The sequence below is a fragment of the Mobula hypostoma genome, chromosome 11 (genome assembly GCF_963921235.1).
Source record: "Mobula hypostoma chromosome 11, sMobHyp1.1, whole genome shotgun sequence".
Lineage (NCBI taxonomy): Eukaryota > Metazoa > Chordata > Chondrichthyes > Myliobatiformes > Myliobatidae > Mobula > Mobula hypostoma.
In genome coordinates, this window is record NC_086107.1 from 110,122,928 (window position 1) to 110,411,285 (window position 288,358).

At 41.7% G+C, this 288,358-nt stretch overlaps 5 protein-coding genes across 19 annotated transcripts; 1 reads left to right on the forward strand and 4 right to left on the reverse strand.

The window, feature by feature from the left end:
- Positions 1 to 14,632: 14,632 nt before the first annotated feature.
- Positions 14,633 to 23,715, reverse strand: mief1 (mitochondrial elongation factor 1). The gene is made up of 4 exons (XM_063062862.1): positions 23,572 to 23,715; positions 22,201 to 22,375; positions 20,084 to 20,337; positions 14,633 to 17,952 (listed from the first exon to the last, which is right to left on the reverse strand). Exons 1-4 carry the CDS (start codon positions 23,713 to 23,715, stop codon positions 17,146 to 17,148), a joined length of 1,380 nt encoding a protein of 459 aa, XP_062918932.1. The 3' UTR covers positions 14,633 to 17,145.
- A 2,435-nt stretch (positions 23,716 to 26,150) lies between these two features.
- Positions 26,151 to 30,792, reverse strand: LOC134354100 (mitochondrial ribosome and complex I assembly factor AltMIEF1-like). The gene is made up of 2 exons (XM_063062863.1): positions 30,717 to 30,792; positions 26,151 to 26,432 (listed from the first exon to the last, which is right to left on the reverse strand). The coding sequence occupies exon 2, from the start codon at positions 26,361 to 26,363 to the stop codon at positions 26,151 to 26,153; it is 213 nt and encodes a 70-aa protein (XP_062918933.1). The 5' UTR covers positions 26,364 to 26,432; positions 30,717 to 30,792.
- A 5,161-nt stretch (positions 30,793 to 35,953) lies between these two features.
- On the reverse strand, positions 35,954 to 60,626 carry eif3s6ip (eukaryotic translation initiation factor 3, subunit 6 interacting protein). Its single transcript, XM_063062864.1, has 15 exons — positions 60,467 to 60,626; positions 56,162 to 56,204; positions 52,863 to 53,073; positions 52,268 to 52,347; positions 51,734 to 51,795; positions 49,955 to 50,024; positions 48,985 to 49,058; positions 47,567 to 47,738; positions 45,178 to 45,332; positions 44,177 to 44,347; positions 41,986 to 42,119; positions 40,548 to 40,721; positions 37,914 to 38,103; positions 37,618 to 37,698; positions 35,954 to 36,779 (listed from the first exon to the last, which is right to left on the reverse strand). The coding sequence occupies exons 1-15, from the start codon at positions 60,497 to 60,499 to the stop codon at positions 36,744 to 36,746; spliced, it is 1,686 nt and encodes a 561-aa protein (XP_062918934.1). The 5' UTR covers positions 60,500 to 60,626; the 3' UTR covers positions 35,954 to 36,743.
- A 2,990-nt stretch (positions 60,627 to 63,616) lies between these two features.
- Positions 63,617 to 87,596, forward strand: LOC134354102 (ankyrin repeat domain-containing protein 54-like). Its single transcript, XM_063062865.1, has 8 exons — positions 63,617 to 64,023; positions 72,827 to 72,874; positions 73,951 to 74,049; positions 76,621 to 76,692; positions 79,271 to 79,318; positions 81,196 to 81,320; positions 83,919 to 84,026; positions 86,898 to 87,596. Exons 1-8 carry the CDS (start codon positions 63,783 to 63,785, stop codon positions 86,970 to 86,972), a joined length of 816 nt encoding a protein of 271 aa, XP_062918935.1. The 5' UTR covers positions 63,617 to 63,782; the 3' UTR covers positions 86,973 to 87,596.
- Positions 87,597 to 88,435: 839 nt separating this feature from the next.
- On the reverse strand, positions 88,436 to 242,533 carry LOC134354103 (activating transcription factor 7-interacting protein 1-like). Of its 15 annotated transcripts, none has more exons than XM_063062877.1 (18): positions 241,455 to 241,701; positions 203,524 to 203,572; positions 178,389 to 178,441; positions 164,311 to 165,419; positions 161,016 to 161,069; positions 158,877 to 159,022; positions 156,494 to 156,631; positions 153,749 to 153,829; positions 141,101 to 141,216; positions 137,688 to 137,776; positions 135,889 to 136,509; positions 131,238 to 131,329; positions 109,750 to 110,031; positions 105,863 to 105,941; positions 104,521 to 104,748; positions 100,417 to 100,635; positions 99,334 to 99,443; positions 88,436 to 98,301 (listed from the first exon to the last, which is right to left on the reverse strand). In XM_063062877.1, exons 4-18 carry the CDS (start codon positions 165,407 to 165,409, stop codon positions 97,882 to 97,884), a joined length of 3,774 nt encoding a protein of 1,257 aa, XP_062918947.1. In that variant the 5' UTR covers positions 165,410 to 165,419; positions 178,389 to 178,441; positions 203,524 to 203,572; positions 241,455 to 241,701; the 3' UTR covers positions 88,436 to 97,881. The 15 variants fall into 15 exon arrangements, with proteins under 15 accessions (XP_062918947.1, XP_062918948.1, XP_062918946.1 ...); XM_063062878.1 differs by lacking the exon at positions 241,455 to 241,701 and adding an exon at positions 241,137 to 241,443; XM_063062876.1 differs by lacking the exons at positions 178,389 to 178,441; positions 241,455 to 241,701 and adding an exon at positions 242,508 to 242,533.
- Between the last annotated feature and the right edge of the window lie 45,825 nt (positions 242,534 to 288,358).

A 288,358-nucleotide genomic window follows, 5' to 3' on the forward strand; every position in this document is an offset into this window, starting at 1 on the left:
TCCCCCATCTTGTCCTCCTAGAAACTGTAATTGTCACCTACGGATGGCACAACGGCAGTAATGGTAGACGCAATGCTTTACGGTACCAGCAATCAGCAATTAGAGTTCAATTCGCACCGCTGTCTGTGAAGAGTTTCTGTTACCCTTGTAATTGTGTGGGTTTCCTCTGGGTGCTCCAGTTTTTGAGAACATACGGGTTAGGGTTAGTGAGCTGTAGGCATGCTATGTTGGCCCTGGAAACATGGCGACGTGGGGAGGATGTTTCCTATAATGGGAGAGTCTAGGACCAGAGGGCACAGCTTCAAGACACAAGGAGGTCCCTTTAGAACAGAGGTGAGGAGGGATTTCTTTAGCCAGAGGGTAATGAATCTGCGGAATTCATTGCAACAGACGGCTGTGGAGGCCAGTCATTGGGTATATTTAAAGTCAATGTTGATAGATTCTTGTGTAGTAAGGCCATCAAAGGGTACGGGGAGAAGGCAGGAGAATGGGGTTGAGAGGGATAATATGTCAGCCATGATGGAATGGCAGAGCAGACTCGATGGGCTGAATGACCTAATTCTGCTCCTATGTCTTATGGTTTTATGGACATTTGCAGGCTGCCCCCAATTTTTTACAATCTCAAGACTCTACTGGACATTAAGAGGTAAGTCTACCCTATCAGTGAGTTGCTCATTGGTGGAGAAACTGAAGGAGCTGGATTTGGTACGGACTGTGATGTTGCCTGTGACACAAAGGCGTCAGTGCTTGAAGAAGGTGTGCAATATAACAGTGAGTGATTGTCCGAGCTGCTTTTCTGGTGATCACAAGACCCTGTTGGACATTGTTAATGTGGAATGCTGCAAGTCTGATTCGCTGTTTTATTGGTGAACGGTAGGGCCGGAAAGCGAGGTTGCTGCATGGCCTCAGTTGTAGTGAGGACTGGGCCTCAAGCTGTGGTATCACCTATTTGCAGCTGCCCAGGGGGAGGCGTCGGTGTTTTGAGTGCTGGAGGCGGTGTGGCGTGGTGTCCATGCTGTTCTCCAGCTCGGCAGAAGACAAGCCGTATTATGTTCGACTGTGGACTGCTGCAACATTCATGGACTCAGGGTTTTGGACTATTTATTTTGGTGTGACTGTATTTTACTGATATCTTATATGTGCTTTCTGTCTTCTATGTGTTATATGTGGTGTGAGCAGAATTATCTGCAGCTTAATGTGAAAAAGACTAGGGAGCTGGTGGTAGACCTGAGGAGAGCTAAGGTACCGGTGACCCCTGTTTCCATCCAGTGGTCAGTGTGGACATGGTGGAGGATTACAAATACCTGGGGATACAAATTGACAATAAACTGGACTGGTCAAAGAACACTGAGGCTGTCTACAAGAAGGGTCAGAGCTGTCTCTATTTCCTGAGGAGACTGAGATCCTTTAACATCTGCCGGACGATGCTGAGGATGTTCTACGAGCCTGTGGTGGCCAGTGCGATCATGTTTATTGTTGTGTGCTGGGACAGCAGGCTGAGGGTAGCAGACACCAACAGAATCAACAAACTCATTCGTAAGGCCAGTGATGTTGTGGGGATGGAACTGGACTCTCTGACGGTGGTGTCTGAAAAGAGGATGCTGTCCAAGTTGCATGCCATCTTGGACAATGTCTCCCATCCACTACATAATGTACTGGTTGGGCACAGAAGTACATTCAGCCAGAGACTCATTCCACCGAGATGCAACACAGAGCGTCACAGGAAGTCATTCCTGCCTGTGGCCATCAAACTTTACAACTCCTCCCTTGGAGGGTCAGACACCTTGAGCCAATAGGCTGGTCCTAGACTTATTTCCTGGCATAATTTACATATTACTATTTAATTATTTATGGTTTTATTACTATTTAATTATTCATGGCGCAACTGTGACGAAAACCAATTTCCCCCGGGATCAATAAAGTATGACTATGACTATGACTATGACTATATCGTGTATGACTGTTTGTATCATGTTTTTGCACTTTGGCCCAGGACTAACACTATTTAGTTTGCCTGTATTCATGGATATTCCAGTATGGTTGAATGACAGTTGAACTGGAACTTAATATAACCCAAGTCCCTGTGTGGGATGTCTAGATTGATGGTAAGTTGTCCTGGTCCAGCTTGCTCTTCCACCCAGTGAACACCAGAGGGCAGCACAATCTCATTGTCTCCTCCCTTGATCAACTGCTGCTAATCTTTAGGAATGTTGTACACATGAACTAATGTTATTTCTACCATCCTGGCTTTGTGGTTTTTACAGTGGAATTCACCCAAAGCTTCCTGTTCATGCTCAGCTGGATGTCCGTCTGTAGGACTACTCCACCGCCACACTTGTTACAAGCCAGTCATCAATGGCGCCGGTACCGGGCTGCAACTAAAGCAATCCTGTAGAGAATTCTTTAGAGATGGTCTTCAGGTTTTGAGCGCGGTCCCACATCAGTGAAAGCTGATTAGTGTTGAGGAAGGAAAGGTCAGAAAGGATCTGTGATAGGATGGAAGTAGCCAGTGTCAGTGATCGCCAATCCAGGCTCGATTCCCGTAAGAAGTTTATACCTTCTCCCCATGACTGCGTGGGAGGCTCCGGATTCCCCCCACATTCCAAACACATACGGATTAGGGTTCAGATTATTGAGTTGTGGGCATGCTATGTTGGTGTGGTAACACTTGCCTGCCCCAAGCACACCCTTACACTGTGTTGGCCACTGATGCAAATCACTGTATGTTTCGCTGTACATGTGACAAATACAGCTAATCTTTATCTTAAACCTTCAATGAATCGCCCACGTCAGACAACTCTATTCTTTGCCAAGACTGTAAAAGGAGTCAAACAAGAAAAAGAACAATGAAGCAAGACAAAATGGGGGGCAATGGTTTGAGAAAGAGAAAGCATGTAGTCTCCCTCTTTGTGAACCTGCATTTCTCTAATTCTCCGTTTCCTACACAGAGACCTCGGGTGAAAAGTGTATCTGTGGTTACCAGTCAGGGGCAGCTAAAGGTCCCAATGTCTGGCCTGGCCTGCCTGTTACGCCACTGGCGTTTAGGGCAGCAATGAAGGTCCTCCATCTCTGGTGGTGTTCAGGGCTTCCTTCATCACATCAGTAGCTTCCTCTCAGATTTCACTACTGTCAGTCATGCAACTCCCGGGTGGAGACTCAGGAATACCATCACACTCAGATGTAGAATGATTCTTCATTGCTGTTTTTGCTTTACCATTCAGGATTGTGAGCCCTGAGCTATGTGGCTAAGTACCACTCCAACACCATATACAAGTTTGCTGATGACACCACTGTTGTGGGCCGTATCAAAGGTGGTGATGAATCAGCTTACAGAAGAGAGACTGAAAATTTGGCTGAGTGGTGTCATAACAACAACCTCTCAGTCAATGTCAATACGACCAAGGAACCGATTGTAGGCTTCAGGAAAGGGAAACCAGAAGTCCATGAGCCAGCAATCATCAGAGGTGGAGAGGGTCAATAACTTTAAGTTCCTGGGTGTCACTATCTCAGAGGACCTGTCCTGGACCATCATATAAACGTAGATGCACAAAAAGCACCACAACACCTCTGCTTCCTCAGGAGTCTGCGGAGACTTGGCATGTCATCACAAACTTTGGCAAACCTCTATAGATTTGTGGTGGAAAGTGTGCTGACTGTCTGCATTATGGCCTGGTATGAGAACACCAAAGCCTTTGAACAGAAAATCTTACAAAAGGTAGTGGATTCAGCCTAGAGTGTCACGGGTAAAACCCTCCCAACCATTGAGCACATCTACATGGAATGCTGGTGGTGAAAGATGGCATCTTGCTGTTCTGGTTAACAACAGATGGTGCAATCCTGGTCATATTACAATCAAGGAACATGTTTGTAGCCCGGATATTGAACCTTTTGCTGTTGGACTCCGGCCATATTCCACCGAGATACAACACTGGGTGTCACAGGAGGTCGTTCCTGCCTGTGGCCATCGAACTTCGCAGCTCCTCCTGTGGAGGGTCAGACACTCTGAGCTAATAGGCTGGTCCTGGACTTATTTCCATCTGGCATAGTTTGCATATTGTTGTTTGATCGTTTGTGGTTTTGTATTGCTATATTTATGCTCTATTCTTGGCAGCTGTAACGAAACCCAACTTCCCTCGGGTTCAGTAAAGTATATCTATCTATCTATCTATCCATCATCAGGGTCCCCCACCGCCCAAGCCATGCTCTCTTCTCACTGCTTCCATCAGGCAGTGGGTACAAGAGCAGAACTCGCACCACCAGGTTCAAGAACAGTTACTACCCCTCAACCATCAGGCACTTGAACCACTCATTCTACTTCTGGTGTCCCCACAACTGATGGTCTCACTTTAAGGACTCTTTATCTTGTTATTTCACGCTCTTGTTATTTATTGCTATTTATTGCTATTTATTTATATTTGCATTTGCACAGTTAGTTGTTCATCGATCCTGTTTACAGTTTCAGTTCTGTAGATTTGCTAAGTATACCCGCAGGAAAAAAGAATCACGGGGTTGTATGTGGTGACATGTGTGTGTGTTGCCTTTTGAAGGTGACCTACTTTTCTGAGCAGTTTCTAAGGCAGAATCGAACAGCGTTTGAACAGTGGCCAATCATAAATTGGCAGCGAGAGAGGAGACGGCTCATACAGGTCGGCGAATGTGTATTAAAAAGCAGCGCTTCACAGGAGTTTCGGCCTTTGAACAGTGGTCTATCAGAGATCAGGATTCATTAGCAAGGGCAAGTAAAAATATGGCAAGCGGAGCGGCCATTGTTGGAGTGAAAAGAGTTAGAGTGGGGATTTGAGGTTTTAGCTCTTCAAGGTTTCAGCTGAGCCATTTGAACTGCCTGGTCCCATCAACCTGCACCCAAACCATAGCCCTCCATACCCCTGCCATCCATGTACCTATAAAGTGTTTGCATGCACCACATGAGGAAGTTAGTTATGTTGCCTACTCCAGGACTGCTTCATTGTATTTGCACTGAGATGCCTCTAAATTAAAAAAAGCAGATCAACTGACCCCTCTCTAGCCTTCCGTCCGTGGCCAAGTGTTGTTGCTAGTAAAGGATTAGGGACCCTGAGGGAGGTCACAGGCGGGGCTGTTTCTGTAACTGCTTGTAGGGCTATGGATACTGTGTGCTAATTTGCAATACATAATCCACATTATCTCTCTGTTTCTATCTCTGGAAACACCAAACCCACTGACTCTCACAGCTACCTGGACTATGCCACTTCCCACCCTGTTACTTGTAAAAATGCCAACGCCTTCTCTCAATTCCTTTGCCTCTGCCGCACCTGCTCTCAGGATGAGGCATTTCATTCTAGAACAAAGGAGATGCCCTTCTTCAAAGAAAGGGGCTTCCCTTTCTCAGACATCAACGCTGCCCTCAATTACATCTCTTCCGTTTCACGCATGTCTGCCCTCACCCTAACCACACGCCATCCTAACAGGGATAAGGTTCCTCTTGTCCTTACCTACCACCCCAGCAGCCTCTGCGTCCAGCACATAATTCTCTGTAACTTCTGCCATCTCCAATGGGATCCCACCACCAAGTACGTTTCCCTCCGCCCCACTTTCTGTTTCCATAGGGATCCCTCCCCACTGATACTTATTCTTGCAAGTGCCACACCTGCCCCTACATCTCCTCCCTCACTACCATTCAGGGCCCCAAACAATCCTTCACCTGTGAGTCTGTCGGGGTCACCTGTTGTATCCGATGCTCCCGGTGTTGCCTCTTGTATATTGGTGAGACCTGGCATAGATTGGGAGACTGCTTCACTGAGCACCTATCTGCCAGAAAAAGCAGCATCTCCCAGTGGCCACTCATTTTAATCCCATTTCCCATTCCGACATATCCATCCATGGCCTGCTCTACTGTCGCGATGAGACCACACTCGGGTTGGAGAAGCAACACCTTATATTCTGGCACCATACATCAAAGTTGCTGGTGAACGCAGCATCTATAGGAAGAGGCGCAGTCGACGTTTCAGGCCGAGACCCTTCGTCAGGACTAACTGACGAAGGGTCTCGGCCTGAAACGTCGACACTCTTCCTTCAGTTAGTCCTGACGAAGGGTCTCGGCCTGAAACATCGACTGTGCCTCTTCCTATAGATGCTGCTTGGCCTGCTGCGTTCACCAGCAACTTTGATGTATGTTGCTTGAATTTCCAGCATCTGCAGAATTCCTGTTGTTTGACCTTATATTCTGTCTGGGTAGCCTCCAACCTGATGGCGTGAACATCAATTTCTCGACTTCCAGTAACGACAACCCCCCCCCCCCACCTCTTCCCTCTCTCACCTTATCTCCTTACCTGCCTATCGCCTCCCTCTGGTACACCGCCCCCTTTTTCTTTTTTCCATGGCCTTCTGTCCTCTATCAGATTCTCCCTTCTCCAGCCCTGTATCTCTTTCACCAATCTACTTCCCAACTCTTTACTTCACCCCTCCCCCTCCCCCTCCCAGTTTCACCTATCATTTTGCGTTTCTCCGTCTCTCCTCCACCCCCTTACTTCTCTGACTCCTCATCTTTTTTCTCCAGTCCTGCCAAATGGTCTTGGCCCGAAATGTCGACTGTACTCTTTTCCACAGATACTGCCTGGCCTGCTGAGTTCCTCCGGCATTTTGTGTGTGTTACTTGGATTTCCAGCATCTGCAGATTTTCCCTTGGTAATCCACATGCTATTTTATTTTGCGTGTTAAGCACCCAAGGATCCACTGGAGGTTAACTTAAATAAACTTGTTCTTTTCCCACAAAATATCACTCACGATTCCTCTGTGGAAGTAATGGCAGTCCTGTAATTTAACACACATCTTTTAAATTTCAACTCACTTACTGCCTGTTAGGCTGATGGCGTTTAGGGCGGGAATGAAGGTCTGTTCAGGGCTTCCTTCATCGTGTCAGTAGCTTCGTCTCGGTTTTCACTACTGTCAGTCATGCAAGTCTCAGGTGGAGGCTCAGGAATACCCAGAAGTATTCTCCATTGCTGTTTCTGTAACAGTTTTTGTTTGACCAGTCCTGAGCTGAACCCCTGGACCTGGAGGACTGGTGGACTACTGTAGGGTGACACTGTAGTGTCGACAAGGTAGAGCTCTGGCCTCTACCCTTTGACCTGTTTGGCATGGGGGACCCTATCAAGAGCCAGCCAACATCGTTCTCCAATGACTGAGGCACGCAAGGTTGTGGTCCTCTTGGAGGTTTGAAGTTCGAGTTTAATTATCATTCAACCATACATGCATATAGCCAAACGAAACAGCGTTCCTTCAGGGCCAAGCTGCAAAACACATTACCAACAGCACATAGCATAAATAGCACATATGGTAATGACTTCAGAAAAACAGAGTCACAAAGGAGGAAAAAAATAACATAATCCAAGTTCCTGAGTGGCATGATTGTAGATTTATGGGATATTATCCTGCTCCTGCTTGTTCTTCCACTGTGTGAGCACTAGAGGGGAGCACAGAGCAAACACTGGAGTGAAGGTTTAGGTCAGTGATTCCCAGTGGGGCCAGTTATGTGTCCTAAGAGGGCATTAGGGGAAGTAGAAGTTGTCGGGGGGGGGGGGTGTTCAGGATTCTTGGTGGGGGGGCAGTAAGCGGTACCCTAACGTGAGGCACGAGACCTGACCAACCATGTCAAGTCGCTGCCGTCGTCAATATCCGATACGCATTCCCAGTTTGTGTTCATTTTTTAATTTTAATTTAGCTCCATTAATGATGGATAAATAGGTACGGCGAGATCTCTGGGTCTGAGGGCTGCGAAGCCTTGAATTCTAACCCTGCTACGAAACAGAAACTACAGAAAGTGTGTCAGTGTTACACACCCGGAGTATGTTTTTATTCCATTCCTGTCAGATCCGCGACGCCCCATGTGTCTTATTTGTAAGACTCTACCATTAAATGAAGCCATGAAACCATCAAAATTGCAGGAATACTTCCATAAAAAATACTACTTACAGTGCCTACAAGAAGTATTCACCTACCACCCCGCCCCCCCCCCCCGGGAAGTTATCATGTTTCACACACAAAAAATGCTGGTGAACGCAGCAGGTCAGGCAGCATCTATAGGAAGAGGTACAGTCAACATTTCGGGCCCGGACCCTTCGTCTCTTCTTTCAGTTAGTCCTGACGAAGGGTCCCAGCTGTGTGTGTTGCCTGAATTTCCAGCATCTGCAGATTTCCTCGTGTTTGAGTTTTCATGTTAATTTGGTTTTTTTGACACTGATCAACAGAAAAACTCTTTCGTATCAAAGCGAAAACAGATCTCTACAAAATTAACTAAATTAACCACAAATATAAAACACAAAATAATTGATTGCATAAGTATTCAGCCACTTTTAATATGACACAGCAAATCAGCATTGGTGCAGTCAACAGGATTTAGAAGTCACATAATTAACTGAGGTGTTTCAATTGATTGTAGTAAAAATACACCTGTATCTGGACGGTCCAACTGCTGGTGAGTCAGTATCCTGGCAAAAACTACACCATGAAGACAAAAGAACACTCCAAGCAACTCCGCAAAAAGGTTATTGAAAAGCACAAGTCAGGAGATGAATACAAGAAAATCTCCAAGTCACTGAATATCCCTGGAAGTCGATCGTCAAAAACTGGAAAGAATATGGCACAGCTGTAAATCTGCCAAGAGCAGGCTGCCCTCAAAAACTGAGTGACCGTTCAAGAAGGGGACTAGTGAGAGAGGCCACCAAGAGACCTGTGACAACTCTGGAGGAGTTACAAGCTTCAGTGACTGAGATGGGAGAGACTGCGCCTACAACTGTTACCCGGGTGCTTTCACCAGTCGCAGCTTTATGGGAGAGCGGCAAAGCAAAAGCGACTGTTGGAAAAAAAACTCACATGAAATCTCGGCATGTGCAAGACAGACTCAGAAGTCAGCTGGTAGAAGGTTCTATGGCCTGATGAAACCAAAATTGAGCTTTTTGGCTGTCAGACTAAACGTTACGTTTGCTGTAAGCCAAACACCGCACATCATCAAAGACACACCACCCCTACCGTGTAGCCTGGTGGTGTCTGCATCATGCTGTGGGGATGCTTCACTGCAGCAGGCCCTGGAAGGCTCGTGAATTCAGAGGGTAAGATGAATGCAGCAAAATCCTGGAGGAAAACCTGATGAAATTTGCAACTCTCAAGGCTGTAATTGCTGCCAAAGGCACACCTACTAAATACTGACTTGAAGGGAGTGAGTAATTTATGCAATCAATTATTTTGTGTTTAATAATTAATAAATTTAGACCAATTTGTAGGAATTTGTTTTCACTTTGACATGAAAGAGTCTTTTTTCTGTTGATCAATGTCAAAAGAGCAAAATTAAATCCACTGTGATTCTATGTTGTCAAACAATAAAACATGAAATTTTCTGGGGGGGGGGAGAAGAGTGAATATTTTTACAGACACTGTATGGTATTACCAAGTTTCGGAAGATGAAAGAAACATTTGAAAAGTGTTGCACATTTGGTGATATAAGAACACAAGAAGTAGGAGCAAGAGTAGGCCATCTGGCCCGTCGAGCCTGTTCCACCATTGAATAAGATCATGTACTGTAGACAGCAATTTAACTGGCTGCATCACTGTCTGGTATGGGGGGGGGGGGGTGGTGGCTACTGCACAGGATCAAAATACTGTAAGCTGCAGAGAGATGTAACCTTAATCAGCTCCATCATGGGCCTGCCTCTGCAATATCCAGGACATCTTCAAAGACTAGTACCTCAAAAAGGTGGCATCCATCATTAAGGACCCCAATCACCCAGGTCATGCCCTGTTCTCATTGCTACCATCAGGAAGGAGATACAGGAGCCTGAAGTCACACACTCAGTGATTCAGGAACAGCTTCTTCCCCTCTGTCACTCGATTTCTAAATAGACACTAAACCCATGAACACTACCTCACTACTTTTTTATTTCTATTTTTGCATACTTATTTAACTATTTTATTTATGTACTTACTGTAATTGTTTATTTTCATTATGTATTGCATTGTACTGCTGCTTCAAAGATTACAAGTTTCACGACATATGCCGGTGATATCAAACCTAATCCTGATTCAAGCCACACTACCCAGCAACTCCCAATTTCACCCTAGCTTAATTACAGGATGACTTACAATGACCAATTAACCTGTTACTCGGTAGATCTTTGGACTGTGGGAGGAAACTGAAGCACCCGAAGGAAACCCACACTTTCCATACAGAGGATTTCATATCGTGTCGTGCTAACTGCTACGCTCCATGGTGCACAAACAAAACTGTAAACTTCACCAGTCAGCTCAATGGTTCAATTGCCGAAAGACAATTTTTTAATCAGAAGTTGGAACTTCATTATGTTAGGATGCAAACAAAATACATAAACCATGTACTTTTGTGTCATTTGTATGTTGGCAATCCATTGAATAAGTATCATTAATGCGCAGGAAGTATTTTCCCACATCTTTCCTCCCTTTGACTTTGATAGGAAAGAGAGCCCACAGAACCATGTTTATTGAATGTTGCTGCAACAAAGGTTTTCATTGGATGTGTGCATAAATGTACTTGCATATACGACAATAAACTCAACTTCAACTTTAATTACAATGGAGGTGGAATAGGAGCCTTAGGTCCCATACCACCAGGTTCAGAAACAGATATTGCCCTACAACCATCAGGTTCCTGAACCAGCATGGATAAGTTCACCAACTCAACTCTGAACTGATTCCATAACCTATGGAAACAACAGGAATTCTGCAGATGCTGGAAATTCAAGCAACACACATACAAGTTGCTGGTGAATGCAGCAGGCCAGGCAGCACCTCTAGGAAGAGGTGCTGCCTGGCCTGCTGCGTTCACCAGCAACTTTTATGTGTGTTGCCATAACCTATGGACTCATTTTCAAGGACTCTACAACTCAAGTTCTCAATATTATCCATTACTTTTTTTTGTATTTACAGTTGATCTTTTGCACATTGCTTGTTTTCCTAGCTTTTCATCGATCTGTGTTTATTTGTACCTACTGTGAATGCTTGCAAGAAAATGAATCTCAGGGTAATATATGGTGACATATATTTGATAATAAACTTACTTTGAACGTTTTACAGTTTGTGGAGGGACAAGATCTAGTTTTAGAGCATCCATTTGGAAATTGTGTGTGGCAGGGGCTTAGTCAAGGGAGGATGGGCACCAAGTTCAACTTCAGCAAACTTCAGAATACTGTATTTCCACTGAGATACCTCAGCTAACTGTAAATTAAAAATGACAGGTATACTGAAGCCCACTCTAGGCTTCCATCCTACTTCCTCACATTGTCAATGTACACTCAGTGGCTATTTTATTAGGTACACCCGCTCATTAAGGCAGCTGTCTAATCAGCCAATCATGTGACAGCAACTCATTTCCATAAAAGCATGCAAACATGGTCAAGAGGTTCAGTTGTTGTACAGACCAAACATCAGAATGGGGGAAAACATGATCTAAATGACTTTGACCACGGAAAGATTGTCGGTGCCAGATGGGGTGTTTTGAGCATCTCAGAAGCCGCTGATCTCCTGGGATTTTCATGCACAAGTCTCTATAGAGTTTACAGAGAATGGTGCAAAAAAAAACATCCAGTGAATGGTGGTTCTGTGGGCATAAATGCCTTGTTAATGAGAAAGGTCAGAGGACAATGGCCAGACTGATCCAAGCTGACAAGAGGGTGGCAGTTACTCAAATAATTCAAAGGTACCTAATAAAGTGACCACTGATTGCACATGCAAACTTGAGGTTCATCTCTGGAACATTTCACTGATGAGAACTCAAGCTATTCTACCCTACTCCAAACAGATCAGCCTTTTTTTCTTGGCATTCTCACCCTAAATGCTCCTAGAAAGAGCAACACGTTTTTAAAAAAATAACTAAAGCATACGCTGATCAAAAAGCGAAGAACTGTAGGTACTGGAGGTCTAAAAAGACTGACGTGGCCAGTCTCAGGTCAGGCAGCATCTGTAAAGTGACGTTTTCTCTTCAACGATTGCCTGATCAAAAATTAATTACAGGCTCCATTGGCATGGCTGCAGAAGGCAAGACAGATAGCATAGCAGCTAGAGTAATGCTTTACAACACGCCAGCTGTAAGACCGGGGTTTAATTTCTGTAAGGAGTTTGTATGTTCTCCCTGTGACCACTTGGGTTTCCTCCGGGTGCTCCAGTTTCTTCCCACATTCCAAAGAATTTACAGAACATTGTGGGCATGACATATTGGCTTCCCCCAGCACATCGCTGCCGCATTTCAATGTACGTTTCGATGTATATATGACAAATAGAGCTAATCTTCCAAACAGCGATAAAAGCAGTATCATGTGCGCCGGAAATAGGACCAGGCAAAAAATTCCAGAAATAACAGCCATAAATTATGTTATGGTAGCATAGCAGTTAAAAGTGGCGCTGCAACAGTTTGGGGTGTCAGAGTTTGGAGTTCAATTCTGGCCTCCTCTGTAAGGAGCCTCTGTATATTCTCCCTGTGAAATATACGAGTTTTCTCCCACAGTCCAAAGTTGTACCAGTTAGTAGGTTAATTGGTTATTGTAAGTCACCCCACGTTTAGGTTAGGCTTATATCAGGGTGTTGGGAGTTGCTGGGTGTCATAGCTGAAGGGCCAAAGGGGCTTATTTCGCACTGTATTTCTAAATTTTAAAAAAATGAAACAAGCCATCAAGTGTTGGTTTCTCCTGATCCTATTTTTCAGCGCTTGGCACCATGCCAAAATATTTAAATGTTACCTGAATACTTGAATATCTTGACAGTACCTGCCTTCAGCTTTCACTCAGGCAAAGTTTCAGGTTCAAACACATTCTGGGTTTAAAAAAAATCTTCCCCAACACTTCTGTCTTCTACCGTCTTTCCCTCTAGTTATCAACACCTCTGTCTATCACTATCTACCCTATCCTATCTATACCCTCAGTTTTATATACCTCAATCAGCACCCCCTCTCCCAAGCATCAACTGTCCTGAGGCAAACAAACCCAGCCGATTCAGGCAACACACATAAAAGTTGCTGGTGAACGCAGCAGGCCAGGCAGCATCTCTAGGAAGAGGTACAATCAACGTTTCGGGCCGAGACCCTTCGTCAGGACTAATTGAAGGAAGAGCTAGTAAGAGATATGAAAGTGGGAGGGGGAGGGGGAGATCCAAAATGATAGGAGAAGACAGGAGGGGGAGGGATGGAGCCAAGAGCTGGACAAGTGATTGGCAAAAGGGATATGAGAGGATCATGGGACAGGAGGCCCAGGGAGAAGGAAAAGGGGGGGGGGAAGCCCAGAGGATGGGCAAGTGGTATAGTGAGAGGGACAGAGGGAGAAAAAGGAGAGAGAGAGAAAGAATGTGTGTGTATATAAATAAATAACGGATGGGGTACGAGGGGGAGGCGGGGCATTAGCAGAAGTTAGAGAAGTCAATGTTCATGCCATCAGGTTAGAGGCTACCCAGACGGAATATAAGGTGTTGTTCCTCCAACCTGAGTGTGGCTTCATCTTTACAGTAGAGGAGGCCGTGGACAGACATATTGGAATGGGATGTGGAATTAAAATGTGTGGCCACTGGGAGATTCTGCTTTCTCTGGCAGACAGAGCATAGGTGTTCAGCAAAACGATCTCCCAGTCTGCGTTGGGTCTCGCCAATATTTAGAAGGCCACATCGGGAGCACCAGACGTAGTATATCACCCCAGCCGACTCACAGGTGAAGTGTTGCCTCACCTGGAAGGACTGTTTGGGTGGTGGTAAGGGAGGAAGTGTAAGGGCAGATGTAGCACTTGTTCCGCTTACAAGGATAAGTGCCAGGATAGAAGATCAGTGGGGAGGGATGGGGAGGGACGAATGGATAAGGGAGTCGTGTAGGGAGCGATCCCTGCGGAAAGCGGGGGGGAGGGGGATCCCATTGGAGGTGGCGGAAGTTATGGAGAATAATATGTTGGAGCCGGAGGCTAGTGGGGTGGTAGGTGAGGACCAGGGGAACCCTATTCCTAGTGGGGTGGCGGGAGGACGGCGTGAGAGCAGATGTGCGTGAAATGGGGGAGATGCGTTTGAGAGCAGAGTTGACGGTGGAGGAAGAGAAGCCCCTTTCTTTAAAAAAGGAGGACATCTCCCTCGTCCTGGAATGAAAAGCCTCATCCTGAGAGCAGGTGCTTACTAGCTCTTCTTTCAGTTAGTCCTGACGAAGGGTCTCGGCCCGAAACATTGACTGTACCTCTTCCTATAGATGCTGCCTGGCCTGCTGCATTCACCAGCAACTTTTATGTGTGTTGCTTGAAATTCCAGCATCTGCAGACTTCCTTGTGTTTACCTCTTCAGAGAAAACATTTTGACTGTGCTGCAAATACCAAGGGAAACCTTCTGATCCACAGCATCTGCATACTTGGAAAAAGTGAAATTTATGTCACGTTTTCCCTGCTGTTTGAGGGAGGAACTTGAATACCGAAATGATTGCTTCTTGGTTAAGTTACTGAACTAGACAATGGAGATCTGCACTGTTGATGTAGTAACAACAGCTTGAATCTCTTCATGGTACAGGGAACTTAAATTCAAGAAATTTAATTTTAAATTTAAGTACAAGTTCTTAAGAGCCTGAAGCCACACACTCAACATTTTAAGTTTCTGCCATCAGATCTCGGAATGGTCCATGAACACCATATTCCCCACTTTTTGCACGACTTATTTATTTTTTTTATATTTCTTATTGTAACAGTAATTTTTCTATTTATTGCATGCACTGAGGCCACACAGCAGCATTTTAACAACACATCAGTGATAACAAACTTGATTCTGATTAGCCTGCAATTTAATAACAGTAACCGTGATACCGGACTCTTATGAAAACCCAGTCTGGATCACGAATATTCACCGTGCCAATATTACACAAGCTGGCCTGCATGCAAATCCTGTTGTCACTTCTGGTTCGCATTGCCCACTGGGAATTGAAGTTCTTTATTATGTACACATGCAATACACATCTTCCCCCTTTTAGGAAATCTAAACACAATACTTTGTCCTCATAAGCCTGCAAGAAACAATAATGCTTTCCAACAAAGATATTTACATCAGCTTCAATTGTAATGGCCAAATACAGTCTCTTATTCACTCATCAACTCTCAATCAGTCTCTGACCCAAAATATAGGCCAGTACTCTCACATTCAATTAATGGTTAAAGTGCGGACCCATACCAGAACCACAGATACTGTATGGAAAATGCAATGCGTCAGACAGGTAGGCTCCACCATGGGTATTTAAAACTGCCCAGCGCATCACTGGCACCAGCTGACCCACCATCAAGGATATACATATAGAAAGGTGCTGGAAAAGGGCCAGTAATATCATGGAAGATTCCACACACTCTGCTCATGGACTGTTTGTCCTACTCCCATCATGGAAGAGGCTACATAACATCCACGCAGGACCTACAGACTCAAAAAGACATTTCCACAAGCAGCAAGGTTGATCAACACCTCCACCACTACTTTACTATTTCCCATCAGCCGTCCTATGTACAGCCTAGTGTCACTTTATGGACATACTGCACAAACAATGAATAAGATACAAGGTATCTTATGTACTTATGTTCGTTTTTAAAATACAGCTATAGATATAACTGAAGCATTAACTGTGCTTCCCTTTCCTCTGGTGACACTTCCAACATTTATTTCAAATTTCCAGCATCCATGATATTCAAAACAAATAGTTTACTGATGTAGACCATTGGATCGACAAGTCATTATTGGAAGGCATTTAACCCAGATATTTTCTCTTTAACCTGCTGGCTACAAACTTTACCACAACAGCTTAGGTCTCCTTTAAATTTTAAATAATTTAACTTGTATTCTGACAGGCTGCATCACCATCTGGTATGGGGGTGACGGCAACTGCAAAAGATTGAAGTAAATTGCAGAAACTTGTAAAATTAGTTTGCTCCACCATGGGTACTAGCCTCCATAGTCTCCAAGACATCTTCAAGGAGTGGTGCCTTAGGAAGGCGGAGTCTATCATTAAGGACCCCCACCACCCAGGACATGCTCTCCTCTCATTGTTACCATGAGAAAGGAGGTACAGAAGCCTGAATGCACACACAGAGCAATTCGGGAACAGCTTCTTCCAGCCATCTGATTTCTAAATGGACATTGAAACAAACACACACACACACACACGCACACACAGTAATTGTTTTTTTCTCTCTACCGTAAAGTTAACAATTTTCATGACATATGCTGGTGTCATTAAAACCTGATACTGAGTTCTGTGACTTCACATTTTCCTTGGAATTTACTACAATGTAACAGGGTTCTGGCTCCACGGATTTTTTATATTTCACAGGGAATATAAAAATACATGCAGATGCTGGAATTCTGAAATAAAATCAGAAAATGCTGGGAACATTTAACAGATCAAGCAACGTCTGTATAAAGAGAAACTGTTCTAGACCGAACATAAAATATTAACGATATTTCTCTGTCAACAGATTCTGCTCGTCCCACTGAATGTTTCCAGCATTTTCTACTTATATTCATTTCAGAGTCAGAAACCCAAAAGGAATGTGTGCAAAATGAGAAGTTACAGCTTAAAATCCCACGCACATTTGTGAGGGTCCTGTTGAAGTGGAAAGGCATCTCACACAATCTTGAAGTCAAGTGGAAGGAAATTTTCATTGAACTGCTGCTTGATTTTACTTTTTAATCTTTAGTGTGTACATTCCTTTTAAGATGCAGCCCGTGATAATCCTGGAAATTCATTGTTAAAAAAAAAAATCAGCAGAAAGTGTAACTGGACCAATCAAATTGGCTTTATTAACTGTTGCAATTTTGAAAACTTCCTTCCAAACTTTTCAAACTCATTTTTATTTTACATCTTTATATTTTGTGCATTAGTGGGGAAATATAGATTTCATATTTGGCTTACTAAAGGACAATTTAGCTCCCAGCCCAAGCTTAATTCCTTCTGATACCCCAGATCTGTAAATAACATTGAAACTTTTTCCTCAACATCATTTCCATGCAACTTGCAATAATTACAGATTTAGGAAATGCAGAACACAGTCATCGAGTCAATGGGGTTATTAAATGTTTAACAGCTGTCTAACTGTTGTCTGGAGAAGCCTGATAACTATCAAGTATGAATCTATGTGAGCCGACCTCAAACCTAATTCAAGTATTTAACAGAGTTTCTGGCTCAGATAAGGAGGAGTACAACATGTATCCCAACTCATCAATCTCCTCTTCCGTAAATTCCAAAAACAGGTTCACTTTGGTATCTAAACTGCATGGCAAGAAGCCTTGCTCCAAGTAGCTTATTAATTCTTTAAGTACCAGCAGGAATTTATCAGCCAGCATCTCTGAAGCCCAGTCCAATTCCTTTCCGCAACCATGCAGGATCACGTTGGTCAGCTGACTAGCCGTCAACTTGTTGAGGACGGCATTGGACTTGCAGATGGCCTTCAGTATCTTGAGGCAGCAGCAGCGACAGCCTCCGTCCCTCTCATCCAGGGCACGAAGCTTGGCGGTTTCGGCAGTTCTGAAGCTTTGCCGCCACATGTTGTCATACCGTCCATTGCGGTGCGGTTTGGCGATCAGCATGGTGTCCTCCATCACGATCAGTGGCAGGAAGTCAATAAATAATTTTTTACTCGTGTCGTACTGAACTTCCAAAGTCAATGTTTCTGACGGAACCACTGGCCGAATGATGAGGTCCAGGACGCTCCCGATAGCTGGCCAGTTGATGGTCCCTGACAAGACTTTATCAAAATTTTCAGTCACTACTTTAGGTGACAGGTAACCACCCACAATGCAGCGGTCCCAGTAGCTGCTGTTGCGGGGAAAGTATTCCAGGTTTTCCCTGCGGACCAGCCAGAATCCAGGGATGTTCATAATGGTCTCCTCACCTGGAACTGTAGCCCAGAGGTTCCTTTCTAGGACCAAGGGTACCATCAGCTGAACGTGATCGGCAGTGATGACCTAAAGTGTCAGATACAATAAAATTCTTCTGTTATCAATGTAAGAGCACGCTGTATCAAGACAAGCATGTACAGTAACAAAACAAGTTACAACAGAACAACACTAGTTATCTAAAAATGTAAATCCTCCAAACCAAAGTCTTTGAACGTTCTTCCCCCTTCAAGAGAATGGACATGCAGAGGAGGTTTCCGATAGTGGGAGATTCTAGGACCAGAGAGCACAACCACAGAATAGAAGGACGTCCCTTTTGAATAGAGATGAAGAGGAGCTTCTTTTGCCAGAAGGTGGTGAATCTGTAGAATTTATTGTCACAGACGGCTGTGGAGGCCAAGCCACTGGGTACATTTAAAATGGAGGTTGATAGGTTGTTGATTAGTAAGGGTGTCAAAGGTTACGAGGAGAAGGCAGGCGTTTGGGGTTGAGAGGGATAATAAACCAGCCCTGATTGAATGGCGGAGCAGTCTTGATAGGCCAAATGACCAATTTTTCTCCAAAGACTTAAGGTTTTATGCTTTATGTTTTTTTGTGATCAGATTTGTGACAAAACCATTGAGTAAATCTGCATCTCTTTATCATCAGCAGAATGGAGTGAGAATCTGAGACCTGGGAGTTCCTACCAATTCACAGAATAAACAAACCTAAGGTGAGTAAATCCATGGTAGCATAACAGTTAGCACCGTGCTATTACAGCTCAAAGGGGGGGGGGTGCAGAGTTCGGAGGTCAATCCTGGCATACTCTGCAAGGAGTCCCTGTGAAATGTGTGGGTTTTCCCTGGGTCCTCTGGTTTCCTCCCACATTCCAAAGACCTACCAGGTAGGTTAACTGGAAATTGTAAACCGTCCCGTGATAAGGTTAGGGTTAAATTGGGGTCGTTGGGGGATGCTGGGGCACTGTGGCTCAAAGGGCTGGAAGGGGCAATTCCACACTGTATCTCTAAATAAAATAATTTTAAAAATAGAACACCAGCACCTTTTGGACTTATGCCTGTAATATTCACATCCAATAAGTATGCACCCTTCCTCTACAGTATCCAATAATGCTCTAACATTTCTTGGGGCTCTTTCCAGTAACATTGAATTTATCTTCAGGTGTATTATTGACACCATCTTCAAGCCCATGTTTATGAAGGAGCACAGATTCCCAGCCTCTCAGCTAGCATCACATTATTAGATTACCTTGTTATTTATCAGGTTACTGACCATAGGAGTCTGTGTATCCAATCGTTTGCAAAGACTCCATAGCACAATTCAATCTGACTGTGAAGTGTTTTTCAACGTGCTGGTTCTGTGCAAAGCCTGACAGCAGGACAAACCAGAAAACCCAGGCCAACTACTTTGGGCCCCATCTCTAAGAAAGGATGAGCTGGTGTTGGAGAGTCCAGAGGTAGTTGATGAGCATGATCAAAATCAGGTTTAATATCACAGGCATATGTCATGAAATTTGTTGAATGCTAGGAATGAAACAGCTAACATATGAGGAGCATTTGATGCCTCTGTGCCTGTACTGGCTGGAGTTTAGAAGAAAAATGGGGGGGAATCTCATTGAAACCAACTGAACATTGAAAGGTTTAAGTGGGAGTAGATGTGGTCTAGATGTTTCCAATAGTGGAGGAGTCTAGGACCAGATGACACAGCTTCAGAATAGAGGATGTCTCTTCATAACAGAGATGAGGAATTTCTTTAACCACAGGATGGTGAACCAGGGAATTCATTTCCACAGATGAGTACGGGGCCAGGTGATCAGGTATACTTGAAGCAGAGGTTGATAGGTACTTAACTAGTAAGGACGTCAAAGGGAATGGGAGGAAGACAGGAGAATGGGGTTGAGAAGGAAAATAAATCAACCACGATTGAATGCTGGAACAAACTCAATGGGCTGAATGGCCTAATTCTGCTTTATCATCTGTTGGATCAAGCAATTACCAGTGTGATTTGATCTAAACTTGCACTGAGTGACAGGAAATTAGTAAAACCATAAATCTGTCCCTTTCCTATCCTCGTTGTAGTTTCTTTTTATTATTACACTAGATTTGTCTCTAAACAACAGAGCACTCAGTGGCAGAGAAACTGGACAAGTGGTCTATGGTCTGATCTGATGAAACGATTTAATGGAATTAAATTGAACCCAAACCTGTAGGTCATCATACAGACTGCCACTGAGGTACATATCCCGGAGAGGCATGTCAGGAAGCTTGGCGTGGATGAAGTTCCTCAGCTCTGCACAGATATCCAATGCAGCCTGTTTGGCTCGGCTCACTTCCGCACCCGGGATAACGACGTGCTTACGGTAATATGCAAAGAGCTTGTCCTGCATGGACAAACGGAGCCTGGCTTTCTTCAGATCCATTTGGGTCTTCCTACTAGGACTAGCACCCTTGGAAGCATCTGTATCAAGATACAATTGGAACAAGTTCAACATATGCATGCTTGGACAAATGACAGCAATATCAAATCAATGTCCAATAAGTACAGACTGCCTCAATATTTATGATTTACAGCAAGTGAGAGGTATATATGAATGAAATACTCTCCTGGCCGTACCTAGGCATTATAAACAACAGCAAGGCTTGGGGCTACGTACAGCTGGACAGCAGGTCAATCAGAAAACCTAAGCCAACTACAGGGAAGGTTTATGAGTACAATCCCGGAATGAAAAGGTTCACAAATGAGCAGCATTTGAGGGCTCTGGGCCTGTACTTATTGGACTTCAGGAGAACGAAGGGGGATCTCATTGAAACCTACTGAATATATGAAATAATTACTCTATTAACACAAGAGATTCTGCAGATGCTGGAAATCCAAAGCCATACACACAAAATGCTGGGGGAGCTCAGCACGTCAGGCAGCATTTATAGAGGGGAATGAACAGTTAATATTTTGGCTCAAGACCCTTTTTCAGGACTGGAAAGGAAGGAGGAAGAAACCACAATAAGGTGGTGGGGGAGGTGATGGGTGAGAGGGGAATGTGGGGGCTGAGGTAAGAAGCTAGGCGGGGTATGTGGAAGAGATAATGGGGTGAACAAGGAGAAATCTGACAGGACAGTGGACCATGGAAGAAAGGGAAGGAGGAGGGAACTAGAAGGAGGTAATGGGCAGGTGAGGAGAAGAGAATGGGTGAGAAGGTAAACAGAATAGGGAATACAAAAAGAGAGAATGAGGGAGAGGGGAAAGAATACCGAAAGTTGGAGAAATAAATGTTTATGCCCTGTAAGTGGAACGAACTCAGATATAACAGCTCAAAAATGCACATTCAAGAAGCACTGGGGATCAGCCACAGAAGTGTAGATCAACATTCTCTGTATAAAATAGGTGATTCAGCACGGCAACTTTAAAAGGATCCAGTGCTGAATCACCTGCATGTCATGACAGCAGAGAATAAAGCTCTGTATATATTTGCATGTCAGAGAAGTGCAAATATAAAATATTTAGTTTGTGCCTTTTGCTCCTTCAAGGTACCGTAAAGCACTTATGAAGTCTAGTTCCTGCAGCAGTGTGGAAAATACAGCAGCTAATTTGCACATGGCAAACTCCCAAATCAATTACAAACTTGTTCCAGCGCTCTGCAGGCTCCGAGACGATTCCAGGAGACAGAGGCAACAGCAGCATGTGCAAACCTCGCCGATTAAAGCGCTGAGGGAGATTGAAGCATCGAAGTGAGTGCAGAGGGTGAGCACCGGCTGCCTGTCTTTTGATCCGATGCTCTGTACCAAAGGCAGAGCCTGCTGCTGTGCGCGGAGAGTGTTGCCCAGGTTTTTTCTGCATTTGGATGTGGACTTGGACTATGAAGTCTTTTTTTTCCAGTCTTTTAGTTTTTTTATATTCCGTATTTTTTCACCCAATGTCCTCAGTAATTTTTTTGTGTGTGGAGGGAAATTTGGGGGTCGATGTGCCTGTTAAGTTTTATTTGTTTTCTTTATTCAGGAGGAGAGATTTGGAGGTTGAAGTGCCTAATCCCTGTGTGTTCGTTTGTTTTTGCAGGGAGGTGGGATTTGGGGTGGGGGGGTGGTTGATGATTATGCTGCCTTTCTTGGTTTCTTGGCTGCCTGGAGAATTGAAGAATTTCAGAGTTGTATTCTTTGATAATAACATGAACCTTCTGTTGGGTGCAGTCATTCTACTGTGTTTCTTGGTATTTACCGTGAATGCCCGCAAGAAAATGAATCTCAGGGTTGTACATGGTGATATATATGTACTCTGACCATAACTTTACTTTGAACTTTGAGTACACCACTACCCCTATGAACTTACCTGCTTCACAACTGGTGGGCAGTGTCTGTAGAGACCTGCTGATGTTGCCTTTCATGTCCCTGCTCAATAAACGGGGAGATGACCCAATCCAGCTGGGCTCCTCCCAGCTTTGCTTTGCTGATCTCAAGTCCATTTTGCTGGGGCTATTGGGGGCACTGATCGCTCGGTCATACATCTGTAAGATAAAGGCAAAGGCTTACAAGAACCTCCAAGTAACAGGTAATGTTTTCCAGTAGTCAAAGGAAGACAGCAACACGAAGTAAAAATCCCATTCAAGCAAATTTTAGTTATATCGTTACTACATTTCTCAAGCCTGCTGAGATAACAACTAGCTACATTCAGTGGCCACTTTATTAGGTACTGTACAGCTGCTTGTTAAGGCAAATATTTAATCAGCCAACCACGCAGCAGCAACTCGAAGCATAGAAGCATGGAGACATGATCAAGAGGTCCAATATCAGATTGGGGAATAAATAGATCTAAGTGACTTTGACCGTGGAATGATTGTTGGCATCAGATAGGGTGGCTTTGAGTATCTCAGAAACTGCAGATCTACTGGGATGTTTGTGCAGGACAGTCTCTAGACTTCAGAGAGAATGGTGCACGAAACAAAAAAAACATTCAGTAAGCAGCAGTTCCGTGGGCAAAATAGTTTTATTAATGTGAGAGGATGGTCAGAATGGTGCAAGCTGACGGGAAAATGGCAGAATCTCAAATAACCACACGTTTCAACAGCTGTGTGCAGAAAAGCATCTCTAAAGACGCAACAGGTTGAACTTTGAAGTGGATGGCCTACAGCAGCAGAAGACCACACCAGGTACTACTCCTGTACCTAATAAAGTGATCACCGAGTGCACTTTGATAAAAATAGGACGTCAAAGTTGTTCATGAGGAAGTTATCAAATGAAACCCAAGTGTGGAAATAAGGACAAATGACTAAAGCTTGTGAAATTATTGGTTTTAACAAATAGAAAAGAGAGGCAAGTTTACAATGAAATATGAAAACTTAAGAGCCTGGACAGCTGAAGACTCATGTGCCAAAGATAGAGGGTTTAAAACAGGATGCTCTAGAGGCAGAATTGGAAGGTCACAAATATATTGTAGACAGGAATGATAACAGAAATAGAGAAGGGCGGCGTCCAGAGCAATTTGAAAAATCTGAAGCATCATCAGGGAAACAGTAAGCATGCACAGCCTCAAAGATGGATCTTTTCATGAATTACAATACATATTTGAGACCTCTGTTGCATACATTCATACATGGTGCAAAGTGAAAACCAATTTCTCTATTACTGTCTAAAAATAACTATTTGAAAATTTTAAGCTGGAGAAAATGGTGCAGATATGTTGAAAACTGAAGAGCATTCTTACCCTCTTTACAGCCAATGTTGCAATGCCTAACATCGCAGCACCACCAACACCTAACACCAGCCGGGCATTTGAGAGGACAAAGTCAATGGCATTCCCAACTCCATTGTCTCCTTTCTTGTTTTTCCCTTCTCCCATACCAGCCATTATGAACAAAGAACACCTAGTGAAAAAATAATAGTGTCAATATTATTCTTTACTTAAAATGTGTCAAAATGCATTCTCCTTTAGTTAAACATCGATTGGGTGGTAGCTGATGAGGAAGGAAGGTGGTCATGGAACCAAAAAATACTACCTACTAACCTTAAGCACAAAGAGATTCTGCAGATGCTGAAAATGCAGAGGAACACACACAAAATGCTGGAAGAACTCAACATGTCAGGCAACGTCTATGGAGAGTTGACATTTCAAGTCAAGTCAAGTCGCTTTTTATTGTCATTTTGACCATAAACTGCTGGTACAGTCCACAGTAAAACCAAAACAACATTCTTCCAGGACCATGGTGCTACATGAAACAACACAAAACTACACTAGACTAAGTGAGTCAACACAAAAACTACACTAGACTGCAGACCTACACAGGACTACATAAAGTGCACAAAACAGTGCAGGGCAGTACAACAAATAATAAACAAGACAATAGGCACAGTAGAGGACAAATTACAATACAATAATAAATGATGTAGTTGTCAATCTAGAATCTGGGTATTAAGGAGTCCTATGGCTTGGGGGAAGAACCTGTTGCACAGTTTAAAAATGGTTGAGAACCCTTGATCTATGGAGGGGAGTGAGTAGCTGATGTTCCAGGCCAAGACCCTTCATCAAGACAGTTCACATAGGGTCCTGATGAAGCGTCTTGGCATGAAACATGAGCTACTCACTCCCCTCCATAGATCACGGGCTCTCAACCATTTTTATGCCATGAACCCCTACCAATAACTGAGGGGGGGGGGGTCCATGGACCCCTGCCATAGATGCTGCCTGTCCTGCTGAGTTCCTCCAGCATTTGGTGCTTGTACCTACTGATCTTAAACAGCTTCATGCACAGATGCAGCCTAATGCATTAACCGACAAGACCTGAGAATCATCCTGATATGTCAGATGACCCTGGGTCAAATCCCAATGTGGGTCTCAAATGCAGTACAAGCTCAGAAGCAACACTAATAATTCATGCATTACTTCCAATACATATTATTGTTTATATGGTTGTCATAGCCAGGGGTGGTAGTGGGGATAAGTTCCAACCACCTGTTAAATGCTCCCAATGACGTGCATCTCAAGTAGCCTCTGACAACTAAGTTCAGCTCCTGGTCTTAGCTACTAAGCCCAACGGAACCATTTCCCCGGACAGGAGAGGCAAAGGTGGGTTAATGATGCCTTAAAATCAGTTGGTCATCAGCCGTGGCTGGCAGTTCATCTAGGAAAAGGAAAACTCTGACTTCAAACTTCTGCCGCCTTGCAGCTGTACCCATTCATGGAGTAAACCCCGAGAAAAGTTCCAGAGCTGGAGTCCCTGAGGCAGCCTTACGCTGACTGTCAACTCCCGCGACCCCGCTGGTTCCAAACTGTATTGGTCTTTGCCGCTCATCAGCCGCTTGGAGAGGGGGAGCCTGATATATAGGCAACAGCTTACTCTCTATATCCTACTGGCCTGACTTTCACAGCAGCTTGCATATCACGCAATTTCCACAGTCGACCCTGACCGACAAAGGACCTTAAAGAAAAGGAAACACAATTTCTATAAGACCCAGAAACAGAATTAGGCCATTCGGCCCATTAAATCTGCTCCCACCATTCAATCAGGGCTGATTTTTTCACTTTCAACCTCTTTCTCTTCATAACATTTGAATTGTGCACCCCTTTGCTTAACACATTGTGTTCCTATTTATGAAACCCAACACACTATCAAAATCAATGTAAGTCAATGGACTTCGCAGATGTCCATGATACAATCGGACAGTTAAGCATGTTTAAGATACCAAATGGAATCCTCCAGTATGAATCAGAGGAAAACTCTGGCTAAATTTCCAAACTTATTAACTGGCCGATGATTTCACTGAAATTAATAATGGAATGGTTTTGTACTGGAATGGAAATAAGCCAAAAGCTTCCTTATTGGTTAAGAACATAAGAAACAGAAACAGGAGATCCTTTGAACCTGTTCTACGACTGACAGATTATGACTGACTTTCTTCCTCAGGGACATTTTTCTAGCATTATTCCCTTATCTCTTGGTTCCTTTAATACCCTGGATGGATTGCAATTGTGAGTGGATATTGGTGCAGAAGCAGTTGGTCACTCCCAAAGACTTTCAAGCCTCTTGCTTGAATCACTGTGTTCCTCCGATCAAGGGGCTGCCATAATGGTGTCAAGGCACTCCAGAATCTAGTGGCAATGAAGAAATAGTGATATACAGTAGACTCCAGGTAATTGGGACCCATTGGGACCAATACATTTTGGCCCAATTAATGATTTGCCAACAGTGGGCTTACAAAACTCCAAACGTGGAAGGCTTAAAAGAGATGAATTATATTTACATTGGGACTTAAAAACTTACCAAGATACTTCAAATCAGATGCAAATTAAACCAGGCCTCCAAGTTTGTTCTCAAGAAAATAGAGACCTTTTTCCAGTTGCTTCACCTTCTCTTCGTCCCCGGTGAGATGCTGGTTTTTCCTGAACTCCCGTTTGATGAACAAATAGTAGAACTCTCGGTCAGTGTAACGCAGACTGCGGCCCTCGCGCAGGAGAGCTCGGTAAAGGTTCAACACAGCCACACGAGACCAGGTCGCCATGACAAGTGACTCAACTGGGAAAATTGGGACCGTTCTCCAATCAGAACGAGATGATCATCTCTGCCATACCTGAGAAACAGAAAGGGAGAAAGAAAACTGACTCACTTCAATGGAAGCAGTTACTGAAGAACTTGCAGAGAAAAAATAAGCAGCCAACATTGTCAAACCGGAATCTTTTGCATCATTCATCATCTTGAAAGACTGCCTGCCTTTTCAGTTTAGTCAGTTATATCGGATGAAACTCTCCAATCCACTAACCCTGGAACCTGACTGGAGCCAGATTATAGAAACTCCAGACCACAGAAATTGAAACCACAGCTTCTATTACAACCCCACTCTTCTGCCTTCTCCCAGTAACCTTTGATGTCCTGACTAATCAAGAGCCTATCAACCTCCACTTTAAATATACTCAATGACTCCACAGCTGTCTGTGGCAATGAATTCCAAAGATTCACCAACCTCCTGCTACAGAAATTCCCTCTCAACTCTATTCTAAAGCAATGCCCTTATATTCTGAGGCTGTGGCCTCTGGTCTTAGGCTCTCCCACTATAGGAAACGTCCTCTCCAAGTCCATTCTATCTATCCTGATCGGGGGGGGGGGGGGGCTACGTAGGTGCACCAAGGGTAGGTGCACCAAGGGTGACCTACAGGCTAGCTGAGGGAAGGAACACCTTACACCTCCTTTGGTAGAATCGTATCTCCACCTGAAACCCATCAAAGTTGCTGGTGAACGCAGCAGGCCAGGCAGCATCTCTAGGAAGAGGTACAGTCAACATTTCGGGCCGAGACCCTTCCTAGAGATGCTGCCTGGCCTGCTGCGTTCACCAGCAACTTTGATGTGTGTTGCTTGAATTTCTAGCATCTGCAGAATTCCTCGTGTCCACCTGAAACCCACTACCATTAAGAATCTTAAAATGACCTCTTATATTACAGGTGAACCCTTGACCTCAATCTATCTTGTTGTGGCCTTTGCACCTTATTTGGATCATAAATTCACCTCATTATTAGTTAAATTATTTGTGGTAATGTCACTCCATGTGTTGTGTGAGTTATACGTACTGTGTTGTGCGCTATAGTGTCCGTAGGAACACTGTTTCATTTGGTGGTATACATCTATGGCTGAATGACAATAAACTGAACTTGAACTTGTTCATAAACCTGCATCCCTAATTGTCTGTAACACCACATTCTGCATTCTGTTCTGATTTATTTTGTACTAGCTCAATGTACTTGAACCTGGAACGATCTGCCCGACTGCATGCAAACAGAAGCAATTCACTATATTTCATGATATGTAACAGTAATTAACTATTTACTAGAGCAAAGAGTAGACACCCTGATGTGTGTTATGTACAGGCCTCTGAACAGTAGCCAGGGTGTGCAGTACAAATATGATTATTATTAAGGAGAAGGTGCTTGGGAAGTTGAAAGGTCACCCGAACCAGATGGATTGACTATACCCCCGGGTTCTGAAAGAGATAGTTGAAGAGATTGCGGAGAGACATTAGTAGTGATCTTTCAAGAATTACTAGCTTCTGAAATGATTCCAGAGGACTAGAAGATCACAAGTGTCATTCCACTCTTTAAGAAGGGAGGGAGGCAAAAGACAGGAAATTATAGGTCATTTATAGTGGTTGGCAAGATGTTAAGCGTCCAATATTAAGGATGAGGTTTCAGGGTACTTGGAAGCACATGATAAAATAGTCAGAAGTCAGCATGAATTCCTTGGGGGGAGATCATGCCTAACAAATCTGTTGGAATTCCTTGAGGAAATAACAAGCAGGATAGACAAAGGGAAGTTGCTAGATGTTGTTTACTTGGATTTTCAGAAGACCTTTGACAAGGTGCCACACATGAGGCTGCTTAATAAGAGCCCATGGTATTACAGGAAAGATACTAGCATGGATAGAAGATTGGCTGACTGGCAGAGTAGGAATAAGGGAGCCTCTTTCGATTGGCTGCAGTGGTGTTCCGCAGGGATCGGTGTTGGTTCAGTAACTTGTCACGCTAATGATCTGTATGAGGCTTTGTGGCTAAGTTTGCAGGCAATACAAAGATAGGTGGAGGGACAGGTAGTGTGGAGGAAACAGGGAGCCGGAAAGACCCGAAGAGATTAGAGAATGGGCAAAGAAGTGGCAAATGGAATGCAGTACAGGGAAGTGTATGGTAATGCACTTTGGTAGAAGCAATAAAGGCACTGACTATTTGCTAAACAGGGGGCAGATTCAGAAATTGGAGGTGCAAAGGGACTTGGGAGTCTTCGTGCTGGATTCCCTAAAGTTTACTTGCAAGTTGAGTCGATGGTATAGAAGGCAAATGCAATGTTACCATTCATTTCAAGAGAACTAGAATATAAAAACAAGGATGTAATGCTGAGTCTTTACAAGACATTGGTCAGATGACATTTAGAGTATTGTGAGCAGTTTTGGGCCTCATATCTGAGAATGGATATGCTCCAAAAAAGGACAAGGAGAGAGTGCAATTTATCTGGGGAATGAAAGAGTTAAAGTAGGAGGAGAGTTTGATGGTTCTGGGCCTGTACTCACAGGAGTTTAGAAGAATGAAGTGGGTGAGTGGGTGAGTGGGTGGGTGAGTGAGTGGGTGGGTGGGTGGGTGGGGGGGGGAGATTTCAGAGAAGCCTCATCATCATCATCAGGTGCCATGCCCAGTTTGAGCTTTGACTGCTATGGCCCACACATTCCTGTGTCCAGTCAAGTGGATCAATTCATTGGTATTCATTTTCAGTTCTCTGGCTGCTATCTCCATCATCATTTGTCTTTGCCTTCCTCTTGTTTTCTTCCCTTCAATCTTTCCCGTAATTACCGTGCACTCTAACTCCTCTTTCCTAGTCACATGTCCAATGAAGTCACGTTGCCTTTTCATGATCTCATACATTATTTCTCTTTTTGTGCTTGCTGTTCCTCATTAGACATTCGTTTCGTCCATGATATTCTTTGCATCCTCAAAAACCACATCTCTGCTGTTTCACTCGTTTCCTCATGTTACCAGATATTGTCCAACATTCTGAGCCATACTGGATAAACATAACATTTCAGTGCTCTGAAGCGGGCTGTCATACCTAGTTTAGTATTGGTCAGTATACTCTTCCTTCTCGTAAAGGTGTCTTTTGCCATCCCTATTCTTCTTTTGATGTCCATGTCGCACCTGCCATCTGATGTCACCCAGCTTCCTAAGTAGCAAAAGTTCTGTACTTGTTTTATGTCTTCCCTGTTTATTCTCAGCCTGCAGATAGGATTCTCCTTCTTTTTGGATATCATCATACATTGCCTTTTTGCAATTGATAGATAGACCCATTTTTGCACTTTCTTCAATGACTATATCAATTAAGTTTTGTAGTTCTTCCTCCGTACTTGCAATTAACACAGTGTCATCGCAAATCTAAAATTATTGATGTTTTCACCGCCAACTTTGATTCCCAAGATGTCTCTTATTTTTTGTAATATTCTTTCACTGTACACATTAAACCAATCAGGGAAGAAGTCTACCAAATATTTAAAGGCCTAGACAGAGTGAACATGAAGAGTACTCTTCCGATAGTGGGAGAGTCCAGGATCAATGGCACAGACTCAGAATAGAAGAATGTCCCTTTAGAACAGAGAATGAGAAGGCATTTCTTTTGCCAGAGGTTGGTGATTATGTGGAATTTATTGCCACAAATGGCTGTGGAGGACAAGTCATTGGGTATATTTAGAGCGGAAGTTGCTAGGCTCTTTATTAGTATGTTAAAGGAAGAAGACAGGAGAATGAAAATGTACTTGAAAATATACCAGGTATGATCGAAAGGCGGAGCAGACTGACTGGCAGAATGGTCTGATTCTGCTCCTATGATTTAAGAAATGACAGGACTGCACCATTACATGTGACAAGCGGTTCACTGAAATGAGGCCTGGATAAGGGGAGAAAGCAAAGGAAAAGGGAGTTTATATGTAGCGCCTCCCTCGCTTTTTCCACTGTCACATCCCAAACCCGACTGCCCCATAAACAAAACGTGAAGGGAAGCCATTTCCTTTGTGACCGAGTGAACGCGGGCCGTTAACCACTTCCTCGCCACAACGCTGGTTGTTGGTTTAACAGGTCCCACAGCCTCCCCAAAGTTCAGCAGCCCAGGGTCGATAGCCCCGCCCACGCCTCTCCCATTGGACCATTCTTCCCAGTTCGGTCACCTTATTGGTCGGGCCCCTTGTCAATCTTTCCTACCGGGGCCGTAGTCACTCGATTAAAAAATGATGATGGCAGCTCACTTCACATTAAGTAACCGGAAGAACAGTATTAAATGACCACCCCTGAATCCTCCGCGTCAAGTATAAAGCCGCTTCATTAATATTATTTACCTTGCCCTTCTGTCCGAGCTCAGCGACAGCTCCACTACCCGCTCCACAGCAGGACGAAGAACATGGCGCCCAAGAGACGCACGCAACTGAATCCGGGTCATATTCTACGTCATTACATCAAAGGATACATGACGTCACAGGAACGGCTTGCCTCTGGTTCTCCTGCGCGAGCTCAAAGTTCAAAGTAAACTTATCATCAAAGTACAGTAATAACTGTGTATACAACCGTAAGATTCGTTTAATTGCGGGCATACCCAGTAGATCCAATAACTATAATGGAATCAATGAAAGACTGCATCCAACAGGGCAAACAACCAGTGTTCAAAAGACAACAGACTGTGCAAATACAATAAAAGAGAAATAATAATATTAAACAAATAAGCAAAAGATATCGAGAAATAGAGATGGGGAGTCCTTGGAAGTGAGTCCATAGGTTATGGGTATAGTTCAGTGATGGGGGCGAGTGAAGTTGAGTGGTTATCCCCTCTGGTTCAAGGGCCTGATAGTTATGGGGTAATAACTTCCTGGACCTGGTGATATAACCATATAACAATTACAGCACGGAAACAGGCCATCTCGGTCCTTCTAGTCCGTGCCGAACTCTTACTTTCACCTAGTCCCACTGACCTGCACTCAGCCCATAACCCATAACTTGCATTGTAATTCTCAGCCGAGTTGGATAATGAAGAGAAGGCTTGAAGTTTTTGCTATAAAGTTCCGCCATAACTTTTTAAAACTTAGACCACTCTTCCACAACTTCTGATGAGAAATCTCCAATAATACGAATCTTCTGACCCTTGTAATCAAATCATACCTTTCTGACGGGATTCACAAATCAAAAGGTCCTCTGTTTGAAATTCATGAAAGCATATAATGACCGATCTTGGTCTTGATTCTGAAGCCGATCTATAAATAGGCGATCTGTGAACATGATCAATCAAAGGTAAAGACCGTATAATATCAGGGAATAATTCCATCAGAAGGTTTGCGAAGAATTCCTCAGGATTATCTCCTAAGGAATAATGTGAGTCTTGAGGTTCCTGTACCTTCTCCCTGATGGTATCAGCAAGAAGAGAGCATGACTTTGGTGCAGGGGTCCCTGATGATGGTTGATGCTTTCCTGCGACAGCACGCCTGTGGATGTGCTCAGTGGTGGGGATGACTTCACCTGTGATGGACTGGGCCATATCTATTACTTTCTGTAGGATTACATTTTGACTACTTTTTCTAATCAGAATCAGAATTAATATCACTGTAATATGTTGTGAAAATTGTTGGTTTTTTTGTGCCAGCAGAAAATTACAATACCATAAGACCATAACCATAGAGGTGCAGAATTAGGCCATTTGGCCCATCGAGTCTGTTCTGCCATTTCATCATGGCTGATCCACTTACCTCTCGGCCTCATATAATACATAATAATGAAAACTATAATTTACAATAAGTATATATAAAAAGCAAACAAAATGCAAGAAGAGAAAGAAAACAAAACAAGGTCGTGTATACGGGTTAATTGTCCATTCAGAAATCTGATAACAAGAGGCAATAATCTAAATACAATCCAGGCAAACCAATTTATTACTGACAGTACAGAAGCAATGGACAGGAGCACAAGAGACTCGGTCCCAGATGATCTGACCTGAAGAAGGGCTTTAGGCTGAAATGTTGACTGTTTATTCCCCTGCATGGATTCTGCCTGACCTAACAACAAATAAGAAACGGATTTCTAGGTAAGATTATTGTCCCTGCAGGCAACAGGCTAGTTTAGAGCTGGCTTTGAAATGAGAAGGGGTTAATTACAACAAAAGAAAAAGCTGGGAGGTAGTGTTCATGGGTTCGATGTCCATTTAGAAATCGGATGGCAGAGGGGAAGAAGCTGTTCCTGAATCACTGAGTGTTTGTCTTCAGGCTCCTGTGCCTCCTCCCTGATGGTAGCAATGAGAAGGGGCCACAACCTGGGTGATAGGGATCCTTAATGATGGATGCTGCCTTTTTTATACTTGTCCCTCAGTGCTGGGGAGGCTAGTGCCCATGATGAAGTTGGCTGAGTTTACAACTTTCTGCAGCTTTTTCCGATTCTGTGCAGCAACCCCTCCATAGCAGACGATGATTGAACCAGTTACAGTACATCTGTAAAAATTCACAAGTGTCTTTGATAACATCCCAACTCACCTCAAACTCCTAATGAAATATATACAGCTCCTGTCGTGCCTTCTTATGGTATTGTACCTGCATTGATATGTTGGGCCCGGGATAGATTGTGAGAAATGGAGGGAGGGAGAGAGGGGGAGAGGGGGGAGAGGGAGTGAGATATCTAAATGGACATTGAACCCAAGAACACTGCCTCACTTTTTCTTTTTTTCTCTCTCTTAATGCACTACTTTTTATAAAAGAATTGAAAATACACACGGACTAAGTGTTAACTGTCCTGTGCTATCACCAGTAGGATCATCAGTTGATCTGCCACCTGTCTTCAGGAGTTTCGGCCCACTTATGATCAAGGCTCCCTCGAGGTGGTGGGCCAGCAGTGCTAAAGCACCACCTCCCACTGGTGAGCTTAAAAACTTGGCATCTACCTCTATCAGAGTTGTTGGTCACTTCCATCCAACAGATAGTCTGCTCTTCAGGTGTCTATGCAACTACTGAAGGGTTTGCAAGATATGTATACACTGTCTGACTATCTGCCCCTCTGGACATACTTGGTCCACACCCATGCTGATCCTTTCTCTGCTGCCTCAGCTACAGCCCTGCTGGTTGACTTGATCTCTCTTCTAGTGAAGCCAAGGTCACGCAGCCACTTCTGGAAAGTGAACGCAATAAACCCACGGCAGCCTACTTCAAATGGGTAGCATTATACTTATTTATAGTTTATTGTTTTATAGTATTTACAGTTTTAGTTTATTTATAGCTTTTATTATGTATTGCTTTGTACTGCTGCCACGAAACAAAGAATTTCATGATGTATGCCAGTGTTATTAAACCTGATTCTGATCTGGTAATCCCTTTCATGACAGAACTTGGAATCTGGAATCTGGCATGCAGATGACATGCACATAAAGAAATGACAGGAAAAATGCTCCGACCATGGATTAGGGGATACATTAACGACGGTCTAAGGAAGAGACTTGCAAAGTTACCGAAGGACTGAAGTGCTTTAGAATTCAGCAAAGGATGAAGAAACTGGAAAATAGAATATGAAACTAGTGAGAATCGTAGATAGCGACTCTAAGAGCTTCTATAGGTATGTAAAAGGGGAAAGACTAGGGCAAATGTGGATCCCTGAAAGAGGGAAACAGGGAACAGAATTAAACGTAAAATCCTCTCCTATGCACCATGGTAGTGTAGCAGTTAGCATGATGATCAGAGTGTCAGAGTTCAGAGTTTAATCGCCATCTGTTACAAGATTGCATGTCCTCTCTGCAACCGTGTGGGTTTCCTCCAGGTGCTCCAGTTTCCTCCCATGTTTCAAAGTCATACTGGTTGGTAGGTTAATTGGTCACTCCAAATTGTCCTGTGATTGGGCTAGAGTTAAATAGGTGGGTTGCTGGACGACACGGCTTGGTGGGCTGGAAGGGCTAGTTCCTCACTGTATCACTAAATAAATAACATTTACTTTTTATTCAGAGATACAACACGATAACAAGCCCCTCTGGCCCAATGAGCCCACACTGCCCAATTACACCCATGGGACCAATTAATCTACTAATCTGAACACCAGGAAATCTGCAGATGCTGGAAATTCAAGCAACACACACAAAATGCTGGTGGAACACAGCAGGCCAGACAGCATCCATAGGAAGAAGCACAGTCAATGTTTCAGGCCGAGACTCTTCGTCAGGAATCTACTAACATGTATGTATTTAGTACAAGAGAGGAAACTGGAGCATCGAGAGGAAACCCGTGTGGTTGTGGGGAGAACATAAAACTCCTTACAGACAATGCAAACATGACAGTGGGGTCCAGACCCAGAGTGTATCAATGTGACAGGGTCCAGGTCTTACAGTGATGGACAACCCAATGTTTGGACGATTTAAATGGATTGAAATGGCAGGGTGTTGGGACCAGAGGCGAGGGTCGGGCCAATTCTGCTCACTGCTCCACAATTACTCTGCTCTTTGCTGCACTGAGGCAGAGGTCTGCTCTGGCTCTGTGACATTCACTCTGCTATGTGCTGAACTGAGGCAGAGGCTGTGGCCTGCTCCGGGCTTCGTGTCCGAGGACCCACTTTCATTCTAAATACCATCTGCTTACTTTTATTGCTTGCACAATTTGTTTCTCCCCCTCCTTCCTCTTTGCATTGGGTGTTTGACATACCTTTGGGCTTCTTTAAGGAGACGAATCTCAAGGTTGTATAATGTATACACACTTTGATAATAAATGTACTTTTAAAATCAAACCTGGGTTGCAGGTGCAATAAGAGCATTACACTAACCCCTATGCTACCATGCCACCCAATTCCTTGGAGTGTACCTGATGGAGGTGTACAAAATTGCGAGGGCCCATAGTGGAGGTATATAAAGATTTTTTGTGTGTCAGACACTGGTTGTGACGCTTCTAGTGTGGTAGGGTAGTGGGTAGTGGTTGTCACTCTCGTTTCAAGCTTCCACCCACTGGCTAGCAGTCTTGCGAAAAGGAGAGCTTAATGTGCGAGTCTCTCCCTGCCAGTATGTAGCCTCTGCAACAGCAAGCTTCATGTAGTGCCTCCTCGCTGGTGACACACGGAAACTGAACTCCTTTCGGACTTGGGCTGAACTACAGAGGACGGAGAGTAGGTCTGGCCCCTGCACACGTAGCATGCGGGCCCACTGGCATGTGGACATGTCTTGGTGCTCGTGAACCAGATCGCCAGCTTTGGGTAAATATCCCCACTGCCTTGTGGGCAGCCTTGGGAGAGACGAAGACTCTGGGAGTAAACCCAGACAGAAACTCCAGAGTGGAGCCCCCAAGGCGGCTGGATGTCACTGAACATCCTCCCGGCAGCTCCTGCAGCCAGGCTGGTGTCTAAGGTATTGCCTTGTTTTCCTTTGGACTACACTGGTGAAGCCGAGAGGGACTGGGTGTCCCAGGATTTCCATACTTTCTGCCCAGACTTGTGGCCTGTGGAGGTCACATAATTCCATTGTCCCTCAAGACAGGCGGATGCCATCAAAATCTTCATAAAGATTTTGATGACGAGCACAAGTTGATTTAAAAAATAAAAGACACCAAATATCCACAAGTTCATTTATTGAATGATGGGTTAAATTAACCAAATAAATCGAGATTGTCAATGTAAATAAAACCAATTACAGATAGATCTCCATGGCAGATGTTTTATAGATGGTTAGATGGAGCCATGAACAAGTTTTTTGTCCTTATTAACTTGACAGTTATATTTCAGTGGAGTTTTCCCAAACACCTCTTGAAAATTAGTGAAGAGATAGACCTCAAACACAAGAAGATCTGCAGATGCAGGAAATCCAAAGCAATACACACATACAAAATGCTGGAGGAACTCGGCAGGCCAGGCAGTATCTATGGAAGAGTAAACAAAAGAGCTCTGATGAAGGGTCTCAGCCTGAAACGTCGACTGTACTCTTTTCCATGGATGCTGCTCGGCCTGCTGAGTTCCTCCAACGTTTTGTGTGTGTTGCTGAAGAGAGCGATCTTCAGTGTTTGTGTATATATCATCTGCTTTTGCAAAAAGCACCAAGGCTTGGCAATACAGATGTATTGTGATATGTTGTTTTAATCAGAACTATAGTGACAGTTAGTTATTAGAAATAGATGAATAGTTGAATTTTATTTATGTTAACTCAATAGAGCAATCTTATGCTTCAGACAAAATTGGCCTTGGGTCTTGTTGAGTACTAATGAGCTGTATACAAACATATCAGAAGGCTTAGTTGTAACCAGGAGTCATGAGTTAATTTATCTCTGGCTGAATATATCCAAGTGACACATCCAGCTCTTCAGATATATAGGAGCAACGACTCAGAAACCATCAGTTGCTGGGAAGCAGCGCTCTTCACGTCTTCTTCACATCTATTATCGTGGGTTGATTTTCTTCAGGCTTCGATTGAGCTAGAATGTGAAACACAAACACGTGAATATCTGGGCTCATTACTGGTATTGGTTTATTACTGTCACATGTACCAGGCTCCATTGCCTGTTACGCCACTGGCGTTTAGGGCAGCAGTGAAGATGCTCCATCTCCTTCTGTCCATATCAGATATTCTTCATTGCTATTTCCTAACAATCTTTTTTTTTTGATCAGTCAGGGTTATTAGCCCCGAGATGAATCCCTGAACCTGGAGGACCAGTGTACCACTCTTAGTCTATCCTCTACCCTTTGACCTGTTTGACATGGATGACCCTACCAAGAGCCAAAACACAAGGCACTGACTCCCAGCCAACATCGCCCTCTGGGTCACTGAGACATGCAAACCTCCAAACCACAACAAGGCTGTGATCCTCTTGGAGGCACGTGTACCAAGATAGAGTGAAAAGCTTGTTCATACAGATCGAATCATTACATGGTGCATTGAGGTAGAACAACAACAATGCAGAATAAAGTGTAATAGCTCCAGAGAAAGTGTAGTGCAGGTAAATGACAAGGTGCAGGATCACAAGGCAGTAGACTGAGAGGTCAAGATTGCATCTTATCATACAAGAGACCCTTTCAAGAGTCTGATAACAGCAATGTGGAAGCCATCCTTGAGCCTGGTAGTACGTGCTTTCAGGCTTTTGCATCTCCCTCCCAATGGGAGTGGGGAGAAAAGAGAATGTCCAGGATGGGTATGCTGCCTGCTTTACTGAGGCAAAGAGAAGGGCTGGAAGATTTCAGGAGCACTGAGGAGGATGATCCAGGTTGCATCCCTGATGACAACAGGAAGGCAAGAGATCAAAATGTTCGACTCACCTCCTCAAACTTGTGAATCTGCCTGATGAAGAAGTCTCCGTATCGCCTGGCCACTTTGGTATCTGCAATGTGGATCATGTCCTGAAAGAATGGAGAAAGGCAATGGTTAAACGGAAATGCAGATCCATTTGTGACCAAGAAGCAGCCCAGTCCTCCACCAAAATCCCTTACTTTGCCAGAATCTTTAAAGTTAAATCAGTCAGCAACAAGTGGATATGGTACCTTCCAGATTTCTGGGATTATGGGGATTTCAGATCTACTGGAATAACAGAGAGTCCTCACAGGTAAAAACACACCTTGTCAATATAGAAGTCCACCTCAGAAGCAGACTGAAATTCACCATCGAGGGCCGAAATCCCACTTGTCCACACCAGGTTCTTCATCTTGTGCTTGAAGACCAGGAGGTTGATGCGAAATTCCTGCTCCGTCATGTCCAGGAATCCAGCCAGCTTGATGACGGGCATTGTGGTGTATAACTTTAGGAAGCTGCAGAGGGGAAGAGAGAGCAACATTTCAACCAAACTGAAGTGCTCAAACGATGACATTTAAAATGATGACATTAAATGGAGCACAATTCCAGGTGGTTTTCAGGTAGACTCCACCCACTGACTCTTCAGTTAAATTGATTTGCAAACATCATGTCCCATGCAGTGCTCAATAAGTCTCTCGAAGTTGCCCTAAGGAGGATTTCTGGCTCAACCCAGGAAACTTAAAAGCGCAAAGTAAATTTATTATCAAAGTACATATATGTCACCATATTCAACCCTGAGACTCACAGTAAATACTAGAAACATAATAGAATCAATGAAAGACCCCCCACACAAAATGGTGGAAGAACTCAGCAGGTTAGGCAACGTCCATGGAAATGAACAGTCGACGTTTCGGGCGGAGACTCTTCTTCAGGACTGGAAAGGAAGGGGGTAGATGCCAGAATAAAAAAAGGTGGGAGGAGGGGAAGGAGGTATAACTAGGTGATAGGTGAAGTCAGGTGTGTGGGAAAAGTAAAGGGCTGCAGAGAAAGGAATCTGACAAGAGAGGAGATTGGGCCATAGGGGAAAGGGAAGGGGGAGGTAATTGGTAGGTGAGAAGTGGTAAAGGCCAGTGTGGGGAACAGAAGAGGGGAGGGAAAGGATTTTTTCCCCCTTTTTTAAACTGGAAGGAGAAATCGATATTCATCCTATTCAGGTTGGAGGCTACTCAGATGGAATACAAGGTGCCTAAACCGAGTGACCTGAAAATGGAGCTGGAAGTCATGTGGAACAAGACGGCGGCGAAGACAAGTTCCCACGAGGGTTAGGTGGCTGTGGTAGTGAGTCTGGGCGAGTACACAGTTGGAGAGTTGGAGGGCAGCAGTGACCACAGAGGGGAAGAATGAAGTCTGCACACCACCAAGTTCAAGAACAGTTCAACCAACTGGAACCCAGCATCAGCTTTATTATCACTGACATGTGTTGTGAAATTTCTGTCTTCTGTCCCTTACTTTCCAGTCCTGATGAAGAGTCTCGGCCCAAAAAAACATTGACTATTCATTCCCCTCCATAGATGCTGCCTGACTTGCTGAGTTCCTCCAGCATACTGTGTGTGCGTTGTTCTGGATTTCCAGCATCTGCAGAATCTTGTTGTTTATTTTGTGAAGTTTGTTATTTTACGGCATGGGTAGAGTGCAAGACATACAAATTAATGTAAGTTCCAAAAGTATACAAATAGAGAAAAACAGGAATAGTGAGATAGTGTTCATGGTCCATTCAGAAATCTGATGGCAGAACCAGCACAACCCTAATCACACATTTTAATTTTAATTCCACATCCCATTCCCATTCTGATATGTCTATCCACGGCCTCCTCTACTGTAAAGATGAAGCCACACTCAGGTTGGAGGAACAACACCTTATATTCCGTCTGGGTAGCCTCCAACCTGATGGCATGAACATCGACTTCTCTAACATCTGCTAATGCCCCACCTCCCCCTCGTACCCCATCCGTTATTTATTTTTGTACACACATTCTCTCTCACTCTCCTTTTTCTTCCTCTGACTATACCCCTTGCCCATCCTCTGGGTGTCCCCCCGCTTGTCTTTCTCCCCGGACCTCCTGTCCCATGATCCTCTCATATCCCTTTTGCCAATCATCTGTCCAGCTCTTGGCTCCGTCCCTCCCCCTCCTGTCTTCTCCTATCATTTTGGATCTCCCCCTCCCACTTTCAAATCTCTTACTAACTCTTCCTTCAGTTAGTCCTGACGAAGGGTCTCGGCCTGAAATGTCGACTGTACCTCTTCCTAGAGATGCTGCCTGGCCTGCTGTGTTCACCAGCAACTTTGATGTGTGTTGCTTGAATTTCCAGCATCTGCAGAATTCCCGTTGTTTACAACCCTAATCACTGCAGTTTAGCACCTTCGTCACCACTTTGATCACTTTGTATTAAAACGGATTTTTTTTGGCTCTTTATCGTGTTCTTTCTTGTAAAAATAGTCTAATTAGTGTGCCACGATAGCTTAGCACTATTATATCTTGGGGCGCGGAGCTGGGAGTTCAATCCCGCTGTCCTCTGTACACCCCTCCATGTGGAATGCTTGGGTTTACTCTGGTTTCCTGCCACAGTCCAAAGACGTTTCGTATAGGTTATCTGGTCATTGCAAACTGTCCCGTGATTAGGCTAGGATCAAGTTGGGGTGGCGCGGCTCGAAGAGCTGGAAGAGCCTATTCTATGTTGTATCTCTGAATAAAATGTCTGTCTAATTTGTTTTTCCTGCGAATACCGCTTATCTGATGCCATGTGCCTATGATGCTGACTGCTGTAAGCTACTCATTGTACTTGTGTACACATGTACTTGAGCATATGACAATAAACTTGACTTTGAGACAAGACAGCAATAGTTTAAATACACGAAGGGGATCGTTCATGGTAATTTCTGCACGTTGTGCTCACGTACCTCCGGATGGTGGAAAGTACCGCCTGCTGCTGTACCTCATCCATAAACACTTTCAGTTGCTGCAGGAACGGCTCCTTGTGATAGTTGGCATGGACTGAGTCATAATTTGGTACCACTGGCGACAAGAACTTGGGACAGGCAAAACTGAATAGCTCCTCAAATATCTGCATCTCTCTGTAAGAAGATAATATTAGATTTTATTACCTGTTGGTGCTGCCCTCCAGTGTTTGCTCGGTGGAAGAATAACTTCCCATCAATCTACAGTCATGCCACTCAGGGACATGGGCTATATTATCTTATTCCTCTTTGTGTGACTTTATGTTTTTCTGCTATCTTAACTATATGTGTTATTTGTGCAGTGTGCTGTTGGTAATGTGCTTTGTATCTTGGCCTCAGAGGAACACTGTTTCAGTTGGCCATACTTGTATATGGTTGAATGATAATGGGGAGAAATTAAAAGATTAATATTAAAACAAAACTTTTGAAAAGCAGAGCAGTTCAGTCAGAGCTGAGGGGAAAAATAGCAATTCCAGATCATCTGCAATAGAGGGAAGAGATGTATTATTTACACAGGGTTGTTTTGGAAAGCATATGGAAAGACAAAGTATTTGTAAGAAGCAGGAGGACACAATTTGACCTCTTTAGCTTGCCTGCCATTTAACAAGATCTTGGGCTAATTCTTCATCCACATTATCCTGAAATATCTTTCGTAACCTATTGACCTGAGTATTGAGAGGCAGCAGTCCTTCCAAACCCTTCAGGGTAGAGAATGCCCAAGGGGTTACTTCTCTCTGCTCTGTAAGCTGCTCCTTAAAAACTACCTGTTTATTGGCTCCAAATCCCCTTACATGGTTTATTATCAAATTATGAAACACTGAACATTCTGCTGTATTTACAAGTGACACGTTCAGACTCATGTACAGTACTGTGCAGAAGTCTTAAGCACATAGTGTGTATATACAGCTAGGGTGCGTGAGATGTTTGCACAGGACTGTATCTGTCGTGGACTGGAGACCGAGTTTGTAAATCTGGCAGGAGCAAAGGATGTTTGGAATGGTGAAGGAGGGGTGGGGAACAAGTGGTGGTGAAGCAGTGCCAGGGGCGGGAGGTGGTGTGGGTGCAGACACACCCAGCCCCGAGACACCAGGCAAGGTCATTTGATTCCAAACAATTGATTTATTGATCATTACAGAATGTCTCTCTGGTGCTTTCCGCTCCCTCCCCCTTTTCCCAACCATGTCCCCTTCTCACTCTGTCCATACTAGAGACCCATATCAGAATCAGTGTCATCATTACTCGCGTCATGAAATTTGTATTTTTGTGACAGCAGTACAGTGCAATACATAAAATCACTATAGTATTGTGCAAAATTCTTAGGCACTCTAACTATACTAGGACAACCAAGCTATTGCTACACAAAGAAAAAACAAAGACTCACCCTTTCTGCATACGCAGCATCTTGTCCCCATACTTCTCTCGCAGCTGGGTGTGGATGCTCTCGTCAATTCTCATTGGGTATAGGGTCAAAGCGATCGCCAACAGACTGTGCATCTGTTCATTCTGCTTGTTTATCTGTAAAGACATGGCAAAAGAGAGCAACTAGAGTTAATAATAGAATATGTTTGTAATATCTGTAATGTACTGTGTTGCTACTGCAAACAAGCTAATCTTCACAGCATTTTGTAATTTGAGTAGGTACAGTATACAATGAACTTGAGTTTTTAATTTTAAAGATTAGACTCATCATCTGTACACAGAAGCATAAAGAGAAATACATTGTTTGAATCAAATCAAATCAGTGAGGATTATGCTGGGCAGCCCACAAGCATCGCCATGCTTTCAGCGCCAACATAGCCTGCCCATAACTTACTAACTCTAACCATGCATCTTTGGAATGTGGGAGGAAACTGGAGCACCCAGTGGAAACCCACATGGAGAATGTACAAACTCCTCACAGACAGCACTGATCTTACAGCTGGCACTCTTCAAGAAGGCAGGGAGGCAAAAGAAAGGAAATTATAGGCCAGTTAGTCTGACCTCAAAGGTTGAGAAGATGTTGGAGTCGAACGTTAAGGATGTGGTTTCCGGGTACTTGGAGGCACATGATAAAATAGGCTGAAGTCAGCATGGTTTCCTTAAGGGAAAATCTTGCCTGACAAATCTGTTTAACAAGCAGGCTAGACAAAGGAGAATTGGTGGATGTTGTGTATTTGAATTTTTAAAAGGCCTTTGACAAGGTGTCACACATGAGGCTGCTCAACAAGTTAAGAGCCAAGTTAAGAGCCCATGGTATTACAGGAAAGACACTAGCATGGATAGAGCAACACACATCAAAGTTGCCGGTGAATGCAGCAGGCCAGGCAGCATCTCTAGGAAGAGGTACAGTCGACGTTTCAGGCCGAGATCCTTTGTCAGGACTAACTGAAGGAAGAGCTAGTAAGAGATTTGAAAGTGGGAGGGGGAGGGGGAGATCCAAAATGACAGGAGAAGACAGGAGGGGGAGGGATGAAGCCAAGAGCTGGACAGGTGATTGGCAAAGGGGATATGAGAGGATCATGGGACAGGAGGCCCAGGGAGAAGGAAAAGGGGAGGGGGGGAACCCAGAGGATGGGCAAGGGGTATAGTCAGAGGGACAGAGGGAGAAAAAGGAGAGAGAGAGAAAGAATGTGTGTATATAAATAAGTAACAGATGGGGTATGAGGGGGAGGTGAGGCATTAGCAGAAGTTAGAGAAGTCGATGTTCATGCCATCAGGTTGGAGGCTACCCAGACGGAATATAAGGTGTTGTTCCTCCAACCTGAGTGTGGCTTCATCTTTACAGTACAGGAGGCCGTGGATGGACATATCAGAATGGGAATGGGGCGTGGAATTAAAATGTGTGGCCACTGGGAGATCCTGCTTTCTCTGGCGGACAGAGCGTAGGTGTTCAGCAAAACGATCTCCCAGTCTGCGTCGGGTCTCACCAATATATAGAAGGCCACATCGGGAGCACCGGACGCAGTATATCACCCCAGCTGACTCACAGGTGAAGTGGATAGAGCATTGGCTGATTGACAGGAGGCAAAGACTGGGGATAAAAGGAGCCTTTTCTGGTTGGCTGCTACTGGATCAGTGCTTTTCTCTTTGGTGTGAAGGGGGATGAGGGGTGACTTGATAAGAGGAGTACAGATGATGAGGCATAGATAGAGCAGACAGCTAGAGGATTTTTTCCCCCAAGAGTGGTGGGTGCGTGGAACACTCTACTGGGGTGGTGATAGAGACAGATACATTAGTGGCATTTAAGAAACTCTTAGATAGGCAAACGGATGATAGGAAACTGGAAGGTTATGTAGGAGGGAAGGGTTAAATTGATCTTAAAGTAGTTTATAAGTTTGGCACACTATTGTGGGCTGAAGGGTCTGTACTGAGCTGTAATTTCTATGTGTTAAATCTGCAAGCAATTACTTTAAGTTTTTAAAGAAATTTCTAAAAAAATTTCAAGCATTTGGATTAAACATCTTTATGATCTTCAAATCATAATGACACAGTATTACACTATAAGATTGAGATGTAGAGTCATTGTTTCCGGTATGACGTTGTCCGAACTGTTGAATAATTCTAATTTTATCACAAACATTTCTACGATTTACCATTTCGTATTTGTAGGTTGAGCGCTGAAACATGTTCTTGGTTCTCTGGATGTACAACAAGATATTGGCAAACACACGGATCGAATCCTGGTAACGGCGCATCATCAAATAGGCAAAGCCCACGTAGTAATAGGTCGTGACTTGACATTCTGGCACCCGTGAGTACATACTCTGCAATGGAAGCAAACACCAGACTTCAAATATCTTTATAACAATGCTTTCACAATTTTCTAAACCACGTATTTGGTGGCAAGAATCCATTTAAGTTCTTTGAGCAATCTAGTTCCCTACAAATCTGCAAGTCATTGTGAATTATTGATTTGTGACATTGTCCCTTGATCAGGGTGCTGAGAGGGCAACAACTGATTAATGATTGTTCTACTTCTTATCTGCTGTGATCACTACAAGCAGGAATAGTTATTACCCATCAACCATCAGGCTCTTGAACCAGAGAGGATAGCCTCACTCACCTCATCACTGAACTGTTTCCACTGATCTGGACTCACTTTCAAGGACTCTTCATCTCATGTTCTTGATATTTATTGCTTATTATTATTTTTTTCCTTTTGCACATTGGTTGTTGTCTGTCCTGTTGGATGTGATCTTTCATTGGTTCTATTGTGTTTCTTGTATTTACTGTGATTGCCCTCAAGAATGATCCTCGTCACCCAGGATATGCCCCCTTCTCGTTACCATCAGGGAGGAGGTACAGGAGCCTGAAGGCACACACTCACCGTTTCGGAAACAGCTTCTTCCCCTCTGCCATCAGATTTCTGAATGGACAATGAACCCATGTACACTACTTCAACATTTTTCTCCTTGCATTATATATACATTTCTTACTGTAATGTATAGTTTTTTTTATGTATTACACTGCACTGCTGCTGCAAAACAACAAATTTAATGACAAATGCCAGTGATATTAAACCTGATTCTGACATTTACAAGTGTAATTTCAATCAGTAGGATATCCAATATCAATGAAATGAAACATACAATACCTTTTTATTGAGTTCGATGTTCTCAAGCACTTTAATGGCCTGATAGTAATCCCCAAGAAGTGAATGGAGACGCAGTAGGCCCACTAAACTAAAATAACCCAGCATTTTATACAGGGAGTGACGACCATACTCCCCAGCGACACTCTCAGGGTCTCCTGTAAACAAACAATGGGAGACATTAACTCCAGAGTGAATGCAAATACTCAGACCATTTAGTTTTAACTAGCACAATCTTGTTATAATTACTTTGTGGGAGAATGTTGTTTGTAAAGAGGATTTCAAAAGCAGCTAATTATTAGCTAATCAAAACAGATTCTGAGAATGCTGGCAATCCAGAGCAACACAAATGCTGGAGAAACTCAACAGGTCGGGCAGCATCTATGGAAAGGAATAAACAATTGATGCGTTGGGCTGAGACCCCTCATGAGGATTTTGATGAGCTAATTAGTTAATTTGCTGGCCAGTGGTGTAGTGGTATCAGCATCAGACTTTGAGGCGAGTGGTCCTGGGTTCGAATCCGCTTTCCATCCAAGCGTCGAGCTAGCAACTCGGTCTCGTAAAAAAGAGACAAAAATGCTAAAGAAATGGCAAAGTTGCTGCCTGATGCCACAAGGTGCGGAGAGGAACAACAACAAACATCAATTGGTTAATTATTAGCTAAGCTTTCTGATGTGCCCAGTATCATGAAAGACGCTGCAGGAAAGTGAAAATCAAGGTCTGGGATGGCACTGCATTTGAAGTGTGACAGGTATAATTAGTGGATGAATACAAGAAAACGTTCGAACTATGAATTAGGTAGACGCACAAAGTTAACCACAAGTTTGAAAAATACAACATAAAACTCAGATTGGAGAATCCATCATTCTGCATGTTAACAAAAGCTTGGTTTACTGCCCAGAGGGAAACGCCGTATCTCTTGCACTGCAATGCCGCTGCAAAGCAACAAGCTTCACAACATCGTATATCAATGACACTAAACCTGACTCCTTTGAACTCTCCCCCTCTTACCTTACAGCAAAGCTTGACGTGTATAAAGATCCACTTTATTTGTGATATGCACATCGAAACGCAGTGAAACGCGTCGTCTGCATCAATGACCAACACAGTTTGAGGACGTGCTGGGGGCAGCCTGCAGGGGTCACCATGTTTTCCGGTGCCCACAACCTACTAATCTTAACCTGTACATCTTCAGACTGTGGGAGGAAACCGGAGCACCAGGGGAAAGTCCACACGGTCACAGGGAGAATGTACAAACTCCTCACATGCAGTGGTGGTAATTGAACCCTATCGCTGGTGTTGTAAAGTGTGGGGCTAACTGCTATGCTACCGTACTTCTGCAGGGATAAGGATGAAAGACATTGCCACTTTGGGATAAAGTTTCTTAGTATCTACCATATCTATGCTTTTTTATGATTTCATATACTTCTGTTAAGTCACTCTTTACCCTCCAAGGGTCTAGAGAAAACACAAGTGTTTCCAATATCTTTTTCTACCTAATATTTAGATATACTTAAAGCTGAGGTTGATAGGCTCTTGATTAGTCAGAGCATTAAATGTTACTGGGAGAAGGCAACAGCATGGAGTTGAGGGATAATCAATCAGCTATGATAGAATGGTGGAGCAGACTTGATGGGCTGAATGGCCTAATTCTGCTTCTAGCTCTTATGGTCTCTCATCTAGATGATATCCTGGTGAAAACTACTTCTACAGTGTCTCCATGGCCTCCACATCCTTCCTGAAACGCAGGAACAGGAATTGTAGACAAAACTTCAAATGTGGCCCAACCTAAATATGCAGCCACAATGTGACCTCACAACCTCACCGATGAAGGCAAGTATACTTAAATTAGGTGAATGCTGCTTATATGATGCTATGTGCTGGCGATGCTGTTGCAAGTAAGATTTTCATTGCACCTGTGCATACAATAACTTTGAGTTGGACATATAGGTTTATAGTTTGTTATATACCCATCAAAACACTAATATGGATAAATGTTTCTGTGCAGAAAACGAAGATGATTTAAATATTTCCAAAGAGTGCATAGACCAAGCAGCAATAGAGGACAGCGGTTATCGCGACACCATTATCGCTTGGGGTGTCAGAGTTCAGAGTTCAATCCTGGCGTCCTCTGTTCAGAGTTTGTACGTCCAGCCTGTGGAATGCATGGGTGTTTCCTCCCACAGTCTAAACACATGTGGGTTAGTAGGTTAATTGGTCATTGTAAATTGCCCTGTGACTAGGTTAGGGTTAAATCGGGGGTTGCTGAATAGCTTGGCTCAAAGGGCCAGAAGGGCCGATTCCGAACTTTTTCTCTAAATGACTAAAAAGCGAATGAATTAAAGGGAAGACAAGCACAATCTTCACAGAACAGAGAACCATCAATACTTGCCTCCACTAGTGTAGACTTCTAGTTGACGGTTAATATTAGACTTATCCACCAGGGAATGCAAGACGTTGAGGACACTGTGAACATTCCAGATTTTTGGATTTGACCGCAGGAATTCAATCTCCTCCTCTGTCTTCTTGGCTGTTTTACAGCGGTACTGACTGAAAGATTGGAACTGTGCAGAGAAACAGATAACAAGTTGGAAATGGAAGCATTCCAACCTTGGGTCAGATCAAATAGACACAGCAATAAATTTCCACAGGAAATGGCAGGAGGGACACATCGAAAGTTAGACATTTCTATCTGTAATCCAACCAAATGATTTAGTTTTGCTCTGTAAACAAACTTCCACTTGGCTCTGTTCAAAAGCAGATTTAGACCCTTGAGTCGGCAGTCAGACCAGATCAGTGTTGCAGAGGTTAGAAGCAAATACTGTTCATTAATGTAAATACTAAGAAAAATATTGGAATACTTAAAATATTGTGTTCAGTTCTGGTCACCTCATTTTAGGAAGGATGTGGAAGCTTTAGAGAGGAGATATACCAGGATGCTGCCTGGATTAGAGAGCGTATCTTATGAGAATAGGTTGAATGAGCTACGGCTTTTCTCTTTGGTGTGAAGGAGGATGACAGATGACTTGATGGAGGTGTACAAGATGATAAGAGGCACAGATGAAATAGATAGAAACAACATGGAATTGGCTAATCCAAGGGGCCATAATTTTAAGGTAATTAAAGGAAAGTATAGTGGGGGGGGGATATCAGAGTAAGTTTTTTTTTTACAAACAGATTGGTCGATGCGTGGAACGCCCTGCTAGGGGTGGTGGTAGAATCAGATACATTAGAGGCCAGAAAGTCTTAGATAGACATGTGGATGATAGAAAAATAGAGGGCTATATAGAAGGAAAGAGTTAGATTAATTTTAAGAGTAGGTTACAAGAATAGCACATTTTGGGCCGGAGGCCTGTACTGTGCTGTAATGTTCTATGTTCTAAATGAAAGGCTTAACTAGCTGTCATTATGTCCCCTGCTTTATAATGCAGTGTTTCATACGAATTCCTTTTTTTTCAAAGAAGGAAAATCCACAAGATGTACTTTGGACTAAAGCCAAAACTATTCTAGATTTTAAGACTTGTTTTAAAAATCGGCAGTCAGATTGTGGTTCTAGAGGCACAGAACTCAGATAGCACTTTACAAAAAATAAGCCTTGTGTTCACGGCCAGCCGTGAGTTCCAGTGACAGCCAAAACAAGATGCCAGGTACGGACAGCAAACACTGCAGAACCACACGTACAGGAGCAGCCGAAAGTGAATCAACACCCAGCCTGCTCTGCAAACACGCAAGTCCTACTTGAAACGGAAAGGAGATGCGCTTATGGTTGATATCCAGGCAAGTTAACATGAAGAAAAGGTGGAAAGTCACCTGGTAAATGAACTCATCAATGATGTCCCATAGCCACTGATTGGGGAGTTCTAGGGGAACAGGACCATCGGCATCTAAAGGGATGACAAAAATATTTTAAAAATGAGTTAAAAAAATGTAGATCTGGTTGTAAGCTATTATATGAAGTAGCAGACTCCAATGAGAAGATTATACATGAAGGAATTATTGACTCCAAATACTCTTTGATAGCAACAAACACACAAAATGCTGTGAGCAGTTTTGGGTCCCTTATCTAAGAAAGGATGTGCTGGCATTGGAGCGAGTTCAAAGGAGGTTCATGAAAATGATCACGGGATTGAAAGGCTTGTCCTATGAGGAGTGTTTGATCGCTCTGGGCCTCTTCTCACGAGAATTCAGAAGAATGAGGGGTGACCCAAATCTTGCTAACATCGCATTTGTCTTCCTTACCACTGATTAAACCAGCAAGTTAACTTTTAGGAAATCCTGCACGAGGACTCCTGAATCCCTTTGTGCTACAACTGTAAGATATACTCTTAGAATTTAAGGCATATTTCCAGTTACTCAACCCTGCTCCCAGCATGCCATATCATCCAGACTGGCAATCCCTTCGACTGTAACACAACTAGATATGACAATGTAATTATTAAATCTTTGCCAAATTCCTCCCTTTCTTTGGGAGCAGGATGGCCAGCCAGTGGCGTAGTGGCATCAGCACCAGACTTAGAGACAAGTAGTCCCGGGTTCGAATCTGGCTGGCTCCTTACACGCTCTCCATCCGTGCTGGGTTGAGCATCAAGCTACAAACTCGGTGTCATAAAAAACAGACAAAATGCTAAAGAAACGGCAAAGCTCCCACTCAATGTGCCACAAGGAGCAGAGAGGAATAACAAAAAATTTGGGAGTAGGAGGGGCAAGTGAGAGAAAGGGGTCAGATATGGGTCCTCTAGAATGAAGAGAAACTGAATAGCTATTTCACTAAAATACTTACTGAGAATGTAGTTGAACAGATTGCAGTAGTTGTAGTAAGATTCAAACCTCTGTTCCAATGTAGGTCCACCCTAGGGAGTACAAGAAATATTTAATGATAAAGAAACATCACAGATGCACTAAGTTATGCATTAAAAATATAATTTAATGAACTGTCAATGTATCTGTCTCACAGGTCCAGGGACCCATGTTCATCTGATCTCAGATGCCATCTGTGCAGTTTGAACATTCCCTGCGGCCCCCAATCAGCTTCTCACGGGTGCTGCAGTTTCCTTGCACATCCCAAAAATATGTTAGTAGGTTAAGTCGCTACCATAAATTATCCCTTCAGCTTAAATTTAATGGCAAAAAGGATCCAAGGGGTGTTGAAGGACATGCAGTATAGAATAAGTTGGAGGATTGGAGGATTAGAGAAACAAGAATGGTACCAAGATGAGGCCACTCTCAGTGTGGAGGAGCAACACCTTATATTCTGTCCCTTCAACCAAATGGCGTGAATATTGATTTCTCCTTCCAGTAAACAAAATCCTTCCCCCCCCCACCCCCTTCCTCTATTCCCCATTCTGACTTTTTAACTGCTTCTCACGTGCCTATACTTACCGCTGGGTCCCCTCCTCCTTCCCTTTCTCCTAAGGTCCACTCTCCTCCCCCCCATCAGATTCATTCCTCTCTAGCCCTTAACGTTTCCCAACCACCTGGCTTCCCCCCCCCCACTCCCTTCCACTCCCCCCACCTCTCCCCACTTCCTTCTCAGTCCGGAAGAAGGGTCTCGGCCTGAAAGGTTGACTGTATATTCATTTTCATAGATGCTGCCTGACCTGCTAAGCTCCTGCGGCATTTTGTGTGTTATGCTTTGGATTTTCAGCATCTGCAGACTTTCTTGTGTTTACGGGGCCAATAGGATTGCTCCCATGAGCCAGATTCATTCATAGCCCCTCTCAGTACAAGAACAAGATAACATTGTCCAAAACATAAAATCTATCAATACTCAACTAAAAATGTCAAATCTTCCACAATCTAATACTAAATCATGGCCTGGTATGGAAACATCAATGCCCTTAAATGGAAAAGCCTACAAAAAGTAGTGGATACAGCCCAGTCCATCACAGTAAAAGCCCTCCCCACCATTGAGCACATCTACAAGGAGCGCTGTCACAGGAAACCAACATCAAGGATCCCCACCATTCAGGCCATGCTCTTTTCCTGCTGCTGCCACCGGGAAGGAGTTATAGGAGCCTCAGGCCTCCTCACATAACCATGTTCAGGAATAGTTACTAACCCTCAACCATCAGGCACTTGAACTAAATAGGATAACTCAACTTCATTTGCCCCATCACTTAAATGTTACCACAACCTATGGACTTACTTTCAAGAACTCTTCATCTCATGTTCTTAATATTCACTGCTTATTTATTTTTCTTTCTTTTTATATTTGCACGATTTGTTGTCTTTTGCACACCGGTTGAATGCCTGAGTTGGCACAGTCTTTCATTGGCTCTATTATGGTTATTATTCTATACATTGACTATGTCCTCAAGATACTGAGTCTCAGGATTGTATATGGTGACATATATGTACTTTGATAGTAAATTTACTTTGAACGTACAGTTTCATGTCTCTAAAGTAAAATGTGACTTTGTTTGTTATAACTTACAGGAACAAAAGTCGGTGCTGTTTTATTGAGCACAAATAAAAATATAAAGAAAATCCGTGTATCTATATGAGTAATTAAAAGCTGCTTGCAATTTTGCATGTTTAAGAAACTGAAGTAACAACTTACGCTAACTTTAGCATAAATATGCCTGTAGTAGAGCTCCTTGTACAGAATAAGAAAAACGGCATCTGGAACAGAGAATTAAGCATGTGAATAAAGTTACAGGCAATTGCTGGGTTACAAATGCTTGACTTATGAACACCCCATACATAGAAATGAGCTACCACAATATTATTAAATTGAAAAGCTCAACATATTCCCAAGAATGGCAGGTCTAGTTACCTCCTACTTCCACAGATGTATCTTGGAGAGCACTCTGGCTGCATTTGTGTTTTTTTTTAAATTTAAAAAATAGTGGCTACAGTTCAAAAGCACAAATTAGATCAAACTAAGGAAAGAATCTGGTTTAATTTGGGGGCAAATTTTTGAGATTCCCTGAAGAAATCCCACAATGGCAAACATTTGACAGATTAAAAACAAAGAAAATGTGCATACCAAGTAGTTTTTAACAATATCAGCTAGGACAAACTATGCAAGGTTAGACTACATTTTATAGGAGTATTTCATCAAGTAATATCAATTTCAGAACTGAAATCCTACCATTTCGACATATGGAGGCAATAGCTTCTGCTTCTGGCCAGGGAGAGTTTTTGAAGAATCTCTCGGTCAGTTTATTCCAGCTGAAGAAGCGTAATAGGGGAATTAATAAACATATTGAACTATTCTTCTTTAACAAAATTAATCTAAAACATTAACTGCTTCTTCTACATTACTAACATAAAGGCATCAACAAAATTAATCTAAAACATTAACTGCTTCTTCTACATTACTAACATAAAGGCATCTGTTAGTCTTGCGAGACCATGGATCTGCGCTCGGAAAGTCTTCACTCTCCAGGGTGCAGGCCTGGGCAAGGTTATATGGAAGACCAGCAGTTGCCCATGCTGCAAGTCTCCCCTCTCCACAACACCGATGTTGTCCAAAGGAAGGGCATTAGGACCCATACAGCTTGGCACCAGTGTCGTCGCAGAGCAGCGTGTGATTAAGCGCCTTGCTCAAAGACACAACACGTTTCCTCGGCTGGGGCTCGAACTCAGAACCTTCAGGTCGCTAGTCCAATGCCTTAACCACTTGGCCACGTGCCCTCACATTACTGACATACAAGCATATAAAAGCGTGCTATTAATATTTGTACCTGTTTTCATAGATATCCTGAATCTCATAAAGCTTCTGTTCGATCACATCACTGGACACGCGGTTGGACTGTAGTTCGTAGACTTTCTGGTCAATCAGGTCCGTGACAGTTTTGTGGAAATATTGGATGAAATTTTTTATTACTTCAGGGATCACGTGGTACGTTTGCTGTTCATACTGTCGCTCATAAGCAAGGTCCTGCTTGGGATCTCCTGAGAACATATGTAGAATACTTTCAAAATACTTGAAAATGAACTACAAGACCATAAGATACAGAAGCAGAATTAGGCCATTTGGCCCACTGATTCTGCTCTCTCATTTCATCATGGCTGATCCATTTTCCCTCTCAGTCCCCATCTCCTGCTGTCTTCCTGTATTCCTTCATGTCCTGACCAATCAAGAATCTATTAACCTCTGCCTTAAATGTACAGAAAGACTTGGCCTGCACAGCTGCCTGTGGCAATGAATTCCACAGATTCATGACTCTCTGGCTAGTTGAAGATTGTTCAAATTCAACTGTGATTCGACCTTACACATGTATACAGCTAAATGAAACATCACACCTCTAGGACCAAGTTGCAAAACACAGTATATATAGTCACACACAGCAGATATCCACTACACACAGTCACAAAATAATATTAAGACTAGTCCCTAAGTGGGACAGCCCGAAGATTGACAGTTTGACATAAAGTGTAGGGTGCATGTAGGGCAGTATGTTACTGGCACAATAATAAAACCGGCAGTTGTATAAAATGTGAAACAGCAGCAATACCAGCGTGTGTTGTCGTACCTCTCTTCCTCTTTAACAACCCTCTACTTGTCCAGTCCAGATGAAAGGTCTCAATCCAAAACGTTGACACTCAAATGCTGCCTGACCCCCACGCAGAGCAGCACAATACAGTCACAAAATAATATTAGCACAAATCCCTGAGTAACAAGGCTGAAGACTGATGGTGCATGGGGAGTTATCCTGGAGCCATGTTTCCGTAAGAACAAGCACACAGCAGTTCCCCATCTCGCACTGGGTCAACTGCATTTGTTATCCATAGTTGTAGTAAAGAGTGTAACTGAAATCTCTTTCTTCCAACCCCTCCAGTGCTAAAACTAACTAATTAATGCAAAATACCAAATACTAAACTTTGGAAATTCACACTGGATGATATGGTTCAGTACTGAGGCAGAGGTAACCTCCAAATGGATACTGAAGATCAGTATGCCACACAAGTTACAACCTACTCAACAAAGATCTCATTTCAAGCATTTTTCAGTTCTCAAATCACCATAAATTTACCTTCCTCAAACTGAGCTCTCAGCTTTTATGTAATCTAGGATTTTTTTTTAAAATTCCCACAGGTGAGAATATCAAGATTGAAAGCTCTACTAACCAACTTCATTGTCATTTTGGTAATAAGATCATAAGGCCATAAGATATAGGAGCAAAATTAGGTCATTCGGTCATTTGAGTCTAATTGACCATTCCATCATGGCTAATTTATTATCCCTCTCAATCCCATTCTCCTGCCGCTCCCTCTAACATTTGACACCCTTACTAACTAAGAATATATCAATTTCCGATTTAAATACTGGCCTCCACAGATTCACCTTCCGCAGGCTAAAGTAGTTCCTCCTCATATCTCTCTAAAGCGGCATCTTTCTATTCTGAGGCTGTACCCTCTGATTCTAGACGCTCCTACTATTGAAAACATCCTCTCCGCATCCGCTTTATCTAGCCCTTTCAATATTCGATAAGTTTTAATGAGACACCCCCCCCCCAACTGTTCTTCTGAACTCCAGCAAGCACAGGCCCAAAGCCATTAAACCTATTATTAACCCTTTCATTTCCAGGATCATTCTCGGGAACCTCCTCCGGACCCTCTCCGACACCAGCACATCCTTTCTATGGATAAGGGACCCAAAATAATATTCTAGGACAGCCAGGACAAGCAACAGAAGTTTGAAGAGGCTTGGAGGCCATTTATTCAACACTTTCATACGATGTAACTTGACTTTTTCCGAATCCTTTTTATTAACCTTAAATATATGGACAGAGGAGCGGAATTAATGACATTAATGATTGTATCCAATGTAATATAATAGCCCAGCTTTGTTTAGTTCAGTTTAGTTTTTGTTTTTTTTTTCTAATTTGGGGTTTCTTTTCTTACATTTTTTCATTTTTCTTTTTATCATGTTTAATTACATTAAGAGTTTGGGAGGCTTAGTATACTTGTGTTATCTGTAGTTTATATTCACATATGCTAATTACCAATAATGTAATCCCAATCTCTTATGATTATGAATTTGAAAATTAATAAAAACATTGAAAAAGAAAGGACAAGCAACAGCTTTTCTTTCAATCAGAATGCATGCACTGTTATTCATATGGGAGGTGGAGTTAGTGTTCTCTTCTCTCACCACAATGAAATGTCCAAAAATGCCTACAATCTACTTTAAATTCCATGGTGGGGCGATCACATCAGCAGTGTATGACAGATTTACCACTTTAAAAAAATCACAGGGACAGCAGCTTATGCTGATCCTGAGTAAGAGGAGCAGAGAGACCCAGTGAAGACACAGATTTTTTTTAAAGAGCCGTCCCAGGCCACAAATGGCTCTTGTACCCCTTGGTCCTGGGCTCTCTGCTCCATTCCCCTAATGAGGCTTCAGTGAATGCCTCTGCCACAGGTCTCCTGCTGTCAAACTACACAGGCTACTTAGTGCGAGCAGTCGGGCCAGTGGTTTCACTAATAGGCCAAGACAGAATGGACGCAGTGAGGATGTTTCCAAGAGAGGGCCAGAGGGCACAGCCTCAGAATTGAAGGACGCCCCTTTAGAACAGAGATGAGAAGGAATTTCTTTAGCCAGAAGGAGGTGAATGAATCTGTGAGATTCACTGCCACAGACGGCTTTGGAGGCAGTCACTGGGTATATTTAAAGTGGAGGTTGATAGGTTCTTGATTAGCAAAGGTTACGGAGAGAATGCAGGAGAATGAGATTGAGAGGGAAAATAATTCAGCCATGATGGAATGGGTGAGAAACTCATTGGGCTGAATGGCCTAATATTGCTCCTCTGTCTTATGGCCTTATTGATCAGGCTCAGGCAGGCTTCCCTAAACATTCAAGGAAGGCCTGGGTTTCTGTTCTCAGATGGGCAAGCTGTCATAGCCACACTCTTTGGAGAACAAACTGCTGCACTCGCAGTCAAACTCAGCCACCTCACAAAGGGCTCAGTTCTGCTCAACTCTCTTCCTCAGCTTGACGGCACTTAACAGTAAAAAAAAAAATTCAATAAGGATTTACCAGTATGAAGGTCGTAGTCAACATTGTAGGCATACGGATCGTACTGCGAACAAAAGTGAAAACAATATAAGTGCTGTGAACTCAGAAACACGTTGAGCTTGCAGGGTACAATACAAATTCGTCCATGAACCATTCAGATTTCAGTCATTCACACAACAAAAAAATTGTACAAACAACTCATCCTACAAACAATTCCATACCTACAAAATATTAAGTGACAAATTACAGTATGCTCAGCACCAAAATATGATTAAGACAGAATTGTGCAGAGAAGCATTCTTGGGAATAAATATCATTATGCAGTGACTGGTAGTAACAGACTAGTTTGGCTAATGTTGCTTAACATTCATTAAACTGAACAATTGTCAGGCTTTGGATTATAAGTAATATTTGTGTTATGTACATGTTTATCAATGATGCTTCATGACGTTCAGTGATATCACTGTCACTGAATAACCACTACCACTCATATAAAATCCAAAGGCGCTGACACGAATCACAAATGGAAAATTCCACAAGCTTCTGGGAAGGTTCCCAGGCGATGCACAGGTCTCAGTACACGACAGACAGGTCTGAGAAATAACCTCACATATGTAATGAACGGGAGTGAATGAGAAATAGAAAAACACTGCATAAAGTAAAAACTGCAGATCTCGATTGTGTACTGAAAGAACGGAATTCGTCAGTGTTGGAGTGAACCTATGCCACTTAACGGTAAGCTGATCATGAAACAAGAGAAGATACATATTATGACAAACTGAAAATTGAAGGTAATTGTGAAAATTCAACAGGCTAGTTTCAGAAATTTAAAAGACAGGGCATTAAATTTTGAAAGATTTGTGGTGATAAAGTGTCTGCAGCACGAAGCAGCAGATAAATTTCCCTCGGGATCAATAAAGTATGTCTATGACTAATACATTGATGAGTTTGCCAACATCATCGCTGATGTAAATTTAACACGCTGAACGGCTGCATCAGTACATATGTGTGATGAACACTGCTTACTAGTAGAACATAAATTCAGAGTCAGAGATGATGGTGAAACCAAGCTATCTCTGTCATGATTCCTGCAGGCCTGTGCACCTGTAGGTTAATTGTTTTCTTATTTATTGTTAAGCCCAAATCTCTTACTAGCTCTTCTTTCAGTTAGTCCTGATGAAGGGTCTCGGCCTGAAACGTCGACTGTACCTCTTCCTAGAGATGCTGCCTGGCCTGCTGCGTTCACCAGCAACTTTAATGTGTGTTGCTTGAAATTCCAGCATCTGCAGATTTCCTCGTGTTATTGTTAAGCCCTTGTGCTTTCTGTTTAATCTTGTCAAGTTTACTTTGACTGGCACAGTTTTCTGCGTACTATGCTTATTTAAAGTGGTCTCCTGATTAGTGCTCTTCTTGCTGTTGCCATCAGAAAGAAGCCTCAGGACCCACACCACCAGGGTTAGGAGCAGTTATTGCCCCTCAACCATCAGGCTCTTGCACCAGAGGGGATAACTTCACTCACCCCATCACTGAACTGTTCCTACAACCCATGGACTCACATTCAAGGGCTCTTCATCTCATGTTCGCAATAATTATTGCTTATTTTTATTTCTTTGTATTTGCACACTGTTGTCTTTTGCATATTGGTTGTTTGTCCATTCTGTTGGGTGCAGTCTTTTATTGATTCTACTGTGTTTCTTGGATTTTTACTGTGAATGGCCACAAGAAAATTAATCTCAGGGTTGTACATGGTGACATACACGTACTTTAATAATGTATTTCCTTTGCAGCTGTGTACAGTTTGTTTCAGAATTCCAAGTGCAGTGCTGTACTGAGCATGAACACAGGGAGTATAGATCATGGTTTAGTGGTTATGTTACTGGAGTACTAATCTAGTTTAAACTATTATCTGGTAACATAATTCCAGTTCCACAACACCTACTGGCAAATACAAGCTTGGTTAATAAAGCAAACCTAGACTTGTGGTTAAAGAGCACAGAGCGGCTTTGTTTAAAAGGGGAGTAAATTTGTCACCTTCTTTGGTCTGTAGAAGACGCCAGACGTAGTAATGTGACTGCCAATTATGATACAATCCAACAAATTACCCAAAACCATAAGACATAGGAGCAGAATTAGGCTGTTTGGCCCATCGAGTCTGGGGATGGGCAACAATTGCTGGACTTGCCAGAAATTTCTGGGGCACCACAGTTCGGGGGATTGGAGTTTGGAGTTCAATCCTGGTGCCCTCTGCAAGGAGTCTGTGTGTGTGTGTATCTATCTCAAATGATGCATCTTGCAACATGGTGTGCTCATATCATCTTGGAGCTTAATGTTATCAACTGAGTGGAAATACGGATTGACTTCCGACAACCCCCTACCTGCCCCCGCCCCTGGAAATTAAGGCTGTGTATGTGGTTGAGTTATTCAAATTCCTGGGGACTACCATTACCAATACATTGAAATCGCAGCTGAGGTTTTCTTCCTACACCAGTCCAGGACATAGCCTGATGAATTTAATCCTGCCCGATGAGTGTTGTGACCATCTTTATCACCGTTTGGTTTCCACCCTCCTCCCTCTCCTAGTCTAGGTTGCAGCGTGTGGCCCACTCAGCAGAGAGGATTATTGACTGTCAGCGACCGACAGTAAAAGACCTGTTCATCATCACAGCGAAGAAAAGAGCCGGAGAAATTACTATTGCCATCAAGGAGTCACTACCAGTCTACCATCACCATGATTACATGTCATCTTTGAAGCTTCTTTCCTGTCACTATCTTGCTTCTCGACAAAACTCACTCAGATGTAATACCCTAACTGTCCCTGCTCAACATCCGTTAAGTGGTCTTTCCTGATCTCCTTGTTCTGTAGATAATTATTGGGTCCAATCAAACGTTCACACTTAAGTTTGATTGTTGACATTTGCATGTGACCATTCTGCTAATTGTTGATTAACAAATTTCACGACATATGCCAGTGATATTAAACCTGATTCTGATTGTTCATGGCTGTTTACACTAATGCCCCGTAAATTGTTGGTTACTATTGTGTTATCTGGCATAATAGGTGATAGCTGTTTAATTGGGCCAAAATGTACTGCTCCTAATGTGTCTCAATTACACTGGACATCAAAGATTTTGCTTCCTGAATACTCCTGGGTGTACCTCATGGATTTTGGGCCTCAGATCATGAAAATCATCATGAAATTACCCTTCCACGCACCATTTTATTTGAAATTGCCTATATTTGTTATTTTAATTCATAATTCAAGTCAGAATAATTGATGCCAAGATTAAGGAAGGCCACAAATCGAATAGGTCATCAATGATAGGCAATTGGAAGAACTTCCAGTGCATCTGGAGAAAATCACATAGGAGGCATTCAAGGATGTTGAAAATTTTCTTGGCAACTATGGAGCACCAAACTATGTGCAGCTGGTTGACAACGTGCTTCAAGCATACAAATCCATGAAGTAAAACATTTCACTGAAGATTCATTTACTGCATTCCCATTTAGACTTCTTCCCTGAAAATCTTGGCGCTGTCAGTGACCAGCACGGTGAAAAGTTTCACCAGGACTTTCTGGTCATGGAGAAGCTGTACTAGGGAAACTAGAATCCATCAATGCTGGCTGATTATTGTCCGGAAGAAGCCTCAGATACTGAGTACAAACAAAATTATCTACAAGACATTTTTAGCTTGGTTGAGTTATTGCAAAGTGTCAGCACCCATTATGCAATTAAACACATTATATTCAATAAAAGTTAATTTCTTGTTTCTCCAAATTCCTACATGTTACAAGTATTATATTTGTGTTCAGATACGAGCAGTCTATCATAAACAAAAAAAAATTCTGAGGAAGCAAAACTTTCGAAAAAAATGTTGTCCAGTATTATCTAGAATCCGCTATTTTGAATTGCAATGCAACATTTATTAAGCGCATATGTTCACTGTCTCAGAAGAGCGAACAATAGCTGAGTTGGACTATAAACTGGGTGAGGAAAGAAGACGCACAGTGGATGTCATTATCCCAATGGTAAAGGATTGGTACTAATGTATTTAAAATATTTGGTTGGAGGTTTTAATATTGTACCTTTCATCATTTCAGCTTCACCTGTTGAAGAACCTACACGTCTCAGGGCTTCCCTATATATCTTCTTACAAGGAAGGATATAAATAAAGTAACGTGTCAAACATAAAAGGAAAGAATTTGGTTTTGTAGATTAACCCCCCCCCCACCCCGCCGCCTAGGCCGCAGACCTCGTGCTCTCTCTGGAGAAACACTAAATCAGAACCGGAACTTCAGAAACAAGCCGGCATTCTCTACATACTCACATCTGCCGTGTACTCATCCACAAACCCCGACATCTATGCGCTTGTAGGTTTCCTCCGCTATTTCTTTACAGCTGAACTTTCAGTAGAAACACACGATGAATAACCGGCGAGTTGGTACTTCACGAACTGCGTCCCCCCGCGCCACTCCGACACCAACAACAGTTCCGCCGCTAAAAGGGACAACCGAAGTCCTCAATAGAGCCGACAGTCTTACTGAATAGAATTTCAGAAAAAAATATAATCTTTACTACAATTCTACTTCTATTATACCATCAATTGTAAAAAGCTCCAATGACAATATTGCACTGAACTCTAAGGTTCACCTCTGTTTCTTGTTTAATGTTGATCCTTCAACCAAAATCAATACACAAAGGGCCAGGCAGCATCTCTAGGAAGAGGTACAGTCGACGTTTCGGGCCGAGACCAGGACAAAGGGTCTCGGCCCGAAACATCGACTGCACCTCTTCCTAGAGATGCTGCCTGGCCTGCTGCGTTCGCCAGCAACTTTGATGTGTGTTGCTTGAATTTCCAGCATCTGCAGAATTCCTCCTCTTTGCGTCGATACACAAAGGTCCAAATTATCCCTCAGTATTGCATTGTACATAATTTATAAATTATGATGCTGAATGTATAAAATATAAATAATTATATATGTATAAATGTATTTACAAAGTATATACATAGATTTATTATATATTAGAAATAGAATCAGGTTTAATATCACTGGTATACATTGTGAAATTTGTTGTTTTGTGGCAGCAGTATAGTGCAATACCTTACAAAAAATATAAATTACAGTAAGTACATAAAAAGAACCTACTCCTGAAATATTGAGTGTGTGTCTTTGGACTCCTGTAATTCCTCCAATGGCAACGAGAATAGTCATAGTCATAGTCATACTTTATTGATCCTGAGGGAAATTGGTTTTCGTTACAGTTGCACCATAAGGACAAGAGGACATGTACTGGGTAAAGTGGAGGGTGTTCTCAATGATGGACGCAGCCTTTTTGAGACATCACCTTTTAAAGATAGCCTTGGTGCTGGAGAGGCTAGTGCCCATGATGGAGCTGGCTGAGTTCACAACTTTCTGCGACTTTTTCCGATCCTGCGTGGTGGCCCCTCCATACCAGATGGTGATGCAACCAGTTAGAATGCTCTCCGTGGTAAATCTGTAGAAATTTGTGAGAGTCTTTGGTGACATACCAGATCTCCTCAAACCCCTAATGAAATACAGACACTGCCGTGCCTTTTTTAGTATGTTGGGCCCTTCAGAGGTGTCGACACCCAGGAACTTGAAACTGCTCACCCTTTTCACTACCGATTCCTCGATGACGACTCGTGAGTGTTCCCTCATCTTCCCCTTTCTGAAGTCCACAGTCAGTTCCTCGGTCTTACGGGTGTTTAGTGCAAGGCTGTTTTCTGCAACTCCACTCAATCAGCTGATCTATCTCACTCCTGAACGCCTCCTCAACACCAGCAAAACAGTGTAAATCACAGTCAAACCCAGAACAGAAGTCATCATTTAAAATTGATTTTCAAAAAGTAAACCAGCTTTAAACATACACTAACACCTACAATAATCAAAAAGCCAAATAAAAACCAATACTGTAGAAGGCATTAAGGTGAAATAAAAAGAGAAAAAGCCAGCATCCAGGAAGAGAGAAATATAGTTAACTTTTCAAATCATTGACTTATCATAATACAGTGGATTCTGGTTAATTGGGACACATCGGGAGCAATACATTTTGGCCCAATACAGCAGCTGCCCTAATTAGCTTAAGTTTCATGGAAATAGTTAAAAAGATATAAAAAAGACAAACTGTTGTAAACTGAGTAACAAATTCTGTATTTAAATGAAATACAGAACACCATCAATACAACGACAGTACTATAAAACTGTGTATTAGTTCCTGATCGTTATGACAGAGGTATTCATAGTGCACTGGCATGTTCTTTTAATTGACTGCAAATGAACAAAGCCAGTGCAGACACCTACTGCAGATAACTGACTGCCTTTATGCAAAGCTATTGACGACTGCATCCTCCAAATCTTCATTTTCAATGTAACATTCAAGATGATTGTTAATAACTTCAGATTCTTTGTAGTTCCTAACTTGTTGAAGTAGTGAAATCAGTTCATTTTCACTCCCGGCTGTTTCTTGCATCTCCAAGCCCGAATGCTGTGAAACCGTAGTAAACAAAAGAGTTCTAAATTGCCTTACTTCCTATTTCTTGCCAACTATCAGTGACAAAAATTACTGCTTTTTGAACACAAGTTTGCATAACTGATGCTATTTAAAAACTAAAATGAGAAAATCTGCAGATGCTGGAAATCCAAGCAACACACAAAAAATGCTTGCCAGGCAGCATCTATAGAAAAGATAATAGTTGACATTTCTGGTCTGAGACCCTTCATCTGTCCTTTATAGATTCTGCCTGGCCTGCTGAGTTCCTCTAGCATTTTGTGTGTGCTAGTATTTAAAAACTCTAAGCAAGTTGTAGCATCTAACAACCACACAAGTGCACGCAACTAACACTAGTTAGGACTTGTTCAGCAAGTCTCCAGCCCCAATTAAACAGCATAGTATCCCAAATAAATGAAGGGAAATCTGGCTCTTTTCTTGATTAGTTTTTGTTCTTTCAGAGTTGTCCCAGATAAGCGGCTGTCCTGATTAACTGATGGCGCAATTAGCCGGAATCCACAGTAGCTGGAAATCAAGGGAAGTTTTAAGTTAGAGACATGGGTAGGGCAGAGAGCAGAGGGGCTGTTTGTTATTGAGCTGAGACCAAATAAACTTATTGACCTTGGAATGAGTCATGCTGAGAGTACTCAGTTCAGTTGCTTGGAAACACATAAATTATGTAACATAATGCAAATGAAAAAAAGGATCTTTGAGCTGTAGAACATAGCAACTGCTGTAAATGCAAATAAAGAGAATGTTAGGTATACCCAGCAAGTCAAGCAGCATCTGTGGAGATAGAAACTGAAAAGCTGGTTATCTGAAATTGTTGAGGCTGTAATGTGCCTAATTTAATGGACTACCAATCTAACTGACTGTAACGGGAACCAGAAAAATATTTTCCTCGTACAAAATCTGAATCAACAGCAAATTATATCTGTCATCAGGCACTGTGTCTGAACTTCTAATCCGTCACAGGACCAGGTTCGTTCCCGCCCACCGAACAGCAACCCACGCCGCAATTGGATAGAAATGACAAAGCCGACCCGAGGGTCGATTGTGATTGGCCAGTCATTAGGTCAGTCATCTTGACGGCGCTCTCTGCTCCGGGAGAAGCGGCGGCGGCCGACGCGATCATGTCGGAGCAGCCGAGCTCGGAGGCCGAGTGCGCGGTGTCGGAGCAGAGGCTGCAGATGGCGGCCGCCGCCCTGCTGCAGCACAGCGCCCAGGCGCAGGCCCGCCTGCACTTGATGTGGCAGCGGCAGGAGGATCACCATCAGCAGCAGGAGCAACTGGGCGGCAAGATGGGCGTCAGCCGCCTCAGGCGGCAGTTCAAGGCGCACCGCCGGAGCAGCCCCCTCGGCAAGGAGGCTCACGGTCAGTGCGGGCGCCGACTGCAGCGCGCGCTCTCGTGAGGGAGGGAGGCCGGGGCGCGGGGGCGAGGAATGGAGCGGGGACGCGCGGTGCCTCCGCTTGTTGAGTTGTCACTGTGCCCCCCCCCCGCTCACCAGAACTCACACTCACACACACTCTTACACTCACATACACTCACACTTACCCATACACAAAATCACACACACACCCATACCCATACACTCACTCACACACCCATACACACACTCCCATACTCACACACCCATACACTCACTCCCATACACACATACTCCCATACCCTCACTCACACACCCATACACACATACACATACACTCACTCTTACACACACACTCACATACACTCTCACACACCCATACACACACTCCCATACTCACACACCCATACACTCTCACACACACCCATACACTCACTCCCATACATACACACTCCCATACATACACACTCCCATACACACACACTCCCATACACACACACACCCATACCCTCACTCATACAGCCATACACACATACACATACACTCACTCTTACACACACACTCACATACACACTCACATACACATACACTCACTCTTACACACACACTCACATACACTCTCACACACCCATACTCACACACCCATACACACACTCCCATACTCACACACCCATACACTCTCACACACACCCATACACTCACTCCCATACTCACACACCCATACACTCACACACACACACCCATACACTCACACACACACACCCATACACTCACTCTTACACACACACTCACATACACTCACACACACCCATACACTCACACTCACACACACGCATACACTCACTACACTTACACACATACACTTACACATACACACACACACTCTCACACACATACACACACACACACACACACAGTCAATGCTGGAGGAACTCAGCAGGCCAGGCAGCATCTATTATATTGATTATATCATTATATTGAACCTCCTCCAATGAGAGACCACGCCAGGGAAATTGCAAGGTCTGATCTTGCCACCAAAGTCTCCCACTGGATCAACTCCTGAAAGCTGCTCACGGTCACCGAGCATTTTGATGTTCTTGCGTCCAGCTCGGATCATCGTACAGTCATCCTGTTGTCGTTAACACAAAATACTCCGCAGATGCTGGGGTCAAAGCAACACTTACAACATGCTGGAGGAACTCAGCAGGTCGGGCAGCATCTGTGGAAACGAACAGTCAACGTTTCGGGCCGGAACCCTTCGACAGGGCTGAAGAGGGAAGGGACAGGGGCCCTATAAAGAAGGTGGGGGGAGGGTGGGAAGGAGAAGGCTGGAAGGTTCCGGGTGAAAAACCAGTAAGGGGAAAGATAAAGGGGTGGGGGAGGGGAAGCAGGGAGGGGATAGGCAGGAAAGGTGAAGAAGGAAAAGGGGAAAACATAATGCGTAGTGGAAGAAGGCAGAACCATGAGGGAGGTGATAGGTAGCTGGGGGAGGGGGCAGAGCTAGGATCATCATACTCTCATCCTGTTGTCGTGCATTGTTCCACTGAATGTGGTTGGCATGCTTTGTTGGTGCCGGAATGTGGAGTGACACTTACGGGCTGCCCCCAGCGCATCCTTAGCTTGTCGTCTTCTCCTTGGGCCCTTGGCTCCCAGTGGAGTGTAGGCCATCGAGCACCTTCCGTCTCCATCATCCTTGGTTGTGAACCAGGTATTGTCGGCTGTGCAGGATCCTGGCGACTTTCCCTGTGCTGCATCGTGTGCTCAGCCGATGATGAGCCTCTTCTCACAAAGTCGATGGAGTTCATCAATATTTTTGTAATCTGTTGTATTCACTGTACAGCTTCCCCAGAGCCTGGTTGGCCAGCCTTACCCGTTCCACCTCTCACAACGGGGACGTAGAGTTGGATGTTCAGAGGTGTCTTTAGGTTGTACTGGTTGTTAATGAAAATGTTGCGTTTCACAGTACGTTTCGATGTATATGTGATAATTAAGTGAATATGAATCCGTGGCGAGGAATAGACAGTCGATGTTTTGGGTCTGAAATATCTGCTGTTTATAGATGCTGCCTGATTTGAGTTCCTCCAGCACTTGGTGTGTGTTGCTCAAGATTTCCAGCATTTGCAGAATCTTTTTGTATCTGTGCCCAGTGGCAGCAATTCCAAATTGAGTGAGGTGGTTAGTGGGTCTGATTCCTGCAGGAAAATTCCGCACATCCTTTCGCATCCAGGAATTGTTGTGAATGAACGGATCAGTAGAACCTCCGCTGCATTTCCAGTGAAGAAATCTCATTATGGACCTAAATAGCCTATCCCCGGCAAAAAAAATACTCCACACAACAGCAAATGGGGCTTCTGTGCACTGTGGGCTTTTTACGTTGGAAATGAACATAAAGATAATGTGTGGTAGAACAGCTGTGACAGGAGAACAAGCAGGCAGGGGAAGAGCGCTGCCAAACGGCGTCACTGCCTCAGTGACTCTACTCTGCTCACAGTTCTGCTTGGATCGACGGTCGCGGCTTGGAGATGGTGGGGAGAGAACGTATGTGGAAATGTCCCATTTCCTACCTGGCAGAAGTAGCCTGAAATTCCACAGCAGCCAGCAAATATACCCCATTCAACCTGCTGGTCCCCCAAACGCTCACTCGTATGTGTGGGATGCTCATAAAATCAGGCGTTTGTAACCCAGGGAGGCCCTGTACTGAGATGCTGATGGCTTTTGGATTGAATATTTAATCTTATGAGCTGATAGGATGTGCAAAAAAAGTCTTGTGTTTTAAAGATTAGCTTTTTTAAAAAAAATTGTCACATGAACTTTGAAAGATGCACAATAGACATTAGGTGCAGGAGTAGGCCATTCAGCCCTTCGAACCAGCACCGCCATTCCCTGTGATCAGGCTGATCATCCACAATCAGTATCCAGTTCCTGCCTTATCCCCGTAACCTTTGATTCCACTATCTTTAAGAGCTCTATCCATCTCTTTCTTGAAAGCATCCAGAGACTTGCCCTCCACAGCCTTCTGGGGCAGAGCATTCCATATATCCACCACTCTCTGGGTGAATAAGTTTTTCCTCAACTCCGTTCTAAATGGCCTACCCCTTATTCTTAAACTGTGGCCTCTGGTTCTGGACTCACCCATCAGCGGGAACATGCTTCCTGCCTCCAGCATGTCCAATCCCTTAATAATCTTATATGTTTCAATAAGATCCCCTCTCAGCCTTCTAAATTCCAGAGTATACAAGCTCCAATCTTTCGACATATGACAGTCCCGCCATCCCGGGAATTAACCTTGTGAACCTACGCTGCACTCCCTCAATAGCAAGAATGTCCTTCCTCAAATTTGGAGACCAAAACTGCACACAGTACTCCAGGTGTGGTCTCACCAGGGCCCTGTACAGCTGCAGAAGGACCTCTTTACTCTTATACTCAATTCCCCTTGTTATGAAGGCCAGCATGCCATTAGCTTTCTTCACTGCCTGCTGTACTTGCTTGCTTTCAGTGACTGATGTACAAGAACACCTAGATCTCGTTGTGCTTCCCCTTTTCCTAACTTGACTCCATTTAGATAATAATCTACCTTCCCGTTCTTACCACCAAAGTGGATAACCTCACATTTATCCATATTAAACTGCATCTGCCCACTCACCCAGCCTGTCCAAGTCACCCTGCATTCTCATAACATCCTCCTCACATTTCACACTGCCACCCAGCTTTGTGTCATTGGCAAATTTGCTCATGTTACTTTTAATTCCCTCATCTAAATCATTAATATATATTGTAAACAGCTGCGGTCCCAGCACTGAACCCTGCGGTACCCCACTGGTCACCGCCTGCCATTCCAAAAGGGACCCGTTAATCGCTATTCTTTGTCTTCGGTCAGCCAGCCAATTTTCAATCCATGTCAGTACTCTGCCCCCAATACCATATGCCCTAATTTTGCCCACTAATCTCCTATGTGGGACTTTATGAAAGGCTTCCTGAAAGTCCAGGTACACTACATCCACTGGCTCTCCCTTGTCCATTTTCATAGTTACATCCTCAAAAAATTCCAGAAGATTAGTCAAGCACGATTTCCCCTTTGTAAACCCATGCTGACTCGGACCGATCCTGTTACTGCTATCTAGTTGTGTCGCAATTTCATCTTTTATAATTGACTCCAGCATCTTTCCCACCACCGACGTCAGGCTAACCGGTCTATAATTCCCTGTTTTCTCTCTTCCTCCCTTCTTGAAGAGAGGGACAACATTAGCCACCCTCCAATCCACAGGAACTGATCCCGAATCTGTAGAACATTGGAAAATGATTACCAATACGTCCACGATTTCTAAAGCCACCTCCTTAAGTACCCTGCACAGAAATGTATCATCATTGCAGCAACAACCAATACAGTTGGACCATTATGCTGGGGCAGCCTGGAAGTGTCGCCATGCTTCCAGTGCTGACATAGCATGTCCACTATTTTACTAACTCTAACCTGTACGCTTCTGGAATGTTCAAAGTACATTTATTATCTAAGTATGTATGCAGCATACAACCCTGAAATGACTGGAGAAAACAATATAAAACACAGATGGGCACATTTCAGTTCAGTTCAGCTCGTGTTCATTATCTGCAGGCTGCCCCGATTCAAAAAGTTGTCCAAAAGTAGCAACGAAAAGAAAGGAACCAGAACTAGAAATAGAACACATCATAAAAACTGCATAGAGTCCTAATCTACAGTCCTTGTTGATTAAACCTTGCTCCTGCCCCATCTGCTGACAGCATCGAGAGAGAGAGAGAGAGAGATATCACTTAAATGCAGGGAGCTTCCCTCGAGAGCAGCGAGAGAGAGAGACTGCCAAATGTAGACACCTCTGGCAGCAGCAAGTGAGAGGCTAGTATTTGGCGCTGAACACTCGTTCACCTTCCGCACTTACCTTGATGATTTTAATCTTCCACGGTGCTTTAATCAGCGAGATTGATGAGAGATGGATTTGATCACGGGCCCGTGCCACATCTCCAGGCTTTCCGATCTTCATGCTGCACAGTTTGGTCACCCCCTCGGAGACTGCAAAGCGCCGGATCGGCCCAAAATCACACTGCCAGAATGTAGATAACAGGCTCTAACAGTAGCAGAACCATATGTGAATCAAAAAGTAATGAAAGGAATTGCTTGATGACCCATCTTGAAGACGTCACCTTCGGTAGTGTTGTTCGCTGGCGCCCTCTTCTGAGAGGAAACAGAACATCCAGAGGAAACCCATCGGGACATGGGGAGAATGTTCTCTTTACAGACAGCGGCGGGAAGTGATTGCCTGTGCCGTACTGTGCCAGCCATTTAAAAAAAAGAAATTGCAAGATTGACTGTAAAAAAAAAAATAAAATAATTACATGGGACTTTGTTCTGCATCTCTTGACAAGGGCAGCTGAGCTCTGGTTAAACTTGTGACTGGGGATGCCGCAAGGAAAAAGACTTGTCAGAAGGCATAATGATTGGCTGTCGACCTGAAACATTATCCTTGTTCCTCTCTTCAGCCTGAGCTGCAGATCATTTCCAGTATTTTCTGTTTTTATATCAGCCTTCCTGGCTGACAATACTAGAAGCGTCTTAAAATAAAGTATTTCACAGTGTTAAAACAAAAGTGTTGTCAATCACAAAACGCTTGTTATTTGTTGCATGTACCTAATGCAGTGGATTTCAGTTAATTGGGACACACTGGGATCAGTATATTTTGGCTTAATAAAGTGGATGCCCCAATTAACAGAAGTTTCATAGAGGTAGTTAAAAAGGAACAAAAAAAAGACAAACCACTTTTTAACTGAGTAACAAATTATGTATTTAAATGAAATACAGAACAAATTAAAACACTAGAGTACTGTAAAACTGTATTAGTTCTTAATAATTATCAGCAGAGGAATTCATCCAATGTCATGTTCTTTTCATTGATCACGTAAATGACCAAAATCAGCGCAGATACCTATTACAGATAATGGACTGCCTTCATATCTTCACTGCTATTGTAACATTCAAGATGATTGTTGATACCTTCAAATTCTAACTTGTTGAAGTAGTGAAGTCGTTTAATTTTCACTCCCGGTCGTTTCTAGCAACTCCAAGCCTGATTGCTTGAAACCGCAGAGAGCAAAAGACTTCTGAATTGTCTTACTGCTTATTTCTCGCCAACTATCAGTGACAAAAATCGCTGCTTTTTGAACACAAACACACGCGACTGTTTGCTCTAAGCATGGTGTGTCTTAACAGCCCTACAAATGCACGTAACTGATGATAGTTAGAAACTGTTTGACAACAGTCTCCGGTCCCAATTAAGTGGCACAGGGTCCCGAATGAAGAGACACTCGTCTATTTTTTCATTAGGTTTTGTTCTTTAATGGTTGTCCCAAATTTGTGCCTGCCCTGATTAGCTAATGGCCCCAATTAACCGGAATCCACTATACATGTAAATGTCCAGTACTGTGCAAAAGTCTTAGAGACGGGCGATCGATAAGTTCGTGGCCTAAGGTAGAAGGAGTCAATTTTAGAAAACCTAGCACATTTATTTTACAACATAGTCCCCTCCTACATGTGCACACTTAGTCCAGTGGTCGTGGAGCATACGGACCTCCAGAAAGTGTCCACAGCAGGGGTGATTGGTAAGTTTGTGGCCCAAGATAGAAGGAGATGAGTTATTAAACTTCAAACTTTCTGCATTATCACTCAAAGAGTTGAACTGCACGTGCATGTAACGAGAGCGTCTTGGACCTCCAGGTGGTCCACAGCAGGGGTGATTGAAAAGTTCGTGGCCTAGGGTAGAAGGAGTCAATTTTAGAAAACCTAGCGCATCTGTTTTTCAACATAGTCCCCTCCTACATGTACACACTTAGTCCAGCGGTCGTGGAGCATAGGGATCTTGGACCTCCAGAAAGTGTCCACGGCAGGGGTGATTGATAAGTTTGTGGCCTAAGGTAGAAGGAGATGAGTTATACAGCTCTCGTTACATGCACATGCAGGTCAACTCTTTGAATGATTATGCAGGAAGTTTGAAGTTAATAACTCATCGGGGTGATTGATAAGTTCGTGGCCTAAGGTAGAAGGGGATGAGTTATTAAGTTCAATTTTGCACAGTACTGTAAATGTATAAGGCCAATAAAGTTGATCCTTGACTTATCAAGTACTTTCAGAAATGTAGTTTAGACCAACACAGTGACGTCTCAGGTGGTAATGTGATCATTGCGCAGATACATCACTGAAATTCAACTGGCCGGTTTTGGTTTGTCGCTAGTGATACCCAACGTTAAAGTTTAAAGTAAATGTTATTATCAGAGTACATGTATGCACTTCATACAATCCTGAGCTTCAATTTCTTGCAGGCATACTTAACAAATCTACAGAATAGTAACTATAACAGGATCAATGACAGATCAACCAGAGTGCAGAAGACAACAAACTCTGCAAATACAAATATGAATAAATAACGAGAACATGAGAAAAGATAACGAGTTTGTAAGGTGAGATGATTGGTTGTGGGAACATCTCAATGGATGGGCAAGTGAGTGTAGTTATCCCCTTTGATCAAGAGCCTGACGGTTGAGGGGTAGGATTCCTGATGGTTTTGTACCTTCTATCTGATTGGAACAGCGAGGAGAGACCATCGCCTGGGTGGTGGGGAGTTCTGATGATGGATGCTGCTTTCCTACAACAATGTTTCATGTAGATGTGCTCAATGGTCAGGAAGGCTTTACCCATGGTATACTGGGGTGAATCCTACCTTTTGTAGGATTTTCCGTTCAAAGGCATTGGTGTTTCCATACCAGGCTGTGATGCAGCCAGTCAATATGCTCTCCACTACACATCTATCAAAGTTTGTCAAAGTTTTAGATGTCATGGCGAATCTCCATAAACACTTAAGGAAGTAGAGGCGGTATCGTGCTTTCTTCGCTTTGCAATTGCACTTGTGTGATCTCTGTATTCACGTAGTGTCATACAGCAAATGTCAGTAGGTTAGCTACTATTTTACCAAAAGTGTTTTTCTAATGATATGATTTATGAGTTAGTGCAGGCTGGTTATTTCCCAAACAGTTAGAACATTTACTTACGATGTCTGCCATAACTATTAGAATGTGCTGTGCTATAAATCTCGTTGTTGTCCTTGACTTCTCATACTGACAGTAGTTTTATAATATAGATGAAATGATGGTAATTTCTTTGAGACACTTAGATCCACCTCAAAAAAGCAATTCCTTTCTCTGATCTATGAGTATTTGTGACTTTGGATAGTGTATGTCCAGAAAGCAAAAGTCAAAAATCAATGGTTTTAAAGATGAATTTCACACACAGACTTGTGTTGTCAACCTGCAATGTACGGTTCAAAGTAAATTTATTATAAAGTACATGTTTCCTTGACATTCATTCTGTTGCAGGCATTTACAGGGAAAAGGAAATACAATAGAATCTTATGGAAAAATGGTACATAAACAGACAAAGCCTGAAAAAGTATCGATCTGCAAAAGAAAACAAACTATGCATATAGAAATATTGCCGAGAGCATGAGTTGTAAAGAGGTGTGTAGGTCATAGAATCAGTCGGGGGTAGTGGTGAATGAAAGTATCCATTCCAGTGGAAGTGACTGAAATGTTTAATAAGTTTACCAAAAGCAGATAGATGCAAGAGCCCATTGCATTTGAAACAACTAGATCGAATTTTAAATATCATTAACAAAAAATTAAACGGGAGCAATCTGATTATTCGAGTATTCTAATACTGATGTGAACTGTTACCTATTTGATCTATTCATCTTGATCTGTGAGTTTTACAAATGACTCTGTTTATTTTGCAGCACAGAAACGATTACGAGAAGCCGCAAATGCAAACGAGGTTGAGACTGGTACGTTTGAATTACCTTTGCATTTGTACAGTTGTTCTTTTCCATGCCTTGAGGCGCATCGGGCAGCAACCTTGCCTTTTCTTTCGCGTTTGTCTGACTTTTATGAGGCTCGACACTCAACCCAGCACAGATGGAAAACGTGCAAGGAGGCGGGCAGATTTGAACCCGGGACCACTACCCTCGAAGTCCGGTGCAGTTGTCACTACACACCTGGCCAGCTTTTGTACAGTAAATTGCCTCTAAATTGTGATGCCGTGACTGAAATGACTACAGTCATCAAGAAACCAGCTCCTTGCTGACTTCTGGTATTTGAATTTCTGTAGCTTTCTCCTCCCACTTGTAGCCTCTGCTCCTTTCTTTATCCGTTGAACTTCTCTCTGAAATTCTTTCTTTGTTTTACTTACAAAACCAAAGCTCAAAATTCAAAGTACATTTATTATCGAAGTATATATACATTATACAACTTTGAGATTCGTCTCCTTACAGGCAGTCACAAAACAAACCTCAAAAGAACCCCTTTTAAAAAAAGATGACTGTCAGTCAATGCTCAAAGAGAGAATAAACAAATTGTGCAGACAATAGAAGTAAGCATACACTGTAGCTTCAGAATTGAAGTTTTGAAAGAGACAAGGCCAGGCACCACTGCAGTTAGAACAGGCCACAGCTTCAGTTCAGTGCGGGGCAGCGAGCAGAGCCGGTCCCAACACCTGCACCTTTTCAATCTGGCTCGGTGCTTAAACTGTCCAAACTTCCGGTTGTTCTGTGCTCTCAAACCACTCTGGGGCCTGATCCTTCCGCCACGATTCGACCGGTACCTGAACTTTCCAGTTTGGCCCGGCGTTTAAATCAATCAGACATCGGTACTTTCCCCACTCTCGTGGAGGCCGCGACTCTGCCTTGTCTCTGCTTCAACACTGACTCCCTGTTTTCTCTACACAAAATAATACTTGATTTGAGTGCTCAGTGACCTGTTTTAACCTGAATTGATCGAGATGGTGAAAATTGAGTCAGAAATGACTGCTGAATGCTTATCTCTTGAATTATTTTTTAATCATTACCTTTTCTGTTCTGTTTAGTGAGCCAGTTACTCGAAGGTGGCGCTGATCCATGTGTAGCTGATGACAAAGGCAGGACTGCCCTTCATTTTGCCTCTTGTAATGGAAATAGCTCAATTGGTGAGTGTAGCTGAAGCAAACTTTGGGGTTGAGAGTGTTACGTACCCCATAACTGGACCACTTAGTTGGAGTCTGGATTACTGGAACTAAGAAAGTTTTATTAAAGAAATAAGTAACATAGTACTCTAATCGCAAGGATAAAAATGCAACAGGTTAGCAATGATAAAACACACATGTACACAGAACTAGGGTAATAGGAATCAATCAAGCTCTATCGCAGTCTAGGGGTAAAATGATCAGTCTCAAGTGACGCAGAGTTCAGTTCAGCTGAGTACAGTTCACAGCAATCGCTGTTGTGCCGTTGGAGAGAGAGAGAGGGAGGGAATATGCAAATCTGGTACAAACAGACCTTTGATGTTCCTCGCAGTTAGCTTTCGGGCGAGCCCTTTTAATGTCTTCTGAGGTCACCGACTGTGACCCCTCTGTTCCGGATACGATCGTTCTTCCGCGGTGAACCCGGCACCCAGGCAAGGGCGGACACACACACCAGATTCCCGCCGATTGTACCTTTTCACCCTGTGTGTCTATGGTTGGTTCCGCGACCAGACCTCCAAACTTACACCAACTTGTGGGGGCACACCGCACTTCCAGGGTCCCGTTATCTCGTGATCTCGTGGTGTCTGTCTTGCCTAGGCGAACCTGTTCTTTTTATCCCCCTGCTGGGGTATCGCCTGTCCATCAAACTTCAAACAGTTTAGGTTCAAAGCAATCGGTCTGTCAATACTCGGACTGGTGTCTCTTTCCGTTATCTCTTTCTCCTCTCTCATTAACATTTTTGAATACTGCTCCATTGTCTCACTTATCTCCCTCATTAGCATCAATCTTCTGATAACTTGGTTTTTTCGTCACAAGAGGAATAATAAATCAGCCACGATGGAATGTGGAGCAGACTTGATGGGCTGAATGGCCTAATTCTGCTCCTGTATCTTATGGAGTATTGTATTCAGTTCTGTTCAGCATGCAGTAGGAGGGATGTAATTGCACTGAAGAAAATTCAAGGATATTCACCAGGATGTTACATAGATTGGGGGGGTTTTAGTTGTGGGGCGAAGTCGGGTAGGTATGGGCGGCTGCGGGGGGTGTAACTGGATTGAGATGTAAAGATTGTGAAAGGTAGGATATCACGATGAAGAGGATATAGATTTAAAGTAACAGGAAGGAGTTTTAAAGAAGATTGGAAGGAAATTTTGATTTTACCTGGAGAGTGGCTGATATCTTGACAGAGGAAATGGTGGAATCGGATACAATTCTGGTGGCGTGGTAGTGTGGTGGTTTGCGCAGTGCTTTACATTACCGGTTTGATTCCTACCACTGTCTGTAAGGAGTCTGTACATTCTCCCCGCGACAGCATGGGTTTCCTCCAGGTGCTCGGGTTTCCTCCTGCATTCCAAAGATGTACAGTTAGGGTTAGTGAGTCGGTGACTCGTGGGCTGCTGTGTTGGTGCTGGAAGTGTGGCGACACTTGGGCTGCCCCTGCACAACCCTCGCTGATTTGATTTGACGCAAACGATGCCTTTCACTGTATATTTTGACGCACATGTGACAGATAAAGTTAATCTTTATAATCAGTCACTGCATTTAAGAAATATTTAGACAGGCCCGTGAGTAGGCAAGGCAGAGAAGGATTTCTGTATCGTGTGTGGAAAATGGGTTTGGTGTCAATGGGCAGAAGCTATAGAATGGATGAGATGGGCTGAAGGGTTCATTTTCTGTTCTGTATAACTTTATGACTATAAAGGGTAATCAAAGTTCTTTTGCCACTCTGTGGCTGCCATTACTATTAATATGTAAAACATAAAGGCACAATTGTTGTCAGGAAAAACTACTGAATATCTTCTGTTCTCTTACTTACTTACCTACTGTCTGTTACACCACTGGTGTTTAGGGCAGCAATGAAGGTCCTCCATCTCTGGTGGTGTTCAGGGCTTCCTTCATCATGTCAGTGGCTTCCCCTCGGTTTTCACCACAGTCAGTCATGCGAGTTCTGGGTGGAGACTCAGGAAAACCGTCACACTCAGATGTCGAAGGATTCTTCATTGCTGATTCCGTAACGATTTTCCCATCAACCTGTGCCCAGACAATTCCCCTGCCATCCACATACCTCTTAAATGTTGAAGTTAAACCTGTATCCACCACTTCCCCATCAGCTTGTTCCACACCCTCACCATCCGCTGAGTGAAGATGTTCCTCCTCATGTTCCCTTTAAACCGTTCACCCTAAACCCATACCTTTACCTTAAACCTTTACCCTCAAACTTTAGACTCCCTTCCTCTGGGGAAAAATACTGCAACCATTTATACCCCCTCATGAATTTATATACCTGGATAAGGTCACCCCTCAGTCTGGTACACTCCAGGAAGAAAGATTTCAGCCCATGCAGCCTCCCCTTATAACTTAAGCCCTACGGTCCTGTGACATCCCAGTGAATTGAAAGTCCTTTGACAAGTAGCAGAAAAGTCACACCACATAATACCACATAAATCAATCCCTCCTCCTGACTTTGCTGATTTTTTCTGGATCAAACACAGTACATCAGCTGTTCTCTAACTTTGTTTCCTCTTTGTGCTTTAGTACAGTTGTTATTGGATCACGGAGCAGACCCCAACCAGAAGGATGGATTGGGAAACACACCGTTACATCTCGGTATGAGAGAAATGAGAAATCCTGCTGCTAGTTGCTAATGAACTCAGGCCGTCAGGGAACTAAAACTGCAGAACAAGGATTTGAATATTGAAAATTATTTCTGGATTTAAAGCCATGTTTTACTATTTTTACATTGATTTTCTTTGTTGTTTTACTTATTTATTGAGATATAGTGCAGAATAGTCCCTTCTGACCCTTCGAACCACACTGCCCAACAACCCCCGATTTAACCTTAGCCTAATCAGAAAACAATTTACAATAACTAATTAACCTATCAACCAGTACATCTGTGGACAGAACATAGGAGGAAATACACACTGTCACAGCGAGAACATACAACCTCCTTACAGGCAGCAGAGGGGATTGAACCCAAGCTTCTGACACTGTAAAGCGTTGTGCTAACCATTACACTAATGTTTGCAAATGTACTTGAAAGGAACTGGGTACTGATTGTGGATGATCAGCCATGATCACAGTGAATGGCGGTGCTGGCTCGAAGGGCCAAATGGCCTACTCCTGCACCTATTGTCTATTGTCTATAAATGACATTGACCCCAAGGATATCTTACAACCTTCACAAAAGATCAAATTTTACCAAAGAACTTTTTTATCCCGAGCAACGCCTACCCAGAGCAGCAAAAAAACAGACGGGTGCCAGCCAGTTCTGTCAGCGGCACATGCAGCTTTCTCATGGGTAAAACAATATAGTTTGGTTTTGAGCCACAAACCCATCAGAATCAGGTTTAATATCACTGGCATATGTCGTGAAATTTGTTGTCTTTGAGGCAGCGGTACAATGCAATACATGATAGAGGAAAAAAACTGAATTACGATGTAAAGATATATTAAATTGGTAAATAAGTAGTGTTAAAATATAAATAAAGTAGTGAGGTAGTAATCAAGGGTTCATTGGGTGGCATGGTAGTGTAATGGTCAGCATGACGCTTTATAGCACCAGCGACCCAGATTCGATTCCCACCACTGTCTGTAAGGAGCTTGTATGTTCTCCCCATGACTGCGTGGGTTTCCTCCGGGTGCTCCAGTTTCCTCCCACAGTCCAAAGGCATACTGGTATACAGGAATGAGAGGGTTACCGTATGAGGAACGTCTGGCAGCTCTTGGACTGTGTTCCCTGGAGTTCAGGAGAATGAGGGGGGGGATCTCATAGAAACATTCCGAATGTTAAAAGGCCTGAACAGATTAGATATGGCAAAGTTATTTCCCATGGTAGTGGAGTCTAGGGCAAGAGGGAATGACTTCAGGATTGAAGGACATTCATTTAGAACTGAGATGCGGAGAGGTTACTTTAGTCAGAGGGTGGTAAATCTGTGGAATTTGTTGCCGTGAGGAGCTGTGGAGGCCGAGTCATTGGGTGCACTTAAGGCAGAGATAGATAGATTCTTGATTAGCCAGGGCATCAAAGGGTATGAGGAGAAGATAGAGGAGTGGGGATGACTGGGAAGATTGGATCAGCCATGATTGAATGGTGAAGCAGACTCGATGGGTCAAATGGCCCACTTCTGTTCCTATATCTTATGGCTGGTAGGTTAATTGATCATTATAAGTTGTCCTGTTACTAGGTTAGGATTAAAAAATTTGGGGATTGCTGGGCAGCGTGGCTTACAGGGCCAAAAAAGCCTATTCCGCACTGTATCGCAATAAATAAATGTTTAAAATGCCCATTCAGAAATAGGTTGGTGGAGGGGAAAAAGCTGTTCCTGAATTGTTGAGTGTGTGCCATCAGGCTTCTGTACCTCCTGCCTTATGGTAACAATGAGAACAGGGGTTGACTTGGGTGATGGGGCTCCTGAATGACGGACACTGCTTTTTTTGTGGTATCACTCCTTGAAGATGTCTTGGATACATTGTCTAGTCGAGTTAACTAAAGCAATAAAAGCGCAAACAAAAAAATTGCAGTTGCCCCATGCTGGAAACATTCAGCATCTGTGAAATGAGGAACCTACTTAATGTCAAAGGCATTAGGCCAAAGGGTCTGATCCTGTGTGATACAATTGTATAATTGTATCGCACAGGATGGAGTGGGATGTGGATAGAACTATCTCTGATAGGTAACTCAATGCTAATTATCGTTATTGTAGCTTAAGAAGTTTCTTTTACTTGTCCTCCTTTACTGCCATGATGAGGCCAAACACATGTTGGAGGATTAGCATCTGATTGCCCTCTCACCCTTTCAGTTCTCATCTGCCCATCATCTTCCTCTGGATCCCCTGCTCCTTCTCTGGTCCACTGTCCTCTCCTATCAGATTCCGTCTTCTTCAGCCCTTTACCAATTCCAGCTATCACCTCCCAGCTTTACTCCTCCTCCCCTCCCCCAGCCACTCATCTTCTCCCTTGCCTATCACCTGCCAGCTTGTACTCCTTCCCCTCCCCCCTCCATCTTCTTCTTCTGGCTTTTGCCCCACTCCTTTTCAGTACTCTTGAAGGGTCTTGGCCTGAAACATTGACTGTTTCTTCCCTTCCATAGATTCTGCCTGACCTGCTGAGTTCCTCCAGTGTTTTCTGTGTGTTGCCTTTATGATGTAAAATATTATCTAACATTTGATTCTGTTCTTCATAGCTGCCTGTACAAACCACGTACCAGTGATCACTACACTATTAAGAGGAGGTATGTAAGTGCTACTAATTTTAAATGTATACATAGTTTCTAATAGTTTGCATTTACAAGGGACTTTTTATAATAATGTGGTTTTATTTTTCATACATCCTTACAAATTGCAATCTACCCTTGTATAAGTGTATATAATCTGCCTACTATCAGTCCTACGGTAAAGTGGACTAGCCTAGACTACGAGTGTGATGACTTCTGTGCTTTGATTTTCTGATTGATGAAGGTCAAAATTGGGTTAATAAAGTTGTTTGTTCTTTGTGGTGAGAACAATTGAAATGGAAATATGAGTTCTTGGATTGGGGGATAGTAGATTAACTTGTTTGGCTTGAATCAAGTTTTTGCTTTGCAATGTAAAATTATTATTTTTATTCCCCATGGGTGAAACACATCGTCAATCACTTCCGAATCTTATTTGGAGAAAAATTCAATCAGCTGCATCCTATCATTAACTGCTCTTAGAATCGTTTCTTCTGTAAAACTATCTCTGCAGAGGAACTGGGACCACGTTGTCCTTAAGATAAATACAAACGATTCTGTAGATGCTGGAAATCCTGAGCAACAGAAACAAAATGCTGGAGGAACTCAGCAGGTCAGGCAGCATCTATGGAAATGAATAAACAGTCGAGAGACCCTTTGTCAGGACTGGGTAGCATTCTGTGTGTTGTCCTTAAGGTGCCTGTGGTGGGCAGTCATGGGACAATACTGTCTCACTACCCCTGCGCTGGATGGGGAAGCCTGAAAAGCTTGAGAAATTTTCTTGTATTAACTGGGTTTAATAATTTCCATCATCCCCTCAAAACTAATCATTAAGCTCCAAGACCTTGGTCTCAATACCTCCTTGTACAATTGGATCCTCGATTTCCTCACTTGCAGTCCCCAGTCAGTTCAGATTGGCAGCAACACCTCCTCCATGATCTCCGTCAGCACTACCACAAGTCTGTGTGCTCTGCTAGCCTTACACTTATGACTGTGTGGCTAAGCGCAGCTCCAGTGCCGTATTCAAGTTTGCCAATGAAACCACTGTCATGGGGCAAATCATAGGTGGTGAGGGAGACAGAAAAACTGGCCGAGTGGTGCCTTAACAACAACCTCTTATTGAATGTCAGCAAGACCAAGGAGCTGATTATTGACTTCAGGAGGAGGAAACTGGAGGTCCATAGCTAGTCTTCCTCAGAGATCAGAGGTGGAGAGAATCAGCAACTTTAAATTCCTCGGTGTTAGCAGATGGAGTTTAACCTGGTCAAATGTGAAGTGTTGCACTTTGGGAGATCAAATATAAAGGGACAGCACCCTGTTAATGGCAAGACTCTGAAATGTTAATGTGCAGAGGGATCTTGGGGGCCAAGTCCGTAGCTCCCTGAAAGGTGACAGTTCCGGTGCTGCCACAAGCAAGCGAAGATCTGCAGATGCTGGAAATCCATGCAGCACATACAAAATGTTGGAGGAACTCAGCGCCTGTGGAAAAGTGCACAGGTGATGTTTTGGGCTGAGACCCTTCATCCGGACACTTTCTGTGCTGTACTGTACTAAGTTCTTTAACCACAAACAATTTTGTCACCTGAAATGCATTTGAGACCTTTGACTACATACTCCTCTCCCCCTGTATATTTGGTTCCGTTTAAGTTATTGGTGACCAACGATGGAGTAACCTCCTCTTTCATGTCATAGTCATAGTCATACTTTATTGATCCCGGGGGGAAATTGGTTAATTTCCTCATTCTCATTCAGTTCACTGGCTTTGAGTGGTGCTGCAGCAGGTAGAGGTGATTCAGTTTCACACCAAAGCAGCAGTTCAGACTGGGCCAGCTGGAAACTCCTGGCCTCTCGTGACTGGCAGTAAGAGGCTGACGGGGAACCTCCTTTGTTGCCCTCAGGTGCTCGAGTGGATGCCCTCGACCGAGCAGGAAGGACGCCGCTCCACCTTGCTCGGTCTAAGCTGAACATCTTGCAGGACGGACATTCACACAGTTTAGAGGCACTTCGGGCTGAGGTGAAGCAGGTAAGAGAAAGACTTTTTTCCAGCAACTGACCTGGCTCTCTGCTTAAAACTCTTGATTTCATTTTGAAACTAGTTTAACTCCCATGGTGATGCAGATGAAGTCAGCAATGGGAAACCGAGCAGCGAAATGAGCCTCCTGCAGAGTGTAATCCTAATCCCTGTTATTATCTCGTATTGCAATGCTTTGGTCTCTTCCCAAGCTCCTGTTATCTTTACATCCTGTACAGAACCTCTGGATCTAAATCCCTTCCCTTGTACTAATTACAATTTACTGTATCTTTCTGTCTCAAGTAATCGCTAGCTAATCTCTTTAAGAACAGTATCTCATTCGGCTTTTACAGACTGCAGTCCAATGGCATGAATGTTGAATTTTTCAGTTTGAATGTTTAAATCCAAGGTTCTTTTCGAAGTCAAAATGAGGCACAAAATGTGTTGCTCCACTATCATTTTATTAAGAGTTGTTTTAACAGACAATGACAGAGAAAGCTAAAATTCAGAATAAAAATATGGCTCCTAGCATGAAACGTGTATTTTATATCCATAGAGAGAAGGAAAATTCCATTCTAATCTGTAGATTGAATTTAGAACATAGATTACAGCACAGGAACTGGCCATTCGGCCCACAATGTTGTGCTAAACCAGCTAAAAAGCAAATCAAAAACACCCAAACACTAATCCCTCCTACCATATCCCTCCATCTTTCCTGTATCACGTGTCTAACCTTTAAAGCCTCTTTGCCCCTAATACCATACCAGTTTTATAAAGTTGCAAAATAACTTCCTGATTTTTGAACTCATTGTCGTGACCAATAAAAGCAAGCATTCCGTAAGGGAACTTAACCACCTTATCGACTTCCGTAGCCACTTTGAAGGAGTGATGAACTTGGATCCCAAGACCTCTCTGCTCAGTGACACTCTTGAGGATCTTGCCCTTAACAGAATACCGTCTCCTTGCATTTGGCTTACCGAATTGCAACACGTCACGTTTATCGGGGTTCAACTCCATCTGCCGTTCCTCAGCCCCTATCTGCAACTGATATATATTGCACTGTATTTTTTGCCAGTCTTCCACACTATCCCCAACTCCACCAATCTCGGTATCATCTGCAAGTTTACCCATCTACATCTTTCATCCAGGTCACTTACATAAACAGCAGGGGTCACAGGACGGATCCCTGCAGAACCACTAATTACAGATCTGCAGCTCAGATCAGTCCCTTCAGCCACTACCATCCTGGTCTTCGTGCAGGCCAGTTCTGAATCCGGACAGCTAAAAGGAAAGCACTTGGTGATACGCAATAAAAAGTTAAGCAATGGGAACAGCACATTCATTTTACGCAGAACTTTCCAGAATTATAGTCTGTATAACCACCTGAGGCACATTAAACTGTTATGTGTATAAAGACTACTTAAAATACAAGCAGATAAATAACTGTCAAGTTGCAAAGGAAATGACAATAAACAGTTGGATCCAACAGTAACCCACTCCCCTCCCCCTGTGTTGCTTTCCCACTGTCAGCAATCTACCCAGGGTCACCCTTCAACTATTTATCTTGTCCATCCAACCCAACCTCTCCCTTCTCACCTGCACTCATTGCCCTCCCACAGCTGGTTCTATCATCCTTGTACCTTGGTGTCTTCTCTTCTGCTTTACCTTTCTTGTCCTCCTCCCCACCTTGTTCTGTCTGCTTTTTTTTAATATACCCTTCTATATCTTTGTCTCTCTAACTTTAATCCTGTGCCTCTGAAATGCAGAATCTGATTAATTTATTTATCACTCGAACACTGAAATAGCTCATTTGAGTTAACAGCCAACAGAACCTAAGGAAGTGCTGGGGGTAGTCCGCGTGTGTCACCACACGTAGCGTGCCCACAGTGTTCAGCAGAACTAAAGCAACAAGGCAACAACAGCAAAGCAAGCCCCTTTCCTCCTTCCCGTCCACATAGACAGTCATCCAATCCCAGGAGGTTCTGTGTCCGCACCTCCTGGACTCACGGACTTGCAGACTACCAACTTCCTCGGCAGGCTCACACATCCAGGGCTTTGGCCGTTGGATGTTGACTTCCTGACTTCCATTCGACCCCAGGACTTGTCAATGACATGACCCTGAAATACTCTCATTCTTCCCGAACATGTTTTTTTTTCTTTCTTCTTCCAATAGGAAAAAAGGGAAGGGTGGGAGAAGAAATTACTAGAAGTTAGAGAATTTGATGTTCATGCCATTAGGTTGGAGGCTACCCAGGCAGAATGAGGTGTGGCTCCTCCCCTCTGAGCTCAGCCTCATCATGGTCAGGAATTTGACATCCTCTCTTTCTTGCAGACTCGTTTTCATTATTGCTTGACTTTATTAAAAAATAGAAGCGGGTCATCTGCTCTGCTGTCCAGTAAGATGATGGCTGCTCCCTAATCCATTTTCCCAGATGGACTCTAATGTTGATGGTGTAAAACTGTGCACAACTTGTGTTTGGCATTAGGTGGGATCATTTCAATAACAACAGAAGTTTAACGTCTTGGGGACGTTTACTGTCACTCAAGTACTGCATTTACTGCATTAGGAGTCTTAAGTGTGTGTCAGGTTATGCTGTTTCCCTTCTTCAGATCATTCAGATGCTGCGTGAGTACTTGGAACGACTGGGTAACCGTCAAGAAACTGAGCAGTTGGATGATCTTTGTACAAAACTTCAGATGACCAACACCAAGGAAGAGGTGGGTACAAATAGGGGAAAGGGTTCCAATTAAGAATAGTCGGTTTAGTAGGGAAAGACCTGAAATCCTAGTGAGTGAAGTGTTGGCCGCTGGTTTTAATAGCCCTGATTGTAAGGATGAGAGTGAAAGCTAATGAGTGGAGGCTAAAGGTGTTAGGTGACCACCTCTTGGCTCCTGGTGTTACGAGAGAGAAAGCCTTTGATCACTCCTGCTGGTATCAGCTGCTGTTTATACTCTCCCCAACCCCCCACCCCAGCCAGCCCCAAACACTCAGTCTGTTGACTTCCTCTAAGACTGTAGACCATCCAGCACTGTTTCCTATGGAGAAAATTCTACCCCAATGTTTCTAATCAGACTGAGCAATTCTCCCAAGATTTTTATTTATATTCTGGTGTTGGCCATTTTAGACCATAAGACATAGGAGCATAATTAGGCCATTCGTGTTAGCTACAGCATTCCATCATAGCTGATTTATTATCCCTTTCAACCCCATTCTCCTGCTTCTCCCTGTAACCTTTGGCACCCTTACTAATCAAGAATCTAAAATCTTTGCTTTAAATACTGTGGATTCAAGTTAGTTGGGCCATTTGTTAATCGGGATAGCTGCTTATTTGAGACAACTCTAAAAGAACAAAAACGTATTCAGAAAATTGCTGGGACTCCTTTCATTTATTTGGGACACTATGCTGCTTAATTGGGACAGGAGACTTGCCGACTAGGTTGTAACTAGCATCAATCGCATGGACTTGTGTGGCTGTTAGACGCTCTACTTGCTTAGAGCGAAGTTTTTAAATAGCATCAGTTGCATGTTGTTGGTGTTCGAAAAGCAGTGACTTTTGTCACATAGTTGGTGAGAAATAAGCAGTGAGACAATTCAGAATTGTTTTGGTCATTGTGGTTTCAAACATTCAGGTGTGGGGATGCCAGAAATGGCCAAGGGTGAAAATGAAACATTTTCACTACATCAACAAGTTAGGAACTATGAAGAATTTGAAGGTATTGACAATCATATTGAATGTTACAGTGAAAATGAAGATTGTAGCAACTGCAGTCCCCTGTGTCTCAGCTGATTCAATAGACAATAGGTGCAGGAGTAGGCCATTCGGCCCTTCGAGCCAGCACCGCCATTCACTGTGATCATGGCTGATCATCCACAATCAGTATCCAGTTCCTGCCTTATCCCCATAACCTTTGATTCCGCTATCTTTAAGAGCTCTATCCATCTCTTTTTTGAAAGCATCCAGAGACTTGGCCTCCACAGCCTTCTGGGGCAGAGCATTCCATATATCCACCACTCTCTGGGTGAAAAAGTTTTTCAGCATTAATTCAGCATTAAGCTCTGATTGAAGCAGTGAATTACTTTGTCCATGCAGACAGCACTTCTGCTCAGTGAACCAAATGAAGATCTCGGAACTGATCATTTCAATCCCTATACCAAAGCAAGGGTTAGAGGCGGTGACTTCAGGTCTTAGGTGGTGTTGATGAGCCTTATAAAACTATACACTCAGTGGCTATTTTATTAGTTACCTCTTATACCTAATAAAGTAGCCACTGAGTGTCTTCTGCTGCTGTAGCCCATCCACTTCAAGGTTCTACGTGTTGTGCATTCAGAGATGCTCTTCTGCACACCACTGTTGTAACGTGTGGTTATTTTGAGTCATTATCACCCTCCTGTCAGCTTGAAACAGTGTGGCCATTCTCCTCTGAACCCTCTCATTAGCAAGGTGGTTTTGCCCACAGAAATGCTGCTCACTGGATTTTCTTGCACCATTCTCTGTACGGTTGTACGTGAAAATCCCAGGAGATCAGACCACCCCATCTGGCACCAATAGCCATTCCACAGTCAAAGTCACTTAGATTACATTTTTCTCCCGTTCTGATGTTTGGTCTGGACGACAACTGAACCTCTTGACCATGTCTGCATGCTTTTATGCATTGAGCTGCTGCCACATGATTAGCTGATTAGATATTTGCATTAATGGGCAGGTGTACAGGTGGACCTAATAAAATGGCCCCCGAGTGCAGAACAGTGCAACTCAGTTACAGGCGCTTCGATTCACAATGTTGGGCTGACTTTTTAATCTTTTCCATCAACCACTTCTCATCCCAGCTCTGCATACTGTCAATGTCCCGTTGTAAAGTATAGCAACTTTCTAACTATCCACAACACCACCAACCTTCATGTCATCTGCAGACTTGCTATCCCACCCTTCCACTTCCTCATCCAAGTCATTTATAGGTTTGGTTTATTATTGTCACGTGTACAGTCGGAAGGTTTCGGTTGTGTGCCTTACTGATAAATGTATTCAATGCACAAATATATTGGCGTAGTTAAAACAATGAGAATGTAGTGCAGCAATTACAGGGTAAGTGCAATGCAGGTAGACAAATAATATCAGCAGATGCTGGAGAACCAGGGCAACACACACAAAATACTGGAGGAACTCAGCATGTCAGGCAGCATCTATGGAGAGGAACCAACAGTCTACATTTCAGGCCAAGACCCTTCGTCAGGACCCTAATGTGTCACAGCGTGAAACATCCACCGATCATCTTCCAGCTTCTTTCTTCACCCCTCTCCTTCACCCACCTACCCTCTCCCGTCTTCTTATCCTGGCTTTTTCCCCTTTAGTCACGCTTGACATGTCTCGGCCCAAAACATCGACTCTTTATCCCTCTCCATAGATGCTACCTGATCTGCTGAGTTCCTCCAGCGTTTTGAGTGTGTATTGTTGTTCAGGCGGGCAAATAAAGCTCATGGTAGATTGAGCACTTAAGCTCAATTATCCATCCAAGTCTGTAAACAGCTTTTGGGAGTTTTGCCAGAAGACCTTGTTTGTAACTTGCTCTTGCCTTCCTGTTGCTCCACAGGTTGATGAAGTGGCTGATCTCCTTTCGAGCTTCACAACCCTCAGCCTACAGATACACAACTTAGACAAAAGGTAACTGACTCCGTTCCCAGCACTGCCATTGTTAAAGTACGGCAGGAACCAAAGGAAGAACAAAGATTCACGTGAGACCTGTGGAAGTGATGATGTGACTTGTCTTCATCTCCATCTTGATCTTAGGAACTTTGCAGGATTCTCATTTTCAATGCAATAAAAATGTTGATGACATTTTGGAACGAAGCTTTGAGTTTCACAGTCCACGTGTTAATTGTGCTGGATTTTGAAAATAATGTGGACAAGTGCGCCCAAAGCTGGCAGCCTTCATATTTCCAACACGACATCTGCAACACCATGCAGTAATTTATGATGAAGTACAAGGAACATTTTCCAAGTATTTTTATTTAATTATACATGTTGATAGTTTAACTAAGAGCTAACAATCCCTTCAGGAGTTCACAACCTGGGGCCCGCGGACCCCCTGCTTAATGGTAATGGTCCATGGCATAAACAAATTTGGAAACTCCTGAATCCCTTGAATTTATTCTGAATGGGCCTGTTACTGATTTGTGTCACGAGAAGCTATCATTTTTATCTGAGATAAAAGAATGTAAAATTGTAATGATAAATGGGTTTTCAATGCAGAGTTTTAGCATGTAAAATAAAATTCAAGAAACTTTCACAAGCATGTGTCCTGATTCAAAATGTTGACTGTTTACTCTTTTCCTTAGATGCTGCCTGACCTGCTGAGTTCCTCCAGCATTTTGTGTGTGTTGCTTCAAGATACTTTGTTAATTTTTGGTGAAACTGTAATTTGATCTTCAAAATTCATTTTGCAATTTTTCTTTAAACAGCAGAGCTAAAGCTCTACACAGCATGGAGCATAGTGTGAACAGACTGAGAGTTGAGTGGTGGTGTGGAATTGAGTACCATATCTGTGCCTAATTCAGCTCCTATATCTTATGGACTTAATCAAATCGTGGGCACCAAGTGGAATTACTGTTCCCTTTGGTACTGAATGGGAAGAACAAGGTTACAGATTTGTTCATTTACACTTCCCTCAAGTCAAGTCTGAAGTCTTTCCCAGGTGCTGAACTGGCCTTGATGACGAACACTGCATGTATTCTCAGTACAGGCGCTCACACAATGGTCTGAACCCACTTCCTCCCCTCTCACCGTTTAGAAAGGCATTCATCTGTTGAGTCTACTTTGATGCACAGCCACGGCATCTGTAGTAGTATTCGTTATCTGTGGTGCAGTCACTAAATGGCAAATGGGTGAATGCTAACTCCTACTCTAGCTTATGTGTCTCAATCCCATTCCGGAGATGTAACATTCTGGTGAATTTGGGGATTTCTCAATTGTTGGGGGACGTTGAACACCAGAACTACCTGCAGTATATACGATTTTGATTCTGTGCTGAAGAGCAGTTCTCCATGATCTCACTGATGTTTGTAGTACAAACTACAGAACTGAAAATGGATTGTAATCAAGTGTTAAAGGTAATTTTATTATCGAAGTAGATACAATTGGCGTTCATAGTAGGTGCAAAGATACACAATAGAATCAATGAAAAATTACACCAAAAAACAGGCAAACAATGTGCAAAAGAAGGCTAACTCTGCACGCAAAAAAATAAATAAACAAACAAATAAATAAACAATACGGAGAACATGAGTTGTTGAGTCCAGAGGTTGTGCTGTGACTAATGGCTAATATGAGCGGAGCATAACTTGAAGATGATTGGAGGAAAGTATAGGGCGGATGTCAGAGCTAAGTTCTTTACACAGAGTGGTGGGTGTGTGGAATGTGCTGCCTGGGGTGATGGTGGAGGCAGATACGTTACAGGACATTTAAGAGACTCTTAGATAGGCATATGGATGATGGAAAAATTGGGGGCTGTGTGGGAGGGAGGGATAAAACGTAAAGCCAAGCAATAGGTGAACATCTGGACAGCTGCTACGTGACTTGAGTGAGGGGGTAGCTGAACTAATTGAAAACAAATTGCAGAGCATGGTTCAACATGCTATGTTAACTTTATAGTGAAACTCCCTTGCTTTGCTGAACCCTGCTGTGGCAGTTATGGTGGCAACCTGTGGGGGAAGAAGAACTTGGTTGCACAAAGAGTGAGGTATCACTCCCCTGCCCTCTAGAAGAAGTATAGTTGGGAGCAAACACAACCACTCCACACTTATGGAGGAGCTGCACCAACAGACTGTTGCGGCAATATTGGAGACAGAAGAAGAGACGAGGCTTTGCAGTAGGTAAGTATTATATTGCTTAGATTCCCTTGAGTACAGAATAAATTGATTAGTGCTTTAAAATTAATTGTGCTTCCTCTGAGTTCTCTTACCACCAGATCTGAATTGAGTGTAACAAGGCGTTGGATTGATCTTGGAGTGGGTTGAAGGGTCAGTGGGAAGATCTTGTAATTAGAATGTAAAATTAGACATAGGTACTTTCAGGCTCACAGAATAAGAGATTAATGATTTGTACTGTTGTAGCATGAACAAAGTCACCAGAGAGATGTAACTGGAAGATATGAAGTAGTCTTTTATTCGACAAAAGGAGACACAGCAGGCATCATATTGAAAACTTTTTGGAGAAAGAGGCCCGCTCGACCCAACACTACATGACATTTTATATGCTAAAGATGAAAGGGCAATTCTATATTTACAATGTATCTACAATGTTTTCTTTAAACCACATGTAACTCTCACCCCCTGCCCCCTTCGCCTTCACACTCTAGACAATGTTAATTAATGTCTGGCCTTTCAATCAACTGCTGTTTCCAAAGCTCTAGGATCCCATTGTCCAGAGCTGCATTTAAAATTTAATCTACGTCCATATCCAGATCTGAAGTTAGTTGCTATATGTCTTAACACCAAAACTACCGTAACAGTACAAAGGTTGACTCTGGGCAGAGAGGCTGATTAGAGATATAGAACATAGAATGGCACAGCACAGTACAGGCCCTTTGGGCCTCACCCAAATGAGGCAAATTTCCAATGTTGATTATGAAGTTGATTAAGAAAAGTTAAGACCACTTAATGTACGATATTCTGAATTAACAAAACAGCTTCGCCCCTTTAATATATTCTGTCCTTGCCACATCAGCACTTGGGAGCATGTTCCATGTTGGGAAATGAGAGTTGTACTTAGTGACATGTACATACTACAGCTTTGAAAGGTGTAGCATTAAGGGGAAGCCATGGTTCAGCCACATTGGTAATGAGTGAAGGCACATTGTCTTTGAAATTCCCTCTTCAGTGAGCTCACCACTTCTGCTAATGTCAGTGACATCAGGAGAGGCAGTTGCAGATTCATAGAAATTAAAACTATTTCTACAATTCATTCTTGCAGGGTGGTGAATGAAGTCTAGGTCATGATCCACTTCCATTGTTTGACTTGTGAAGATAGCAGCTTTGTTCCTCTGGCTCAGAAGTATGTTCTGTCCAGAAACATTTTGCAATTGCTGCAGCTGTTGGGTTTGGAACTTGCAAAAGTCTTAGGCATGCTCAATTTTTTGTTTCAGATGTTTAATTTGTGCCTTCTGCATTAATGTGTCAATAGAAAAGAATTTTAGATTTCTCATTCATTTTCCAAAAAATTAAATGTAAGAGAAATATTTGTATTTAATTGAAGAAAGTAACATATTAAGTAATATGCCACTCTTCAAATAAAATCTTGATGCCTCTGTAGGTATATTGCACACTACATGATTAATCAAAGATAGAAAACAGGTGCTAATGATCAATGACGCAATGAGCTGAATGAACTAACCAATTCTTACGTCATGGCAAATGTGAGCAGAGCAACAAGACAAGGTGGTCATCCTGCATCAGCAGTCTCTCTCCCAAACAGGAATTCCAAGATGTGTTGGCCAAGTTCTTCTGAAGAAGCACAAATAAAAAGGTGAGGTTGAGAGACCAGAGACACAGTGGCTGCCATGGAAACAGAGTGCAGCAGATGAGAGATACTGTACGTCAAACTGATGTTCCTTCTAAATCTGAAGTCGTCCAGCACTTATCAGTTCTAAGCTCACAGAAACTACTGGAACCCAAGTACACCCCTCTACAGTCTGGAGAAGTCTTGTCAGAAGTGGTCTTCATGGAAGAGTTGCTGCCAAAAAGCCATTCCTCCAAGTGGAAACAAAGCCAAGAGACTCGCCTACACACAAAAACATCAGCTCTAGGGAGTTGAACAGTGGCAACAGGTGCTCTGGACTGACGAGTCAAAATTTTGAAATTTCTGACTTAAACAGGAGGCAACTTGTCATTGGAGGGGCTGGAGAGCGTGACACGGATGAGTGTCTACAGCCAACAGTGAAGCACAGCGGAGGTTCCCTGCAGGTTTGGGTCTTAATTTTTACAAATGGGAGTTGGTGAACTGTTCAGAAATAATGGAATCCTTAATACTGAGAGGTACAAGCAGATTCTCATCCACCATGCAATACCATCAGCGAGGCGTCTTGATCGGTCTCAATTTCATTCTGCAACAGGACAATGACACCAAATGCATGGCGAAGGTCATAAAGAACTATATTTTTATGAAAAGAACAAGGAGTTCTGCAACAGATGGTATGGCCACCACAGAGTCCTGATCTTACATCAGAGGCTGTCTGGGGTTACCTGGAGAGAGAGTCAAAGTCTGCAAAAAGAAGAGGCAAGTTCTCCAAGATGCTTGGAACAACCTAACAGCTGATTTTCTTATAAAACTGCACGACAGTGTATCAAAGAGAATTCATCCAGTTTTAAAGTCAAAAGGTGGTCACACCACATATTGATTTGATTTAGGTTTTTGCTGTTTACTGCTCTTTATAGTATTTTTTTGATATTTAGAAACTTTTCATTATTTTTGAAAGCATCTTCATTTTAGATCTTTTCCATGATACTAAAACTTTTGCACTGTACTGTAATAGGGAGAAGCAACAATTTGTTAATACATTCAATATTACAGACCACTAACGTTCAAAATGAATTATTACACGTCAGTAGGGTGTGGAAAACACCTAGTTGCAGATCTGCAAGATGCATCTTCCTTGACAGCATAAGAATCAATTCAGCCAGTAACAGAAGCACATTGAATATGCTGGTACTATTCCCTATCATAATTCTATTATTAGGGACAGATTACATGTTAATTTCAGCAATTCTGAAGTCAAATGAACCTTAGAGTATATAAACCCTAGAATGTAATTTTCAATTAAAACAATGAAATGTATTGAAACAAGGGGTTGGACGAACTTGGCGCAGTCTTTCATTGATTCTATTATGGTTATTTTTCTATAATGGATATAGTGAGTATGCCCACAAGGAAAACAATCCCATGATTGTACATGATGATATTTATGCACTTTGATAATAAATTTACTTTGAACTTTGAGATCTGATAGAGGTTTATAATATTACAAGAGGCTTACATAGTGTAGACGGACAATATATTTTTCTGAGGATTAAATTATCTAATACCGGAGGGCAGTATTTAAAGTGTGTGTGTGTGTGCGTCGCATTTCAGAGGAGATATGAGGGGCAAGACTTTTTTTAAACACAGTGATGGATCCCTAGAATTCAGGGCCTGGGGTGGTGATAGACAGATTCATGAGACTTTAAAAAAAAAATAGGCACATGAATGTGAGGAAACAGAAGGATATGGACATTGTTAGGCAGAAGGCATTGGTTGTCCATTTGATTATTTATTTAATTTGCTTGACACAACATTGTGGGCCGAAGGGCCTGTTCCTGTGCTGTACTGCTCTATGTTCTGTGTGTGTGTATATATATCCCAGTGGATTATCGGCACCCAATTGCCCACCATTGAGAACATCTACCATAAACGCTGCCTGGGCAAAGCATTATCAAGGATGTATTTCACCCTAACCATGGACCTTTTACTCTCCTCCCACCCGGTAGGTGCTACAGGAACACACACAGTGGTATGGCAAAAGCTTAGGCACCCCTGGTCAAAATTTCTGTTACTGTGAAGTTAAGTGAGTAGAAGATGAACTGATCTCCAAAAGTCAAAGTTAAAGATGAAACATTCTTTTCAACATTTTAAGCAAGACTAGTGTATTATTTTTGTTTTGTACAATTTTAGAGTGAAAAAAAGGAAAGCAGCACCATGCAAAAGTTTGGGCACCCCAAGAGATTTGAGCTCTCAGATAACTTTTAATTAGCTTGTTAGGGCTATGGCTTGTTCACAGTCATCGTTAGGAAAGGCCAGGTGATGCAAATTTCAAAGCCTTATAAATACCCTGACTCCTCAAACCTTATCGCAACAATCAGCAGCCATGGGCACCTCTAAGCAGTTGCCTGGCACTCTGAAAATTAAAATAAATGTGCCCACAAAGCAGGAGAAGGCTATAAGAAGACAGCAAAGCATTTTCAGGTAGCCGTTTCCTCAGTTCGTAATGTAATTAAGAAATGGCAGTTAATAGGAACGGTGGAGGTCAAGTTGAGGTCTGGAAGACCAAGAAAACTGCTTGTAGGATTGCTAGAAAGGCACATCAAAACCCCCGTTTGACTGCAAAAAACCTTCAGGAAGATTTAGCAGACTCTGGAGTGGTGGTGCACTGTTCTACTGTGCAACGACACCTGCACAAATTTGACTTTCATGGAAGAGTCATCAGAAGAAAACTTTTCCTGCATCCTCACCACAAAATTCAACGTCAGAAGTTTGCAAAGGAACATCTAAACAAGCCTGATGCATTTTGGAAACAAGTCCTGTGGACTGATGAAGTTAAAATAGAACATTTTGGCCACAATGAGCAAAGGTATGTTTGGAGAAAAAAGGGTGCAGAATTTCATGAAAAGAACACCTCTCCAACTGTTAAGCACGGGGGTGGATCAATCATGCTTTGAGCTTGTGTTGCAGCCAGTGGCACGGGGAACATTTCACTGGTAGAGGAAAGAATGAATTCAATTCAATACCAGCAAATTCTGTAAGCAAATATCACAGTGTCTGTAAAAAAGCTGAAGATGAAAACAGGATGGTTTCTACAACAGGATAATGAACCTTAACACACCTCAATATCCACAATGGATTACCTCGAGGTGCAAGCTGAAGGTTTTGCCATGGCCCTCACAGTCCCCTGACCTAAACATAATCGAAAATCTGTGTTAGACCTCAAAAGAGCAGTGAATGCAAGACAGCCCAAGAATCTCAAAGAACTAGAAGCCTTTTTGCAAGGAAGAATGGGTGAAAATCCCCCAAAGAAGAATTGGAAGACTCTTAGCTGGCTACAAAAAGCATTTACAAGCTGTGATACTTGCCAAAGGGGGTGTTACCAAGTACTGACCATGCAGGGTGCCCAAACTTTTGCTTCAGGCCCTTTTCCTTTTTTGTTATTTTGAAACTATAAAAGATGGAAATAAAAAAGTAATCTTGCTTAAAATATTGAGATTATAACGTACAATTTATATTTCAAGTATGCTAATACCCATTCCATATTTAATAGGCAAGGTGTAAAATATTGGACTTGAAACTTGCTTGGGAAGTTCTAGTTTCAGCAGCTTAATTGGGGAAATACTACATCTTGTATTCATAATGTTCAAATTAGGCAACAAGTATCCAGTTAGTCAGAGACAAACACAAATAAACAGAAGAATTTAACTCTAGAAAAGATGACACATTTTACTCCAGTCCTGGGCCACCCATGTTGGAATAGCTGTGGATGAAATGCCAGATGAAGTTTGATGCAACTTTGGCTCTCAGCCAGCCAGCCTCGTGTCTGCCCCTCCCGGGCTATGCCATTTGAAATTACAAACAACAATCCTTTTCAAATGTGTGGAAGATTCAAGATCCATTGTGATACTCTGAAATTGTCAGGAAGAAATCGTGCCCATGTAACATACCAATACACACATGGACATGCATGCACACACGAGTGAGTGTGCACACGCGCACACAAAAACCTGAGAGGATTAATGGGATATCTTCTCCATTTTCTTGTCCACCCTGATACCTCACTAGGAATACAAAGACTAATCTCAGCATCTTTGTAACTGCTTTATTGAGATCCAGTGGAGAAGGACAATGCAAGACTCCTGTGTTTGTCAATCATCAATGCTGCCAAGTGAACCAGGAGGCAGATTTTCACACAACCAGCATGTGTAACTTGGGCTCCACATATGTGTATTCATTATGAAACTTCATAATTTTTCATAAATTCTATTGTATTTCATTTTCCTGTAAATCTCTGCAAGAAAGAATCTCAAGGCAGTATATGTTGATATGTACGTACTTCGATAATAAATTTACTTTGAACTTTTGAGGGCAGTAATTAGAGATATATGAGGAACTGGGCTGGACGTGGAAGACTAAATTGGAAGTTTCATTTTAGTTATACGCAAGAGAGAAGACCACATTGCTAGTATCTTTATTTTCACACTATAAACTTCAGATTTTTGTGAACAAAATTTCACTTAAAAGTCGCATCCAGGGCAACACAGCATGATGCCACATTTCTGAAATACAATTATCATGATCTTGCAATTGACCGTATACTAAGTGTAAACTAAAGAATAATAATATAAAAAAACCAAAAAGCAATACAATTACATTCAACCTGTTCCAGCATTTCAGTGTTTAATCCCTCCCTGGGAAAGAGATATCTCTCACTATTTATTACAAATATACTTTTCATGTTTTTATTGTTGTACCCTTTGGCTAGAAGGCTGCATAAATGAGTAAACAATGTAATAAGTTATAATTTTCTCCAAGTAAAATGATACAGTGAGGCACACTTTACTGGTGTTCAAATTGTTTAATCTATTCCCGAGACCCGCAGAGGAATATTCATTGAGTGACATCAGTTGCCCAAGCTCCACTGATAATTCTCTTCCCCAACTGACTTCACCTGCAGACAAACAGGCGTCCATTCCCCTTGCACCAAGCAGTGCTCTTTCCCAGTAGATGCTTTACACTGCAATAGGTTGTAAATCCCCTGCCATTCCCCTTAACTGCTGGAAGACTTTTCTCCATTGACCACCTACCAATCATTGCTGGCCATCACATGGCCAACCATTATTTGCTCTGGATCTCTCCCTATTGTTACTCAATATGGCCTTGGGTCCCTCAAAAGGTACTGAAGCACGCTGGAGCATGGATGAGGGGCCTCAATCTCAATTGAAATAGTACAGCCCGCAAAACAAGTAACAATTCGTGCATAATATCATTTTTAATCCTGTATGAGGTCAGTGTCACAACAGCTAATCGACTATGGCCATTTTGAAGAAGTTTAGTTGAACTATGGTGTTTTAAGGTTCTGCTCAAATTAGATTGTTTCTAAATACACAAACAGCAGCAATCATCTGGCGAGGCTGTTGGCTGGCCACTGCCGCCCTAGGGATGGGGATAGGGATAGGGGAGGGACTGTATGTGATGCAGGTTAAATTAACAGCCATAACCCAATTCAAAGGACCATTCTTTGATTAAATTAATGTAAAATTTTAAACTTTATTAATGCTTTACAACAATAACCAACTTTCAGTGCAGGAGCACAACTTTGTCAGGTGTGGTATTGAGAACTACTTGGTTCATCCTTGTGTGTACCAGATTTTGAGTCGGCATGTTTGCACCACACCAATGTCACTGTATAACAGACAGATCAGACTTTCACTAACAGAATTGTGCCGACAGGTCTTAAGCAGTTCTGATTTCCATATCATAGAGCTTCAAATAGAAGGGGTTTATAATACGGTAGTAGTGGGCATCTGGTAATTTAAAAAAAAACAGGTATGAACTCAACCAAAGGCAAGGGACTCGCCGAAACCACTGCAGCGAGAAAACCGCAAGGCGATCCGGGAAGAATTTGAAAACCGCTCAGCACAAGCACCGTTTACTCGCTCCTGCTAACTAATCTGCCCCTTCAAAGAGCATGGAAACACTCACCCCCAGGATGGCAGGATTTGTGCTTGCTGACTTGAGATCAAGTTCGAAACGAAAGATTTGATGCTCGCAAGGAAGAATATATACAACATAGTGGCTTTAATGGGAGAGCAGGATTGAGATTTACATATACATATATATATATATATTTATATATCTTCTTAAAAAATTCATTATACCAGAAAAGTGGTACTGATGAAAAAAGGTTCTCTCAAAGACTCACTATCCAGTGAACACATAAGGTACTTCTTTCACACTGATTAAAAATATATTTGAGAATCTTATTTGTATCTTCTGAACCAACAGGTTGCTCTGATAACACTTCTAATGCAGGCATTTGGCAAAAACCATAGAATCTGTTTTTATTCGCCACCGTATTACCCAAAATCCCTTCCCATCAAAACACAGTAAAGCAACTCAGTTTGAAATCTTACATGGTTTCAATAATCTGACTGGAAAAATAAAAGAAAGGGGGTGGGAGGGGTCTGACATCTTTGCTGAGGCTCAATCAGTCACAATGCCTCTCTGAATCAAGTATGCAGTCTATTGCAAGTTGCATTCATTTCAGGAGTATTTCAGGCAATTATCCTAGTCACTGCTGATCAACTTTCACTGCTTCTCAAAGTGATAGAGGCCGCAGTGAAAACAATTGTAAAAAAAAATTTTTAAAAAACACAAAAAGTTATACATGTACGAATCACTTTAACAGTCTGCATCATTTGTCACATTTAGGAATGTTTCTCTTTAAATGTCGACCCATTGAGAACCATAGAACGAGCTGAATAATTCCACTGTAGGTGACGCCTCATTAAAGACCCTACGAGTCACACACCTCCGGTCAAATAGAGTCTGCAGCGGAAAGAAATGCAACTCAGAGGAGGAGTAAGCAGCACATCTTGGTGCAACATCCTGTATTTATTGTGCTGCCTAATTTATACCATGAACCTCTTTGTATATATACAGTGTAGTGTACACAGGTACTAATCGAGTCAGAGACATCTATAGAAAAACTACAACACGTCATGCATGATGTAAGAAAAGAAATGAAAAAATATCGTGATTCTTTTTGTTGATTTTTGATATTAATTACCCTGTGTCGACATCACATCAGTCGACTGCGGGTCACAGAAAGGTCCATATCGGCCGTAAACGTCCTTTGCTCGGACTGCAAAGTAGTACTTGCTTCCAGAGACAAACTGGGTAAGAGTGCAGGCCATGGGAAGGGGTAGTGCCTTCACTTCTCCTATCTTCTTCCACTGAGATGGTGTGGTGGTAGCTGGATCTTCGTGGTAGGCGTAGAGATGATAACTGTCCACGGGGGCACAAGAACGGTCCACCTCCAGAACACTCCAGGACAGGACAATTCCGTTTTGGCTCTGGACACGGGCCAGCTTCAGGTGGGGCTTCTGGGGCGCTGAGGTGTTGGCTGCCTCTGGTGGTAGCCTCTGTGGTGCTTGGGCTTCAGGGAGCGGTGCTGGGTGGATAGGTCGTGGAGGATCCTGCTGCAACGTAAAGGAGACAGGTCATTTCCAGAGCCCGAGAAAGCCCACCCATTACTTAAGTCTGATTCTTAAATCAAATCATACGATGCAAGACTTCAGAAAACTACAACACCAGAACAAGTATGATAGAATGGGTGCATTGGAATCTTTGTATTGAGGGTCACGTGAAAATTGGGAAACAAAAAGTGTAAGTGCTGGGATCTGAAAACAAGAAGAAACATTCAAGAACTCAGCCACTCAAGGAGCAGCTATCGAAATAGAAACCAATCAGTGTTTTGAATCAGGCAGCTTTCAAAGTCCAAAGTTCAAAGTAAATTTATTATTAAAGAACATACGTTAAGTCACCATTCATTTTCTTGCAGGCATTCACTGTGGAACAGAGAAATACAATAGAATCAATGGAAAACTATGCAAAAAGAAAGACTGAAGAACTCCTTTCACAGATGTGACTAGTGGTGTTCTACAGGGATCAGTGCTAGGCCTGTTGTTGTCATCTATATTAATGACTTGGATGATAATGTGGGAAACGGGTTCAACAAATTTGCAGGCACTACCAAGGAAGGCTGTTAGGATTTGGACCAGTTGCAAAAACGAGCTGAAAAATGTCAGATGGAATTTAATGCAGACAAGTTTGAGGTGTTCCAGTTTGGGAGGACATACCAGGGAAGGACATAGGGCATAGGGCGTGGTAGAAGAGGGATCGGGGAATATAGGTTCATAATTCCTTGAAAGTGGCATTACAGGTATATAAGGTCATAAAGAGAGCTTTTGATACATTGGCCTTCACAAATCAAAGTGAGCAGAGGAATTGGGATGTAATGTTGAAATTGTGTAAGACATTGGCGAGGCAAAATTTGGAGTACTGTGTGCGGTTCTGGCCACCTACAGGAAAGATGTAAGTAAGTACAGAGAAAATTTACAAGGCAGAAAAGTAATATTTAATATGCTGTATTGGTTAATACATGACCCAATCCCTCCACCTGACTCTGATGTTTTTTTTGATTATTACAGCGCTGCCCTCCTGTGCCTTACCTGTGAAGGCCGGTGATGTACCGTGAACTGAGGCATATTCGGCATCATTGGGATAGAGATCACATTGTTGACGATATACGAGGTTTGTGGTGGCCGGACTGACATCCCTGCTGACAGAATACAAGACTTTACTTTGAGTGTACTGAAAAGAAAAAGAACAAATTGTTTACTTTTTAAAAAAATGTTTGCACAATTTGTTCCTTTTTTGTCCATTGGATGTTCGTCAGTCTTGGTTATGAGTTCCCCCCCCATTGTGTTTCTTTGTTTCGTGGCTGCCTGTAAGAAGTTGAATTTCAAGGTTGTATATGGTATACATACTTCAATAATAAATGTATTTTGAACTTTAGAGCTTTGAATGATGACTGGCAGGATGATGGTGAGCTGTTGGGGTCGATGTACAATTTTTCAGATTCTGGCCACCTGACTCTGAAGTGAAGGTTTTTGAATTCTCACTCTCAAAGCATTCAACACCCTATTTCCAAAGGAACTTTAACTATTATCTGTGAGGAAAAAGTTTAAAGATTAGCTTTTACTTGCCACATGTATACTGAAACACGCAGTGAAGTACACCGCATGTGTTGAGGATGCACTGGAGACAGCTTCGTAATGTCGCCGTGCTTTTGGCACCATGTCCACGACCTACACAAAGTGCTGGAGAAACCCAGCAGCCCAGGCAGCCGATGTCCCAGGCCGAGACCGTTCATCAGGACTGATGAAGGGCCTCTACCTGAACTGTGAGCTCTTTATTTCTCTCCATAGATGCTGCCTGACCCACTGAGTTCCTCCAGCATTTTGTATGTGCTACTCTGGATTCTCAGCATCTGTAGAATCTCTTGCATTTATGCCACAATTTACAATCCTAACCCATATGTCTTTGGACTGCAGGAGGAAACAGGGGCACCTGGAGGAAACCCACATGGTCACAGGGAGAACATACAAACTCCTTACAGACAACGGATGGAATGTCATAAGCTTGTTTACCTAAAAACAGAATATTTCCAAGGCAGGAGGAAAATGGAGTTAAACACTGTAGATTTTCCTTCGTTTTTCTACGAGGTTAAAATGAACTAAGGTGATCCTTACCACTGACAGGAGGCTGAGGACTGGGCTGGCGGACTGCCTGGCTCTGTGTCGTTACAGCACGCACTGCACTGTGACTTTGGTATGCTGGGGACGATGTGTAAACTGCAGGGTTGGTGCTTCCTCTTTGGAGAATGGCAGGGGGAGGTCTGATGGGTGCTTGTGACGTGGGCGGGGGCATTTGAGGACGCTGATGCGGCAGAATACTCTGATTTGATTGCCCTGTGAACAGAACACATTGAATATTATGCCATATCTGATCCACGTATGCCAGCATTCTTAAGAAACACTCACACATTTATTGATTTTTGTGAACCCTCCCTCTTCTCCACATTCCCCATTCTGGCATCCCTCCTCCTTCCATGGCCCTCTGTCCTCTATGATCAGATTCCTTCTTCTTTAGCCCTTTACCTCTTCCACCTATCACCTACCAGTTCGTACTCCTTCCCTTACCTCTTATTCAGGCTTCTTCTCCCCTTCATCAGGACAGGAAAGGAAGGGCTTCAGCCCGAAATGTTCTCTGTTTATTCCTCTCCATAAATGCTGCCTGACCTGCCAAATTCGTCCAGCATTTTGTGTGTGTGTGTGTTGCTGGAAGTGGTCTATTATTGTTACATGTATGGAGATACAGTGAAAAGCTAGTCTTACATACTGTTCATACAGATCAGATTGCAGCTAGAGCAAAATAAAACAAAAACATTGAAGAATTAAGTGTAAAAGCTACTGAAAAGGTGCCATGCAGGCAAACAATAAAGTGCAAGATCATAAGGAGGTAGATTGTGAGGCTAAGAGCCCACCTCATCAAACAAGAGGCCTGTTCTGATTACAGTGGGATAGAAACTGTCGAGCCTAGTGGTCACTGATTACGTGTAAACCAATGCTTCAACTGGTTCACATTTGACCATAACAACCTTCCTTAGGTTCAGACAGTAATAACTGGTGTGATGAAACTAATCATTACAGAAAGATCTGAACCTAAGTCACCTCGCCCCACCCATTTAATCTGACTTTCATTAGATCACGGCTGATCTGATCTGCAAGTTCCTGCCTGTGTCCCATCATCTCAGCTCCCTCATAGATCTAAAAAAAACCTGTACATCTTTTCCTGAACATTAGGAAGAAACTTCTCTTCATCTCTTCCTTAAATGCACAATGCCTTATTCTGATTCTATGCCCCATAGTTCTGGATTCCACACCCCCCACACCAATAAAAGGCACCTTCCCAACACCCACCCTACCTAGCCCCCCCTTCAGAATGAACTGCTCTCATTCAACTGTACCCCAGCAGGTGGAGGTCATCATTCCTGAGAATATACTCCCCTTACCTCACAGGAATCAAGCTCGTAAACCGTCTCAAATGCAAGTGGTAACGCAAGCTCCTTAAGTAAAGGCCAAATCTGTAAATTGTAGATTATGGGTGCAATCTCACCAGTATTCGGTGCAATCTACATTTTCCCAGTTTATTCTTTGCCTTCTGCCTTCTCCATTTTCTGTCTGAACACCAATTCTAATTCTTTTCCTTTCAATTGGACACTCTTAACCTTTCCAGTTAACTACAGATAGATTTTTTTCCACATTCTGTATCTCAATGGAATATATGTTTGCTCAGAACGATGAAACATTTCCTTCAATGTTAGCACTTGCTATCTGTCCACCTTAGCTTCAATTTTCCCAAACTCTGATAGCCAACTTTGCCTTCATATCGTTCTAATTCCCTCTAGGTTTAAGATACAGGTCACTCTAAAACTGAGCATGAAATTTTAAGTTATGATCACTCTGCCCCCAGGAATTCCTCAACTATTAATAATCCCACCTCATTTCACATAACCAGATCTAAATAACTCGCTCCCTGGTTTGCTGCACAGAAATCCTGAATGGACTCTGTTCTACCTTTGCAAATTTGCTTAGATTTCCTTTTGCAAAAATTAAATGTCTACCATTATTGCCATATTCTTTAAAAAAAATCCTGACTTATATTCTTCCTACAGTACACCTACTGCTTAGGGCTGGAAGTTTACCTATATCAGACTTTTCTTCTTCCTGCTGTTTTCTTATCTGCAACCTGGATACATTTCACCCCTTTTTAACAGGACTAAAGAAAGGAGAGGGCAAACACTTAGGGAGTCTTTCACAACATAGAAATCATTCGAGCTCGAATGAAAATGCCACAAACAGCAGTGTGACTGTAGTGTTACTCCCATGTCACTCAATTAGCCACTCCCACATGGAAGGAGTTCACATACTGAAGAAGCAGTGTATTCAATAAAGTTCAGCTGAATATCCTGCATATTGGTGTCCTGGTTTGCTCTGCACTCTCCCTCACCGTTGAACACAATAATGACAATGGCCAAAGAACCTCTTTCAGGAATTTCTGTTTAAGGAACAAGAATTCTCCTGTTTTTTTTTCTTCACGTTGGGATTATTTGTAGCCACACATTGGGATCGATTACCTGGAAATTCAGCTGAACACATATTTTATTATTTTAAAGATCAACATTATTTGTCACATGTACATAGAAATATACAGTGAAATGTGTCATTTAAGTTAAATTAAATCAGCAACGATTGTACTGGGCAGCCCGTAAGTGTCGCCATGCTTCCAGCAGCAACATAGCAAGCCCACAACTCATTTTCCCTAACCATACATCTTTGGAATGTGGGAGGAAACCAGAGCACCTGGAGGAAACCCATGCGGCCACGGGGACGTACAGACTCCTTACAGATGGTGGCAGGAATTGAGCCTGAATCTGACAGCTGGTGCTGTAAAATGACTACACTAACCACTATGCTACCGTGCCGCCCTGTGGCTTTGAAAAATGAGGCAATCAAATATTTGGAATGAAACATAATTACAAACATTTCTGCATTGCTTTGGAAAATTATCAGGATACTTCTGTGATGAGTTCACCCTTGTGCACTATAAGGTTTCTGTGTCAATAGCGCAGAGGATGGACGTCATTCCTTATGAAACACTCATATTGCAACAAGACTCGATCAACGGGGAGGCAAACTGTAAAACCAGCTGTGTTGTCAATACCTTGCATTCTTCAGGTCTTCACTTTCCTAAACCAGCATAATCACAATCCACTCCCATTACCTCTCATCTGCAGCAGACAGAACACCAGCACTCCGAGAGAACCTGATCTGTTGCACCTCACGCCTCCTGCTTCTGACTACCCACCACGACCAGAGGGTGCTAGTATCTTAACCATTTCTCTTCATCATTTGCCTGATACTCCTCTCACTTTAACCTTCAAGAGGTTCTGACCTTGAACCTGTGGGACTGAAGTGTGTAGGGGAGTAGGGCAAGGGGAACAGGGCTATGTAAAGAAGCTATTGACACCTCACTCCTAATCCCAGTAGGATGCACTGGAGTTTTATCGTAAATTCGCACACAAAACCAGATACGTTTTTTTTAACCAGGGTAGAAATGGCTAAGATGAGGAGGCATAATTTTAAGGTAATTGGAAGCAAGTATAGGGGGACGTCAAAGGCAGGTTGTTTTTTTTTTAAAAACACAAAATGTTTTTTCACAAGAGTGCATGGTGATAGAGGCAGATACGTTAGGAGCATTTAAGAGACACTTAGATAGGCATGTGGATGATAGCAAAATAGAGGGCTACGTAGGAGGGAAGGGTTAGATTGGTCTTAGGGTAGGTTAAAAGATCGATAAAACAACTATGGGCTGAAGGGCCTGTACTGCCCGTAGTGTTAGAGAGTCTGTTTCTATGTTAAAACAATGAAACAATATGGGGGCATCTCAATAACATCTTTGTAAATTTTGGAAGTGTAACTATGACCCAAGATTTAAAATTGTTTAATGCCATTTCCTGTACAGAAGTGTAAGGAGAATGAAATAATTGTTACTCCGGATCAGATGCAGCACAAAAATCCCACAAAAGATAAAGAGCACAATAATAATATTAAAAAGACACAATAAATATAAATACATAAAATAGCTTATATACATACACTGATTGTTATGTTCATAAAGTGACACTAGGACAAGTGCCAGCACTACTAAGCAGCCTCCAAACCAGCCAATTTTCTGTCCTACAAATGCCAAGACGAGATCAGAAACTTGTATTTAACATTAGGATTCAATACCTGCTAATACTCTACCTGCAGACACACTGTGCACACTGGCAGTCTGTACTGTTAACCCGATTGTGCCCGTGCTGTTCTGGCTTGCTGGTAAGTGGGATTGTGTGGAGGGCAGCTGTGCAGAAATCCCCTGGGAAGCAGCAGGAGGTCGAACCTGGTTTTGGACAATGGGCAGGGGTAGCGGAAGCTGGTTCGTTCCTTGGTTAATAGGCTGATTGTGTTTCCTGGCACCTAGTCAAGATAAAAAGTATGCCAAAGTAATACAAGCCTATGACATATCACCACATCCACCCATAGAGAGAAGCTTAGAACACTTTGAATGGACATATTTTTTCAGTAATAGCATCCAGGTGCAAGCTCATTTTAATTTCAGAGATACAGCACTGTAACAGTCCCTCTGGCCCAATCACACCCATGTGACCAATTACCCTACTAACCGTGTGTCTTTGGAGTGTGGGAGGAAACTGGAGCACCCGGAGGAAACCCACACGGTCACGGGGAGAACGGACAAACTTCTTAGGCAGTGGCAGGAATTGAATCCCGGTTGCTAACACAGTAACAGTGTTATGCTAACCACTACGGTACCATTTCACATGCAATTTCAGCCAGATTGATATCACATTTTGCGTGCTCAAGGAGTAATTTTAAGATGTGCAGGACAAGTTTCTGTTTAGACAGAGTGCTAGGTGCCTGGAACGCTCTGCCCCCGGGTGGTGGCGGCAGGAGAAGTAATAGAGGCATTTAGATAGAAACATAAACATGAAGGGAATGGAAGGATATGGATCACAAGCAGACAGACATGATTAATTTGATTTGGGATCGTGGTTGGCAAAGACATCCTGGGCCAAAGACCTATTCTTATGTTGTAATCTTCTAAGTTCTGCCTACACAGCTCCTATGTACTGCTCAACGGATTAGTTTTATTTTGTTTGAGATGAATATTTAAGAAATCTTCGATGAATACTGTAAATATTTAACTTGCTTTCAATGATAGGAAATGATTTTCTACATAGTGTGTCTGCTGGGACTTATTGGACTAAGTGGCCAAAATACCTAGAGTGCTAATTGATAAAAAAAAACTGCCAATTTTTATTACTGCAATACTCTTCTAATTTATATGATAAACTACATTACCGGGACCAGGCCTAAAAAATACACTTAGCTAAAATAAACCCACCGAAGGGATGGGTATTCTTTCTGAGGGAAATTCTGTATCAGAATCAGGCATGCACCAGGAGTTTGTCACAACTGCAACTGATGTTTATAGATTACAGGGGAGAGTCATGCATCACTAAATACAGGGAGCTGCAAGAGGAAGATGGTGGAAGATTGCAAGGGTCCATACCTTGTGTCGACATTTCTTCTTCATCGTCACCAGTCAGGTCAATAACAGCTCCCACGTCACTTCCTCCTGTCTTTCCACTCTGAAAGAAAAAACTGCTGTTTTGCGATGGGATTCCTCGAGCGGCAATGGACTACACATCAACATCTGCTCACGTCACTATGCAGAGACCTCTGAGAGATGTGAACCGTGACAGGTGAACTGTCCTCTATGGTTTCACATTTTAAGTTCTGATAAGTGACCATTTTATTCCATGAACTTACAAGTATTGTGTTGTAGATTGGAACAAATATCTAGAATGATCTATTGACAGATTTGAGTGCTGAAAATTGTATGGCTTACCTGGTTAATATCATTAAATAAATTTGCAGAAATGTTTGGGCATGTTTGTGGCTGAAAGACGGGAACATTTTTTTATAGAAGAGATTACAGCATGGTAACAGACCCTTTTGACCCAATGTACCCGTGCTCCCTAATTACACCTCATATGACAAATTAACTTTCTAACCAGCACGTTCTTGGAACGTGGGAGGAAACCCACATGGTCACAGGGAGAATGTACAAGCACCTCACAGACAGCAGAACTGAACCTGGGTCACAGGTGTTGTAATAATCCGGTTTCTGCCTTATCCCCATAACCTTTGAATCCACTATCTTTAAGAGTTCTATCCATCTCTTTCTTGAAAGCATCCAGAGACTTGGCCCCCCACAGCCTTCTGGGGCAGAGCATTCCATATATCCACCACTCTCTGGGTGAAAAAGTTTTTCCTCAACTCTGTTCTAAATGGCCTACGCCTTATTCTTAAACTGTGGCGTCTGGTTCTGGACTCACCCATCAGCGGGAACATGCTTCCTGCCTCCAGCGTATCCAATCCCTTAATAATCTTATATGTTTCAATAAGATCCCCTCTCAGCCTTCTAAATTCCGGAGTATACAAGCCCAGTCGCTCCAATCTTTTGACATATGACAGTCCCGCCATCCTGGGAATTAATCTTGTGAACCTACACTGCACTCCCTCAATAGCAAGAATGTCCTTCCTCAAATTTGGAGACCAAAACTGCACACAGTACTCCAGGTGTGGTCTCACCAGGGCCCTGTACAACTGCAGAAGGACCTCTTTGCTCTTATACTCAATTGCCCTTGTTATGAAGGCCAGCATGCCATTAGCTTTCTTCACTGCCTGCTATACTTGCATGCTTGCTTTTAGTGACTGATGTACAAGAACAGCTAGATCTCGTTGTGCTTCCCCTTTTCCTAACTTGATTCCATTTAAATAATAATCTGCCTTCCTGTTCTTACCACCAAAGTGGATAACCTCACATTTATCGACATTAAAGTGCATCTGCCCACTCACCCAGCCTGTCCAAGTCACCCTGCATTCTCATAACATCCTCCTCACATTTCACACTGCCACCCAGCTTTGTGTCATCGGCAAATTTGCTTTAAGTGAGAGAAATCTCACCATCAAAGTCCCATGAGGTCACAGTCTTTATTTTGCCCACATCCAGCGAGAGACACCCAACCTCACTCATCAGGATCCTCTCAATACCCTAGTAGCCTTTGCCTTTCGTATACAATGCGGTGTGAAGGGAGAAACACAACTGTTAACTACCACGGCCACTGAGTGACCTCAATCTTTCCTGTGAATGGAAATTTTAGGGTTAAGTTTGCTCTTGTTTAGAATGCAGAGGGAAACTTAACTGCAAATTTGCAGGCAGTACAAGTGGAAGTGGAAGACAGGCTGCGGAGAGTAGAAATAAATTACAGAGGGATATTCATAGGTTAAATGTAGAAAACAGATTGTTATTTATATGAAGAAAGGCCACAGAAAGATGCAGCACAGGTTTGTGGGTTACTGCACAGGAAACACAGAAAACTGGCATGCAAATGCAGCGGGCAAGATGGACAGCTAATGGAATGCCGTCTTTTACTTTCAGGGAGTTAAAGACAGTAAGTTTTACTACTACTGTATAAGACACTATTGAGAGTACATCTAGAGATCTAAAACTACTTTTTTAACATCACCATTCATATTCCTTCCCTCTATACCTGTGACTTTCAAAGACTTGCTCATACTGTCTACAACTAAACAAACATTGTATTCATACTACCAATGTCTCCCTTATAACTCCTTTATCAGCTGTGCTGATACAGCTGTAATCTGGCACCCTATCAGAAGCTGCTGCAAGTCTATGCACATCACATTAAAACCGGCTGAACGGGGTTTGCCCTCACAATTCTGTGCTGGCTTGCCGTATTTCATCCACTCCCCTCAATTAATCCCGTTGTGGATCAATATTTTTTGAACCAAGTGATTAGTTGACGGGCTTATCCTTGGGTGGTTCTTTTTTAGGTCCTAGACTCAAAGGAGAACCTAGGACTAGAGACAGCAAAGACCCTGAATAAGGGGTTGTCCAACTTAGGCAGAGATGGGGTAGAAAGACTTCTCTCAAAGGGTTGAGTGTCTTTGGAATTCCTTACCCGAGAAAGTAAAGCAGGCTGGATACTTGAATCCATGATACTGCTATCTACCTCAGCTTTAAATAAGTAATGAAATCGAGGATTATAGGGACAGGCTAGAAAACTAGATGAGGGAAATTGCATCAGTCATGACCTTACTGAATATCAGAATAGGCTTGAGGAGGAAAAAGGCCTCCTCTTGTCCCTATTTATATTACATTAAACTGATAGATCTTCAAGTCTGCAGGCACATATCTCTTAAAACTCAGTGGTGTTAAACATAGGTGCTCTATTTTGGGGCGTCATATTGAAAATGTTTTTTTTTGTAGGAAGAATGGAAAATCAGAATATTGATTCACTGTAGGTATTTGGAGGGATCTGGGTGTACTCAAGTACAGAACCAGAACATGGCCACAGAAAGACAGAAGTTCAGGTATCTATTGCATAGCAGAGGAGTACAAACATGGGTAAATCTTACTGCAATTCTACAGGGCACCTGCAAGAGAACTGCATATTTTTTTTGTCTTTATATCCAGGACAACACAAATTCATCTTGGAGCTGATGTAGCACATGTTCTCCGAAATGTTACCTAAAGGATAGTTTCATGAACTGTTTTTTTCCATGGAGTCAGCAAGATGGAAACAGAATAATAGATGCTGAGAGTCCTCCTCCTCTAGCTGAAGAACCTAGAACCAAGAAGCTTTTGGTAATGACTATCTGGACTCTCTTTACTTAGATGGCTTATGATCTGCAATTCTCCACTTTTCAGATTCATGGTGACTTAGTTGCCCAGTAATATACATTACTGAGAGCAACAGTCTTTTTGGGTATGTCTGGAAAATGGACCAAATTTGTCATAGTCCTACTAAATGGATCAGCAAACTTAAGAGGTCTTTGAGCTAATCTGCTCTTAATTCTTATGCTCTTAGACATTCATACCTCTGACCACCTGGGTTATTGTTTCAAATTTCATTTGACACCAAAGATATCATATGGATGCATAGGGTTTCAAGATGGGTTAATAGTGGGTTATAAATGTGATACCAAGGATACTCCACTGATCAAGAACATGGCTTTTTGAAGAATCAATGTCTTTTTTTAAGATTACAATACATTGGTGGTACATATCATGGCTGGTTTCCCAAAAAGGCCAGTGGATTTTCTGAATTTATTGTGCCAGTGTAATATATTTGTGATCTGTGTCACCATACACAGGAATTTCTTTGCTCCTTGTTCATTATTAAATTTTCCATCATTAATGAAGTATCCCATACTGTTTTGCTTGGATCCAAATTGAATGTAATCAAATCAAAATCACTGATATACAGGGTGAAAAAGCTTGGATCCCTGAAGAATAAATTGTGCTTTGTTCTGTCAGTGAGGAAACACTTTTAACCCTACTGTCCCAGACTCCAAACAGTTACTTACTGTAGGTCTCTTGGTGGCCTCCCTCACTAGTCCCCTTCTTGCACAGTCACCCAGTTTTAGAGGACGGCCTGTTCTAGGCAGATTTACAGCTGCGCCATATTCTTTCCATTTCTTGATGATTGACTTAACTGTACTCCAAGGGATATTCAGAGATTTGGAGATTTTCTTGTATCCATCTCCTGACTTGTGCTTTTCAATAACCTTTTCGCGGAGTTGCGTGGAGTGTTCTTTTGTCTTCATGGTGTAGTTTTTGCCAGGATACTGACTCACCAGCAGTTGGACCTTCCAGACACAGGTGTAGTTTTACTACAATCAATTGCAACACCTTGACTGCACACAGGTGATTTCCATTTAACTAATTAAATGACTTCTAAAACCAATTGGCTGCACCAGTGATGATTTGGTGTGTCATATTAAAAGGGGGTGAATCCTTATGCAATTAGGTACTTTGTTTTACATTTGTAATTAATTTAGATCACTTTGTAGAGATCTGTTTTTACTTGGATATGAAAGAGTCTTTTTCTGTTGATCAGAAAGCCAGATTAAGTCCATTATGATTCAATGTTGTAAAACAATAAAACATGAAAACTTCCAAGTGGGGGTGAATACTTTTTACAGGCACTATACACAGGAATGGCTTAAAAACAATGAAGTTAATGTACTGGAGTGGCTAAGTCAGAGAGTCCAGACCTCAATCCAATTGAGAATTTGTGGGGCTGTTCACTCATGATCCCCATGCAATCTAGCAGAGCTTGAGCAGTTTTGTAAAGAAGAATGGGGGAAAAAGTACAGTGGCCACATGTGCAAAGCTGTTAAGGTACCTAACCTCTCAGATTCAAGGCTGTAATTGCTGCCACAGTTTTGTCAATTTTTTCAGTCTTGGTTTGTCCTGTGTTTTGTGATATCACACCAGAGGAAATAATGTATCATTTCTTAATGCATGCATTACTAAATGACAATAAAAGAGGACGTGTCTTCATAATCCATCATCTACTGAATACTGACTTGAAGGAGGTGAGTAATCACACAATCAAATATTTAGTGTTTCCAATAATTGTAATAAATTTAGACCAATTTGTAGAAATTTGTTTTCACTTTGACATAGACATTGTTGTTCATCAGTGTCAAAAAACCAAATTAAATCCATTATGATTCAATGTTGTAAAACAATAAAACATGAAAACTGTCAAGTGGGGGTGCATACTTTGTATAGGCACTATAGCTTTGGCTTTATGCTTGGGGTCATTGTCTTGCTGAAAAACAAATCTTCTCCCATTTAGTTCTCTTGCACACTACATCAGGGTTGCCTTGTATTTTGCTGCATTCACTTTACTCTCTACCTTCACAAGCCTTCCAGGGCCTGCTGCAGTGAAGCATCCCCACAGCATGATGCAGCCACCACCATGCTTCACAGTAGGGATGGTGTGTTTTTGATGATGTGCGGTGTTTGGCTTACAGCAAACGTAACGTTTAGCCTGATGGCCAAAAAGCTCAATTTTGGTTTCATCAGGCCATAGAACCTTCTTTCAGCTGACTTCAGTCTCCCACATTGCTTCTGTCAAACTCTAGCCGCGATTTCATTTGAGTTTTTCTCCCCGCCCCCCAACAGTGGCTTTCTTTTCGCCATTTTCCCAGTGAGCTGTGACTGGTGAAGCACCTGGGCAGCAGTTGTTGTATGCACAGCCTCACCTATTTCAGCCACTGAAGCTTGTAACTCCTCCAGAGTTGTCATACAGTAAGAAGTGTTCCCTGATTTACACCACAGAAAGGCAACTTGGACTACCACCCCCCTTAGACGCCACTGTATTACAGTGCTCCCTCCAGTGGTTTCTCACTGTGGTTCTGACGAATAGACATCCTGAACTGTTAACTCTGTCTCTCTCGCTCTCCACAGTTGGTACCTGACTTGCTGAGTACGTCCAGCATTTCTGCTCTTATTTTGGACCTGCATTTTCCTTTAATGTTCTTGTAAAAAACACTGGGCTGCTACATTGGTGAGACTCGCTGTAAATTGGGGGATCACTTCATTAAGCACCTCTGCTCCATCCGCCAAATGCGGAACTTCCTGGTGGTCAAATACTTTAAATTATGATTCCCATTCTCATTCAGACATGTCAGTCCATGGCTTCCTCTTGATGTTGCCTTCAAGGTGGAGGAGCAATATGAACCTGATGGCATGAATATCGACTTCTCCTTCCAGTAAAAAAAACCTCCCCATTTCTTCTTCTATTGCCCACTCTGGCCTCTTACTCTTCTCTTCTCACCTTCCCTGGTGCCTATCCTCCTTCCCTTTCTATGGTCCACTCTGCTCTCCTACCAGATTCCTTCTTCTCCAGCTCTTTACTGTTCCTACCAATCAACCATCAACTTGTAGCCCTCTACCAATCAGAATCTTTTTATTCTGGCATCTCCCTGCCTTCCTTTCCAGTTCTGAAGAAGGGTCTTGGCCTGAAATGTCGACTATCTATTCATTTCCAAAGACGCTGCCCGACCTGCTGAGTTTCTCCAGCAGTTTCTGTGCGTGTTGATTTTGATTTCTAGCATCTATGGGGTTTTTAATGTTTATGATGGGCTGCTGAGCCTGTGACTAATGCTTCACTATTAGCATCTCTTAAAAGTTATTAAAATTTTTAAAAAGTTTTAGTATTAGGTCCATTTGCACAAATCCATAATATTACAGCATTTCCTGGCAGAGTGTGATAATACTTGGTGAATTAATACACTGAGCTATCTACGCAAGAACCAGTAAAACAACTCATCTCCATTAAAACTTACGTTTCTTTGGATATCTTGATACTTTTATTTAATTTTCTATCACTCCCAACAATTAATTTTATAAGCATATGACCAAATAGAGAAGTATTTTAATCTGGAACTGCAGGGCTGTTGTAATATTGATTGAAATATGAAGGCTATTCTATAGAGACGTAACTGGTATATAATGCAAGGCAGTTTATTATTCAGGAGATTAGTGAATGAGATTAATGTAGAAGGGCAAAACGGTTGACATCGGACATGGGGACCAAAGCTTGTCCAAATTTCCACGTGGCACCATATATTGTTCGATGCTTGTAATCCACCAGCTTTCAATATGCAGTACTAAAGCCCAGAGACCAAAGCTATCCACTACATAGAGACCTGCTATTACACCAGTAACTGATGGGGTTTGCAATCTACTGGATACTGACCAGCTACAGTGCAAATTGCAGTTCACCTCATAGCAAACACAGGTGACAAATTTTTATTTGACTGAGTTGGAGAGAGTGATCAATTCTTTTTTGGAACACTTTGGAAACAGTATACAGCACACTTGGAAGCTGGATCTGAACCTGAACTAATTGATGCAGTACCAATAATCTAGCAGCTTTATTACTAAGAGCTTGGGCACTAAAAACAGGCTCACTTAATGTTTAAAAGCTCCCCATCTATCATTAAGTGTTGATGTCACTTGCAGACATACCCATTGTTAACAACTGACAAACCTGCTGGTAATATACGATTCCACCCAAAATAATCCAGGTTATTTAATTCTCAACAATTTCCTGACCATTTGAATGGTGTCACTACATCTGCTCAATCCTCTCTCCACCTTCATTCAAGGCTGCAAACAGTCCTTCCAGGTGAGGCAACACCTCACCTGTGATCAGTAGATAGACTTAAGGCAAAGATTGATATTTGAAATATTGAGGAATTAAGGTTATTACTTATAACAACCATAATTTGCTTATTATAATCCAGTATAGATCCACTCTAATTATACTGAACAGCAGGGTAGGGGGACTGGGGAATGGAGACAGGATTAAGAATGGTTACAGCACAGAAGAATGTCATTTATGTCCAATCTCTACTAGAGCAGTGAGAAAAGTAGGCCTCTACATCAATCAGAACATAAATAAAAAAGGATTTAAAATATTTAGAACATTTTAAACTGTTTAAAAAGTGCAGAACATTTATTGAGAGTTTAGCCTTGTTAATACTTTTGATGGAGTAAAGAGAAACTAGTTCTAATGACAAATGGATAAGTAACCTAGGAGTCAGATTTAAAACAATTATCTGAAAAACCAGAGATTTTAGCTAAAAATTGGATTTCACTCAGTTTTGATTTATTAAGTGGATGATATATTTTGCCACAATATCATTAGAAAATGTCAATAAATACGGAATTCCCACTAAGAAATTGTTATTTCATCTTCTAAACTTGTTAGAAGTGTTAAACGATGGCTAGTTCAAGAACAGCTACAGCTAACTGGACTCTGGTCTTATGTTTCAGCACAAGCAAGGAGCTCTGACAATGCTGGCTACTCAGGCTGCCATGGAGTGAACGGAAAATAAATAGGGGAAAAGGGGAAATCAGGAATTTCCTCTCTCAGCTTGTTTCATCCCTTCCTCCGAGATACTACCTTAAAAACTCTGTCCTAATAATTTAATGTGACTCACTATAAAATCTTATTTACAGTGTTTTGGAATATTTTGCCACATTAATAAAATACTTTATCATTTTGTCAATTAAGCATCACTAAATATCTAACACTTTTAAAACAAAAAAGTTTAAAATCTGTAAAGGGTTGCAACGTCATTTATTTAGAAAATGGTGTGAGCAGAGTGATACTCAGTAGTTCCATCAGTGACAGGATTTACAACACAATATGGATTACTGAGTAGCTAAGAGCATTGCAGCACATCACTTAGAGGTATAGTAGCAGTACAAACAGTACTGGACTAGTACAGGCAGTCCCTGGGTTACCAACGAGATCCCTTCCCAAGTCTGTCTTTAAGTCGAATTTGTAGGTAAGTCGGAACATCTTGCACTTTAATATTATGTAAATTTGCTGTCACTTTGAAACAATTGAACCAACCCCTACTCGCAACGATCACCTTCACTTGCTGCACGTGCAGCTTTTAAATCATTGAAAAGGCTTTGAGCCTTCTCTTACACTAAAGTAAGGCTAATAGGCATATTACGCTGATTTTGATTGTGTAACCAAATTATCGATAGTCTTTCCATTTCAATAAATAAACCACTGCGTTGCTTAGTAATAACTGTAGCTTTCATCGGGGCAGGGCCTTTCACATGCTCCATTATTCTCACTTTATCCTTTAAAATTGTTCCGATCGTTGACCAACTATAGCCTAACGCTTTTCCAACAACCGATGGCGTTTCACCTCTTTCTGATCCCTTTATTATTTCCACTTTATTTTCAATCGTGACCGTTTTCCTTTTCTTTGATGCATCACCAGCACTTGCATCGGATTTACGCTTTGGAGGCATGGTTACAAGGGTAAATAAGAGAAAAATTTAAGCCAAATACAAAGTTACACACTCACAGTGTTAACGGCAACGCAATCCGACTTAACATGGCGGACGGTGTGATCCGACTTAACATGGCGGACGGCGTCCTCCTTCCTTAAGCCGACAAACGGCTGAAGCTGCGCAATGTTTTCATGAGCGTCACAAAGTAGTGCGTGTGTTCGTTGTATTTAACTCAAATTTTTAATATAATAGACTTTATGGCAGTCTGTTCATAAGTACCAGTTGTCTGTAAGTCGGACGTTCTTAACCCAGGGACTTACTGTAATACTGAGGACTGAACAGAGACAAGTTCAACCCTGACTCTGGTAATTTATCCACAAAAAAGTGAATCCCATTGATTTGTTGTTGAAGATCCCATCCAGTTCCCAATGTCCCAAAAGGAAGATAGTGTCCTTGATCTGTTCTGTGCGGATTCTAGACCCATTGGAATGTGGCCAACTCTTAATTAATCTCTGAAAAGGCCTGGAACTTGCTTGGTTATATCACTATCATGCACTGTAAAAGCACCACAGATAAAACACTCCAGGGATTCTAGCCAGCTCAACAAGCATCTTCTCAATGGCAATTTTGTGATACCAAAACAACACGAATGGAAAAAAACCCCTCAGCAGTCTGGGTATGGTGGATGAGGGGCAGAGTTCAATATGGCACAGTGTAACGTACTGCACATAACGTTCAGAAAACACAACTATGAACAGTTTATGATAACAAGGAGGATGGTGATAAAGCCTGTGTGCAAGATGGGAGATAGATTAAGGAGACAGAAGATCACAGAAGAAACAATGTCAGTACAACATATAATACAACTAGTTGGGGGTAGACGAGTTGAGGAGGAACTGCAACGCCTGACTGGGTGGAACAGGGATTACATGGAGATTCAAATGCAAGCAGTAAGACAACTATAGACACAATACAAAGACCATATCGTGCCAAGTCTACAAGAGAAATGACAAAAGCTGATTGAAGCGTGAAGAAACAGTTAGACACTATGCAGCTTTTTCCACTGGGGTCACTTAAAGGAAATATTAATGCTATCCACTTCCACTGATGTGTCAATTACACAGCCGGCAGCCTGGCAGCTGCAAAACCTCGTGTTAAATCTAATGTTTAGAATACACATGTAACCAAAGATTAACTCAACTATTCCTTTTTAAAGCTGGGATGCACAGAGAAAATAATGTGCGCCAAGGCAAGATCATATTGTTCAGAAACATCTTGATAATATCATCCCATTTTTAGCAATCAATTGCATCAATGATTCAAACAAAGTCACTAACAGGTGGAAGAAATTAACTGGGATTTGAGATTATCTAATGACTTTCGAATGGCTTCACAGAAGCTTACTTTTAACATCATTTACAAAATAGCCAAATAAAGCATGAAGTGGTAGCCAATATACAGTGTTCACATTAAAGCTATTGTGTGCATCACAGACCAGAGGGACAAATACCAATCAAAACTGAATTGACAGTCAACTCAATTCCCAAGATCATACTGTGAAGTTACACAATCTTCTATTGGCTATTTAGGTTTAAAAGGCTTTTGAGATGCATTCCAGCTGAAACGTTTCTTTGGGACAAAATAACAGTGCCCAAGAATCAAATACCCCTGCTCAGCCAATTGAAAACCTTGCATTTTATTCTAGTTGCCTCTTAATACTGAACGTCAATGTTACTGATTGGTGAAGAGCTTTCTCCCACTCCAGGAGAAGGGAGAGTTAAAGCCTTCATACTGATGAGTTTCACATTTTGAAAAACATCCACAATGTTATTTCACTGTAAATAATTCATTGAATTATACTGTAGTTCCTATTCCAATTCCACTACAAAACACTTGCATCAATTTCTTTTTTGTTTTCATACATAATTAACTCAATTTCTCAAACTTGTGATCATATTGTGATCATTGACAACAGTATAATTATTATATAACGCCATGGTCATATGTGCAAAGACTGAATGGTTAGAACATGTGCATTGCTCAGGACAATGCATTGTTCTGCTTAGTTTTAAAAATGAGCGCCACCTGCTGGGTTCATTTCAGAATGAAAGACAGGAAAAAGAGTTCACAATGGAGCCACTCTGGTTCCAGACTGGCCTTTGCCAGCATTCCAGGTCCACAACATTCTGGGTTATCCACCGATAACCTCAAAACAGTTTAATCACAGACGATGTCACTCAAACTTAAAAACACATTAAACTGTGGTAGCTTAGCAATTACCAGGCATTACAATATAATTATCAGCAGCCTTTGCCCAGTTCACTGCCACATGCACCACAGATTGAATGAAAATTCTCAAGTATACAAACAACAAGAATAATACTACAACAGATGACAGATGCTCCTCGGCGTTATATAATAGCAATAATGAACTGGAAGGTGTATATTTTTTGTACATTTTGTATAGATATTCTTCACATCCCATTCACCTAGGAATTTTTTAAAAAAATCAGAATTGTTGTACTGACTCAAATCTTGATTTTGCAATCCTTTCCCCTTTTGGACATGGTAGACTGTTGAAGCCTAGTAATTTAGACACAGTGATCAGAATAGTCCATTACAAAATCCCTTTCAATTCTAAGTTAATATTTTGGGGTAAAAAGGAGATTAGGCTATACAAACTGTAACATACAAGATATCACTTGCTTTTTAATTTCTCTTTCTAAACAGCATCCGACCGTCATTATTAGCTCAAACTACACAACTATTTTGTCTCAAATATGGAATCTGTCAAGTAGGTTGGGATTCCATCCTAAATTACAAAAGTGCCATGATAAATCAATAGCAGCCCACCTGGAACACAACACAGTGAATTCCAAAGGAATATTCCTCCCCCCCTCCCTCAAGAGAACAGCTTTGTTTATAGAACTTAGTAAGCTGCATGTTAATATTATCATCTAACTGGGTGCCTCGGTAGCATTGCGGTTAGCACACCCTACTGCAGCTCGGGTTGTCGGTGTTCAGAGTTCAGTTCAGGCATTTTCTGTAAGGAGTCTCTGTACGTCTTCCCCGTAGTATGTGGGTTTCCCACAGGTGCTCATGTTTTTCCCACAGCCCAGTGATGTACCGGGTAGGTTGACTGGTCATTGTAAATTGTCCTGTGATTATGTTAAGGTTAAATCGGTGTTGTCAGAATGGCATGGCCCAAAAGGCCTATTCCACGCTGTGTCACTAAATAAACAAACAACTGGGATCTATTTTATTATACAAATTATATTAAAAACTGAGAATTTAGTATAATGCAGGAGTGTTTATAGTCTTAAATTTAGCTTTTCTCTTTTACATTTAGTCACATGGAAGAAGTGTCCCAGTCATTTGCAAGTTTGAGGAGTTAATGAATGGTCTTGCTTGCTGATTATGGGGATTAGGGTTAGGATTACTTTTGATGACCTTAGCTTGTCTTCGATTAAAAAAATAACATAACTTTAGGCTAAAATACAAATAGAGCTGAATCTACTTGTGCAAAATGTTTCCTTTTGTAGAATTGCAAAACTTGAAGAAATTGGTCACAAAAGCCTTGCTGCTGTGATTACTCCTAAACACCACATGCTTTAAAGACGGCTTTACTCTGGGAGAGTTCCTTCACTGATACGTACAAGTTTTTTTGTTTGGGTATCAATTTTTATTTTGGATAAGACAATATTGAAATTAATTTCCTTCCAACAAATTTTAAGGCACAGATATTTTGCTCACATCATTAACCCTTGTTGTGCTCAGAATAAAAACCGGATGTACACTACATGGGAAGACAGTGAAATGATTGGCCAGTGCATTATTGGCTAATGTACACCTTCTTGCTCATTATTGCGGGTGAAAAAATATCACAATACATAGTACATTGTTTTAGCTCGCAATTTTAAAACTGACAACAAATAACTAAAGAACCTCAAAATTAAAAAATACAAAACAGTTTACAATATTAACTCCAAAAATGTTACTGACTTTGAGCTTTTGATGACTGAGGTAGCATTTCACAGGTTTATTTTAAAGAAACAATTCTAGACTTGCATTCAGGCCTGGAGACAAGTGAACAAATTATATGTGCTACGAGTAGTATAAATGAAGTTATAGAGCCAAATGAACTAGCTTAACAAGCCAATACCATCTCAGTGGATATGATCTACAATATCATAATTGTATTTTACAATTCCTTCAATTTGTATTACACAATACAAAATATCCACATTCTTAAACCTCATCACACAATACAATGATATTGCAGTGTAGTGTCAACACATCTGTTGAACATTTCCAACATTTGTTTAATCTTGCTAAAAGAAAACCTTCCTGCTTTCTAAGTAAACACATGCCTGGATCAAAACTTCAACACAACTAAGTATTATGTGATTGACACAACTTGCATATTCAAATCCAATCATTGTAATCTGAAACTGATTCTTTTTTTCTTCATTACTCTACTCAGAACCAATTACGTGTATTAACCTTTTGACACAAAGAACTTTATAATAGTTTCTCTAAAAGCCCTTTAAACACGCCTTTTCTGTTTCTTGCGTATTTTAATTAGAACATATACTGACAGATAGTGGCAAGTCAATGGCTATTAATGTAGCACCATCTCTGCTGGAGTACAGTGAGATGTTAAATTGGTAATGTAGTTAGGAGCTGTAAATTATGAGGGATTTATTAATAGGTTCACTGAGGTGTCCAGGGAAGGGTAGGACCTCTGGTGAAGGGGCTTGTCGTGTCCATTCTGGGGCAGCTCACCCACCTTTGGCCCCCTCTGGACACTGAGCTCTCATGTGTGGCTCCAAGCACTACCTCAGAATTTTTTCCCCTTTCCTTCTCTTTTTTCACTACTTATTTAATTTAATTTCCCTTTTTATATATACTTATTGTAATTTATAGTTTTTATTATGTATTGCAATGTACCGCTGCCAAAGAATAACAAATTTCACAACAGGTCAGTGATATTAAACCTGATTCTGAAGTAGCCGTCTGCATGCGACAGCAGCCACACCCTGGCGCACCATTTTGACAGGTGGGCTAAACCAGATGAGGATGGCTGGTGGGCGTAATACTTCGGGTAGATAGGAACGTGCCTAACTTAGCATGTGAAGTCGGCTTCGGCAGCCTGGGTGAATGAGATCTACAGTGAGATCAAAGGCCACTATGATTGTTCTGCAACGCTCTGTGGAGAGCAAAGGACATGACGAGGTATAACTAATGGTCAAAGGAAGACCCCAGTTGTGATGACTATTTGTACCACTGGACCCGGACTTCCAAGGTTGAGAGAGTGAAACTGCCCCAGTGCAATGGCTTTTCCACTTTAAAAGCTCTCCAGCACAGGTTTCCTGTCGTCGTCAGATACGAGAGACAACCACCATAATAACAGCTTCGTAGAGTTACAGCTCTGCCATGGATGCTCTCAAGCCCAGCTGCAAAAGGAGGGGGTTTGGACACGGAGTTAGCAATCCCGTCCCGTTAAAAACCCAGTGTTACAAAAATGCCAACAGGACTCCAAAGACCTCAATCCTGGGAGAGGAAGGAAACACCAAGAAGATGGACTATACCTGGGGACAACTTCAAAAAGTGGTCCAGGACAGAGGACTCTGACCAGTTGATGCCAGTGGCCTATATCCCATTAGGGGTGTAAGGAAAGAGTTCATTGTGATTCCTCCTTGCTGAAATAAAATGGAAGCTCGAGGACAAAATGGTGTCAAGTTGCAATGTGGTAACAGCCTGTTTTCCCTCTTACTGACCAATATTTTGTCTCTATTTTGAATGCATATCATTAAGATCCTCCTTAAAACACTGTTGTCTTTGTTTTCCTAAATTATGTGTCTGGGCTGAAGGTTAGAGATAAAGGAGCACAGCTGGGACAACCAAGGGACGGAAAAGTACCAGGGTGATAATTATGCAAACGCGAGGAAATCTGCAGATGCTGGAATGTGTGTTGTAGGGTGATAATTATGTTAAGTTTTGAAGGAATCTTAAAGGGTATAAAAATAGATCATGACCAGGACTAGTGCTCAGTCACAGTTAGAGAAAAAAAAGGCTGCATGAATTTTGTGGAATCTGTGGCTCCTCTCTGACATGCAAAGAATGGCGATGGGCTTAAGTCAGTCATAGAGTTACTGAAACAGGCCATTCAGCCCAATGTGCACATGCCAACTTGGGTGCCTATCCACATTAATTCCATTTTCCTGTATTTGGCTGATATCATTTTAAAATCTTTCTTATCCATGTAACCTACCAAATATATTTTAAACATTGTAGTTTTACCTGCTTCCATTATTACCTGTGGTGTGGGCACGTGGCCAAGTGGTTAAGGCATTGGACTAGCGACCTGAAGGTTGTGAGTTCAAGCCCCAGCTGAGGCAATGTGTTGTGTCTTTGAGCAAGGCACTTAATCACACATTGCTCTGCGATGACACCGGTGCCAAGCTGTATGGTCCTAATGCCCTTCCCTCGGACAACGTCGGTGTCGTGGAGAGAGGAGACTTGCAGCATGGGCAACTGCTGGTCTTCCATACAACCTTGCCCAGGCCTGCGCCCTGGAGAGTGAAGACTTTCCAGGCGCAGATCCATGGTCTCGCAAGACTAACGGATTACTACCTGTCAGCTCATTCCATAAACTCACTACCCTGTATGGAAAAACTTGACACTCAGATCCCCTTTACAATTTCCCCTCTCCTTTCGTTTTAGATGCCCTTACCCTGGGAAACATTATGACTTTCGATCATATCTATGGCCCTCATAATTTTATAAGTGTCTCAGTCCTTGGCCTCCTTCACTCCAGGGAAAACTGCCCCAGTCTTTCCAATCTCTCCTTGTAACTCAACCCCTCCTGTCCAGGCACCTTTGAATATTTTCTGCACCCTCTCTAGCTCAATTACATCTTTCAATTTACCTGTACATATACAGAAGAAATATGGAAAGCTCCTGCGTGGAGAACTACTAACAGGTAGACCCATTTGCACATACATATTAGACCTGAGCACCAAGTTTCCAAAACATTCCAAGACAGGGAAACAAAAGCACACCAAGGAAGAAATTGAGGGTTTATAGTGGTCATTAAATGTGAGGATGGAGAAATGTGGATGTCTCATAAATCAACTTACACAATTTTGTTTGCACTGGACAAAGTACTTAAATCACTCGGTACAATTAGTGGAGGATATTTTTTGTGAAGGATAGAACAAGAAGCTCAATGAGGTTGTGAGGTAAACCAGAGAGACGATCATGGCGTAAGGCAAGTGGGAAATGTTATTTGTGAAAAGATCTTTGAACAAAAATAGGGTCTGCTATAATTTTGGGGCTTTTGTACTATTTGGCATTCATCGGAAGAGAAATGTAGTAGTTGAGTTTAAACCAATAACAAGTTTGAACAAGTCATTTTGTGCAGGGGGAGCAAGAATGGGTACAGGCACTGATGGAAGGTAGAAGTTAATCTTCATATGTTTACTAAAACTAACACAAGGCAGTGAAGGACGCCACGGTGGATTTTACAGACAGGGGCTCGACGGGAGTTAAGGTACTGAATTTCTAGTGTGATACATTTGGTGATGTTTAGCTGGAATAAATTGTGTATAGGCTTCATAGCATACTGGTTAGTGCGACATGATTACAATTCAGGCCACTGGAGTTTGGTGTTCAGCTCCGGCGTCCTCTTTAAACAAGTTTGTACCTTTCTTCCAGTGTGTGCATGGGTTTCCTCCCACATTCGAAAGACATACCAGTTAAGTAGATTAACTGGTCATTAAAATTATCCCCTGATAAGGCTAGGGTTAAATAGGTGGGTGGCGCGGCTCAAAGGCGGGAAGGTCCTATCCTGCGCAACTTCTCCAAATAAACAATAAATAAATACATAAAATCACGAAAAACCTACAGAATCAAAGCTAATGGTAAAACAATAAAGTTGGGCTGCATTAATCTAACAGAGCCAACCCTAAAGTTTAAACTGCAAAGCAAAAACTAATGCTGCAAATACACAACCTGGAGAATTGCAGATATGGAAACAAGTCCTCAACATCCCCCACTGATGTAGGAATAGCTCCAGGACTGGTTGCATAATAATCAACAAATACAGGAAACCTGGAGTTCAGGTGTGCAAAAAGGAGCTTTCTATCTGAACACTAGCTTCTGAATACAGTTGCAATGACCACGATAAAAAAAAAGTAGCTGATGATTAATCGGCTGTGTGGCAGCCAGAGCAATGTCAAATGTCCTGTCAGGTTTTGGGAGAAAATTCTGCTGGCTAGGAAGAGATGTTGGGAACCACGGAATAAAAGCAAACTGTGAAGGAAGGTCATGTAAGTGACAATGGATTCCAACATCTTCCGAAACTACGATGTCAGGGTAACTGACCTAAAATTTCTTTTCTTCTGCCTGCCTCCCTTCTTGGAGTGGAGTGACATTTACAATTTTCCAGTCTTCCGGAACCATGCCAGAATCCACTGATTCTTGAAACATCATTACCAATGCCTCTACAATCTCTTCAGTTACTTCTTTCTGAGCCTGGGGTGTAGACCATCTGGTTCAGGTGGCTTATCTACCTTCAGGTCTTTCAGTTTCCCAAGCACTTCCTCCTGAGTATTAGCAATTTCACACACTTCGGCCTCCTAACACTCCCAAACCTCTGGCATACTGCTAGTGTCTTTCACAGTGAAGACTGATGCAAAATAGCTATTCAGTTCATCTGCCATTTCTTTGCCTCCCATTACTACCTCTCTAGCATCATTTCCAGCGGCCCATTATCTACTCTCACCTCTCATTTACACTTCACATACATCTGAAGAAACTTTCTATATCCTCTTTAATATCATTGGTTAGCTTACCTTCGCATTCCATCTTTATGACTTTTCTTTAAGTTGTCTAATGTTGGTTTTTAAAAGCCTCCCAATCCTGTAATTTTCCACTAATTTTTGTTCTAGTATATGCCCTCGCTTTGGTTTTTATGTTGGCTTTGACTCTTGTCAGCCATGATTGTGTCATCCTGCCTTTAGCACACTTCTTCTTTGGGATGTATCTATCCTGCGCCATCTAGATTGCCCCCAGAAATTCCAGTCCTTGCTGCTTTGACGTCATCCTTGCTAGTGTTCCCTTCCAATCAATTTGGGCCAGCTCCTCCCTCATGCCCCTGTAATTTCCTTTACTCCACTGTAATTCTCAAATTGCAGGGTGAATTCTATCATATAGTAGATATATGATATATGTCGCCTAATGGTTCCTTTACCTTGATGTATCCAATCAATTCCAGTTCATTGCACAACTCCCAATCCAGATTAGCTGATCCCCAAGTGTGCTCACCCACGAGCTGCTCCAAAAAGCCATTCTACAAATTCTCCCTCTTGGGATCCAGCACCAACCTGATTTTCCCCAATCTATCTGCATATTGAAATCCCTCATGACTATCCTATTACCCTTCTGACATGCATTTTCTATCTCCCGTTGTAATTTGCAGCCTACACCCTGGCTACTCTCCGGAGGCCTGTACATAAAACCCACCAGTGTCTTTTTACCCTTGCAATTTCTTAGTTGTACCCACAAGGATTCTACACCTTCCGATTCGATGTCACCTCCTAAGGATTTGATTTCATTTTTTAAATCAACAGAGCCACACCACCGCCTCTACCTATCTGTCTGCTCTTTAGATATAATGTCTATCCTTAGACGTTAAGCTCCCAGCTATAATCTTCTTTCAGCCATGATTCAGTGATGCCCACAATGTCATACATGCCAATCTGTGCTACAAGTTCATCTACCTTATTCTGTAATCTGCAAAGCATTCAAAGGTAACACTTTTAAAATCCTGTATCCATCACCTTTTTCAATATTGTTCTCTTTTACATTGCAGCTAATCCTATTCACTGTAATTCTGCCCTATCATCAGCCTCTTTGCTAGCAGCCTCACTACACATTGCCCCTGTTAGTAAATCAACTACCCCATCCTCAGCCCTATCACTCCAGTATGATTTAATACACAGTGGATTCCAGTTAATTGGGACACATTGGGACCCCAGTATATTTTGGCTCAAATAGCCAAAGTTTCATGGTGTTAGACTCTATAATTGTTATTTTCTCTGCAGTTTTAACAATGTTTGCCTGCTTGTATTGTATATAATTACCTATATACGTGTATATACATGTAATTGTTCAGCCTGTTTCCAAGTGGTTACAGTTCTGCCTCTTTCTGGAATTTTCTTTGGTATTGAACTATTTGATAGGGTTGAACTGATTGGTCAACTCTTGTCTACAAATCTGAATGAAATAAGGGCTGAGCATATTGACTCACCATCTTTCTTTCTTTGCTTCTTCTTTCCCTACCCCTACTAGCCTCTCGCTACTTCTCGTTTTCAATTCTCTTTGTTCTATTAGTGCTTAATAAAATGATTGTGAAGCAACAAGTTTTTTGCCTCTTTCTTGACCTCTGAAAGAACCTTGGATCAAAAGCATCAGAATCCAACAATGGAAATAGTTAAAATATATTTTTTAAAAAGGCAAGCTACCGTTTAACTGAATAACAAATTATCCATTTAAAAGAAATGCAGGATAAATTAGAACACTACCAGTACTACCACAGTACTATAAAACTGTTATAGTTCCTAATCGGTATCGACGGAGGAATTCATCCAGTGTATACTGTTGTGTTCTCTTGATTGGCTATAAATGATCAAAATCAACGCAGACACCCAGTGCAGATGATGAACTGGCTTCACTGCCTTCCTGCATGAATCAATGTTATAATCTAACAATAAATTTCCTACCATCCTATATAGTCACTAGTTCAAGTTCAGATGCATTATCTTCATCATTTTCCTTGTCTTCGTATTTCCTGCCTTGGTGTTATGATACAATGCTTTCGATGACTGCATCCTCCAAACCTTCAGGGAGTTTTGTACATTTCCATGTTTCTGCACCTGCAGAATCAGCACCATCTTTCTCGCCTTGTACTTTCTTGAATTTAATGTGGTGCCTACGTTTCCACCGAAACAACCAACCATCTGTTGCTTTAAAATCTTTGTGACCCAGCTTCTTAGCTAGCTCCTCTGACACGTTTTTTAACATTGGTCCACTGACACGTACACCTCGACCAGTTACAATGGAAAACCATTGATTGAGGGCCTCTTCAACATTTGGATCCTTACTTTCACGCTTTCGTTTTTGGGATGTTCCCTGTTGACCCTCACGTAATGCCCATTCTCGCAGTTTATCTTGCTGAAGTATCAAGCGTGCAATCGTAGATTTTGGCACTCCAGTTATCTCCGCCAGCCGACGATAAGTGGTGTTAGGCGGATGACTTTTAATTTGATCCAGTAGGGTAACTTTTTCGGCTAGTGTCAAATCTTTTCGTGCCATCTTGGCAAGAGTCTGAAATTTTTTAAAGTCAAAATAAAAATCAGAATTATCAAAAATCACTGCTTTTTGAATCGGTGTCCCTCGGCCCAAATGGATAACATATCACAAGCACACGCAACTGGCACGATCTAAAAACTGTTCGCTCCATGCAAGGTGCAGTGTCTAATCGCCACAAAAGTGCACATGACTGATGCTAGTTAGAAACCGTTCAGCATTAGTCTCCTTTCCCAATTAAGTGAATAGTGTCCAAACAAATAAAGGGAATCCTGGCTATTTTCTTGATTAGAATTTTTGTTCTTTATGAGTTGCCCCAAATAAGTGGCTGCCCCAGTTAACTGATGACCCAATTATCTGGAATCCACTGTATATTCAATCAGAACCCAACTGTCAACACTAATTACATTTAAAGACTGTTACATATAACAGTGCAGTTTAAATAGTTAACCCTTTAAAACAGTAAATATATTGTTACAGACTTGACAAGTTCTGCACCAGTAATTATTTTATAATTATTACAGAGCAATTATCTTAAAATAAACTGGAAAAAGGTGTCATATAGCTAAAGGAATATAATCTCACTGGATAAAGATGGAGTATGCATCATAAGGGGAAGTTCCTACCATTCAAGATTGTTAGCCTCCATTGATTCTCAAATAAAATGTAGGGTAATATTTAATTGTTGCCAGTTCAAAAAATAATCTGTAAGGAATTGAAGCACATCATTGGTGTTGTTTAGTGAAATCTGCAGGTAGGCAACAAGAATTACTCATATCATAATTTATACGAGCCTTCACCCAAACCATAATAACCTGCTGTATTAAAAAAATACAATTTATTTGCCAAATAAGTTATACTAGTGTCTACTCGTTACTGCCCCTTAAAGGAAGCAGTTTTGTTCATCTCACTAAAACCCCTCTTAACTTTGAGCACAAATATTCACTTAACTATTTCTGCTCTAATGAGAATAGTACTAGCTTCTGCAGTATTTTATACTTGATATAATACCATATTAAGAGCTTCACATTGTCCGCAAAAGCGGATACCCAAAAACTAGATACTTTGGCCATGGCTGAACTAGTAATTTGGAAAGATTTTGCGTTTTAGTACTCTACACCTCAGTTTAAAAAAACCAAGGATCCATCAACATGCTTCTGTAGCAATTATATCAATCCAACCCACTCCTTTTAAAGAGCTGAATACATAAAAGTACGTGATCTAACGCATCTCTTAATTCCCACACCCTTTCAAAAATCACCCTCCATCTTATTTTAGTTTTGATATAAATTAGTTACAAATTATATGGATTTTATAAAATAAAGAAAAACTGAAACTAGTTTTTTCCTCCCAATACAAACTTCATCTTGCTAGTTCAAATGAGAATACCTCTATTTCAGCAGCATTAATAGCAACTAAAGGAAACAAAAATATACAGTTGGGCAGATATATACATTTTATTTATTCAAGAACCACTGATAGAAAGGGATTCTATCTCCCAAATCCCATTAGATGAAAGTACCTCTCAATCTATTGCAAGGACAGCTACAATAAGACTCCAAGAATGTCTCCTACAACATAGGCTACCCACGGGAGCTTAAACAACAGTATCTCATATCCAGCAAGGATGGTAGTTTAAATGCGTGTCCTAGCTAATGTGATGCAAGGTTGTGTTGGAAGTGCATACAATCCATGTGTTGTACGGACGTATACAACCATTACTGTACATTAACACTACGAAAGGACTGGTATTTGATATCAGATTCAAACCGATACTGATAGGAAACACATATTGTATTTTTTATTGACATGAGATCAGTTTCTGATTTACCTTCTCATAAGTTTTATAATTAAAACAATTTTAATGCAGGTTAAGTAAGTACCATTTAGAATTGACATTCTGTGTTTTGATCAGTGCTGTAACAAAGGTTGTAACAATTTCAGAAGCCCTGGTGGAACAGCAAAGCCTAGGTGCTGCTTTTTTAGATCTCCACCTCAAATCTGCGGTCTCCACATCGTAAACTTTTGAACCCACAGTGCAGCCACTTTCAACACCAGTGTGGATTCCCAGCTTCGTCATCTTTGATGCCCCTTCTTTAAAAATCAGAGCTTTAAAGGACAAAATATACTTCAGGGTTAAAGCTGGGAATCATTAAAGTAACTTCCAATTATATATAAAACAGCCAACCTCTATTGATCAAAAGCTCAATTTAAAGAACTAGTCTCCTTCAGTCATATTAAATATAACAATGAAATTGCACATGATCATACTTTCCAGTTGTCCATTTCAGAACTATTATATATTCTTTTAAAACAATACATTACTTTTTTTGTCTGTATATTTATTGAATTTCATTCACAGTACTACACAGTTCATGTTAGTGGTTCCTGCTTTATGACACAGCTTTGCAAGAAGATCCCACTATTTTTCCCAGGCATTGTGCTGCTATTTAATGCCGCTACATTCCCTGCAGAAGATGAAGTTCCTGGCTGTGATTCATGTACTACAGAGCTTGGAGTTGTGTAAATGTAGTTGAATCCTGCATCATCTAACATGTCGGACCAGGCTCGGTACTGAAAGTCAGCAGCTCCCCAGTAGTTTCTAATACTGGATTCTGAGCGGTGCCCAGTAAGTGCCATGATCTCCCGTGCTCCAAGGCCTGCATCGCACAGGAGGCGAACAGTCGTGGTTCTGAGCGAATGGTTGGTATACCTCTGGGAGAGTCTGGCAGCAACACTGATCCTAGGCATCATGCTTCCCAGATAGTTTACCCCCATTGGCTCACGTTTATACCAGACAGGTTGCTCACGTAACTGTTCTGGTGTTAATTTTAGAGGGTGAAGGTAAAAAGCAGGAGGGTCAGGTGGCCGCTTAGATATATAAAGTTCAAGTGAAGTGACTGGACAGTTTGCATCGCCTGGCATATCATACATCCGACCCAGCTTCAGCGGGTCTCTGCTTTTCCCAGTATATTTTAGCATTGCATAGCGCCGTCCGTTGGAGTCTTGCTTAATAACAAAAGCGTTTGGAGGGAGGTCCCTAAGGATTTCCCGCCCACGCTTGGCAAAGTGCAACTGCAGGTCAAACCAGACTTTGTTCACGAGTGCCAGGGGTGTATGAAGTCCGAGGACCCCCGATGTTCTGATCTTCTGTAGGTCACCTGCATTAATGGGAGGGTGGTGATTTGTTTCATCCTTCCCTTGCTTTCTTAGTATCTTAAGCACACCCAGAAACACATTATTGGCACCGCTGAATTCTTTATCCTGCATCAGGCAGATTTGCCGGCTGTAAGGAGGCATCTTAAGGTGCCTATTTAAACCAGCTCGGATTGATTTATAACTGGAGATACTGTAAGTGTTACCATCATGATTCCTCACTGTGCCATAAAACTCTCTCAAAATACCATTAAGTTCTTCCACTGATATAGCTTCAAATTTATCATCTTTTCCCTTTTCAATGAGCCACTGTTTTAAGATATTCACTGCCCAATCTGTCTGCTTGCGTGTGTTCTTCTCGTTGCGTTCCTCCTCGAGACCAATGAGATCATCTTCCGTCACACTACCGTGCCGTCGGGTTCCATCTAAAAGCGCGTCACTGGCAACGTGTTCATCTGCCAATTGGTCCTCAAAACTGAGCAGTGTGCTGCCATCGAAAATGCCATAGGTGTAGAGTGGGGAGTGAGGCGCTGTTTTTTCGGACAGCTGTGAATTGCGGAGTAATACGTAATTTTTTGATATGATACTTTAAATATTAAAAAAAAAACAAATTATCCAGCAGGTGGTGCTTGTTATTAATGTTTCCGCAAGGGTGTGCCAATACTCAACAGCGCACATCCCAATAACCAATCACTTTAACACATTACAAACCATGGCATTACATATTGTCACTCAATAAACAGCAGAAAAACCCAAACTGGCTTTGAGTTTGGAAAAGGAAAATAACACTAAATCTCTATCATAGCTGGCAAATCTTTCAGCTACTGAGAAATCATGATTCCAAATGGGGAAGAAAGCATCCATATCATGTCTGTATTCTCTAGAAGAACTGGAAAAATTTTATTGCTGTAGAGAAGAGAATCTGTAATAGAAATGGGAAAAGGCTTACAATGTTTGATAAATGAACCTTGACTGATTGAACAACTTGTGTGTCAGCACTTTGATGTGCTTCATCCGTATGCGGAGACTAAATGCTGTTCTGAGGCAAAGCAGCTAATCACATCACAATTTCCACTGTGTTGAAGCATTCGGAAATATTTTAGCCGCAAACTTTGAGGAGTGAATGGAGCCGTACTATGCTGTGCTGTTCTAGTTTCATTCAGAGAATCTTTCCAGTTTATTTAGAGAATGCACAATTGTTAACAAATTTTACCCTTCCATTTTTTTTAAATAAACAGTGGTTTGTACAATTGTCTTCTTTGTGGCAAGGGGAAGTTATAAATGCACAACTTAAGGCTTTCTGCCCTCCCTTCACATCACACCTCTGAGTATTTGTGGAAGTTTACAACTTAGCATCTCAAATTTTAAGATATGAAGACAGTGAAAAGCTGTGGCATCTCTTTCAGATCAGATCCCTTGTGGACTTAGTAAATTTATCAACGAAAGGCTTGGTTATTTTATAATTTACTGACAGTGGAGAAGTTAACCTGAAGAGCATGTCACTCCTTAGTGGGCCAGTGGAGCAAGCAGGTCCATGTCCAACTAACCTGAGAGTGGAACAATATGAAGATTTTGGGTTGACCATCTTCCTTTACAGACAACAGCCAGGAATAACTGTACTATTCCACTAGCCACACTGGTCAGCAGTCTCAACTTAATGAACTATCAATGAAGCTAAAAATCGTCTGGATAAATGTGCTACACCCACCTGGTTGCCACTAGGGGATGCCTTCTTGGTGGCTGTTGACTCTCCTGGAACCGCTGTAGAATGTCTCTGGGTGGCCTGACTGAGGCTACTTTCTGTTAATGAGTAAAGGCAGTTCATTAATATTTCAGTTTGACACAAGGATGATAGAAAGATTAAAGACATTTTCATTCAAAGTATCTTTGTCCCAACAATCGCTACAATACTTACCTTTCTTCTTGGTTGCAAGTGCAATTCTAGTTTTAAAATGAGCTCCAGCAACTTGAACAAATATTTTTCTTACAACTCCAATTGAAGCTCAACAAAAAAGGTGCCACAGAAGGCAATGACGCATCTTGAAATTGTCCCTTAAATCATAAGCACTGGCCCTTTACATTCTGCTACCTCATTTTCAATTGTCTTTGTTTTGACCGATGTGGTAAACACCACAGTTCTAGCTCTTTAAAAATCTGTGAGTCATTTGTGCTACTATTAGTATTGGCTGTCCACATTTTCATCACTTTCTGCAGTTTTTCTAATTTATATCTAGATCCAAAAAGGTGATAGGTCATACATCAATTGCTTCCTTTCATGATTTCTGGGACAAATTCAATGAAAATTTAAATGAGTTACATTGGTCGTATTTTCAAATTTAAATGAATTGATTCTGTTAAACTCACAGACATGATAATAGGAGGTGGCTATGTTTTACTTACTTTAGTCTAGTCCATTGTTAAATACATGTTGTTATGCAAAGTAGCTTTTCTACTTTTTGAATTTGTAGGGATTAAAAGCTTTAACTACAAAGCTCAAAATATTGTTTTTCAGGACTAAAAGGGTACCTCATATAGTGCAAGGTATTATTCCACTAGGTGTAACTCACTAATCTGTAAGTATTACACTTCTTTTACCACTTCTTTCACCACTATTACCAGTTCTTTTAACCTGATGTAGTACGCAATACCATCTCAGCGCATCTATAATCTTCTATCATATCAACACAAGCTTTTAGTAGTGATGGCCATGCGATTTCTTCACCAAAGCCATGCGGTTTTCCTCTATTGCCCAGGTGAGTGAGATTGCCTCTCTGTTTTATTCTTCTCTATCTAGCACAGCCCTGAGGTTCTCCTTGAATAGCTTGTTTCCTGCTCAGTTGTGGAAAACACCAAGGAACAGCCCATTACCTTCCTGCTTCTCACCCTAATATTACCCTCAATTTCATTATCTAAAAATAGGCCAGCCTTCAAAAATATGTCAACACTTGACTCTGCACAGCAACACCAGATAATGACACCAGTTCATCATAAATAATATCTTCTAATTACATATTACGGGGTGGCGATCCCTGAACTGAGATTTTCATTTAAATACGAGGAAAATCTTGGTCCTCACCAGGAATCAGTTCTGTATAAACTGGAGGTAAACCAGTAAGCTTCTTGTGACATTGTTGGCTGCTGATTGGATTGAATGCTGAATAACTGCATTTGATAGAACATAGAACAGTAAGCATAGCACAGGAACAGGCCCTTTGGCCCACAATGTTCTGCTGAAGCAGCTAAAAATTAAATTAAAAAACCCCCAAAACTAATCCCCCCTACCTACACAACATCCACATCCCTCCATCTTCCTCATATTCATGTGCCTATCCAAATGTCTCTTAAAAGCCTAATGTACCTCTACCACGATACAAAGCAGCTCATTCCAGGCATCCTCCACTGAATAAAAAAACTTAACTCGCACATCCTCTTTAAACCTACCCTCTCTCGACTACAATGCATGCCCTCTGGTATTAGGCATTTCTACCCTGGGAAAAAGATACTCTCCACCTACTCTATCTATGCCTCTCAATCTTTTAAACTTCTATCAGATCTCCCCTCAGCCTCCGTTGCTTCAAAGAAGCAACCCAACTTTGTCCAACCTCTGATGATAGTACATACCCCCTAAACTAGGCAGAATCCTGGCAGGTCTCTTCTGCACCATCTCCAAAGCCTCAAAATCCTTCCTACAGTGGCACGACCAGAACTGTATGTAATGCTCTAGATGTGGCCTAACCAGAGTCCGATAAAATTGCAACATATCCTCTTGACTTTTAAAGTCAATGCCATGACTAATAAAAGCATTTCATAAGCCTTCTCATCGACCCTATTGACTTGTGTATCCACTTTCAAGGAGCTATGAACTTGGACCCCAAGATCTCTCAGCTCAGCAACACTGTTAAGGGTCTTGCCACATTAACGCACATTTATCTGGGTTAAATTCCATCTGCTATTTCTCTGCCCATATCTGCAACTCATCTATATCGCGCTGCATACTTTACCAGTCTTCTACACTACCCACAACTCCATCAATCTTGGTATCATCTTCAAATTTATTAACCCACATCTACATTCTCATCCAGGTCTTTTATATACATCACAACAACAGAGGTTTCAGCACAGATCTTTGTGGAACACCACACACTTCACTCCATGCTCAACTACGTCCCTTCAACCACTACTCTCTGTCTTCTATGCACAAGTCAGTTCTGAATCCAAACTGCCAATTTGTCGTGGACCCCATGCATCCTAATCTTATGGATTAGCCTCCCATGAAGGATTTTGTCAAATGTCTTACCAAAATCCATGTAGACAACATTTACTGCTCTACCTTTACCAATCTCTCATCACTTTGTCAAAAAACTCAAGTCAAGGTGGTAAGAGCCATGCTGGCTCTCCCTAATTATGCCCTGGGTTTCCAAGTGCTCCTATATCCTATCCCTAAGAATTTCCTCCAGCAATTTCCCTACAACTGACATTAGATATTTCACATTATGCTATACTACTGCTATAGTGGAATCTGTCCAACAATTTTTTTTCTCCCTTTTAAGACCAGTCTAAGTATACATACAAGCCTGAGGTTACTCAGGTTTTAATAAATATGAAAGAATTTTTACAAGTTTGCAGGCATAAAACAATCAGTTTGCTGCACCACTCCAAATATAGCAGCATATCTGATATGAGGTTGGTCACAATAATTCTGACAATATGCCACTGTACAAAGAACATTTTCTATTGTGTACCATGCAATATATTACCTTGGTAAGAACTTGCCTTTTAAGTGTTAGGAAAACATTTGCGTTGGATACTCAGACCACCTGGTACGCCAGCGAACTGGTATTTTCAAGCTCTACTCAGATCCAGCTACAAGTCCGAAATATAATAGCAAAATTGCTACCTTATTTTGCTTTGTAAGTATTTTGTTATTTGGGCATGCCGACACATTCTCACCATGGTCTCACAAGCTGTTTCAAATTTACTAACAGAAGCAATGAACAGCACATTTGCAGCATTTTCTGTTTTTTTGTTAAATCCCAGAAGTCCAATGTACACTGTAACCCAACGTTACTGACATATAATAATAAGCCTTTATACGGCTGAAGTTCCAGAAGCACGGTTAAGGGCAAGTGGGAAACTAATTTACCTCAGTTGCAAGGTTCATTTAAGTGTTAGCTATACTTGCTTAGTCTACCCTTTAATTCCTGAACTGTCAATTAAAGGGGCCAATGAATCACTAAACAAATTCAGTAAGATGCATTTCAATAAACCAGAATTTAACCAACTTAGTTGGGAATGAGGGAATAGGGATAAAATATAAGAATAAAGTCAGCATTTTCTTATTTCAGACTCCAGACAATTCCAGCATCAGTGCTCCTTCAACTCTTCTGCAGGTTACCGATAAATTTATATGTCAGAGAATCAGCAGGTGGTCTTTCAGTCCATCATTGTTATGCTAGCACCTTGGAAGACCAACAGAGCTACCGGAGAGGTCAATATCAAAATCAGAACACCAGCAGCTCCAGTAGCTGCATAACCGAGCAGACTTACTTTCCAATTCTTTCACAGATCTCTGCAAATTTCTTCAAGTACATTACTTTTTAAAATTGATTTTATGATTACATTTCACTCTCCCTTCATGGTATGCTTGCCAGAATACAGATTTTTTTCTCTCCAATTTCCCCTCCCTACCATTCTTCATCGTTACTCTGATTACCTTTTAATCCTAGGACGTCTGGTTACTAGCCCATCTGACAATGGGATTAGTTCCTCTTTTGAGCAGCTCTATTAAGTCTCCCTTTAACCTACCCAAACAACCCTCAGTTCCTTAGACTCCATATCACTAAAGTCCCTCATCTTTAATAACCCTCCCTCAAAGTATTGTTATTCCTTCCAAAATGTTATATCCTGAAATGAATATTAAGTTCCAGCAGAGGTCTAGTCTGTGATGCCAAAGGTGCATCTACTGAATACTGACTTGAAGGGGATGAATAGTTATGCAATCAATTATTTTATGTTTTATATTTGTCATTAATTTAGATTACTTTGCAGAGATTTGTTTTCACGTTGACATGAAAAAGTCTTTTTCTGTTGATCAGTGTCAAAAAAGCCAAATTAAATCCACTGTGATTCAAAGTTGTAAAACAATAAAACATGAAAACTTCCAAAGGGGGTAGTCAATACCTTTTATAGGCACTATAGGTAAAACCTTTTCACAGCTTAACAACACGGAAAAATTACAAATTTATTGACAGTAAAAGGCAGCACAATAAAACCCAGCAATATGATGCTAACTTAATGAATGCACAGAAGACATAATTTCAATATGAACATACAGCTTGCTGCACACGAGTTGTCATTACCTGTTCTGGAGGTTCCTGTATTGGTTGTATCTGAACTGGTAGGTAAAGGCTGACCTGATGACACAGACATTTGCCCTTGGCTGTAAGTCTGTGAAGGCCTTGGCTGTATTGCAGGCCTAGAAGTTGTTGAAGGGCTAAAATGTCCTGGAGAGTTCAAAGATTGCTGTGACGTCCGGGAAATTTGGGGTGAAAGAACAGTCTGAGTACTAGTCACAGAAGCAGTCTGACTGGAAATTGCGCTACTGATTTGCATTGATCCCATCGTTGCAGGGGACTTCCTCTGGACTCCTGGGCTTGGCAAAGAAGTACTAGCACCATTTGTTTTTGCTACATTTGCTGGCATTTGTGATGCGAGTGACTTCGGGAGGTTGTTAAGCGAGGGTTGGGACTGAACAGGTAAAAATTCCAGTCCGGGCTGCTGGTTGGTCACCAAGGTGTTTGGTGACGCCTGCAGGAGCTGAGGTTGGGAAGACATTGCCACTGGAACGGTAAGTAATACTGGCACTGACTGTAGAGATACTGGCATAGGCTGGTTACTGCCAGAGGTTGGCAGTGACTGATTGGTTCCTACCACTGCGGCAGTTGCTGGGAGCAGAGGAGGAAGCACACGACCAGATGACCCTGCAACGGCAAAACATCCTTTAATTAGAGTCTGTAAATAGTATATACTTCCTACTCCAATTCATCCACTATAATGGCCCCCACCCATGCAGTTGGCTAGTCTGGTGGTTAAGCCTTTAATTTGACTGATGGTAGGATTGCAAAATGGGCAGGGCCAATTCAGATATGTTGTACAACCCTTTGGTGCCTAAACACATGACACAATGGGGCAGTAGGATACAGATTTAATATTGTGGTACCATATGAACCAACTGCTGATGCTTTCCCAGAAGACGTGAAGAGAGCAAGTCATTAAGCCGAAAACACAGCAACACTGGCATCTCATTATATTAAAGTTAACAAGATAACTGTTTTAAATGTGAATGAAATTGATGGGTATCTACAAATTCTTATAATACCCTAAATTACTTTCTAACAAATCAGCAATTATCTTTTTCTCTTATCTGGATGGCAAATATGTTAAATCGCAAAACTTATGATTAAATCTCAAACAAAAAAAAGTTGGCAAATTGGATGCTTAAAATAATATTAACTGTTTTAAGTCCTGCTCTCTCTTCTGCTCTTCAGGGCAACACATAATCAGAAAATATAAAAGTTATAAAACTTTGCTGGAAACCAAATAGGTCCAGTAAAGAAGCCAGTGATTTGAATCCTAAGGAAAGAAGAAATCACCCGAATTTCTCTTCTGAAAAGCAGAATTTTCTTCCTCAATTAAAAGTAGTAAAACATTATATTCTCACAAATCAGTTCCTTTGGAGCCACATCCTGCAGTTTACAGTAAAACTCCATTAACCTGGCATGCTCAGAATTAGGCAGTGCTGGACTGGCAGATTTTCTGTATTATTTGATGTTGTTTTACTTAATGCTCCAACACACTTTTAATTTATTTTTCAAAGACGTCACACAGTAGTATAATAAATATGCCAGTGAAACCAGTGTGCTTCAGGGGAAAGTGAGATACAGGTGGCCCAGGCACTTCAAGGGAGCAGGGCCGACATGACAGAAGATGCTGAATGACTGGGATTTCCCATACTTGGATAGTGGATTGTTAGAATTTTACTGTAACTAGCAGGTCCGGCAGGCATGCTAGGATTCTGCTGAGAGACGAAAGAGAGTAGAGTAAATGCAAGTGCAGTTAGAAGATACTATGCAATGGCACTGAATTGTTCTGCAAGTACCTTTATTACTGGAATTTGTAGAAGGCTGGACTGCTGCTGAAATATCTGCCATATTTCTTCTTAAATCCAGCATCTGCCTTACTGTTCCACTGAAAACAGAAAACAACAAGGAACAAAGCTTATTACAATCCTTGCCACTTGCTGATTTTTTTCTAAGGTGAAATTTATATCACAATTAAAAAAAAGTCATTTGCTGAGGGCACAAAATAATGGACCTGGAAATAACCCTAAATTCACCATGGATAAAGATTATTAGATAGGTTGGAGGGAGGGGAGAAATAGAAAGAAAAATATATTACCTAGAACACAGAATAGAGAATAGTATAGCACAGTATAGGCCCTTCAGCCCACAGTGGTGTGCTGATCTTATAACCTACTCTGAGACAAATCATTGTCTTTCCATAATGATCTTTCATATTACTTTTCCTGACACAAAACCCTCCATTTTTCCATCATTCATTATAATTATAAAGTTAACAACACAAATGCAATCTGAGTTAGGATAATTTTAATGACAACGAGACGGACTACAGGTTAATGCTGGGGCCATTAAAGAGAAGCTAATTGCCCAGTGAAGTTATCGGCATCACATTTAGTGAGGAAATTAAACATTAAGAAAGCAAACGGTGAATTATAAATAAATGGAAGTAGACAGAGTTGTGAAAGTTCTCTCAGATATGGGGAAAAAGGAAGATAAAAGCTGATATTAAGTCAGAAATGACAAATGCTTGAGTGTTCAATTGTAGCTGAAAATTTCTAGCATTAGCAATATCCTGAGGCAGTATTTACCTCAGATCCAAACAAATTTGAGCACAGTTAATTCTTTAAAGAAAACCTCCTGGATTTACATCACAAGTTCCGCAAAGGTAATCTTTGCTAAACTACAGCCAGAAAGAATGAAGGAAAATTCCAGTGCTCCATGGAGGTACAAAGAGTTAGAAAATTCAACTTTCTGACCATCGAGTGGATACTGATATGTAGGAAATAAACTGTAAACACCCAAATACTTTTCTTCCATCTGCAGTAGAAACACTTCAATTGCACTAGCTGAAGTGCAATAATCTCCAACAAGAACCCCATTTATACATGGAATTCCATTTGGGATAGACAATTCTGAATAATACTGAGTGAGACAGGATGGCATGGTAGCACAGCAGCTTGTGTAACACCGTGTAGCAGCGGTCCCCAACCACCGGGCCGCGAGGAAACGATATGATTTGGCGATATGAGTCAGCTGCACCTTTCCCGTATTAGCCAGGACATCCCTTATATTGGGCTAAATTGGTTTGTCCCATACGGGACCACCCTTGTCCCGTTTTTCCCCCTCTAAGGTAGAGCGTTCTTATGAAACCGTTCGTAAGCGGAAATAGCGTAAAACAAAGAAGCAATTACCATTAATTTATATGGCAAAAACTTTTGAGTGTTCCCAGACCCAAAAAATAACCTACCAAATCGTACCAAAAAGCAGGAATGATATGATAATTACACAGCCTATATAAAGTAGAAATAATGTATGTACAGTGTAGTTTCACTTAACAGAATCGGGAAGATTAAGCCAAAACCGATTTGTAGAAAAAACCCAGCAGGTGCACGCATGCGCACACAGGTGCCCCCGCAAGGCTTCATGGTCATGGTAGTCTTTCTCGGGGTAAACACAAGTGTCCCGTATTTGACTGCTACTTTTGTCCCTTATTTGGGAGTGAGAAAGTTGGCAACCCTACTTGAACACCGCCCCCCACCCCCCAGTCCGCAAGAATATTGTCAATATTAAACCAGTCCGCGGTGCAAAAAAGGTTGGGGACCCCTGCTTTATAGCACCAGTTCAATTCCCACCGTTGTCTGTAAGGAGTTTTTATGCTCTGCCTGTAACCTCCTGGGTTTCCTCCCACATTTGAAGGACTTGTGGGTTAGTAGGTTAATTGGTCACATGGGTGTAATTGGGTGCCACTGGCTCGTTGGGCCAGAAGAGCCTGTTTGTGCTGTACCTCTACATTTAAGTTTCTAAATATAAATCTAATATCTTAGATTTCAAATACAGAGGATTCCTGTTAATTGGGGCAAATGCTTATTTGGGATAACTCTTAAAAGAACAAAAACTAATCAAGAAAACAGCCAGGGTTCCCTTCGTTTATTTGGGACACTATGCTGCTTAACTGGGACAGGAGACTGTTGCCTAACAGTTGCTAACTAGCGTCGGACGCGAGTACTTGTGTGGCCGTTAGACACTACACTGTGCTTAGATGTGGAACTGTACTGCATCTGGCTGCCTTGGCTCATGGGCCAATTCATATTACAAGACATGTACTAAAACAGCAGCCAGAAACATTCTGCCCGCATCTGAATCTTCATGTAAAATCACTTCACAATTTTGTAATGTTTATCTCTGGGTGAATCTTTTAAAGAAGTTCTTTCCCTTCCTTTTATATTATGTATCTCAATTTTTTTTCCTTTTATCCTATTTTAATTGGCATCAAAGGAGGATTGGAATCTAGGGGAGGAGCTTAGGAGGAGACAATGGCGCCTAATGGCGGTTCCTTTGCTCGCATCTTCGGAAACAGCTATTTCCATCTTTAATAAATCCATTTTTTCCCTTTCAGGGTTCTTTTGAAGACCCTGACCTGGAGTTACAAGCTGACTTTGGTTCTATGTAGGAATGGGACCTGCTCTCGAGGTTTCACGACTGGCCGTTATTCGATATGCCAAGGATGCGGTCTAGGAGATTAGTTCATCTTCGGAGATCCAGGATCTCATGGCTCTAGAGACGGGCAGACCAAAGGTCGGTGTCACTACAGGAATCTGGTCTGTTGTGGGAGACAGAAGATCGAAAGCAGGGGGCTGGCTGCTGGCTGTGTGCCCAGAGACCTGAGTTCTGTGGCACAGAGCTCGGAAAAAAGACACGCAACGGGCTTTTAACATTGTAACTCAGCAAGTTGTTTGTTATGTCTCTCCTCTCACTGTGAAACGAAGACACCTCTTTCTCCCTTTTAGGAAGAGAGAGAGAGAGAGCCTGTGGTATGTCAAATACCAAGTGAATGAGTAGTCTTCAGGATACTGCAAGTCTGTGCCTTTGCTGATGCTTAGCCGCACACTTGAGGGCTCGGTGGCGGGTGCCGATGCTTTTTTTTGCAAGTGGAGGGGGGGTGTTTACCGCTTTGCTGTTGCTTACGTGTGGGAGGAGGGAACTGGGGGGGGTTTGGGGGTTCTAACATTTAACTGTCATTCATTCTTTGGGGGCACTCCTCTGTTTTCGTGGATGTTTGTGAAGAAAAAGTACTTCAGGATGTATATTGTATACATTTCATGTACCTTTGAAACTGGGATTAAATAGAAGACTCACTGGGCACCAAGCACAAGAATCAAAAAATCATTTAAACTTTAAACGAAGTGGCAGAATGAATCAAGAGCTGTTTTACCTGCGACATTGCACATTGCCAGAAGAACAAACGGGGGGATTTTGGGATTTGCTGGGAGAGTTGGGTTGCGTAGTCTGAACTCCAGATGATTGCTGAGGTATCGAGATGGAAATATTCTGGGAAGAACAGAAATTAGTAAGAATACATGCTCCCAAGTCGATATTCTATTCCCTCAAAACACGAGCGAATAACAAGTTTCTGGAACATCAAATGGTTCGTTTAAATAACTTACACTGTACCAACTGCCCTTAATAGTATCCAAGCAACATACATCAAAGTTGCTGGTGAACGCAGCAGGCCAAGCAGCATCTATAGGAAGAGGCGCAGTCGACGTTTCAGGCCGAGACCCTTCGTCAGTCCTGACGAAGGGTCTTGGCCTGAAACGTTGACTGCGCCTCTTCCTATAGATGCTGCTTGGCCTGCTGCGTTCACCAGCAACTTTGATGTATGTTGCTTGAATTTCCAGCATCTGCAGAATTCCTGTTAATAGTATCCAGTTGGTTTGTGAAGAAAAGCAGTTCTAGTACTAATGGATTTGAAATGACCAGCCTCTCTGCGGCCCACCAAAAGAAACCTTCTGCTCTTTAACAAAAATTAAAGAAGCATAGATTCGGTACAGTACAGGAGGAGGAAATCAACTGGTTCCTGAGTCCACACTGGCTCATTGTGCACAATTCCTTTAGTCATATTACTCCACTCTTTCGTCTTAGCCCTGAAAGTTAGGGTTTCTCTCAAATGCCACATCAATTTACCCTGGAAAGTCTTGATCAACTCTGCTTTCACCACACTTACAGACACACACTTCCCGATTATAATCACTCTGCATGAACATATTTTCCACACATTCCGAATCATCACTCTTGGAAGTAGTGTCCAGCCCTCATACTCTAATGGGTACAGTTTTAAAAAAATTAATTTTACATATACTTTTCTTACTGTAATTTTTTTGTATTTTTATGCATTACACTGTACTGCTGCCGCAAAACAACAATTTCATGACACGTACCAATGATATTAAATCCATTTCTGAGCTTGAATTCTCTAAATGCTGTAAACTGTTATATTTCTGAAACCTTTATTTTATCCACTAGTGTTTCATTTCTCAGGTTTAATTAATGTCAAAGACTAGAATTTGTAAAGAAACAAATCCTAGTGACAAACTGGAGAGCAAGGCCAGCATGCATCTACTCTATGCTAACATAGTTTTATTCAGCAGAATGTGGGAATATTGAAGGCATTTATTAATGTGCTAATTTAAGATTTCAGTGTTGCAGATCAATAAAAAGTGGGAATCTGCAAAGATATGGAGTGTTCTGAACAGAAATGCACACAAAAAAAAAATTGTTTACATACAGAGATGTTTACTGCTAATGAGACTACCAGCCAAATGGCAAATAACTGCTGTGGACAACATCCATGAAAGATAAAAAGCTAAAGAAAGAATGTTAAAGAATATTAAATGATAGTGCATTTATCATATGGCAAAAAGGTTCACGTTTAGAGGACACAAGCAAGACAATGTATTAAAGAATATTGGTGCAGTGATTTTTTAAATTCTTTTCTCTCCCTGGTCAACTGAAGAACATGATATGCAGATAACTTCACTGCAAGTGACAAGTGTTAACTTCAAGTACAAAAGCAGTTATTAAGTTTCTTTCCAAGTATTCTACCGTGTGAATGCTTGGCATTTTTCAATTCCACAGGTGCAATCTTAAGTCTCATTAGCACATCAAACCTTACCAGATGGAACAAAAATACGTCCATTCCCAAAGGAACATAATGTAGAATTAGAACTGATAGAAGCACAACCATGCGTTCTAAGAATCACAATGTCATGTAACACTTTAATAATTTCCTGTTAAGGGGAGCTACAATTGATTAGTAGGGGTGTCAAAGTTATGGAGAGAAGGCAGGAGAATAGGTTTCAGAGGAAAAATAAACCGGCCACGACTGAATAGTGAAACAGACTCGATGGGATGAATGGCTTAAATCTGATCCCATGTCATATGATCTAAAATAAGAGTTGCATCAGGAGATGTACATGAGTGGAACACAACTGAGAAATAATTTGTGAACAGATCTGCATAATAAAAGCAGAGTCAATTATACAGGATTTCCACTTATTATTTAATATGTGATTCAAGCCTTTAACAGAAAACAATACAATTCTGATAACAATGAAGAATTACGGAAGATGATCAACCTTTGCGAATTTGGTTAAAGTCAGAATACAGAACAGCCTTTCTCAACCTTCTTAGCATGGAGTAATTTTCAGGTCTCAGCGAACCCCTGCATAAAATTTATTGTATCTACGGCTCATGGTACGTCAACATGATCAATAAGCTGAGTAATCCAAAAATAATTGTCAATGCTGTTTTGAGTAGAGAATGGATTTTTAGCCAAACTTTCCTGGGGAAAAAAAACAGGTAGTTAAGTTTAGCTTACCTTTCTTGAAATTAATCTTTCTTTCCCCTTAATAAATTTTTAAAACTCATAAGGCAAACATAACAAGTTTCTTTTAAAGAACTGGCTTAAGCCAAAATGGGATTTAATTTTTCTAAAGGTAGGCTCAGAAGATTTAATTTAAATAAAGGTTGTAAATTGATTTTAATTTTGCTATTTACAACATGAAAATTTATTTGCAATGTTGAAGCAGTGTGTTGCGACGATATCAGGATTTTCCCTTTTTTAAAAAAAAGATAAATGAAACCTCTCATGGAACCAACCATTGAATGGGGCACCATCAGTACAGGTGCCAACACAGATCCTCCAAGACAGACCTTTTGTTTCCAGATATAAACACCAGACATTAAATATATCTTGGCCTTTAATTGTTTCGGGTTTCTCTTTGCAACAGAAAAAAGCTTTCTTCAATTTCACCATCATTTACAAATCTTACAAAAGCTACATGATATTTATTGGTGAAATATGTTGACACATCAAACTGGATAGAGAAGCTGTTGTTTTTCAGTTTATCACACTAAGCCTCTTCAGCATCATGTGACATGTCAATACGTCAACTGTTTGAGAGTGAAACGTTTTCAATTTCTCATACTGCATCTTGACCTAGTATTTTATCCACTATAATTTTACAGGCTGTCATTATTAGGTCCTCACCAACTGTGCGACTGTTCCTTTTCTGGGTAATAAGTCTGCTACTAAATAACTTGCTTCCCGCTTCCTTTTACTGACTATGACTTTATTAACAAAAGCTTTAAAAGATTTGTTTTGAGATTCCAATAGCCATTTAGAATAATCAGCACTTTTACATGTCATATGGCTGTGATTTGTAGTTAAGTGTCCTTTCAATTTTGCTGGAGCCATTGCTGCATTTGTAAGTTAATTTGCACAGACTAGGCACCATGGAATAGGACAACTTGGATCACCAGCCCATGTAAAAGCCATTGATAAGTAGCTTTCATTGTAAAGACGCACTGTATAATAAGAAGGGCATAATGAACAATCAAATGAGAAAACTGTAAAAAAATACAAAAGCTTCACAATACAATTCACTTCTAACCACCTTTTGCAATGTTTACAACAACAGCAAAGTGGCAGGCCAGCAGCTGAGTCATGGCGCATAAAAATTCCTTCTTTAGAATAAAAATTTCCCTCCAATTTTCTACTGCACCAGTTGTTTGTTTGCTCCCATAAGTCAGTTCGCGGTGCACAAGGGGAAGTTGGGGAAGTAATTCGGGAGGGAGAGGCTGACGTCACAGCCCAAGTTGGGGGAGCCCTTTCAATGCTCGGAAAACGCACCTCAAGCTCATCAACCTACCGTCTTCCTCTCCGTGCAATACAGTGCTCACAATCAGCCTACTGTGCTCTCTTCCTCTCCGTGCAATACAGTGCTCACAATCAGCCTACTGTGCTCTCTTCCTCTCCGTGCAATACAGTGCTCACAGTCAGCCTACTGTGTTCTCTTCCTCTCCGTGCAATACAGTGCTCACAATCAGCCTACTGTGCTCTCTTCCATGCAGTGCAGCGATCATCAATTAACCAATTATCAACGACCTCCCCAATCTCACATCAAAACCTGAGAATAAATAATACTCTGCGCTGCCATACTAGGCTGAGACCTCTGAGATTGCTAAAGGGGCTGCTTGGTCACTGCCCACCGCTGCGAGCACTAGCATTGCTCGGAGTTAAAAAAAAATGTTAATTTTGTTTAATCACGAGATCTCACAGAACCCTGGTTGAGAAACCACGCCAGGATTTACACAACTTCTTCACAAAAAACCTTCAAGCTTTCTTCACAGTTATGGTTTACAAACTAGGATTATACAGATCTGATTTTGCTAGCTGTCAGATTATTGTTTTTACAAAATGACATATTGCTCCAATTGATGTATACTGAAGTTTTCCATCAATGAAAGTACTGTTTATGGTTGAGTTGAGTTGTTCTCCGAACTTGGCAATCTATTTGCAAACGTTTTGTCACGGTACGAGCAGACATCATCAGTGCACTGTTCCCTTTTGGAGTGTCCTCTGAACACCTGGAACTTATCAATCAGTTGATTGGTTGTCATTACAGAAACTCAACTGTGACATAGGGAGGGGGGGGGGTCTTGTCACTAATTGGTTGCATGGAGAACTCTGCACTGTCAGGAATTTTGCCTGCATTGACTTATAAATGAGATCGAGAACTACATGTCTGTTTATAGAATTGTTTATGGAAAACCACGTTTCTAGGAATTCTCTTCCACGCTGTGTGTTTGCTGCTTATCATTGGCTGGTTCAAAAACATGGTCTCACATCCATAACAATTCATAGGAATCCGAGGAAAACCTAGGCTAAAGTGTTCAGTACTAGCCACAAGCTCTACTCCTGAGCACTGCCTTCATTCCTCTCTCTACCATATCTTTAAACAAAGTAGTTCATACATTGGTTCCATATTTGACTGATGTGCCATTGCTCAGGCAACACAATTCCGCCTAGTGTTTCTAGATTACGTTACTTATAGTACTAATAGTAAAAGAGGCAAACTGAAAGGCTGCCAAAAAAAGATAAGCACTATCACGTCATGATTATGAGAAATGAACAGCGTAACAGCTCCGCTCCTCATTAATCCTGAATTGAGATGGCAGAGAATGCGATAAAATGTTGGTAGAGAAGAACTGTGTGACACAATAAACATTCAGAGAAAGACAGAACAGAAATTGCTTAGACATTAAATGCAATGCGATTCCCAATCCTGCAACTGCTGGTAAGAAAGTAAAACAGTATCACTAGGAAAGCAGGTAGTGCCATCAGAGCAGCCCAAATTCTGTGGTTTTGAAGATTTTACGTATAGTGTTTTTTTGGTGGGGGGAGGAGGATCTGGATGGCACTTGCAAGGCCATTTTTAATTGATAAAATTTGACACCGATATTATCATGAATTAATCTTGAAACTTTCATTGAGCAGCAATGAAGGGTCAACTATATTGAGATATGGAGGTTTAAGCAAATAGTTTTGCTGTACAACAATTTCTGTTGATTTCAGCAGATATGGCATCTTTCAATAGGAATAAAATTCAGCTTCTAAAAAAAAGGCCAGTATCCAATGTACAATTTTCGCATGGCATAGGGGCATGGTTTGTCAAATTAAATTGTGCGCTATCTACCCCTGCACCAAAATACAAAATCAATATATAGATTTATAATGCTGAAGTTGATGACATAAATATTCTGCTGGAATGGAAGCTGAATGTTCATTCCTGTTCATATATTCGATTTTTGCTGAAATTAGCATAAGTTATTGGACAGCAACGCTAACTGCTTAAACCTCCTTGGTCAATAAAAATACATTCAGTGGTAGCCACTTTATTAGGTACGTTCAAGGTCTTTTGCTGCTGTAGCCCATACACTTCAAGGTTTGATACATTGTGTGTTCAGAGATGCTCTTCTGCACACCACTGTTGTAAGATAATGTCACCTTCCTATCAGCTTGAACCAGTCTGGCCATTCTCCTCTGACTTCTCTCATTAACAAGCTGTTTCGCCTACAGAACTGCTGCTCACTGGATTTTTATTTTGTTTTTCACACCATTCTCTGTAAACTCTATACTGTTGCGCATGGAAATCCCAGGAGATATGCAGTTTCTGAGATACTCAATCCACCCTGTCTGGCACCAATGGTCAAAGACACTTAGATCACATTTCTTCCCCAATCTGATGGCTGAACAACTGAACCTCCTGACCATGTCTGAGTGATTTTATGCATTGAGTTGCTGCCATATGATTGTTTGATTAGATCTTTGCATTAACGAGGTATACAGGTGTACCTAATAAAGTGGCCAATGAGCGTATAGTGACCTTTGATGAAAGTTTCAAGGTTGATACTACTGTGAATTAAGTGTCAAATTTTAATTACTATTTTAATGGTATCGCCATAGTTTTTATTTGCCTTATTCAAACTGACACTGTTGAGACAGAATGCATCCATCGATAATTCTGTAGCCCTTTTGAATAATGTATCACAATTCTTCACAAACACACTACTAAAGCAGGATTTAATGTTACCACATAATACTACAGTATCAATTTACAATGAGAGCATTAAGTATTCATTTTTTAAATTTCTTATGCAGCAAATTCTGTGGACACTGGTCCTGTTACTATTCAAAACAAAAGCTAAAGTGGTTGCACGTAAGAACAGTGTGAACAGCTCATAAGCACGAGATTCCGCAGATGCTGGAAATCCAGGTCAGGCAGCATCAATGGAGAAGGAGAGAGAGAACGCCAGAACAGTTCATGCCTGTTTTGCAAACAAAATGATGACATGGAATAATCCTGGCTCCACAAACTCAGCAGGGATTTTCACCCAGGATGAGCAACTTTTTGACACAATCTACCCAGCTACAATTTGCTACTAAATCTGTATTAGATAGAAAAACTTGTACCTCTCAGAAGCCTAAGTATTGTACAAACAAAAACAAAACCAGATCCTGTAATTAAATTTCATCTCTGAAGTACACAGCAGTTTTAAACTGTGTACTTGTTTAATATCCAACAAGGTTTTACCAAGTATTTTGTGTTTATGCCAGAACAATAACTGGACTTAGGCTTTGAGAAATGTACTGTGACTCCACTAAGTAAATTTCCATTGACCAAGCATGGATCGCTCACAAATGTGCTTCCTCACAATTAGTACCTCTTACTATGTGCTCAACAAGAATCAGGGAGGAATCACTTGAAGAACTAAATTGTTCATCTTTTGCTTTAAGTTTTATAATGTGACTATGCATCTGGTGTTTCAATAAGTTCAGTTGAGGATGCTGGTTCAAACAAGCATTTCTTAATCACTCAAGATTTTTACTAATAAGTTCCTCAATAGGTTCTCCAACTAATTAAATAACCAGCATGCCCTCACCGACAACCACGAAAATTGAGAAGGGTGATCAAATTGCTTTTAATAGCAAGTTTCAACATCACCTGACAACTCAATACTTGACAAGCTACTTCACATAAAAATTACAGTCTTATGAAGATCAGTCCAAATTCTGATCACTTCTGGGTTCCCCTGATGCAACAGATCAGGTGTGAGATGCTCACAAGGCCATCAACTAAAGTTAACCGTTTTCAACTGCTTCTGAATGCATGTACTGAATGTTAATTGTATCATATTCTATTGATTTGGTAGCAAGCTTCTAGAATATGGTCAACACAAAAATGAAATACCTGTATTATCAAATGATTTACCAGTTCTTGTTATTTCCTTTCTAAATCTACAATAAAAGTTCAGCAAGTTAGATGACTGCAAATCCAGTGAAGCCAGATACTCACTGATAATTGTATATTACATTGTATTCTTGAGGTAAAAAACAACAAAGGCCAGTGATTGGATAAGCAGCAAACGTAGTTATTTGATAGTTATCTATACCACTACTGAGAAGTGATGAACAAACATGCCTACATGTACACAAGAAATTCTGTAGATGCCAAAGTAGCACACACTAAATGCCGGTGGTGGGTAGGAAAAGTAAAGGGCTGGAGAGGAAGCAATCTGATAGGGGAGGAAAGTGGACCATAGGAGAAAAGGAAGGAAGAGGGGACCCAGGGGAAGGCAGTATAGATAGGTGAGAAGCAGTAAGAGGCTAGAGTTAGGAATAGAAAAAGAGGGCAGGGGGAGGATTTTTTTTTAAATGGAAGGACAAGTTCTGACCGTGGGAGCAAGTCTGGGTGAGTACATGGTCGAAGAGTCGGAGGGCAGCAGAGATCATAGAGGGGGAGCAGCAAATCGTGCGTTATTTTAAAATATTAAAGTGTAGTGAGAAATACCAATCTAGATCTCAAAATTCCACCATATTTAGAAGCAAATACTAAATATTTTCAAACAGTTCATTTAGTAGATTAAATGACAAATTATTCCGCTATTATTGATTGACTGCAAACAAGTCCACTAATCACTCATTTAAAAAAAATCTTCTATTGAAACTTAGATGTTTTAAATTTTATTCCATTTTGAGCTGGAAATACTGGACCATGAAAACAACAGTTTAAAAATGCAAGAACACTCAGACCTATATAAGCCACCTGCTTCAGTACCTGGTCTTCGCCACTAGAGACCCTCCATGAGCCATGGTGACAATTAAGGGATCTGCCGCAGTGATAAGACACGTTTGAGGGATGTGATCTAATAAATCTGAGTTTTTCACTGCCTGGTCGATACCAAGCATTCAGAAAGTTAGCATGAAGAAACTGGGTGGGGGTTTTAAACCATCTATTGATAATGAATCTGGGCTGATAACTTCCAAGATCTGAGCTGCTGCTCTGAATGGTTTCACACAGTTCAATGAACCTACATTATTCTGGAAGAAAATTACATAAATCTTGGCCACACCCATACCAGCTGAACCTTCAACAAAGAAAAACAATTTTCTACCCATTTAGAAAATAATTCACACAAATCTGCCTCATCTCAATTTCTCCTTTCCAACCAAACATCTCATTATGGAACCAAGCAACAATCATCATCATCATCACAGCTTGTCACACCAGCCAACCAGCCACTCTAGTATTGTTCCAGTATACTGAGGATTCATCACACTCACAGGATTCGCTGGTCTTTAAACCCCACTTCACCATATTGTCTCCCGTCCTACAAACTCCCACTCTCGCTCCGTTGAGAGTGCACCACTTCCGTCTGTCAAGCAGTGCCCCGTCTGGCAACATTTCTGTGGGGTCTTGCACTGTATTGTCTGGTGGGGTTCTGGCTTCTGTTTATTGCCAGAGGTTGATCCTGTAACGTTTGGGGGGGGTATGTTCCGTGCTGTAGTAAAGCTTTTCCTCGATTTTAGGCGGTTGGAAACTGGCACATGATGATGTAGTGGGTGCCGTGGATCCGAGTTCTGTTTACCTTTTACAATTTTTGTTGTAGTGTGTCTTCGGATCTCTGGGGGAACAATGCCTGCAAGTCTGTATATGATGTTACTGGGTGTGGGGTGCGGTGTGCCCGTGATTATTCGGCAGGTTTCGTTAAGCAATGGGTCTATTTTCTTCACAGGGGCTGATCTGCCCCACACAGGTGCACAGTATTCTGCAGGTGCATAGCAGAGTGCTAGGGCAGTTGATCGAAGTGTGTGAGCATTAGCTCCCCATTTCGTGCCTGCTAATTTTTTCAAGAGAGAATTGCGAGAGCCAACTTTCCCTTGGAGTTTTTGGATGTGGGCAGCAAAGGTAAATTGGAGTCGGATGGTGTTCGAGCTCCTTCCCACACCAGAAGATCTTGAGTTTCCGAGCTGCTACTCGATTCCTCAGGTGGAATGCACACACTTGAGTTTCTGATGGATTTGGGTTCAGAGACTATTTTTCGTAATACTGCTTCATTGCTTTGAGGACTGCTGTAAGTTGTACTTCAATTTCTTGGAAGGAGTTAGCTTGTGTTGCTATGCATAGGTCATCTGCATAGATAAACCTGCGCGTGTTAGGAAAAGTTGGTTGGTCGTTTGTGTAAACATTAAATAGTAGAGGTGCCAGGACTGATCCCTGTGGTAGTCCGTTCTTTTGTGGACACCACCTACTCTTAATTCCATTCATTTCTACATAAAATCTATGATTTTCTAGGAGGCTTCTTATTACTTTGACTGTGGTTTCGTTCTTCAACGTTTTAGATAATTTCAGTAGAAGGCCTCTGTGATTCAGTGTCCTATGCTGCTATTAAGTCAACGAATACTGCCCTTGTAATTTGTCGCGTTTCAAAGCCATCCTCAATACTGGATTAAGTTCAGGACTTGACCACAGCAAGAGCAGCCTGGCCTGAACCCGGCTATGTCTGGTGTTAGAAGATCTTCGACTAAGGGGGATATTCCTTTCAGTACGAGTCTTTTGTAGAGTTTATAGAGGGTGCAGAGCAAGGAAATCGGTCTGTAATTTTTAGGAATGCTGGGGTCTTTATTGGGTTTTAGGAGAGCAACAACTTTGGTTCTTCTCCACTTTTTAGGTATTTTTAATAATCTTAGGCAACAGTTAAAAAGGGATAGAAGCCAGTGGAGTGCTTTAGGTCAGTGGTCCCCAGGTACCGGGCCGCGAGGAAACAATATGATTTGGCGATATGAAACGATACAAGTCAGCTGCACCTTTCCTCATTCCCTGTCACGCACTGTTGAACTTGAACATAGGGTTGCCAACTGTCCCGTATTAGCTGGGACATCCCGTATATTGGGCTAAATTGGTTTGTCCCATACGCGACCGCCCTTGTCCCGTATTTCCCCTGCTAAAGTAGAGCGTTCCTATGAAACCATTTGTAAACCGAAATGGCGTAAAGCGAAGAAGCAATTACCATTAATTTATATGGGGAAAATTTTTGAGCGTTCCCAGACCCAAAAAATAACCTACCAAATTATACCAAGTAACAAAAAACCTAAAATAACACTAACATATTGTAAAAGCAGGAATATGATATGATAAATACACAGCCTATATAAAATAGAAATAATGTATGTACAGTGTAGTTTCACTTAACAGAATCCGGAAGATTAAGCCAAAACCGATTTATAGGGAAAAAAAATTGGCACGTACACGCATGCGCACACAGGTGCCTACCCAAGGCTTCATGGTCATGGTAGTCTTTCTCGGGGTAAACACAAGTGTCCCGTATTTGACTGCTGCTTTTGTCCCTTATTTGGGAGTGAGAAAGTTGGCAACCCTACTTGAACACTCCCCCCCCCATCCCCACCCTGCAAGAATATTGTCAATATTAAACCAGTCCGCGGTGCAAAAAAGATTGGGGACCCCTGCTTTAGGTCCAAGATGTTTAAGGAATTCATTAAGAATCCCATCTGTGCCAGCAGCTTTGTTGGATTTTATATGTGATTACTTCATCCTTTAATTCTTCTAGGGTGAGAGGTGGGAAGTTGTTATTCCTGTTTGAGAGAGCTGACTCCATCTCCTGTGTTGCTTTTTCTTTTGCCTCCGTTCCTTGTTAGTTGGTGGGCCACCTGACTGGGTGTTATGGCAGCAATTCTCTGTGGTGGTCTATTGTCTGAGTTGAGTTTCCGAACAGTTGCCCATGCCTTCTTACTGTTCTTGGTCATGTCTGTGTTTTCTATCAGTTCCTGCCAATGCTGTTGTCCCTCTTGGCTCAGTAGGGACAGAACTGACTCTCCCATTTCAATTGTGTCTTGACCAAATGGGTCTTGGTGGTATAAGTTGACATACTCACCATAACTCTGCTTGATATCACTAGTCAATCCCTGAATATATTTGGTTCTGCAGCCTCTAGGTATGTTTTGCTGTGCTACTTTCCAGATTAGTCATACAAATTCATCATAATGATCAGGTTCTGGTGGTATGGGATCGGTAAGTTGATCAAGGGATTCTGCGAAAAATATCCAATTTGCTTTTCTCAGGTTAAATCTTGGTATGTACTGACGGTACAGGTCTCAGAACTGGAAGGGATTCTACCTGGACTGGACGATGTTGGGATTTGGGTATATGTTGGAGGACTGTTTGTGTGAAGAGGTTGGAGGTTGCTCAGGTAACAAAGGTAAACAATAATATAGGTAGGTCACCGTAATTGACCATGCCTGTTACTAAGTAAAGTAGCTCCAAGTTCAAAGTTAGTTTATTATTGAAGTACATACTTAAAGGACCTTATCTCCACCATCCACCTGTTGGAAACCACTGATTTTTTAAAATACTTTTTGTAAGATGAATCAATGTAAAACTAAAAGTTGTATATTAATTATTAGTACTTTTTAACAAAATAATGTATTTTTCAAATTATGTGGTGTTCATCCCCACTTACTGGTAGAAAGCGGTATAGCAGTTAAGAAACTAATGGTTTATCACCCTTCTCATTTTTCACTGGCTAAGTATTAGCACATTACTTGTGTAATATAATTGTGCAACCACTGATTGGTTTATTCTTATCTAAGGAATTTCTGTTTTCTCAATTATAGAAGTGATGTATTTTTTCCAGAGATGCCATCTTTCCTTTTCTTTTTATCTTCACATTCTTTGCTGTCCATCCACCTCTCTGCTTTGTTTCTCAGCTTTTTATTTAGCTTGTTTAGTATTTGTATGTTTGTTTGTACTATAAAATAAATGATCCTTAAGAATTTAAGACTGTTCATCGTTCTCAACTCCTGGAAGAACCCCAAGGCTCAGAAAATAGAGAGAGATCCAACACCCCACATCATTAAACAACAAACCCATTTGGTACCAACCTCTTGAGTCTTTTTCAAGATGGAATCATTGCGAGCTTGATTTGCTGACCCCAGCCTTTTCTCTATCTGCATCAGCTTTGCCTGCAGAAAATACAAGAGCACAATCATTAAGAAGTTCAAGTTTAAAAATCTTGGTCCAGAGTTCTAGTCAGCCAAAGCTCCTACCCCAACACTACTCTCAGCTGACTGTCAATTAGATTATCTTAAAGCTAAAAAATATGAATGTTCACAATTAACACTCCTACCAACACTATCAGAAATGTTCATAGATGACCGCATAACATTCAATTTCATTCTCAACTCCTTGGCAAATGTAACAACCCAAATCTGCATGAGCCTGAAAATATTCAAGCATGGGCTGATAAATCAGTAATAAGTCACTTCATTACCTAACATCTGGGGGTGGGTTAGTACCAACCATAAAGATAACTAAGCCAGCCAGATAAATATTCTGGCTACTAGAGGTGGTCAGAGACTCGCTCTTGGTACCGCAAAGCCTTTTCAACAATGTCAAGAATATGAGTGTGTTTTTCCCTTCCTTGGATAAACGTAGCTCAAAAACTTTCATCTCAATACCATCCACAACAAAGCTGGGTGCTTTGTTGGTAGTCTATTCAGCATCCTATTCAATTCCTTCATATGTTCACAATAATGTATATCATTTAAAAACTGATTAGGCTTCCCCAACATTCACTGGTACTTTCCATTTTTCATTGCTGCTATTTCACATAGTTATACTACTTCATGTTTTGTTATAATAGTGTCAGTGACACCACAGTGACATTATATTGCCCTACATAAGCATGCACCTCATACTTCATGTTAACCTGTCAATCTTCAGGCCATGTCACTCAGGGAATGTGCCAATATTACTTTATATGTATGTAACATAGAAACATAGAAAATAGGTGCAGGAGTAGGCCATTCAGTCCTTCGAGCCTGCACCGCCATTCAGTACGATCATGGCTGATCATCCAACTCAGAACCTTGTACCAGCCTTCTCTCCATACCCCCGATCCCTTTAGCCACAAGGGCCATATCTAACTCCCTCTTAAATATAGCCAATGAACTGGCCTCAACTGTTTCCTGTGGCAGAGAATTCCACAGATTCACCACTCTCTGTGTGAAGAAGTTTTTCCTCATCTCGGTCCTAAAAGGCTTCCCCTTTATCCTCAAACTGTGACCCCTCGTTCTGAACTTCCTCAACATCAGGAACAATCTTCCTACATCTAGCCTGTCCAATCCCCTTCGGATTTTATACGTTTCAATAAGATCCCCCCTCAATCTTCTAAATTCCAGAGAGTATAAGCCTAGCCGATCCAGTCTTTCATCATATGAAAGTCCTGCCATCCCAGCAATCAATCTGGTGAACCTTCTTTGTACTCCCTCTATGGCAAGAATGTCTTTCCTATGTGCTGGATTGTAACAAGATGTGCTGTGTGTGACTATATGACTGTGTTTTACACCTTGGCCACAGAAGAACAATGCTAGCTGTATACATGTTGGTGTGTATGGTTGAATGACAATAAACCTGAACTGGAGATGTAGAACCTCCATCACCAACAAGCACCGGAGCACCATTACCAGCAGGTACCCCTCCAATTCACATATCATCCTGATTTGGAAATATACCGTCAATCCTTTATCATGGCTGGGTCTACCCTGGAATACCCTATCGGAACAGAACCGTGGGAGCATTTTAACCAGATGGACTGGTGTAGTTCAAGACGACAATTAAAGATGATAGCCTTGTCAATGATGCCTAGATTCCAAAGAACAAATTTGCTCTTTCAAACATTAATAGACATACAGCCGTAGAATCAGTATTTACAATATTTCTAACAGGATATAGGCATGCCTTTTAATTTTTAACTACATGTAACACGCTGTAAGGCTTCACTGCTAATGTAATGGCCTCTCTGTAATGTTTCACTGCTAAGGTAATGGTTTCTCTGTAGCAGCAATATTTGAGTTATGACTAGAGCTAATGGGGGTTTTGGACTGTATGCTAGCCAATGAGAGGCATGTTGTTCTTTCTTGTGGGTCTGGGAGCAGGGATTTCGTGGTCTTTTGTCAGCGAGAGATGAACAGGGGAGACGCGAGTGGAGAGAGTTGGTACACTAGGTGCGAGGATCTGAAGGTCAGCGACGCTCGGAGAAGGTCGATGGGGAAGAATGGTTGAATTCATGAGCTCCAATGTGCACGTTAGACTGTTTCATTAAAATGGGCCCTTTTTCTTTTCTTTACTCACCCTATAGTCAGATTAAGATTTATCAAGTTCAATTGTTTAATTGCTTATGGTGTACTGTCTGATATTTTGTGGTTCTGATCAACACATCACGCAGCATCCACACAAACGAGATTTCTCAGTTTGGCTGGGCCAGAAGCTGTCTTCCCCTAGACAAACGCATGATGGCCGAACCTCAGGGTTACATACACATCTGGTGTTTTCAATCATTTTACTTGCATTACAGAGATTCCAATAGCAGGTTAACCTGTTTAACTGGAACCAAAATCCTAATTTCATAAAGGTGCTCTTTAAGCTTACAATGACACAAGACAAAGTTGAGTATTTGAGGGAGATTTACAGAGGTATCCACAATAACCATTTCAAACATATTATCAAGTCTTGAATCTTTATTCGCAAGCAGTGAGGAACTGGGAGCAACTCCGGTCATTTGTCAACCGTTTTTCCCAAATTACTTCCACATTTTGTACAGAGTGACTATGGATTCTCATAATTACCTGTAAGCCACTGATTAAAGATTCGTGCCTTGTATTGCATTCTATCTTTTCGACTCTGTTTTTGAGCTCTGCCAATTTCTTATCAAAAACACCACTTTGCAAGGCATTGATACGCTCTTCAATAATCTGTTGAACGATCTGTGCAAAAATAAAATTGGAGTTACACACTGTGGGTAATACTATTGCCCCCATTCCTATGCATTCGCTTCGGCTGGAAAACCTGCCTCAGCGCTTAAGCCATCACATACTTTTGTGATTTCTGCAAAAAGACATGAATGATATTATTCCACATGCAGCACTCTTGCTGGCGATTTATAGGAGGCCTTAGACCATTTAGCTCAAAGAATGCTTATTGTAGGACAAACGTAAGTTGACTTGGTGCTAACTTTGAAACTGCAGATCTGTCATGTGAGAGTTAAATAAATGTAAAGCTGAAATCGACAAGTTTTTGGATGGAGAATAAACACAGCATCAAGGCAAGTTGTGGCGGGCAGGGCAGGGCAGGGGTGGTAGCTGATGGAATGGATAAAGCATAGGATCAGATACTGAATGGCTGAGCAACCCTTTGATCTTCTTCTCCTTGTTCCTATATAATGTGCCTAAAAATTCTGATTAATATGTGTCCACAAATCCTAGGTACAAGTGCCAATCATCTACTATTCATCATTTCACGTTTTTCCACACCTGATTTAGAAAGTAATCAAATTTCTAGAATTGTAATAAGTAAGATAATTGGCCTGAAAACCAATAACCTAAGTGCCAGTATCAGGTTAGCAGGGTTAAGAAAGACTTCAGTCTAGAAAGCGAGATGCTGAGAAAATGAAATATATCCTGGTAGGGCCATGAGAGAATCCGCACACTTGTGCAATTGGACACTGGGTTTCCTCACTTGCAGACCCCAGTCAGTTTGGATTGGTAAAAACATCTCCTCTACAATCTCCATCAGCACAGGTGCACCAAAGGCTGTGTGCTTAGCCTCTGCTCTACTCACTTTATGACTGTGGGGCTAAGTACAGCTTCAACATCATATTCAAGTCTGCTGATGACATAATTGTTGTGGGCCGTATCAAAGTTGGTGATGAATTAGCATACAGGAGGGAGAATGAAAATTTGGCTCAGTGGTGTCATTAACATGATGGTGTGAGCCCTGAGGCTCTTGTATCTTCTGTCTGATGACAGCAGCGAGAAAAGAGCATTGCCTGGGTGGTGAGGATCTTTGATGATAGGTGCTGTTTCTTATTTCAGCGTTTCATGTAGATGTGCTCAGTGAGTGGGAAGGCTCAATGTCAACAAGAGCAAGGAACTAATTGTAGACTTCAGGAGAGGGAAACCAGAGGTTAATGAGCCAGTAATCATCAGGGGATCAGAGATGGAGAGAGTCAGATGGAGAAGGTGTCACTATCTCAGAGGACCTGCCCTGGACCCATCATATAAATGTAATTGCAAGGAAAGCACATCTACTTCTCCTTAGAAGGCTGCGGAGATTCAGCATGACTTCAAAAACATTGACAAATTTCTATACGTGTAGTGGGAAAGCGTGCTAACTGATTGCATTATAGCCTGGTATAGGAACACCAATGCCTTTCTGTTCAAGGTTCTATAAAAGGTAGTGGATTCAGCCCAGTACGTCATGGGTAAAACCCTCCCACTCACTGAGCACATCTACATGAAATGCAGAAACAGGAAACAGCATCTATCATCAAAGATCCTCACCACCCAGGCAATGCTCTTTTCTCCCTGCTGTCATCAGGCAGAAGATACAACAGCCTCAGGACTCACACCATCAGGTTCAAGAACAGTTACTACCACTCAACCATTAGGCTCTTGAACAAAAAAAAAGAGGGTAATTACACTCATCTATTGAGACTCACTTTAAGGATTCTTTGTCTTGTTATTTCATGCTCTTTTGTTATTTATTACTATTTATTTATATTTACATTTCAACAATTTGTTGTCTTCTATGCCCTTGCTCTTTTACTGATGCTGTTTACAGTTACTATTCTATAGAGTTGTTGAGTATGCCCACAGGAAAAAGAATCTCAGGGTTGAGGAGACATGGATGCACACTGATAATACATCTTACTTTGAATTTTGAAAAAAATCAAAATATGGATGCCTTTCAAAAACTGTACTAAATTCAGCTAAGGAAAGAATATCACCTGTGTGAAGACAACAAGAGTGTAACCAACAGACAGAATAGCTTGGACCAAACTATTACAAAGATTGGAGCTGACAACATGGGTTCCTGTCTGACATCAAGAGGTTGCAGAAAGAGAAGAGTTCCAGTTGACTAAGCAGACATCACACGCTGGACCAATGATATGGTGAAAAAAAAAGAGCCATTTTCTAATGACACAGCGAAACATTAGCAAAGATTACATACCTTCTCCAATGTCTGACGGATCTCGCCTCGGGCAGTGATCTTCACTTTTAAGGCTGCTTCATATTCACCTTCAGAAAACCGACACCGTTTCGATATACTACTTTCCATGTCTTCAGACTTGGACCTTTTCCGTGGCACTACTTCATCTGCAGAGATGGACAAAGATATTTCTTTTTTAAAATACCAAGCTTCCAAAATTCATTTTCATTTGGGGATCTCTCACAATTACTGATCAAATAGATATGGTGCATATGATGAAGAATAAAAGGAACATCATTCAAAATTTCACTTTTCTAAATCTGTGAACACTATAAAACTGTGACCAAATACACAGGATAAAGGTTTTGGAAAGACTGCCAGGTTACAGCTTCAGTTTACATTGATACCCAATTCTGCAGGCAGTACTTTACACCTTTGGGATGAATGGCCTGTTCCTGTGCTGTGCTGTACTGTTCTACATATATCGTCATTGTTTAATTTTCCGTGTCTGATCCTATGGCCAACTACTGCATTTTGTGTTCCCCAATGTAAGAAAAATACTTAATTCAATTTGTAACCCACAGTTGCAACACCCTCTAAGGGTTTAGTGCTGCACTTTTTGGAACGGCTGGGAGGGTAGAGATGCATCTCTACCAAAAGAGGTGTAAGGCCCTCCTTCTCTCCACTAGCCTGCGGGTCACCCTTGGGCAAACTGTAACACTTGATTAGCCTCTCTCACCCCACCCCCCAGATCAGGGTCATGTTACAATATAGGAGCAGCTGGTGTACATCACAAATCCTGGTTAGGTGACCACTGGCGTCAGGCAGACAACCTCTGAATAGCATTGGTAATGGCAGGGGTCATCCATCTTGTTAGGACAGTGCCCAGAAAAAGACAACAGCAAACCACTTCTGATTGCTCATGTCATACAGCATGGCACGTAACAAACAAAAATTAAGGAAACCAATTCAGTTTACTTGCTGATCACTGCCCCAAACCTCAGTACATTTCCCTTTCTATTCATTTTACTTAGAGAGAGATACAGCATCGAGTAGGCCCTTTGAGCCGAGCCTGATTCAACCCCAGTCAAATTATGGGATGATTTACAATGGCCATTTAATCTACCAACCAGTACATCTTTAGGCAGTGGGAGGAAACCAGAGCACTGGTGAAAACTCATGTATTCCATGGGGAGGACATATAGGTTTCCTATAGATTATTTCGGAATATACTCCGAACTTTGACGCCCCAAGTGTATTAGCGCCACGCTAACCACTACACTACTGTGCAAAGGACTATAATGGAAAAAACTTGTATTTCACACAAGTGTACACCTCAATACATCAAAACTACTGGAACTTGAGCTCAAATCTATCACAAACAGATGGAGGGCAAAAGTTTTTAAATGAAAGAAGCTGGGCAATCACAGATAAAAAGCACCCAATAAGTGACACATGGGCACATGTTTCATTGCTTAGCAGTTTGTTGCTTGCAATGATTACAAGGAATGCTTACATCCAATGGTAGCTTGAACTTTATGTAGTGAAGGACATTAGGCAGAAACTATAAGATGCATTACTGGACAAGATGTCACTAACTATTACCTAAACTGTACCATATCTGGCCTGAAAGTACAAAATGAATTCCCTGAGTGAAAAGGAAAACATTTCACTCAACAGCATTGTCATGTCACACCCTAATCAGAACCAAAATTAAAAAGTTATGCCTTCAGTTTCATGATCACCCTGTTGCCACAATTCCCATCAAAAAATGTGCTTTTGTCTACCTAACAGCACAAGTTCTGGAAAAATCTATGCCTACATTGTCCTATCCACAACTGTCCAAAACTGTACCTCTCCCAAATTGTTACCTGCCTCAAATTATGACATTTTGGAATATCAAATGTGTGTCACGTTACAGAAGTGGAGAAGAATTGTTGCTACCGACAGCAGCAACGATACATCAACAAATGGGAACTTCAATTATATACATGTTTCAAATAGGCAACAGCTACAGAATTCAGTAGCCTAGATAGATAAAGTTTGTATCAAGCATACTTTACTGAGTGAGAATACACAAGGTGAAACATAGTTGTAGAAACAATATTGATACGATGTCAACTTTGCGCAACATTTTCCTTCAAGTTCAAATGCACTTACTTGGTTCTTGCTTTTGTTCTATCTCAGCTGCTTGCTCTTCTTTGTGGTCTGCATCTGAGAAGCAAAGTACCAGAGCAGTTAATGAATCACTTTATAATTCATCAGTGCATCATCTACCTCAATGTATGTACCCCACCTCTAGAAAAACCATCAGTTCCTGTCCAGCTTAACCGTTCGAAACTAACTCAGAGCTAACAGCAATACGATCAGAGACAAACACCAAAATTAAAGGTTAAAAGTACTAAACCCAAGTGAACAATACAAGATTATAAAAACAACTGGAACGATAGAAAATATAGGACTGATTGGTCATTCCTTAAGTGCCACAAGTGTCTCATTGAAAACCCACTGTCTTCATCTTATGGTTTAAATCCCACTAGCCTCTTGCACATCTTCAGTGATGGATTTTCAACACCAAGTACCATAAAAGGTCAGATGGTGCATAATCGGTATTCTTTTCACTTCAGATTTTCAATAATTGCTGTAATTTTGTCCTTTAGGACCGACACAGTTAATTTCATTTTTTCCCCACCACTCTTTTTACATGCCTTCAACATTCTCTTAGTCAATAGCACCATGTCATTTAGTATTTCCTCAGTCCCCACCCCATCACAGACATTTCTTTATTCTCTCCATCTATCCCCTTTCCCTTGCAATTTAAAAATGTTTGTTTTTTTAAAAAAATCTTTTCTAGTACTGATGAACCAAAGTTTCTACTTTTTTCTCTCATTCTGCAGATGCTGCCTGACCTGCTGTGGCCTGAGAATTTTATACTTTAATTCTATCTCTGAGTACTCTTTCCAAATCGCACATAATCCTCATGTGGATGTTCCTAAAATCCCTGACATTATTATGGGAGCACCTTTGTTGTACGGACCACAGCAATTCCACACACCACTCACATCTTTCTAAAGAATAAACAGGATGATTAACACATGCTCTGCTAGCAACACGTATTCCATGAATAAATAAATACATTTTTTTGCTGGTTATGCGCATTTTACAATTGTATGCTCAACTATTAAAGCTTAGATTGTAATACACGCTTGCCAATGATAGGTCCTGTAATCCTTCCTACTCGGAGGTCACACTGCAAATGTCTGCTCTAAACTTGTAGACACAGCAAAAAGGGTCTTAAACAATCCACTTAGTTGACTCTGATGTCATGAACCAAAAACAGAAAAAAAATCATACAAATTTAATTAAAATACAACTTTTCTGTCATTGCTTACCCCAGCTACCTGTCTAAGCCACAACTCGCATCACCTCTTTACTTACATCCTCCCCAAAACACAGCTCTTTGGCATAGTTATTTTAAATCTATTCTCTAAAAATCTTCCAATTAAATATTGGTTAACCATATTTTTTTTTCATCTGATTACACCTTTGTGAAGCACCTTTGGTTTCCCCCCATATTATAGTGTTTATACAGATGCTTTTCATAATACCGTCACTGTTATCCGATTCCTCACACTTTACATCTCTCATGTTTACTACTGTTGTATTTTCATTTCTATTTCATTTCATTCACATTTTAGCATTAGTTAAAAAAAAATATTTTTGGACCTTTCACTCTGCAACACGTTCTCAATTTAAGTCCTGATGAAGGGTCTCGGCCTGAAACGTCGACTGCACCTCTTCCTACAGATGCTGCTTGGCCTGCTGCGTTCACCAGCAACTTTGATGTATGTTGCTTGAATTTCCAGCATCTGCAGAATTCCTGTTTTCTCAATTTTTTGCTGTATTTGCATTTAATACCATCATTCCCACAATCCTGGTTGAGAAGTTGCAGAACCTGGGCCTCTGTACCTCCCCCTGCAATTGGATCCTCGACTTCCTAACCAGAAGACCACAATCTGTGTGGATTGGTGATAACATATCCTCCTCACTGACTACCAACACTGGTGCACCTCTGGGGTGTGTGCTTAGCCCACTGCTCTACTCTCTATATACACATAACTGTGTGACTAGACGTAGCTGAAATACCATCTATAAAATTGCTGATGATACAACCATTGTTGGTAGAATCTCAGGTGACAACAAGAGAGCATACAGGAGTGAAATATGTGAACTAGCGGAGTGGTGCCACAGCAACAACCTGGCACTCAATGCCAGTAAGACGAAAGAGCTGATTGTGGATTTCAGGAAGGGTAAGATGAAGGAACACATGCCAATCCTCTACAGGGAAGTTCCTGCGTGCATGATCTCTAAGAATCTAACCTGGTCCCAACAAATCGATGTATTTATAAAGGTGGCAAGACAGCAGCTGTACTTTATTAGGAGTTTGAAGAGATTTGGCATGTCAACAAATACACTCAAAAACTTCTATAGCTGTACCATGGACAGCATTCTGACAGGCTGCATCACTGTCTGATATGGAGGAGCTACTGCAAAGGACCAAAAGAAGCTGCAGAAGGCTGTAAATCTAGTCAGCTCCATCTTGGGTACTAGCCTGCAAAGTACCCAGGACATCTTCAGGGGGTGGTGTCTCAGAAAGGCAGCGTCCATTATTAAGGACCTCCAGCACCCAGGGCATGCCCTTTTCTCACTGTTACCATCAGGTAGGAGGTACAGAAGCCTGAAGGCATACACTCAGCGATTCAGGAATAGCTTCTTACCCTCTGCCATCCGATTCCTAAACGGACATGGAACCTTTGGACCTTTATACAGTATTTCCATTTTTGCACTTTTTAAAAATCTATTCAATATACACAATTGATTTACTTGTTTACTTATTATTTTTATTTTATTTATATATTATTTGAAGTGCTAAGTTAACAAATTTCACGTCACATGCCGGTGATAATAAACCTGATTCTGACAGTTGTCTTTTTTTTTGCACATTGTCTGTTCAGTATTTGCTTGCATGCAGTTTTCATTGATCCTATTTTTTTTGTATCTATTGTGAATGCCACAATAAAATGAATCTCAATGTAGTTCATGGTGACATATGTGCACTTTGATAATAAGTTTATTTTCAACTTAGAAAAGGAGGATATTTTTCATCTTTTTCTTGCACTTCACCATTGAGATCTAGGGGTAAAACCTTTTCTACTCTGTCCTAACTATGGAATACCTGTAATGTGAAATTCCCACTTTTATATTCTTAAAGACAAACTTCAATAAGTCACACCCATTAGGAAATAGTACAAAAATCAAGCAAGCTTTTTTATACATACATTAGGTATTTATGAATGTTAACACTAATTGATAAAGTAGTCACTCCTCCCTTAAAGTTTCAGACCGCATCCAAACCTCTTTCAGCAAGATTGCACAAGATACCCAAACAATGTACCTGCACTATCATTTTTTGGTACCAGCTCTTCACTTTCTGTTTGCTTCTCAGCTACCGGCTCATCCTCATCAGACAAGACAAGAAATGCTTCTTCAGGCAAGTTGCCATTACATTCCTCTTTTGAGGGAGAATTATTGAGAGAAGTGTCCATTTGTTCTTCTTGCAATGGACTGTCCTTTGGCGTTGGGGATTCCACTGCAGGATCATTTTCTTGCTTGCTGGATAATTCACCATCCTTCTCTGGAGCCAATTTCTCCAGAATAGGAATTATATCTCCAATTTCCAATTGGCCACTTCCAACTGATCTGTTCTCATTTAATGCATCTTTTGTTGCACTTTCACTTTCAGTCTCTGCACACTCCACTTTAGAGTTCTCACTGTCATTTTTCTCCTGTACAGATTCTACGCTACTTGTTATTGCCTCTTCACTAACACCCACTGAATTTTCACAGACTTCCTTTTCCCTCACAGAGGAAGATGATGATGACTGTAACAAAAGATTACTCTCATCTGGTACATCGTGAGCCCCATTTTCATCAACAGGGGGTGGTTTCCCTTCATCTGAAAGGCTCGGATCAGTACTTGAATTATCTGCTATTGAAGGCTCCTCCTTTGACGCAACAAACTCTGGTTCCACAACATCATTTGCTTTGCTATCACTGTCCGTCAAAACTTGGTTTTCTGCACTTTCAGCAGATATTTGTTCATCTTCAGCAACTGAGGGCATAGAGTCCATTTTTTCATCTTGTGGGCTTGAGTCCTTATCATCACTAAGACATTTTTCAGCAAGACTTAGTTCAGGTATTTGTGCAATGCCAAGATCGTCAACGGAGTTGCCTTGCAGTTCTTCTGGACCCAGCCTCACATCATTAATGCAGTCAATGTCTGTATCATCCATGCAGTTGGTACTTAATGACGTTTTGCCATCGGAATCGCCATTCTCGTGTTTACCATTACAGAGTTTAGTTTTGGTTTCTTCATTGGCTTTTAAAAGCTCCTCTCTGCTTTTATAGATAGCTTCTAGCTGTTGTCGGTCACTTGCGCGCATGGTTTTTCTAGCCTTGAAAACTTTTCTTGGAAGCTCTTCACTGGTATCCATCTCAGAATGCCTGAAAAGTAAGAAAGAAACATTGTGATATAACTCAACGGGTCAGGCCCTCTAAGTCATTCACTGCTGAATACCTTGCATACAGGGTCAAAAATTATCAGGTCATTTTGATTTATGATGACTTTCAAAGTAATTTTTTAGCATACAATAACTGTAGTGAATTTAGTTCAACTACTTTTACAAAGATAAATTAATTGCTTATTACTTAAACATGCTTTAATAATCTAAAGATGTCATTCAGAGCCAACTACTTACAATGCTAATCTAAAATGTTAAGGTCATTGACATGTAGTATTAACTCTTTCCCTCTGCAGATGCTGCTTGACCTGCTGAGATTTTTCTTGACATACTTTAGCCAAATTGACAAATATGGCCAACAATGCTTATTCAACGCACATATGCATTGTAGGTATTTGTACTGAATCAGTGGAAATTGCTAGTAAATCAGAACATGCTCTAGTAACTGTAGCGCTACTTTTGGAGGGCCAAGTCCCCCTGGGTTTCCAAGATACAGGAACACAATGTAAAACTGCAGCAACAACTGATCTGAAGGTCATTGATAGGATTAGAGTATATCCATTACTATGTTATTTATTAAATTGTTATTTCTTATCTCTCTGCAGATGATTTCCAACTGCTGGGGCACGTTATTTCAAAATGAAGAGTCCACATAAGCGTTGACTGGTAAGAACAGCAAGATTAACCAAGCTGAAGGACCGCAATGTAATGAAACGGATATTTAAAAGAAGAATCTGAAACAGCAACAATATTGTTACACCACTGGATTATTGTATGTCTGATGACATGAGAATTTAATTCTACGTAGCGGTCATCATGGAATAAGTTAGTCAGTTTAGAAGTAATAGAATTTGAAGAAACCAGTGTATTAGAATTGTATGTTGTAATTTACATTAACAATGTGCTTATTTTTCAATTTCAAAATTGGCTCAATTGCTAGTTTGTCAAACTCAAAGTCTTCCTAACTGCCTTCTCACATCTTAATGCACAGAAAATAAATAAGCTAGAATTACTGTTACGTCCTATGTACTATGACATTCTCCATATAGTGTCATGAGACTTTTCCCCCTCCATTTAATCAAAAACTAGATCCAACACTATAGACAAAAAAAAGGACATTCCAATTATGCAATTTGTGTTCAAACCACCCGAGAACATCACTAAACGTATCCAAAATACCATGAACTCTTACAACAACCATGTGGCATTTTTTTGGAATCCAAACACCCGAGGAAAACTGGTTCCTCTTTCTCCTTCTCATTACATTCTTAAAGTTGTAGAGTAAATTTGTTGAACACAACCTCCCTTTCATAAACTGGTTCTGTGTGAATGCATTCAGTGATACTCTACCTATGATTGCCCATTAGACAGAAATGAGCTGACAGTGTGGAGCTGTTTTGAAGAGAGCTGGTGATACGCCACTCCCACTAATGAAGTTCCCAATAAGACCCATAGAGTCCCAACACATCAAGTGACAGACGCCTTGCAACACAACCCAACAGAATCAGGATTTCCCATTGTTACATTATGGAAAATTCAACTGCTCCTTTCATGGGGCCCTGTAACACCAAGTGGCAACTAAAGGAATATAGCTAAATTAATTTTGTTTGTTTTAAATGAACTATTTAAAACACATTTGAAAGTTTAAAAAACCTTTTTTAAAAAAAAAATAAAGTCATCAAAGCCTAACTTTGATGGAAACAAGGCTCTACAACTGGGCTTCCTGCCTGTCAAAAGCTCTCTGGAGATGTGGGGCTAGTCCTCAGCTCTGCCCTGTCTAAATGCTTGGTCTTCGTACACCTCTTGGGTTCAAGATTTAGCTTATCTGGCGCTCTGCATTCAAACCAGCTGCAGCTGGGTTTCGACTATAAGCATCAAGGTGTATTCAGGTGTGTCCACTCATATTTTCAGTTCCACTATTTAAAATTAGTTCCACCATCAGGAATCAGACCTTAATTGTTTTGAGCAATTTCTACATATTTTGCGTAATCAATGTGATATATTGTTTCCTGGTAACCAATCCAGCATGCATTTCTCTTACACGTTACCCCTGGCAAAAGTAACCTAATTTGTTTCAGAACCCAAAAATGCTAAAGTGCCTCATTTTTCAAGATCAAGGCCAAATAGGAGAAGAAAGAAAGACAGTAGAGAGACCTAGGCTTTAAGGAAGCATTAGTTCAAAGTTGATTTATTATCTAAATACAAATACGTCACCATATACAACTCTGAGATCCATTTTCTTCTGGGCATACACAGTAAATCCAAGAAAAAAAAAATAGAATCAATTAAAGACCATAGCCATCAGGACAAAAAAAAAACTATGTTCAAAAGACAAACTGTGCAAATACTAAAGAAAAATAAATTTTAAAGTAAGCAACAAACATCTAGAACATGGGACAAAGAGTCCTTGAAAGTGAGTCCATAGGGTGTGGAAACATTTCAATGACGGGGCAAGTGAAGTTCTCCCTTTCAGTTCAAGAGCCCGATGGTTAAGGGGTAATAATTGTTCTTGAACCTGGCAGTGTGGGTCCCGAGGCTCCTGTACCTTCTTCCTGATGGCAGCAGCGAGAAGCAAGCATGGCCCAGATAGTGGGTTCCTTGATGATGGACACTGCTTTCCTAAGAAGTTTCATGTAGATGTGCTCAATGATGGAGGGCTTTATCCATGATGGACTGGGTTGTATCCACGACTTTTCAGGATTTTCGATTCAAGGGCATTGGCGCTTCCATAACAGGCCATGATGCAACCAGTCAATATACTCTCCATCACACATCTATAGAAGTTTGTCAAAGTTTTAGATGTCATACTGAACCTTTGCAAACTTAAGTAGAGGTGCTACCATGCTTTCTTCATAATTGCATTTGTGTGCTGGGCCCTGAAATGATAACTCTGAAATGTTGACATTGATCAGCTCCCTGGTCTTGCAGACATTGAGTGAGTAGTTGTTGTGGCACCAATCGGCCAGATTTTTTAATCTCCCTCCCTTTATCGCAACCTTTGATTCGGCAAACAACAGTGGTGTCGCCGACGAACTTAAATATGGCATTGGAGCAGGGCTTAGCCTCGCAGTCATAAGTATTAAGCGAATAGAGCAGAGGGCTAAGCACACAACCCTGTAGTATACCTGTGCCAATGGAGATTATGAAGGAGATGTTAAAGCCAATCCAGACTCACTGGGGTCTGCAAGTGAGGAAATCAAGGATCCAATTGCACAAAGTATTGAGGCCAAGGTCTTGAAGCTTATGGATTCATTCTGAGGGGATGATAGTATTCAATTCTGAGCTGCAGCCAGTAAAGAGCATCGTGATGTATGCATCTTTGCAGTCCAGATATTCCAGAGTTGAGTGCACAGCCAATAAAATGATATCTGCTGTGGACCTGTTAAGCCACTAGGTAAACTGGAGCAAATCCAAGGCGCTTCTCAGGCAAGAGTTGATGTTTCATCACCACCCCTCAAAGCATTTCATTACAGTGAATGCAAGTGCTACTGGACAGTAGTCATTGAGACAAGTTAGCACGTTCTTCTTAGACACCAATATAATTGAAGCCTGCTTGAAGCATGTGGGTGGTATCTCAGACTGCCTAAGTGAGAGCCTGAAGATCTCAGTGAACTCTCCAGCCAGTTGATTAGCACAGGTCTTAAGTACTCGGCCAAGTACCACATCTGGGTTGGATACTTTCCATGGGTTCACCCCCTGAAGGATGCTCTCACATCGGCCTCAGACTGAAATCACAGGGTTATCAGGGGCTGTGGGAGTTCATGAAGGTTTCTTCATGTTTTGATGGTCAAAACATGAGCATAGAATGAATTAAGCTCATCAAGGTGCAAATGTTGATTTTTAAACACGATGTGTTTAAAAAGCAACTCCCAGGCTGAGAAGTTCTACTATATGCAAAGACAATCACTGCGACTGACAAATAAGAGCACCATTAAGCCACCTTGTTGACCTACATCAATCCAGACCAAAAAGGCAGCTCAGACCACTGAAATGAAGAAACAAAAGATGATGTAGACAAAGGGAGGATATGCCTGCATGTGAGGGTAACAGGAACTAATGGAGATAGGCAGGAAATGTGGTGACAATCCAGAAGACTTTTCTGCAACACGGGATACAAGTAGTAGAATTTGACAAAAACTAGAGTTTATTGAAGTACAACTATGGGCACAGAAATGGCATTGGAAACAAAGGCTAAGGACAACAATGTCAGAATGAAATATCTGATTCAGCACAAGCAGGTATTATAGGAAACATTTTAATATATTTCCACAGATGAATTCTATTGATTTAAGCAGTCATGTCAAAATATTTGAAGTTAAGCAATTATAAGTGAATCAATAAGTTTTTCCTGTAAGTGAGATCAAGATTTTAATATATTTTTGTTTTGCTGCAAGAAATAATTGAATTGGCATTATGTACACAGAAAATAGTGTTCAAATTAATACAATGCTCTACCATGCTTCATGCTTCAGTAAAAAATCGATCAGATTATGTCAAAAATTCCCATGTGTTTATACAAATCCAATTTACAAAAAACATAAAAAGATATAGCCACAATCTTCTCTGGAACTTAGTAAGGCAGATTACATAGAAAGAACATGCATAATGGACAAAACTGACTTCACCTTCCACACTTTTATCATAAAAATTGTGCCACGGCAGTGTAGCAGTTACTGCGATGATATTACAGCTCGGAGTGTTCCGGAATTTGCAATTCAGTTCCAGCGCTGCTCTGTAAAGGAGTCCCTATAGGACCACCAGTGGAATGCATGTGTTTTTCTTGGGTGTTCTAGTTTCCTCCAACAGTTATCAGACATACCGAGTCGGTTAATTGGTTATTGTAAATGGTCTCGTGATTAGGTTAGGGTTACACAAACAACAGGAATTCTGCAGATGCTGGAAATTCAAGCAACACACATCAAAGTTGCTGGTGAACGCAGCAGGCCAGGCAGCATCTCTAGGAAGAGGTACAGTCGACGTTTCAGGCCGAGACCCTTCATCTAGTCCTGACGAAGGGTGTCGGCCTGAAACGTCGACTGTACCTCTTCCTAGAGATGCTGCCTGGCCTGCTGCGTTCACCAGCAACTTTGATGTGTGTTGCTAGGTTAGGGTTAATCATGTTTGTCAGGGATTGCTGGGGCAGCGTGGTGCAAAGGACTGGAAAGGCCTGCTCCGTATTGTATTACTAAAAATTTAAAAAAAACAATTTAATTCATCCTGACTCTTTTCTCATTGCAGTACTATTTAAAAGTCCACCCTTTCTATTCTTGATTTGTTCTTTGAAAATTGATCAAGGGATCCAGAATTTGCTTGCCCACAGAAGGCAAAGGGTGGTTGTAGATGGTTCCTATTCTGCATGGAGGTCGGTGACCAGTTGTGTTTTGCAGGGATCTGTTCTGGGACCCCTCCCCTTTGTGATTTTTATAAATGATCTGGATTAAGTAGTAGAAGGGTGGGTTAGTAAGTTTGTTGTTGACAAAGGTTGGGGAGAGGGGTGTTATGGATAGTCTGGAGGGTTGTCAGAGGTTACAGTGGAACATCGATAGGATACAGAACTGGGCTGAGAAGTGGCAGATGGATTTCAACCCAGATAAGTGTGAAGTGGTTCATTTTGGTAGGTTTAATTCGAAGACAGAATATAACATTAATGGTAAGATTCTTGGCAGGGTGAAGGATCTGAGAGATCATGGGGTCCATGTTCATAGAACCCTCAAAGCTGCTGCGCAGGTTGACAGTGTTGTTAAGACAACGTATGGTGTGTTGGCATTCTCAACTGTGGGATTGAGTTCAAGATCCGTGAGGTAATGGTACAGCTATACAGGACCTTGGTCAGACCCCACTTAAGAGTACTGTGCTCATTTCTGGTCACCTCACTACAAGAAGGATGTGGCTACTACAGAGAGAACGCAGAGGAAATTTCCAAGGATGTTGCCTCAATTGGAGAGCATACCTTATGAGAATAGGTTGAGTGAACTTGGCCTTTTCTCCTTGGAGTGATGGAGGTCCAGAGGTGACCTGATAGAGGTGTATAAGATGATGAGGAGCACCGATTGTGTGGACAGCCAGAGGCTTTTTCCCCAGGGCTGAAATGGCTAACACGAGGGGGCATAGGTACTGAGGGGATGTCAGAGGTAAGTTTTTCTACACAGAGTGGTGGGTTGTATGGAATGCACTGCCGGCGGCGGCAGTGGAAGCAGATACAATAAGGTCTTTTTAAGAGCCTTGTAGATAGGTACATAAAGCTTAGAAAAATAGAGGGCTATGCGCTAGGGAAATTCTAGGCAGTTTCTAGAATAGGTTACACGGTCCGCACAACATTGTGGGCCGAAGGGCCTGTAATGTGCTGTACATTTTTATGTTCCATGGGATAAAAACAGTTTCAAAGCTTACATAATTTAGGCAGTGGTATGCAAGTTTAAACAAAGAGATTCATTATTTGCCAGGCTTCAAGGCTTTATTTCCCAAGTTTTGTAGAATTGAATGTTAATACTGCCTACAGTGTGGTAGACAGTACAATTTTAGCAGCAACTGAAGGGCGTACTTGATTACTTAACAAGGCAGCTCAGCATAAATCCAGATGCCATGGCCACTGAAATCAAAAAGGCCATTATTCCTCAGGGTGAAAAGGAATATGAGACAAGGGGAACGGAACTGATGGGATTACTCTGCTGTGAACAAGCACAGACTTGATGCGTTGAATTGTTATAATGAGTTCAGTAATAGTTACTAGATTTCTTCTCATGCCAGAAGATACTTTGGCAGCTTGCATTTCTACTGTAGATGATAAGGAGAGGCAACAAAATAGTTCTTTTTTTTAAAGCTGAAGTTCAATTGCCTTACTTTATTCCTCTTTCCTTGTCTGTTTTTTTTTGTAAACCAGTTAACCACTTCTCATCACCAAAATATATTCACTAATCCTTACTCAACTTCAAACTACATACAGATCACAACTTAGGTCAGTGATATTAATCCTGATTCTGAAATAGCTTGGAGGATTTAAGATGGCATCTGAGAATGGCAACTGTGTGCAGTTCCAAAGGAATCATTAAATATTCCCATTTAGGAATCTACCATCACAGTCAGGTACTTCAGGAAGTAAAATTGTTCCAAGATGTTTTTTCAAAACATCCATCGATCTTCAAAGTTGGCAGTCTCTGGACTGCAGAACACATGGATAGTGAGTGCGGTTTTCCCTTTAAGGAAGTGAGGCTGTCAGACAGGGCTGCAGGTAAAACTGACATATCAGGCAGTGAGGCGCCACCTCCCTACCTAGCTGATGTACAGTCCTTGGAATACATCAAGGATTGCTAACATACAGGACACCAGAGGCATCAAGGATTTCTGTGTACTCTGCTTTCAAACGACATTGCTCTACCCCCAGCACTCTAGTCTGAAGGCTTCATCTTCTACCGCATGGACCAGAGAGCAGCACCATGGAAAGACCAAGGAATCATTGTTTGCTTCATGATTCATCATGGTGCACAGATATGGCAGTTCTGTCCCAGTCCTGTTCCCACAGCCAGTTACATTTAACGGTCAAGTTCTGTTCATTCTATCTGCCAAGGGAGACTTCCGTCATCATCCTGGTTCCTGTGTACATTCCACCCTGGTCAAAGCCAGGCAGGCACCGGAGGAGCCGAGCACCATGATCAGCAATCATGCCACAACATGCTCTATCACTGTTACACCAGCATCAGTAACGCTTACTGTGGCATCCCCAGACCCACACTTTGTCAAGTCCAAACACCTGGCTGTATTTCTACTCCCGGTGTACAGGCAGAGACTAAGGACCACAGCACCAGTGGCAAGGACCATGAAGGTATGGTCAAGGGAGGCAGAAGAACATTTACAAGACTGCTTTGGATTGGTGGACTGGATCATATTCAGGGCTTCAGATGTGAATGAATATGCCACGGTTATCACTGACATCATCAAGGCCTGTGCGGATGAGTGTATAGCTTTGACAACATACAAGGCATATCCAGATCAGAGGCTGTAGATAAACCAGATGTGTAGTCTGCTGTTGGGCTAACTATATAGTGTTCCAAGACCCAGTGATCAAGAACTTTTAAGAAATCCAAGTACAACCTACAGGCGGCCATCTTAAATGGGAAAAGAAAATCCAAGTGAAGGTAGAAATGAAACTGAATACACGTTAACTCTGGCAGGGTTTGCATACCTAACATCATAAATAATTATGATGTTTCACTCCCAAATGTGCTGAATGCCTTTTTCGACCAGGAGAATATACCAATACCTGTGCAAATCTCTGCAGCATCTGGTGATCCTGTAATATGTCTCAGAGGGCGACGTTACAACATCCTTCAAGGCACTAGGTCCCTGTGGTGTACCTGGTAGTTCGCTGAAAACCTATGCCAACCAACTGGTTGGAGTGTTAAAGGGCAGCTTCAACCTCTCACTGCTGTAGTCAGAGGCTCCACCTGCTTCTAAAGGGCATACATCATACAGATGGCCCAAAAAGGTGAGTGGCCTCAATGACTATTGCCCAGTTGTATTCACATCTACTGTGACCAAGCGCTTTGAGAGGTCACAGTAGATAAACCAGGAGATATGTAGGACTTGAACCCACTGCAATTTGCCGACTGCCGCAACAGGTTTACAGTGTTTGAAATCTCAATGGTTCTCCACCCTGCTTTGGACCACTAGACAACAGAAATACTCAGCATTAAACACCGTTCTCCTCTCAGGATTTATCAACAAGCTTCAAAACCTGAGCCTCGAAACCTCACACTGCAATTGGATCCTTGACTTCTTCATTGGGAGACTACAGTCAGTGTGAATTACTGGCAATTAACAGGCACCCCTCAAAGATGTGTGCTTAGCCCACTGTTATACTCTCTCTACATTCACGACTGTGTGGCTAGGGACATCTCAAACACCATCCATAAGATCGCTGATAACACAACTGTTGTTGGCAGACTTTCAGATGATCAAGAGGAGGTGAACAGGAGTGACAGATCAGCTGGTAGAGTGGTGTCACAACAAACTTACACACATCAGTAAGACCAAGGAACTGATTATGGACTTCAGGAAGGGAAGAATTGGGAGAATTCTCAGTAGTTCTCACTGAGACATCAGCAGTGGAAAGAGTGAACAGTTTCAAGTTCCGGACTGTCAGCATCTCTGAAGATCTATCCTAGGCCTATAATACTGATACAATCATGAAGGCGGCACATCCGCAGCTACATTTCGTTAGGAGCTTGAGGAGAGTTGGTACGTCACCAAAGACTTGAGCAAATTTCTATGGATGTATCATGGAGAGCATTCTGACTGGTTAAATCATCATCTAGTATGGAAGCTCCAATGCACAGGATTGAAAGAGGATTTAATAATTTTTTTAAAATTGCTATGTATCAGAAATTTTAAACCAGATTCTGATTCACAGAGGTTTCTGTCAGTCCACTTGTGTGCTAACTTCCTGATTCGTGGCTCTCCTTTCTTCTATTGACAGCCTTAGTGAACCTGGTAAACTTATTTTTAAGTGGCCACTAGCCGTCTGTGATTTGAAATATGCAGCAAAGCGGTGGTTCAAACCCAAAATAGAAAGCAAGTAATTTTCGCTAAATGATGTGGCAACAGATTTTAAAAATGACCTTTACCAGTGTTGCAACATCTCACTTGTATGCTGGACCCAAATTTTAAAATTACAGATTAATTCAGAAACATTGCAGCAGGTATGAATACAGAAAGTATTTTGTAAAATTTTAAACTGAGTAATTTCCAAAAGCAATATAGCTGCACTGGAAAAATAGCGAATGCCTATTTTAAACTCTGTCATAATTTAGAATTTAACAGTTTTCAATTATCAAATGGAAGGGTCAGATAAGGGAATATGAACTAATCCCCATAGAGGGATCAGAAGTGGAGAGAGTGAGCATTTTCAAGTTCCTCAGTGGCAAGATTTCTGAGGATCTAACCTGGTCCCAACATATCGATGGAGCTATGAAGAAGGCAAGACAGCAACTATACTTCATTAGGAGTTTGAAGAGATTTGGTTTGTCAACTAAAAAAAACTTGAAAACCTCTATACGTGTACTGTGCAGAGCATTCTGACAAGCTGCACAACTACCTGGTATGTGGGGGCTACTGCACAGGACTGAAAGCTACAGAAAGTTGTAAAATTAGTCATCTCCATCATGGGCACTACCCTCCATAGTATCCAAGACATCTTCAAGGAGTGATGCCTGAGAAAGGTGACATCCATTCTTAAGGACCCCTATCACCCAGGACATGCCCTTGTTTCATTTTTACCATCAGGAAGGAGTTTCAGAAACCCAAAGACACACACACAGCGATTCAGGAACAACTTCTTTCCCTCTGCCATACATTCCTAAATGGACATTGCACTCATGAAAACTACCTCACTTTTTAAAAAAAAAATACATTATTTCTGTTTTTGCACTAATTTTAATCTATTCAATATACATATATACTTACTCTAGTTGATTTATTTTTAACTTTTTTCTTTCTATATTATCATGTATTGCATTGTACTGCTGCTGTCCAGTTAACAAATTTCACGACACATGCTGGTGATAACAAACCTGATTCTGAAATGATCTATAGATCTCTCCCCTCAATTACCAGTTTCACATTGCTAGCCATCCAATTGCTCAATATCCAGACTAGTTTCTGACCATTAATAGATTTTATTAATTTTGTAATTCATGCCACAGCTATCCTAGATGAAATAACTTCTTCTATTTCTACAAAATTTGTACTCAAGAAAGTCTCCATATCTTGCAAAAAAAATTGCATCTCCCTCTGATTTCTATTGAGAAAAAGATTGGTTCGATGGAATTCTATCAGTTAATTTTTATGGGCACAATGCACACACTGTTCTGCTATGGATCTATAAATATCCTTTTACAGTCACAGATAAATTTGTTAATACACAAAAGCAATGGTTTAAATTAAAAAGTAGTTTGAGTAACTGCACAAAATAATGCAAAACATGCTCAAAAGTGATCAGCAGACCCTTTTTGGAACTGCATTCCCACTCAACACCCAGAATCTCAATGTTATTGTATTAAAAATGTTGCTTCATAGGTACATTACTTGGCTGAAAGCACAAAGATTAATGCTCGACTTCAATAACCAAATGAGCCTAGAACTCAGCTTGCATTACATTGTTATAAACTACACTTCTGGGATGAAAAAAAATTGTATTCACAGTAGAGCTCAACTGAGAAAAGGAGGCTGGAATGTAGCTAATGCTGTGCTAACTGTAGCCAAATGCTATTTTTAAAAGCAAGTGTGCAGCAAACATTGTCCACATCTTTTAAGATCCAACCTTATATTGACAGCAGAGGGCACTCCTGCTCACTATTTACACAAAAGTTATTCAGTGAAGAATATGTAAGCAATTTATTTAGTTTTCCCAAAATAACATAACACTAAGAATATTTAGGTAAGCAATGATCATGTTTCCATTTCAATGCTCGTATTTGACTTGTTTAATATGATAAACAAATGCATCTCCTCGCAATAACTTCTGGCACATAAACACATTTAAAATGTAATATTACCTTTGCTGTCAGATTATCTCAAAAACTTGGTCATGCATTTATCCTTGGCTGTCACTTCTGCTGAGAACTCATCCAATCAGCATATTAAAAGCTCCACAAAAGCACATTTTGTTGAAAGCCATATATTATTAAATGCGCTTGTGCATTCTATTTGATAAACCACAAGCATCACATCTTCTTGAGGATGTGTGGCAATGTCGCAAAACATGCACATCTCTTTTGAGACGTTTGCCACAGTATTGGTACAGGCCATCCATTATTTCAAAGCTTTACCAATATTTGTACCTATGTTGTATCATTAGAGGTGTTGGATTGTGAGGTAGACAAGATGGCCATTTTGTTCAAACAGGGTGTGCTCCATTTTGTTCCTGCAGGGATCCAGCGACTTGCAACAAGTCATTTCCATCACACAGATAGTTCTTATCAACTAGATCTCCTTCAGCGGAAAAAAAATACCTAGGCTTCTGACTAACTGCCATGTGCATTCCGTCATCCTGATCGTGTGATTTGAAGGAAAGGAAATGGAAACACACAAGTGATCATCTAAGCACCCTCAAGCACAAGCACGGCCTGTCCACAAATACCTTCTGGGCTGTTTACAGTAATTATGCCGCAAGCAATAGTAGCGTATGTTAATTTCACTAAAGACAAAATATCGTCAATAGTTGAAACTAAATCTGTACCTTCTTGCGAGTTATAATAGGGCTTTGAGGGAAAGAGAATTAATTGGCTATCAGTTCAGACTGAATTCAACTTATCTGAACAAATCTTCAAACTCCTTTATTTCCTCAGTTTTAGATTACAAAAGTGATTCATGAATAGCAAGTACGGATTCTTCATCCACAGGTTGTTCATTAAGTAAGTGTTCAAAGTAAAAAGTTAGTCCAAATACATTTAAATTAATACCATTTCAAAAGCAGCATCATTCAGGAAACCAAATAAAGTGAAATAAATGTTAAAATAAACACCTGTTTGCATCGTAATCATGTAAACATGTAATCCTGCTGCTAATCTACAAGATTATCAACTGTTCACATTAAGCAATATCTTGTTTTTGCAGTTTACAACCCCACCTATTCAGTGTTAGTGAAAAATGCTACCAAAATTTGAAGTCAATCCAATCTGATTTAGCTATCCCATAATGCATCAGTTGTGGACACAGCTCAATTGGTTCAATGGAAAATAACTGCAGTACCAATCTTTTTTCACTAAACAATGAACTGTCAATTATTCATCTTGCCCAGTGTCACCAATTATATCTAAGCTTGGAAAATGTTATATCAAAAAAAAATTCTCATTGTGTTCCTAATGTTCCAATAAACTTGCAGAAGAATGTGCCATAAAATGAATTTTAAAACTATTTTGTGCATTAGAGAAAACAACTGTAAAAATGCTGGACATACCCATGAGGCAGGCCCCTGCAGCCATTTTGCAACCCAGTCAGTTCTCAGCAACTCTGCAGAGAAAAAAAAGACCTCACCTTCCTTGAAGTCAGAGCACTGGGAAGGTGGGGGGAGGGGAGGGGAGGGGAAGGGAGGAGGGGAACGAGCTGGGTGGGGGAAGGGTGAGTATCTTCAATCTGATAGGTCTGAATAATCAGATCCACAGCCACCAATAGGGAGCTGCTCAGAGCTGAGCAATCAACAGCCAGCACTGTAAATTTTGCCTGGCAACAGACCGGGGCAAAGGAGGTGATTATATGGTAATGATGGGAAGGTATGGGGGGGGTGGGGGGGGTGTGGGGGGTGGGGAAGAGACATAGTTTAAATGTGAAGACAATTAACATAAGACAATGGCTTCAGCATATAATACAAATTGACTACAAAGGTGCAGTTATGAAAATCATCCAAAAACCTTCCTGTCCTAATAAATCTACTTCTGTGTGCTTTAGTTTTCAAAAGCTACAGTGATCAATTAACTTTGTTAGAGAAAAAAATCTGCATTCCTTTGCATGGAGATGTTGTACTGCATGCAAAAACTCTCACACCACATCAAGTCTTCCCACACAAAAAAAGCTTTTAGGTCTTTAAATATGATGCAAGACAGACCATATTTGCAGACTCTGCAGCTGATTATCACATCAGACCAGCACAGTACCTACACTGAATGAATACAGGATGCAATTCAAAATACGACTTCCTCAAATACGCAGGCTCTCCCATGGCCTCACTGCCACCCAGTACATAGAGATTAAACTTGTGGGTCCTTGGGGCATGGGAGAGGGAAAAAAGCATGACAATGGAAATCCTGATAATTTTACATCCACCTATCACTGAGGAGGTTCCACAAAACCTTAAGTTTTTTTTACAAAATTGGATCATCCTTTATTTGGATACCCCAGGCTGCTTAATAAACAAGCTGTCAAAATATGAAGAATATTCTGCCATACACTGCTCATTCTTCCTATCTAACTTTTATGGTAAATTTTACTAAATTAAGTTGTCACCATTGTGTTTCCTGTTACAAATCTCTCTTTTATATATTTGCTGCACTGAGGAAAGGCGGGCAAGTTCTGACATCTTCATCCAATGTAATTGACCTAATGCGCAAATAAAAAAAAGAATCAGGGAGATCTGATTCTACCATTCCCATTTTCTGAAAGGCACTGAAATTACATGAAATAATGAGTGATATTTATGGACCTATTTATTTTACTGTCCAAGGCTGTCAAAGTCCTACTATTCTACATGACTCCATTAGTTCTGTATAATCCTCTTTTATAACCATTCAGGTGGCACCAGACACAAGATTAATCAGTCTAAAACTGAGCCTATTCAAAAGGTGCACTGTGAGAAGCTGCAGAGTGCAATCAGGAATTGAAATTTAAAGTTGGTGGGTTGTCAAATACATGCTTCATCACAGACTGTCTGTATCAGTTGACATGGAGGGAATAAACCAAAATGGTCATAACAGAATCTACAAAATATCATGAGTAAAGGTTTCAAAATAGGATTTAACCTGATCACCAGCCTTCTTCACTAAATACTACAAATCAGTAGTTGTAATCTCTTGAATGATTTACATCACATAACGAGATAAGGACTTCGAATGGTAACCTAATGTTGCTTTTGCATACCGATCAACCAAAACACAATTCTCAGCCACCAACACAGAGATAAATTAAAAGCAGTACAACACTACTGGCTCCAAACAAGTGAAAGGAATATTTTTTCCAATAAAACATCGCCTTAAAAAAAAGCTGACAAGATAAAATAAAGAAAGTGTCAGATAACCATGCTATCTTTTAGATTTCCACTCCCATTCCCTCCAATAAGACAACATGAACAATTTTATGCTTTCCAATACGAACAAATATATCCACTGGGTGCCAATCGGTGCACCATAATTACTTTCCCCAAAGTCGTTTACTCAAATTGCAAGTCATCATGACTGGCAACACAGAAATGCAGATTCATCTTTGGTGGACCACACCTATGTTAAAAAAATGAAAATGATATGAATTTTTGTAAATTATATGAAAATTCAATAGTTAAATTATGAAAAATGCTACAGGGTAACTATTCAAAGTGCTGAGCGGTTCTGAAACCAGTGAGTTTTCATATATATTAAATACCTTAGGGTTCTGAGACTACAGCTGCAATTGTAGCAGAGATCACATCAGTGTTAGAGGTTAGGTAAAGAAATGGGGAAAGATGCATAGAAATATGGATGAACAGACTAAATTAGAGGAAAATAGCCTGCCGTTCTGCATTACGTTGATGTTACGTACCATGTAATTGTCAGTGCCAGAGAAAATGAATCTGCAGAGTAATTTGAGCCCATTTAGTCTTAAAAATAGCATTAGATAACTATCAAGTCACTAACAATTAATGCAGTTAATATTGCACTCCATTCATCAAACAACACAAAATCTTCGTCCAATGGGTAGAATATTTGATGATCCCAGAAGATTCAAGTGTAATGTTGAAAATGTACTTCGGATTAGACAGTTATCACTTCACAATTTCAAAATTGTTTAAAGTACACAAGTGTAAAGGAGAGTGAAATAGTTGTTACTCCTGATTTAAAGCAGCACAATAAAAAACTAAAATAAAAAGCACAATAATAATCATCAATAAATATAAATACATAAGGTAGTTTATGTATTTATGTGATAGCTTAGTTTGAGGATAAAGGGGAAGCCTTTTAGAACCGAGATGAGGAAAAACTTCTTCACACAAAGAGTGGTGAATCTGTGGAATTCTCTGCCACAGGAACAGTTGAGGCCAGTTCATTGGCTATATTTAAGAGGCAGTTAGATATGGCCCTTGTGGCTAAAGGGATCGGGGGTATGGAGGGAAGGCTGGTACAGGGTTCGGAGTTGGATTATCAGCCATGATTGTACTGAATGGCGGTGCAGGCTCGAAGGGCCAAATGGCCTACTCCTGCACCTATTTTCTATGTTTCTATGTTATATACATACACTGATTATATGTACATGAAGTGACGCCAGGCACAGGAGTGTCTGTACATAAGCTGACAGAAAATGATCAAAGTAGCAACGATGGGGTGGGTTAGTGGGTGGAGGTGCTGATCAGCCTTGCTGCTTCAGCAAGGTAACTGTTGTTGAGTCTGGTAGTCCTGAAAAGCTGTGTAGCCTCTTCACAAAGACAGACAAACGGTCCATGAGCAGGGTGTGTGGGATCCTTCCATGATATTACTGGCCCTTTTCTTTATATACATCCTTGATGGCGGGTAGTCCGGTGCCAGTGACGCGTTGGACTGTTTTGTCTACATATGGTAGAGCCTTCCTGTCTGCCACTATGCAGTTCCTGTACCATGCAGTGAAGCAGCTTGTCAGGGGGGCGTGCGCATCTGTAGAATGACGCCAGCATAGATGTGAATGGTCCAGCTCCCTTCAGCCTCCTCAGAAAGTAGAGCCATTGGTGAGCCTTCCTGCTTGTGTAGAATGCGTTATGGATCCACGAGAGGTTGTGCACTCCCAGAACCTGAACTTGAAACTAGTAAAATTGACAAAAATTTTCCGATACCCCTGTATTACCAAAGTCTCCACAATGCAGGCTTTATTAAGTAGGTGTTAGTTGGTTCCAGTAGAAAAGCTTGCATTTAGCACAAGCATGTTTACTGTAAGGAATGCTGTAACTACTTTAAATTGAACATCACAATTCATTCACTCATTGCTTACAAATAATTGGCTGACAAGGTAGGAAAATCCCAACTCTTAAAATAAGAACTAGCTGCAGTAACAGAATGCCCAGTAGGATGTTTAATGTCCATACACAAAATTAATCGGAAAAAATATTTGAGATCTGAAATTTGCCTCCTCAGTGAAGTCAGCAAGTAGGATTTTTTTTAATATTTAAAAGGCAGTCCATTATCTGTACTAGGTGCTTGCACTGATTTTATTCATTTACACTCAATGAAAACATGGCAGCATACACTGGATTAATTCTTCTGTCAATAACTATTGGGAACTAATACGCAGTTTTATAGCATGTCCTGTACTTTATTTAAATGCAAAATTTGTTACTCAGTTAAAAGGTAATTTGTCTTTTTAACTATTCTCCTGAAACTTCAGCTAACTGGGTCAGCTGCTTAGTTGGACCAAAAGTACTGGTCCCGATGTGTCCCAATTAACTGAAATCCACTGTATATGAGGAAACAGGCTTCAAAAGGCCTATAGCAATACCTGTCCACAAGGATGGTCTAGTAGCCAAATAAAAATGCACGAGAAAAGAAGGAAGGCGGAGCATGAATGCAGGGAAGAAATAAGTGAAAGAAATTTCAGTAACCAAGATTAATAGAGTATAGTTTTGGGTTCATTTCTCTTAAAACATTTATGGTTGTGCAAGATAAAAATCATTTTCCTGCTGCACATCTTGCAATCAAATGGAGGACACCCAGTTCTTAAATTATGTGGCACTTCATGAAAAGCAAATAGCTGATTGACAATGATTCATCTACATCAAGGACATCCTTCCGAAAATTGAGTTAAAATAGAATCTGAACATAATTGGCAGCTCAAACCAAGGTATCCAAGAAACACAGCATTTAATCAACATCAGCAGAAACGTATGCTGTCACAAACTGTAATCTCATGCCCTAGCATATCCCTCACACTTCCATTACCGCGAAACCCGGAATCGACACTGGATCAACGAGAAGTGTAGAAAGGCATGTAGAAATAACATCAGAGCATATATATAACAGAATAGTTACAGCATCGAACATATCCATTTACTTCCACTGCGTCTACTGACTCTCCACCAAACCAATTCATTGTTTCCACCCCTCTTCTCCCTTCAACACTGCCATCCATTTTTCCATAGCTTTGCAAATTCTTCCTCTGGGTGCTCTGGTTTTCTCCCACATTCCAAAGACATACAGGTTAGGGTCAATAAGTTATAGGCATACTAGGTTGGTGCCAGAAGCACGGCGACTCTTGTAGACTTCCCCAGCACATCCTCCGACTGTGTTGGCTATTGATGCAAAAGAAGCATTTCACAATATGTTTTGACATACTTGTGACAAACAAAGCTAATCTTTATAACCTTTTACTGATTTTCCTGAAGGTCTCAATAGGACCTACCTCCACTATGTATGAGGGCAGCACATTCCAGGTGCCAATCATGCTTTGCGTTAAGTTTTTCCTCATGTTACTCTTAATTCACTTCCTTTTTTTTCAAAAAAAACCCTGTGACCTCTAGTCCTCAACCACTCCACCAATAAAAATAGCCTCCCACTATTCACTCCTTCCAGCCCCTTCTATTTTACATACCATCTCTTTTTTCCTCCAAAGAAAACAGCTTCAGCCTCTCTAATATTTCTCTGTAATTGTTTCCTCTGGATCCTTTCCTGAGCCTTCACATGATTCCTATGAAGTGACCCAACTGCATACAGTACAGCAAATAGACTAGTACTTTGTGAAAGTTTCAAGCATGGTTGCTTTTATGCTGAACAATGACGAAACCCAGAAAGGTGCACCCATTATTAACCACTTTCAATAGCGCATGCACACATTCCCTCTGGTCTCTGCCTCTGCATATTATTCTATTTTGGCTTTCTTCATTCTCCCCAGAAAAATGCATCAGCACACATCTCTTTGCATTAAACTTCAGGTACCACATGCAGTCTACTCGTATCCTGCTGCAATAGCACCAAGTGTGTCATAGACAATTTAGAAATTGTGGCTTGTACACCAGATCTGGGTTGCGTGTGTGACTATTCCCAGCAATGGATGCTAAGTTCCAACATCAAGAGAAAATGCACCTAGTTTCACCTTGCATTCTTCTTGCACAATTCCTCTCAATCAAGGACCACTTGCTTCTATTATGGCCATGGTGGCTCTGAGGTTGCTGACGACGCCAATGAAGGAAACTTTGCCAAGATGGGGCAGGAGACACTTAACTGGACAGCTTTGTGGTCAGTTTGCGAACTTGTATATTCCCTCCATCGTTCATGCAAGGCTTCTGTGTGCTCCCAGTGCATTGCCACTCGGCTCTCAATGGCATTCTGAATATATATGCCAGAGGTTGTCATGAGTGGCTGTATTGCTTTTCAAGGTGGCTTTGAATACGTCCCTGAAACTTTTCCTCCGTAAACCTGGTAATCTTTTGTGACAGAACTTACATGGACCACTTCAGGAGTAACAGAAAATTTAAAAATTGCAAAGGCTATAAATCTGATATATATATATATATTAAAAAAAAGAAAATACTGGAAATAGTCAACAGGCCAGGTTGCTCCCCTTGGGAAGAGAAACAAACTTGGCTTCTATTTTTCTAGATGCTCCCTCCTCTGCAAAATGCTTCCCACATTTTCTGCTTTATCTTGAGAGACTGTACTATCTGGTTGGTACAGTGGCACTTTACAACAGCAGCGATCGGAGTCCATTTCCTGCCATTGACTATAAGGAGTTTGTATGTTCTTCCCATGACTGCATGGCTTTCCTTCGGTTTCCTCCTGCATTCCAAAGACGTACGCCTTAGGGTTAACAAGTTGTGGACATGCTATGTTGGTGCCAGAAGGTTCATGACACTTGCCCAAAGTAAACTTATTATCAAAGTACATATATCTCATCATATATAAGACAATAATTCATTTTTTGTGGGCCTACTCAACAGATCAAATAACTATAATAGAATCAATGGAAGACTGCACTAACAAGTGGACATCTAGTGTGCAAAAAACAACAAAACTGTGCAAATACAAAAGGGAAAAAAAAATAGAAATATCAAGAACGAGATGAAGAATTCTTGAAAGTGAGTCCATGGTTGTGGAAACAGTTCAGTGATGGGACATGTGAAGTTGAATGAAATTATCCCTTCTGGTTCAGGAGCCTGATGGTTGAGGCGTAATAACTGTTCCTGAACTTGGTGGTTAAGCCCTGGGGCTCCTTGATGATGCTTCCCTGTTACAACACTCTGTGTAGATGCGCTCAATCATGGGGAGGTCTTTACTCATGATTGACTGGGCTGTATGCACTTGAAGGCCGCCCCCAACACATCCTCAGACTGTGTAGGTCATTGACGCAAGCAATGCATTTAACTATGTTTTGATGTACACGTGACAAATAAAGCTAATATAATCATTTTTAAAAGGTGGCTCACCACTGAGCATTAAGTACTAGACTTACAAATGACATCCACAACCCCTAAACAAAAATGTTATGTGTTTTAATTGCAGAGATTTTCAGTGCGGCAGGTTTGCAGGTAATGAGGATGGGGGGAAAAAAGCTGATTTTAAAGAACTTATTTGAATCCAGCAGTTTAAAAGAAGTTTCTTTTACAATATACAGTTATTTGATGCATCAATATATAAATGCAAATTGTTACTATTCATGATAAATTTAAGGCTGAGAAAAAAAGCTCAATTATCAAAGCTTTTGCACCTGAAAGCAGTAAAATCAAGCTGACAAAAAAAAAATCACATTGTTATACTACTTTAGCCTTGCTAAATTATGATCCACAATGAATTCTTCAATAGTCCTTCAGGCTCGAGGATGCCTTACTTCCTCTCCAGTTGTGAGTTCTGAGGCTGCCAATTTACACCAATGTGAGAATCGTCGACCCTTCCAGATGGACTGAGTGAAGGTGTATTTTCCATTGCTTGCACAACTCTTTCTACATTCCAGTTCATGATCTAGAAGTTTTCATTCACTTCGTAAAGCTACTTTCTCTAATTTAAATGTTCAGGACCAGAAGTTCCTAGAAATTCATATACTTCAAGGAAGCGTTAAGCATATCCTTGAACTCTTTTTTTCCCACTGGCCACTAGGTAATCTGCTCCCAATGAGAAAGCATGGGATTAAGAGAAAGATGCAGTTGACTCAATGTGACAAAATTACAAAGGCCTTTTTTTGTTGGGACTCTGGCCTGAGGAGAAGAAGCTCAGAGCGTTTCACATCCGCAATTTGGAAATTTTGCATTACCAGCACTGGTTCTATTTTTCAAGTACCTGTTGTAGGTAGTTCAGATTTCATAAACTTATAGGAAGGCAGATATCACAATTGCTCAGTGGACCAGAGTCTTGTGCTCATGGGTCCACAGTCTTCATCTTCAAATTCCTCTTTCCCTGACAAGCTGATACAATGAAGAGTGGAGAATTCTATCAGTGACACTAACACTTACCTACAGTTGGCTACTGCAATATGCAAAGTGGTCTATTTCCCACCCCCCCCCCACCCATTGTTGAACCTTTACTGTAAGAGGGCAGTCTAGTATAGCAGCACTGCCTGGTAAGAAACCTTGGTCTTGGAGATGTTGAGTATATGGACATCCTCTCAAATGCTTCAATGAACAAGTTTGACCATGTCTTGGAACACAATTACAGAGTTTGCAGAGACACATAATTCAGCTCAGCCATAAGTACATTGAGTGAATCCACCACAAGCTGAACAGTTTTTCCCATTGGTTCTAAAGATTCACTTCACTCCCTTTGGGAAGTTGTTGGTGGCAAAGTTCTGTGGAGGTTGTAGGTGTGGCCAAGGGTGCTGGCCTATTCCACTCAAGCATCTCAGTAATATCCATATATAAAACATTGGTTCAGAGCAGACAATGGACCTCAGCTAGGTGTATGTAAGGCCAGACCTTCATTGGTTCATCTGAGTTTTGGTTTAATGAAAAGCCCAACAAGTGAAAGTCAGAAGCCAGGTGCCAGGATACAAGCCAAATGTGTAATTGGGCTTGCGAACTGGTAACCAGATGAGAAGCCAAGGAAGTGATGCTGGACAAGTGTGCGAGAATTAATTATTCACAGAAACAAGAAAAAAAAGATGTACTGTAGTGCAACTGAGTAGACACAAGTCCTTAAACTTCATGTTTCTCAATTCTTGAAGAGAATAAAAAACCATTCTTTCTCATTAACTATAGGAAAATAGAAACTGAACATAATTGAAGACACTCAGACACATTACTGAATTTCAAGTGCTTTATTAGATTAGTAATTTTCTAGCTATCCTCTTTCCCTTTTCCTTTCCAGCTCCGAAGCATCCTGGCCTGAAACGTCGACTTTATTCATTTCCATAGATGCAGAATTCCTCCAGCATTTTATGTGTGTTGCTTATCAATACTTTGGCTGCTTGGTTTGATACCATCTTCTTCCAAATGAACTTAGTAGTTTATTTATTTACTTGAAGATTCTGGGCATCACCAAAATCATTACTGCCTACTGCTAACTGCAACAGAGCCAGTGCTGAACTGCCTTCCTCAATCGCCACAACTCTTTCGTGACAACACATCTCACATGCAGTTAAAGAAGATGATCCAGAATGGAGGAAGCTGGGTAATAAATTTCCCTGTCAGCATGGTGGTCCACTGGGGAAGCTGGAGGCCCATTGTCTGTGAGCTTGCTGGAGAACCAGAGGCCTGTTCCGGGGTTGAGGGCTGTCTATATGGGAGGGAGGAAAGAGGCTTGTTCTGTTGTTGCTTTGTTGCTTCAGCTGTTCTGTTGAGCACTGCGGACATTCTACGTTGACGCTTGAATATTTGGCAACACTTGCAGGCTGCCTCCTTAGGATGTGCTTGTATTTCACTGTAGGCTTTGATGTAGATGTGATAAATAAATGAAGCTGAATCATTGATGTGAGTGAGTTCCCTGTACCTATTGTTCGTGCTTTTCTTGGTAGCAGTGGTGACTGCTTTTGGGAAGCATAGTTAAAATTATCTAGGCAGCACCGTGCTGCCTGAATTCTTCACAACTACATAAGCCGTCACTCTTCTCAGAGAAGCATACCACAAAGTCTTGGTAGAGTAATAAAGTTCAGTATCCACCACCAAGAATAAATCCTTCAACTCAAACTAATTCATCAAAATATCAATTGGTCTTCAGTACAAAAGGTTTAGGTTTTTAAGGGATTCGCCCCCCCCCCCCCGCCGCCATTTTAACAGTGTACAAACCAGTATCATATGAACTGAAAGCCTGCTCTACAATTGCAAACCAGAAACTAAATATTCATGGGGAGTATGGGAGGGTAATCAAACAAATTTGGAGAGATTCATCCAAGGATTTCACATAATCTGTGTTTTTGAAAATCACTGCTTCTTATTTGCAATACAGTACAACTACATTCAATATCTTTTGAGCATGTGCCATTTATTGAGCGCCATTTAAAAACTGTACAGAGGAATTGACCTTGGACCTGAAGGACAAAGCTTATGGGAAAAATAACTTGGCTGTAAAGTAAATGGAAGCATATCATGTGCAATGGAAATCAACCTTGTGCAGTAAAAGGATTTGCAGCTAGGTGCATAACCATGTGCTTCTTTCTTATAGTTCTCCTTTGTGTACCCAAATCCTTGCATTACTTCTACACTGCAGCAAGATCCAGCCTGCAAATGAAATTCAAAATAAATCCAACACATAAATCCATACAGTTGTGCTCTGCAGCTTCACTAATTCGATGAAGCCAATTCATGAAGTTTCTCCCAAGTACAAAATTACCCATTAAGAATACAAAACTTTGCATTGTTTGCACTGTATACACTAGGGACATCGATCTCTTCAAATCAGTGCTGCTTATTCATGTTTATGGTGTAAAAAAAAATAGATATTTCACACTATTATTTGCTGCACACCAAGAACAATTCTATTGAGTTTCAATTTTGATTAGGTTAGTATTTCAACCAAATTAAATCTACAATAAATACATGCAATTAATTATAACTCAAACTTTCCTTTCAAAAATGGTCATATTGCTTAAAATTCAGCAGAATAAAGAATGCATCCACCGAGCTGTAATTTTCATGCATTTCAAATGAATCTTCACAACCTCATTTCAGAACTGTACACATTGGTAGTGTTGTTGATCTGCTTACTGGTGCATTTTGTATCATATTAGAATATTTAGCACAGACTTTTTAAATTAAGTAGATTGGAAAACTTTTTTAAAAATCCATCAACCAAGATTAAATGTGTTTTGTTTTTAAACTGTAACCAGTAAAACAAGTCCAAGATAGATCGTCTGAGATGATGCTGCTGCTTATTCTTTCCACTGCTGATCCCTCAATTGGGAGGGTGATGTGTGTTCTCCCAGCTGCCCCTTACTGATATCCACAATTAATTGCAGCAACACACATCAGGTCCTGACGAAGGGTCTCGGCCTGAAACGTCGACTGCGCCTCTTCCTATAGATGCTGCTTGGCCTGCTGCGTTCACCAGCAACTTTGATGTGTGTTGCTCGAATTTCCAGCATCTGCAGAATTCCTGTTGTTTGCGTTGTCCACAATTAATTCCTTGGTCTTGCTGACGTTGAGCGCGAGGTGGTTGTTGTTAAATCATTCAACCTTGATTCTAATTAATGTATTCACTCAGTGCTGAGCAAGGTCAAACAAAGCCATCGTCACTGTAACGCGTTTCTCAAGCTTTCTCGTCGCAATGCCATAACTTGCATCCATAAATCTAAAGGTCTTCTTATCTTCCAATGTCAGACCTCACCAACAGGAGAAAATATATGGATCACTTTCCGTATTCTGGGGCTCATCTCTCAAGTGAAAGTGTAGATGAAATTCACCACTTGTCTGCGTGCCTAAGAAAGTGGTGGCAGTTTACCTCAGTCTGGCATCAAGTTGTTCCTACACTTCAGAAACATGGGCATCCAAACACACAAGAGAAATACTTCCAAATCCATTTGCAGTGTAGATTAACTAATTTCAGGCCTTTCTCAGTACAACATCCTCATACTGAGATTCTAATTATACTCAGACATCATTTATGAGAGGGTCACATGATTTGCAGTGTCTTCGTTAGACTTTCTAACCAGGCATGCCACTGAGCCTTAATGTAGCAATAAAAATATCAGAAACCAAAAGAAGATGCTTCCAGAATATTCAGAGCTTCCTTGGAAAATACAGCATCCTGAATGACTTGTCGAAATCCTCAGCCCACACCAATCAAAATGGAGGAGATTATTATGATTATGAGGACACGCAGTCTCTTTTTATTGTCATTTAGTAACGCATGCATTAAGAAATGATAAAATGTTTTTCCAGAATGATATCACGAAAACACATGACAAACTGACTTAAAAACTAACAAAAACCACATAATTATAACATATAGTTACAACAGTGCAAAGCAATACCATAATTTGATGAGAACAGACCATGGCACAGTAAAAGTCTCAAAGTCTCTTGAAAGTCCCATCATCTCACGCAGACGGTAAACCTCCAGCACCGCCAACTTGCCGGTGCAGCATACTAGAAGCACCCGACCACAGTCCAACTCAGAGTCCGTCCGAAAAACTCTGAGCCTCCGACCCACCTCTTCGACCCCGGCCCCGGCAACAGGCAATATGCAAAGCTGAGGATTTGGGGCCTTCGTCTCCGGAGATTCTCAATCGCACAGTAGCAGTAGCAGTGAAGCAGGCATTTCAGAAGTTACTCCAGATGTTCCTCTGCGCTTCTCACAGCTGTCTCCATCAAATCCAGATTGTGCACGGCCCCTTAGTCAACACATATCGATATCAATTCGGAACGGCCGTGCGCGCGCTGTATTGCGCCGCCATCATCTCCTCCCTCCTTGAAACCTGAATCTAGAGTCTCTTTATCCAAAGCATCTGTTAGTCTTGCGAGACCATGGATCTGCGCCTGGAAAGTCTTCCTGGGCAAGGTTGTATGGAAGACCGGCAGTTGCCCATGCTGCAAGTCTCCCCTCTCCATGACACCGATGTTGTCCAAGGGAAGGGCATTAGGACCCATACAGCTTGGCACCAGTGTCGTCACAGAGCACTGTGATTAAGTGCCGTGCTCAAGGACACAACACATTGCCTCAGCTGGAGCTCGAACTCATGACTTTCAGGTTGCTAGTCCAATGCCTTAACCACTTGGCCACATACCCACAGAACAATAAAGGAGCACACCATCGCCACTACCATTCTTCACATCAAGCAGCTCCTGTCCTGCAGATCCCACACAAGACTCATCAGCCATCTCAAAAGAAAAATCAGCATTCGGAAAGGAAGCAAGCTATCCTTGAAGTAATGTGCAAGATGACAATAATTCTGCTACAGAGCCCAGAATGCAAGCAATCAAACATTCTTAACTCCTCACTTATTCCCTTCTAAAGCTAAGGGAAGTTTGGCAACTTGGTGTTCCTGTTACTTTCAAAACGGATGAGGTCCAGCACCTGGCCGCATGGTGTGCCAACAACAACCTGGCCCTTAACAGCCAGAAGACCAAGGAGATCATTGTGGACTTCAGGCATGCCAGGAGTCACACTCACGTCCCCATCTACATCAACGGAGCTGTAGTGGAGCATGCATCAAGCTTCAAATTCCTTGGTGTCCACATTTCTGAGGATCTCACGTGGTCCCTGAACTCCTCCATCCTGATCAAAAAGGTGCAACAGCGCCTTTATTTCCTGTGGAGCATCAAGAAAGCTCACCTCTGTCCCAGGATACTGACGGACTTTTACCGCTGTACTATTGAGAGCATACTCACCAACTGCATCTCAGTGTGGTGTAGCAATTGTTCTGTATCAGACTGCAAAGCACTCCAGCATGTGGTGAAAACTACCCAGCAGATTATTGGCACCCAATTGCCCACCGTTGACAACATCTGCCATAAACGCTGCCTGGGCAAGGCAAAAAGCATTATCAGGGATGCATCTCACCCTAACCATGGACTTTTTACTCTCCTCCCATCCGGTAGGCGCTACAGGAACCTCCGCTCCCACACCAGCAGGCACAGGAAGAGCTTCTTCCCTGAGGCTGTGACCCTGCTGAACCTCACATCACAGTGCTAAGCAGTATTGCACCCATATTGTACTGTCTCAGTACTTTCATATTTGTGTGCTGTAGCACTTACTTTTTATTCACAGTTATTTTGTAAATAACACTATTCTTTGCATTTCTGGTTAGATGCTAATTGCATTTCATTGGCTTTGTATCTGTACTCGGCACAATGACAATAAAGTTGAATCTAATCTAAAAATGTAACCAGTATTTACTGAAACTGGATACATTTTGGCACTAAATTGTTTTAGAAGAAAGCACAAGGAATAACTCAATTTGGATCTTGGTGAAAATCAACTGGTTTTGATAGTCAGCTCAAGGAATATTTAAAATCTATATATAAAGAGCTTCACTTTCTCCAACATTGCCAAATGCCTTTTGTATGATTAGTCTCTCATCAGGGAGGAAAAGAATAGGTAAGCACTCTGCTTCCCAAAGTCTCTCAATCATTACAACCATTTGTTAAACCCTCTACGTTAAACTAATATCACACAGCATATCTTTTAAAATTCAGTCACTGAAAACGCTTTTATTTTATTGTCTACTCCCCTCCGACAACTGTTTAAAACAGTTGACCCTAAAGATGCATTAGTATTCAAAAATTTTTAAAAGGTATCTACATTAAAACCATTTCCTTATTAGACTGGATTTTAGAAATGAACTGTATTCTCCTTACAGTATCTTTAATTGTTTTTGTGCATTCCATAATGAAAGTTATGATATGAAGTCATTAACTTGCTCAAAATGGTCAATATTCAAAAACTATAGAATGAGCAAAAAAATGCAGTCAACTGGTCACTGAATTATTATACATATTCAAATTTGCTGAACATTCAACCAATTAGCATTCAAGTGAAGCACATTAATGTATCTTACAATTATCTAATAAATCAAGAGTCAAAATTAAGTGAAGGTCATCAGACATTTAATGCATAGTAATACTGTAATAACTTCTTCATTACAAACTAATTTTGTGAAATTTTGTCTCCCTGCCTCATTTTAACCTGAATATGTAAACTGATAAGTTTACTTCAAAATAAAACTGTCAATTACTAATCTGTTTGTACAAGCAAAAATCGAGCTTCAAAACAAACCAGAAGGAAACCTGTCCATTTAGGGTCATCCTTAGTGCAAAAGTTCAGGTTCTACAAAAAGAGAAGCACTTATAACTTTATTTGATCTTTTAAAATTTATCGAAGAACTCTGCACCAAATATCCAATAATTGCATTCAAATCATGGTATAATAAACACTTGAAAACAAAATACAACCAATCCATGTTTCCATTCATCATCCCCACCCAAATCCAGTTTAAGAGACTATTGCAACTGCTATAGTGATACTCAACCGTAAGGGCCTTTCAAATGGCACTAGCAACATACAGCAACGTTTTGTGGGCAGCTCACAAAATGAGATAAACTTATTTTGAACTACAATCACTGCAATTGCCCAACAAGAAATGTACTTTTGAATCATCTAAACAAATTAACAATTTCACGATCTCCTGAAGGACTCCGTGAACATGACTCCAGAATTGCACTTATGGGACCTTGAAGCAGACGATGGTCAGCCTTTTCTGGAAGGGAGAGTGGAAGAGCTGGTCGGAGCATGGAAAACTGTCTCTTCCATGGCAAACCCTAACCTCAGCCTCACTACTGTGCCAGCCAAGGTCCCCCCATTAGCTTGTCTGTCCCATTTGCCCGTGTTTGACCCATCTTCCTCTCTTCTCACTACTACCAATAGGCAGAAGGTGCAGGAGTCATGGGTCCCACGCCACCAGGTTCAGCAGTTGTTACCCTGCAGTCATCAGCCTCCCACAACAGTTTCATTCTCTTCAGCGCTGAATTGACTCCGCAACCTGTGGACTAACTTTCAGCGATTCTGAAGATCATACGAGTTATTTGTTTACTTTCTTTTATTATTTGCACGATTTGTTCTCTTTTGCACATGTTTGTCAGTCTTTGTTATGTGTTTTTTTTTGTGAATCCTATTGTATTTCTTTGTTTTCCTGTGTGGATGCCTGCCAAGCAAATGAATCTTAATGTTGTATAAGGTACATCTACTTGAATAATAAATTTGAACTTTGAGTTGTGTTATTGAAACTCAAGTGAAATGACAGTAGAATACTATAATTATCTTAAAACTTGGTGATATTCTACCAGAAACATTACTTTTGTGTGCTGGCTGCAATGACACAGTTTTCTCCCTAGAAGATGTTATTTATTTAGAGACAGTGCAGAATAGGCTGTACCACCCAGTAAGCCCCGATTTAACCCTATTAACAGTTGACCAATTAACCTTCTAATAAGTGTGTCTTTAAACTGTGGGAGAAAACCAGAGGACTTGGAGAAAACCCACATATTTCCAGGGTAGTCACAGAGATTCAACACCGAAGACGTTGGAAGTGAACTCTGACATGCCGAGCTGTAATAGCATTGCTCTAACCGCGACTTTACCATGGTGCCCAAATAGATGCCTGCATCTGGTTACAGGATAATGCCATTTCAGTTAAGTAGAGGATGTCAGATCCCATACACCTATAATCTATCCAGCTTTACTGGCTTTCCAAGAGAAGGTAAAACAGTAAAAGAAACTCTCCTCAATAATCCTGGTCTGCACTTTAATGCTTTGTAATAAGGCTTTCCCAACTACCACAGCAGAACAGCTAACAAAGCACATTATCAAAAAGATTTGGGCAGATATGATAGGCAAGGAGCAAAAAGAGCTTCAACAATAATTTCCTAAGTGCATTAAATAACAAAAAATGAAATCTATGTGAGTATGATGATCAAAGCTAAGTTCAAAGTAAATTTTATTATCAAAGTACATATATGTCACCATATAAAACCTAAGGTTCATTTGCCTGTTGGCATACTCAGCAAATCTATAAAAACGTAACTGTAACAGGATCAATGAAAGATCAACCAGAGTGCACAAAACAACAACTGCAAATATAAACAAATAGCAATGAATAACGAGAACATGAGATGAGATAAGAGTCCTTAAAGTGAGATCATTGGTTGTAGGAACATTTCACTGATGGACTAGTGAGTGTCATTATCCCCTTTTATTCAAGAGCCTGATGGTTGAGGGGTAGTCACTGTTGTTGAACCTGGTGGTGATAGTCCTGAGGACTTGTATCTTCTACCTAATGGCAGCAGCGAGAAGAAAGCATGACCTAGGTGGCGGGGATCTCTGATGATGGATGCTGCTTTCTTGCAATAGCGTCTCATGTAGATGTGCTCAATGGTTAGGAGGGCTTTATGCATGATGTACTAGGTCAAATCCACTCCCTTTTGTAGGATTTTTCATTGAAAGGCATTGGTGTTTTCACACCAGGCCATGATACAGCCAGTCAATATACTCTCCACTACACATTTATAAAAGTTTTAGATGTCATGTTGAATCTCTGCAGACTCCAGTGCTTTCTCTGCAATTGTACTTACGTGCTTGCATCCTGCAGGTCCTCTAAAATAGTAACACCCAGGTATTTTAAGTTGCTAACCTCTCTACCTCTGATCATCCAATAAGGACTGGCTCTTGGACCTCTGCTTTCCCTCTCCTTTCAGTCTATAATCAGTTCCTTGAACTGTTGATGTTGAGTGAGAGGCTGTTATGACACCACTCAGCCAAAATTTCAATCTCTCTCCTGCATGCTGATTCATCACTTTTGATTCAGCCCACAACAGTGGTGTCATCAGCAAACTTGAATATGGTGTTGAAGCTGTACTTTGCCAGTCATAGGTGTTAAGTGAGTAGAGCAGGGGACTAAGCACACAGCCCTGTGGTGCACCAGTGCTGATGGAGATCGTGGAGGAGGGGATTTTGATACCAGTGATGACTTTCTACAACTTCCATCAATTCTGGTTAGCATTTGATCAACTGGCCACAATACATTGTTCTGAGCAAAGATGGAAGTCATTGAAACAAAAGTAATTTCATCAATATTATTCTGCCTATTGCTTACGAATCCAAGCAATATGTATTTTGGGGCTTCAATAAGTAGTCTGTGACCATGTGTTTTTCTTTACCTCATACAGTAATCAGTATCAAACAATATTAAGAAGGAAAAATTGAGCACATTGAGTGCTGTCGCAGGAGAACAACATCCATCAAGGACCCCCACCATCCAGGAAGGTACAGAAGCAAGACCCACCAGATTCAAGAACAATTATTATCCCTCAACCATCAGGCTCCGGAACCAGAGGGGATAACTTCACTCACCTCAACACTGAAATGTTCCCACAACCTACGGACTCATTTTCAAGGACTCTTCATTTCATGTTCTCGATATTTATTACTTATTTATTGCTACTTATTTTTCCTTTTGTATTTGTGCAATCTGTTGTGTTTTGCAGATTAATTGTTTTCTGTCCTGTTGGGTGCGGTCTTTCATTGATTCTATTGTGTTTTTTTGCATTTACTGTGAATGCCCGCAAGAATCTCAGGGTTAGATATAGTGACATTTTCGTACCTTGATAATAAATTTACTTTGAAGTTTGAAATAATTAAGGACATCATGTAAAGTGTTAAGACAGTATCTTTGTCATGAGAATAACCTAAGGCTACCCTAAGAAGGTTTGCTATGGCTATTGGGGAGAGTTTAAACTAGTATTGCTGGGGGCGGGGGGTGGGAACTGAAGAGATGGAGGAAGGGGCGGTTGGCTCACAAATAGAGAAAGCTTGGAGACAGTCCGACAGGGAGGATAGGCAGGTGATAGAGAAGGGATACGCTCAGACCGATGGTTTGAGATGTATCTACTTTAACGCAAGAAGCATCATGAACAAAGTGCATGAGCTTACAGCATGGATCAGTACTTGGAGCTATGACGTTGTGGCCATTACAGAGACTTGGATGGCTCAGGGGCAGGAATGGTTACTTCGAGTGCCAGGCTTTAGATGTTTCAGAAAGGACAGTGAAGGAGACAAAAGAGGTGGGGGCGTGGCACTGCTGATCAGAGATAGTGTCACTGCTGCAGAAAAGGAGGAAGTCACGGAGGGATTGTCTATGAGTCTAAGTGGATGGAAGTCAGAAACAGGAAAGGGTCAATATCTCTACTGGGTGTTTTTTTTTAATATAGACCACCCAATAGTAACAGAGACATCGAGGAGCAGATAGGGAGACAGATTCTGAAAAGGTATAATAAGAGTCCTCGTGGTGGAAGATTTTAATTTCCTAAATATTGATTGGCATCTCCCTAGAGCAAGAGGTTTAGATGGGGTGGAGTTTGTTAGGTGTATTCAGGAAGGTTTCTTGACACAATATGTAGATAAGCCTACAAGAGGAGAAGCTGTACTTGATCTGGTATTGGGAAGTGAACCTGGTCAGGTGTCAGGTCTCTCAGTGGAAGAGCATTTTGGAGATAATGATCACAATTCTATCTCCTTTACCATAGCATTGGAGAGGGATAGGAACAGACAAGTTAGGAAAACGGTTAATTGGAGTAAGGGGAAATATGAGGCTATCAGGCAGTAACTTGGAAGCATAAATTGGGAATAGATGTTCTCAGGGAAATGTACAACAGAAATGTGGCAAATGTTCAAGGGATATTTGAGTGGCGTTCTACATAGGTATGTTCCAATGAGACAAGGAAAGGATGGTAGGGTACAGGAACCGTGGTGTACAAAGGCTGTTGAAAAGCTAGTAAAGTAAAGAAAAGCTTACAAAAGGTTCAAAAAAACTAGGAAGTGATAGAGATCTAGAAGATAAGGCTAGCAGGGAAGAGCTTATGAATGAAATTAGAAGAGCCAGTATGGACTATGAGAAGGTCTTGGCAAGCAGGATTGAAGAAAACCCCAAGGCATTCTACAAGTATGTGAAGAGCAAGACGATAAGACATGAGAGAATAGGACCAATCAAGTGTGAGTGGAAAAATGTGTACGGAACTGGAGGAAATAGCAGAGGTACTGAATGAGTACTTTGCTTCAGTATTCACTACGGAAAAGGATCTTGGTGACTGTAGGGTTGAAAAGCTTTCAGTATATAGACATGAAGAAAGAGGATGTGCAGGAGCTTTTGGAAAGCATCAAGTTGGATAAGTCTTCTGGATCAGATGAGATGTACCCTAGGCTACTGTGGGAGGCAAGGGAAGAGATTGCTGAGCCTCTGGCAATGATCCTTGCATCATCAATGGGGGCAGGAGAGGTTCCGGAGGATTGGAGGGTTGCAGATGTTGTTCCCTTTTTCAAGAAAGGGAGTAGAGATAGCCCAGGAAATTATAGACCAGTGAGTCTTACTTCAGTGGTTGCTAAGTTGATGGAGAAGATCCAGAGAGGCAGGATTTATAAACATTTGGAGAGGCATAATATGATTAGGAATAGTCAGCATGGCTTTGTCAAAGGCAGGTCGTGCCTTACGAGGCTGACTGAATTTTTGAGGATGTGACTAAACACGTTGATGAAGGTAGAGCAGTAGATGTAGTGTATATGGATTTCAGCAAGGAATTTGATAAGGTACCCCATGCAAGGCTTATTGAGAAAGTAAGGAGGTATGGGATCTAAGGGTACCTTGTTTTATGGATCCAAAATTGGCTTGCCCATAGAAGGCAGAGAGTGGTGTGCCTCAGGGATCTGTTCTGGGACCCCCTTCTCTTCGTGATTTTTATAAATGACCTGAAAAAAGAATTGGAGGGATGGGTTAGTAAATTTGCTGATGACACAAAGGTTGGGGGTGTGGAGGGCTGTCAGAAGTTATAGCGGGACATCGATAGGATGCAAAACGGGGCTGAGAAGTGACAGATGGAGTTCAACCCAGGTAAGTGTGAGGTGGTTTATTTTGGCAGGTCAAATATGATGGCAGAAAATAGTATCAACAGTAAGACTCTTGGCAGTGTGGAGGATCGAAGGGATCTTGGGGCCCGAGTCCATAGGACACTCAAAGCTGCAGCACAGGTTGACTCAGTGGTTAAGGTGGCATACGGTGCATTGGCCTTCATCAACCGTGGGACTGAGTTTAAGAGCTGGGAGGTAATGTTACAGCTATATGGGACCTGGTCAGACCTCACTTGGAGTACTGCACTCAGTTCTGGTCACCTCACGACAGGAAGGATGTGGAAACTATAGAAAGGGTGCAGAGGAGATTTACGAGGAGCATACCTCATGAGAATAGTTTGAGTGAACTCGGCCTTTTCTCCTTGGAGTGGTGGAGGATGAGAGGTGACCTGATAGAGGTGTATAAGGATGATGAGAGGCATTGATCTTGTGGATAATCAAGAGGCTTTTTCCCAGGGCTGAAATGGCTAAAACGAGAGGGCACAGTTTTAAGGTGCTTGGAAGTATGTACACAGGAGACGGCAGGGGTAAGTTATTGTTGTGGTTTGTGTGTGTGTGTGTGTGTGTGTGTGTGTGTGTGTGTGTGTTTTTTTTTTACACAGAATGGTGAGTGCGTGGAATAGGCTGCCTGTGATGGCGGTGGAGGCGGATACGATAGGGTCTTTTAAGAGACTCCTGGAAAGGTACATGGAACTTAGAAAAATAGAGGGCTACGTGTAACCCCAGGTAATTTCTAAAGTACATGCTCAGCACAGCATTGTGGGCTGAAGCGCCTGTATTATGCTGTAGGTTTTCTATGTTTCTAATACCCAATCTAGTTTGCAGAAAAAGTCAAGAGAAATGAAATGATAGAAGAAATGTTGAGGTGAAGTAAGAAACCAACAAATGAAAAATCAGAAGGCAAAAAGGTCTTCCCTGATCTGCAAGACTCAGATTCTGCATAATCACCTGTGCTTAAATTATGAGTTATAACGAGCAGGAAACAAGGTGAAACCAAAGGACTTACTGTTACCTGCTGCATGGTGCTCACCAGAGCAACAGAATAATTCAAAACTATTTTATTTGCTGCCTTTGTTTTACTTTAGAGCCTACATTAAATGAAAACCCAAAGTGGAGTATTATCTTTGGTAATGTTTGTTCATTGTTTCGATGAATTCTGCCAAATACCTGGGCAGGAAGTCCAGAAGATTGGAGCTTACAAGTAGTGATCATGTGTTTGACCTTCTCATCTGTAGCACATCATCCTCGAACCTTCCACAGCAAGATTGCAATTATCTGTGTGTATTCAAAATGCTGAGGATCAATTTTTGTAGGCGAGCTAATATTTATATTGGATCATCTTCTATCCGCCTGACCTGAGACCGGAGAATTGAAACAAACTGAGATATCCTGCACAAACCTAATAAAGAAGTCGGAAACACTTTTTAAAAATCCCAAGTATTTTGTGGAGATCTCTACAAGGTCAGAAATAATACAATTAAATGAGAAACACAGCTGTGAAGAGAGCTCAGGAACAAGGTGAGACAAAGGATGGTTTAGTCCCAAGAGCAAATTCTGCAGATGAATCTCAAATAAAAGCAGAAAAGACCGGAAATACTCAGGTCTTGCAGCATCTGTGGAGAGAAAAACAGAGTTAATATTTCAAGTTAATGATCTTACAGCATTCTACTTCTTTCTCCACAAATGCTGCCTGACTTGCTGTGCACTTCCAACACTTGTATTTAATGATTTAGTTCTTCAAGATAAAGGGCTTTAAGACTTGTTGTCTATCTACGCCAAAACAGAGTTATTGGCAACTAATACAAAACACCAAGTTCTAGTTGAAATAAGTTTGCCACAACTTTTCTTGAATTGAATGTGTAAGCATGATTTTCCTGTGCCAGACTTTCAGCAGCAGGCTGCCTTGAAATCTTTGTAATGGTCATCTTCTCATAATCAAGGTAGGTGTACTGTATGATGTACTGGTGAAGTGACTGAATAAATTAATTTGGTGTGCAATTTGCAGCAGAAGTTTAAGTGTCTGGTGTGTTTGCTACTTTTGCTAACCAGACTAAGTGAAGGCAGGCCACATTTTCAGCAGCAAAATTAATCCACACTAAGAGTTACAGAGCACTACAGCACAGAAACAACCCTTCAGCCTTATCAAACCAGTGGCGGTCTGGTTTTATTTATCTGTAGCCCTTCATACCCATCTCATCCATGTACCTTTCCAAATATCTCTTAAATGTTAAGATTACACCTGCATCTACCACTTCTACTTGCAGCTCATTCCACACTAGCATCACCCTTTGAGTGAAGAAGTTCCCCCTCCGGTTTTCCTTAAATATTTCACCTTTCACCCCAAACTCATGACCTCTAGTTCTACACACACCCACCCTGAAATGAAGAAGCCTTCTTGCATTCACTCTTATCGATTTTGTATTCCTCTATAAGATCTCCCCTCATTCTAGGAATAAAGTACTAACTTATTCAATATTTCCCTATTACTCATGTCCTCAAATCTCAGCAACATCATTGTAAAACTTCTCTGCACTCTTTCAAGCTTATTGATATCTTTTCCTCTAGGTGGGTGACTAGAAATGCACATACCCCAAATTTTGCCTCATTTTCAAGGAATTATGGATCTGTGTCCCTTTGTTCTAACACACACCTCAGTACCCCACCAATTCACTGTGGAAGTCTTACTGTTGTTCGTCACTCCAAAGTGCAACACCTCACACTTGCCTGTATTAAATTCTGCCATCTTTCAGTCAATTTTCCCAACTGGTACAGATCCTGCTTGTTTTGATAGACGTACTCATTGTCTACTACACCCCCAATCTTGGTGGCATCTGCAAATTTGCCAATCCAATTTACCATATTACCATTTGAATCATTAACATAGATGGTAAACAATAACAGATCCAGCACTAATCCCTGCAGGGTACTACTTTTGTCACTGGCTTCCAGTCAGAAACAATCTACTACCCTCTCTGGCCTCTTAGCCAAGCCAATATTGAATCCAACTGATCACTTCATTTTGAATGCCAAGCAACCTAACCTCTGGACTAGCATCCCATCCAAGGCCTCAATGACCAATTCACAGAAAGAAAATAGAACTTGGTGCTTAAGTGAAAATCATGTGCCCTCTTTCCCTTTGTCTGATATCAACATTTTCTTTCTCCTTTTCAGATATTCCTGGAAAAATCTAGGCAAGAATCGAGTCAGTGTTTAAAGAGAATCTTACCAAAACAGATTTAGTTCACAGTTAATTGGTGTAACTATTGTTTTTCTCCAGTGTTCAAATCTACAGAGATGAACTTCAGCAAAAATCATATGAAGTCAGAAAATATCAGGAATTAAACACAAGAAATCATTGATTTTGCTTTATATTTGTGCGCGTAACAGCGTCCAGAAACTGGATTTTAAAGATGAGATATAGTTATAATCTGAAGTATATGCATGCATTGGGTATTCCATGCATCAAGCTGGCAAGCCGCTTTCATGAAAGACCAGAACCAAGATTTTTAAAAAAGTATCGCACTGGTGGATTCAGAGATTTATTGCATCATGATGCAAAGCTTATTAAATATAGCACAACACACAGTGGTGCCAAGAAAAGGAAGTTTTTTTAAAAAAATGCATTCATTCCTTCTATTACTAATGTACTGCCCATTAACCACATGCACCCAATCAGGAAATGCATTTTAAATTTGGTTCATTAAATGAGTTTAAATTATTTTGCAATTACTTCCATCGGATCTTAATTAATGATCTGAACATTTGTTATCAATTTGGCAAGGAATCCTTTTAAATGTCATGGAATACATGGAATTTGGAAATGAAACAAAATAGAGGGAATGAATCTCAACATCTCACCCAATACTTCCATTTCAATTCAGTACATCAAAATTATCTAATAAAAGTTTCTGTAGGATTCTTCACAACACTGCTTATACCGATACTGCAATACATCAAGATGACATTAAATTATGAGATCAAAATCGAGAGAGAAGTGCAGTTGTTGTACAATTAAACATTGGTTGTCCTAATACTGTACGATGTTAACATTTATTACAGTGAACAGTCCACATGATTGAACACAATGTCTGTACATTACTCTACAAATAAACACAACTCAAGAATTCAATTTTCATCTGAGTGGTGCTTTCTCGCAATTTTGACCTCAATTTTGCAAAACACAAAAGGAATGTTACCTAAGATTGCTACTCCTAAATCAGGCCACGTGACTCATGCTGTAAACTTGTTAAGAGAGAACAGAAAGAGGCTCCAAAATGATGTTCATCATGTCTGGGTTCATACAAATCATGGTCAATGGAGTGTAATATCAAATTGGTGCAGGTATCCTGGAACCATATTAAACTATAGACAGGGAAGAAAACAAAATTCCATACACCCAAGCAGAATATATGCAACAGTATCACCTTCAATCATAAGACAATTGTCTGCATAATTTGTGAAGCTTCCTTTGTGTCACAGTGGAGTGGGAGAAAAATGTGACAAGCTTAACTTCTTGATTGAGATTCAATTGCTACAGCAAATTTAGCTTGTTAACTTAATATCAAACAGCAACCATACCTTTTGATTTATTTCAAGCAGACCATTCAGTGTTTCACTTTGGTCCCTCCTGAAAGAAATTGGAAAATAATCTTAGAATCTTGCAAATAGCATTTAATGAGCAACATTTTTACAAGACATGTCTTATTAACATAGCAGTGCATTCAGAGTACGTACTTTATGAATTTCTTTCAACCCAGTAACCATTATTACGGGGTGGTTAATATCAAACTTCACTAAATAATTTAAGGTTTCCAAAATATTTTTAAAAAAGCAAAATGCAGCAGATGCTAAAAGTTTGAAATAAAAACAGAAAATACTGAAAATACTCAAGTGAGGTAGCATGTGCAGAAAGAGTAAAAGTTTCAGATATTGAAATGTTAAATCTGCTTCTCTCCTCACTTGCTCAGTTTTTATTTTCAAGTTTATTAAATGTGGCATTTCAAATTGTTTTGTTCAATACTGGATAATGGCTAATAAAGGGGAAAACTTCAAATTACTAGCAACCATTTTGCCCTTTCTATTGTCAAGAATTTTCAATAAGCTTTTGGTGCTTCAGGATATCCCTCATAGTCAAATTAACTTATTATGTAGCTCACTTTCAAACATTTTTTAGTAAGTAGTATTTTAGACTAGAGGATTATTTAAAACTTGGACTACAAAAAATAATCAATTACAACTGTTACAAATATCAGAATTAATTTAAGTATTTATCACATCAATAAGAATGAAGGTTTGGGTTTGATTTTATTGAACCTTACTTCTATTTTACTGAAGTGTGCAATGGTCAAAATACCCTATGCAGAGGTTTCAGGTGTGTATTTAATCACATGGTAGAAGTAGAATAAATATAACTTGCTTTAAAGTTAAGAAAACAAAAAAAAGCCTAGTGTTTTTATTAAACTGCTAATTGTTAACTAATTGTCTCCTGTATGTTTCCATATGGTCACCATTTTTCTATCATGGGCATCTTAGAAAACAGTTGTGGTTCAACAGCTTTCAATATGAACCAATAAGGCCAACTTAAAGGAACAGTGACTACTTAGCCTTGAGTAAAACTTTAATGTTTGAATATATACCCCAGCAATTAGTCAACAGAAAGAGAATCAAAACTGGACAGCGTGTACAGCTAGAACCAGATCCAATTAGTCAATCATTTGTCAATCACCATCACTCTCCTATGATGTGAAATTTGTTTTGTGGCAGCAGGACAGTGCAAAGACACAAAATTACTACAGATTACCCATGAAGGATCCCACCCACCCTGCTCATAGACTGTTTGTCCCACTCCCATCAGGTAAGAGGCCATGTAGCATCAATGCCAGGGCCACCAGACTCAAAAGGCACAGCTCGAAGGGTGGAAGGGCCTACTCGATGCTGTATCTCAATAAGTAAATAAATAGTTACTTTCCCCAAGCAGCACAACTGATCAACACCTCCACCCACTAACTCCACCACTACTTTATTACTTCCTTTCAGTCACCTTATGTACAGCCTAGAGTCACTTTATGGCCATACTATACATATATATACATATATATACATACACACACACACATATATACATATATACACACACACACACACACACACACACACACACACACACACACAATCTTATCTATTTATTTATTTTCTGCATTTATCTATTTTTCTGTTTTTTCTGTGCTGCACCGGATCTAGAGTAACAATTATTTTGTTCTCCTTACACTTGTGTAAAGGAAATGACTAAACAATCTGGAATCTTGAAATAGTGCAAAAAAAAGGCACAAGATGGTGTTCATGGACCTTTGAGAAATCTGAAGCAGAGATAAAGAAGCTGTTTCTGAATTGTCTCCTGTACCTCCTAGTAATGAGATTAGAGAATGACCGGTCTGCTGAGGGTTTTTAAATGATGGATGCTGGCTTCTTGAGGCACTGCCTAATGAAGATGTCTTCAATGTTCGGTAGGTTGTGCCAGCGATGGAGCTGGCTGAGTCTACAAAACCCTGCAACTCTGTGCATTGGAGCCTCTACAGCAAGCTGTGATGCATCCAGTCAGAACGCTCCCCGTGGTACATCTATAGAAATTTGTGAAACCCCCTTTATACTGGGCTGCTCATTAGCCGCTCGCTAACAGTCACCTGACTCAGTGGTATTTCTCTGACTCTGTACATCTAGGGTCACCAAGACTTGGATCTCGCCAAGCCTGTGAGGTTGGGGTGTCTTGCCCACCCGAACCCCCGTCTGTATGAATACTGTGCAATTTACTGCCCCCATGCAATCACCCATCAGCAAGAAAAAACTACATACAACTATAAATTATATTTATGAATGTTAACAGTTATTAAAGAAAAATTCAGACAGAAAGGGCTCATCATAATTAAAAACAGTTAAATTTGCACAGAAGTTGGAGCTCATCTTGAAGTTGTTTTTAATTCATGCACTGGACCCTCGGACTGCATGAAAGCACACACCACATTCCGAATGTCACTTAAAATCCATCTCGAACAAACGGGAGTATTGGTCCCTCCTCCTTGAAGCCATTCATCTGCACAAAGCACCTTGTGCGACAGGGATAGCATCCTCAGCCATCTTCTCTTCTGTCTTCTCCCAGCTCCCGCCAAAAAAAACCTCGACGCATGCCAGTGTCCGTCACGAAAACCTCTCCGCGTGCCATTTTCTAGAACCTTCTCCCAATTCCACCATCCTGATTTGCTGACACAACATTCCCAAGTTGAACAACAAAGCCCTCAGCCAACTCCATTAGTAATAAAAACTTGCCTGGCCATTCAGAACACAGGGCAAGGTGGTTGCCATTATTTCCTTCCATAACAATGGTAACTGTTATAGAGTACTTCACTGATGTAACTTGAAAAAAGTTCTAAAGTTACCGAAAATCTATATAAATAGAAGTAATAAATCAATGTTTCTTATGAATGCTCTATCTATCCTGTCCATAACACCATCCTGGTTTCAATTATTTTGTTCTGGTCTGGGGTTAATAATTTCCTCTCACCCAAAGACAGAATCCTTACTAAAGGTTGGGAGGAATATACACAAATTGACAGGAGAATTTGTTTTATACAATGCTTTAGCTGATTAAATAGGGAATGCTCAAGAGTTCAAAGTAAATTTATTATTAGAGTACATATATGTCACCATATATAACCCTAAGATTCATTTTCTAGTGGACATACTTAGTAAATCCAAGAAAACAAAAAATCAACAACAGACTGCACCCAAAAGGATTAGCAAACAATGTCCAAAAGACAACAAACTACAAATACAAAAGAAAAACTGTAATAATAAATATCGAGAACATCAGATGGAGAGTCCTTGAAAGTGACTCCATATGTTGTGGGAACAGTTCAGAGATGGGCTGAGTGAAGTTATGCACTCTGGTTCAAGAGCCTGATGGTTGAGAGGTAATAACTGTTCCTGAACCTCGTTGCGCGAGTCCTGAGACTCCTGCACCTTCCTGGTAGCAGCAGCGTGATCTGAATAGTGGGGCTCCTTCATAATGGATGCTGCACTCTTTAGCAGATGTTAGGGAAACAACTCACCAAGTTAAACAAATCTGGCTTTTAAAAAAAAGGAATATATGTTGAAGACTTGAGTTTTACAGCACTGAGAAAACATGACCACTTGGGCAGACACAGGCATGTTTTGAAGCACAAGAATATACACTTTTAATAGTAAAGACATTTTTGTAACTGAGCTCAAGGTATAAGACAACAGGAGTCAAAATTTTGGTTGGTTTGCATAAAATATAATGAACATTTTTATCACCATAAACCAAATTACCAGGCAATGTCAAACATCTACCAGGATAATGTAAGGCTGTGGTGTTTCAACTAATATATTGGCATCTGTTAGTCTCATGAGACCATGGATTGGCGCCTTGAAAGGTTTCCAGGACACAGGCCTAGGCAAGGTTGTATGGAAGACCAGCAGTTGCCCATGCTGCAAGTCTCCCCTCTCCACGCCACCGATGTTGTCCAAGGGAAGGACATTAGGACCCATACAGCTTGGCATCAGTGTCGTTGCAGAGCAATGTGTGGTTAAGTGCCTTGCTCAAGGACACACACGCTGCCTCAGCCAAGGCTAGAACTAGCGACCTTCAAATCACTAGACGAATGCCTTAACCACTTGGCCACGCGCCACTGATAAATGTGAGAGTATTGAAGAATTTCTTTAATGCCAATATTGTCAACACTCCACAAAAAGGGAAATGCCATTCTCAACATCAAGATATTGCAATGTACTTTACATTTAATATAGATCACTTTAAAGGTAGTACATGAAATACAGTAGCTGTTTTTCCACACACATACCACATGCTCTTACAAACAGCACTGTGATAAGTGGTAATCAAGTTATATTAACTGATTAGAGCACATTGGCCAGAGATAATGAACCCACTTGTTCTTGAAAGAAGGTGAGGGGATTTTTTAAAACTGTTCTGAAGGCGTGTAATCAGATCGTCTCATTCTTAAGACATCACATCTGACAATGCAGAATCACTCAGTACTGAATTTAGAACTTCAACTTCTAAAAATCTGTTTTAACCAGATTCTCAACTGTACCGCAAGTGATAAGTTTTGTAAATCAATAAATTATATTTGGAGAGTTCTTCAAAATCCTACATAAAGGAGAGGAGGAGATAGCAGCACAATGCAGTTTGCAGTGGCCACTCTGGTGGTGATGTCTGTTATTTGTCAAGTAGGGTGCCGCGCACAATCCTGATTTGATGGAGATGCACGTGAGAGCACGCAGGAACATCTGGTGAAACTTCTGAAATGCCTGCTTCGCTGCTGCTGCTACTGTGTGGGCCGAAATCTCTGGAGCAGAAGGCCCCGAGTCCTTGGCTTTGCTTGTTGCTCAGCGGCTGGGGCGGGGTCAAAGTGCTCGGCAGAGGATGGTGCTCGGTGTCGAAGGGCTGGTCGGAGGCTCGAAGTTTTCGGACGGACTCAGAGTCCGCTGCGGTTGGGTGCTTCCAATGGTGCTGCATTGGCAAGTTTGCTGCGCTTGGAGGTTCATGGTAGGGAGTTTCTCCCTTCTATCGTCTGTGTGAGATGATGAGGCTATCGGGACTTTGAGACTTTTTTTTTACTGTGCCTATGGTCTGCTCTTTATCAAATTATGGTATTGCTTTGCACTGTTGTAACTATATGTTATAATTATGCGGTTTTGTCAGTTTTAGTCTTGGTTTGTCCTGTGTTTCTTGTGATATCATTTTGGAGGAACATTGTATCATTTTTTTAATGCATGCATTTCTAAATGACAATAAACGAGGACTGAGTGTCCTCATAATCTAATCTAATAACAGAGGTTGGTCATTTGAGATTATTACAAAGTTTACTGCACGTGGCTTACTTCTACCTCACTTACCTTCTTATGTGCATAATATCCTTTTGCAAAGACCATCAACCTCCGTCTGTAAAACTTTCAGTTAACCCAATATGAATCACCTTTGAGATCATCCCAATGTCTGCTCTGTAATCGTAATTAACCATAGAAAGGAATGGACAAAACATAACTCTTTCTGCTCTGACTTTCTTTTAATGGCTCACGCTGTTGCCTCAGTCAAGATAACTTCTTCCCTGAAATAGTCAGAGCTGCAGAAACCAGTGATAAAGTAATATCATTAAGCCCAATTCTGATGTATGGCAATTTAATACAAAAATTGGAAGTGGGAGTGAATACAAGGACAACAGACATCACAAACATAGCACTGTACAAGCTAAAAGCCAATTATGTTTCCCCACATTGATAGCCTGAGTAAGAAAAATGAAAGTTGTAAAATAATTACTATAAATGTTTTCTGTGGTCATATTACAGGCTCAGGATACCCATCTTTCAAACTGTTAGAAACCTGAAGACATGGAATGTTGTGAAATAGGTTTCTCAAACATTTATCAAGTCGGCTGGTCTCAACCCATTACAATTCATGTTTAATTACTTCAAATTATCACTAATCTATTTGACTGTGAAGAATACCCATATCAGCGATGACCTTTATTTAAATGTTTTTTAAAAGAAAAAATTTCTTACATATCAACAGCTACCTCATGGACACTGAACAAGTAATTGAAGTTCTTTTAAACTAGCTAGGTAGCTTATCCTTCTTGGATCTGCAAGTAACCAATTTTTCCAATGTCAAAATTAAAGTACTAAGTGCATATTAATCTTCAAAGCATTCAGTTCTTTGAATTTTACATAGAGCATTAGTAAACATGAGATACTACTGGCACCTTGCAAAGCCTTGGCTTAATGCAAATACACTTGCAGCCAGTCAATACGTACTCAAATTAGAAGTGCTGTGGTGGCTTTGCTAAATTAGAAAAACATTACAATTCATTTCTATATTTACATTTTCTAATGATCTCTATCTGTGTAGCACACCTCAAATCACTAACTCAGAAAACTGACAATTCTACACTAAGATTATTTAACTACACTCTCTGAAGATTGTCACCTTGTCATGGTGGAGAGACTTTAGAGCTCCTCAGATCTCAGAAATGATGCTAGCTAGGATTTTTGCTAGATCTCCTTTGTCAGAAAACCTGAGTTCCATTTCATTGTCATAAGACATTGTTATGCTTCCAATAAAGGCATTACATTTGTAGTTATTTAGCTCCTAGATGTTCTAGTGATTCTAATCACACCAGTTGCTTTCTTTGTGCTGTTTTTTTTTCTTACTACAAAGATCAGTGAATACTGCCCAGTACATCACACCACTGAGTTCATCTACATGGAGTGCTGTCACAAGAAAGCAGCATCCATCAAGGACTCCCATCATCTAGGCCATGCTCTCTTCTTGCTGTTGCCATCAGGAAGGAGGTAAGGGAGCCTTAGGCTGCACACCACCAGGTTCAGGAAGTTATTACCTTAACCATCAGTTTCCTGAACCAGGGAGAATAAGTTCACTCACCCCAACATTGAACTGATTCCACAATCCATGGACTCACTTTCAATGACTCTACAACAGGTTGTCAATATTAAGTATTTTTTTTTCTTTTTTGTATTTACAGATTTGTTGTTTTCCCGTCTTTGTGTGCAGTTATTCATTGATTCTATCGTGTTTCTTTGTGCTTACTGTGAATGCCCACATGAAAGTAAATCTCAGCACAGTATATGGTGATATAATATACACACATCTCTATCTATACACACACACTTACTTTGATAATAAATTTACTTTGAGCTTTGCTGGTCTATTTAAAAGAGTCAGTTATGGCTGCCTTCAAGCCAGACCATCAGTTGTAGTTATTCTACAGCTCTATTGGCTAGTGCTAACAGGTTGCCTGTGATCTGTTCTCTTCTTTCATAACTTCAGCCCTGTTGTTTTATGGCACCGTTTTGGAGTCAGTTTAATGGAGGTTAATATGACATACTGGGCAGAGGTCAGTCCAACAGTCATCAATACTTGTCACAGACAGGTGACAGATCCTTATGGTCCTTCTTTCAATGATATAATCCAACAGGTGCTAATGTCGGAGCAGGGCTAATACCTCAAGGTCCTGACAAAATAGGCTGCTGGTTGTGACAAAATCATTTTGCTGATCACAAAATGCAAGGATTGCATTTCGAGGCTGAAGTCATCCAGAAGGATCTGTTTTTTGTCCTTCATCTTGGGGGATGGACTTTTTGCTTGTTGAAGCAGAAATCCTGTCTCATTTAACAGGAAACAAATTCAAAGTCCAAGGTTAGATCAATGTCATCAGATGAGTGGCACTATACTGATAATGCTTACGTTTGCTCACATTTGATGGCCGAGATCCATATCATTGACCGACTTGTTCATCGAGGCATACAAATTAATGGGAAGTTCAACATCTGCAAGACTAAAGCTCCTCTCTCTACCTGTTCCTTGCTGTATTACACCCTGAAAAGAAACAGAAGCAGACTTCCCATTCCACAGATGCCACATTTCCGCAGTTACACTGACGATGAAATCCGCCATCACCAGTGTACCAACACAGTATTTGGTTCACCTAGGAAAATGCACTTTAAAAAAAAATCAAGACTAGAAACATGATACAAAATTAATCTACCAGGCATCAGTATTTCAAGCCTTAAAGTACTTGCTGTTAGTTCAACTCTCAAGCATATCAAGGCACTGGAAAGATAATACTAATATTGCCGCTGCTAAAAATATTTTGCATCTTCAGTGGAAGGTCAAACAAACCATTCTTTCCCAGCCAACATCCCCAATCTAATTGCACTCTGTTGGCTCTATTGAGTAGGCTATGGTTGTGTGCCTAGCATCACAAAGCAAGCTATTCCCAACTGGCACAAATTAGATAACCAGGCAGACAAAATAAATTCAAGGATTTTCTCAAACGCTCCTAGCGAAAACAAGCACAGTAATCCCACTGACTCAGAAATTTATCCAAAACTGTTCAAAGGATAAAAGTCCTGACGAAGGGTCTCGGCCTGAAACGTCGACTGCACCTCTTCCTAGACATGTTGCCTGGCCTGCTACGTTCACCAGCAACTTTTATGTGTGTTGCAAAGGATAAAAGGACCATTTTGAACCCAAAATGACCGATATGCGGAGTGTACATAGAAGTCCTATGTAAATGAACTCAAGCTATCCAACTGCCCATTTCATTGGCCACCTTATGCTCCACCAGTCAATGGGTTGTCAGCATTTCCTACATTAATCACAGAACCCAGGGAGCTAGAAATGGGAGCAAGTCATCCACGTGCCAAGGGGTAATCTAAGAAAGAGGAGCATATTAAGGGCTCTTTATTTTGACAGTACTCGCTATAGATAGTAAAATATGATTGGATAATCACTCGATTCCTTCAGAATCCATACTCTGCCTTAAATAATCCCACTGACCACTCACTTGGCTGTACAGAACTCCAGAGATTCACAACAGAGACATCAAATCCTCCTCTCACTCTTCGAAACTCCTGTAGATACAAGCCTGGACTGTCCAGCCTTGCATTATGAGACAATGAACCCTTCCAATACATTAACATCCTTCATTATTTAAAAGTTTCAATACTGCACTGTGTACTGGAGATTCCAAATGAGGCCTCACTTTTGTCCTGCATAACTGAAGCATAACTTTCCTGCTTTTGTATTTAATTCTCCTGCAATAAAAACATTCTGAAATAAAAATGGAAAAAACTGTAAAGGCTCAATAAATCAACCAGTGTTTGTGGAAAGAGAAACAGTTAATGTTTCAAGTGAGACACCCAGCCAAAACCGGGCAAGATAGAAAACAAATTAGTTTTCGGCGGCAGAAAAGATGGGAGAGATGGTGAGGATGGAAAAAGATGTCTAAATGAGTGAATGTGACAGTCATAGGTAATTAAGCTTCTTTACCTGTATAGGCTGTGAATAGTAAGGTTTGAAACAGGCTCAGCAAACCATTTTCATTTTTGAAGTGAAAATTCTTTCCCCTTTCCCAGTCACTTACAGTATCCACGTACATAGACAAAAATCTAGTATTAGGACAGACTGAGCTCTGTAACTTTCAACAATTAAATGTACTGCTTTAAAAAAATCCTGTAAAATTTCACATATTTTGCACTGTCCCACACAATCTTCCATTTGCTAGATGTTTGCCCACTTATTTAACCTATCCATATCTTTTTGTAGCCCCAAACATCATCTTCACAAATTTCTTACCTACCTGTGTCATTTGCAAATTTAACCATCAGATTCACCCAATAAATCATGAGTTATGTGAACGTGTTAAATATGCCTGTGACACTGCTCATTATATCTTGGCAAACAGAAAATTCTATTTATTGAATCTGCTATCAGCTTAAAAAGTTAGTGCTCCAAAATGTCTTAATATATGCAGCACTGATGCATCATGATTGCATGAAACTTGCAAGGAAAATGCTTATTTAAAAAACAGTTGGCAATACATATCAGTCAACTCTAAGAAATTAATTAGTGTAACAATTGATCAAGGAACTTAGCTCCACCCGTGGTACGCAACCATGACTTGCACAAATTATTTTTACAATTATTCTCTATCCCCACTTCCCTCCAATACTTTCTCCATCTGCAAAATTTCACAATGGAGTACAAATACACTCATTGATTGCCGTCCATTAAACTGATTGGGTACATTGCCCTAATTGCATTACTTTAGATTTTGATGATTAACTTCCACCATGGGACTTTATAGGGGTTTATAAAGTAGACATTAGCCCCCCACAATTACTGCCCACTTGTTTCATAGACTTTAATTTCATCATTTATACTACACAATACAACCATTAGGAGACCAAACCAACTGCTAATGTTTTCTGTTGCCTGATTTATTGCCCATTTCCAATATTTTATTCAAGATTTCCAGCTACTGCACTTGATCTCACAATTTCAACATTGACATATCATCTGCAATCAGCAAACCTTCACCTCTCAGTCAGCACCATCAGTTTGTAGCATTCAATCCTCTCAGCATTCATCCTAACTTATTCTTCACAATTCTTCATCTTCTCTGAAAATTGCTTGTTTTCTAACTTTGTCTCATTCCATTTAAAGGTCTTGGTTTGAATGTTAATGCTGTTGTTCTAGCCACATGCTGCCTGACCCAAGTATTTGCAACATTTCGTTTTATTACCATAGAGTAACTGCAATACAGCTAATCACATATTCAACCTTTCCCTATACTGTAACTTAAGTGCCCAAGTCCAGGCAACATCTTTGCTAATTTTCTCTATTAATCATTTAAATAATTGAGCTAATTCTTCTAGCAAAATCAAATTCAGTCCTGCAGGCATACAATATCCTCAGTGGCTAAGTAAGCTGATGCAAAAAGCAGCTAAACGATGTAGTCCAAAAGAATACATACTTGACTTTCAATCCGATACAACATAATTTGGTTGTGGGAGTAGCAATAAGGTAGCAAGGCTGCATCCATTTCTAGATCATAATATGTTTCTAGTTTAGCTAGAAGGCTATCATCTTCATTTAGGAATAAAAGCTTCTTGGAATGTGAGGCAAGATAAATGTGTGACCACCTTCCAGCAAGGTGAACCACAGTAAGAAGTAGATTAATGAGGCTCAAGAACTTAACGCGGTTTCACTAACATTATAATTTCAATATTAACATTTGTGGCATTCTGAAGAGGATGACCATACAATAAAAGCCCATCTAGTTTTTCCATGTGGGAAATTAAATTTTCCAGTGCAGCTCTTCTCGGATCCCTTCTCAAATATCATGTGGCCAAGAAAGCAGCACTTTCACAGGCACTTGAGACTTATAAAAATATTTCTTGGGAGTTAAGCAGTTATGGCAGAAGATGCTAGATCATTCTTAAATACTTTATAAAAATGAAAATTTCATATAGTATTACAGGGAAGATTTTTAACTTTATTTTGTAATATAGTTAAAAGTCAAAGAGCTGGGTTCAGAAGCCACATAATCTTGAGACAATGATGAACTGCAGAAAACAATATTTTCACAATCACACTCCATTGCAAGATGCAGCCAGATCATTGAGTAGCAGTATGTGCACTGCAACTTTATTAAAATAAAATCAGAAGAAAAAAATCAAATGGAATAGTAAATTAGTGACATTAAGGAATAACATGGGGGGGTGGTGAGGAGAAAGTCTCTGGAATCTACAACAATGATCAATCATTAAAAGTGAAATTATATAACAATGAACATAGCTTTGAACATATGACAATAAAGAAATGGATAATAATGGTCATAAGATTTTTGATTTTAAGCATCTTATACACAAAACCTCTAGGTTTATTTATACTACACATTACCTTTGAGACAAAACTTCATCTTATTTGACCAGGACCTGTCATGCATTCATCCCACTTGTTACCTTTGTACTGATCAGTACAACATCTAATGTAGTTCAAAACTTAGGACACTCAAAGCTGCTATGCAGGTTGACTCTGTGGTTAAGCAGGCATACGGTGCATTGGCCTTCATCAATCGTGGAACTGAGTTTAAGAGCCAAGAGGTAATGTTGCAGCTATATAGGACCCTGGTCAGACCCCACTTGGAGTGCTCAATTCTGGTCGCCTCACTATAGGAAGGACGTGGAAATCATAGAAAGGATGCAGAGGAGATTTACAAGGATGTTGCCTGGATTGAGGAGCATGCCTTATGAAAAATAGGTTGAATGAGCTCGGCCTTTTCTCCTTGGAGCGACAGAAGATGAGAGGTGACTTGATAGAGGTGTACAAGATAATGAGAGGCATTGATCATGTGGATAGTCAGAGGTTTTCCCCATGGCTGAAATGGCTAGCACGAGAGGGCATAGTTTTAAGGTGCTTGGAAGTAGGTACAGAGGAGATGTCAGAGCTAAGTTTTATACCCAGAGAGTGGTGATTGCATGGAATGGGCTGCCGGCAGTGGTGGTGGAGGCGGAAATGATAGGGTCTTCTAAGAGACTCCTGGATGGCTACATGGAGCTTAGAAAAATAGAGGGCTATGGGTAAAGCCTAGGTAGTTCTAAGGTAAGGACATGTTCGGCACAGCTTTGTGGGCTGAAGGGCCTGTATTGTGCTGTATGTTTTCTATGTTTTTAAAAATCTGATCCATTCATTATCACTCCAGGTCAATGAATTAAACACAAGTGAAAAACTACTGGTTTTCCTATACCTGGATAGAGTACCAGTATAGTCGATTACCACTGATGGCAGACATCTAATAATTAAAGACTGACCAATCTAGTAGAATTAACCTTTTGCTAATAAACATTCATTCAAATAACTTAACAAAACACTGGTTAGAATACACTTGAGAATATTATGTGCAGCTCTCTAGTCATGATAGCACTGGAAAAAGTGGAGGAAATTCACAAGGAGTTTGTATAAATTGGAGGGCTATAGTTTAAGAGAGATTGGATAGGCTGGGGCTCACTTTTTCTGGAGCACAAATCTTGACCTGACAGATATATACCAAATTATGACCACATTTGAGAGATACTTAGATAGACATGGCAGTGAAGAATACTGCCTTGAATATAGGCAAATATGTTTTCAGTAGATGTGCAAAAGGATCAGCATGAACGTGCCCATTTCTCTGTTGTACGACTGAGCCTAAAAAAAACTTATCTAGTAGTCAAAATAGGAGAATGAAGCACAAATATCATTGAGAAGGACCAACTTTAATTTAAAAAGAAAACAAAATTAAAGTTTCCAGAGATTTGGCAATTTATTATTATTCACAAATACTCGTTCAGGACACAGAAGAATGAAAAATGCTCACAGGTGTAAATGTGCAAAAGGTAGCTCACTTCTGCTTTTGTTTTGCTGGAGTTGGATGGACTTCATATTCTTCATTTCACTTTAGTAATTTAGAGATGCTGCTCGGAACAGGCCTTTCGCACCGTGCCAACCAACCACCCCCAACTTAACTCTAGCTTAATCACAGGACAATTCACAATACCAATTAGCCTACTAACCGGTACATCTTTGGACTGTGGAGGAAACTGGAGGACTCTCAGAAAACTTGTGCATTCCACGGGGAGAACTTACAGACTTCCTACAGATAACGTCAGAATTGAACTCCAAACGCCAACTCCTCAAGCTGTAATAGCATGGTGCTAACCTCTACACTACAGTTTACACTTCCCACCATCCTGTGTCAAAATGTGAACAGACTGTTTGGTTTCAAGATTGACATAAAAAACACTTTTTTTTAGCTCCTATACTTCAAAAAAGGAATAACCTGTGGTCTAGCAATGATTAGATTTCCTGTTAAAACTATAAATACTTTTGAAAAATAAGGAAAGAACTGCAAATGACAACTGCTTTACCTCAAAACTGAAAGATCAGTACTTTAAAAGGATAATTGTATAAAAAGAATGTTCTTTCTGAAATCACTGCAAATTTTGCTGCGCAGGGTATCTGAACATGCACACTGCACTAGTCATCTCTCCTCACTTGACCGGTTTCAGCACTATGTAATACGTAAAAAAGCATGACAAATACAAGAGATGCTAATCAGCATCCGATTGTTGAGCAGTGTCTAATTGATCATGTACCCACAGACTCGGCTCAGTTCCGCAGCATGTGCTGCAACTCCACTTGCCATCTCTCACGCCCAACTCAGCTGCACTTCTGCTGCCCCAGGCATTAGTTCCCTTCGTCTCCTGAGACAGCTGACAGTTGCTAAGCAACCAGGCTAATAATTAGCTCAAAGCAGGCTAAACAACTGGGCAGAACGCCAGTAGTGAACAACAGAAGAGAATAAAAACATTTCTCCAAATCTATTGGCAGGGTAAGTGAACCAACATCAGTGCCCTCTCCCAGGCCGACATCTCCTGCATCGAGATTCTAATCGACTCCCAAGAGCAAACCATGCAGTTCATATGTCTGACACCGGACTTGCAAAACAAATTTATCGTGAACTCCACTACAACAAAAAAAAGACTGAATCATCTTCTCTGAGACTGTAACTAGCACAGAGATTTAAGGGAATCACAAACCTATGATAATTGAGAATGGTAAATGAGTATGGCACTGAGAATATAGTCCATTCCACAGAAATACAGAGAAGCCAAGTCTAAATGATGAAATGCACCATCTCTCCAATGATCCACTTTGAATCCCCCGCTTGTCTTATCTACAGTCCTACATTGGCTTGTCAGCCACCCAAGAACAAATGATTCTCAAATGATTCCCAGAGAAGCAAAAAAGAACACGCAAACTTGAAATATGAGCAATTATTGTTTAAAGAAACCTCATTGGAAATATAGGAAAGATTCACTACCCCTTAGGATAAAATGATTCCCATTTTAGGTCCTATACGGCCTATCGCTAATTTGGAGACAGATTATAGAAACATCAATCTCCATCCATCCTGATAGATGTGACAATCTTTGAAAGTACTATCACAACATGGTCATTATTGCAATCTTTCTTGCTTATCTAATTTGAATATTGAGGAGCAGGAAAATAACTTAAGCAAAGATACTGTATTGTTTGTGAGATAATAAATCACTAACTACTACTAGTTCTACATAACAAAAACTGGAAAACAGTTTATTGGGTTTCTGTCCAATTATCAGTGCAAGTTCCTACCATCTTCAAAACAAGAATGGATTTAAATATGTTTTTATAGGAAATATCATACAAGTGAGAATACAGATTTAGAAAAAGTGAGCAATATTAAATATTCTACAAAATTAATGATTATGTTGATTGGATTCTAGATCTCCAGATTATTAACCATTATCCAATGCACACTTCTTAGAATATTTCTAGTCTATACCTGATCTGCTTCAAGCAGTAAGTAGCTATATATTTTGCTACACATCGCCCATGTCCAGACTGGTGCAACATGAATCAGTCACTCAGAATATTGGAAGATCACCAGTTCAATGCGGAGGTGCAACTAATGAGCAGGATACAAACCTGATATTTAAAACAAAAGGGGTGCTGCAAATGTTTCAAATGTAAGATTAGAATACCTTCCAACATTAGTGAAGAGAAAAAAGTAAACATTGATACAACTGAAAAATAATGAAATTTACAATCAAGCATCAGCTTTCTTGAACGCTCAGCTAATATAACTAAAATACCCAGTCTTCAAAATAAGTCATACTAAACTAAATTTTCAGGTTAATGCAAAGACTATAATTGAGCACCTGGGTTTACATTCCTTCCTGCATTATTTCCTCTGCCTCAGAAATTGTAAACATAATACTAGAAAAGTCAAAAACAGTAAAATATCATTATATCTCGTAAATAAGAAAAACCGGACAAAGCAGTCGTTAAGGTTCAAAAAGGGAGGAGAGATATTCAATTTATTTCAATAAAGCAAAAGAAATTCAATACAACTGCTCAAAATGATCTGTTTTATCTTATTATCACTTCAATTTGGTCCACACCAGAGCACCATAATCACAACCCTAAAACAGTGAAATAACCTCCTTCTAATGCAAGCTTAAGACTTTAAAACTACTTATTAATGTTTTGAACAAAATCTACTGATATTTAAATAAGAAAAATAAAGGCAACACCTCACTATCAAAAGTAAACTCAGTCTAAAATTGCCTAAACATGTCTTTTTCAGGTCACTCACTAGATCACTGCACATCTTGTAAATTCCAGGCATCTCTTTGACAGCTGGTTACATAGATTGATTGGAGAAAATGGGCAAGACAGTTTCTGCTCCTGATCACATACTATGATTATGACTGGAAAAATACAGATGTGGAATCAATATTTCCTATTTATTAGACTGGCTCTATTTCAAGAGCAACTTTATACCTTAGGATTTTATATAACCTTGTTATATCTCTTCTGTAATCTATCCTTGAAGCTGGAGAATGCACTTTGAAGTTCCGTATCCCAATCCCTGAAAATTGTATAAAGTTGCATTAAGAATGTAGCATCCCAAGTCACCATTCCCAGCCAAATTAGTTATCTTTCAGCAGAATTAAATGACATTTGACAAATACACAAATTCTTTCCATTAAGAATTATCAACACTACTCCCTAAATATAATCCCAGTTAAATCAGCAAAAAAATAAGCAAAACACTAACATTGGGTCATAATTCAATGTGACCTAGTTGAAAAATGAAGTTGAATCTCTTGAGGGTGCTGATGCATACTTCTTATACCAGGACCAAAATGAATCAGAATCATGTTTAATATTACTGACGCACATTGTGAAATTTGTTGTTTGTGGCTGCAGTAACTGCAATACATAATAACTACAATGTATAGTCATCCCTCGGTATCCGCAGGGGATTGGTTCCAGGACCCTCAAGTCCCTTATATAAAATGGCGTAGTATTTGCGTATAATCTATGCACATCCTCCCGTATACTTTAAATCATCTCCAGATTACTTGTAATACCTAATACAATGTAAATGCTATGTAAATAGTTGTTATACTGTATTGTCTAGGGAATAATGACAAGAAAAAAAAGTCTGTACATGTTCAGTACAGACGCAACCATCGTAGCTCTTCTGGGAACGCTGATGCTGCCTCAGCATCAGCCGATGCAGATTCTCCTGTGATCTTTAAGTTCTTGAGGCTGTAGCGCCTTACATAGCTAGCCAGCCATCCCTTACTAGCCTTAAACTCCTCCCTCTCACTCACAACACGAGCAGCGAACAAACGAGACGCGAGGCAAACAATGCTCAAACAACGAGTGCTGGAGAGAGGCTGAGATCTGTGAAATGGCGGGAGGCTACAGCAGGGTATGCGTACACATCACTTCAATCGCGTGGATTCAGCGTAGTGCTCGGCATGCAGCAAATTCAAGTTTTGCTTTTTGGAACTTCCTGGAATTTTTTCTCCAATATTTTCGATCTGCAGTTGGTTGAATCCGCAGATGCGGAACCTGCGGATACGGAGGGCTGACTGTAATTTACAGTAAGTAGATACATAAAAAAAAACTAAGTAATGCAAAAAGAGCAAAAAAGTGAGGTAGTGCTCATGGGTCCAATGTCCATTCATAAATCTGATGGCAGAGGGGAAGAAGCTGTTGCTGAATCATTGACTGTGTGTCTTCAGGCTCCTGTACCTCCTCCCTGATGGTAGCAATGTGAAGAGGGCATATCCTGGGTGATGGGGTCCTTAATGATGGATGCTGCCTTTGAGTTACTGTCAGTGTCGATTGTCAGCGATCAATTCTGGTACGCACTGGCTGAGGAAACCAACAATCCAGTTGCAGAGGGAGCTACAGAGGCCTGGGTTTTGGAGCTTGTTGATTAAAAATGAGGGCATGATTATGTTGAATGCTGAGCTGTAATCAATAAACAGCAGTCTGACACAGGTATTCCTATTGTCTAAGTGACCCAAGGCCAAGCGGTGAGCAATTGTATACAATGCAGACCTATTGTGCAATAAGCAAATTACAGCAGGTCCCGGTTCTTGCTTAGACAGAACATGATTCTGGCCATAAGCAACCTCTCAAAGTACTTCATCATAGTAGATGTGAGTGCAACTGGGCGATAGTCATCGAGGCAGCTCACCCTGTTCTTCCTGGGCACTGGTATGATTGTTGCCCTTTTGAAACAGGTGGGAACCCCTGACTGTAGCACTGAGAGTGAAGGTGTGTTTCAACACGGAAGCTGATTGGCACAGGTATTCACTGCCTTACCAGGTACACCATCAGGCCCGCCATCTTGTGAGGGTTCACCCTCTTGAAAAATATTTTGTCTCCGAGGCAGAGATCACAGGGTCACCAAATGCTACAGGGATGTAGCTTTATTCTCCCTCCCAAGTGAACACATCTGGGAGTGAGCATCACAGACAGTCATGAGGTTAGGTTTTGCTTTGTAGGAAATAATGGCCTGAAAACCATCCCACAGCTGAGCTGCATCTGATTCCATCCCCAACTTCGATCAAATTGTCTTGTCGCTCTTAAGGTAGCCTTCTGTGGGTTGTACCCAGACTTCTTCTATAGTTCTGGATCACCAGTCTTGAATACCACAGACCTAGCCCTCAGCAGGTTACTAATCTCCTGGTACAGCCATGGCTTTTGGTTTGGGTATATCTGGAAATACAAAATAATCTGCAGATGCTGTAAAAGATCAAAGCAACACTTTCAGTACGCTGGATGAACTCAGCAGGTCGGGTATATCTGGCATGTTCTTGAAGGCACACACTCATCCACACAGGTCTGGATGAAGTCCATGTCAACCGTTGCATATTCATTCAGATTTGAAGATTAATCCCTGAATATTGTCCAGTCCACCAACTCAATGCCGTCCTCTAAGTGCTCCTTCGCCTCCTGACTATACCTTCTTGGTTCTCACCACTTGTGCCGCGAGCTTTAGTCTTTGCCTATACACAGGAAGTAGAAGTACTGCCAGGTGATCGGACTTTCCGAAATATGAGAGTGGGACAGCACGGTAAGCACTCCTTGTGGTGGTATAACAGTGGTCAAGTGTGTGGCTCCTCTGGTTCCACGGGTGATACATTGGTGGTAGTTGTTCAGAGACTTCTTCAAGCTGAACTGGTTGAAAATACCAGCAATGATAGGGAAGGCATTTGGGTGCTTTGTTTCATGATTGTTGATCATAGTGCTCAGCTCCTCCACTCCCTGCATGACCTTGGCCTGAGGCTACCAAGATGGTGGCAGAAAACTCCCTCGGTAGATAAAATTTGACTGCTAGATGTTCCAGGTCGGGTGAGCAGGATTGAGACAGAACCACCATAATGAGTGAATCATAAAGCATACTCCAGCTTCTCTACCTTTAAAAGACTGAGATGTCCTGTTTTTGCAGGGAATAGTGAAGCCATCAGAATATCCCTGGTATGGTTTACTTAATTGAATCTGCATAAATAAACTAAGAATCATGCCAAAATAAACCTTACCACAATCAATTTCTCAGTGAACATTATGTGTAATGCAAGAATGATGAATATATTCAATGGTTTGTATTGTTCCCCACCTGTAAACACTACTGTACCACACCGGCTAAAATAAATTTGAAATTTAAAACTTCAAAAGCATACTATTTATTCTAGTCTAATCAAATAAGTTTCCCAAGAAATGAAAAGCAAGCACGAAGTCTGAAGAAAATGTATTCCTTTTCCTCAGTTCTTAATATAACAAAATACATAAACATGCCTGTTAGCCAATTAGTGAATGCACTAAGAAAAATACATATTCCATCTTAAATTTGTCTGAAGCTTGTACAGTTTGGCAAGAAATGCAAAGTATGTAATCTTTTATAGCCAAAAGACCTGGCTAACGATGCAATTACAAAATTATTAACAGGAAACTCAGTTCTTTTAGGACATTATTTACAAGTTTTTCAAAAAATGTTCTCCAAACAACTCGTTTCTTTTTTGAGTAAAAATAATAAAATCATTACTGATAGCATTTTACTTGTCAGTCTATTTGGATCTATTCATTAAATCTATTCCCTTTTTCTAATCAATACAGAAACCTCGTTACTCCAGTATACCCACACGTGAAATTCCAGTTATATTGTGCATGTGTCTGGCTCATAAGATGATAATCTAGACCTTCGTTTCACCTCTCTCTTATCGCTGGACACACAGAATACAAAAGATAAAACACAATCATTTCCCTTTGCTGTACCTTATACACACCCTGAGCAAAAATTATGAAAAATAACTGTACATGAACTATACTCAATAGACAATTTATAGCATAAACATACGATTAGAGGTTTTCTCACAAGACCCGATTGTTCAACAATCTCCAAAGCTTCTGGAGTCGAAAAGAGAAGTTACTGGGTGATTTGGCTTGGGAAAGTCAATTGATATTTATGAAAATTAGAGCATTTTACACTCACATGGGTATAAATCAACCCTAGCAACTTTAAATCTTAATTCAAATGAGATGTTAAGTGACTAAAATCTGTGCTTATACTTATCAAGTGAGATGAGTATAAGCGAGATATTTGTTAATAAACACTCCAGCCAGAGGCAAATCAAGATGTGAAGTTCTGCCTTATGGATGACAAATGCAATTGCAAAGAATGCCATTCCAGAAAACAAGTTATTGTTAAAAATTTAGTAAAAACTACTGCAGCAGTCCAAAAATACATCTTTAAAAAAAAGGAGCACAAATTCCTAACCCAGGATATCATACAGCCAATCATAACTAATGAAGTACTTGTATCCCACTTGACTGGTCAAAGGTGACCTCTAGAAAATGTTACCAATTAACCAGTTTTGTGGGTTTATTTAAAATCTGATGCCAACATTGATTTTAATACTTGGAAGTGTTAACAGCTATAATATGTAATCTGCCTCTTAAGTGGATACTGGGGCTAGCTTTCAACTGTACCTGTACAAAAACCTAATTGTACATTGTCTTTTAACAATAACATTGAGTAAATGTTACAGCTTTAGATAATATCTGACCGATGGCAAAATTATATTGTTATTATGGCATTTTAAATTGAAACATTCCATTAAAGTAAAAGCCTAAAGTAGATAACAGAAAAGTTGAAGGATCCTATATCATTAATGTTGAAAAGATAATTACATTATTTTAAATTGGTATCACTAAACCAAAGTATTATTATGTACCTGTTTTTCCAAAAATCAAAAATACTATTGATTTGAAATCAATGGTGAATAAAAATAGAAATGTAATTATTACTTTGAAATTTCACTTTGCTTATTTATTACTTTGGACGGCTATCAAAATGCCAATAAATAGGAATCAAAAACACATTTGTTGTGAAAAATGACAAAAGAAATATCCAACTTTAGCTCCTGATTAGTATTATGGAATATTGCAGGCACTACATGTGCTTTCTGCAGTAGTTATTCAAATAATCGTGGATGGTGTCAACATGCACTGGAATATGAAATTATGAGTCAACAATGAATTATCACTAAATGAGTACATTTACCGTACTGCCTTAGCCAAATTTCCCAGTTTCTAAATAAAACCAAATGTACTCAATGGTATTACAAATCATCCTAGAAGATTCTAAATACAAATTGACATTTTTAAAAATGGCTCTTAGTGTGTTTTGTTTTGGAATGGAGAATGAAGAAAAGGAAAACTCAATAGCACCAGAAGTTATTTTAAAAATTGTGTTTGGCTATACTACAAAACATTGGAAAAACAGAAGGCATGTCAAAGGATTCCCTAAAATATTCAAATATAGAGAGGAAGGTTACTAGCCAAAAAAATTGAGTCTATTCAAAAAGAATACAAAAGCAACATTGAGCATTCATGGATGACCAGGCCTTTGTATTATGGATGATTTGTGCAGCACATGATGAAAGAACATCACAGAGGAAGACTCAAATGAGAAGATCCTGGAGGCTTGAGAGAGATTGCGCTTTGAAGACGGCGTTGAGGATCTGGCACCAGCATAAACATTATGCAAGATGAAAAGTGAGTGTGGTCAACTGGTAAAGTTAGTTTAAGAAAATTACTGACTAAAATATTAATCAAACATTAAAACTCTGGTATAATATTTAAATACAAGACTTTATTGGTTGCAACATATAATAAAAAGTTAAAACATAAGTCTAAACTAAAACGTGTTAACTACATTAAGAATCAAATTTATTATCACTGGCACATGGTGTGAAATTTGTTTTGCGGCAGCAGTAAACTGCATTACATAACAATAACTAAATTACAGTAAGTATATATAAAAAATTTAATTAATTAAGTAGTGCAGAAAGAAGGGAAAAGATACGAGGTAGTGTTCATGGGTTCACTGTCCATCCTAATGGAATAAGCAATCTGATGGCGCAAGGAAAGAAGCTCTTCCTGAAACGCTGAGTGTGTCTTCAAGGCTCCTGTACCACCTCTTTGATGGTAGCCATGAGAAGAGGCATATCCTGGGTGACTTTCACCAGCCACCTTCTTCCCATCACCTATCCCACCCCCTCCCTCTTCAGAATCCTATGATGGCTGCAAAACTATGGGAGAGTATCATTCATCTATCCATCATAAAGTCAACAGTATTCTTGGTTCTGGAGCTGTCTAGATTTCAAAATTTGCAGAAAATTCCTTTTCAAAATAAACTACTACTGAACAGCCCACTTTTGCACCATTCAACACAAAAAGAATACAGCTTTACCAGAACACAGTCTGGTAATGATTGACTAAACCAGTAATTGTCAATCCCCTCACCAGCCTTCCAAATGGCCACAGTTATCACTTACCAGAGAGAAATAACAAGATACTGATGTGCACCAGTTGAGAATGGGTTAAGTCCTGTGAATTCACATAAACACTCAACCACATTAAGCGGTCTTCACTTGATTTTAACAGCCATTTTCATAGTCCCAAATCCTAGAATTTTGATTAAGTAGGCGCTGAACCTCCATTTAGCAGCCATTTTGGTCCTCCTTAAGGGTTCCAGTAGACTAAATTCAAAACAGTTTTTCAAGAAACATCGCAAAAAAATTCATGATATACAATCAGCAGGACATAACTATGTTTAAATTTAAGAGTTTACGCTTAAAATTAGCAGAAAAACTAAAAAATCTGAAAAAAAAGAAAAAACATTGAAAGCAACAGGAGAGAAAAGCTGTCTGATGTTGGTTAGACATAAAAAGCAATAAATATTTAATATTGCTTACCTGCTTATAAAAGTTGATATGTGATATTTGCACTTCCTTAAATAAACCACAGAAACTTGCTCAAGGCATTTTTGCATGAGGGGGAAACAGCCACAACAAATGTCAGCCATTTTGAGGTTGCCGAGACACAGCAGCTGAGGTTACTGTAGCTTCATCCTCACTTACAGTGACTTCTCTACAGAGAGTTATTAGAAAATGGTTTCCTACCCTGCATCATCTCCCTTCAATGATTCATTCACTTTAGCTTTGGTGTGGGTGTGAACGTTGGGGCGTGTGTGTATATATGTTACACAATATTCTTTGCCTGCTACAGTCAGATAGCTGCAAGCACACAACCACATAACAACAACAGGACTTACCAGCAGACAGCAAGCTCTGATTGTTGGGTGTGCAACTACAGCATAGCAGATGTGTCTAGAGGCGGCCCCACACTGACGTCAACTGCCTGTCAGTCACACTAGGCAATTAGCAAACAGGATTCTACAGTGCAAGTTTACTTGCTGCTTCCTGGCAATCCAGGCCAGAGATTCCAAGATGCCAGAGAGAGCCAGACGGCTATTAGAACCACCAGGCACCAGAGGGAGGGGAAAAACAACAAAAGAAGCCCCACTTCAAGAACATACAGGAGGAAATTGCCAGAATGCAAGATCTGTCTCAGCCCTTGAACCCATTATTTGACTATATCATGCACCATAATATATGAATGATTCCCATCTTTTCCAAATTACTTTTGTCTAAACACATTAACAGTCAATTATACCAAAATAAATAGGGATCCCCTCCCCCCCTCCTGCCCCCAATATCAAATCTCAGATCTTGACATTTTAAAATCAAGCAATTCTAAAAAAAACTTAAGAATGTTACCCTGTCAAGGTAATCTGAGGGTCTATCATCATAGCAAATGACACCCCAACCAACTTAAATCTCATCTACATCATACTCTCATCGCCGGCACAACAATCATTAACATTTTAAATCTAGAAGTTCAAACTATTACATTCCCCCTTTGTGTTGCATTTTCTTCTTACTGTATGAAGCACACAGCCAGCAGCACAATCTGCTTTTCATTTCACTGGATTTCACTGGTGAGAAAGATCACGTTCACAGCACCCCTTAGAACATCGTAACAATTGTAAAATATAGACTGTGGTCAACGTGCATTATCCTCTGTACATGCACGCGTCCTCTTTATATGTGATATTCTTTGAGATACCCATGCACTTTTTTTAAAAAGAATTCTGTTCAGGTCTCCGTTACACCTCAAAAGCAAAAAAAAATCAACTTCAGATAGCTTACTGCATCAAGGGCGATACAAGAGTTTAACGTTTCATTGCAAAATTGGAGACAAACAAATATGGAAAACTGTACTGGAAAGCTGCAAGGTCAACTGAAAGACATTGGTGAAAACACTGAAGGTCTTGGGATTTTAGTCGTCTGTGTGAGATAAATGTTGAAATATTATTGATATAATAACTAACGATCACATTTCACAACAGCAGATCACCAAGAAATACAAATCTTAAATGAATGTCAAACTGAATAGCGAGTTTTCTATTAGAATGGGGGGCGGGGGAGGGTCTGATAAAATAGATGCATGTAAAGTAAATTTACTCAAAAGTATTTTTATCCTTTCCTTTTGTAAACAAAAGAAGACATTGCAAATGATAAATTTTTGCTGCAGATTTCATAAAACTACCAAAAACTGCACAAACCTTCCCCCCCGCCCCCACTGGGCATTTATCCATACCATTAGAAATTTCAAAGTAGAGAGTAAAATCTATATTTATTAAACCTACCCATGAAAAATATTAAAGGTATTAGATTCACAGAAAATGAAAAAATATATATAACGTCCCTCTCTATTATGACACACATCACATTGCACACTTTTGATTTTAACAGCTTTCCTGTGAGATAATTACAAGAATAAAGATCCTCTTACACACTCATTTTTATGCATGAAGCAGACTAGATTAAAGTAGGTAGAGAAAGGAAGCACCTAAGGTTCTAAAGAGATTTCCAGTCACATGATTCCAGCTGTTAAACTCTTTGTATAATGGAGGAAGTCAGAGCACCAGCAGAGTGCACAAAATGGCTGCCTTGTCTGCACTGCAGAGAACTATCTCAGGGGCCCACATCATAAATGGGGAGAGGCCAAACTACCCACTTACTTTACTTTTGGTTAGTCTTGAATTTAATAAGCACTTAAAAAAACTAGAATATTCAAGCTCTTCTGTTCCAAATTTTTATTTCACTCAATGTAATTCACAAACTGAATGCAAAAGGATGCATTTAATTGCAGTGTAATCACTATTTCTCCTGACCAGTGGGGAATGCCACAGCAATGAAAGATTTTCATTATTACTACAGAGTTAAACTAATACAGCCTTTTGCTCACTGTTCTATAGCAGAAAGGATTATTTTGCAAAATTAATCTTCAGCATGCCAACTATCAGCCATTTTCATTGCACAAGAAGTTTAATCAAGGTATTTTGCAAACAACTGCTCCGCATATTTTTTTTCTATTTCAAAATGGCACAGCTGTTATATTAGCTATAGTTTGTAAAATTTAATATTTAAATAGTTGCAGATTAATACAGTCCATTAATGCCACCGACAGTTGTAAATATCAAATAAACTCAAACCCAAAAGGGGCCTCTAGAAATAGAAACACTCCATATCAATTGTTTCAATGAGACGGCGACAACTAAATGTGCATTATTGAGTAACATGATTACTATACTTCACACATATTATTTTAACGAGTGAATACTTAAAAAAGGCATCAATCTATCATACAAATCAAAAATTAAAAGAAACAAGTTAATTTGCAATATTTCAGAAGACGCAAGTGTCACAGACAGAGAAATTCATTGCTCATTCTTACGTGACTTTGAGAGGGCAGCTAAGTCACTTTCTGGAACCAGTTCTGGTGAAGGTACTCCCTATGCTGCGGGGGAGCGGGGGGGTGGCATGTTCCATGATTTTGACTTGAAAGAACGTATTTCCAAGGCACCGCACTTCTCCCTAATTTTTCCTGATAGTGGAATCCAGAAAGAACCCTACATTTTTGCCTGAATCTTGAAATTTAATCAAATAGAAGTTAGTTTTTCAGTCACTTGGTCTAATCACACAGCATGGAAATAGATGAGCAATGTACTCATCAGGTTCTCAAATTCTGTAACTGTGTCATTCAATGGAAAGAAGGGATTTTAATGTGTAGGCACCACTTGTATAACCATCTTTAGCTTTAATGACCAACAGCAAACTTCTATTCAATCAAATAGTGTTAATCTTTTGTGTAATTTTTAATATTATTCCCAGATTGTATCATTTCCTCTAACCCATTTATTTTCTTATCCTTCCAACCAAAAAGGGAAAACCTCACTGAAATTTACTACTAATCCAGCGACTAGAAACTTATACACAACTTATTATATAGCACAGTCTCCCACATTCTTGAGTTACTTGTTCTAAATGTTAAAATTTACAACGTTATCAAACATGAATTAGTTGTGTAGGCTATTTAGCTTCCGTACTTGCTCCCAAAGGCCGCACAGTTCCAGGTACCTACCTGGGTTTGATCTTTACTCTGGGTGCTGTCACTTGGTGTTTACATTCATTTTCATGGTTACATTGATTTCCTCAAGGGTCTCAGGTTTCTTGCCAATTTCAAAACAAGCACTGGTTTCTTAAATGGCTACTGAAATTACCCCTTCATGTAGTTAATGGCAAAAAGGGTCAAATGAGAATTAAAGGGAGGGAGAGAGAGAAAGTTGCGACAATACAGGGAAAGCGGTTAATGGTATTACACCCTAAATGCCAGCATGGAAACAAAGAACAAATTGACTTCCTTCTGCATTAAATATAATTCCATAAGATGATGCTTAATTATTATTTTTAAGAGATATAGCATGGAATAGGCCTTTCTGGCCCTTCGAGCTGCACCGCCCAGCAACCCCCAACAACCCTGATTTAACGCTACCCTAATCACAGGACAATTTACAATGGCCAATTAACCTACCTGGTACATCCCTGGACGGTGGGAAGAAACAGGAGGACTTAGAGAAAACCTACACATTCCATGGGGGTGTCATCTTTCTGTGCAACCGTACGTCCATAGACTTTTAGTAATAAAAGGAAATCAACCAATCTGTCTTGATTATACTCATGTGACAGAACCTCCAGAACCCTAATGAATAGAAATTTCCACTGCCTTTGGGCAAAGAAGAAGCATCCCTGAACAGCCAATTTCTTATTTCGAGACAGTCGCCAACCGCCCTGAACAACTCAGCCAAAGAAAAAAGAATCAATTCCACATTTACCTTGTCAAAGCTAAAGAATTCTGCATGTTTGAATAAGATTACTTCTCACTCTAAATTTAAGACCATACAATAGTAATTTACTTAGCATTACCTCATACAACAAACCTAACACCCCAGAAATAAACTTTTATCATATTTTATCTCTTGTAGCATAGAAAGAGATCCCTCCAGTCCAGCAAGGCCACAACAACCATCAGGCACCCATATACACTAATCCCAATTTCCCTTTCACATTCCCCATTAGCCTACACATCAACACATTTATTTTTGCCAAGCAAGAGGAAACAGAATCTGTAAAAACCCATCTGGGTTTTTCTTCCTTGGGTTAGGAGACCACATCAGTACAAAATATTCCTGATGCAATCTCACCAGGTCCCTATACAATTAGAGTAAATAACCTACGCTCTTGCTCTCAAATCCTCCAACAACAAATAGCTGATACCACCTGCTTTCTTGCTTGCTGTACCTCTATGGTGACTTCCTGCCATTCATGTACAATGATACTCAGGTCCTTCTGAACACCTTCAACTTTCAATCCCTCGGCATTGCAATAAATTCTGAACTGCTGGGTTTCCACAACCTTTCACCGATGGACCCCAATAGCCACAGGCCTCCCAATCCAAATGTGGTCCTTTGACTACTCCTCTGCTGTTTGTCCACCAACCAGTCTTCATCCAGGCCATTGTGATCCTCAATCTAAGGTGGTTAATTTTACTTAACAATCTTGGAAACCTCCTGGAAGCACAGGTACAAACATTGGCTCAAAAAGGCATTGGTTACCTGATTTACGCTGCTTGTTACAACCTTAAAAAATAGATTTGTCTCATCTTTCATAAATCCACATAGAAACTAAAGGAATTGAACAGTCAAAGTATCTTGTTTCCACTTCTTTACAATAAATTTGAGCCTTTCTCTTTTAGAGACTAGAAATAGCACAGCAGAAATTAGCTAATTTTATCTCCCAGGTCTCAGCCCATAGCCCTGCAAAAATGGGCATCTTTTAAAAACAATTAAAAATGTTTCTGAATCTCACATGCCCAGATCACAATTTCCTTCATATCCTTCTATCCAGCTATATTCTTCTGTTTATTGTCCTTGGCCTGCAAAGATGTTCAACACCTCAAATAAAATCTCCCCTCAGCTCTCCTTACTCCAAAGAAAGCAACTTCAGCCTTGCAAATCCCTTCCCATAACATTTACAGCCTTGTTTAACAGCCTTTAAAAATTTCTGCAGTGTCTATTGTGACTAAAACTATTCCCTAGACAAGTTTTAATTCTGCAGCCATATTTGAATCCAATTTGCGATCCAAACCCTACAATCATATGCCCGTATCTTAATACCATCCTCCATGGAGCCTTACCGAACAGCATCTGAAAGCTTTGTATCGCACATACTACTTGTGCTTTCTTAGTGAATTCTTTGAAGAGTCAATAGACTGGATAAACAGGAGTCCTTCTGAAATACTCATTTATAGCTTGCCTTCCTGGGATTATGTTATTTTATAGTTTAACAAGGACTTTGGTGTGATAACATTGGAGGGTAAGATACTAACTGATTCACACTAAGATTAGTCATTTTGACCTTTTCTGCACCATTCCTTTTCCATTGCCCAAATGTGTTATTAAAAACAGTAGGAATGGATAAAGTACAGTATTTTCATTATACAAATTGATTATTGAGACAGGATTATTATTCTTTGAACCAGTTTAGGCCTGAGCTCATGAATTTATGAAGACAAGAAACTGATCTCACTAAAAGATACAAGCCTCTTAATGGAACTTATGAAGACAGATACAAGTACGTTTTCCCCGGCTGTGTGTCTAGAACCAGGGCTTAAGGTCTGGACATAACTGGCTGGCTATTCTGGATAGATGAGAAATAAGAAATTTCTCTTAAGAAATGTTTGACATTCTCCATCCAAGCACACAAAGGAGGCTCAATAATTGAACATATTCAAGAGATACAGTAGATTGACATACTTTTGAATTAAGGGATGTGGTTTAGTGTGACACTGTTAATTACCTGTTTACTACCAATCAACTTCAAAAAAATCCAAACGAGACATAGGTTAGTCATTCAAAGGCTATTGAATAAATCAAGTTTACTTCTGTAGTCCATGACTGTGCATTCAAGACCCATAGAGAATACACCTCGGCCTCTGGTACTACATAATTTAGTAACACGTGCAAAATACTGAGAGGAACTCAGCGGGTCAGGCAGCACAGCATCTGTGGAAAAGAACAAACAGTTGACATTTCGGGCTGAGACCCTTCATCTAGATTTCCAGCATGTGCAGAATCTCTTGTGTTTACTATATCACTTGCAAGTTTGTAAAAATCAAAATTGGGACTCCACCCTATCAAGACTTTGTCATTTACCACAAGAACGTTGAATAACATACAGTTTGTGATCTATATGCCTTAAATCAACTAAGACATCACTGAAGATTCCATTCGAAAAACACATGCAACCACCCAAGGCAGCTCCATATTTGGGAACTCATTTCTGGAGTCATAATGGACATCACTGAGACAAGCATCATGCAAAAGCAGAACTGGGATAGATCACAGGAAGGTCTCAACTCACAATCTCTCCCAAGTCTCAACTTAACATGCCATAGCAAAATGGGAAAACCTCTCTCATCTGACCACAGAGCTAAAGCAACAGGCAGGTCACGTCTCATTACCCAATTATGCTCTTACAAAGAGCAAGATTTACCTGCATGTACTGAAATGTGTTCAAAAATGGAAAGACATCAATGAGAGCTGAATATGAAGAATGCAATGTTGGAAAAAAAAGTAGTCAGAGTCTTAGAACATTACAGTATAGAACCAAGCCCTTTGGCATATCTAGTTTGTGCCGAACCATAACTCTACTGAGTTCAATTGACCAGCACCTGGACTACAACCCTCCGTATCCCTCTCATACCTTTCCAAATGTCTTAAATATTGAAATTGACCCCGCATCCACCATTTGCGCTGGCAGCCTGTTCCACACTCTCACTATCTTCTGAGTGAAGAAGTCCCCCCTTCATGTTCCCTTTAAACATTTCACCTTTCACCCTTAACCCATGACCCACAGTTGTAGACTCACCCAACCTCAGTGGAAGAAGCTTGTATGCATTTACCCTGTCTATAACCCTCATAATTTTGTATACCTCTATCAAATCTCCCCTCAATTTTCTAGGTTCTAGGAAATAAAGTCCTACTCTATTCAACCTTTATTTATAACTCATGTCCTCAAGTCCCTGTAACACCCTTATAAACGTTTTCTGTACTCTTTCAATCTTGTTTACATCTTTCGAAAAGGTTGGTGACCAAATTTCCATACAAAACTCCAAATTAGGTCTCACCAACACCTTATACAATTTCAACAAAACTTCCTAACTTCCATACTCAATATATTAATTTTTGAAAGCTAATGTGCCAAAAGCTTTCTTATGACCCCATCAACTGTTAACGACACTTTCAAGGAATTATGGATCTGTATTCCCAAAAATTGCACTCCTCAGTGCCCTACCGCTCACTGTTAAAGTCCTCCCAACGTGCAACATCTCACAATTGACTGCATTAAATTCTATCTGCCATTTTTCAATCTGGTCCAGATCCTGCTGCAAGCTTTGAAAGTCTTCCTTAGAAACTTTCCAAGGGAAGACTACCATCAGGAAACTTTCTGATCACATATGACAAGCTCTTTCCATCTAACCCTTTTAAAATATGGGAGTCCCAATCAATGTGGAAAATTAAAATCACCTACTATCATAACCTTATGTTTCTTGTGACTGTCTGCAATATCTCTATGAATCTGCTCCTCTAAATCCCACTGACTGTTGGGTGGTCTATACTGTAATCCAATTAACATGGCCATACCTTTCTTATTCCTCAATTATAACCATAAAGCCTCTCCAGTTTGTCCTGACTGAGGACTGTGGTGACATTTTCTCTGACTAGTAATGTCCCCCCTCTCACTGTAACATCTATAACAACTGAATCCTGCCAGTCCTGCCCCTCCTGCAACCAGGTCTCACTAATGACTACAATGTCATAATTCCACGTGCTGATCCATTCTACAATACTCCTTGCAATGAAATATACGCAGCTCAGAAAATTAATCCCACCTTGCTCAACCTTTTGATTCCTGACCTTGTATGTAGGCTTAACATCTTTCTCCACAACCACTCCATTATCTGTATAGTGCTCTGTACCCACCCCCCTGCAACTTTAGTTTAAACCACCCATGCAGCACTAGTAAACCTTCCCACTCATATATTAGTCCCCCTCCCGTTCAAGTGCAAACCGTTTCCGTTGTACAGGTCCAACCTTCCCTGGAAGAGAACCCAATGATCCAAAAATCTAAAACCCTCCCTCCTGCACCAACTCCTTAGCCACATGTTAAACTAATGATCTTCCTACTTCTGGCCATATAATGTCTGATTACTTCTCAACAGTATTAGATTGTATATGGAGTAAATGTGATGACCATCAGAAAGAGCAAGCTCACTAATATATTTATCAATGTCAGGACGTTATCAACTGGTGCTGAACCTATGATGTGTACTTTCAAATAACAATGACTCAGGCGTAACATAATTTTGCCCTGAAATAGCCTAAAAAGGATTTAAGGGTACTGATACAAATCTATCCGGTGCCAAAAATTGTAAAACAATTTTGTTTCAAACAAACTTTAATTGGTATATTACTTATGTATACATTTTCTTTAATTTTATATTACACACATTTCCATGGTAATAGGTTTCAAACAAAATACAGGAAGCGAAGAAGTAGATATTCAATAAACCAAGGATCACACTACATGCATATGGCAGGCAATCGTTTGAGAATCCCAAACTCTACTTCACAATAACCAAATTCAAAACAGTGTGACAGTTGTGAAGCCAGTTTCAATAACTTAAACGCAAATGAAATTGCTCATAAAGAAAATGATATGAAAAGATCAAATCTATATAAAATTATAGCAACATTCAAATCATAGTACAGGGATTTGTTGTGGAAGATTTCACGAAAAGTTAAAATATTGTTAGTCCCCATGATATCTGCTTTTAAAGCAAATTGCTTCAGCAAGTCCCAGGCACCTCTTTATATGAAAAAAAATCGACATATTTTATTCAAAAGATACATTTCAACCACTGAAATTTTTCTTTTCAGATGCAGTTCATGGAGAGCTCAGTAGAGTGATTTCACACCATTTTCAAAATATTAATACCACACTACAGCACGTGAAGTGCACATAGAAAACCTGAGTTTGAAGATGGTAAGGGGGGAAAAAAAGTGATCAGGTGAGGACCAGGGGGGGAATTAGGATTAAAAAGCAAAACAGACAGCACTGTATCAGGTCGATTGTGAGAACATGGCAAGTATGTGTGCGGCTGACCTATCACACATTAATCAACTGGGTCTCCTTTTCGCAGACTTTCAAGTGCACACTTTTTTTTGTCTTGGCAGGCGGGCTCAGGTCCATCACTCCCATTTTGCAAGTTGTCCAGCGTGTACAATTACTGAGATGACTCAGTAAAAACATTTAACCAACTACTCATCATTCTTGTTCTACCCATACATAACAGTGACCATCGTGAAATCATTGAAGTTGTTTGTTTGCTGACGTTACTAGAATTTCTATTGAAAGAAAAATCGACTCAAATCCTTGTATGCTCAACTGAAGCAAAATGTCAAATATGATTGAAGAGGTGACGGTCATGTAAGTTTGGATCAACTAGAGAAGTGCAAAACAACACTGTAATGGTGATTTCTCCAAGCATATCCAATAAATATCAGGCTTATATGCAGTTTCTGCATGTGTGCTAACATCACTGAGCAATGGTTGCCAGTAGCTGCTTGCATTGTAATGCCCTTTATAAAGAAAGAACATTAGAAAGGCAACAATATGCATCAACCAGAATAATCCATACAAAGGAAATTTTAAAAATTTAACAGGGATTATTGTTCAAATTCATTACATCCAGTCAACTATGTCATATTTACCTCCTGCATTTATAGCCAAATAATAGAATTCCCTGTGTCGGAATAAGACCGTAAGACCACAGCAAGTTGGATACCCACCTGAGGCAGCAGGCTCATTCTTTGTGAAACACTGCTGTCAACCTAGATGGAAGACATTGCACAGAAAGCTGAGAAAAGTAACCTCATAGCTCTTCTGCAACCTCAATAGCAATATGCTGATACTTCCATTTTGCTGTAAATAAAGAGCTGGGGTTTACCTCAGTTCTTTTTTTTTTGGCGTGTGCCTGCGTGTGTGTGTGTGTCTGCGTGTCCGTGCGTGTGTCCATGATGATGGATTTTTCATGGCTTTTTACAAGGCGGAGAGAGAGAGAGAGGGAGAGAGAGAGAGACTGTGTGGCGTGCCATTCCTCACACTGATATTTTTCGCAGTATTTTCCCTTTTGTTTTTTTACGAAGTCGAGTTGCGATCTCGACACTCAACCCAGCACGGATGGAAAGTGCACTCGGGAGCGGACCTGACTAGTTTCGAACTCGGGAACCTCCGCTCCCGGGTCCGGCGCCGATGTTGTTGCGCCACCAGCCGGCCCAGGTTTACCTCAGTTCTACATCTAAAATAGAGAAAAACAAATATAATGCAATGTCAATTCAGATGTAAAAAGCGAGGCCTGGAAGTATGGATGAGGCACACATATTTCAAGGGAGATTCAGAAATGAACTGTAAAGTATAACGAGTTATGGGTTCCTTTGGATTGAAAGACATATCAAAGAGGAGATCTTAAAATGCAGAAAGCAGCAAATTCTGATGACACTGGAAAACCATCCTATGCTGTATCAGATATAATACGTCTCTCACATTTGCTCACTATAAACGCAAGTTGTGAGGAGGTACAAGGTCTACAGAGAGATATAGGCAAGATAAATGAGTGGAGGTGGTGATGGTAGGTGGAGTCTAAAGAAGGAAACTTGATATTAAAAAGCTTCAGAAGAATGAAGTTGCAAGAAACTTAGCAATCAAGAGGAATTCTGCTGTCCGTGTCCATAACACTAATATGTACAGCAATTCAGTAGGAAGGCAAATGGCACATTGATCTCCACTGCAAAGAAACTGGTGGCCAGATTGATGCATTGTTACACCTGTACAGGATTTGCACAAACCACACTTGGATAGACCCATGCATCATCTTAGCTTCCATTTCAAAGGACAATGCAATGAAAGGAGCATCCGAATGAGACAACTGCACTTTGAAGATGATGATGATGATGATGATGGGCATGAACTTCAAAGAATGAAAGGCCACTTCTGTGAAGCACCCACTTCTAAAAAAAAATTAACAGGATGGGTAAAGCAGCCACTCCTCTTGCCTCTAAATAGGAAGTACAATCTCAGGATAAATAGCCATTTTGGACTGAGATGAAACATTTCTTCAGAGGCACAAAAATAGTTGGAGTTCTCCTCCAAGACGGTCCTGGATATTCAGTCATCAATTATTGACTACTTCCAATTGGTTTTTGGATTCTAAAGCAATAAAATATGGAATCAGGCAGGGATGGGGACTTTAGATAAAGAAACAGTGAAGATATCGAATAGTATACAGTCTACTCCTTGTTTCTCTTATGTTAAGAGGGTACAGTGCACCAAGGGCTGCACTGAAGTGACAAACAAAACCTTACACTGAGCTTTGTTGATTTTAGTTGAGCAACAAAAAGCTTGGGAAGGAAAAGGATTTCAATAGACTTTATAAAAGAGAAAGTAGAGTAAAAAAAATTCCAGAACTTCCAGGCTTCAAAGAAAGTCATATTTTGCTACCTGGCAAAGTAGCCTCATCACTCAGCTACCTCTAGAAGGAATTCTTATGATTTTAGTATTTAAAAATCTTTAATATCTTGTAAATCAAATTTACAAACAGGAGGTTTTGGAAGGAGAATTAAGGGATTTTGTCCCTTATTCGATCATTTCCAGTAGCTTGATACCACACAAAAATCAGATCTTTCAAGTCTTGGATCCAGTTGCAAGTGAAACAGGCTTATGGTATTTTACCCAAACACTGCAATTAAAATAAGCAAGCTTATTGGTGTGGCTGTAGATTCCCTGCTTGTTCCAGTTTACATCTCAGGCCCTTCCCAGTCACAGTTCTGGAGTTGTCTTCATATTCTCCATATATCAGCCTCTCAGATTGAGAATTACCTCTTCTTTCTCAAGACAATGGAAAACCACGAATTCAAACTCTTAATTCAGCTGACATAAGGGATCATCAGTTTAGTCCCAGCAGACAGCAATGAAGATGTTAGAACTATGCCAGTACAGTCATCATGAACAGGGTTTACACTTAAATGGCATCAACGGCAGGTACAAGAACATTCACAGACACACCAAAAGATTGGAACAAATTGTCCCTTTTTTCCTTTGTGACAAGTACTGCTGAACATAATTATTATGCAATTTCAGATGCCTTCAAACTGGGTGTGCCGTCAGCAAACTTTATATGAATCCTTTACCTTTTTGGGAGATAATAGTAACAGAAGCAAGGCAATATTCATTACCCATCTCTGACTCTCTGCTCACTCAATTCATTGAGGTGAAGAGCAAATAAATACCTTTATCACAATCATCTGCAGAGAAAACTGGAGAAAAAGGGGCCAAAGTTCAGAAAATGACTGCACTTTGAGAAAATGTTACTTCAGCTCAATGGCCTTCAAGTTCCTTCTATTCAAAAACTGTGGGCCAAACGCACAAATTTCCAGATGTAATTAATTCAATTTCACAATATTCCTTCACGGTTGGTAGATCAACACAAATTAATGTTTTAAAATGTGTAATATACATACAGAAAGGGCCACTAACATCATGAAGGATCCCATCCACCCTGTTCAATGATTGTTGTCCCACTCCCATCAGGGAGGCCACGTAGCTCCATGCCAGGGCCACCAGATCAAAAAGTTACTTTCCCCAAGCAGTATGTCTGATCAACACCTCCACCCACTAACCCACCCCATCACACCCACAACTACCACTACTTTTTCATATCCTGTCAGTCACCTTATGTACAGACACTCCTGTGCCTAACGTCACTTTATGGATATTGAGTGTATGTAAGCTATTACATGTATATGTATTTATATATTTATTGTGCTTTTTTTTATTATTGCATTCTTCATCTTCTGTGGTTTTTTTTGGTGCCACAATGGATCTGGAGTAACAATTACTTTGTTCTCCAGATACTTGTCTACTGGAAACGACATTAAACAATCTTGAAACACTATGTTACTTTATGAGTAGTCAGGTGATAATCAACGTGAAAAATTGCTGTAAACACCATTTTCACCAGTATCTGTAAAAGTGGACCATTGTATTTGAGCGGTGAATTCACCTTAGACGTCATTCTTCAAAAACCTTTCACAGTTACCATCTCAGATCAGTAAAAGGCATATTTTTATTTCAGATTTTTATCACGTTTACTGCAATATTTGGGGAAAAACTTGGCATAAAAATTAAAAATGGTTCAATGCTGTGATATAGCTTTAATTTCCTGAAGATTGCGGCACTGAGCAGAACCCAAACTCCTCAAAAAAATGTCAGTTGTACATCTCGGAGAGACTTCTTTTGGATGAGTGAGGGATTTTTTAAATATTTGCCACACAAGGGATTTGGATTAATCTCGAGAGATTTGCAAGATTAAAAACCAACAGCAGGAATAACTGATCAAATTTAACATTCAGTAAAAGAATCAGATTTTTTGTTTCTCTCGCCACATGCATATACTTTATTTCATAAAATATACATAAGGTTGTGCAGATTGGAGTCAATTTCTCAAATGACCCGTATCAGATGTATTCCCACAAATGAGGTACTGTACAACACAGGTTTTCATGCTGTTCAGAATTTTTTTACTGGAACTAGTGAGTGAAAGATAATCAAAAATTAGGTAAGTATTCCCCCAGGACATGTATTTAACAGGCATGCAGTCCATTCGGGTGCATATGAACATTCAAAATTGCAAAATCAATAAATTATTAACACTGATGCATCAAGTCAAATCTAACTGCACTGTGCAAACACTCTTTGTTAAAAATCACCTGCTCACAAGCACACATGGGCAGACGATGTAGAATTCTAAACATGGATTGCAGCTACAACAATGCAGCAGGAAAGCAAGTGCAGCAACAGCTGCATGCATTCATTTGTTGTCTTCTTCCCCCTAAGGAGAAATGTGCCCACGTTGGTGGGGAGGGAAGGGAAATAAAGCTGAACTCTGCAAACTTCGGGGGGGGGGAATCTATCTGCATGGTTCAAGAGAAAATAATTTCAGTGTGTCTTTTGGATCAATATAAATCAGTTAGACCTACCTTGCCGTGAAGCATCTAGCGAGGTCGCCACACTTGCAGTTTGAAGGGGGGGGGGTGAAAAATCCCGCAACCACCACGGTCAGAGCGTGTGGTTTGGCTGGGAGCGCCACGCGCATGCGCAGTCGCACCGGCGGTCTCGTGCAGCAGCCATGCAGCTCCAGTGCAGCCGCGCGCGCCGGCGCGGGTCCACCCGGGCCGCCCCGCAGGGGCGGAAACACCACGCACCAACGAGAGCCAGGCAGGGAGCGCGAAGGATTACACAAAACACACACACGGGAAAAAAGGGGACTCGTTCCGCACAGCTTAACGCGGGCTTACCTCTGCGACGGGTTCAGGCGCCGTCTCATCAGTTCGCTCTTACCTAGCCCTCCCTTTCCCCCCAAACCGACGAACCCGCCTTTTTGCCCTCTTGCAGCCCCGTCTGTCCGCCAGAGCCGCCGCCGCCGCCCGCCCCCTCATAACAAAGATGGCGGCTGCGCGTGGCGAGTATGCAAATGAGCCTTATACTCGCTCTCCAGAAATCAATAACATGTTCCCGAGTGTCCACCCCCTCCGGCTTCCCTCAATGTATTCACTGCACACCAGTGTTCATTTTTACTTTTATTATCCGTACGACAGGAGCTCCCCCCCACCGCTAGTGCCGAAACACTTGGCCAAGCTGGACGCTGATATGCAGATAAGGCAAGCTTCGCATGCAAGTCATTAGGCATCTCACTGCCAATCAACGGCCGCCGTGTAGTGGGCTGGATCGTATGCAGATCATGGCGCGTTGATATTCAAATTCAACAGGGAGCGCTACCGCAGGACAATTGGCCGGGGGGCGTGGTATGTAAATATATCGGGCGCTGATTTGCATAGCAGCCCGGTCAATGAGATTTTCAGCGTCGGCCGTTATGCAGCGAAGCAGGCGCTTGGTTTTCCCGACTTTTGATAACGTTAATAATAAGGTGCATATTGCATAGGTTTTACATTACTCATTACGCATCTATGTTCAATTAATTCCCGAACTCAAAGTAATTTTAATGCCTTTTAAAATCTCTGCACGGAATACTGAGAATAAATGTAATTTAGATCCTAAAACACCGCCTGAAGACGTAATCTTGAACACTACAGTTTACTAAATCTCCTTTATTTACATTTCCGGTCAGCACCGTTTCAGCTTCAGCCGTTTTGCAGCGAACCAGGCGCTTCGTTGTCCCGACGTTTGATAACATTAATAATAAGGTGCACATTGCATTAATTTTACTTTGCTAGTATTAATAACGGGTTTATTTTCAATTCTAACTCAAAATCGTTTTTAATTCACACGGAGCGCCTCTGAGATAGTGTAGTTTGGGTCCCACAAGACTGCACGTTATTTTCAACACTTACCATTTGCTAAATATTTGCATCGGCAGCATCGGCGCTTGCATTTTTCTGCCACTCCCACGCACTTCCGCGGGCGGCCGCAGGCGTCGCTGTTGAGCTCCAGGGCGAGCCGCCGCAGAACTTACCGTGGAACTTGTGGGAGACACGTTGCAAAGAGCCACGCTCGCAACAGCGCGAAGTTGCCTGTCTTTGCACTTACTTAACACACGATTTGAGCAAATTCCTGCCCTCCCCCCCCCAAAAAAAAGAAGCTTTGTATCGTCATGCAAAGAAGAATTTCATTTAGGCACGGGGAGGGGGTTGTTTTTGCTGCAATAAGTGTCAAAATGTTACCGTATACTACTTTGAGCTTAATTTTCATGCAAGCTTTTTGCAGGAAAATAAAATACAGAAATAAACAAAGACTGTTAAGCAACCAATGTGCAAAACAAAGTAAGTTGTAGAAGTAAAATAATAAGTAAACTTTTTAAAAAATAAAATTGAGTTATTCAGTCATTGAAAGTGAGTCTAGATTGTGGAGTCAATTCAGAGTTGTGATGAGTGAAGATTTTTAGGAAAATGAGAATAAATTATTGATTCTAAGTCTGGCATGGAAATAAAAAGGCATCCGTTAGTCTTGCAAGACCATGGATCTGTGCCTGGAAAGTCTTCACTCTCCAGGGCACAGGCCTGGGCAAGGTTGTATGTAAGACCAGCAGTTGCCCATGCTGCAAGTCTCCCCTCTCCACAACGCCAATGTTGTCCAAGGGAAGGGCATTAGGACCTAGCTTGGCACCAGAGTCGTCACAGAGCAATGTGTGATTAAGTGCCTTGCTCAAGGACACAGCACGTTCCCTCGGCTGGGGCTCGAACTCACGACCTTCAGGTTGCTAGTCCAATGCCTTAACCACTTGGCCACGTGCCCATCGCATGGAAATATAAATGCAAAATTATTATATAACGTATTTCTACTCAGATGGTGAAATTAAAGTTAATAATAATAACACGGCCAGGATTCTAAATCAATATCTAAATAAATTATTTGCATTCCTTTACTTGAAACATGCCCTGGGAGTAAAGCAAGACAACAAAAGCATTCGGAGACCTCTGGAAAGTTACAAAAAGGGAAAATAAGAAAAAGTACTCGCAAATGAAACAAACAGTAAAAGTTAAGTTTTAGCCGGCAGAGTAGTGCCAGCCAGAGACAGACTTGGAGGGCACGATGCGAGCCTATAGAGATGAGGTGTAGGGGTTTTTTGCTGGCTGCTCAGTCTGCAGAACCTACTCTCTCCTTGGCATTACAGGGGGATGCAAAGAATCAAAATCAGGTTTAATATCATTAGCATATGTTGTGAAATTTGCGGCAGCAGTACTGTACATTATAATAGAGAAAAATGGAATTACAATAAGTACAGAAGTATTAAACAGTTAAAACAAATAAGTAGTGCAAAAAAAGAGGAAAAATAGCCATGAGGTAGTGTTCACGGGTTCAATGTCCAGTTAGGAATCAGATGGCAGAGGGGAAGAAGCTGTTCCTCAGTTTTTGAGTGTGTGTGTGTGCATGCCTTCAGGTTTCTGTACCTCCTTCCAGATGGTAACAGGGAGAAAAGGGCATGTCCTGGGTGATGGGGGTCCTTAATGATAGACACCGCCTTGAGGCATCGCTCCTTGAAGATGTCTTGGATACCACAGAGGCTGGTACCCATGATGGAGCTGAGTAATTTTACAACTTTGGTAGCTTCCTTCGAACCTGTGCAGTAGCCCCCCAACACCCACCACCCCACCATACCAGACGGTGATGCAGCCTGTCAGAATGCTCTCCACAGTACATCTGTAGAGATTTGCAAGTGTCTTTGGCTTTAAATATAGAATTAGGATGGTAGCAATGAGAAGAGCTGACAGGACCACCACAAAGGCTGCTGAGCGAGTCTCCAGATGGCTCTAGATCAGGAGGTGTGACCCGTGGACCAATGCTGCTGGGACACAAGCCAGGGCCTGATCTACCCTGGCAGGGCCACCTGGGCGAGGGTGTCTGATGTTGAAGCACCTGAGGATCCCAAGTTACATCACTGTTGATGTGTCCCAGCACATCTTCGGATGGACTTAAGCATTGCCAGTAAAACAGAGAATGGCGTCAAGGGAAATGCGAGATCCTTAAGAGAGGGAGAAGTATAATAACAGGAAGTAACTTGTGTCAGGAGGTCTAGTGGATTCACCTCAAATCTTATTCAATGTAATTGGGAATTTCAATTAACATGTCAAAGAAAGTCCTTTGATTCTGTCAATTGTATCCAATCGTTTGCAAATGCTTTTCATTCAAAGATGAATGAACTCAACAAAGTGTGGCATTATATTGAACATTGTTTTTTTCTGTTGCTATCTCAATTACAATCTGCACCCTTTTATATTCTTACAAGTCCTTGTTTCAGCAACAAACACAGTGGACACGGTTCCCTCCCCCCACCCCGGAATTTATGTCACTGAACAAACGTAGACCCATTTATTTATTTATTTATTGAGAATAGGTTCTTTGAGCCATGCTGCCCAACTTCCCCTGGTTTAATTGTAGCCTAAATCACAGGACAATTTACAATGAGCAATTAAACTACCAACTGGTAGCTCAAAGTCTAAGTACATGTATTATCAAAGTAAGTATGCAGTATACAACCCTGCGATTTGACTTCCTCACAGACAGCCACAAAACAAAGAAAGCCATCAGAATCAAGTTTAATATCATCAGCATATGACCCGGCTGGTGGTGTAGTGGCATCAGCCTCGGACTTCGGGACGAAAGGTCCCGGGTTCGAATCCAGCCAGCTCCCCTGCACGCTTTCCATCCGTGCTGGGTTACGAGCTGGTGATCCCTTTGGAAACTCACCTGGCGGAAGGCAACAGCAAACCACTGCCGTAACTTGCCTCGTACGCGGTTCTCCACTACGTCAGAGAGGCGTGGAGGGAAATCGTCCGCTAACTGGAGAAACTCCGGATGCGACATACCTTTCCTTATCATCAGCATAAGTCACGAAATCTTGTTATCTTTGCGGCATCAGTACAAAGCAATACATAACAATAGGAAAAAAACTATGATTTACAGTTAATCTATATATTTAACCATAAAATAGTTAAGTAATTGTGCAAAAATAGGAATAAAAAAGTAGTGAGGCTGTGTTCATGGGTTCAATGTCCATTCAGAAATCTGATGGTAAAAGGGAAGAAGCTGTTCCTGAATCACTGAGTGTGTGTCTTCAGGCTCCTGTATGTCCTCCCTGATGGTAGGAATGAGAAGAGGGCATGTCCTGGGTGATGGGGGTCCTTAATGGTGGACGCTGCCTTTTTTGAGGCATCGCTCCTCGAAGATGTCCTGGACACTATAGAGGCTAGTGCCCATGATGGAGCTGACTAATTTTACAACTCTCTGCAGCGTACTACAATCCTGTGCAGTAGCCCCCACCCCCATACCAGACAGTTAGAATGCTCTCCACGGTACATTTGTAGAAATTTGGGCGGGTTTTGGTGACGTATCGAATCTCCTCAAACTCCTAATGAGATATAGCCGCTGTCATTCCTTTGCAATGTCACCAAGAAACCATAGTACCCGTTTGAAGAACCATAAACCAGAAAACACATCATAATGTGAATTGGAGTCCAATCCACAAACTGCATTGATTAAACTTTGCTCTGGCACCATCCTCTGACAGCATCGAAGAAAGAGAGATCAGTTGGGAACAGCAATCGAGAGGGAGAGAGACACCATTGCGCACAGATACCTTCCCCTGGCAGCAGCGAGTGGGAGGCTGGTAGACAGCGCTGAACACTCGCTGGACTTCCGCGCCTGCCTCGATGATTTCAATCTTCCTTGGCACTTCAGTCAGCAAGAAATGGAGCTGCACGTGGGCTCGTGCCTGGTCTCTAATCTTCTTGGCCTGGAGGCAGCTCTCCGCTCAGAGACTGCAAGGCATCGGATCACTCAATCTGCCTGATTGGTCTTTGCCAGCTTCTAAAATAAACAAAGTGCCTTCGAGTTGAAACGTTTGCTCCGTTTCTCTTCCCACAAATGTGGCCCGTCCCGCAAAGTATTTCCATGCTTTCCCTTCTCGTTTTAGCATTTCAGCACATCTTTTTAGTTTTTCATTTTCCAGATTCAGTGGGCCTCTCATATTTGTCAAATTTTGAGAAAACGTCTGAAGCAAAACGCCTGCTCAGGTCAAGGCACCAAGGAGGTCAGATTTTTCTGAGGCCTGTTGTTATCGGGCTGCCTGCGACAGAGAGACAAGGGAGTTGGTATGCAGTCCAACAGCGAGAGGTTGCCTTAGTCATTCCTCTTCTGATCACAAGGCACTGTTGGAACTTAATTATTTCGCAGGACCTGACTTAGGCCCAGCATAGAGTTGCAATTATGAAGAAAGTACGGCAGTGCCTCTACTTCCTTAGGAGTTTGTAAAGATTCGGCATGACATCTAAAACTTTGACAAACTTCTATGGATGAGTGCTATATTGACTGGCTGCATCACAGCCTGGTATGGAAACACCAAAGTCCTTGAATGGAAAATCCTACAAACATAGAACATAGAACATAGAATAGTACAGCGCATTACAGGCCCTTCAGCCCACAATGTTGTGCTGACCCCCAAACCCTGCCTCCGATATAAACCCCCACCTTAAATTCCTCCATATACCTGTCTAGTAGTCTCTTAAACTTCACCAGTGTATCTGCCTCCACCACTGACTCAGGCAGTACATTCCACACACCAACCACTCTCTGAGTAAAAAACCTTCCTCTAATGTGTCCTCTTGTATTGAGCAGTGGTGCCCTGGGGAAGAGGCGCTGGCTATCCACTCTATCTATTCCTCGTATTATCTTGTACACCTCTGTCATGTCTCCTCTCATCCTCCTTCTCTCCAAAGAGTAAAGCCCTAGCTCCCTTAATCTCTGATCATAATGCATACTCTCTAAACCAGACAGCATCCTGGTAAATCTCCTCTGTACCCTTTCCAATGCTTCCACATCCTTCCTATAGTGAGGTGACCAGAACTGGACACAGTACTCCAAGTGTGGCCTCACCAAAAAGTAGTGGATTTGGTCCGGTCCATCACGGGTAAAGCCCTCCCCACCATTGAGCACAGCTATATGGAGCGTTGTTGCAGGAAAGCAGAATCCATCATCAAGAAACCCCACAGGACATGCTCTCTTCTTGCTGTTGTCATCAGGAAGAAGGTACAGGAGCTTCAGGACTCAGACCACCAGGTTCAGGAATGGTTATTACTCCTCAACCATCAGGCTTTTGAACCAAAGGGAATAACTTCACTCGCCCCATCACTGAATTGTTCCCACTGATCTGGACTCACTTTCAAGGACCTTTTGTCTCACTTTCTCGATGTTTATTACTTATTTATTCTTATTATTTCTTCCTTTTTGGATTTGCTTAGTTTGTTGTCTTTTGCACGCTGGTTGAATGCCCTAGTTGGTGCGGTCTTTCATTGATTCTATTATGGTTATTATTCTATGGATTCATTGAGTAGGCCCGCAAGACAATAAATCTTCATATGGTGACATATATGTACTTTGATAATGAAATTACTTCGATCCCTGAGCTTCCGACATTGGTTTCCGTAGCATGCTGCAAGTCCGGTTCACTGATATATTGGCGGAACTGATGGTGGGGGAGCTGCGTGGCCTCAATTGTAGCGAGGTCTGAGCTTCGTTCCGCAGTACCGCATGTTCGCAGCCACCCAGGAGAGAGGCATCGGAGTCAGTGCCCGGCACCCACGCTGGCACTGGCGCTGCCCTCCAGTGTTCGCTGTGCGGACGAGAAGCTGGATTGCGTTCCGCCACAGACTGCTGCGGGCTTGCTCTTGCTGACGCATTCAAAGTGTCAGGGATTTGGGCTATATGATATTTATTTCGTTGAGCTCTGTAACATCCTACCGATGCTCTCCACTAAAATCGAGGGGAGAAGACTGCAACTAGCGGGGCACTGTCTACGCCACCCCGAGCTACCTGCCAGCCTAGTCATCATATGGGAGCCCAAGCACGGGAGGATGAACCCTGGGTGCCCTCCCAAGACTATGGTCAACATGCTCCTAGAAGACAGCGGCGCGGCTAATGTAGATGAACTGAACACACTGATGAGGGAGAGGGAGAAGTGGAGAGTCCGTCATCGTGCCCGACGCCGGCCCCCTAGGCCTGAGTCGATGCAGTAGTAGTAGTATATATATTTCTGTGATTGCATGTTTATTGCTATCTTTTATGTGATTATATGCGCTGTATATCAGTTTTACACTTTGGCTCCGGAGTAACACTGTTTTGTTTGGCTGTATTCATGGGTATTCATGTATGGTTCAACGACAAGTAACTTGAACTTGACAGGAAGACAAGTTAAGGGGAAATTCCCTGTGACAAGAATGGCATGGCCGCTGGGAATAAAAGTCAATACTCAACTTTCCATCAATTTAATTGATGCCCAAGATTTCCTGTGGTGGCCTCCCTAAAAAATCCCTAACTCACCTCCCTTGTCAATTTCCCCCACCCACTGATAGCTTGATTTCCGCCACCTCTGTCCAGGCGCTACCCATAGGGCCATGCTCTCTTCTCAGTGCTGCCATCGGGAAGGAAGTTCACCAGGTCCCATACCATCAGCTTCAAGAACAGTAATTACCTTTCAACCATCTGACTTCTAAACCAGCGTGGACAACTTCACTCATCTCAACTCTGTACTGATCCTGCAACCTATCAACTCACTTCCATGTAATCTGCAACTCATGTTCCCAGTACCATTTATTTACCTATTTATTTATTATTATTAAAAGGTTCGAAGTGCATTTGTTATCGAAGTATGTATAAAGAGTATAACTCTGAGATTCGTCTGTCTGCAGGACGTCGCCATTGGTCACGTTGTTTGCTGGTGCTATCTCAATATTTTTGCTATTATTTTTGTATTTACACAGTCTTCTTTTGCACATGGTTGTTGGTGTGTAGCTTTTCACTGATTCTATTGTATTTCTTTGTTCCGCTGCAAATGCCTGCAAGAAAATGAATCTCAAGGTAGTACATGGTGATGTATGCACACTTTGATAATAAGTTTACTTTAAACTTTGAACTTTCTGGAGGCCCCTGCTCCCTGAACATCTTTGCAGTCCTGATTCAAAGTTCTACTGATAGCTCTTCTTACAATTTTGAGAAAAGGCTGCTTCACTGAGAGCCGATAAACGGTCTCGGCCGAAAACGTTGACTGTTTATTCATCTCCGTAGGTACTGCCCGACTAGCTGAGCTCCCCCACTGTTTTTGCATCTGTTCCTTTTCGTCCACCTCAAGCCAAATCTGGAACTTAAAAACTAGTCTTGCCAAAGAAAAGTCTAAATCAGCCAGATAGTTATTAAAACTCTAACTGGTTCACTGGTGTCTTGAGGGAAGAAAACCTGCCATCTTCATCAAGCCGTGGGCTTGCCTGCTGTTGCAGTCCAAGAGAGGAGACTCCGGAGGCAGTGTAGCGTGGCGTCCGTGCTGGGTTGAGGGCTGGCCTCTCTCGTCAGTGCTGCCCCCAGTGCTCAATCCGTGGAATGACAGGCTGGATTGCGGTGGCTGTGCACCGCCGAGAACTGAACCACCAGTCTGCAGGACATGTCACCTCATATATATATATATTTTTTAATTTATTTATTATTTTTTGTGTGACTATGTTTTTGTTTTTGCTTGCTATTTTGATTCATCTGCCATGCATGCTTTGCAAGTTGGTCCTATAGGAACGCTGTCTCATTCGGCTGTATTCATTTATGGTTGAATGATTTGAAAGTGGATGAGTCCAAAATGGCAAGTAATCTGCTCAGTCAAAGCAGAACAGGGAGTAAGCAAGAAAATGCCCCAACCACTGAGGTTCGTGTCATATGAATAAGCACATTAAAAAAATATACTGTCAATACATTCCAGTGGGTAAAAACAGGAAATGCTGGAAATATTTTCAGCAACTTCACCAGGATCATAAATGCAAGAGATTCTGCAGATACTGAAAATCCAGAGCAACACACACAAAATGCTGGAGGAATTTATCAGGCCGAGACTCTTCATCAGTCCTGATGTGAAGAAGGATCTCAGCCGAAAATGTCAACAGTTTAGAAATATAGAAACATAGAAAACCTACAGCACAATACAGGCCCTTTAGCCTGCAAAGGTGTGCCGAACATGTCCCTACCTTAGAAATTACTAGACTTCCCCATGGCCCTCTATTTTTCTAAGCTCTGTGTACCTATTCAAAAGTCTCTTAAAAGACCCTATCATATCTGCCTCCACCACTGTTGCTGGCAGTCCATTCCACGCACTCCCCACTTTCTGAGTAAAAAAACTTACCCCTGACATCACCTCCGTACCTACTCCCCAGCACTTTAAACCCGTGTCCTCTTGTGACAGCCATTTCAGCCCTGGGAAAAAACCTCTGACTATCCACACGATCAATGCCTCTCATCACCTTATACACCTCTATCAGGTCACCTCCCATCCTCCGTTGCTCCAAGGACAAAAGGCCAAGTTCACTCAACCTGTTTCAATAAGGCATGCTCCCCAATCCAGGCAACATCCTTATAAATCTCCTCTGCACCCTTTCTATAGTTTCTGCATCCTTCCTGTAGTGAGGTGACCAGAACTGAGCACAGTACTCCAAGTGGGGTCTGACCAGGGTCCTATATAGCTGCAACATTGCCTCTTGGCTCCTAAATTCAATTCCACGATTAATGAAGGCCAATACACTGTATGCCTTCTTAACCACAGCGTCAACCTGCGCAGCTGCTTTGAGCGTCCTATGGACTCGGACCCCAAGATCCCTCTGATTCTCCACACTGCCATGAGTCTTACCATTCATACTATATTCTGCCATCATATTTGACCTACCAAAATGAACCACCTCACACTTATCTGGGTTGGACTCCATCTGCCACTTCTCAGCCCAGTTTTGCATCCTATCAATGTCCCGCTGTAACCTCGGACAGCCCTCCACACTATCCACAACACCTCCAACCTTTGTGTCATCAGCAAAGTTACTAACCTATCCCTCCACTTCCTCATCCAGGTCATTTCTAAAAAAACGTTTATTCCTTTTCATAGATGCTGCCTGACCTGCCGAGTTCCTCCAGCATTTTGTGTGTGTGTGTGTGTGTGTGTGTGTGTGTAACTTTAGCCAGAATCTGTGGTGAAAGAAACGGAGTTAACATTTTCAGGTCAATGCAGAGAGAAAAGCCCTTTCTGACCTGTTGAATATTTTGCAGCATTTTTCCTCTTTTATTTCAGACTGTCTTTAGAGTCATTTTGGTGCAGTGTTTGCAACAGGATGGAGAGCTGGATTACCACAGCTGATTGGGTCTTCAGCGCACCAGAGCAGCCGGCAACGATTTGGTCAGTTGGAAAGACGGCTCCCAGTTCAGCACCCTAAACAACAAGGTTGGACCTTTCACCTTGTGGGGAGCCCAGAGCACGGCGAGAACATCCTTTCAGACTAAGGAGTTCCCCACAGAAGGGGATCAGAGGACTTTGTTCTCTTGGGGAGGTGGGGGAAGTTCTGAATCTGGAGGATTCAAGCGCTGGGCCGAATTGGAAAGGTCAAGTAGAGGTTGAACGGTGGCAGTGGGGTCCAGGTGCCAGAGCGAGCGAACCCGATGTTTGGATGACGGTTTAGGTGTCGGGCCAGATCGAAAGTTCAGGACGTCGGGACCCAAGATGAGGGTTGGGCTGGTTCAACTCGCTGCCCCGCTCTGCGCTGAAGTAAGGGTCCGGGGACAGACTCTCTCTGTGAACTTCAGTTCAGAGCACTATTTGCTTGCCTTTTATTGTTTGCATGACTTGTTTCTCACCTCCCCCTCCCCCCCCCCCCCGCACATTGGATGTTTGACAGTTGTTTTTAATGGATTATTTTGGGTTTCCTTGATTCATGGCTGCCTGTCAGGTGAAATCTCAAGGTTGTAAAATGCATACAGACTTTGATAATAAATGTACTTTAAACTTTGAACTTTGAGGAGGTGAATAGGTTTTTAGATGATGGGGGAGCAGGTAAGAAAGTTGATACCAGTCTGTTTTTTTTCCCTTCTGTCTTTAGACTATCCGCCAGGGTTATACATTAACTGTTCTGCCTGTTCTGTTGTCTAAACAGTGACTCGTTAAGAATGAATCACTGACACAGGGTGACTTTGAAGCCTTCTCACTCTGACCCATCACAAGAATTCCATTGTTTCTGACCGAAAAAAATACAGATAAAGGTCGACTGTTTACTCTTTCCCATAGACGCTGCCTGACCTGCTGAGTTCCTCCAGCATTTTGTGTGCGTGTTGCTCTGGATTTCCAGCACCTACAGAATTTCTTGTGTTGCAGATAGGAAGTGTTTGCACCCATGGGAGACAAAGACAATAAAGCGTAAGACCATAAGATACAGGGGCAGAATTAGATCATTTGGCCCATCGAGTCTGCTCTGCCATTTCGTGCAACACACACAAAAAACCAGAAGAAGTCAGCAGGCCAGTCTGCATCTATGGAAAAGAGTAAACAGTCGACATTTTGGGCCGAAACCCTTCATCCGCCCTTTCATAATGGCTGATCCATTTTCCCCCTCAGCCCCAATCTCCTGCCTTCTCCCCATAGTCTGTGGAGTTCACTGCCAAATCTGTGGAATTCTCTGCCACAGGAAACTGTTGAGGCCAGTTCATTGGCTATATTTAAGAGGGAGTTAGATATGGCCCTTGTGGCTAAAGGGATCAGGGGGTATGGAGGGAAGGCAGGTACAGGGTTCTGAGTTGGATGATCCGCCGTGATCATACTGAATGGCGGTGCAGGCTGGAAGGGCCGAATGGCCTACTCCTGCACCTATTTTCCAGTATCTATGTTTCTATATCCCTTCACGCCCTCACTAATCAAGAACCTATCAACCTCTGCCTTAAATATACCCAATGACTTGGCCTCCACAGCTGCCAGTGGTAATGAATTCCGCAGATTCACCACTCTCTGGCTAAAGAAATTCCTCCTCATCTCCCATCTAAAAAGACATCCCCTCTATTCTGAGCTGTGTCCTCTGATCTTAGACTCCCCCACCGTGGGAAACCTCCGCTCCACATCCACTCAATCCTCTCTATGGAGGCCTTTTGACATTGACTGTCCTTCATCATGACTGTGAGAAGTTAATAGCAAAACAAATCTTGCACCATGGGGCAAAGGGGCCAGGGTGAAGTGTAGAAAAATGGTTCAGCATTAGTTACAAGTAGATAGCAAGTCTAGAGATAACAGGAAGATTGTAAGGTACCAACCTACCAGAATTGAAGAGATTAGATAACTGACACTGTTCTCTGTGCAGGAGTTCAGTCATGCAAGAAGAACACACATCTGTAAACATTTTAGCAAAAATAGTGCTAAGGGTGCTATAACCCTGCAACTCATGTTCTCAGTATTATTTATTTTAGTTTATTTGTACAATTTGTCTTCCTTTGCATGCATAGTTCTTCATAATTTGTGTTGTACTTTATTTTCCTGTAAATACCTGCAAGTCCTGAAGAAGGGTCTTGGCCCGACACATCGACTGTTTATTCATTTTCATAGCTGCTGTCTTTTCCTGCTGAGTTCCTCCAGCATTTTTGTGCGCTTTGCCTCAGGGTTGTGTACGGTGACATGTATGCACTTTGATAATAAAACTTACTCTGAACACTATTTCTCTGCATTTTACATGGAAAGGATACTCAGAATCGGGTTTATTCTCGTATCAATTATCAGTTATGAGTAATTGCTGGAGGAACTCTGCATCTATGGAAGCAGTCGACATTTCAGGCCAAGATCCTTCAGCATCTGCAGATCTTCTCTTGTCTGTGATCAGTTATGAGTACTCGTTATACTCATTTATATCGGAGCCACGGTGACGTAGTGGTTAGCGCGATGCTATTACAACTCAGGGCGTGACGGAGTTTGCAATTCAATCTCGGCTCCATCCTGTAAGAGGTCTCCATATGCCCTCCCTCGTGGAATGTGAGGGCTTTCTCCGGGTCCTTCAGTTTCCTCCCACAGTCCCAAGACGTACCGGGTAGGTGAATTGGTCATTGTAAATTGTCCCATGATTAGTTTAGGGTTAATCGGGTTTGTTGGCAGTTGCTGGGGTGGTGTGGCTCAAAGGGCCGGAAGGGACTACTCCACACTGTATCGCGAAATTAAAAAATATATATATATAGTGTGGCAATCAAGTCCTTGTCAAATGCAGCAGAAGAAAGCAGCAATTGGATTTGGATTAAAAAGAAAGACAACAACTGGGCTGCAAGATGAAGACGGGAGGGTATGGAACTGAGGGGAGTGTATCTGGGACGCCAGGTAGCACCGTTGAGCCCTCTGGAGACGTCGTGGGCTTATCAACGAAACGTCAAAGAATGAGGGTGCCCACCTGATGACCCCGATGACGTACCTACCCTCCCTCCTTGTCACCACTCCAAACCCACTGCCAACATCGAGAGTGCCGACTTACCATAGGGATTGAAACATCAAGTCCTAGTAGCTCTGCTCTACTGGTTGATATTGCTATTTTATATACTACCATGTTATAAAATGCTGTGTGTATAAATGAGTACAATTATTAACAATTAATATTGATGTTCAAAGTACATTTATTATCAAAGTACATATACTTTATACAACCTTGAAACTTGTCTCCTTACAGGCAGCCACAGAACAAAGAAACCCATTAAAACTGAAGAAGGCCATCGAACACCCCACGCGCAGAGAGAGAGGAAAAATCAAATTGTGCCAACAATAAAAGTAAGCAAATCATATTCGGAACTGAAGTTGACGAAGGCGAGTCCACAGCCAGACATCACCTCAGCCGTTTCAGAAGCTTGTCAGTTGCAGGCCTCAGCCCCAGTTCAGTGATGTATCGTGATTGTACCACTCAGTGTCTTCTATAGTAATATACCTTAGTGGCAACCACGCTTGTCTATAATTCCAGAAAATGTTAAATTACTATGTAGTCAAACTGATCCGAAAATTGAAGTGATAACACTGGACAACAAAGATTTTCCTTCCTGAATACTTTTGGGTGAATCCTATGGATTTGGGGCTGCTGATCATGAAAATCGATTGATTTATTGATTGAGATACAATGCGTAATAGGCCCTTTTGGCCCTTCGAGTCCAGCAACCCCTGGCCTAATCATGGGACAACTTACAATGACCAATTAACCTACCAACTGGTATGTCTTTGGACTGTGGGAGGAAACCAGAGCACCCGGTGGAGACCCATGCGGTCACTGGGAGAACGTACAGGCAGTGGCAGGATCACCATGAAATTTCCCTGTCACTCACCATTTTTTTTGCAATTGCCTATATTTGCTATTACAATTCATAACTCAAGTGAATTAAGATGCTGCCCACAATGTAAGCTGAGAAGTTTTCTATCTTGTTCAGGCATGCTTAGGCCTAACAGGTTTTAGAAAGGATACAAATTTCCATGAAGGATTTTAATATTTGAGACAGATGTTTCCCAGAGTAACTGATGCCAAGATTAAGGAAGGAATTTTTGTTGGTCCACAAATCAATCAGGTCATCAATGATAGACAATTTGAAGAACTTCTAGTGGGACTGCAGAAAATTGCATGAAAAGCATTCAAGGGTGTTGCTGAAAATTTTCTTGGCAACTACAGAGCACCAAACTATGTGCAGCTGGTTGACAACATGCTTCAAGCACACAATACCATGAAGTGCAACATGTCACTAAAGATTCATTTTCTGAATTCCCACTTAGACTTCTTCCCTGCAAATTCTGGTGCTGTCAGTGATGATCATGGTGAAAGGTTTCACCAGGACATTGCGGTCATGGAGAAACGGTATCAGGGCAACTGGAATCCATCAATGCTGGCTGACTATTGTTGTACACTTGAGCGAGAAGCCTCAGACACTGAGTACAAATGAAAATCATCAACAAAACATTTTTAGCTTCGTTGAACTATTGCAAAGCATCAGCCCTGTTATGCAATTAAATGCATTATATTCAATAAAACAACAGCAAACAACAGGAATTCTGCAGATGCTGGAAATTCAAGCAACACACATGAAAGTTGCTGGTGAACGCAGCAGGCCAGGCAGCATCTCTAGGAAGAGGTACAGTCAACATTTCAGGCCGACACCCTTCGTCAGGAAGTTACTTGTTTCTCCAAATTCCTACGTGACGCAAGTAGTCTGAAATTATATTTGTGTTCAGCTTCAAGCTGTCTATCATAAACAAACAAAAAATTCTGAGGAAGCAACACTTGTAAAAAAATGTGTTGTCCAGCATAATTATTGCATGTATGTATCATAGTAAAACGTCTATTATTATGGAACAATATGCATATATTATGTAGTAATGACACTGCTTGATATATTACCAATTATTACAACTGCTCTAAGTAAAATTTAATAAAAAATGTTATTCAGTAGTAATATTGCATGGAATAGTGTGGTTTTGCATTGATTGATAAGAGCCGTGACACTACATATTGATAAGGTAAAAATATTCCAAGTATCATTGGCTAATAACTTTGCTGCAACCTTGCATGATAAGCAGCAATTAAAGTCTGGGCAGAAGTGCTTGCAGCTTGCCTTTACTGCTCTGGGCAGATACACAGACTTGCAGGAACCAGAAACTGCAGCCATCATTTGACCTTCACCACTAGAGTCCAGTCGCATCTCTGACTAATTCCCTGCCGCTAGCTAAGATGGCGGCTGAGGTGCCGGCGGTGAATAATGGCTGACGGGAGCTCGGCATTATTTTTTAAAAAATTTTCCTTCGTGGTTCAGGAATTAGGAGGAATGATATGGTGATGAGGCAGCCCGTTTGGTCTTGGGTCAGCACGAGCTCTTTCTGGATCCTCTCCTGCCTTATCTCTGAGGTTCGCTGAGTTGTTCGTTCCTGAGCCCTGCTCGACATATTAACCACCCTGATACAATCCTTCTTTGTTGCGACACAAAGGTGCCCTTTGTATCAGAGAGAGCTAAATATCTCTTGGCAGAGAGTCCCGGATCACTGTAGCCAACATTCTGTATATATTCTCTGTTTTTATAGCCGTTGACTATAATATTGCATTTCACAGCAAGGCTGGTGAAGGGTGGGGCACTGTTTGTGATTAATCAGGGATATTCAAACAAACTACAGTGGTTAAACCAGTTTACCAAAGTGCATAAACACAATACAGTCCTGCAGATAAAAGCCGTACAGTTGGCAACACAAGCCAAACCAAAACAGAAACAGTCACTGTGACAATTCTCTTTTGTGTTTTTGTACTTGATAAAGATCTTCAGTCCACACAAGAATCCGACTCTTTATCTGGAAGATGGCCGACAGCCTGTTGTTAAAACGTATTGTGAATTTCCATAAGAGCACAGATTAAAATGGTGAACTGCACAACGGTTGCACAAGGACTCTCGGGTGTTTACGCAAGTCAGGCGCTGAGCTTGGTGCAGTGGTGGGGGATGGACGGGGAAGGGGTGGGGAGGGGAGGGGAGGGGTCTCATTTGCAGACAGATGCGTGCGTGTGTGGTGCAGCGAGGAAAGCTGCTGTACTCCGGTCCGGATTTTGCACGCAGCCCTTGAGGAATTTATGTAGAGCCAGCTGGCTGAGACTGGATCAATCCGGTTCCAGCCGCCAAGGACTGCCGGCTTGTTCACTGAGTTATCAGCCCAGCCCCTGGGAGAATTAATCCAGGATAAAAAAACCTATAGCTCACATACTGGCCCCCTTATTTTGCCATATGCTATAAATAGTATCCAGATTCCATTTTTGCGCAAATAAAGCAGAATACGCCATGTGATAGAGGCATTATTACCTAAACCTGACAGATTTATCCACCCTATTTTTCGCACGTTGGCCATTTTTGTTTTTCTAACACTATTTGTTAAGTTTAAAGCTCCCCGCTTTCACCCTTAAGAGAAGCTGGCGCTGAGATTGGCGAGGAGGGAGCTCCTGCCCCCTGGTCTCACCGCAGGCACCGATGTGTCCCAGCTGTCCGTTAGATATCCAGGGGGGCGATAGCGGGGTTATGCCCTCGGTGCGAGCTGCAGGACTCCTGGGTTGAAGCCGCGGTGCTGCAGAGACGGTCAGGAAATTGAAGAAATTTAGTACGATGTCCCCACAGAAAGTGTCGTATCCGGATGCTTAACGGCTTGGTATGGTAACTGCTTTATCCCGTGACCCCCAATAAACTGCGTGATGTTGTGGACCGTTTAACAACCACGTGAGCCTTGCCTTGTCCCCTTCCAGTTAGAGTACCCACCGGTAATGTGAGCCGTTGGGTCACATGGAAACTGTACGAGGCTGTCCTGCCCCTGTTCTGTGTGTGTGTGTGGGTTGGGGAGGGGGGAATGCAGACAATTTTTTTTTCAGCCCCACTTTGGATTTGAGGGCTAATTCGCCCCATTGCTGCAGCTCGCGTGGTTGTGAAATATCGCGGTGCAGAGACGGGGAGCAGGGAAAGAGAAGCAACTGTCCAAAAGATGAAGATTGTTTAATGTCATTTCCTGCACACAAGTGTAAATGAGAACAAAATAATTGTCACTCTGGATCTGACACAGCACAAAAAAAAAATCAAAGATAATAAAACACAATAATACAAAAAAACACAGAATGAATACAAATACATAAACTAGCTTACAGACATAAAGTGACACTGGGCTGTGCATAAGGTGACTGATGGGGAATTGGAGATAGCGGGTGGAGGTGTTAGTGCTTGGGGAAAGGAACTGATTTTGAGTCTGGAGGTCCTGCCATGTTTTATTTATTTACTGAGGTAAGCGTGGAATAGGCCCTTTCAGTCCTTCGAGTTGTGCTGCCCAGCAGTTCCTCCTGATTTAGTCCTTAGCCTAATCATGGGACTGATCAATTAGCCTCCCAACTGGTACGTCTTTGGACTGTGGGAGGAAATCGGAGCACCCAGAGGAAACCCATGCGGTCACAGGGAGAAAGTACGAACTCCTTGCAGGCAGCAGCGGGAATCGAACCGAGTTCACTGGTACTGTAAAACGCCGTGCTGACCGCTACACCACCCTGCCGCCCTGGACGCTACGTAGCCTCCTCCCTGAAGGGAGTGGGACAAGCAGTCCACGGGCAGGGTGAGTGGGATCCTTCATGATGCTCCTGGCCCTTTTTCCAGCAGCTCTCTGTATGTGTGTCCTTGGCGGGTGGGCTGGTGCCAGTGATGGGCGTCTGTAGCTTTGTTTATGTGCAGATCTTTGCAAGGGCGTCTGCGTTCTCCTCTGTGTGCTGCAAGGTGGGGCCGTGTCATCTGACCAGAGAGTCACAAACATCGGTAGGCGGTGATGTAATGTCTGCTGGGATTGGCCAGTGTGCCTGAAGCCTTCTCATTGGTTGTGATCTCACCAGTTGCACCTCCCAACCAGCGTGGTGAAAACCAGTTAATTCCTATTTTGGTGATTTCATCTGCACACTGATATGAGATTCTAATTTTGCACTGTTCATTACACTGCAAGGCCAGGAACTGTTGCATCTTAATTATCACCATTTTTATTGATAACTTTTATTGTTTTTTTTGTGCTTTTACCAGGATGCTGCCTGGTTTAAGGGCATGCGCTATCATGAGAAACTGGATAAACGAGGGTTGTTTTCTCTGGAGTGTCGGAGGCTGAGGGGAGATCTGATAGAGGTTTATAAGATTATGAGAGGCATAGATAGATTGGCAGAGAGTATCTGTTTCCCAGGGTTAAAATGTCTAATGCCAGAGGGCATGTATTGAAGGTGAGGAAGGTAGGTTCAAGGGGGATGTGAGGGGTAAGTTTTTTACTCAGAGAGCTGTGGATGCTGAATGCACTGCCTGATTTGGTGGTAGAGACAAATACATTAGAGTCTTTTAAGAGACGTTTGGATAGGCACATGGATGTGAGGAAGATGGAGGGATACGGACGTGGTGTAGGTAGGAGAGATTAGTGTTTGAATGTTTTTGATTTACTTTTCAGCTGGGTCAGTACAACATTGTGGGCCGAACAGCCTGTTCCTGTGCTGTAGTGTTCTATGTTCTTGTTAGCCGACCCAGAAAATAGCACATTTTGTAATCCGGTTACTCACCAGGAGATCCAGTTATTTTTTTCCCACAAAACAAGAGAAGATCTGCACACGCTGGAAATCCAAGCCACACACACAAAATGCTGGAGGAACCCAGCAGGCCAGGCAGCAGCTATGGGAAAAAGTACAGTCGACGTCTCGGCCCAAAACATCAACTGCACTTGTTTCCATCGATGCTGCCTGGCCTGCTGAGTTCCTCCAGCATCTTGTGTGTCTTGCACAACTATTTTCTTTGCCCCCAGAACTCCTTTTTAATTCATAATTTCCGATTTAAGCTTTTAAATTTAGTTATAGTCATGGTCATAGTCATACTTTATTGATCCCTGGGGGAAATTGATTTTCGTTACAGTTGCACCATAAATAATTAAATAGTAATAAAAACCATAAATAGTTAAATAGTAATATGTAATATTTATGTTTTCTTGTCAAAGTTATGTCTCTAATGCGCCATGTGATGTTGCTACAGGTAAGTTTTTCACTGCACCTGTGCATATATGTACTCGTGTGTATGACAGTAAACATGGATTTTTAATAGGTACACCTGCACACCTGTTAGTATCTAATTAGCATCTGATTAAATATCTAATCAGCCAATCAGGTTTTGAGCAGCGGCCAATCGGAGATCTGAAGCGTGAAGAGACCTGGCTCGCTCAGGTTCACCAATTCGGTACACAAGGACCTGGGTTATAAGAAAAGGTTGAATAGGTTCGGACTTTATTCCTTGGAATGTAGAAGATTGAGAGGAGATTTGATAGAAGTTTACAAAATTGTGAGGGGTACAGATAGGGTAAATGCAAGCAGGCTTTTTTCCACTGATGTTGGGTGGGACTACAACTGGAGGTTAAGTGTGAAGGGTGAAAAGTTTATGGGGAACATGAGGGGAAACTTCTTCACAGAAGGCCGTGAGAGAGTGGAACGAGCTACCAGCGCAAGTGGTGCATGCGAGCTCGACTTCAACATTTAAGAAAAATTGGGATAGGTACGCGGATGGGAGGGGTATGGACAGTTCTGGTCCCAGTGCAAGTTGTTGGCGGTAGGCAGTTTAAATGTTTCAGCATGGTCTAAATGGGCCAAAGGGCCTGTTTCTGTGCTGTACTTCTCCAAGGTTCTATGACTGTATTTGGCAGCAACTCAATGCATTAAAGCATGCAGACATGGTCAAGAGGTTCAGTTGTTGTTCAGACAAAGCGTCAGAATGGGGAAGAAATGTGATCTAAGTGACTTTGACTGTCTAATGATTGTTGGTGCCAGATGGGGTGGTTTGAGTACCTCAGAAACTACCGATATTCTGGGATTTTCACACACAGCTGTCTCTGGAGTTCACAGAGAATGGTGTAAAAAACAAAAACAAAAAATCTAGTGAGCCGTGGTTCTGTGGGTGAAAATCCTTGTTAATGTGAGAGGTCCGAGGAAAATAGCCAGACTGGTTCAAGATGACAGGTAGGCGACAGTAACTCAAGTAACCACTTGTTACAACAGTGGTGTGCAGAAGAACGTCTCTGAACACACATGTTGAACCTTGAAGCAGATGGGCGACAGCAGCAGAAGACCACGAACGTTCGGAGGGACAGGAGGTACACTGAATGTAGGTACGTGTTGTCGTAGGAGACATTGCTATTCTCAGTGCAGAAATGAACTCGAGAAGAAAAGGAAATGGATGAAGGACCTGCGAGATGAAGACATCTGGCAATCGTTGAACTTCCAGGAAATGAGGCAGACAAATGGGTTTCAGAGATTGTTTGGTTTTATTTTGACATTTCTTTGCCGAAGTGACTGTACTGAACAATGATTTACAGAACACTGGATATGAACGCTCCGTTCAGTTTTACCCACTGCATCCTGTGTGGGCGTAAGATCCGGAACAAACCGGACGTGATTGTTCCGCTATGTCTAATCATCGAATCTAGCACTCAGATCTGAGTCACACATGGTGCAGGGTCCGGGGGATTCTTCCCTTCCATGCAGTCTGACTGAACACAGCTTGACGTGACAACGCCGGGGAACATGGAAGGTGTGACCATATAACAATTACAGCACGGAAACAGGCCATCTCGGCCCTTCTAGTGAGTGCCGAACTCCTACTCTCACCTAGTCCCACCGATCTGCACTCAGCCCATAACCCTCCATTCCCTTCCTGTCCATATATTTATTCAATTTAACTTTAAATGACAACATCGAACCTGCCTCAACCACTTCTGCTGGAGGCTCGTTCCACACAGCTACCACTCTCTGAGTAAAGAAGTTCCCCCTCATATTACCCCCAAACTTTTGCCCTTTAACTCTCAACTCATGTCCTCTTGTTTGAATCTCCCCCACTCTCAATGGAAAAAGCCTGTCCACGTCAACTCTATCAATCCCCCTCATAATTTTAAACACCTCTGTCAAGGCCCCCCTCAATCTTCTACGCTCCAAAGAATAAAGACCCAACTTGTTCAACCTTTCCAATGGCACACGAGGTCAAAAAAGAAAGACAGAAAGAGAATGTGGGAGCAATATGCGGTAGTTCAGAATTACATGGCGGGGAAAGATAGAACTAAACATAACCGTCCACAGCACGCACACACACACACACACACACACACACACACACACACATACATGCACACACACACGCACACACACACACACACACACGCACACACACACGCACACAGACACACACACACACACACACACACACACACACACACACACACACACACACACACACACACACACACACACACACACACACACACACACACACACACACACAATGCTGAGAGAGCTCAGCAGGTTAGGCGGCATCCACGGGAAATGGGAGTGAACAAGCAGTTGAGTTTCCATCCTGAGAGTCCTGATAAAACGCCGACTGTTTATTCCCCTCTCTAGATGCCGCCTGACCTGCTGAATGCCTGCAGCATTTTGTGTGTGTGTTGCCCTGGATTTCCAGCATCTGCGGAATCTCTTGGGTGTAAAGTCAATAAGTTGAGTTTGTTGCCATACGCGTGCGTACATATGAGCACAGTGAAAGGGAAAACTTACTTGTAGCAGCATCACAGGAACATAACATCATATAAACAACATTCATAAGATAAACGTAAATTATACAGGTTTTTTACAAGAAGAAAACATAATTAGAATAAAAAAAAAGTCTGTTTTAGTGCAAAATGGTCAGAGTGCTGCTAAGCTGTAGTGGTGATTGTGGTTTTGTGGTTGAGGGAGTTAACGGAGGTTTGTACCTCCTACCCAACGATAGCTGGGGAAAAGATGGCACGGCCCAGATGGCGGGGAGCTCTGATGATGGGTGTTGCCTCATTAAGACATCCGGACTCAGCAGCATCATCTTGACCCCGAGTTCCTTTCCTCCCACCGACGCTGGCTGAGTTCCTCCAGCAGATTGTTTGATGTCCGGATTCCAGCATCTGTCGTCTGTCGGGTTTCTACTGAGAGATATCGCATCACGGCCTGGTATGGAAACGCCAATGCTCAAGGATGGAAAAGCCTACAAAAAAAGTAGTTGATACAGCCCACCACAGAAAGAGCCCTCCCCACCATCGAACACATCTACAAGGAGGGCTGACACAAGAAAGCAGCACCCATTGTCAAGAACCCCTCCATCCAGGCCATGCTCTCCTCTTGCTGCCGCCTTTGGGGAGGAGGTACAGGAGTCTCAGACCCCAGACCAACAGGTTCAGGGACAGTTATTACCCTAGAACCAAAAGGCTCTTGAACCAGACTGGATAACTTCACTCATCTCAACCCTGAGCTGATTCCACAACCTAAGGACTCACTTTCAAGGAATCTACAACTCATGTTCTCAGTATTATCCATCTATCTATCTATCTACTTATCTATTTATTTATGTACTGATTTTTGTATTTGCATAGTTTGTCTTCTTTTGCACGTTGGTCACTTGTCAGTGTTTGTGCGTAATTTTTGATCAATTCTATTGTATTTCTCTGTTCTACTGTGAACGCCTACAAAAAATTAAATTGCAGGGTAATATATATACGTACTTTGATAATAAATTTACTTTGAACTTTTAAACTTTGAACATATTGTCAGAGGGGTCAGTTAATGAAATTTAGACGCCAAGGCTGAATTGGAATAGCAAACTCTGGGCAGGAACTGTGCGGACATGCACCGAGAGACAGTGAACTAAAAATTCAGTTGAGTGATCAAAACCAAAAAGGTGAAAAAAATGCACCATGTTACAAACCACCGAGGAGCTGCATTTCCGGGCAAGTGTCCTGTCTCAAGAATGCGGAGGAGGAGGAGGTACAGGAGCCTGCTGGTACACACTCAACATTTTAGGAACAGCTTCTTCCCCTCCGCTGTCAGATTTCTCACGATGAACCAACCCATGAACGCTACCTAACAATTTTTGACAAAGTCACCGGAGGGAGACTGAAGCTAGTGGATACAGAAGTGATTTATTCTTGACCGGAAGGCTGTTCTGTTTGTTTTTTTTTTGTGCTGGAAGAGGGATTTGGGACTCAATGTGCCCGATCCATTTTGTTCATTTCTTTTTGTGTCAGATGAGAGATTGATCCATTTTGCTCAGTTTTTTTGTGCAGGAGGAACGATGTGCTGGTTCCGCTTTTGTGCGGGAAGGGAAAATTGTGGGGGGGGGAAGGTTGATATGACTGATTTTTAATCTTTTTTTGCAGGAGGGAGGTGGAATTTTGGGGTTGATGATTTGCTGTTTTCTTTCCTTTCTTGGTTTTATGGCTACCCGGAGAATTAAAGAATTTCAGGGTTGTATACTTTGATAACAAATGAACCTTTAAACCTTTGTTTTATTCAACAAAAATGAGCAGCTGGCATCATATTGAGACCCTTTTGGAGGAAGAGGCCTGTTTGACTCAATGTCACATAACATTGAATTAATATCTATAGTTACAATGCATCTACAATGCTTCCTGTGAATTATATGTAATTTTCACACCTCCTTCTTCACACCCACACCCCAGACACCCAACTGAATGTTAATCAGCATTGTCTAGTTTTCAATTAACTGCTGTCTATAGTTATAGTTGTCTATAGTCTATGCTTGAAAACTATTTGTCTAGGGCTGCATTTTAAATTTAGTCTACAATCCAGATTCAGGTCTAAAGACTGGTTGGTTAAGTTAGTTACTGAAGTTAATATCTTGCAATATAACCTAAATCCCTAACGATGATGATAGATCTTAAGAGGCAATGTGAGCAGCTGAAATTGAGAAACCTCCACATATGAGAAAATTCATGGGAAATGAGACCTGCAGATAAAAAACATTCACGGAGAAAGTGGGTTGGAAAATCACTTCCACACACAGTCTGATGCTGGGTGGTCCATTATTTTGTCTCTCGGTGTCTGAGTAAAAGCTGATTTTCATTTTTTTTTAAATTTAGAAACACAGTGCAGTGTGAGGGATTATTCTGGAGTTATGTGAATGTAACAAACATTAATTCAAACAAGAACCAGTCTTCAGTTCTTATTGTAAATGTAAGTAAGTTCAGGAAGCTTGCAATTAGCCTTTTTTTTGTAAATTGCAGGCAGTAAATTGAAGTTAAAAGCACGGGCTAAGAGGTTGCATATACAAGAGTCAAAGGTTAAAACAATGGGATTGTGTTAATGGGCTTGCATCAAACCAAGCAACATGCCTATGTTATGAACTCGCGCAAGTCTGCAGATGCTGGAAATCCAAAGCAACGCACACAAAATGCTGGAGGAGCTCAGCAGGCCAGGCAGTATCTATGGAAATGAATAAACAGTTAAAGTTTGGGCTGAGATCCTTCTTCAGGACTGAGTTATTAGATTAGATTATGAGGATACGCAGTCCTCTTTTATTGTCATTTAATAATGCATGCATTAAGAAATGATACAATGTTTCTCCAGAATGATATCACAGAAACAGCGCCGCAAACTTGCCAATGCAGCATCCTGGAAGCATCCGACCACAGTCCGACTCCAAGTCCGTCCGAAAAACTCTGAGCCTCCGACCAGCTCTCCGACACCGAGGACCGGGCACCATCTCTGCCGAGCTTGTTTGCACTATTGTGACTTGAGTGTAAGTTGGAAGACCAGACAGATGTTGTCACATAGTATATCAAATGTGGTCACAGGACTAGGCAGTGTTTGATTGCTCATGATATTTGTGTGCTCAGAGACAGCCCTGACAATGTTATTTTTGGGTGTCTGGAAGCTTTGCCCCCAGAAGCTTTTTGCACTATTTGTGTGAATTACTTTGTGACAAAGGTGGTGTTTGTCACTGTAGATATATAATTGAAAGGAAGCATTTTCAACCCATTGAAAGAAACGATGTTGTTGTAACTATTGAAATCACCTACTGTCACCATTGATCTTAAGCGTATAAAAATGTGATGTATCTTTGGGTTTGTGAGAGTGTCTCCAGTATGATGCCTGCTTCCTGTGCTGAATAAAGCCTTCTATATCACCAGCTTTAGTGTCTCACCGGTACACAGTAAGTGGACCCACAGTAAGAGGCCCTTTCGGCCCAGTGAGCCTGCACTGTCTAATTACACTCATGTTGACCAACCAACCCGTGCATCTTTGAAATGTGGGAGGAAACCAGAGCACCCAGAGGAAACCCACATGGTCACAGGGAGAACGTACAAACTTCTTGTAGGGAGTGGCAGGAACTCAGAGGCTGGTTTAGGTCAACTTCAGGAGGCATTTCAGAGTTAACAATGGTGTGACTGAAGTCAAACATAGACCGGACTGGGCAAGGGTAGCAGATAGTCTCTCTTGAAGGCATTGGTAAACCTAGTAGGTTTTTATGGTAATTGTGTACTTATTTTGTGATCATTATTCCTAGTGGCCACTTTATTAGGTTCCTCCAACACCTAATACCTCTAGCACCTAATAAAGTGGCCACTGAGTACATCTACGGTCTTCCATTGCTTTAATTCCCCTCCCAAAATGTGTAGCAAGTGGAGGGTAGCAACATATCATCATCATCATCATCATCATTATGTGCCATGTCATATGACATCATCATTATGCACCATGTTGATAATGTGGGCGATCATGATCTTTCCATGACTGCGATTGTTCTTGGCAAATTTTTCTACACAATTCTTCTGGGCAGTGTCTTTACAAGAGGGGTGATCCCCAGTCATTATCAATACTCTTCAGAGATTGTCTGCCTGGCGTCAATGGTCGCATAACCAGGACTTGTGATATGCGCCAGCTGCTCATACGACCGTCCACCACCTGCTCCAATGGCTTCACATGACCCTGATCAGGGGCTAAGTAGGTGCTACACCTTTCCCAAGGGTGACCTGCAGGCCAGCAGAGGGAGGGAGTTCCTTAGTAGCAATTGGTGGAGACGTATCTTCACCCCACCACCCAAGCAACATATAAATTATTTAAATAGGTTCAATTGCAGTCATTTACAGTCCATTAAGATTATTAAAAGAATGATCAGTCATATGGTTACATGATTATCACTATGTGCAGCCTTTGTAAATTCCCAGTTGAATCAGGAAAGTTTCCCAGATGAGGTCAGGGTCTGCTGTGTGTGATTTCCAGGGCCAGTAGAGGGAAGATTCGGGCTTGGTTCGTGTGTGACTCTCCTTTGGACATCTTCATTGTGGTTGGGTCACATGGCTTCCAAAGGCCTAGCTTCATCAGCAGCCTTTCTCCCCCATACTTCTGAGGTAAATTCATGATTAAAAAATTAAAAGTTGAATGAAATCAAACACACTGAGTGTTTTCCTACTGGTTGTTGATTGGAGCCTAGGCCTGGTGTTGCTTATGGGGAGGAGGCTGTTTTGGTAAATCTCACAAGACCCATGCCCAATGAGACAATGATGAAAGTAACACAAGCAAAATGCTGGAGGAACTCAGCACCATCTGTGGAAATGAACAAACAGTTGACGTTTCGGGCCAAGACCCTTCATCAGGACAGGAGAGGAAGGGGGGAAGAAGAAGGGTCTCGTCCTGATACGTCGGCTGTTTATCCATCTCCACAGATGCTGCCTGACCTGCTGAGTTCCTCCTGCATTTTGTGTGGGTTGCTTTGGATTTCCAGCACCTGCAGACTTTTTTTGTGTTAACGATAAATGTAAGTTGTGGAAGGGCTTTGTATGTTTTCTCAATCCTCATTCTTTGATGGGACTTGTCCTTTGGTTTGGGCCTTTGTAGGGTTTCCCCAGAATCAGGTCCGTAGTTTTTTTCTGCTGTTGCTGCCACTGCAACCAGCCATTCTGCCTTCCTGTCTTTGGTAAGTGTCTCCCCCAAGTGGCCTGGCTGACATATGGCACCTCCAGTTATTATACACGATTAAACAAATTGGTGTTGGCATTGGTATTGGTTTATTGTTGTCATATGTACCAAGTTACAGGTCTTGCATATAGTTGCATGCAGATCAATTAATTACACACTGTACTGAGGCAGAATAAGTTCATAAGATCATGTGTATTGTTGTCATCCAGCAACGTACATGAATACAGGGAAACATAACAGTGTTTCTCAGGACCCAAGGTGCAAAACACAGCACAAGGCACATATAGCACATATAGTTATGATAGCAGAAATACATACATTCAGAAAAAAATAGCCCAAGTCTCTGAGTGTCACAGCCTATAGATTGATGGTGCATCGGATGTTGGCCTGGAGCCATGTCTCTGTAAGAACAAGCACGTAGCAGTTCCTCATCTCGTGCTAGTGCAGCTGCAGATGACCGCATTCCAACTTGTCTTCCAGTGAGTGGACACTGGAGGGCAGAACCCACAGGAGGGGCCAGCCCCCCCCGGCTCCGCCCGTCTCCCGCATTACCTCCACTGTCTCCTCCTCGCAAGGCCTGGTCCTCGCAACAACGCGTCGAGGCCACGCAGCTCCCCCACCGCCAGTCTCGCCAGTGAGACCAGTGAGCCCGGACTTGAAGGTTTCTACATTACCAATCTTCAACAGGGTCTTGTGATCACAAGAAAGACATCCAAGACGATCACTTGCACCGCTTGTTGGACCGCGCACCACCTCTTACACCTTGGGTGGCCTATAGCAGGCAGCAACACGATACTCAACAAGTCCAGCTCCACCTCCATCGAGCGACTCGCCAATGGGACAGAACAGAGACCAAAAGCTACCGAAAAAGTGAAGGGCAGGTAAAAGATAATGTGCAAGGCCATAACGAAGTGGATTATGAGGTCAAGAGTCCATTTGATCATAGAAGAGATCTGTTAAAAGAGTACATGAGTGGAATAGAAGTTGTCCTTGAACTTGCCGGCATGTGCTTTGGGGCTTTTACAGTCGCCAGGAGACAGATGACGGAACAGGTGGGCTCCACCAGGGGGCAGTGTGGCATGGCGTCTGGGCTGGAGTCAGTGCTGCCCCCCAGTGTTTGCTCAGCAGAAGACAAGCTGTATTGTGGTCGATGGCAGATTTATGTGGCATTCATGGAATCAGGGTCTGGACGAAGGGTCTCGGCCTGAAACGTCGACTGCACCTCTCCCTAGAGATGCTGCCTGGCCTGCTGCGTTCACCAGCAACTTTGATGTGTGTTGTCTGGACTATATATATATATTTTTGCATGGTTGTATTTTACTGATATCCTGTATGTGCTTGCTATCTTGTATGTGCAAGGACTAGCCCTCAAGCAGGGGTGGGGTCAGGACAGAGGCATCAGATTCAGTGCACACCACTGGGGGCTGTGTGGAGTGCTGCCCCCCAGTGCTTGCTCAGCAGAAGACAAGCTGTATTATGGTTGACTGCAGATTTCTGTTTCATTAATGGCTCGGGTCTGTATTTTTTCATTGCGTGGCTGTTTTTAACTGATATCTTTATGTACTTGCTATCTTGCTATGTGCTATGTGTGCTTTGTGCTATGTATGACCGTTGGTACTGTGATTTTCTTCCTGGCCCCGGAGTAATTCTGTCTCTTTGGCTGTATTCATGGGTATTCTTGTATGGTTGAACGGCAATTAAAGTTGAATAGAATTGTATTGAACTTTGTATCTTCTGCCTGATGGGAGTGAGTTGAAGAGAACATTTCTGGGTTGGGTTCTTCCTCCTGCCAGTCTGGCTGAGTCATGACATATTGTACCTAGATTAAAGATTTTGGTTTATTCCCCTCCACAGATGCCGCCAGACTTGCTGAGTTCCTCCAGCATTTTGCGTTGCTGCTCTGGATTTCCAGCGTCTGCAGAACCTCTTGTGCTTGTGAGTTATGACACTTTGTGCAAAACAGCTGCAGGCCCTAATGGCCAAAATCCCTGCAGACTAAGATTTTGCCAAAACATCTTCAGGGCAGCCTTTGACGCCAGCATGTTCCCGACACAGATCAGGCCCTGCTCCCTCTGCTGAATGCTTCCATTGTCTTCCGTGTCCCATCAGTTTGCAGAACTAAGATTTTCACTGTATGATTTAGTTTTATAATTGAGTCAAATCAAGTTTGCCATTTAACATGCATACTGTCAAATGAGACAACGTTTCTCCAGACCAGGGTATAAAGCACAGTAGTGCACATAACACACATTTAACATATAATTATAATCCTGCTTGAGCTCTTGGTTTTCTTCTGCCGTCTCTTAAATTCAAACAATCTCCCCCAAAAGAGAATTGGCAGGTCAGCTATTTTGAACTCCGCTCCTAAACTGTGGAGTTCAACATCCAAAGTTATAAAGGATGCAGACTCAGTTCACACTTTTAAGCACCAGCTCAAACCCTACTTATATAACCTTGCACCTTATTGTCTTTTATTTACATATTTATTACTATTATTTTTTTCATGTTTGCACTTTATCCCATTGTAAAGCACTTTGAACTGTATCGTCTATATGAAAAGTGCTCTATAAATAAAGTTATTATTATTAATAATTAACCAATACTAATACAACACAGGAACTGGTCCCTTGGCTCCAAGTCTGCGCCAAACACGATCCTAAATTTAACTAAGTCTCTCCTTCCTGAAATGAATGATACCCTCCCGTTCCCTGCATATTCATGTGCCTATCTAAAAGCCTCTTAAGCTGGCAAACATCAGAAATTGCTCATTGGCTTATTATCGTTAGTGGTTCAATTCAGTATCAGAGAATGTATACAGTATACAACCTGAATTTCTTGCTCTTCACAGACACCCAGGAAACAGAAGAAAAACTCCAAAGAATGAATGACAGAAAAACATTAGAATCCCGAAGCCCACCCCCCTTCCACGCACAGGTAGTAGCAAAAGAATCGACCCCCCACCCCCACCATGCAAGCAAATAGCAGAGCCCCCAGAGAGACCTTGATCTAGAGTGCATCTCAACACTTGGGTATCTCACTAGCGAGGGAGAGCGATATCACTTGTGCAGTAACGAGAGCGGGAGATCAGCAGCTCGCTACTTCGATGTGACAATCTTCCGCGTCGCTTCTCCGAGTCCCCCCCCGACTCGAGGACCGACGGGCTCTCACTCACCATCAAAAAGAGAAAGAGAGGGAGAGAGGATTGCTCGAGCGCAGGGGCCTTCCTCCGACAGCAGTGCACACTGCCTGCTGTCTCGATGTTCCAGTCTCCGCCACGCCTCAGTCAGTGACATCGGCTAGGGGCCGCATCCCGGAGGCGCGAGTCTTCCGGGCCGCACCTGGAGATATCGAAACGCCAGGCCGCATGGCGAGTCAGGGAACGAGAACCCAGTGCTCGTGGAGAACCGTAGTTTGAGCTGCAGCTGTAGATGGCGGACTCCGACAGGACCCCAGCCACCTTGAAGAGAAAAGAACGACCTGGGAGAAAAAAAAATGAACTGAAATGGTTAAAAGCTTTGGTTTGCCCTTCATCCCTACAGTCTATACTACCACATCAGAAGATTGAGGAAGTACAAAGGAGAGCGATAGCAGAATGCAGAATAAAGTGTTACACTTACAGAGAGGGTGCAGTTCAGGCAGATAATAAGCTGCAAATGTGAGGTTATCCACTTTGGTGGGAAGAACAGGAAGGCAGATTACTATCTGAATGGTGTCAAGTTAGGAAAAGGGGAAAGTACAACGAGATCTAGGTGTCCTTGTTCATCAGTCACTGAAAGTAAGCATGCAGGTACAGCAGGCAGTGAAGAAAGCTAATGGTATGCTGGCCTTCATAACAAGGGGAGTTGAGTATAGGAGCAAAGAGGTCCTTCTGCAGTTGTACAGGGCCCTGGTGAGACCACACCTGGAGTATTGTGTACAGTTTTGGTCTCCAAATTTGAGGAAGGACATTCTAGCTATTGAGGGAGTGCAGCGTAGGTTCACGAGGTTAATTCCCGGGATGGCGGGACTGTCATATGTTGAAAGATTGGAGCGACTGGGCTTGTATACACTAGAATTTAGAAGGATGAGAGGGGATCTGATTGAAACATATAAGATTATTAAGGGATTGGACACGCTAGAGGCAGGAAACATGTTCCCGATGTTGGGGGAGTCCAGAACCAGAGGCCACGGTTTAAGAATAAGGGGTAGACAATTTAGAAAAGAGTTGAGGAAAAACTTTCTCACACAGAGGGTTGTGGTTCTGTGGAATGCTCTGCCTCAGAAGGCAGTGGAGGCCAATTCTCTGGATTCTTTCAAAAAAGAGTTAGATAGAGCTCTTAAAGATAGCGGAGTGAAGGGATATGGGGAGAAGGCAGGAACAGGGTACTGATTGTGGATGATCAGCCATGATCACAGTGAATGGCGGTGCTGGCTCGAAGGGCCGAATGGCCTACTCCTGCACCTATTGTCTATTGTCTACTCTTCACAGACATCCACGAAACAGAAAGAAAAAACCCAAAGAATGAATGATAGGAAAACGTTAGAACCCCAGAAGCCTCCTCCCCACCCTCACGCACAAGCAGCAACCCCCCACCACCCCACCTGCCTCAGCAAAAAACATCAGACCCCCCCCCCAACAGCCATGCAAGCTGTAGCAAAGCCCCAGAAGAGACCATGACCTAGAGTCCATCAAAAAAAACACGGTTCATCCCAACGTGCCACAGTCTCTCTCTCTCTGCCACGGTGAGACCAATAGCTCGCTGTTTCGATGTTCCATTCTGCAGTTGCTTGAGCTCTTTGATTATGCTGGCTGCATTACTGAGACACTGAGCAGTATAGCGAGTGCCTGCGGAGGGGAGGCTGGTTCCCGTAATGTCCACAGCTGTCTTACGGTCACACGCAGAGCAGTTTCCATACCAAGCTGTGAGGTGACCTGTTACGGCCTGAAGGTTTCCAGCATTTTTCATTTTCATTTCGGACTTCCAGCACCTTTTTTCTTTGCTTTCTCTCTGCACCTGTGAGGCTTGGGTAGAAAGCCCAACTGTTCTGCTTTTCTAATGAACTTCTGAAGTCCACTGTAGTGCCGCGGTCGGAAGGACGCCGTTACAGCTTGGGGTGTTGGAGTTCAGAGTCAGTACGCCCCCTCCCCGGGGAATGCATGAGTTTCCTCCGGGCGCTCCAGTCTGCTCCCACAGTCCAAAGGCGTGTGAGTTAGTAGGGTAACTGATTGCTCTGCGATGAGGTGAGGTTAAATCGGGAGGAGAGGAGGATGCTGGGCGGCGCGACTCAAAGGCCCTGTTCCACGCTGAATCTTGAAGTAAGTAAGTAAGTAAATAACGTAGTTACCAATCGTCTGGGACACAACTTTCAGTGAAACAGGCAAGGGCTTCACTCAAGCTCTCTGCCGCGGCCTTTCCTTGTCTGTGTATCCGGGTCTGTGGGAGAGTGAGTGTTAATTGTAATCACTACAGTCAATAGACTCCCCACACGATGAATCGATGAATCGTCGCCAGCAAGCTGTCTTCAGAGTTTATCTTCGGCAGAATTCCCGGTCACTCCATCCCCTGTCCACCAGCGCCCTCTGCTGGTTGTCTACGAGTCCGCCGGACAGCAGACCCTTCCTCCACGGATCTGGAGATCTGGAGCAACACAGCTTCTGCTGGAGTAGGGGGTTCCCAACCTTTTTTCTAATGCCATGGACCCCTACCATTAACGGAGGGGTCTGCAGACCCCAGGTTGGGAACCCCTGTTAAAGTCAGTGGGTCGAGCAGCACCCATGGGGGTGGGGGGGAGGGGAATTGAAAAGGAGTATATGGAGGAACAGGGCCTGAATCTGGGTTTCTATCTGAAGCGCCGACAACTCCAAAGAGTTACGGGTTAGTAGGTTACTGGGTCACATGAGTGTAACTGGGCGGCTTAGGCTGATTGAGCTTGAATTCTCTTTCCTCCAAGAGGACCCTAATCTTGCTGTAGGGTTTGGAGGCTTGCAGAGAAACATAGAAACACAGAAAATCTACAGCATATAGTCATACTTTATTGATCCCAGGGGGAAATTGGTTTTCGTTACAGTTGCACCATAAATAATAAATAGTAATAGAACCATAAATAGCAAAATAGTAATATGTAAATTATGCCAGTAAATTATGAAATAAGTCCAGGACCAGCCTATTGGCTCAGGGTGTCTGACCCTCCAAGGGAGGAGTTGTAAAGTTTGATGGCCACAGGCAGGAATGACTTCCTATGACGCTCTGTGTTGCATCTCGGTGGAATGAGTCTCTGGCTGAATGTACTCCTGTGCCCACCCAGTACATTATGTAGTGGATGGGAGACATTGTCCAAGATGGCATGCAACTTGGACAGCATCCTCTTTTCAGACACCACCGTCAGAGAGTCCAGTTCCATCCCCACAACATCACTGGCCTTACGAATGAGTTTGTTGATTCTGTTGGTGTCTGCTACCCTCAGCCTGCTGCCCCAGCACACAACAGCAAACGTGATAGCACTGGCCACCACAGACTCGTAGAACATCCTCAGCATCGTTCGGCAGATGTTAAAGGACCTCAGTCTCCTCAGGAAATAGAGACGGCTCTGACCCTTCTTGTAGGCAGCCTCAGTGTTCTTTGACCAGTCCAGTTTATTGTCAATTCGTATCCCCAGGTATTTGTAATCCTCCACCATGTCCACACTGACCCATTGGATGGAAACAGGGGTCAGCGGTACGTTAGCTCTACTCAGGTCTACCACCAGCTCCTTAGTCTTTTTCACATTAAGCTGCAGATTACAGGCCCTTCGGCCCACAATGCTGTGTCGGCCGTGTACCCTACTTGAGAAGCTGTCTAGAATTTCCCTACCGCATAGCCCTTCAGTTTTCTAAGCTCCATGTATCTGTCTAGCAGTCTCTTAAAATATCCCATTGTTTCTCCCTCTATCACCTTTGCTGGCAGTGCATTCCACGCACCCACCACTTTCTGTGTGAAAAACTTACCTCTAACATCCCCGTTGTACCTATTTCCTTAAAACTGTGCCCTCTTGTGTTAGCCATTTCAGCTCTGGGAAAAAGCCTCTGACTATCCGCACGATCAATGCCCCTCATCATCTTATACACCTCTATCAGGTCACCTCTCATCCTCCATCGCTCCAAGGAGAAAAGGCCGAGTTCACTCAACCTGTTCTCATAAGGCATGCTCTCCAATCCAGGCAACGTCTTTGTAAATCTCCTCTGCACTCTCTCTGTAATCCTTCCTGTAATGAGGCGACCAGAACTGAACATAGTACTCCAAGTGGGATCTAACATACCCCAATGACCTGGAGAACTATGCTGGCTGGAGTCAGGGCTTTGTGCTTTGGCTCTTGGTAGGGTCACCCATGCCAAACAGGTCAAAGGGTGGAGGCCAGACTAAGAGAGGTCTACCGGTCCTCCAGGTTCGGGGGTTCAGCTCAGGGCTAACAACCCTGACTGGTCAAACAAAATCGTTAAGGAAACAGCAATGAGGAATCCTTCCATATCTGAGTGGCCCCAGACCGACAGAGATGGAGGACATTTATTGCTGCCCTAAATGCCAGCGGCATAATGGGTCGTAAGCAGATAAAATATTTTAATACCTCCTTTCCCCACAGATGCTGCTCGATCCACTGAGTTCCTCCTGAAGATTGTGTGTTGCTCCCTCATCTGTACAGGCCACATCGTTCTGGCTGCCCCACTCTAGGAAGGATGCCGAGACTTTGGAGAGGGGGCAGGAGAGGTTTACCGGGATGGTGCCTGGTTTAGAGGGTGTGTGCTATCACGCGAGGTTGGATAAACGAGGGCTGTTTTCTCTGGAGTGTCGGAGGCTGAGGGGAGATCTGGTAGAGGTTTATAAGAGTTTATTGAGGCATAGATAGAGTGGACAGAGACTATCTGTTTCCCAGGGTTGAAGTGTCTAATATCAGAGGGGATGTATTGAAGGTGAGAGAAGGTAGTGTCAGAGGGGATGTGAAGGGTAAGTAGTTTGCCCTGCCTGGTGTAGTGATAGAGGCAAATACATTAGAGGTTTTTAAGAGACATTTGGATAGGCACATGGATGTAAGGAAGATGGAGGGATAGGGACATGGCATAGGTAGGTGGGATTAGTGTTCGGGTGTTTTAGATTTGCTTTACAGCTGGCTTGGTACAACATCGCAGGCTGAATGGCCTGTCCCTGTGCTGTTCCATGTTAATAATAATAACTTCACTTATCGGGCACTTTTCATACAGACAATGTAGTTCAAAGTGCTTTACAATGCGATTAAAGTACAAATATGAAAGATAAAAGAATAATAATAATAAATATGTAAATAAACGACAAAAAGAGCTTAGTTAAAAACAAAGTTAAATAAATAGGTTTTGAGAGGGCATTTAAAAGTGTCAACTAAGTTTGTATCCCTTAGACTTTTAGGTGTACAATTCCACAGTTTAGGAGCGTCATTCAAAAAAGCTGACCTGACAATTATCCTTTGAGGGAGATTGTTTAAATTTAAGGGAGTGGTGGAAGAAGACCTGAGAACTCGAGCAGGATTATAAAATGAAAGCGATTCTGTGATTTACTCTGATCCCAGATCATTGAAAACTTTAAAAACAAGTAAGAGAACTTTAAAACAAATTCTAAAAGATACAGGGAACCAATGCAGAGTATTTAGGATGGGAGGAGTGATACGTTCCCTCATCCTGGTTTTAGTTACAAATCTAGCAGCAGCATTCTGAATGAGTTGAAGTTTGTCAATAGATTGCTTTGGAAGGCCAGTAAAAGGTGCATTTGCAGTAACCTAGTCTATTCGATATAAACGCAAACAACAGGAATTCTGCAGATGCTGGAAATTCAAGCAACACACATGAAAGTTGCTGGTGAACGCAGCAGGCCAGGCAGCATCTCTAGGAAGAGGTACAGTTGACGTACCTCTTCAGTCCTGACGAAGGGTCTCGGCCTGAAACGTCGACTGCGCCTCTTCCTATAGATGCTGCCTGGCCTGCTGCGTTCACCAGCAACTTTGATGTGTGTTGCTATTCGATATAAAGGTGTGAATTAGTTTTGCAGCATCATTACGTGACAGAAATGAACGTATCTTTACAATATTACTTAAGTGCAGAAATGTTGCTCAAGTCACTTACTTTATGTGGGATTTAAAGTTCAAATCTGAATCAAGGATAACACCTAGGCTTGTTACTTCTGTTTGTACAAGGGAAACCAAGTTTGCAAGTTTATCAAAAAGTTTATCGGGACAACCAAAAAGTATCTCAGTTTTATCTACATTTAGTTTAGGGAAATTATGGCTCATCCATTTATTTATTGCAGCCATACCAGAAGCCAGAAAGATCGGGTGTTATCATCATCAGGCTCAACTGAGATATACAATTGTGTGTCATCTGCATAACTGTGGAAATGATGTTTCTGCTCTCTAATGATGTCTCTCAAGGGGAGCATGTTTAAGGAGAAGAGCAGGGGACCAAGGCAGCTTCCCTGAACGACACCAAAAGGTACATCATATATTTTAGAAAATTGGCCTCCAAGACAGACAAAAAATGTTCTCTTTAAGATATATGAGCTAAAGAATTCAGGGCACTTCCAGAGAGGCCAGCCCAGTTCTCAAGAGGATCAAGGAGAATGTTGTGATCAATTTTGTTGAATTACGACCCTTCTTGCAAGAAGCCCTTCATGAGAAAGGTGCTATAATCAATGCAGGTCTCTATTTTAGCTCACAAGTTTTGGAGGTGGACTTGTTGCTCAATGATGGTGAGGGATGGGTAACAGATATTAGAGTCATAGGGTCATGGGAAAGTACAGCCCAGAAACAGGGCTGGAGTCCTCTTTCCTCCAAGAGGGCACAATCTTGTTGCAGGGTTTGGAGACTTGCATAGAAACATAGAAAATCTACAGCACATTACAGGCCCTTCGGCCCACAATGTTGTGCTGGCCATGTAACCTACTCGAGAAGCCATCTAGAAACAAGATCTTCGGCCCATCTAGTCTGTGCTGAGTCGGTTAAACCGCCTACTTCCATCATTCTGCACCTGGTACCTATCCAAACTTCTCCTCGACATTGAAATTGGGCTCGCATGCACCACTTGTGCTGGCATTTCGTTCCACACTCTCACGACCCTCTAAGTGAAGAAGTTTCCCCTCGTGTTCCCCTTAAACTTCTCACCTTTCACCCTCAACCCATGACCTCTAGTTGTAATCCCATGGAAAACCTGGCAACCCCCGATTTTTAACTCTAGCCTAATCACGGGACATTTTACAAAGACCAATTAACATACTAACCGGTACGTCTTTGGACTGTGAGAGGAAACCAGAACACCAGGAAGAACCCTGTGCATTCCATGAAGATAATATACAGGCTCCTTATAGATGATTTTGGAATTGGGGTCCAAACTCTGGTGCCCCGTACTGTAGTAATGTTGCGCAAATTGCTATGCCACTGTTATTTTATGACAGCAGTGCATTGCAATACATAATAATAAAAAACCTATAAATTATAATAAGTATATATAAAAAAAATGAAATAAGTAGTGAAAAAAGAGAGGAATAAAAAAGTGAGGTAGTGTTCATGGATTCATTGTCCATTCAGAAATTCGATGGTGGAGGGTAAGAAGCTGTTCCTGAAATATTGAGTGTGGGTCTTAATTCTCCTGTACCTCCTCCGTGATGGTAGCAATGAGAAGAGGGCAAGTCCTGGCTGATGGGGTCCTTAATGATGGATGCCACCTTTCTGAGGCATCGCCCTTTGAAGGTGCCCTGGATGCTGGGGAGACCCGTGCCCATGATGGAGCTGGCTGAGTTCACAGCTTTCTGATGCTTTCTTCCCGATCCTGTGCAATGGCCATTCCTTACCAGGTGGTGATGCAACCATCTAGAATGCTCTCCACCGTACATCTGTAGCAATTTGTGGGTGTTCTTGGTGACATACCAAATCTCTTCAAACTCCCAATGAAATATAGCTGCTGTCGTGCCTTCTTTGTAATTGCATCGATATGTTGGGCCCAGGACAGATCCTCGGAGATGTTGACACCCCAGGAACTTGAAACTGCTCACCCTTTCCACTGCTGATCCCGCTGACAGGACTGGTGTGTGTTCCTTCAATTAATCCTTGGTCTCACTGACGATGAGTGCCAGGTTGTTGCTGCGACACCACTCAACCAGCTGATCTATCTCTCTCCTGTACGCCTCCTCACCACCATCCGAAATTTCGCCGACGACAGTTGTGTCCCTGGCAAATTTACAGATGGCGTTTGAGCAGTGCCCAGTCACATATTCGTGGGCATAGAGAGAGTAGAGCAGTGTGCTAAGCACACACCTCTGAGGTGCGCCACTGTTGATTGCCAGCGAGGAAATATTGCTTCCAATCAGCAAACATTCAGGGTTGATTTCACACCCTTTATTCCCAGAGAAAAAAAAATCATTAATATTCTGAGACTGGGAATAGAAAATCAGATTCTGTAAAAAGAAGCTTGTATTACTTATATCATGACGCATTTTGAAATTAAATAAAGCTTTTGCTGGGAAGGTAAAAGGCAACTGTGATTTTATTATATTACCAAGGACTTCATTGCTTGGAGCTGCAACAGTTCTTTACTCATTCAAAGGAAGACGTTGAAAGAGAGAAATCAACCATTTGAATATTTTACTTGGTGTGTGAGGTCTATAGCATCTGACAATTTGTGTTACATTGTAGTTCTCTGCTGAATTGCAAATCAACAAAGATTCCCATTCATACAACAGTTCAGATCACCTGAGGACTGAGAGAAGAAACGGAAGAGGTCAGGAACAAGAAAGGGTGAGGCCTATGTCGGTCAGGGTCGACCATGGATGTCGCATCCCATCTGGCCTGGGCAGTACGACATGGAGAGCAAGCTGTTGCCCACGTAGCAAGCTCACCCTTTCCACGCATCTGCTGGGCACAACGCAATGGCAGAAGCCGATACAGTTTGGTATCATCACCGTTGCAGGAGCTGCCAGTCAGCGTTGAACTCAACGTAGGACTGCCTTAGGGACTCCAGCTCTGGAATTTTCCCTCGGAGTCTACTCCAGCTATAACAACCTTAAGGAGCCAACAGGAAAGAAAGTGATGGTAAAAAAAACCAAAGTGTTACACTTGCCCATTCACCACCTCCCTCACCTCTATTCAGGGCCCCAAACTGTCCTTCCAACACTTCACCTGTGAATCTGCTGGGGTCGTCTTTTGTGTCTGGTAATCCCAATGCGGCCTCCTCTGCATTGGTGAGACCGGTTGTAAATTTGGGGGCCCACTTTGTTGAGCACGTCTGCTCCATCTACTAAAAGCGGAATTTTCTAACGGCTGAAGTTTCCCATTCCCATTCCGACATGTTGGTCTATGGCCTCTTCTTGTGCCAAGATGAGGCCATGCTCAGAATGGAGGAGCAATACCTCATATTCCTTCTGTGTAGCCTCCAGCCTGATGCATGAACATTGATTTCTCCTTCTGGTAAAAAAAAATTCCCTCCCTCTCCCCTCTTCCTCTGTTCCTCACTCCGGCCTCTTACCTGTTCTCACCTGCGTATCACCTCCAGCTGGTGCCCCCACTTCTTCCTTTTCTCTCATGGTCCACTCTCCTGCCCTATCCGATTCCTTCATCTCCAGCCCTTGACCTTTCCTGCCCACCCAGCTTCACCTCCTAGCTAACCTCTTTCCCCTCCGCCCATGTTTTTATTCTGGCATCTTCCCCCTTCCTTCTCTGTCCTGAAGAAGGGTCTCGGCCTGAAATGCTGGATGTTTATTCATTTCCATAGATGCTGCCTGACCTGCTGAGTTCCTCCAGCATTTTGTGTGTGTGTTGCTCTGGATTTCCGGCATCTGCAGAATCTCTTTTACTATAAATAACCAAAGGGGTTTGTCCTTTTTCCACGACGGGGGTGGGGAAAAGCGTTTTAATTTCTTGAAAATGTTGAGTAATGCTTGAGACGAGGACCTTCGGAGTAAACAGAGAGGCTGAAGCCAGAGCTTCAGATAAACGTGAGAAATAGACCAGGATCAGCCTTTGGGTTGACTACGCCTTTTGAACCCTTGTGCCTGCTCCGAGCTTCATTAAGAACGTGACTAATCTTTTACCTCAGTGTGACTTGCCTGCACAAATCCATCTTCCTGATTAAGATAGATGAACTTTATTTGTCTCACCTCCATTGAAACATGGAGACCTGCAGTGAAATGCACCTTTTGCACCAACAACCCAACACAGTCTGAGGATGCACTGGGGGCAGCCTGCAAGTGTCGCCATGCTTCTGACACCGATGACTAACCCTAACCCAGCACCTCATCGTGCTGTGCCTTTCCAGCGCTCTGCTGTTCTGTGTTCTGTGCTCTAGTCTAGATCAGCTCTATCTGTCACCTGTACATCGAAATGGGAAAAAAATAGCAAAATTTGTGTCAAATCAAATCGGTGAGGAGTGTGGGCAGCCCACCAGCATTGACGCGCTTCTGGCGCCAATATGGCAGGCCCACAGTTCACTAACCCTGACCTATACAGCTTGGACTTGCATGACCCTATCTCACACGGGGTATGAGCAGACATCCCACCTCTCTCGGAAGTTCCAGGAGTCTCCCACATATTGATAGTGGCTCCCTGATGCCCGGAAATTATATACAAAATCCCGGAAATCAATTTTTTTTGAGAGGGAGAGCGAGAGCGAGCATCCTGATTGGTCTCTCGTCGTGCTAAGTGGACCTGTCAGTTTTCTCTGTGGGCGAGCTTTACAGTCAACCTCAAAAATAATGACAGTGTTGCTCGCTGCACTGTTTGCAACAGTGACTTTTCTATTGCCCATGGTGGGTTAAAATGTAAAAGACATGTTGAGGTGAGTTTAACAGGTGTCATTACAGCATAGCTAACATTATTTAAACTAGCTGACTAGCTGCTAAGGAGCTACTCTATTGATGTCCTACGTGATGAGGCCAAACTCCCTGTAGACTTGCTTAAAGTTGTAACAGGATAAAAAAAACGACTCCATGATAATATAATATAATATAAGTACATATTTTAATGTCACATTTTCTGCATATACCCAACTTGGTTTACAGTTTAGACAAAGTCACTAAACAAAGTATTACATACGCCCTTGGAGGTCGACCGGGGGGATGGGGGGATATGGGGTTGCGGGGGGCGGGGGTGCTACCTCCCTGAAATAAGTTTTTGCCGGGTGGGATGTCGGTATGCGGCTGCCGGAGTGGCCCCTGCCTGGTTTAGACCGCCTGTCGGAGTGGTGTACTGGGGAGAGGCCGCTGCCGTGCGCAGGCAGCGGCTCGGAGCCACAGTCCAGGGCTGGGTGTCCGGTGGGGACCAAAGACGGGTGAGCTGCCCCAGAATTAATATAACAAGCCCCTTCATCACAGGGCAATTTACAGTGGCCAATTGACCTACTAACCGGTACGGCTTTGGACTGTGGGAGGAAACCGGAGCAGCTGGAGGAAACCCACGCGGTCACGGGGAGAACGTACAAACTCCTTACAGACAGTGGTGAGAATTGAAGCCCTATCGCTAGCACTGTGAAATATTACGCCACTATGCTTCCTGCACAAAAGGCTAACACACGATCTGCCTTCTTAGCTGCTTGCTTTATCAGTATTAACTTTCAGTGATCCTTGTAAGCGGATACCAAGCTCCACTGAATAATGCCTTCCAATCTCTCAGCATTTACAAAACGACAGTACGCTTCTCCTCCTTTATAAAGTGGATGACCTCACATTTTTCCACGTTACAGTTCGTCTGCCATGCCCTTGCTCATTCGCCAGTATCTTGTAGAAGTCACTTAGCTCTTTCCTCACGCTTACACAAACCCTCCAGCCTACCATCAATATTCCTGTGTACGTTCAGTGGCCACTACGTTAGGTACACGCATAACACCTGCTTGTTCAAACCAAGTCACGTTTATGGTCATTTAACTACATACATGTATACCGCCAAAAGACACAACATTTCTCCAGACCGTAGTCGTACATATAACACACATACCACACACAATAACTTATGAAAGTAGGAATGAAATCTACAGATGAATTATGCATAAATAACCAAACTAAAGTGCATAAATCAAATATTGTAGGGTACAGAACAGATTAACCAGTGACACTTCAAATGCAATGTGGCAGGGAAGTTCAGAAGACTAATGGCCTGAGGGGAGAAACTGTTTCCAATCCTGATTGCCCTTGACCCTTATGCATCAGAGTCTCCTGCCTGATGGTAGAAAGTCAAAGAGGATGTGAGATGGATGGATGGGATCTTTAATAATACAAAGGAATTAATGCAAATATCTAATCAACTAATCATGTGGTAGCAGCTCAACGCATAAAAGCATACCGACATGGTCAAGAGGCTCAGTTGTTTTTTTTTATTGAACTTTTTTATTTTTATAATTATACAACATTATAAAAAAACTTGCACAAGACTTTAAAGATGTTTATAGAACTAATGGCTTACAGCAACATGATCTACAATGTCTATACATTTGAAAATTTGCCTAATTTCAAAAGCAAACATAAAACATTACATTTCAATTGTACATTTATGCTGAGTAGTTTTTTTGAAAAAAAACACTAACTAATGAAGGACCATACATTTGTAATTGTACATTGTACTCTAACGATGGTGTTTCCCCTCCCCCCGCCTCATTAAAGAATATTTCCAAAAGGTAATTTTGGAAATATTGGACTTGGATTTGTAAGATCCAGTCGTATCGGGAGGCCCATTATCAAACTTATCCTCGTATGAGTGTGTACACACACACACACTTGTTATGTCTCCTTCTAAACTAAGAAGGTTGCATTGTGTTAAATTTGCCGAATCTATATTAAATAAAACAATTGCTCACGGCAAAGGTATCAATAAATACTCATTCTGTGAATTGCAATTAGTAACAAAAGGCTCAGTTGTTGATCAAACCAAACATCAGAATGGGGAAGGAATGTAATCTAAGTGACTTTGTGGAATGATTGTTGGTGCCAGATGGGGTGGTTTGAGTATCTCAGATTTTCAAACACAACAGTCTCTAGAGTTTACAAAGAATGGTGCAAAATACAAAAAAAAAATCCAATGAGCGACAGTTCTGTGGGTGAAAATGTCTCGTTAATGAGAGAGGTCAGAGGAGAATGACCAGACTGGTTCAGGCTGACAGGAAGGTGACAGTAACTTAAATAACCACACGTTACAACAGTGGTGTGCAGAACAGCATCTCCAAATGTACAACATGTCGAACCTTGAAAGCCGGTAAGCTACAGCAGCAGAAGACCATGAACATACCGTCAGTGGCCACTTTATTAGTTACAGGAGGTACGGAATAAAGTGGCCACTGAGTTTAGGTTACACTTTCTGTCCTCTTCCGGTCAATGACTGTGAACGGCTGGGGCCTCAGCATCAGCCTGCAAAACCCCATCGTCATAGCCTCCCAATTGAAAATGAGCCCTTTATTCTGCCCAAACCTGTCATTATGTTCTAAGTGTCGAGATACTAGTTCCTTAATAATATATTACATCAGCTTCTCTTTTACTGGGGTCGGGCTAATTGGTTTATAGTTACTTGTTTACTCTCCGCTGACCAGTCATTGATCCACATCAACGTTAGCTCCAATCGCGGGTACTATAATCCTGCTTAATGGCCTCCTGTGCGGCACCTTATAATAGGCCTCCTAAAAGACCACTGGGTGACCCTTGTCCTCTCTGCTATTTACAAACTCAAGGAATTCCAATGGATATGTCAAAAGTGTCAACCTGTTCATTAATTCATGTTGACTCGGCCCAAGACTGTCATTATTCCCTCCCAAAATGCTGGAAGAATTCAGAGAGCCAGGCAGCATCTACGGAGAAGTGTCAGAGAGCCAGGCAGCATCTATGGAGAAGTGTCAGAGAGCCAGGCAGCATCTATGGAGAAGTGTCAGAGAGCCAGGCAGCATCTATGGAGAAGTGTCAGAGAGCCAGGCAGCATCTATGGAGAAGTGTCAGAGAGCCAGGCAGCATCTATGGAGAAGTGTCAGAGAGCCAGGCAGCATCTATGGAGAAGTGTCAGAGAGCCAGGCAGCATCTATGGAGAAGTGTCAGAGAGCCAGGCAGCATCTATGGAGAAGTGTCAGAGAGCCAGGCAGCATCTATGGAGAAGTGTCAGAGAGCCAGGCAGCATCAATGCAACGCACTTGTAGGGATAAGTGCCTGGAGGGATGCTTGGAGTCCTGATGAAGGGTCTCGGCCCAAAACGTCGACTGTTGACCCTTTTCCATACATGCTGCCTGGCCTGCTGAGTTCCTCCAGCATTGTGTGTGTGTGTGTGTGTTGCTTTGGATTTCCAGTATCTGCAGATTTTCTCGAGTTCCTGATTATTCCCTCCTGGCACTTATCCCCGCAAGCAGCCTAACTGACCGTACACCTCCTCCCCCGCCTCCCTCTGTTCAGGGCCCCGAACACTCCTTCCAGATGAGGCAACTCTTCACCTGCGAGTCTGCTGGGGTCGTCTGTTGTGTCCGGTGCTCCCAGCGCAGCCTCCTCTACATTGGTGAGCTGAAAGAAGAGGGAATCTGACAGGAGAGGAGAGTGGAGCATGGGAGAAAGGGAAGGAGGAGGGTTCAGCCGGGGGAAGTGAGAGGGCAGGTGAGGGGAAGAGGAGAGGTGAAGAGGGAGCTAGAGTGGGGAATAGAAGAAGAGGGAAGAGGGGAGGGGGGAAATTACCGGAAGTTAGACAAGACCAGTGTTCATACTATCGGGGGCAGAGTTACCCAAACGGAATATGAGGCATTGCTCCTCTGAGGGTGGCCTCAACTGCTGGAGAAACTCAGCGAGTCAGGCGGAAAATGGGCAATCAGCGTTCAGCCCGTGAGTGGGAGGGCAGGCTCTGGCTGTCTGCGGACTCTGGAGTCTCATTAGCCACAATGCCAGTGATTGAAGCTTGCCTGGTCCCGAACTTCCCTCTTCAGCTCTGATCTGAATGAGAAACAATCCATTAAGGGAACGAGGCTCCCTTAAAACACCGCTTTCCACAGGTTAGCACCAGAGTTCAGAACTATTTATTACTTATCAAGTTAACCCACAGATCTAACTGTGAATGTTCCTCACTTGTCTGTTCAGCCCAAGTCGATTTTAGTGCAGAGTTCTTCTGCCACCTTCTGAATACAAGGAGCATGACATGAGATTGGAAGATAAGTCAGTGACGGGAATAAAAGGGCCGATCGACTTCATCCACCATATACGTTTCTTGTATTAGGAACTTACTGTGGTCTGTTGGTTAGGGCACGACAAGCAATGAAAAAACATTTAACAATTACAAAAAGTAAAGAATTATATAAAAATAAAGTTAGAGGTTAAATGGAATAAATGTGCATGTATTTACAACTTAAATAACATTATAAAAAGTGGTTTAAAGTGTTTAGATGTGCAGTGATGGAGATAATAGAGGGGGGTGTGGGGGGCTAACTTGCATGGTTGATCAGATTAACTGTCTGGGGGAAGAAACTTTTAAGATGGCGTGGCGTGTTTGTTTTAGCAGCTCTTTAGCGCTCTCCAGAAGGGAGCTTTTGGAAAAGGCAGTGTGTCTGGTGGGTAGTGAGTGCTGGTAAAGTTTGCGCGCTGATCAAGTCCTGCGGTGGTCGCAGCTTGGGGTCAGATGTAACAGAAGGAAGCGTGGGCTCCTTCCCTTCCCGTAGGCCGCAGGATGGGTGAGAATTTTTAGTATTTCTCCTTTTATTTCGGATCTCCAACTGCTGCATTGTTTTGCTTCTGTTCAGCTAGGGGGAGATAGAACAGTGAGTATAGAACACAACAGCTCAGTACAGGCCCTTCAGCCCACAATGTTGTGCAGTCCTTTTAACATACCCTAGTTTTAATTTAACTCTTTCCTTCCACGTAGCCCTCCATTTTACTTTCATCCATTTCCCTATCCACGAGTCTCTTCAATGCCCGTAATGTATCTGCCTCTACCTTCACCCGGGCAGTGTGTTCCATGCACCACCACTCCTTGTGTAAAACGCTGACCTCTGACATCCCCCCTTCACCGATACTCCCTCCCGGTGCAGGCTCAGAGCTAGCCTCTTCCATCTCCTCAGTCACAATTTCTGAGAAGTTTGTGAAGATCTGAAACTTGGACGGATTTCCATAGGTGTGTGGTGGAGAGGGTATTGACTGGTTGCATCATGGCCCGGTATGGAAGCTCCCAAGCCCTTGAGTAGAGAGGCCCACAAAAAAAAGCAGAGGCTGTGGTGTGGAAGGACCATCACGGGCAAAGCCCTCCCCACCATTGAGCACATCTACACGGAGTGCTGTTGCAGGAGAGCAGCATCCATCATCAAGGACCCCCACCTCCCAGGCCATGCTCTGTTCCCACTGCTCCGTCAAGAAGAAGGTACAGGAGCCTCAGGACTCTGAGGTTTAGGAACAGTTATTACTCCTCGACCATCACACTCTTGAACCAGAGGAGTTAACTTCAATTGTCCCAACACTGAACTGTTTCCACAACTTATGACCCTCATGTTCTTGGTATTCACAGATTTCCTTGTGTTTGCTTGATATTCATTGTTTGTTTAATTATTTATTATTTCTTCTTTTTTACTTTTTGGATTTGCCTTTTGCAGATTGGTTGTTTGCCTGCTCTGTTGCGTGTGGCCTTTCATTGATTCTATTGTGCTTCTTGTA

Coding starts and splice junctions, on each gene's coding strand:
- LOC134354100 (XM_063062863.1), bottom strand. CDS start 26,363: ATGGCGACCTGGTCTCGTGTGGCTGTGTTGAACCTTTACCGAGCTCTC.
- eif3s6ip (XM_063062864.1), bottom strand. CDS start 60,499: ATGTCGGGGTTTGTGGATGAGTACACGGCAGAT. Junction 51,796..52,267: donor TGCCTCCATATGTCGAAATG/GTAGGATTTCAG, acceptor TCTCTGTTCCAG/ATGCCGTTTTTCTTATTCTG. Junction 49,059..49,954: donor TCTGTTCAACTACATTCTCA/GTAAGTATTTTA, acceptor TCATCCCTTTAG/ATGCCGATGGTCCTGTTCCC.
- LOC134354102 (XM_063062865.1), top strand. CDS start 63,783: ATGTCGGAGCAGCCGAGCTCGGAGGCCGAGTGCGCGGTGTCGGAGCAG. Junction 72,875..73,950: donor TGCAAACGAGGTTGAGACTG/GTACGTTTGAAT, acceptor TGTTCTGTTTAG/TGAGCCAGTTACTCGAAGGT. Junction 84,027..86,897: donor TGACCAACACCAAGGAAGAG/GTGGGTACAAAT, acceptor GTTGCTCCACAG/GTTGATGAAGTGGCTGATCT.
- LOC134354103 (XM_063062866.1), bottom strand. CDS start 241,483: ATGAGACGGCGCCTGAACCCGTCGCAGAG. Junction 136,510..137,687: donor TACAAATTCCAGTAATAAAG/GTACTTGCAGAA, acceptor TTGCCGTTGCAG/GGTCATCTGGTCGTGTGCTT. Junction 104,749..105,862: donor AGAAGAAATGTCGACACAAG/GTATGGACCCTT, acceptor TATCTTGACTAG/GTGCCAGGAAACACAATCAG.
- mief1 (XM_063062862.1), bottom strand. CDS start 23,715: ATGGCTGGTATGGGAGAAGGGAAAAACAAGAAAGGAGACAATGGAGTT. Junction 22,376..23,571: donor CAACATTGGCTGTAAAGAGG/GTAAGAATGCTC, acceptor TTTATCTTACAG/ATGTATGACCGAGCGATCAG. Junction 17,953..20,083: donor GTCTGTATGATGACCTACAG/GTTTGGGTTCAA, acceptor CTGACACTTTAG/GTCATCACTGCCGATCACGT.